Raw genomic sequence first — 288,358 nt, 5'->3', positions numbered from 1 at the left:
GCAATGAAAACAGTATAAATGGACAAAACTAAATAATAGCAGGCAGGTCTTCAGCTTCTTTTTAAAGCTATCAGCAACGTCCACATTCTCACAAGCCACGGTCTCATTTTGTGTTCAGCCTGAACCCAGCTACTGCCAACAAGCACTGATCAGATAGCAAGGAGCACATTGCGTATCATTTGTCTTCCTCTATATCTCTCTTCCGAATAAAGGCTAACAATGTACAGTTATATACAGGCCTGTGGCATTACTGACTCACTACGTTTTCTCTTAAAATGGACATTAAAATTTTTTCAATGTTGCCAAAATATTTTCATAATTCTGTTTTCCTATAAAAATAGTTAGTTATGTTATCCAAATATTATTAAAAGTACATGTTTTTATTTATAATGGAGTCAGTATGTATACAATACTTAATTACGATTCAGTTAAACAGTAGATCATAATTGTATCAACACTGACCCCTACTGGAAAACATGGTAATGTACAACTCGGTGACACTGACAACAGTCTATTTGTGCCACGGTGTAGGAAAAACTCAAATGCTGCATACTTTTATGACAGACTTTTAAACACAGTATCAGCCTTTGGTTAAACATATAAGTAAATAAACTATTGTTTACCATGATATGCAGGATTCATGTCCAGGACTGTAATCATGAAGCAGCAGAGAGACGGGGAACCGTGAAACCATCTCAACCTACTCATACTTTTTATTGTTCCATGCAGAGAGTAATTAAGTTAGCCGATCCAAATTTTCTCTTTGAACACATTCAACCTACCCCTGTATGCTGCTATAGTGACAGACTACTTACATCTATCTAAGCGTTCTTTTCTTCCTCCTCTTATTCAAGCCTCCCACTCCCTCTTGGCCAGAGAGTAAAAGGCCAAACTGGAGAATGTCCTGTCCCAAGCAGAGCTCATTATACAAGCCTAGAGACAGAAAGAGAACAGGCGAGCCTGTGTGACACCGTTGGCCAGAGACAAACAGATATGCGAGATGGAGGGGGAGGAGAGGAGAGGAGATGAACTCCTCTTAAGCTTTGATTAGAGGAAGAGCGCAAATCAGCAGTGACGAAGGGAGAGAGATGAGAGGGAGCCTTCGCTTATGAAACAGCCACTTGAGAAAAGCACAGAGGGACCTTTGACAGTGTTGTCTTCAAATGTAATATTAAAATGCCACAAAGGGCACATGCACAGTCATATCCATTATGTAAAGTAACAAGCAGCTGCTTTGAAAGTCCTTCCAGAGGCAAGTCTCGCTGCTCGGCAGCTTTCGTGGTAACACCTTTGAGCAGTTATTTTGAAGCCTTTATTAAATGAATGAGGAGAGAGGCATTTGAAAAAACAAAGAACACTACACAACACAACACTATGGCTTAATTCAGCCGTGGAGAACTGCCTGCCATGGCTTTACAAAATCCTCTCACAGATTTATGTCTCTGTCTGAGGTTTCTTCCTGTTGAAAGGGAGTTTTTCCTTCCCACTGTCATCAAGGTCTTGTTCAAAGTAGGCCTCTGATTGTTGGGGTTTTCTCTCTAATATTGTTGGATCTTTACTATATGATATAAAGTGCCGTGGGGTGAGTGTTGTTGTGGTTTGGTGCTATATAAATAAAACTGAATTGGGTTTTAAAGTGAGATCAGCAGTGAAATCCATGCTTTTATTACAACTCAACTGGAACTCCCATTTTATCCTCACTGCTCACAGCTGCCTGTTCATTTTAGAGTTCATTTTAAAATTCTTTTATTTGTTTTTGCAGATCACAAATTGTGGAACAATTGTGACCATTAGAAATTAGAAAGGTCTCCTCAATGTCGATATTTTTAGTCTGAACACCCACCTCTTTGGTTTGGCTTTAAACCCATTATAGAATTGTTAATTTTATTATATTGTTTATTGTTATTGTATTTTTATTTTTAGTATTTATACTTTTTCTTGTTTAAGATTCAGCAGTTTGGTCAGTGCTAGCTGTTTTTAAAGTGCTTTATAAATAAAGTTGGCTTGGCTGAATGGGACTGGATATTTCAAAGTTGCTTTGCTCCAGAAATACTAGTTGGTCAAAGTATTTAATTAAATTTTTATTAGGTATAAAAAAACAATTGGCTGCATAGCTCAGCTATGTTAGGATACCACCCGCCACAAACCAGGGCTGCAATCCCAGTACACAGCAGCGGCTCTGTCTGCTAATAAACTATTTAAAAAACTGAGCAGATGACTACTGTGCAAAATAGGTTCTAGGTTCAAAAGAGAAAAAACAATACAAGAATCAACTTAACTTCTTAAACTTGCTAAACTGCATCATGTAGAGGGCACTCAGCGGTAAAGCAATTAACTCAAACTAAAAGGTTGATTTTACTGCTCTGTGTGACTAATCGCCAGATTAACTTGCATTATTTGCAACAGTGTTTCGTTTTACTGTTTATGTCCTTTACAGGGTTTTATCACCATGTTATCATCTTCATTTGATAATGTCTCTGACTGTAGTAGGCGGCACTCAGGGGGATCATTTTGTGTGGAAAAAGAGTCATATGACCTGTGAAATGCCCATTTTTATGTGAAGGCACACAGACCCTACAGCAGAAAGCCCGACTTAACAGAGAAAGTCCATTGTGATACTCTTTATCTTTGACCAGTGTTTTAGTTTTTGAGGATTTGTGCATCTGTTTATTAATACTTGCGACAGTGTACTCGACTGTGTCTCCAAAAAGTGCTTTTTTTTTTTTTTAAAATACCTACTGTGAATATTAAAAAAGCCCCTGAAAATTTATAATTACATGACAGATTCACTTCGAAACTAATAAATCTAATAAATCTGAAAGTAAACTTTCAAAGAATAAAAACAAAACTGAAGAGAGCAAACTCACTCTGGAAACTAACTGAAACTAAACTAAACTGAAAAAAGGAAAGAAAATTCCAATAACTGGAAAGCACAAAACTAAAATAACTCTGGTTCTGCAGTACTTTGAGTGAGAAAGTGGTATTATAGCCTGATCACAATGTTACATTCTGCACAGCTGCTTAGATGACAGCCTTTATGGAACATGTTGTGTTCCATTTGAGCAGGATCAGGCGCCTGCTGATCAACTTATTAGCATACTGTCATTATACTGGAGGCTTCCCTCCTGACCACCTCACTCTTTTACTATTCTGTCCTTCCTATACCAACATGCAGGTTGACAGTAAATGAACACAGTCGTGCATGGCTGTGTGCAATGCATATCAAAGAGACAATGTAAGGATTAGAGTATGAAAAGACCATACTCTGCTGTTGACGTTTAAGCGAACGCTTACATAGCAAAATCTGTTCCAATCGAGCCATAGACTGCTGGTCAGATTCTAGCAACCCGCTAACTCACAAGTACAAACATCTCCATCAACTACACTGAGATTTTACTCAAGCAAATGGGATCAATCCTTTGTGGAAAAATGCATGTTCTAAGCATGACGCACAGACACATAATACATGTTAAGCTCGCCACAGGTTTTCACTTTCCATCTCCTTTTAGCAATTTCTTATATAATCCAGATGGAAAAGTCCCCTTTAAATGTCAAATACCACGCTGTTCCTGCAGGAAGGGAATGGAAGAATAAAAGTCCTCAAATAAATAAATAAATAATCATGTCATTATAAAGGCTTAAAAAAATCTCCATTCACGTAAAAACACAAATGAACACAAAGCAAACCAATCCGAACCTCCTTCTCTGTGCTGTACTCTCTTCAGATCTCACAGACTCAAGTCTACCTCATCTACACATCAACTCTGGAGTTCTTTCTTTGACCTAAAACTCTGTATGTGTGGACAAAAGGCTAAAACAATTGGAAAGGATAATATATATGTATAAGTGTTTTCAGAGCCAGTTTTAGAGCGCTTCAAGCAAACACTATTGAGGTTTTGCAATCACATGACAACAAACCACACAACTAAATTGTCTGTGAGAGAATGTATGTGTGAGAATGTAGGGTTGGGTGAATAAGGCCCCAATAACACGGGTCTAGAGACCAGCAAGTGACTTCCTGGCAACCACCAGTGATTGAAAAATGTGCATTCAGTGATTGGTGGCCTTGAAAGTACAATTTTTCTGAAAGTTTTTTAGCTGCAGCATTGGCAAACAACCTTAAACTTGAAGGTAAAAGTTCTCTGTTTCCACTTTGAGTTGCAATATTTCAAGTTTTAATACTGCTTTGTTATTAGTTGGCAAGCATTTGCAGACAAGTTGCCATCTTCCATCTAAGCTACACGTCACCAAAGCAATCTGCTAGCGACCAGGGTAATTGTAGTTCACTAAAACTAAACTACAAACTAAAAGACACAATATGACAAAAATAAAACACTAAACTTCTGGAAAAAAAAACAACTAATACAGTTTTGTGAACCACAAGATGTTCACAAGACTGAGACTCAACTGCTTTCATAAAATTATGTTGTTGTTTTTTTATTGGTATTATATACACCAGTGCTGATTTTACTAAAATGTACTAAATTTTACTAAATCTTGCCTCTGAAACTAACACTTTAATAAAGTGTTAGTAATAAAACTAAACTAAAACAAAAAAGAGACTCAATAAAACTAAACTGAATTAAAAATAAAAAGTCAAAATGAAATTAAAATAAAAACGAATTAGAAAATACAAATCTATTACTCTGCAACCGATTTCACCTGGCAACAACCACCAGCAACCACTTGTCAACCTTGCGACATTTAGTTTATACAACTCTTGATGAATGTGTGCTTGGTGCCGCATGAGAAACTTCTATACTAAATAAACCGAACAATATGCCATTAAAAGCTTGTGGTTGGAACGTAACTTCAAAGCAAACGTTTGAACTTTCATTTGAACATGATGTACTGAAAGCTTGTTCATTCTGATGTCAAACAGTATACAAAAAAGTGTTGTCAGTCTTCTTGCTTCACAGCTATCAACCAAGGTAGCTAAATTATGCATACACACTTCTAAAATAGCGTACACGACATTTTCTTTCTTGTCAGGAATCTATAATTCTCTTTTCTCTGACAAGACCAGCTCTAGAGACAGAAAACATTAGAGGACAGGCAGAGCCAGGAAGTTGGATTTTTTGGGTAGAGAAACATGTCATTACAGAAGCAGAACCGTATTGCTTCAAATTATCCTCCTCAAAAACGCTATTCCTCAGCTTTTTATTGCTCTTTCCCTAACTTTGCCCTTGCAATAAAAAAAGCATTTTCTCACTTCTCCTTTAATTACTCACTTTCTCTTTGCTCTCATTCACATTTAGCCTCTGCACAGAACTGCACAGAAGAAGACCAATAAAATCTTTATGTGTCTCGTACTTTATTTAATTCCACTTCACATTCTTCATATTGGAATGCGTGGAATTCAGTCACAGCCCATGTAAGGGTCACTGCTATCCATTCAGTCACAGAGGCTCCATTGTCATATGAACAATAGGCATAATTTGTTAAACGGCCATGTGGAATTTAAGTGGTCCACAGAGGGAGGTTACGGAGGTCACTAGAGATTTGGCAGCGATACCCAGGGGTAGTGCTTCTCTATCCATAAACCACTGACCTTTGATGTGTGCAAATGTGCCAACCGTTAATGGGTCTCTCACCTGCATCTGGCATGCAATCACCCACTTTCTTCTCCAACTGTGGTGGCTACAATGAGTCGGTGCACTGCAAGAATTTGTCTGCATGAACACTGAGCCTAGACTTTGTTGAGGCGGTCCTCTTAAAGCACAAGCAAAGGCCCACAAGCTGTGCCGCCCAATCAAGCTGACTTACATCAATGGGTCAATAACACTTGGACAGGGGATACGCTACCAGTTATGTTGCCCCTGAATTCAAACAAACATGGTGGGGGCCCTGTAGTACCATACCCCCCGCCCATACATAGGAGGATTGGCTCTAAAGTGTTAGCACCCCCGCATTTAGGCCCACATGTGTACTTTATACAGCCCTGGGCTGTATTAAGCTCCAGAAAACAGACGACAATCAACTGGGAACAGTCAAAGATTTTCTCCCAGAGGGGTTTTGGATATTATAACTGCAAAGTCACCTGACAAAGTCATATGCGCAAGTTAAACAAAACTCACAGAACATTTGAAGGAACACAGTGTCTCTCAGTGTCTCGCAAAGCGCACAGACTCCCGTGGTGTTGCTGCTGGGTGCTGAACAGTACAGATGGAGGTGTTCCTCACTCCGAGCTCGAGCAAGAGTTCACACATTTTTTTTTTTTTGCTTGATGCTTATCAAAAAGGGGAAAAAAAGAAAAAAAGGGAAGCTGCTGAAGAAGCCTGAAGAGTGATTGAACATAGGAATGGAAGAGCAACAGGAACATGAGCTTCACAGTGTTCGGAGCATTTTTGCTGGGCGCATTTTTGAAGAAGGGTTACTAAAAAGTGTTATTTCTAGATTACACACTTGGAGCAAAAAAAAAAAAAAAAAAAGGTGAACTGCAGAGCGACGATCAGGTCTGACAGTGAGAGATGCCACGGGGCCTAGAAGATATTTAGATAGGTAGATGTCTGTTTGGGGTTTTTTTTTTTTGGTTTTTTTAAATGAAACCCCAGTATACAATATTTTTTTTAAAATCCAAAGAAGCACAGCTTAGAATTTCAAACCTGATAGCCACTGCTCCCTTTTACTTCTTTCTAACTAATGACAAGGTAGAAGAGGAGTTTAGCATTAAAAGTTAGAAAATAAAGAATGACACTAAATTTTTTCTAAAGGTGCTGACTTTGCTTCATTAGTTCCCTTTCTTTTTAAAATCTAAACTATTTAGGATTCCCAAAGAAAACAATCCTGAAAGATTATATCTCATAGTCTCACACAAATTAAAACAAAAGACTAAAGAAGTGCATCTTATCCACTAAAAAAAAAAAAAAAAAAAGGATAAGGCCAAATATTTATCCAAGAGTTAACAGCAGGCAAACATCACATTAAAGCCTGCGAACATATAATACATAGCTTAACAATGTAGAAAGGTATGCGGTGGGGCATTCCACTGTGCAGCCCTGATGTGCAAACATCGAAAAATTACCCTCACCTGTAACCTCTTCACAAAATCACTATCTATAGCTGTGAGGTAGCATAACATAAACAGCAAGGAAGGTGATAAGTGGACATCATCAGCATACTAGTAAAGTTTCTTTTAAGTATACTTTATTTCTGGCATCTCCATTCTACTATGAAACAACCAAGCTGGTAGGCAAAAATCCCAATTGCTTTATACAGGACTTTACACACACCTGAACCTCATTAGTCTCTACCATCGAAAAAAATAGGTCAGACCAAACAATACGATTCTAAACAAAGGACAGGAATAAGATTATGCATGAAACTGACAAACTCATTTACTCAGCTAAATGGTTTGGAAAGTAAAACATGGCATACAATACAACTCAAAAGACTCTATAAAGAAAATAAACAATACTATACAAAATGAAAAACCCTTCATTTGGTTACACCCAGTGATGCAATATATGACCTCATGACCCTATATAAACAGGAAGTACTGGGGCAGCCTTTCTCACACACCTGGTTTAGGTATAGGACCTGATTAAAGGAAAAACATGGTAAGTATAACCAAAGCAACATAAAGAAACATAGTTTACCAGGCATTTGCCTGTGAACAGAAGAAAATTCAAATGACCTAATGGTTAATAGTATTTGCTTAAAAAAACATATGCATGGATGTAATGGATGCAACTACCACAAAAAAAAAAAAATCTGGGTAGTATGTTAAGCAAAGTTAAACCAGCAATGTATAAATTAAAGCATTAGGGTTGACTGTAAAATAACAAGGAATAAACTATCAATATGGTTAAGGGACAAGTGGTAAACGAGTTCATGCCTAACCACTTTGTCACAATAGCATGTAAAAGAACACCTGGATGTGCTGTTTTGCTAAACAACAGATAATGATAGATGAAGACAAAAATGGACTTTAGCAACAATTTTCAAAGTACTTGAAGAGAGAAAAAGAAGCAGTATTCGATTAAAGAACACGGCCTTGCCAGCTGTTTATATTCTGCTTTGGGGTTATGGGGCAGATGGTGGAAAAACACATTATACAGGATGGCTTATTCCAGAATTCATTATATAAGCTATATGCTATTAGAATGACTCTTACAATACCCCTGCACCAAAAATGTCTGTAATTTCCCAAGGGGTGTCCAAGCTTTTGCATAAAATCAGAAGTCTGCTCTTCAGCTGACTCAAATTCAGACTTTGTGGACAATAAAACCCATTTGGTGTCAATGAAAATCCCATATATTCTCCTCTGGCTTCACAAGGAACAGCATAAATATTACATTGAATACACTGGAGGTCAGAATAAATGCTCCCTGTCCCTGATCTTCTAAAGATCACATTTACCAGTATATTTTCTTATATGTGGCATATTATTTTGCATGGACCCACGGCTCCATTATATCACTCTTATGGTTTACCTTACATAGCTCCAAACCTGTACCTCCTCCTGTGGGTCCTTGTGTATCTGAGAAATCAATATAAAATTTCGCTGTACCATATCACTCCTCTCTCCATATATCTTTATGTTTATAACAACCCATATGCCTGCAGCACACGCAGCAAACTTGGCAACTGTGAGATTTACTCTGAGTTGTGTGAAGGTATTGTACTCCAGAGCCTTACATAATTTATCATTTTGATCTGTATTCAGTACAAATTCACAGCAGGGTATTTCTGGGCTCCCCTGCAGGGCTAAACGAAATGTACTGAGATCCGATGGCAAAGTAAGAGAATGTATAAAACAGAAAATATGCCCAGTTCCTCTTCAATTAACCCTGATTAACATCAAGATGAATCCACCTTCCCATCGGTTGGAGCACTACTTTGTAATAATGAGAAAAAACATAAACATAAGGTCTGTTTAATATCAGCACGGTGGCACCAACAAATGCAACCAATGAGGAAGTGCAGTTCCTTTTATTGCAGCTTGAGAAATTGATCAGTTCCACACTTTATAAAAGACAGCTCCATGTTTTAAAGCTTTAATGGTAGCATGTTTGAATTACCAAATTATTGATAAAAAAGAAAGAAATCAATACATGTACTAAGTCCCCTAGCTGTATATTTTTTGGTGGCTATCACCGACCATACTATAATGATGGTATTTCATAGTTTGTCTTTAAAATAGTGATGTATACTTTTTTTTTTTAAATGACGTTAACGCCATAACTGCATTAACGCGGGAACTCTCCATTAGCAAGTTAACACGGATCGTCCTATGCGCGGTTATCTCGTTAATGCGTTAGCACATTAGCGCAGTTAGCTTGTTAACGCATCAGCGCCGTGCAGCCCCACGCACGGGGCGCTTCGCGTTAACTCGCTAATGGAGATTTGCTGCGTTAATGCGGTTATGCCGTTAATGTCATTTTAACGAGATTAACACTGACAGCACTACTTTAAAACTCAACAGGTTTCTATGTAGCTTGACTGTGTAGCTTGCAAAGAAGATGACTAGCAAAACTAGCAAAAACCCACCATACAGGATGGGTTTTTGTTAGATTTGGTAGCTCTCATTTGTGATACCGCCATATAGAGCAGGGCGATATGACCAAAAATATTTATCACGATCTACATTTGAAAATTTGCGATAACAATATAACTGACGATATAATTGACACTAGACAAAATACTTTTAGAACTCCACAACTTTATTAGTGCAAAAAAAACCAAAAACCCATCAATGTATTTTCACTTTAATGCACATAAAAAATAGCTGCTTGTTTAAGTTATATAAAAATTTAACAGTGCAAATGCAAATTCCTTGCTGACAGTTTAACCAAAAGGCATTTCCAGTGGAAATTGGCCGACATATCCTCAGCATAACCATGTATAATATCCACAAAACTTAAAAAGAGGTTATACACACACAATACGGTAATATTATGTTGAAGCACAGTGCGTATCACTCCGCAAGGTTCCTGCCTACGATAGCCGTAATGCCCATGAAGCGGTGCAGGTTCGTAGCTTAGCAAAGTCGTACTAAAACATTTTTCAGCGCTGTGTACCACATAAAATCGTTTCGAGGTCAGTAAACACAACCAGAATTCATACATAGGGCACACGGGATTATAAGGGGCACTGTCGATTTTCAGAAAAATCAAAGGATTGATTTTAAGTGTGCTGTATTTTCCAAAAAACATCCAGCTAGCATGCGCTACCAAAAATAGTGCTTTGTTGTGTATCTGACGGACGAAAGCTAAACCAGTTCCACACCACTGAAGTTGCAGCATCTTTAAAAACCAATTCCGGTTCATCCGTTTCTTTTAACGATCCGGTTTCGCCCTTCTTATTCTCTGTCGCCAGCACGCTTTTTACGCCGTTTGCGTATAAAAACAAAGGCACTGCTCATGCGCGTTTTACCCATATTTTATCACGATATTTCATTTTCTTATCATTGCCCGACATTATACCGGTATTATCGTGAACGGTATGATATGGCCCAGCCCTACCGCCATACCAATCTTTGTCTTTTTCAACTCCAGAGATGGTCTCATAGACTCTGATGTTGAAATGCCTAAACTTAAGATGTTTATAAGCCTAGAACAGAGAAACAGCTGTGGACTCCATGGCAAGTTTCCCATTCATAACAACTGGGAGGTTTTTGTTTTCATTACACAATCACTACACAAGAAGACTTCCAAGAGCACTTGGAAGAATACTGGTTTGATTTACTTGTAATTTATGATATTGTGGTTAATCCTGGTTCATATGACTTGATCAGCAGTATATATTTTTATAAAAAGTCCCTGGAATGAAAGAAAGATTTACTGAGAAGTAAGTGTTCACAGTTGCTGGCACTATAAAAGTTGATCTTGTGCTATATATTTAGTTTAGAAACCAGCACGAAACTGTTCTGTTTGTAAAATCAAGTGTAACAGCAAGCTTGTAAAAGAAATCTACAAACCAGATAGACCAAAAGAAAGTGTTTGTTTTTGTTGGGCAAAACCTTAAAGCTTTAACAGCTGATCAACGTGAGCATCACCTTTTCAATTTCCTGTTGTGTGGAAAGAGAGCTGTCCAAAAAGAAAATGTGCCTTCTGATCTCAGTCACTTTCAGTGAGGCGCACTGTAGGCAACACAGCTAGTGGAATCTGTCAACAAGTCTAAACACACACAGATGCATGGAAGAAAACACATTAAGCAAAAAGCAAAATCAAAAAAACCCATTGAAACAGACATTTAAATTATGTTTCCCATAATTTGCCCATAAAAGCGTAGGCATCCGACTGATCAGCACCATTTCTGTGTGGGAATCCACATCCCAGCTTATAAACAATGATCTCTCGAGTCTCGCTCTCTAGCACACACACATGTGGGTGTATTTGCGCATCCTTCCGCTGATGAAATGGTACTTGTTAGAAAGGGAGGAAACAGATGGATTTGGAGTTCTGTATTTGAACAGCTTCAATCGCCTAACTGAGCAGGCGCGCTTTCATCTGTGTGGTGTTGCTGTGTGTGGAGCTATTCAGAGAGATCGAGGGCAGGACACAGGAGGAGTGTAACTATCTAGGACAGTGCAGTCTCACACCGCTGGGTCTATATAAAAAACAAAAACACTAACAAGCCATTCAACTGTAGCTCATTGTTAAAGCAGGTTTTATATCAGTATCACTAATATTTGGCTTATTTGTCATTAAAATAGCTGTGGGAATGTGTAAGTACGTGTGTGTGTGTGTGTGTGTGTGTCTGTGTGTAAAGAGTCAAAATGAGTGGTGGGAAGTTATGTGACAGGAAGTGAGGTGCACTGCAGGGAATGGGGAACCTCTGTGGCGGGAGTTCATTTTCCCCTATTTCCTGTTTTCTGATTCGCCTCAGCATATTTGACCGCATTCTTACGTCACCCATGTGCTTTCTCTGGTCTGTGTACGTCCTCGTACGTAAACGATAAACTGAGAGAACAACTGTAAGATAAACCTTGGAAGGGAACTGATAAACAAAGTGCGCAAAATATTTCTCAAAGTCTGCGTTTTTAGAAAGTCTCTTAAACATTTTTCTAATTGCTTAACCAACTGTGGGGCTGGAGCCGATCCCGGCAGCTGTAGGTCAAAAGGCTGGCTGCACACTAGACTGGCTGCCAGTCCATCAACGGGGCTGAAACGGACCGACACACTCTCGCTTCCACACCGCACATCGGAGATCTCATTTAAAAACACCCCCCAAAAATCATGCAAACTCCGTACAGAAAAGGTCTCGCCTGATTTGATGTGATTGTTCCAACCAATGCACCATTATCCCATAACTAACACTACAGCTGGTAACACCCACAGATGTATAATCTTTTTTAAAAATCTATTAATCTGTCTCCCAAGGAGCATGTGTAATTTAGGTGGACCCCAAATTGCTGTGGCTCAATATAGCAGATTTTCCCCACAAAGAACTGCAGTAGCAATACTTGTATTTCAAACTGTACAGGGTCTAGCAGCTTTATTTTAGTGGCAACATTCAACATTTGAATGAAATCTGAATGAGACTCATTTTAGGTTTCCAGCTGGGAGACAGACGGTAATGACGACAGCTTCCAGGAAGACGAGGAAATGAATTATGGATAAAGTTCTAGATTAAAAAGAGAAAAAAAAAATCACAGCCCACAGTCTAATAAGGCCAGTTTTATCTGAACATATCAGAGTTTACAGTACCAACATCTGCACGCAGCATGGTGGTACACTGCACATATGATGACACAGCAAGTTTAAACCCACCATGAATGAAACCTGACGAATAAAGAGCACATGCGTCTATTCCACGGGCAGTTTAATAGGTAATAATAAAGGTGTGGTTCAAGGGCAGCGTCATCTGAGTTTATTTATTCAAAAAATTACTAATTAAGGAAAATATGCTTGATATAAACTGACTGTGTAGCAATCAAGTAAATTTAATTTGACAGATTCCATTAAATCGCATATTTTACATTGCACTTGTGCAACAAAATTACACAGAAAATTTACATGTAACTTTTTTTTCCTTTAGTGTAGGAGTCAGTAATGTGTAGGTGACCCAGTACTTTTGTACACATAGTGTTCAGACCTCAGATTACAGACTACAGATTAAAAGGTGGTGCAGCATTGTGTGTTTACAATTCGCAAGTTAGAGAGCCACACTTTTGGGCGGTTCGAAGTCTGATGTAAAATTGTTTTTGTCCAAGACAAACAAATGTAAGTAAAGAGCGACTGAGGTACTTAAATGACCTCCACTCCTTAGTGGTACAAATGTTGAGGGTGATGGATTAGTATTGGTATGTTTATTAAAACTACTCTCCACATATTGACAAAAAAAGAAGGCTTAGAGCACACCACAAAGATCACAAATGAGTATTTTGCACTGCTTTACCTTTAAAGAACGCTATATTCATCTTTAATGATACTCTAGCTGGTACTCTGGAGTCCAAAGACTGAGCTGAGTTAACTTGTGCAATAGGCTGGCAAGCTATACAGGGATCTATACATGCATCTTCCCATGACGATTGAGACAAACTCCTGAATTAGTTGTGAAAATGACTGAATTAGCAAACAGTGTATGTTTATTCTACACGTCCATTTCCTCCCACTCGCTCTGTACTGGAGTGTTAAATAATGGCAGAAAATGCCAAAAGCAATATAAAGAATTTAGGCTTACAGACTCATTGCTTTTTTGTTTTTTGTGTGTTTTTAGGGGGTAGCCCTAAATTCAGAAATTACATAGTAGTGATTAGTCATCCAGCGGGCAAACATTGAAATGGCTAATTGAGTTTGATAACAATGAGCATTGAGTGCAGTGAGAGTACAGCTGTACTCACGTGTCCAAACATGTAATCTGAAATACACAGAAACACACCGAGAAGATTATTACACACAATCTGACACACGCAGCGCATGCACAGAGTGTGCCCTGCAAAACATGTGTTCAGTAATTGGATGTCATAATTGTACCCTCTTCTGCCCCAAACCTAAAAGCCACATACACAGTGAAACCACCTCTTTATCCTGCTGTCAAACATGTACTAAAAACCCCTTTTGTTGTCTGTGATTTATGACTCTTCCTAATTACACAAGTTTTTTTTTTTCAAGGACTGGGTAGGAAAGGTAAAGGAAAGCTGGAAAGAGAACAACAAATGGGTGCAGGTGGTTTGATTTCACAATGATCGGAGCTTCGAAACAGGTATGATCAAGACAAAAGATGTTTATCTTGAATCTTCTCTGAATCATGATGTTTGGGATTTAGGAAGTCAACTGATGTATGAATTTGTAAATCCACGTATCTTATTTTTATTTACATTTATTACAGGGTCTCAACTATTTCAGATTTGTATCATTCAGAAGTAAAGACGGGCACAGGCTCAGTCATCATATCATCAAAAGACTCTGAAAATCTGGAGAAATCTCTGTGCGCAAGGGACAATTGTATTACGGCACATTTTGACCAAACAGTTCATTCTTCAGTAAATACGTCACAGCCCGCAAACGTACAGAAAACTCAGCATGTGTCATACATATAAAAATAAAGTTCAAAATGAAATCTGCAAAGAGTTATGTGCTACAAGAAAACAAGCACTGGAGCAAAGTTTATCAAACACCACTGCTGAGTGGCACACTTCACTGGAATACACACCAAAGATTTAGAAGGTCAGAGAGGGAGAGATAGCAGAGACACTGAGCAATACTGGAATTCTATTATGCCTTTAGCCAGAGCGGTGGCAGTTTATCACAGCAGTCGGTCCCTATCTGCAAACATCCTTCACTTTCACTTCTTAAGAACACTTAATCAGCTCCCAGCCTGGGCCACTAAATGCAAAGATTCTACAGATTTTACGTTTTAAGTGTTCTTTGCCGAAAATGTCTGCTTTGTGTCTGTTTTGGATTGTTCGAGTGTTTGTAAAAAATAAAATAAAATACAGAAAGAAATTATAGAAAATTTGACGCCCTGAAAAACTCAGGTCAACAAATCTGCAATCAAGCGGTCCAACAAAAACAGGATCTACAAATACAGCCAAGTGCACTGGTCCACATCACTGCTGACCTCCACCCTCTTACGTTTTTCCAGTCCCTCTTATTATCTGCACCGGTCCTTGTCTGGTGCTCTGCTTCACGCATCTCCCTCTCCAACGACTCTGCCAACTTAGGAATGCCATTCTAGCAGTCACTCCATAACTCTTAACTCAGTGTTCCAAGTAATCCCTCTCCTCCGGCTGTTCTGAACCTACTTCCTTCCCCACAGCTGCTGGCTGGCCCAGCTTGCTCTAATAATAGGACAACAATGAACGCCGCACACCCGGACACACAGCATTGCACTACTACTTCAGAGCGGGGGGGGTGGGGGGCACTCAACAAAATTTAGTCTAAATTAAGCTCTGAAAAAAAAAAGGCAAAATTATTTATGCAAACAAAATAAAAGTAAATGGTTAATATCTATCCTCAAAAGTGTAACTATCTAAAGTGTTGACATTCTGCCCTTATGTAAGTGGATAAAAGACTGAAGCATGTAAACACATGTTGGTGGAAGAATGATGATGAGGCTGCACATTCAAGTAAAGCTACTATCTTACTAGGACACTGTAATCACACAGGAGCTGATAAATGAAGACTACACATGGCTAAAGTAGTTAAACACCACCCTGTGCCTTGCCACAAGGTGGTAGTGGAATGAGAATATTCCTCCAGTACAAACACACAGAGACGCATACAGACACATACAGAGGTGGTGTATAAATGTATAATTTATATTACACGGCTCTATCAGGTAAAGCAGCCCCCAAGAGGCGTGCACAAACGCCTAAAGAAAGGGAGCCGTTAATCAGAACAAAGAAAATCTGGAGAAGCTGAGATTTGAACTGATTTTTCCTGTTTTCATCTACTGTCGCCCCACTGCTGGAACCCCAGCTCGCAATCACATGCTACAGGTCCTTTGCAGCAGTACTGCAAAAAAAAAGAAAGCGTAATCTTTCCTTTCCCACCTATATTTTGCTTCTCTCTCTGACAGATCAGTCTGATAATGATCCTTGCCTGACATGTGAAAAGCTTCCCTCCACACACCTCCTTTCCTTCAGCTCCCCCCACTCCAACCCTCCAACCATGCGCCATTCCACCAAGAGAGCAATCCCACACTCACAAAAGTGGTAACTCTACCCCCCTGTTCTTTTTTTATTTCTCCTTTCTAGCACAATTATGAGGCAGTGAAAGGAGAAGAAAAAAGCGTGGCGCTGGTGCTCACCTCAGACAAGGTCCCACAGCCGCTGGGAAAGCAGAAGGAAAATCATCTTCAGTCCACTCGCAAAACCAAGAGCAACAAGTAGTAACTCCAGAGATCCCTCCTCCCCTCTCTCACTCTATACTTCACGCTTCCTTGCTGGGTTTTGTCCGTCTGCTCTGAACTTATTAAGGCTGCAGTACCTGCAGCGGACTGAATAAGTATGTGGCCATGTGTGTGTATGGATGTGTGTATATGCGTGTGTGTGTGTCTGTGTGTGTGTGCATGTATGTGTGTGTCAGGGTGCGAGTGAGAGTGTGTATGGTCTGGTGGACTCCTACAGGGGTATTGACTCTTTCTTAGCAGGGTTCAGGTCCTCCCCCTTCTCTCCCAGACTCATAGAGGGAGGAAAAGAAGCACGCACACACACACACACACACACACACACAAACACACACAAACACACACAAACATAATCACAGGGCAGGAGAGTACTCTTTCTTTTGTCACCTATTCTCACTTTCCTTGAAATATCTGTAACTCCCTGCTCTGAAGCTCCCTTTCATAGGGGAAAGCAAGTGACATGGAAATGTTTAAGTGTGTGCGCACACTGGTGCACAGGGAATGCCGCTGTGCCTCAACACCCGGGGCTGGGAAGGAGGAGGAGGAGGTGGAGTTTAGAGCTCGGAGAGCCAAATTCCTACCCCACCTCCAACCAATCAGAGGCCTTGTTGTGGCTGACCAAAAAACCACGGGGCCAGGCCGGGCCTCACTACCACACTCCAGCTTTAAAGCATTAGCTGAAGTTTGGCTGGGCACTCAGCAAACCTCAGCAAAGGTGTTGCTGATGATGGTGACGATAATGACAACAACACTTTTTACCCTGTCGGATGCACAGGAAAAGTCATATTTTTCCATATTGAAGCATAGTTCAGGCAAGAAATCTGTACATTGCATAAAAGCCACTCCCAACACATATGGCATACATTTACATCTACAAATAAGTCAAATCTGTTTCCTCTCTGCAGGAGATAAACTTTTCAGAAACTAGTCGGCACAGCCAAACTAAACGCAGCACAACTCACTATAAATACGAGAACCCCACTTTGAAAAATTTTCCCTCTCTCTACCCACAATTCCCTCCCTCCTTCCCCACTAAATAACAGCACTCTCATGTTTCTGCTCTTGTGCTTGGACAGGCATTTGTCCATAGAAACAACAGAAGATTCCCCCCACTCCCACTCCCAGCCCCCTCCTTATATTCACACTTCTTCTTCTGGCCACTTTACCTTCTTTCCTCACTCTTCTCTCACCACATCTAGTCACACTAACTAAAGCCTTAGGGGTGTGTAATAAGAAAAAAGAAATCATGTGAGGCTTTCAAAAGCGCCTCTGTGCTGCTGAATGCTGTGAAAAATTTGTGGTTGTGCTCCTTTTTTCTCTTTTTTTACAGTATCCCAGCAAAATAAACCTATATTTTTGTTTATTTTGTAATGGGAGGTAAAACGATTTGTGCTGAGGATTTCACATATTTGCGGTGACAAGATGTTTCCTCAACTGAATTGCTGTTAAATTAATAGCTAAGCCACCCGGGATTACAGAAACACTTTAAAGTCAACAGGTTAGGATGCAGTGATGACAGACTGCTGCATATTTGCTCCACTAAATGCAGAAAGATGCTGACTGGTCTGGTACACTGGTGCCCGGGCAGTCTGTGACAAATATGACTATTACTTTCACATGTTTCATCTTTCTTAGCCCTCCACAGTGCAACGATAAAACTCTCTAAGACCTCATGTCATTGAGCTCATCTTTGCTGGTACTGAACAAAAGCACGCTGATGAGTTATTTGACACATTTGGCATGTAGCAACTTTTTTTGTTGTTGTTTTTTGCTGCTTAATGAATTCCAAATTTCCAAAGCAGTTTTTGACAATTAGTGGTGCTTTTTATCCATATTGCCCCCACTTTTGCAAGCTACATGCAATGTCTCACAGGCATTTGCAGGTTTTAAGCTTTCAGTATCCAAGAAATTCTAGCTAAAGCTTGCATGTTTAAGTAGAGCATGTTTTGATGAGGTCTAATCTCCCACTCGTCAGGCAACAAACGGGAAAAACCAGGGGGTGAAATGAGAGGGGTGGGGTGGGGGTGAGAGTACAAACGGGAAAGACAGAAACCCAAAGGGTGAAATGACACAGTGAGTACTTTGGTATGTAGGCTATAGAGTTACCCAGGGACAAAAAGTGAAGCACTGAAGTCCACTCCTATTGACAACTTGGACACACCTCTCCTTTTATCTTCCTGTTTGTCTCCCTTTCTGTCTCCTTAATCCCTCAGCCCCTGTCACTCTGTTTATGTTCCCATGTGTGTGTGTGTCTGTCTAGGAACTTGTAAAAAGCTATGGGCATAAACAGTGAAGACCGTGTTTAAACCTGCGTCTTTGTTTAGTCTATGAATAGATTTTTGACATTTTTTTTTAGCACCACGTGTAAGTTGGGTTCACAGCAGTACAGTGAAAAGCAACAGGGATTATTCTGCTGAAACAGACTGAAGAAAATAGCTGCAACAATGGAGAAAAACAAAATAAAGAGGAGAGATGAGCCTTAAGTATTACTTCTGTCATTGCATATTCCATTCGACGCTCTGGTACTTTAAAAAAAAAAATGCTGAGGCACAACTTAATGCATAAACAAAACCGACATTACTCTCTTCGGGAAGCTGAGTAAGAGAAAAATTATCACATAAAGCAGTCGGCTTACATCAATTCAAATCAGTTTGCCTGGGTTAAGATTGCCTCTCGCCGACAGCGGCACAAAAGAGACAACGTGTGTGTTTTTTTAGCTGGAGGAAGAGCTGGACGTGGGACGGCCAGGAATGCCAATATCTGCCATTTTAGGGACAAAGGCAATTGTGTGGAACACGTGGGGTCAGGCTGCTACCGTGTCCACTGGGCCAGCAAGTGCTTTTTGCAGGAAAATACCAAAGGGAATTCAACTCCTACAAAGGCTTCAACTGGAGCAACTTGTGCACCAGCAGTTAAACATACATACCATATAACATCCAGACCTCACTTTGATTAGTAGCAAAGTCAATCATCTCCCCCCAACTGTTTCTGACACTATTGTTAGCTAGAGCCCAACCGATTTATCGGGAGGCCGATAATAGGTATTTTCTGATTTATCACTATTGACATTTATGACAGAAGATAAATACAAATGAAAAAAGGAGAAAACAGATGGGAAAAGATCCTTCAACAATATTATGAGGGTGTAGATTTTCCACCAGAGGGACAGAAAGTGAAACAACTTCACTGTTGGGCACACAAACACAACAACCAGCTGATCTCAGCAGAATAGGGGAAAATAATAAATAAGAACATACAACAAAGCTTGGAGAGATCATTTTAGGTTTCATATATATCAGCTTTTCAATATCAGCTTTTTAAATAATCTAATATCGGATCGGCACAGGGTTAATAAAGGGTTTTGTGAGTTCCAATAGATTTTCCTGTACAGGCTGTGGTCCGCTGGCCTGGGCTGCTACACTGATATTCACTGTTTTTTGTGGATTTTGAAAACTGCATTCAACAAGGTTTGAGCAGAGAGCTGTATGTTTGATTTCAATTGATGTCTTTTACTCTTGATGTTTACTAACACCACAGCTGGCCTTGCATCTGTCAGAAATCACTGCAAAGCCTAAAACAATAGTTCAAACTGACCAGGTTAGCCTGCAGTACGCTGCCTGGTACATTCAAACAAAATTAGCATACCTAGCATCATTCATTTAGTTATAATTCACTTAGTTTTAGGTTTACAGTTTATAAAATTTTACTCGCTGGGCAGTCCTTACCTTTGAACATAATCTCTCATCTTCCATTCACATCCTCTCTTTCTTATATCTTTCTACATCTCTCGCTGTTTGCATGTTTTTGTTTTCTATCTGAATTTATCTCCCGTTAGCATGTGCTGCTCCTCTTCTGTAGCGCTAGCTAGATGCCAAAGCTTTTGAGACTTCTCTACTATTCAGCTGTGTGCTGTAACTGTAAACAGGCAATGTGATTTTGCAGTACTTTACAGCCAGCACAATAACACTTGAGTTGCTGTTGTGCGTTTCCACCCTTTGTTTTCCTGAAAAAGAAAAATGAATGAAATTCTAAAATCCTCTTTACCGTGTTGTTTCTTCAAACTATCAAAGAAGAGGAGCTGTAAAAACCGAATCAGAACAAATTGAACCTATTGGGTTAGCACTATGAGAAAACCAAAGGCAATTATAGTCTATTACATATTACAAATCATTATTATTATTTGTATACTTTGTTTACATGGTATATTACTATCAAGAAGGCAAATGAGAGCTGTAAGAATCTGAATTTAACTGAACTATAAAAGAAGCTTTACAGATTCATAAAGTTTTTATAACAGAATCTTCAACATCATTATAAAGAGAACCTCATTAACCCTTTGGAATACTTGAGACATTACTAACTGAATTTCCCAAGAACTTATCATATACACTGATTATCTCAGACATTGTTACTGTTGTTACAACGTATCTTTTTTTTAATGTCCCCGTGACTGCTCTTAGATCTTTTACATACAGTTTACAGCCTGTGACACTTCACTTGATTTGAATGTAAAGATAAAAACAAAGGATTTATAGCGAATACCTTAAGTTGTATGTTGCTGCTACTCCAGAGGTCTAATTTTAGGCTCAAATAATCGGATTTTCCCACCAGCACTGGCACTGAAACACGTGCTCCAGTGGATCATGACAAATCTGTAACTGAGTAAACCAAATAAACAATAAGGAAGGATAAACACAAATTAAGATCAATTTACCTGAAAAAATTTGAGAATCCTACTTTGATTATAGGGGGGGGTGGGAGGGGAGTTGCCCAAGTGTGCCATTCCTTGTTACTTTAGCAGTTACTGTTCCCGTCACTCAGTCAGTATTTTCCATTTCTCTTTCCTCGGCTCATTCCCTCGCCACTCTCGGCTTCTCTTTTGCTCAGTGTGCTCCATTTACAGAAGATTTACAGAGACATGAAAAGCATACAACCAACATAAATTTGTTGTGAGCATGTAACGCGCTCACGGCTGCACTTGGCTCCGTTCCTGGCCCTTGCAGTCACTTCATCTTAGACACACATCACACACTTCAAAAGCAAAACACGCCACAGATTCGCACACACGTGTACGCACGAACCACACCAACACACTTGTCATCTACACAACACGCTGCAAAGGCATCATCTAGATTTCTACATTAGCGTTTCAATTTTCCCTTCTTCTTTTTTTTAACCCTCTGTTGTCTCAGACAAGCTCTGCTTTCCCTCTGGTTGCAGTGCTCTGTTGACTGACAGTATCCCATCAGGGAGGCTTTCTGACAAATGGGGCCAGATGGAGTTGTGCCACTGTTGCTGCTGGCCACAAGACAGCTCTCTGAGGTTATTGCTTAGCTCAGCTTTTACAGTGTTATTTATATACACCATATACACCACCAGACTAGTTTAAGTGTTTGATTAACTTTTCATGTGTGATCTCCTGTGTATAACTCTGAAACGTTTGGTTAACACTTAACCTCTAGTTATATATATATATTCATATATATATATATATATATATGTATATATATTATGCAGCTATTCCTTTACCGCTGTTTACATTCCAAATAAAAGCTTCTTTTCCCTGATGGTCTTTTTAGGAACTTTAGAGGCTCACGGCCCTGACCTTTCCATGTCCATGTAAGACTAGAGCAGGCAAACGTCATTAGGGTGCCCTCGCTCACATTAACCAAATGGAGTGCTTCTAGCGTCCATCTACCACCTGTTGTGTGTAACGTCTTAGAGAAAGCGATCTCAAATTTTAGTTTCTGCTTCAGACAAATGTGGAACTTTTTAACTGGGCCTGTAGCCACCAACAAACACGCCATTTAAGGCCGGGAGATTGCAGAGCATATCTGACGCAGTAATGATTTTGAATCAGCGTACAGATTTTTACTTTGGTGTTACTAATGACATGTAAAATGACTTAAAGAGTCTAAAAACAAGCATGATAGAGAGAAAGCAAATGGGAGGATACAAGTGTTAAAGATCTGCCAAATGGTCCTCTGTGGTTCTATTCTATGAAGAGGCAAACTGTGCACTGCAGCAGAAGAAGAAACAAATGTTTGTGGCATGTCTTCTGCTGAACGTCTTGCTCACGGCATCGCAAATCACACTTTTAAAAAAAGTGTGCATATAAAAGTCATACGGCGGCTATAACGTGTGATTAGTTTGGATTTCACTGTAGTGAAAAAAAATGGAATTGTCTTTTAGGAAAATTATTAGCAGCAGCATCTCAAAAAGCACAGAGGACACCTGACTGCTCTGCTCTGTTTGTACAACAGTATTCACATTTACAGCTAGGAAGGCACCGGCCAGTCCAGTACCAGCTCAAACAGCTAGATCTGTTATTGGTGAGTAATGAATAGATTATCCTCAATCTATGGTGCCAATCTATTTATTTACGCTTTGTTTACTAAGTTTACTGAACAAGCAGCCGGTCACCAGAAGTGCATGAGAAAGCCAACAGTAGTGGGTCACTAGTCTGAAGGTATTTCACGTTCTACATTTATGCATATATATATATATTTCAAGTTTCCACTAATTTCAGATATAACCACAAACAGTCAGCAAGTGATTTTGATAACCAAACAGCTCCATTCATAGTGTTGCTCCAAGTCTTTCCCTCACTTCCTGTATCTAAGTCTCAGCACTTCACTAACATAATGAGCTGTCCTCAACTTGATTACTGTTATTTTTGCTCCACTCCCTGTGCACATGCAGTGAAACTGAGAGCAGAGGAAAGAAAGGAAGGAGTGCATAAAGACTCCCACTGAGCAGAATTAACACAAATGCAAATAAAACAATTCATTTCTCTATCTTGGTGCTGTGGTTATGCATTATTTTAAAAACAGATTAGCTAAGTTAATGTGTATACTACAATGTATTTGTATTTCACTATCATTGAAGAGGTGGCTAGATCCAAATATCGATAGCACTGAATCCAAAGCTGGTATTGGTATCAGATTGATACTTTGTTTCTATCCTCGATGTTCAATTTGTAGCCCACTGAATTGTTTTAAATAAAAACATAGTTTAAAAACGCTCTATGAAAATTAGGCTAAAAGTATCTGTATCAGTATTGGTATCAGATCAATACTGGCCATGTGTTTATTTGGTACCAGATCAATGCCAAATTTTGGAGTATTGCACAGTACTAGTATTTCTGTATTTGGAAAGCAAGATTTAGGCTCTTCCTCTCTTCTCTCTTCCTTACAGTGAGGATTACAGCTTATTCATTTACGATGACAAAGGACAGGTATTGGTATTGGATCTTTTTATTGGTATTTAAACCTAAAATGTTGGAACAGTGTGTCCCCTTTTGCAAGAAATACAGCAAACATGACACTGACTTCTTTCAAAGCACCACCTAGTTAAGTTTTATACAGACAGCTTGAAAAACTTTCAAGCTCAGAAGACTCAGCCTTTTCTTTGGTTTCAAGGTCTTTTGTTGCTCGGTTTTTTCCCTTCTTTTTTTTATGTTGTACTATCCATTATGCAATTATGCAAATACCCACAGAAATCTTCTTGTGTGGCTGCACAGCTACAAATGTGTGTGATGGTTTCTTTTTTCACTTCAGAAACATTCACACTATTCCCCACAGAAAAAGTCAAATATACTATTAAGTGTGGAAGCAGAATCCCATCATAAGCAGTCAATTGAAATGCATTCGTGGAGAATTTTAAATCCAAGTGTGAAATGCAATCAGCTCGAATAGATACAATCTGGATCTGGATGACGCAAGGTCTTAAGTTACAAAGCTATATTCTTTTTTTTTCTTCTTTTTTAAAAAAAAAATACATATGTAGTCCAGTACCAATGAGAGGTGGACAACTGTGGCTATATTTGAAGGTAATGCCTGGTTTTCATTTCAAAATAACATCAGAGGCTCTTTAGTTAAGAAACGCCTTTGCCACAACACGCAGCCTGTCATTTGAAAACTGCTCCTGATATTCTTTTCCTTGCCAGCTAATCCAGTGGCAGGTTGAAGAGGTGCTCCTTTGTTTATACTTTGGCTCTTAATGACAGGCTGTCCGATAGATTTGGCTGCCCTAAATTATAGTATGAGGTCATCATGTTAAATTCTCAATATCCAGAAATCAAAGCTGACATTTGTACACAATGTGACATAGTCTTTGTTCTTACCTGAATAGAAGGGTAATGGTATTAAACATTAAAGCCTCTCTTTGTAACTTCACTGGATAATTTGTAACATTTATCATTTGCCATGACAATAAAGGGTAAACCATTTATTATTATACTTGTAAACATAAGGATATAAATATTCTTCTTCTTCTTAATGTTATTATTGTTTAATTATTAATTATTTATTTGCTATTATGATGTAATTTGTATTTTTGTACCATATAGAAATGCGATTTTTTTAATCTTCTAATAATCATTAAGTAATAAAAATTAATCATTTATGTCACAATATTATCATTCCCTACTGGTGGGATGGAATCAGCGAGGCAGAAGTTGGTGGTAAAGAATGCTATTACCTAATATAGGCAGCATAAAAGGGCATACCTAATGGTTGCAAAAAGACTTCTGGTTGTGAAGTGAGCTTCACTGACTCATTGACTCGTATTGTACTCCTTTCACAATGGACACATGTTGACAACTAACTCTCCCTTGAATTGGGAGCGTTAAGGGAGGGGTAAGAAAATGGCTTGAGGCTTCACAACCGAATTTCACAAAAACAGCGGGTGAGATTATGATCTCTACCAGGCCTCACAGATGAAGCGTGTGAGATACAATGATATTATTTGGCATTACTGCATAAGCATGAGAAACATATAAAGCACAAGGACAACCACAGCAGTCAAAGTTGAGGTTTAGAAAAAACCTAGCTTGTCTCAAGTCTGCTACAACTATGTGAAGCACATGGTTGCAGCAGACGGCTGCCCCTCCCTAAGCCTGGTTCTGCTGGAGGTTTCTTCCCGTTAAAAGTGAGTTTTTCCTTCCCACTGTCTCCAAGTGTTAGCTCATAGGGGGTCGTCTGATTGTTGGGGGTTTTTTTGTATTATTGTCGGGTCTTTACCTTACAATATAAAGCACCTTGAGGTGACTTTGGTTTTGATGTGGTGCTATATGAATACAATTCAGTTGAACTGAATTTAATATGAAGTCACATAAGGTCTGTATAGTGTGGGTAGTGGCATTTCCAGTGATAAAATTCCCCAGAGGATCCCACTTGAAGTGTATCATTTAGTTATATACAATCATCAAGAGCTGAAAAAGAAAATGACAAATTGCAGATGTTTTTCCATAACTGTTGGATTTTTCAATTAGCAACTGTGCTCAAATGAGTTTGCTATATCAGACTCAATTAGTTCACAACAGTAACTGAATTTAAAAGTAGAAGCTGCCATTGGTTTAGTTCAGTGAAACCAAAGAGAAAGTCGATTAAAGTGCAATACCATGATGACTCTAAAGGTGCGAACCCACCACCACCAAAAACACCCGCCAAACCCCAAACTCTCGTCAAGAAAAAATTTACTTCACCGCAGTCATCAACATTTTTCAATTAAATTACCTCCTTTTGATCATTTTCTCCAGTCAGGTTTCAGTCACTAGCTCCACTTTCTCATCATTCACATGAGAAAAATTATGTGACAGCTCTGCAGGTTTACTGCAAGTCCGGTGTTCTGGGACAGCGTTACCCACAACCTTAAATCTGAGTCCTTGAAACTTTGACACAGCCCTTTTGGGAAGTGGGACAGAATGACCGCATATTGTCTTTCCACCAGTTTTTGGCCTTTTTTCAAGATAGTGTCTCATTTATTAAAACCAGATTACAAGTGTTAAGCTGACAGCCCAGTTCCTAAATTTGCTCCTGCTGTACCACCCAGCTCCAGTCTACTAGCGAGGTTTAAGCACATGACAATAGGAGTAAGAATAAATCTTTTATTAAAAGCCAAGCATTTTTAATGACAAAGCCCACAGCACTTTAAACCATAAAACCACAGCTCTGGATGGTATATTTAGAATGTTAGTCAGACTATGGGGTCAAAATGGAAAACAAAGAGAAAGCCCACTGTTTTTCAGGAATATCAAAAAGCTCAGCTGGTCCAGTCTCCCCGTCTAATGTGAGACAGGTTAAAGCTGTATTTTGTCCTCCAGTACATGAGCAGGCGTTCAACCTTTCTCATCTAGGACAAAACATGCAGACCTATTTACATGTCAATGAAGGCCATGGATAAGGACTCTCTCTCTCTTTACTTCCCTTCCTGAGACCTCCACTCCTCACCGCATGCCCCTGCTATAAACTAGCACAGTGCATGTATTTATTTGGATGCCTAAAACGGCAAGGCTGCTTTATACTCATTTGCTTTACATTGTGTTATAATTAAAAGATGTGCCGACCTGATCGGGAGCAGTATTATGACTTATCCCATCATATCATGACAGATAAATGTGTTTTTTGTCTATATTTAAAAAGCTACTCTCCTTTATGACAGCTGCCCTTGGTAGAAGATAAATACACAGGGACACAGGAAAGTGACAGCCCTTTGGCTATGTGCACTTCTGCAGTGCTGGCATGTCACAGGATGGATACATAGACTTACTTTCAACATGACCGATATATAAGGCACCTGAAAAGAAATAAGTATATACTGACTTCAGTATAAGCTGGTGGCAGAGACAAAGCAACGACATGGAAACTCTGGGGAGCATCTGCTGAGAGTGAGAGTGGTTTCTTTAGTGCTGAAAAGGTCAAAAACTTTACTGGGGTAAATTTAAGCACGGGATGAAACTACAAATATGAAATCCATGGAAAAAAAAGAGTTGCATTTTTTCATATATATGTATATAACAGTAATAGGTCTGACTATTGATCTCTTTTTATTAGCTTGTCTGGTAGCAGTCCCACTTCCACCCAGTGCTATTTCATAAAGTAATACATAGCATCAGCATTTCTCTGCTTTCTGCCAACAGAAATGGGAAACAGGTAGATTCAGTCACAGATCAGTCCCATAACAATCAGCCAGTTGCAGACAAGGACTCTACATCTACTTTAAATGTAAAATACGTAATGCAGTGGGTACAACATGTAAATAATAAGCTTATACTGTATAAATACACTACTCTTAGACTTGTTGTGTGCGTGAAAGTGTGTGTGCATGACAGATGAACTGAAGCCTGCAAACCTCGGGAAGTGTGAATTCTTCCTGTAGCTTGCAAGCCTGAAGTGAGAATGTAATTGGACGATATCAGATTATTGCCTTTCCTACACCAACTTTTCCTTGTATATTAAACCTTTTGAAAGGAATGTGAGGAGAGTGCGGTTGAGAGGAGACAGTTGATGTTAGAGCAATGAAGCTGGCGTTTTATCTCAAGATAGAGCTCAGTGTTCGCGCTTATTTCGGTTCAACTTTTACCAGAAGTTTTGCGTCTCAAGGGATGGATGAAAATGCCAAAGTTTCATCTAACGGTTTTCTTTCCCCCTTTTCTTTGTCTTTTCCTTCTCTGTCGTGGCAGACAGCCCAGTGCATAAAGCAATGTGGCTTAGATGCTGGCAAAGGGAAACTATGGTCTCTTGGAAATATGCTCTCTGTTGACTCATTCTGTTAACCGCATTCTTCATCAGCAGCACAGCAGAGTCCTTCCCCGTTGGTCATGAAGACAAAACATCGTCTTTTCTGGCCCAGTTAATAACACACCAATTTTTTTCCTTCTCCCTTTTCTTTTTAACTATCTAGTTTAGGCTCTAACATTTTGGAGTGGTGGAAGAAAAGGCAGTGGAAAATGAGGGGGAAGAGAGAGAAAGAGTGGCCTACAGTGCCGTTTCGATCCCCCTGGATTTATTTGTGTACATAACTCTTTCTCTTTCTGCCCCCCCTTCTCTTTCCCTCTGTCTCCTGCTTTCATTTGTTCCTGCTGCTCTGTGTTTTTAACACAAACACCCACATGGTACAACCACTATACAGCCTTCAAATATTCAGATTGAAATATCTCGGTGCATTTGAGATAAAAAAAAAAAAAACACCAAAAAAAATTAACTGGTCCACCCACGGACCTCACATATTCCACGTTTAATTATTCTATTCAAAGACCGAGAAGAGAGCTTCCAGCTGCATGAAGCTCATACCAAAATGCAGTCAACAACTGAAGGCAAATCCCAGAGAGAATCAGCACAGCACAGAGGTTTGAACTTGCTCACATACAACAAAGCCAAAAGCAAATCCTGCTGAGACAAGTAGCGTCTTTAGCAGGCAGCCCATTTCATCACATTGCTATGTAACGCCCTTCACCCCTTAACCCCCTCACTCAGAAGAATAGACTGGAGTCCCATTCATCACTGACCACTGAGGCCCTAGTCAACAGCTCAAGAGCCAAGCGAAAAGCCTAGTCATAACAGAAAGCTGACAGGAAAAGCAAGTGACCGAACTCTCTTTTACATATGTGCCTCAACTTTCTTTCTTTTTTCCACTTAAAGTATCACTTCCATCATTTCTCATCTTTTTTCCTCCCACTTACCATCCTGTGCCTCTGGATGATTGCTGGTGTCAGTGTCCATGTTAAATTCACAGAGCGATGAGCGCTCGGATCAACACACCCATATCCTGAGGCAAAGTTTACTCGATAACTCCGCTGCAACCGCTGGAACTACAACTGCAAGTCCTGTTTTATCTCCTCTGCCAGTGCCGTCTCTGCTCTGCCGTTCCCCCCCCCCCAATTCGGAGGTGCTGCCGCTGGTATGGCCCCTGCAGCCTGCCAGCTCAGCTCAGGCTTCCACCGCTGTGTTACATCTGTCTGACTGAGCAACCTCTCTGGAGAGCAGGCAGAGAGAGAAAGAGAGAGAGAGCACAGAATGGGAGGGAGGAGAGAAAGAAGCAGTTTCCACACAGAGAGAGAGAGAGAGAGATACGGGTGGAGGGAGTGTTGGTAGTGTTTCCACTTTGATCAATATTACACTTTATATGTATTTTCTCTCATCATTAAAAAAGTAACAAGAAGTTTGTAATATCAGTTTTGGAAAAAAGTACTTGCTTATAACTCTGGAGTTGTGAGTGGGCGCAAAACAGCACATTTAAGTTCAGAGTTCCTGCACCATTTAAAAAAGTCATACTGAATGTTTTTAAACGTTGCTTTAAGACCTACAAACATTCAAATTCCAATAAAATCAAGAAGTGTCAGAACTATGTGTAATATTATTGCCTCTACATAACTACCAATCTCCTTCTTTCCACACATGACAGTAAAATTATAAAAATGTTTGTATGATCAGTGGTTTTAAAGATGTTTGCTCATTAGGGGTTTTTCAACCTAAAGTTGAATTTTGCATTTGTAAAACTCCTTATATATTTAATATTACAACCTCAACTTGGCAAGTGTATTTTATTTGAATAGGAACCAAATTCAGTTTTCACCGTTTTACATATTTAATCCTATTGCTGTTCTGTTTAGTTTGATTAAATCTACTTTACATCATCATAATGAATTTTCTTAATGATCTACACATATCGCACTTGAGCCACCTCTCTCATGTTCGGTGTCACGTCTTTGATGGATTTGTCCTAGTTCTTAAGGACTTTCAGATGCTGTTCATCTCCTGTAGATAGATTTTTAAGTCTGCCACTTCCTCTCTTGCCCTCTAGTTGTCCAGCTTCTTCAATTTTTTAAGAACTCACTGCACACCATGCTGAGATATGCCATATTTTTGCACAAACAACAGCTGTTTGAGAATCATCCATCTATCTGTCCATCCATCCTCTTCTGTTAATCCAATTCAGGGTCACGGGGGTGTGTGGAGCATAACCCAGCTACCATAGAGTGAGAGGCGGGGTACACTTTGGACAGGCTGATTGGTCAAGACCACTTTAAAAAGAAATTACAAGAAAGTCTTGATCCAAAAAAAAAAACAAAAACCATAAAGAAATTTGAGGTGGGTGAGGGTTGTGGTTGTAATGAGTAGTTATTTGGGTTACTGTTGTCTTCCTTTCAGGTTGAACCAGTTTGGCAACTGTCAGCTGACCTCTGGAATCAACAAGGCAAATTCTGTGCTCACTGGATATTTTCTCTTTTCCGGACCATTCTCTGCACACACTAGCTATGCTTTCAGTACATCATCAGTTTCCGAAATACTCAGACCAGCCCGTCAGGCACCAACAAGCGTGGCAGATTCAAAGTCACTTAAATCACCTTATTTTTCATTATGATGCTCGAGTTGCAATTCAGCAGTTTGTGTTGACCATGTCTACATGCCTAAATGCACTGAGTTGCTGGCATGCAATTGGCTGGTTTTATATTTGCATTTCAAAGCAGATGAACAGATGTACAAAGTGGCCGTTGAGTGTACATGAACCTATTTCTATTGCAGAAATAGGTTAGTGTACAGCAACAGGATGAGTCAGCACCTACACTGCAATCGTTTCTGTTCAATCCTTTCAGCATAGTAATTCAACCAAATGGAGCCATTAATCTCTATACATACAGCACTTGAGTTTATCTAGTTTATATAGCTATGGGTTAAGAAAATATATAGAAAGATATAGCTGATCTAAAATAAGATGAGCTATATCTCCACAATATTTCAGATGGTTTTTATTTTAAGGCAAAATAATCAAATACCAATCAGCCCAATGTCAAGTGGCACAATGTGAAGAACACTGTCACTTTTAGTTAATAGTAGCTAATTGTAATTAGACACTCTGTGAAGAAAAATGACTTGAGGGACTTAGAACACATGTGATTCAGTATTTGGGCTGTAAGGCTTGTATAAATCATTCAGCAGCCTTTGGTCAGTTATGTGGTTCTACTTAATCCTATCTAAATGTTACAGCTTACAGCAAGAAAAAAGGAGGAAAATAGGGCAGCATGTGCCCAAGAACCAAAAGTTGAGAACTCTTCTGAGGCTAAAACTTGAAATTAAGCTCAGTTGTTCTGGTGGGAGCATAAGAAGGCTCTCGCTCTTATGGGTGTTTGTGCAGAAAACTCGACGAGTTCAAAAGAATAGAGGCGGCAGCCACTCGCTATTCAGTCTGAGGATGAGATGAGACCGCTCTCTGATTTGTGTTAGATTCCTATTCATCAAAGTGAAGTTTTTATTCATCACACTGCTTGTTTAGAGCTCGTGTCACACAAGGACAAGAGAGGTAGGGACCTATGCCAATGAATAATTTAGCAAAAAATAGACGGTGAGAGTGTTTGTAGTGTTGTGATGTGGATCAAGATTAGAAAATGCTACAGGTGCAAAACACACACACACACACACACACACACACACACACACACACACACACACACACACACACACACACACACACACACACACACAAAATCCAGCTTTAAAGGTTACACACTGATTAAAGCACATACAGGGAGTGCAGAATTATTAGGCAAATGAGTATTTTGTCCACATCATCCTCTTCATGCATGTTGTCTTACTCCAAGCTGTATAGGCTCGAAAGCCTACTACCAATTAAGCATATTAGGTGATGTGCATCTCTGTAATGAGAAGGGGTGTGGTCTAATTACATCAACACCCTATATCAGGTGTGCATAATTATTAGGCAACGTCCTTTCCTTTGGCAAAATGGGTCAAAAGAAGGACCCACCCCATGCAGCAGACTGTGACAGCACTGAGCAGCTCCTTCAGTGGGAGACTGCGGCACCCACGGTGTGGGACGGAGAGATTTCGCAGGTCTTTCCTCCCCACTGCTGTCAGACTCCATAATAAAGACTTTAACTGATCAAGCACACACATCCATACATATGCAATAATACTAAGTGCAATAATCCTTTCTGTCATCGTTGTATTTTTACTCAGTTGTATATAGTATTTGTATTTGTATTCTATTTTTATCTTATTGTATATTTATTTTATTTTATTCTACTGTATATAGTATTTTATTTTATTCTATTCTGTACAGTTGTGTACTGTATTTATTCTTATTGTATTCTAATTTTTGCCTCATAACTTTTGCACTGTCCACTTCCTGCTGTGACAAAACAAATTTCCCACGTGTGGGACTAATAAAGGTTATCTTATCTTATCTTGACAGGCTCAGAAAAGTCAAAAATAGTGAGATATCTTGCAGAGGGATGCAGCAGTCTCAAAATTGCAAAGCTTCTGAAGCGTGATCATCGAACAATCAAGCGTTTCATTCAAAATAGTCGACAGGGTCGCAAGAAGCGTGTGGAAAAACCAAGGCGCAAAATAACTGCCCATGAACTGAGAAAAGTCAAGCGTGCAGCTGCCAAGATGCCACTTGCCACCAGTTTGGCCATATTTCAGAGCTGCAACATCACTGGAGTGCCCAAAAGCACAAGGTGTGCAATACTCAGAGACATGGCCAAGGTAAGAAAGGCTGAAAGACGACCACCACTGAACAAGACGCACAAGCTGAAACGTCAAGACTGGGCCAAGAAATATCTCAAGACTGGTTTTTCTAAGGTTTTATGGACTGATGAAATGAGAGTGAGTCTTGATGGGCCAGATGGATGGGCCCGTGGCTGGATTGGTAAAGGGCAGAGAGCTCCAGTCCGACTCAGATGCCAGCAAGGTGGAGGTGGAGTACTGGTTTGGGCTGGTATCATCAAAGATGAGCTTGTGGGGCCTTTTCGGGTTGAGGATGGAGTCAAGCTCAACTCCCAGTCCTACTGCCAGTTTCTGGAAGACACCTTCTTCAAGCAGTGGTACAGGAAGAAGTCTGCATCCTTCAAGAAAAACATGATTTTCATGCAGGACAATGCTCCATCACACGCGTCCAAGTACTCCACAGCGTGGCTGGCAAGAAAGGGTATAAAAGAAGAAAAACTAATGACATGGCCTCCTTGTTCACCTGATCTGAACCCCATTGAGAACCTGTGGTCCATCATCAAATGTGAGATTTACAAGGAGGGAAAACAGTACACCTCTCTGAACAGTGTCTGGGAGGCTGTGGTTGCTGCTGCACGCAATGTTGATGGTGAACAGATCAAAACACTGACAGAATCCATGGATGGCAGGCTTTTGAGTGTCCTTGCAAAGAAAGGTGGCTATATTGGTCGCTGATTTGTTTTTGTTTTGTTTTTGAATGTCAGAAATGTATATTTGTGAATGTGGAGATGTTATATTGGTTTCACTGGTAAAAATAAATAATTGAAATGGGTATATATTTGTTTTTTGTTAAGTTGCCTAATAATTATGCACAGTAATAGTCACCTGCACACACAGATATCCCCCTAAAATAGCTCAAACTAAAAACAAACTAGAAACTACTTCCAAAAACATTCAGCTTTGATATTAATGAGTTTTTTGGGTTCATTGAGAACATGGTTGTTGTTCAATAATAACATTATTCCTCAAAAATACAACTTGCCTAATAATTCTGCACTCCCTGTATTACTACTTGCTTTAGGAATACATTTAGAAACCCTTGTGTCAGTTTAGGTTTTTGAAGTGATCAGTTTATTTTTTCTTTTTGCTCCTGTACCAGTGAACAAGAGTCATTTACTATTAGTTTTCACTTAGTTTTGAAGACCATCATGTTTCTGCTGCAAATCTGCACTCGATAAGGTGACATAAGTTTTTTTTTATCATGACTCGTTGGACTTAGATTGAAAGACTTAGATCGGTTTTGCAGTAGTAGCCATTTAATGGGTTATGAAAATTATGCTGTCGATCTAAAATGTAAATTGCAGTTGATTGCCAGTACAATTACTCTCTGCATTTAACCAATTCACTCAGAGAAGCAGTGGGCAGGCACCAATTCAGCGCCCGGGGAGCAGTGTGTAGGGACGGTACTTTGCTCAGGAGTACCTCATGGTAGCCTTTCGATGGATTTATTTTTAATACTATGCTCTGTTTCATTAGTATTAATAATCTAATAATGGCATTTTTTTAATAAGAGCAGACATAATGACACATTGTGTATATCTGTTCCCTTTCACTCAATTAAGACATACAACATACCATATAGGATATCATGGACATGGATACTATATGCTCTATATGCTCTCATGCCTCTACTTCAGGGAAGAGAGGTTATAACTGTTCATTTCAACTTTTATAGTAACAAAATGATTGGCATGGTTGCAAACATGCTACCTCTTGCTAGTTGCAAGAGGGCTTGTTGACAAAGTAGACACACAAATGCTACATAGCCCTGCAGATGACAGGGCACATGTCCGACTTGGAAAAGATGCTGGCCAAAAGACAAGTGGCCCTGGTAGCTAATGGATTTTCAAGAGCAATAGATTAGTTGAGCGTGGCCGAATATAGTAATCACATCTATGCTCTAAATCTAGTCAAACAAGATTATGACAAGAAAAGGAGGACAATGCTAGTCATTTATTTTGGTGTAAATGTTTTGGCTAACGTATTAATGCCACGCCATTACCAATCTATATTTAAATTATACACTTACACCAGGGGTGTCCAACTCCAGGCCTCAAGGACCGGTGTCCTGCAGGTTTTAGATAGCATCCTGGGTCAACACACCTGAATCAAATGATTAGTTCATTACCAGGCCTCTGGACAACCTCAAGACATGTTGAGGAGGTCATTTAGCCTTTTAAGGACACATCTTGATACCCTTGAAGCCTGGAGTTGGATACCCCTAGTTTACACTCTTAATATTAACTCGCAAGCTACAAAAAGTCAGGCGCTCACATGTACGCAGATCAACAACATGCAATAATAACTTTATTGTATATTAAGTCAGTACTGGTAATGACATGTACATAACTATTTCTACTGCTAGAAAGAGCATCTGGAGTCTTATTAAAGACTTTATAATAAGTCTAATAAGTGATATCCACTAATCATCAGAGGAATCACTTAAACTTAAATCAAATATGTAAAAACTACAAAACACTTGACAGCATATAAACAAAAAAAATATTGGCTATGACATTGTTTCAGCTAGCATGGTGTTGTGGTTTGTGCTCACAGTTGGAAACTGCTCACTTTCTGTGTGGAGTTTGCAAGTCATGCCTGCTTAAGCTCTCTGCTGTACAATCCAAACACATGCATGTTAGGTTAACTGATGACTCTAAATTGACTATAGGTGTGAATAATTGTGTAAGGTGTAACTGGCCTCTGTGACAGCGAGGATAGGCTCCAGTCTGCATTCAAAATGGATAGATCCAACTGTATCAAGTTATCTTTACAGTCAAATTGTGTGTATTATGGCAATTCTATTAAAGAATAACAAGATGAATTTGCCTACATACTCAAGGTAAAAGAAGACTATAAAGAATGAGGCTACATTTTAACTTCTGATATAATAACTGCTGCATTAATATAGTATTAATGTATTGTAATGTATTCTACCTAACACTCAGAATAGATTATGGTGACTATGGAAATGCAAATCAGCAGTTCTGAAACTGTGTTACATAATCATCATGGAAAATGTTTGTGATTGTCACTGGCAAAGTTGCAAAGGTACCCTGTAACTATGGGAGAAGTCGACAGACTATTTATTCGTTTAGCCTCCATCTCTTCCCAAACAAAATCAACCTAATCACAGAGATGCCGTGTAATCAAGTGTCTTCTGCTGATTTCCCATTTTCATGTCATCGCTCGAATCAATCGGAATGGATGGCAAAAAAATGGGAAACACATGTTGCAGAAGAAAATATTATATGTGTATGGCATTCTGGGCTGTCAGCTCATTTAGAATGAATGTGGCCGTAACATTGAGACAGACAGAAAGACCTTTCTGCTTGTCACATTATCTAGCTCTCATTATTCTAACAATAATGCGGCCTTACTTCGGCGGTAAAGTAAACGATATGAGTCAATAACAGAATGCAAGAAGGAAGAAAAATGTCAAATATTTAAGACATTTTAGCTGAGAATACAAAATAAATGAAAACATTTGTAATTCATGCTTTTTTTTGTACTTTTTTAAAGTTGTTTCCACTAGTGATGGTTTAACAGTGCAGTCGTTTCTATGACCCCTAACAAAAATAAGCATAAGCTTATATTTAGCACACTAATTGGGTTCAATCTATATGTACCAGCTATATGTATCAGCTCACAAGCTGACAGACAGCAGCCACATTTATTCCAAATAAGCAGAAATACACACTCACTCACAAACATAGAAATAGACTCTCTCAAAAACCTCACGGCAAGAAAAACTACCCAGATTTTTGTTTGTGACTCAGTGCTTAGAAGAAATGCTGCTACAAATAAAACCAAGTGCATGCTGAAAGAAACAGTGCTCTCATAGTAGCTGCGGTAAAAAAAGAAGATGGAAATAAACAAGGTAATATTCACCAAAACAAAATGTAATGTAAATAGAATAATCTCTTCAGAGGAAAAACAAAGGTCCGCAATAGATACGGAGACAAGCTTCAGGTGTTTAGGGTGTACATTTGATGCAGTCCCACTATAAAAAGTAAAGAATGTGAGCAATACTACTCGAACAACACAACACACATGTGAGAGCACAGTTACTACATGCAAACAGTTGCAGGTTTCCTATCAGCCAAGTGGAGATATTGGCAAATTTCCAAACAAATCCATAAAAGCTGATAAAACAAGTAAACCAGAGCCACTCACTACTAAAATGACAACATGTTGACTCATCTGCACTCATCTGCAGCCCACCCTTGCCCATGTAAAACTGACTTAGTCTGGGAAAGTAGAGTTAGATGTTAAAATGAGCTAAATGGCGCCCTCTGATGGTGATGGTTGGTTAAAGCTGCAAATTCCACTCCAAATCAACCAAGCCTTAAACACCAGCCAGATTTACTAAACAGGGTGCACCAGCGTGTGAGTGCAATCTGCAAAAGTTTTTTTCAAAGTTTTTTTTAAAACGTGTATTTCAGTAATAAGTGTAATAAATAAATAAATAATAAAATCAGTTCACCTTCAAGAAGGGAACTCTCAAAAATGCATATGCAACAGTCTCTTGAGGTCTCATCCCTTGCTCACAATCTTGTAACTGTGATGTCGTTGTAAATACTTGTAAAAATACACATCTCTAAATCTTTCCCTAAAACTAAAACAGATAGACTAAAACAGATAAACTAAAAACTTGAGCATAAAGCATGTGCAGCAATCATGGAGTCGGAGCTTGTCATCCAAAAGCACCATAGCAGAGCTGGCTCCACACCGGCACAGCATCGGTTGGAAAGCTGATAGTGGCGTCTCATTTGGACTGATCGCAACACAACCACAGACTCTGACAGCTTTCAGTGACACGACTGTCTACACATGTACCTTTAAAAAAGAATTCAACACACTATTATCACATTGTCATAAAAGCAAGAGGAAAAAGTCCAGTGTAACTGCAGCACTTGGAAAGAATTTTTCCCTATCTCTCTTAGCCGTTAACATGAGACGGCACAAGTGCACAGAAGTGCTACAAAGCAGCAAGCTCTCCATCTAGTGGATATACAGTGGAAGAAAAAGAATTTTCTAAGTCTCACCCAGGCATGTAAGCAGCACAAGACCCAGTTGCCTCATTTAGTTATGCGACTGTTTATATCACAAAGAAAGCACTTCTCAAGATAAGTTGAGCACCAAAATTCTGCAGCTTTGGAGACAGAGGACTGAATCTAAATAAAAAAAACCTCATCAAAAGTCTCTATTCTTAACATATTAACAGAATTATCAATCACTCTACTTTAAGTGAATGCCTTTTAGAAAGCAACAGGAGTATTACTAATAAGTGCATGTTTATGAAAGCATATGTGTGTATCCTCGGGCAACTCACCGCTCTCGGTGGACAGCTGGCTGTGGAATTCTGGAAACTGTGTTTCCACCGGGACGCTGATGGTGCGACGCAGGAGATGTCCCCTGGATGACGCAGAACGCCTCTGCTGCAAAAACAAGAAATGCATCTAGCTGAGAATAAGAGTGATTCAAGGGGACACAGAGGCAGAGCAAATAATTCAAGACAGATACAATCCTCAATAAATTCAAGTGAAAAAAAAAATCAATAAAATAAAAAGCGCAAAGTAGATAACACAGAAGAATGGTTAAATAAATGGTGGTGTTAAAAAACAAAACCAAAAAACGAATGAATTACACAGACAGGCGTCACTGAGTCTCCTTATCTGTTGTTGTGGATATTCTGGTCACCATCTTTAATGTCGTGCTAAGTCATCAGCACACAATAGCTGTAGCAGTCCTGATAAATTAGAAGTCATTGACTAAAACAGAGCAGGCATTAGTGGCACATCAGTCAGTGTCTGATCATATCATCCGACTGCTTGCATACCAAATGTTTGGCTCCAAACAATTAGTCAGACAAAGGAAGAAAAGAATGGTTGCGGTGAGAAAAGTGGTGAGCTGTGGGAAGAAAAAGAAAACAAGAGAGACAGAAAGGACCTGTTGTCCTCGAAGTGGAGTGATAATAGCTTATCGAACATCCTCACACCTCTCAACTCAATGCAGCACCCTGTCTGTCTGCTTTTCTGTTCCCGTGTTTCATGTCCATCTGTTTATCTCTCTTTCTCTCTCCGAGTTCCTCTCTGAGTCTCTCCCTCTCTTTGCCTCGTGGGACTCGAGTTTTAAGGACAGCTCGAACTGACAGCATCAGTGATAGTGTCTGGTGGCAATAATGACTTTGCAATATTGGCTGTAACTTGAAGCACGTTTCTCTGACACAGTCTGCAGTCTTACTTGTGCTACAGTACTGCAGATTCTAGAACACCGGTTTTAAGCAGCGACTGGAGTAAAATCTGCGGCTTTGTTGTGATAATCAATTATTTAAATCATCTTAATCACCCTCTCATCAAGCTATTAATTTTTCAAGCTCAGTGACAGTGTAATAATTTATCTGAAGAGTGAGCGTACTCTGCATTCGGATGCCTAAAATATTGAAAGACTAGAGATGCAAATGTCTAATTGACCAGTTACATGCATTTAGGCAGCAACTCTGTGGATTTAGGTATGTAGACACGGTCAAGGCAACCTGCTGAAGTTTAAACTGATGATCAGAATGGGGAAGAAAAGTGACCGAATGTGGCGTAAATGTTGGTGCCAGATAGGATGGTCTGAGTATTTGACAAACTGCTTATCTGCTGGTATTTTCCCACACAACCATCTCTAGAGTTCATAGGGAATAGTCCAGAAAAGACTATGTCCAGTAAGCAGCAGTTCTCTGGCTGGAAATGTCGTGTTGGTGCCAGAGGAGAATGGCAAGATTCCTTTAAGCTGATAGAATGGCAACAGTTAACTCAAATAACCACTCTCTACAACAAAGGTATGCAGAAGAGCATCTCTGAATACGCTTCTGCTGCAGAAGACCACACTGGGTGCAATTCCTGTGAAATGGAGAGAAATGGAAAGCATCACAGCTGTACTATTACTGACCGTGCCCATGTCTTTATGAGCACGGTGCAATCATTGTGCAGATTTAGTGTAATGACTGAGTGGATCACAGAGTGCTCTATAGACCCAAGGAAGGCTTCACAACAAGCTTGGATAGTATAGACTGTAGAAAACCTTCAGATATCACATCTTCATTTCAGTTTTATCACCTACAGTTCGCAGTGCAGCCCTCAAAAATTTTAAACGCCTGACAAATTTAAGACTGGTATCCACTCAGCTTTGCCTCTTTTTGCCTGCTGTTTGTTTCTAATTTGTCATGTGTTAAGGAAGAAACAAATTGGCTTTACAAATCACAAAGGACTTGCATGGATTACGCGAGCATCGGCTGTCGTCACGCTATGTTTTTCACATCTTTCTCTTAACGGTTTGCAACGCACAAATAAGGAAGAGGAACAGGCGTAAAAAGACAGGACTGATGAAAGCAGAGATTAAGTGAACCGAACAAGACAGAAAAACAGAATACGACAAAAGATGAAACGAAAAGTCAGAAACAAAAACAATAAAGAAAAGCGAGTATTTACCAAAAGCCCTACAGCAAACATCATCACAGCAAAGAAAGCAATCAAAACTTTTGTTCAAAGACTGAGTCTCGCTGTACTTCTACGCATTGATTACTTTTTTTCTTTTCACTTCCACATTTTTTTTTCACTTTGGTAGCAAAGCTAAAGGATGAACACAGAAAAATTATACAGCACAATTACAGCTTAAGACTTAATTTACTTTAAAAAAAAGACAAGCCCACAATAAATGGAGCTGTAAACCTTTTACTGAGGTTGAAGTCATGTTTTCTTCTAATCTTCTTATGTCACTTTTTATTTTTGAACACGGAGAATGAAGAAACTGGATAGTTTTTTTTCATTCCTTCAATTTGAATTGCTTTGTTTTTCCACTTGCTCACCTCTGACTGAGCTTCAGTATCAGGGCACACATCACGATTGTAGGCCTGACCAGCTAAATACCATGCTGGACCATGCTGGTCTGAGCTGAACGTATATGTAACCCTGTAACCCTGTATGCCCAAAGAACATCATGCAGTGCTTCTTTTGTTCATATAAAATATAAAAATGTTAAGTATTTCAACTGATAATATATTGAATACATTATCAAGTTAGATTTAGCTTTTAGCCAAATTTACATTGCTGATGTTGATTTGCTAACAATAGTTTTTAGTAGCATAATGCTTGGCTAAAGCTAACTGAATGCAACAAAGAATAAAAAGCACACACACACACACACACACACACACACACACACACACACACACACACACACACACACACACACACAAAACAGAGCAAAGGCTCATAAAAAATACCAAAAACTTACAAAATACAGGTGAAGTGTTTGTGGGGTGACAACAACGTGACAGTAGAGCTGCTAAAGTGACAAGCTAATATTAAACGGCTAATAGCAAACATGTACCTTTCTCTCTCTGTGCAATCATTTGCACATTTTTATTTCTGTCACCTCCATAGTTATCATTCCACATTATCTTTTCGCCAAATACACTTGCGTGGTGTTTTATGAGATTTTGTTTTATTCAACGTCTTTTGTATTTATTTATTTTTTGCTTTTGTAGCATTTACATTTTTTTCTATTTGCTGTTGTTTTCTTAAGTTGCAGCATGTTTGACCTTTCAGGGCCGCCATAGTGGCCAAAAGACAAATAGGACATCCACAGTCTGAACAAACCACCATATCAATGTTGAAAAACAGAGGCCTGAAACAATGTTGATGAATGCTATGAAAAGTAATTAATATGTGGACAGAACCTGCTTGTTGTATATCTATCACATTTAGCAGACACATTATATGGGCTACGCCTTCTAATTTTTGAATTCAAGTGCTCAGTCCCATTGACGCAGGTGACTAAAAATCAAGCATCGAGCTATGCAGTCTGCTTTTACAAACATTTGTAAAAGAACAGGTCATTCTGTTTAGGTGTGGCACTATAATAGGATACTCCGCGATCAGCTGTAAGCAGTATTATTGCAATGTATAAATGTTTAACAACCACAGAAACTCCATAAAGTTACAGAGTGTGGGTTAGCAAATGCTCAGGAGCATAGTGCTTTTAAGTCCCAGATGCTCTGCTGACTTAGCAGCTGCAGTTCCAGTTTTCTCTGGCATTAACATCAGCATGAATAGTAGTGTGCCAAGAGCTTCGTAGCCTGGGTTTCCATGACAGAGCATCTCCTCTAAGTGCAACATGTAGTCCAGTACATTTGTGTGTAGAGTGTCAATAATAACAGACTGAACTGCTTTTTTTTTTCTTGCTTTCCAGTTCTTTCCAGATCTATCAACATCATTACATGCATCTGCACATAAACATCATAAAATACTCATACAAAGAGCAATCTCTACAGGAATGCATGCTAAATGAGCATTAATTAAGCTATTGTCTTCTTGTTATTTAGTCAAACCACTCACTTTGTGACTAAGTATAATCCTCACCTCAGAAGAAAATGTTACTAAAATAGTTGCCATTACATAAATGTCCATTAAGTGTATATAATGGTTTGACCCTGAATTTATGATTGCTTGTTCACTAGAGGTGAGCTTGTTTAGCTGTCAGAGCCAGGTCATCACACCGTTACGGGTTGCTGACATGACAGAAATCCAGCCGTGCTAAGAGATAACCTTTTCAAGGCTGGGTCTCTAGATGGATGCATTTAAAAGCTGTTGTCCTTTTGTTGTTGAGAAACAAAAAGCACTGTGGAGGAAAGACTGCCAGTGGGTCGATTGAAATTACTCCTCCCTGCAATTATTGCTCTGTTTCAGTGTGGCATAGCCGGGTAATTGCATACAAAGAAACACTGAAGCCATGCTGTTCTTCCCAGTTTCGGTAGCCACACTGTTATATTAAAAGGTTTGGTAAATCCAATAGCCATGCCTTGTTTTTGTGCATTTGGCCATCACTATTTTAAAAGTTAATGCAAAGGTTCCTGTAGTCCCTTCGATAGGGGATGTTGCAGGCTGCTGCTGCTGGCTCTTAGATCAAAACATCTGTTGAAACTGAAACATGAGCTGCCTGGCAACATTATCCCTAAGACACCACTGCAGTAAAAGACAGCTCTATGAGGACAAAGGAGATGTTCTGAGCATCCTGTATATTCAATTACTTTTTCAGAAGTCCCAGTTTGAGTAATTTATTCCAGTATTTATTCATTTAAAAGGGGTCTTATATAATGTGATTTTTTTGTGCCATTCATTGCAGGCTTGAATCAGCCTCAGCCTCAACTGTAATCATCATATCATTTTATCTATAGCTGCTTTATACAGAAAGTGAGCCGAGCCGCACTGTGGCTCAATCTGGTACTGCAAAACACACACACACACACATGCACACACACGCAAATCCATGCATTGTAAGGTCAGTCTGATCATAATAAATTATTGAAAACATGTTACTCTGTGTAAATAATCATTTACTTTGAGCAAACAATTAGACAGTAGTGTTTTTTTACCATTAATATTAAACTGGCTGCGTAGGTCGGTAGTATCACAGGCCTTGAATATTACAATATTATCTCTGCCAAGGAGGTTATGTTTTACGTAGCATTTGTGTGCGTGTCATTCTCTCTGTCTGTAAACATGATAGCTTAAAAGATTTTGAGTGAATTCTGATAAAACTTTGTGGGAGCGGAAAGTGGGGAAACTATGATTCTTACAAGTGTGGTGTGTATTGTCAACATATAGAAAGTACTCTATAAAATTTTAAAACATCATGTATAATTTGACGTCTGACCTCTCCTTCATGGTCAACAAGGACAACATTAGTGTCTGTCCTCACATGTGCGCTTATGGAAGAATGGTTAAAAATTCCCATAAACACTCCTAAACCTTGTGGAAAGCCTTCCCAGAAAAGTTGAAGCTATATTAGCTACAAAGGGTGAGCTGACATCATATTAAACCCTGTGGATTAACGATGGGCTGTCACTCAAGTTCCTATTTATTTGATACTATTACTAATATTATTACTCCTGCTCCACCTGCTGCTATTATTTCTTCTGTTGAAGATTGTGAAACTTTTCTTGCTTTCTTTTTAGAAAAAATTAGCAACATAAGGAAAAACCTGTCTTTTTCAGCGTCTGCGCTGTCTGTTCCCACGCCAGCTCGGCCTGTTGTTTTAGAAGGTTTTTCACCTGTCTCACTACCAGAGCTGGGAAAAATAGTTAGTGCAACAAAATTATCCTCTTGCTCTCTTGATTTTTTACCTGCATCATTATTTAAAAATGTCTTTTACTCTACTGGTCCCTGTATTCTTACTATAATTAATACCTCCTTGGCCTCGGGCATAGTCCCTGCCTATTTTAAAACTGCTGTTATACATCCCTTGTTAAAAAAGCCTATGCTGGACCCATCTCTCCCTAGCAATTATAGACCGATCTCAAAAATTCCGTTAATTGCTAAGATTCTAGAGAAGATCGTGGCTAAGCAGCTTACAGCAGTTTTAGATAATTATAGTATTTTCGACAAATTTCAATCTGGCTTTCGTAAAGTTCATTCCACTGAAACAGCCCTTCTTAGAGTTTCTAATGACATTTTGTTACAAAGCGATGCATGTAAATGTTCTGTTCTCTTAATGTTGGATCTTACGTCGGCCTTTGATACTGTTGACCACTATATTTTACTTAACAGGCTGAAACACTGGGTTGGTGTCTCTGGGACTGCATTGAAATGGTTCTCCTCGTATCTCTCTGAACGATATTCTTCTGTGGCAGTTTCTAAGTATAGATCATCTTCTGCGTCCCTGTCTTTTGGTGTGCCACAAGGCTCTGTGCTAGGGCCATTACTGTTTTTAGTTTATTTACTCCCTCTCCAGCACATTCTGAGCCCTTTTGAGGATATTTGTTACCATTGTTATGCGGACGATATCCAACTCTATATATCTTTTAAACCGGAAGAGGCTTCTAAGCTGCGGCTTTTAAATGTGTGCTTGGAAACCATTAAAGGCTGGATGGCTGAAAACTTCCTCCAACTAAATGAAAGTAAAACCGAAGTCCTCTTATGTGCCCCAGATAGACATATACCCAGTATAATAAATGCTCTTGGTCCTCTTTCAACGTTTGTAAAACCATCTGTCAGGAACTTAGGGATTATCCTTGATCCTGCTCTTACGTTAGATAGTCATGTTAAATCTCTTGTTCGGTCTTGCTTTTATCATTTAAGAAATATTTCTAAATTGAGCTCTATTATATCCTATACCGAACTGGAGATTGTTATTCATGCTTTTATCTCTTCACGACTGGACTATTGCAATTCCCTGTTTACTTGTTTAAATAAAGGTTCTTTGGAGCGTCTGCAGATCGTTCAGAATGCTGCAGCAAGACTTTTGACGAAAGCTTCTAAATTTTCACATATAACACCGTTGCTCATGCAGTTACATTGGCTTCCTGTTGAATTTAGAGTCCAGTTTAAGATTTTGGTTTTAACTTTCAAGGCTCTTCAACAACAAGCACCACCATATATCATTGAACTTTTACAGCCCTATGCCCCTAGTAGGTCTCTGAGGTCGAGTAGTCAGGGCCTACTTGTCATTCAGTATACGAGACTGAAAACTAGGGGTGATAGAGCTTTTGCTACTGTGGCCGCCAGACTGTGGAATTCTCTTCCTCAGGACTTACGATCCGCTGACTCATTGATTACTTTTAAAAAACAGCTAAAAACACATCTTTTTAAAACTGCCTTTTGCTAACTTTGTTTGTATTTTTGTCTTTTTAATCTGTTATATCTTGTAAAGCACTTTGTGATCTCTATCTAGAAATGTGCTATATAAATAAAATTTTACTTACTTACTTACTTACTATTTGTGTGAAGGCAGACGAGTGAATACTTTTGGCAGTATATTGTCCAATCCCTGCTACATCTAGGGATGTATGCATTGAATGTGATGAAGACACCAAAGCAGCTTAAAAACCATTAAATGTGCTTTGTTGTGGGTATGTGGACACTTTGATTACAGGCTTACAAAAAGTTGCTTCACAAGGACAGGTTATTGCTGAGTGGACAGTGCAATTTAGATTAGCGTGTTGACTCCTGATTTCTGCTGAACCGGACCTCTAATCTTACCGAGACTTGCATAATCCGGCGTGACACTAATAAAAACAATGGAGGCAAAGAGCCAGCTCACCCAGCTACTTACAGACCCTGCACGAAGATGAATTTAAATGTGTTACTTCAGGTTTCACTTAGAATGTTTGGTTTGCCCGAACATTCTAAAAAAACTTGCAAATTTGGAGATGCAATAAATCTATGTGGAGACAAATTAATGTAAGAAAATAAATTTGTAAAGAGGGGGAAAAAAGGAAGAAGAAGAAAAACAATAGCGACACAGAAAGATGACAGACAAGAGACTGGACTGTAAAGTCTGCTCTCACCACCTCCTCTTCATTCAGAAGCAGCATCTGACAGTCAGCAACCACACAGTACTTTGGGTTCCACACACTTCGCTCTTCATAGGAATGACCACGTGCCATCCGGTGTCTCAGAGGACACCGCGTGTCTGAAGAGGGAAAGAAGAGACAAAGCACAGCAACAAAGAAAGATATCAATTATAAAGGCGCAGAAGAGGCATTGTGTATTTAGTATTTGTGCTCTTGATAATAGAGTAGAATAAGACATCATAATTATATTCTTTAAAAAGTGATGAATTAAGCTGAAAAGAGGAGGATTCAGATTTAATGGGCCCCACATCTCTGGGAGAAGAACTTGTCCAAATAACTGTTTTGCTGAGCAAACGTCCAAACTCTCCTTAATCACAAATGCCACCGGAGAGGTAATGACTACCGCACGCTCTCCACTTTTTTTTCACTTCAATCATTCTGTGGATGTCAGGTGAAGAAAGAACCCATTAAAAAAGAAACTGAGACATGCGTAAATTGGATTCTCTAGCATCTGACATAAATCTCAGAAAGGCACTGCATATGTAATTCATCAAGCCCCACACTCTGTATTACCGTTACACTACGTCAATCAACACTGAGCACATTGAAAGACCTTTATTCGACTTCACTTGAGTGATTAAAATGTAAAAAAAAAAAAAACACTTAAGCTTCTCAGCTGTACTCCCTGCACACTGCATGGCTAGCATCCACCACAACATTTCACTGATAGTAACAATCACCTGCTGTGTTGTGTGAATGTCAGCCAGAGGCAAGTGAATGCAGCATATGGGTCAGGGTGTGCTACTCCAATGTTACTGTATATTCCCACGCTTTCACCAAACCAGGTAGCTACATGCAGGGATGCTGTGTAATAAATGTTGTTGCATCACTCAACACACTGTGCCCTCTTCCTTTTAGAGCAGGGTTGGGCAATTCCAGGCCTTGAGGGCAGGTTTTAGATATCGCTCTGGGTCAGCACACCTGAATCAAATGATTAGTTCATTACCAGGCCTCTGGAGAACTGCAAGGCATGTTGAGGAGGTCATTTAGCCATTTGAATCAGCTGTGTTGGATCAAGGACACATCTAAAACCTGCAGGACACCGGCCCTTGAGGCCTGGAGTTGCCCACCCCTGCTTTAGAGGATTCACGCAAAACAATCTCTCTCGTGTTGGTTTTGCAGTATGCTCTGGGTCATTATCCGTTTGCACTGTGAAGCACCTTTCGATCAGTTTCACTGCATTTGGTTGAATCTCAGCAGAGAGTGTAGCTCTGTACATTTTAGAATTCATCCTGCTTCTTCTAGCAGCAGTCAAGTCATCAGTAAACACTGGTGACCCAGTTCCACTGGCAGCCATACATGTCCATAACAAAACATTCCCTTCTTCATGTTTAATGCTCTTTTAGTTCTCAACACTTTTCTCATCCCATCATTCTGGTGTCACTTAATCTTGAATGGGTTTTATTAATCATTTCAATCATATCAGTTCATTTGTACAACAGTTTAATTTTTTTTCTCACAGACCTGGACAGGCTCTTTTAGTGGTTTCCCAGCAATGTCATGATCCTGGGCCATGTTGGCCCAGTATTCTTAGTTTCATGTATTTTTGTATTTTGTTCCTTATTTAGGCCATGCTTCCTGGGTTGCCCTGTTACGTTGTTCCCTAAGTGTTTTCCCCTTGTGACTCTTACACCCTGTGTGCCCCTTGTGTTTTATTCCACGTTTTCCCCAGCCTGTTATGTCTGTGTTCTCCCCGTGCTCTCTCCTCCTGTCTGAACCTCTGTACTTCCTGTTTTACTTTGCCCGTCTCCCGTCAGTGTTGCGTTCACTCCTGCCGTGTCTTGTTATGATTATCAGTGTCACCTGTGTTCCCCGTGTGCTCCCACTTCCCTCGCTAACCCTCTGTGTATTTATGTCTGCGTCTCCCTCAGTCCTGTGTCGCGTTCTCCCTCATGCTGTGTGTGATTTTCCCCGTGTCTCCTGGTATGCATTATAATTAGCTTTTTCCAGTTTAGTTTTGTATTGCTTGTGTTCTGTTTTCCCAGCAATAAAGCTGTGTTTTTGAGTTCAAGTTCTGTCCCCGTGAGTTTGCGTTTGGGTCCTCTCCTGCCTGCCACACAGCCGAAACATGACAAGCAAAGCCTAATCTTGCCTTCCTGTTCTAGTTGTAAACTCTGCATTTTCATTCATGAACTAACGGATCTCCTCTCACGTTAGTTAGACGGGTTTTTCTTGACCAAGAAAAGAATCTTGATCATGTAGTTGTCTTGCCAGCGTATTCCTTTCTTTTTAAGAACATACTAGGTTGTTGATATAGCCACATCTGATGTTTTTGCTATTTTTCAGGTTTATTTGCAACCTTTCAGCCTAATGAAAGCCTACGTTACTCGCATCAACAGATCTTTAAACTTTTATTGATAGTTTGAGTGAAAAGCTACAGAAAATAAGTTCAAAAACTTGTTTTATCTGCTTAATCTCCTCACAAGGCTATAAAACTGCTTGTTAGTCAATCGTCTAAGGACTTTTTAGCCTCCAAAAATGGGGAACTATGTATAAAAATGTCTAATTCCCAAACAGTGAATGCAATATTTTTATTAAACCTACTGGTCTTCTTACCCTTCCTAATAAAAGTGCATAATCATAGCTACAGTGGTGGCAGTAGTACTGATATATTTTCGTTAGTTTTAGTTCGTTTTCTCTAGAAAAAAACAGCTCACTTGTGAGCTGTTGACTATAGACTGAACTTTTCTGACAGTAAAACTGCTGTTTTTGCTGTTGCTTTTTGCTGTTAGCTTTTGTTAGCCTCTGACAGCTGTTGTTAGCCTCTGTTAGCTGTTGTTAGTCTCTGTTAGTTGCTTTTTGCTGTGAAACTGTCCTGGAAGTGGACGTAACTTTGTTGAACTTAGTGAATAATCGCCGGACAGGAGGGTCACATGTCTAATCTACTGACAATAAGTATTTCTAACAATAAGTAATAAATAAACATGTATGCATGTTTTTGTGTGTTAGAGCCCTGATTTCAGTTCAGGAGATGAGGCTTGAGGTAAAGAGGAATTTATTAAGATGCCGGTGGCTCGTCTCTTTTCTTCTTGTTTTTGCTTCTTTGGTGAAAGGGACCCCATCTCTGAAGATACAACGTAGGTATCATGATTCATATAATTATAGAAATGTCTGCAGAAACGAATTAAAATATCCCTCCATGGCAGTCAAATTCAAGTTCTCGTCTCCTCCGCCTTCATGTTTCAGTGGCCCTACAGCACCTTTAAAATTTACTGTGGTGTTGTACAGAGGCAATAATAAAGTCATACAAATACTTATGGACCTAACTATATAACATGCAGTATCTATAAAGGCAAAATTGATTTAAAAAGTAATTACAAAAACACCTAAGTCTCAGTTTACTTAAAAGAAAAAGCCAGAGGTCTGTCTTGTTTCTTTTACACAAAAAAATGTGTTTATGCTTCCAGGTAGCATCCTTGAAACTGGAGGTTATCATTGTTGCTCTTTGAAATGTAAAACTGAGAGAGTGCTGTCAAATACTCTACAGTCATGCTGAGTCACGAGAATATTCAATGCACTGCGATGCAATGACAAGTTTTTAGCATTTCATTTTTTAATAATCTCAGTTGCAATATTGTGTAATTAGAGCTTGTGTACACTGCCTACTGGTTTATGGTTGTGTCTCTCATATCCCAGATAGCCTCATAAGTATGCAATTAGAGAGTAAGTCCCGAGTGCACAAACAAATTAATGTGCAAACATACACAGAGATACACTTTCAGCATATGGCAACTGCGTGATCAGCTTACAGTCAGTGGACAGGCCAGGTCAAAGATAGTTTTCCATTAGCCAGAGCTTCTTAAGAGACAGGTTTCTAATCCCGGTGCTGATTAAATTATGATACAGAGACAGAATGGCAGAGAAGATCAAAGGGAAGGAAGTCTTCTGAGTGATAGGACATTGCTAAGTGTGTCTACCTTCATTTCCTTCAACTGAGCAACGAGGGTAAGGCAGAGCTCGTGTGAAGCGGAAGTGCTCCAAGTGTTTAAGACTAACAGTTTAAATCTCCTAAACACTGCTTTTCAGTATGTAACCCAACAGAAAATAAGGACAGAAATAAAAGGCCCACACATCCTTTTCAAAGCTATAAAAGTGCACCACATTTCTAAAAAAGATCTTCAAGACAACCTACTGACTTTGTGTATACAGACAGATCCAAGGCCAACTCACTGATATAAATATAGATTAAATTTTTTTTTTATGGCCCGCCTGATTTTTTCCAGGCTTATGACGGGTACATATTCTGCTGTCAGTCAGTACAGCACTGCTTCCTCAGGTGAAAGCCTCAGCTGACATGCACATACTGCATTTTCCTCAGAGGAGTATACTGTAGTACATAAGCACAAGTGCAACACGAGGTGCATCCACAATCAATATATATTTTGTAAAAAATAAAAGAACAGTAATTAACTGTCTCTTCAGTGTGTCTGTCATCCAACAGATTGACTCCTTTCCTTCCTGAAGAGCAGCGGGCGACCGGAGTCCTTGCTCTACTCTGTGGCCTCAGGGAACTCTGTGTAGTGGCACATTAGCCTGTTCTTCACCTGCTGGGGTTAGAGTGACCCTCTCACTTGCAGAAAAAGGCTTCTGTCACCAGCAGCAGTGAAAGTAAAAATCTGTCCAACATTGGGACAAGAGACAGTGGTGTCTGTGGATGGGAAACACCAACTGGGTAGTATTTTTAAAAATTCATGCTTCGGAAACACAAAACACAGCCCAAATTAAAATAATTGATACACACACAAAAAACTCTATAGTCATAGGATGTCTACTGCATGAGGACATAATTATATAAGAACCATACAATATGAACCAAATAAAGTGTCTTTTTGATAGACTGGCAAGGCATTCCCCCAAATGAGTCAATAAAAATGGTAGCACATGTTTGGTCCAGTGAGTGTGAATCTAACATGTGTCAAAGCCAAAACTGTCAGTGGCTCCTCTAGTGTAGAGGTTTACCCAGTCACCTGTTAAACTCAACGCTCCCCGGTTCAGTCCCAGCAGGGCACAAAAATTCCTGTGGGGTTGTTTCAGGAAGGGCATCTGGTGTAAAAATCTGCCAACTCAAACATGTGGCTGTAACTGCTGTGGTGATCCCTTTTGGAAAAAGGCAGCAACCGAAAGCAGCTCAGTCACAAACTGAACAGATGGCCGCACCTCAGAAGTACCAGCTCGTTAACACAGACTGACACAATACAGGAAAACAGACGATTTTAAGATAAAAAGTAAACCTGGACTTTTTTTTCCCTCTTTTTCCTGAGTGTAAAGTGAATCCCGTGAATCCATTTTCCACAAGATGATCACAGATTCTCTGTGTTGTCATTTCGAATCCTAACACCAGCAGAGATATGGAGCCTTGTGCAGCGTGCGGAGGCTTTATGTGAGCTGCTCAACTAAAAAGAGGCCAAAAATTGTCTCTGCACCAAACCTCAAAGTGATGGAGCTGTAATGACAAGTTTCATTATAGTAGAGGAAAAGGATGAGTCTGGCAGGTCGTTCAGAGATGGGGAAATGCAGATTCGGTGTTTGTGGGTTTTTATGTCCAGCCAGGTTCTAGAGAGGGCCAGGCTGCATGGTAGAGGTGGGTGGATTGATCCAAATTATCCATAATATCGAGACCAATGCTGGTATTTGTATCAGAGTAATACAAGCAGGATAGGACCTTTATTGTTGACTATAACATCTATTTTTATAGTCTCTAGTACCTTTAAACAACAGAAGTTGAGCCAAAGTACTTTAGAGACAGGCATTTACATTCCAGTGGTTCAAAAAGCCCAGTTTCAAGATACATAAGAAAGCTGATAAATGTGTAAACCATCCCCTACATAAGCTGACTTTATAGGTCAAAAGTATTAGCAATATCGGCCCTGTATGTACTTGGTATTGGATCTAATCAAAAATTTGCAGTATGGGACAGCACTACTGCATGGTGCTGGTTACTAAATGCCTCACACTACCTACCTGTATCTGACATATCGGGCTTTTGTGAGCTGGCTTTCACATGTGCCACAGCAGCTTGTTTACTTTTGGTGACTTGTCGAGGGCCACGTGAACCAAACTGTATATGAGAAGATTATTTGCAACACGCAGTAACATAACTGTGAACATTTGACTTTTTCTATCAAATTAACCCCCCTGTGACCCTCAGTGTGATCATCCTTTCTCAGTGTTACTTTAATGAAATTGAGTTCAACACAGTTGCGGCTCTGAAAGAAAACAATTTGTTTGTCACCTGGTGAATGCCACAAGAATGAATGTCTGCAGGCAACAGTGAAGCACTTCCTGGCAGATTTGGACCCGTATTTCTCCAAAAGGAGTTGGAGACGTGGTTTGGTTCTGAGAATGATTACTTTAGATTGTTACCCATCACAACACAACCAGGAAGGAATCCAATTTATTCAAAAAATCATTCTGCTGCATGCCAACAATCCCAAACTAATAAGCACAAGCATCCCTGTAACAGATGGTATGGTCCACACAAAACACTGATAACAACATCACTGAATCATTCTGGGAATACATGAAGAGACTGAAGGAACTGTGACAATGCACAACACAGATACAACCTGGCAGAAGGCTCTTATCTTTTTGTGGGAAAACAGATAATTGTTTTTTTTCTTCAAAAGCCATATTAACCAGAAGTTATAGTACAAGCTTCCACACATACACTGTTACATGTAAAAGAAAACTAGCAAAGTCTAAGTATCAGCAACCAATACATTACTTGCTGATAATTAACCATTAACCACATACTTATCAAACTTTACTAGTATCAGGAAAAAAGAAAAATCATCATTCAACACATAAACAAGCCTTATGGCATACCCTAGGGAAAGTTAGCAAGTTAGGCTAATTTTGCTAGGTTCTTTTGAGTATAAATAACATACTTTGATAATTTGCATGCATAAATAACTTTGTGCACACTATGTCATAATAGACAAAGTTAGAAGAGTGAGTACTGCTATCTCCTGGTAAAAAATCTGGGTAGTGGAGAATATATGGATTTACATATGGAGTTTTAGTCAAGCAGCACTCAAAGAAACAGCCACCCAACACGAAAACAATATTTCATCACAGAAGGAAAAACAAATACAGCAGACTAGATCCTGTGCCACAGGGCAACTTCAAGCTGGTGTCTCAGCATTATTATGACCAGAGCCCTAGTACCGTCTCCAAATTGAAGGCCAAGTCAGAGACAGGCCTTGAAGTGGGCGTCCTACAGCACCACAGGAAGACTATTTCCTCACCCTGTCAGCACTTGTAGGCAGTCTTTTACAGATTTCTACAGACACATCTCAGTTGGAAATCAAGGAACTAGAGTCTGTAGGATGAGTGTAGAGGGATTTAATTCAAGGTGTCTCGAGTTCAGCATAAATCTCTGCAGTCTGACATGCTGCTGTTGTTGGTGGCTGGTCCACTGTGTTATATCAAATGTGACATCAACACAGGAGATTTCAGAGCACTTCGTTGCTCACAAGTTTTATGGAGATGCTGACTTCCTTTTTCAACAGGACGTAGCATCACCCCACAGTGCCAAAAGCTTTGCCAAATGATTTACAGATCATTCTATTACCCTGCTCGACAGGCCAGCCAACTCGCCCGACTGGAACCCAGTGAGATATTGTCACGAGGAAGATGGGAAACACCTGACCCAAAAGCAGACAAGCTGGAGGCCACTGTCAAAGCAGCCTGGGCTTTAATAACACCTCAGCAGTGACACGATCCAATCACTTCGATTTATATTAAATGACCTAAGAACAAGTACAGAATTTGTAAATGAACATATGTTTCAAAAGTTGGACATTTCTGTATTGTATTAGTGTTTTAATTGATTGTTAGAACTATTAATAACTTGAGATACTGGATTTCATATTCTCATCAGCTATACATCATAACTATTGAAAATAAAACATGAAAGTTTGAAATGTTTCACTTTACATGCAGTGAATCCAGATTATGCGAACTTTGTTTTTTAATCAAATTTTTGAAGATAAACAAACTTTTCTCACCGTTTTACTTTTTTTGAGACGCGTTTGTAGATATAAAAATGTAACCATCCATTTTATGTTATTTACACTTTGCACCTCACATCATTTACATAACATTTCCATCAATATAAAATACCTACGACATTACAGTGAACCATTAGGTCTAAATAGGTCACTTGATTACACACACAGCATTGGTTCCCCATGTGCTGTGTCCATCCTGAAGCCACAAAGTGCTTTTTTGAATGAGAAGTGGCACATTCACACTGGTTCTTTGTGAAGTGTTACCTTCCATTGTGCCACAGTTATGTAATAAAGCATGTTTTTCAAATGAACAGGAGCATCGAGAGACAGTAGATCACATATTCATTGGGCTTGTGTGCATTGATATTTGTATGTCCATGAAAGTCCAGTGTCACAGATGAGTGTGTTTCACTCTGGGTGTTAAAGATAAGGAGTGCTCCAGTCGGATAGCAGATATATGCTTAAATCTAACCCAGATGACACATGCTTGGCCACATTGGATTTGCATATATTTATGGCCATGCTGTGTTGCTCCCTCATGTATTTTACATATTACTGGCTGACTGAGTAGATCAATAATGGCAGAAGATTAGCATTTATTACTCCTGCATCAATAGCGGCGCTTAGCAATCCGATAAAAACGACTCGTTGCTACAGAGGCCTTCCACCATGGTGTATTGGCAAAAAGAATATGAAATCAATAATTTCAGTTTGAAATGTTCTTCTGTGAACAGTGTAGTGAGTGATGGCCGAAACTGAGAGATTGGAAGCAAAAACAGGTGTTTAGGCTGAGTGGTGGAAATGTCATGCCAACTCTGGCTGGAATCTAATCTGACGAAACTTTACAGCGAGGTCTTAAATTTAACTTCCTCTTTTGTAGATGTTCTCCGTTTTGTTTGTGGTTACTATTGAATTGCCATGAGAGAACAGTCACTGCACCTACAACTCCTACATGTTATGGATTTTTAACCTGCCAGCTCATCCGAATAAAACTCTTACAAGAGTCTTACAAAGTTTGGATAATATCCAGTTCCAGACGTATAAATAAGACCCATCTTTTAGCTTGCTTCATTTGTTTATGTTTCCCAGTGTTGCTATAGTGTATCAAGACCCACATATCTTCTTCATATGATCGCGTCTTTAGACTGCTCAAAATTTTATCCTAATCCATAATGGCAGTCAGGGCGCTGTTGCCTATGTTGTAGAGGTCTGTGCGTGCCTCCATGGATTTGCTTCCCCAGACTATCAAACTCACCACCACCTGGTCATGCTGAATGATGTCACAGGCAGCATAGTGTTCTCCATGGCTTCTCCAGAAATATCTGTCACATGTGCTCAGGGGGAACCTGTGAAGAGCAAAGGGTGCCAGTGGTGGAGCCTGCCAATTCTGGAATTCAATGACAAATACCAATCGCACTTTACAATGCTGAGGAGTGGCACTAGTGGATGCCAGGCCCTCGGGCCACCTGTTTGTTTGGTAAGATATTCACACCAGTTTCCTGCTTGTTACACCCCACTTAAAAACGAAGTTTTATTAGAAACCGTAATAAAACTCTTTAATTTAACCATTTTGCCTCTGTCTCCTTTTTCTGACCCGGACACTTTTTGTTACTTCCCCTCATCGCCTGGACCCCTTTTAGGGAAACGTAACACTGCTGGAGGTCATTTTGGTCCTCCAGAATCAGATATCGGCCTTCCTGATCGGTAAAGGACCTTCTATAGCTGTGTCCTGCTCTCCTAGAGTATCTTCTTCTCTTGGAATTTCCTCATCCTCCTACTTTTGAGACTGTGCTAGGACACACAGCAAACATTCTGGTAATGGCACACATTAATGTTCCAATCTTAGCAGGAAAAAAGTCAGTGGTCTCTACATGTAAAACCATTACTGTTTAGGGGTTGTCTTATTTAACTGACTTGATGCTATACTCTGATTAAACAGTGTTCCTTTAATTTTTTTTTTTTTTTTTGAGCAGTACAACATAGAGGGAATAAGGACATTCTGGTAAGATTGTATCTTTGCTCAAACTGATAAAACAAACTCAGGTGAAACTAGTGACATTAGTTGGGCTGTGTTGCATTCAGACCTTGCTTTTGCATGTCCTGACTAATTAGAATGTGGTATAGTTTCAGATACCAAAAACTGGGAGTGCAGCCTTGATTTATGTAACAAATTCTGCATATCCCACTACACACAAAGCTTGCAGAATGTTTAAAGTTTCAAAGATGGAAACTGACTTGGGAATGGGATATTACAAGGTAATACGCATTCATCATAAACTACTGAAGAAGCACTTAAGAAGAGATGCATCCTTTTGAGTAGTAAGCAATAAATCCCGCCTGTCTACATGCTGCTGGCTACACAAGTACCTTTGCCCTAATGCAGCAGTAAGAGAGATTTAGAGCTGCTGGATTGGCTCCACTTGTGATCGAAAGCTTCATCTTCTTTTCTGCTCATACAAAGCTACATAGCAAAGGCCACAAGTTAAGGCCACATGCAGAGACGGTGATTGAACCTCCTCTCAGAGCTTTTCAGAAATGCCATGCAAGCATATAAATGTCACGGGCCTGCCTGTGACTTAAAGCTGTGCACTGCCACCAATCACAACTTAAAAAGAAGTGACAGACATGAAGAAAGCACACAAATAAATAACGTTTTAGTCTTATTCCCACATGGTTTGGAGAACTTTACAGGCGTCATTTGTAGCTCTGTCACGATACTCTTGACAACTCCTCATTTTTGCTGTCAACAGACTCAAAGATGAAGCCATACTAAAGGCACTTAAGCAATATGAAGCTACTACTGGCATAAGGCTAGAATTGCTGTGTAAACCACACGGTGTTGGTGCAAAGCTCGCGAAAAGAAGTGAAGTATGTGCAGCTCTTTTTTTCCACATGGTATACATTAGGCTTGAGCAATTTTGTGACTATGGGGCATCAGTTAAAATGTAATGTACAGTTCTGACAAGTGAGAAAACGATCACAAATCTTCTACGTGTGACAGTGTTCAAGCATCTTTGAAGAACGGTCACTACGCTTGGCAAAAACAGACAGATACAACCCTGGTAACTGAAAGCAGCCTTTAGAAAATCAGTACAATATGATCATTAAAAAGAATGGACATGGTCAGCAACAATAGTTATGTAAGCTATGATGTTTAAACAATGCTCAGTTAGTAGTTAAGTGTGCCAAGAAGTCTCCCTCACACCATTGCACCACCTTAACCAGCTTGAACCTCTAATACAAGGCATTCAAATGTAAATGGCAACACAGTTACTGTTGCATTCCTATAACCCTGAAGCAGTCTGGACATTTTGCTTTGACCTCTAGCATAAAAAAGATATTTTAACCTGGAGAACTGCCACTAATTAGATATTTTCTTTTCTTCTTCTTCTGTAAATCGTGGTAAAGAGCAGTTGAAGAGGTGTGACAACATGACTGGTGAGTGCACAAAACAATATAGCAGCCAGCACTGTTGCTTCTAGATGCTTTGTAGATTCAAACTCTTCATCACAAATCTTCATATAGGAGTGCAGAAGAAGGGTTGTTCTTTTTTAAACTGCCTAGTTCACCAAGATAACGTGTTTTCCACACATAACCCGAAGCTTCGGTTTGAAAGATAAAGCATCGCAATCACACAAAAACCTTTCCATGACAGTGTCGTTGAAGCATGAATGTCAATGAAAGAGTTGATGCAGTTAAAAAAGTAGTGGAAGTCTGGAGGTCTGTATTTTTTTTTAATACTTTCAGAATTTCAAAAAAAAAGAAGAGCAGATGGATTAATATTAAGAGATATTTGTATTTATTGATGAATTTAACCTTGATTTGTTAAAAAAAAAAACTTCATTATGGGTTTACATCAGAACTAAATTCTCTTCTTGAGTGTCATGCTTTTCACTGGTACAATTTAATGTTTTGGAGCTCTGGTGTGCAACCATGACATTATTATGATTGCATAATTATGTGCTTCAAATTAATGACATCAACTCATAAATTTACCAGAATAGCAATATTCCGTGGTTGCACTCTGTAGCTGTTTTTGCTGTAATATATTTTTACAGATACATCTCAACTCTCCAATTCTCCTCCAGGTGGCACTGGATCAGTCCATTTTGTGCAGAAGGGAGGTGTTGCAAGCCTCCTTCTCTGTAAGCACACAGAAAGCTTTGTTCAATTCAATTCAGTCAATTCAGTATGATTTATATAGCACAAAATCACAGCAACAGTTGCCTCAAGGCACTATGTATTCTAAGGTAAAGACCCTACAATAAATCAGAGATAACAGAGAAAACCCCAACAATTACATGAGCCCCTTTGAGCGAGCACTCTGGTTACAGTGGGATGGAAAAACTCTCTTTTAACAGGAAGAAACCTTCAGCAGAACTAGGCTCAAGGAGGGGCGGCCATCTGCCGCAACCATTGTACTAGCCATCGTCTCTGGCTGGTGTTTTAGCTTTTGTTGAGCTAGCTCACACAAAGAAAGTCTAGTTATTTTAAATTTGGGTCATAGGAAACCCCTCTGGTCTAGCAGTTGCTCATTTTCCTACAGCAAGGTGCTTTTATTGTTTGTTTGTCTTAGACTTTCAGAGGTTAAATGAAGAAAAAATTGAAAAACAAATGATAAATAGAGACAAGTATATTCATATTTTTGAGCACATGGCACTTAAGTGAAGTGGTTGTGCATGTGTTTTCTAAAATTATTTAAAGTATGTAACCACTGGTAATCAGTCTCTTATCAAGAGACGGATAAAACTGTGGACCTTTTCTCTATGATCTGATTTATGTGCATGGAGAGAAGAAAAGACCTGAAAGTCTCACAAGTTGTTATTGCTGATGGTTTGGATGGTTGTTTGTTTATCGGAAGGAGGAAGGTGAGCTGGTACCTCCTGCTGTGTCTGCTGGCACATCTGTTTCAATTCAGGATGACCGTCCTGTTAGTACGCTCACAATTTGTCTTTCATTGCTCCTTGGGAAAAATGAGCAGTCATTTTTGCCATTCTAGCTGGCTTTTATTGAAAAAGCAATGTTTGAAAAAGCAATGTGGCCCAACTTGTCAACAGTTCTCTTGTTCTCTGAGGAACAACTGGACTGTGAAAACTATATGTGGAAAAAAAACCCTGTGTGTGCACAAGTAACATCGTGTCCCTGTGAGCTTGTATGTGATGACAAAGAAGAAATAAACAAACAAAAAAAAAGCCTATAAACCAATTATGGATCATACTTGAATGCAACCCCCCTCCAATAAACAATAGAGTAGATTTTGAGCCATCTCTCTTGGCTGGTGAGTAGGAGTTGTGTAGGCAGTGCTACACTTGACATTAATGGAGGATGTTTGTTTTTTTTTTTCACCGATCCAGACTTTGTACTTCCTCGGTAGCTACTGTTTAAGCATCATTTGTCTGCCCCTCAGTCAAAAAGGAAATGTTGTTAATGTTTATTTCTGGACACTGAACCTCTTAACTGACCTGCTTCATCTGAGCATCTGAATTAATCATGTCTAAATGCACAGGAAGCTCTTTATTCTTATTTCCTAAAGTCAATCCTTTTATTCCACTAATGTAAATACTTAAAGTTGTGGAGCAACTATACCTGCTGCAGATAATTCAGAAACCTGGAGGCCCTTTTGAAAAAGTTTGTGAAACTAAGCTGCAAGATCATTCCCCATGCACAGAAAAAAAGAGCATGTTGGATTTACTTAAATCAATAGTGGACATTAGTTGCAAACAATTGTTTTGCTTTGGCAGAAACTTAAACAACTGAGTTAAATCAACACAACTCATTCATATTTAATAAACCTGTGCATGTTGTGTTGATAAAACGTGATTGAAACGTGTTTAGATGAAGTAAGTTGAGCTCTTGGAATATTTTAATCCTTCACAATTTTGTCATTTTATTCCAAGACTATTCATTAACTTTTACCCCAATACTACTTGGTCACTTAAATAATAAATGTTGTCTTCTATTACATAACGTTCAACAAAGTCTAGAGTCTGGTTAACATAAAAGCTGAATGGATTTACAACAACTACCATCCTCTTATCATCATCTGGGTTGCAGTGGGGCTGGGGCATAACCCATATATGAAAAAGAAATAGTAAAAACTTATAAAAGACTTGCATAAGATGTGGCCTACTTCTACTTACTAGGCTTATGTGATTTACTCATGAAAGTGGCCGCTTTCTCATTACTTTCATATATTGTTTTAGTATCTGTTACGGTCGCTGACCTCTAGTGGCTCTCCCTCTGTCGAAGAGTTGTTTTTCTCCTTTTCTTGTGTTGCAGGTCTGCCTCATGAGCCGCAGCTGAGGTGTGTTTCAGCTCGTCAGCCACGGCATATAGTCTGCCGTCCTAAACTGCCACACCCCCTGCCATTTTCCCCATGTTTGCCAGAGCTGTGAGCTGTAGAGTTTTGGGCAGCGGGCCTTTGTGTGTATGTGTGTGAGAACTTACCCTCTGTGAACTTTGGTTTTTCTTTCTTTTATTGTGAGCGAAGGTGTGCCCTTATTGTGATAATTAGTTTGTCATTGTGGAAGCAGGTAGGGGTTCTCTGCCATTTTTGTTTCAACTGTTTTCTCCTGGTTTGGTTAGACAGGGAGCTCAGCCATTGTATTTTGTTTTTGGTTAGTGAGTACTTGGTTTTGATTTCTAGCTAAAGGGGGGTGTTTTGTTTATTGTTCTGGCATTGGAGACCCTGAAGAAAAGAGCTTCCCTGTGTTTTCGTACTGTAGTAGTTTTAGGCAATAAATCTTGTATACTGACAGATCTTACCGGTACATGATTTCATTATGTTCACCATAGAAACATGAAATACTTTTGTTCAAATTACAAGTTAGACTTTTGTAAATGTAACAACCACCCAATGTCCTGTTTTTGGTATACCGAAAAAAGTAGAGGCGACTGCTCGACTGTCCGTGCTTCGGATTGTGAGCAGTCGAGGATCAAACCACGATCCGAAGTGCGCGAGATGCAATCACATGCTCTGTCGCGAGATTTAACATATTATTGACTTTCTTCACTCGAACGTGATATGAACAATTGAATATACCCTCTCTGCATATCATGTAGTTTCTACACTATTTAGTTACACTTAACTTTAAAGCATGAGGCAATTGTGTTGACTACACGCAAGATGCATGCATAAAACAGTGTAGTGTGCTTACAGTAGGTGGCGCTACCGTGATTATCTGCAGACTGTGACTTCGATGAGGCTGTTCCCTCTTGTCATACAAACATCGGACAAACCCAAAGGTACGAAAAGACTGAAATTTATTGTGGGGCTTGTGATTTCCTCTTATATAAAGCCAGTGCAGATGACAGTCAAGAACAATTATGGACGAGGCGAGAAAAGCAAACTTTTTGAAACAAGGCAGCTCAAGGAAGAGAGACGAGGCTGAAGCCAGGCAGCATGTGTTATTTGGAATAGTGGGGTGACAAAGAAAGCCAATCATGTAACTTGGAAGTGTGTTTGCTCTGCTTCACCACAGACCTGGACACAAATATTTCTGGACCCATTCCCTAATTAATTCACTACAACAACTTGTAATCCTGGCTAAGGTGTCAGTAGGTTGGCTCTCTCTCCCTTCAGGCAGTCAGGCGTAATTGCTGGCACTTGCTTGGCTCCAATATAAGGTCGGTTCATGTAGCATTGCCATTTATAACCAGCCTGAGATGCAGACGTTGAGTTAGCTAAGGCCATTTAGAGAGTGGGGATGTTTTAGTGGAAAGAAAGAAGCTGTGTTCAGGGTCAGTTGCTTTCTTGATTATGTACTGTTCTTATGTAGGACAGGACAGCTGATGCAATTTTACCCTACCACATCTTTTCCTTTTGCTTCTCCCTATTGCGCTTCTTCAAACTAACTTTTCTGCTTCTTCTCTGTGGAAGACAGCGTTGCACTTCTTTCAGGCTTTTCTTCTATTTGTTGCAGCGACTCTTGTTTATGCATGAATAACAACAGCTCCCCAGCCTCAAAACTCAAGCAGCTGTTTAGAACTGGCGTGTGTTTGCACTGACGTTGAATTAAGATTTGCCACTGGATTGAAATGTTACACCTCAAATCCGCAAAACCAAAAAGAAGAAAAACTGCCATATGTTTCAGACTGAGTTTACCATATAATTGAAAGGAAATGGTGCGAAACTTTTTGCCTAGGTTGGCGATTTGTATCAATAATTTGCTCCACGAGTTTTGTAACCCTACATATCATTCTGTGGATTTTTGCTGATGGACATTCCTTTGATAATTGTGGCCTAGCATGCATGAGGAAAGTTAAGCACAAATTACAGCTCCGTTTAACCCTTTATGAAGCCCGATCCTGATTAAGAATGGTATCTTATTACCAAAAAAAGGGTTTTATGACTACGTGCAAATTTAGGCGGCCACGCAGGCGGACAGACACATTAGTGAACGTGTCGTATCAGAAGGTGGAGATTTATGTTGGAAATATTTTCACTGTATTTGAAGTGGCTGTTACATTTTTTTTTAGCTCTTAGGAAAAATTTTAGTCCGCATTGATAGTTACAACGAATGGGCTGAGGGTTAAGAGACGTTCAGCTTTGGTCTCATTTTGTATAACATGAACTTTTGATGAATAAAATGTAAAATAGTGCACACTGTCCTTGGTCACATTAAATGGTCTGCTATTGGCTTGTACTTTGAGGACCCTGTTTTTTTTTTAACCATGTTACATATTTGATGGTTTCTCTGGTTTGTTGCTGCTGTGTTTGAGAATACACGTACTTGCGTACGAAATATATTAAATCAAGGGGAAAATGTTTTCCCTCTTCAAGGGGAAGAGGAGAGAATTGTTCTTTATGTGCTTTGTTATTATTGCTGATTTTATTGAGTACACTGTTTTCATTTCCTGTGACATACAAAGATGGTCAGAGTCTTTTGTGAAAATGGAGTTTGTTTCAGTGAAGTGCTTGCTGCCAGCTGCTTTCAGTACAGTTTGGTTCTTTGATTAAGAGTTTTTTTCACATTCAAACTGTTGTAGAATCTGTGCCAAGGCAATCAGAAAAAAAGTACTGCTGTCAAAAAAGGGAAACCACAGCGGCATGCAGCTGAAATGCAAAGAGGCTGACAGGGACGATTCTTTACTTTATTTCTATATTGAATAAATGGTTTTGCTGATGTTTACCTTTTTTCTCCACTTGCATTTAGCTTCCTGTGAACCTTCACACTTCTCTCTTGCACTCACACAGATTATGTAACCCTTCTGACCAGCTATTATTGTCAGTGCTGAGGTTCCAATACAACACACAGAGTAGATTCTGCTTTTCCTGTTCATATAAGGATGGCTCTACTAATAACAGCCTTTCGTCTACGGGAAGTACACAGCTGTGTTTTCTGCTGTTGTCTTGCTCACAGACGAAGAGCAGCAAAGGAGATGAGAGGGATTTCACTTGGAGCCTGCATTAAATTTGCGATGGGTGACAGGTGTCATGTCAGAACAGGAGCAATGTGTCAGTAAGTAATGAAGAACTCCGCGGGAGCCACTTTTATTTTGTCTTCCAACTGCCATAATGCACAATACAGCAATGTTAGCTATTTAAACAAACGCCAACTGCAAAGTCACTGTTTTAAGAGTGCAATGGAGATATTCACTACTTAACTGTAACTCAAAGTGCTGTGAAAAAATATTTCCCCCTTCTTGATTTCTTGTTTTTTTGCCATGCATCCTCTTAATCATAAAAGTCCCCCTTGCCCACATTAACCAAAATAATGGACTAAATGTTAAGATCAAACAAGTTAAACATAGCTAGATGGGAAAAGGCATCAAAACCCTTATTTAACACTTAGAGACAACTTATCAATATTTTATTGATAGGTTTTTTATGTACTTGGTGATTAAAAAAAACAAACTATAAATACATCAGTCAAGAACTGTTATGCAGCTCGACTGATATGGGATTTTTAAGACTAATACCAATATTTGGTTATTGAAAAAGCCAATATTCCAATATTTTGGTGGATATTTTTTTAAATAAAAATATCAAATAAAAGGAAATAAACAGATTTTCCTTTCATTTGTTACGTGTATTATATATTCACTCGTTTATACTCTGCTCGACTGCTTAGCAAGTTGCATTTGTGGTGTTCAAACACGTGTGTTGCCATCAGGGACGAGGATAAACTATGGAACACCAATATTCAATTGTTGAATATGGGTGTTTCTCCCAGCTCTACGTTGCTTTTTTATTGTCATTAATCAGCTGTTATAAATGCCAATACCAATATATTAGCAGATAGGTAATATCGGCCGATAATAACATGTGACAAACAGGTCAGGCTCTATTAACTTGCACATAATCATTTTCAGTGTATGAAGAAGTCTTCACATCCTACTTAAGACTACTTAAGACCTGTGGGGGATCAAAACTGCCAACTAAGAAAGAAAGAAAGTTACATTTTATCAATGTGTTAAAAATAAATAAATAAATAAATAGACGAGGATTTGTTTTTAAAATGTAACATGGACTGATGTTTCTATGTCAATTTTCCATTACTTGTATTCCTCTTTTCTAATAATTCCCAGATTTAGCTTTTCTTTATTTTCTTCAGTAGGCAAATGATGGGACTGTCATAGGTTCAGCTTTGTACCTATTAGTTGGTCAAGAAAAGCTCAAGACAGAAATGAGTCAGGAGACTGATAGAGTAAGGTGCTGAGCTAATGTAGCTCAAAGAACAGAGAAAACAACACTCAGTACTGTAAAAAATACTAATGCTAATTAAACTAAATCATCTTGTTACGTTTCTTAATTTAATCAGTGCCAAATTATATTTGTTTTTGGTGCACTTTTGGTTTATCCATATATATATATTTTAACTTGGTCCTCTTTACATTTACAGTTTCAATTTGTTCTCTACACCTCGCCAAGTTTTTTTCAAACTTCTTGTTCTCACTAAGTAGCCTTAATTAGGTTGATGCTGAGATTCCCACGACACATTAACAGAATTATCAAACCTTTCATTGTACAATAAATCAAAGTAGGCTTCACTGAGGACGAATCTATCCCTCTGGCTCTAATCAAATGGATTACACAACAAACAGCCAATGAGTGCGAACAGTCTAGTTCCCAACTCAATACCCAGCAGGAGCATCCTCATCACAGAGGACAGCTATCAACCTCCACAGACCGAGCACAGCAAATGTAAATGCACTCTTCCTCAGCCCGAGCTACTTGCTTTGATCTTTCGTGGTTTAAAATTCACATACGACCTGCATGCAAATTATGTTGTCACTCTATAGGAGCAAGCCCAAACAACACTTTCTGGCAATCAGCCGCAACCTATTAAACACAGTAAGTTGAAGGAAAAAGCAGCACAAGCCTTGTCAGTATATCTAGGTCAGAAGAATGCAATGTTTTCTAGTCCGTATCCACTTTCTAAGCTGTGAAGTGAGGTAGTCATAGTAGCACGAGCAACTCCACCTTAATGTACTCTTTTAGCACTGCCATATGGAAAAAATACAACACATACACACACACTATGTAATTTACAATTACAATCACCATGGTTATCACCTCTTTTAACGCAACACTTGCACTCATGGGCTTGCATACGAAGCAAAGAATTACACAAACAGAAACCAGAATTCTAACACTGAAGTAAGGAGAGGAAACAGGATGAATAGTGATGACAAGAAGTGGGAAGGAAGGCAGAGAAACACAGATCTTATTCTTGCCTTTACCTGACAGGGAATCAGAAGACATCTTTCCCTGCTGCTGCATCTTGAACGCTTGATCCAGATTGTGTGGCTGTAGAGTGAGCGAGCCAACACGCCTCACTGTGTGTGTTTTGATGACGGAGTCTGTGTAGCAGCTCGGGGAGTGAGCGAGCGAGGAGTGAGCGAGCAAACAGAGCCAGGAGAAAGGTGCGGGAGAAGAAATGAGCTGCTTTTATTGCCTCGTCAAGTGTCTCCAATCTCATTCTGACTTTCTCTCATTCCTGCTCTCACTTGCTGCGAAAGTGGATGTGTTGGACTTACACGGAGCACGTGTACTGCAGATGAAGATTTATGAGGTACACAGGGGCAGGGAAATGGGAGGAGCACGAGGAGAGAGAGGAGTTGCAAAGGTTGAAGAAGAGGAGGTGCTGAGGAGAGGAAGAAAGCAATCACCTGCTAGTGTGGGCTTACTCAGTCAGGCACTGAGACATTATTCTTTCCTCTCCTCTGTGTAACCTTGCAACGCAGAGCGCTAAGCCAGTTCACAGCTTACATGTACTGCATCACTTTGGCTGTGTGTGACAGATCCAATCTTTAGTGAAACTGCAGTCTAAATGGTATAATACCAGCATGTCTACATGAGGGCACGTAGGAAATCCACATGCACATTCTTAAGGCTTGGGGAGCTTAGTATAGTGCACAAAGAAGAGCCGCAAGTGCAGAAAGCTTTGTTCTGTTGTCTTAAGCTGATGTTTGTATGGAGACAGGTCGGTTAATGTTCTGTTGTTCAAACTCTGTCTCCAGTATGAAGCGAGATTAGAACTGAAATTCTTAACAACCTTGGCGGCTTGTAGGATGAATGACTTTTCGCTTTCACTTGATTAAAAAAAGGCGTGACCATTAGATGACATCAGATGTGCACTGACTCTACAATTCAAGGAATGCGCCATGTTTCTGAAACACTGCGGGATTTATTTGCACCTGCGAACATACCTGTTATTATGCATTAAGGCTGTCAAAACTGACCAAAAAATGTGATTTAATTGTTCTTTAAAAAACACAAACATACATAGTTTAGACTATTTGCCTCCAAATGTCTAACAACAGGAGACACGTGTGCTTATATATGTGTGTCTATGCTCACCGGTGACTTTGTTAGGTACATCTGTTCAACTGCTCATTAATGCAAATATCTAATATCTAAGCAAAAAACATGACAGTAACTCAGTCCAGGCATGTAGGCATGAGCTGCTAAATTATAAACTGAGAATCAGAATGGATCATTTAAGTGACTTTTAACGAGGCGTGCTTGTTGGTGCCAGGCGGGTCTAAATATTTTAAAAACTGCTGATCTCCTGGGATTTTCCCACACAACCATCTGTAGAGTTTACAGAAAATCAGTTTGTTCTTGGCAGTTCTTTGGGTAAAAATGCCTTGTTGGTGTCGGAGGTCAGATGAAAAATGGCCAGACTGCAGCAAGCTGAAGTCAACAGAAACTCAAATAACCGCTTGTTACTTCCAAGATATGCAGAAGAGCATCCCTGAATCCATAACATATTGAAACTTGATGCAGATGGGCTACAGGAGCAGAAGACCACAGTGGTGGCTCCCCTGTCAACTAAGGACATTAAATCAGGGGTACAGTTCTGACACAACTGGAAAAATGTTGCCTGGTCTATTGAGTCTTGATTTCTGCTGTGACATTTGGATAATAGGCTCAGAATTTGGTATAAACAACATGAAAGCGCCATCGCGCCCTGTAGCAATGGTTCAGGCTGCTACTGGTGGTGGAATGGTGTGGCTCTCTTGGTACTCAAATCACCTCAAATTGTTTTTTTTAAACGAAAAATGAGTTTCATCACTAACACGGTCAGTTTATAGATGATGTGGTGAGATTAATACACAAGGCTGATGAGTTTGCTTACAGGAATGAACCGTCAGTATGGTGCTCCATCAATTACCCGGCACTCAGTACCTCTTGTCACATTACACATGGGTGGAGACACTGTGGAGAGAGTGTCCAACTTTAAATTCTTTGGCACACACACATCCCTTCAGGATGTCACATAGAATATAAATACAGCCTCTCTGGTAAAGAAGGCTCAGAGGTGGCTCAGCTTCTTAAGGATGTTTATGAAAGCCAAAGTGTCCAAACAGCTGCTGGTGTCCTTCTTCCGTAGCTCAGTGTAAAGTGCACTCAGCTATGGAGTTTTGGTGTGGCATTCCCGCTGCAATGAGGCTGACAACAAGGCTCTTAAGAAAACCATCCAATCGGCACAGACAACCAACAACACTCACTCACACTGCACTTGAGGAGATCTACAGAAGCCCGGTGCTCATGTCAGACCCCGAACATCATCAAGGACTCTTCTTATCCTGGGTGCCGCCTTTTCACTCACTTGCCCTCTGAAGGATGCTACAGATCAATAAAAGACTGCGGCTCCAGACTACAGAAAAGCCTCTGTCCAAATGCCATCAAAGTGCTCAACTCTGTCTCATAACACTCAACTCAAAACATCCTGTGCAGTATCACTAGGGGCTTCTCAGCGGATGTGTGTGTATTTCTTGTAATTCCTATGTGCGTGTGTGTGTGTGACCTTTCTTTCGTCATTGTTGATGATGATGCTCCCTTACTGTATTTCCTCGTTTCAGTTGGACTAACATTGCATTTCACTCAGTGTAAGAGAGATGTTTTTGACTCCTTCATGCTTTCAGGCTTTATACCACTGTACTGAAAGGCCAGCAGCCTGACCTCTAGTCAAGCCTCAGGTAAGTTTGTAGGTAAAGATATTTTGTTGAAATAAGCTGATACATTTCAGTTAACTACCATATGTTGTTGACCTTCCGATAACTGTTAAATAAAAGTTTATGTAAAAGTTTTAAAGAAAGAATAATGAGAAAGTATAACCAGCTTTGCGTCATTTGCAGCTCAAGAGCAGGGAGTTGGAAATGAATATATATTTTTCTTTTCACAAATCTATGTAAGGTTTGCTTTTTTCCCACCCCCACATCACTATTTATCATACTTCTGTTTTTTATTTGCCGCAGAACTGGAAGGTTTTTTTTTTCCTCTTTGCCAACACAGATTTATTTAGCTTTGGGAAATACGTGCAAAGTTCCTCTTCCTCGGTAAAAAGTAAAAAGCCCAAAAAAATTGGGTTGAATTTGGCAACTGGATTCATGTTACTTTATGTGCTACGGTTATGAAATATAAAAGCTCAGCCTTTCTAAAAGTTCCATCTTGGTCCACTGTGATAGGATATAATTTAATACAACATTAATAAAACATTTAGATTTTCTTAAAGCAAAGCTTTACAGAAAGAATTTTAATGTGAATGCATTATTCTAAATTAAGAGCAGACTTTCTGCTCTGGGAAGCAGATCTGGAGTTCTCCCTCCCATCCCATTACTAAAGTGCGTGTGACTAATATATTCCTCCTACCTACGATGCATTCACCCGACTCCTTCACCCTGATTAGAATGTGCCACGATAGTATACATATAACAGGGTCAAAAGAAATGACTTCATTTAAACATGTTCTGGGAAACATATACAGACTCAGAGAGTCCAAATGGATTTTATTGCAGGTTAATGCAGATACAGTACAGTGCTCCTCCAGGGAATTTAAAATCAGGCAAAGAACAACATAAATAGCCCATTTTCCCCACAACTGATGAGAAACTTTTATCTCAGAATATATTAAAATTAAAATTCTCATTTTTATCAATAAATATGCACCAAACAATGTGGTGCTTACCATGCCGAGGATCCAGGCATCTAAAAAAATTGAAGATCATGTGCTATTAGTGGTAAATGTTAAATTCTGTGAATGTCACTGCATGCCATTTTGCTCACTGTCATCTCTCCATAGGTTACATATAGCCTCAGGGCTGAGCCTGTTTCTTTAATCTACCCCCGTGAATGGCAGACCGATGAACTGAGCAGACTACTGGCACAAATACAGCCAGTGTCAGTGTTTGAAAACCATATAAAAAAATATATCAGGCGAGTGTATAATGTGTTTGAGTTTTCTAACTTGTATGGGTTTGGAAACACCAGTGGACCACTTGTGCAAAAGCAACACCATATTGACATATTGACACTATGTGGTGTGCTGTGCTGAATGGTTGCACGGCCAGCAGTTTGTCGAATTCTTACTGTTCAGAGGTCATTAATAAATCGGTCCTGCATTTGCCAATTTCATAAGAAAGCAGCTTTGTTGTCTGCAGTTGAAAATGTTTAATAACTAATTTATAAGTGGGGTTTTTCCCACAGATTCCCCACAGACCTAGAGTGGTTACTGTAAGTAGTGACTTCCAGGGCTGCAGTTCCTACTATTGCCATTTAAGGCTGGCTACAGAAGCAAGTTTAAAGGTTTAAAGCAGGTGAGTTATACATTTTTTTTGTTATTTTACGATAATGGTATAGGTTACATAAGTGGCTGGTGGTTCCTTTTGTTATTTTCATATGTACTAAAATATACTTTGAGTAGTTTGCAGTTCAAAGAGAGGTTGCAAAGATGGAAATACTTAGAGGACAGGACGAATGAAGAAAAATGTGAGAGTGCTGAGGACAGATAGAAGAAAAGATAAATAAGGGCGTGTAGAGGATTAGTAAGGCGGAAGTCAGGGCGGCTATGAAGAGGATGTGGACTTGAAAGGCAGTTGGTCCACATGACATAGCTGCGGCGGTATGTTGATGTCTAGTAGAGAAGGCAGTGGACTTTTTAACCAACGGTCTTGGCAAGTGAGTAGAGATAAAGTGCACTGGTACCAATCTTTAAGAGCAGGGCTGGAGTGACCACAGAAGGATAAAGTTGATCAGCCATACAATGAAGCGATGAGAAAGGGTTCTTGAAGCCTCAGCATGGTTTCAACCTTATAAACAGTACATTTGCATGATGACTGAAACTAACACCACTGAGGGAACAATGGGCTGGGAGGTCAGTTCCTTGATCAGCGGACAGCTGGAGCTTAAGTGAAAACCCGAAGTGATCCCCGACACAAACAAAATAATATAGTGTACTCTGTAAAGTGCCAGGATAATTGCCATGATTTATACATCGGGGAAACCAAACAACCTCTGGCTAAGTGGATGGCACAACACAGAAGAGCTACCTCGTCAGGCCAGAACTCTGCAGTCTATTCACACCTACAGGCCAGTGGACACTCTTTCAATGATGAGGATGTACACATCCTGGACAGGGAGGAACGCTGGTTTGAGCGGGGAGTCATCGAGGAGGGGGCCCGAGGGTACATCTGTCACCATCTTACAATGCTGTGATTGCAGCTATTCCCCAACTCTCTGTGAATGGTACTCATGACCATTGATCAGTGGTGTTTGATCAATGAGCCTTGATCAGTGGTTGTTGTCATGAGAATTTGCATATTAATGATCAAGGAACCAGTCCATTGTTCCCTCAGTGGTACTAGTTTCAGTCATCATGCAAATGTGCTGTTTAAATGTACTGTTAAGGTTGGGGAAACCTGCAGTCAGCTGAGACTGAAGAAGTCACTTGGGTGAGTGACGAAACGTTTCTCCCACAAAACGCTACATCAAGATGAACAGAATCAACTTTTGGGGGTTTACTTACCTGAATGATGATGCATCAAAACTCATAAGATAGAAAGGAGGGTGGAGGAATTGTCCGTTTCACTCACTGTTTGGTCTTATTTTACTTTTCGTTTACTTTTACTTTCACTAACTGTTTGATTAGGTTTATTGCTGTATTAGCAATTATATATATTATTATATATAATTATATATTAGGTATTGCTGTTTGGTTAGAGTCAGGAAAAGATTATAGTGTGGGTTACATACAAAAAAAGATTACACTCAGACCAAAAATCTCAAATAAATAATATAGTATATAAAATGTTATGCGCAGTATTGTCATCTAAATACAGTTGATCTTGTCGCTTATCAGCTGTGAAACAATACATAAGAGAAACCTACCTTTATACTAAAATTTGAAACCACTGTGATATACTATATAATAATACAAACAATTACAATAACTAGTAAAAACACTCAATTTAATAACATATCAGCTATAAGGTACTAATCAACATAGCAAAAAAAATAAATAAATCAAAATTTGGGAAAATGCTGACTACTTGGACATCTTGTTGTCTCTGCATGTGTGCTATCCTCAGTTTATTGAATTTCTCAGCGGGAGCGTCATGTTAGAAGCGTCTGTTTCTTACAGATTACTTTTAATTATCATGTTCTGAGCTCTGCATCCAATGGAGAACTTAATCAAGCACAGGAAGGAAAAACAGCCAGCCATATGTCTCTGTGTTGACACAATTTATGACAATATTCGTGCAAGGATATAAATGGTGCTTCTTCAGTTGTCAATTAGTTAAAGGATAACTCTTAATAGTCACATGTATTAAATATTAATAGCAGAGATTTTATAGTGTCTCAGTACATTATAATAATAATGATATCATTACGTGGGACAGCTATATTAAACACTTTGTTGAATGTGTCTTATAATGAGCACACTGTGCAAGAGGGCTCATTATTGAACTTTATGTCAAAATACTTAAAGTAGCACTGACTAATACTGGGGCCAGACTCTTTAACTAATAAGAATTACACTGACTGGAAATGAATAGATTATATTTGAGCTCTATCACTGCAAAAACTACAGGCATTCATTCAGTATGACTCACATGTGATTGTTTAAGAATGATGTCGAGTCTGTTTGTGTAGTAAAACACTGCCATCTAGTGAACATTTAATCAAACTGCATGATAATTATTATTTTTTGTCACAACGTGAACTGCAGTTTATATTTTATATAGCATCTTTTGTCATTGCACAACCATATTTACCAGCCAAGGCAAACACTGTATACACATGCATAAGTATGAATGTGGCTTACTAAAAAACATGGGATGTATACCTATGCATTGGTGTGGGTGTAATTACAGTTGAACAAGAGGAAATTCATTGAATTAACAGCCACACTTGCACACTACCACCAAATGGCCTAAACTCTGGACCTGACAGGCAGGATTATTTTGGCTCCACAGACACAACACCAAACTAAACCATGTCTGCAGTTCCTTTGTTGAGGCCTCATGCCGGAAACACTTTATGCACACTCAGGCTTAGTGCATACTTTGGTTTAATGAGTAAGCTTGCACGGCTGACAAATTTTTGCAAAAGTGCAAATGTGGGGTGGTACACCTATCAGATTAGCTAAAGTTACCTGGTTTTGAAATTGAATGAAGTTAAATTTTAATAGTATCTGAAAGGTTACAGGCAGCATATTTGCTCATGTACACTTTGTAAAATTCATAAGGGCAACAAGACTCTTACCTGGTCTGTTCACATAATGTGCAAGTGCCGTTTATTAGAAAATTAAATAAAAAACCTTTTGGACTCATCTATGAAGATCAAGGACAGATCAGCAGCAGTTCTTTCAGCTTTTAGAATTAGGAAGGAGTGCTAAAAGTGGAAAACTGATATAACAATCAAATAGATGAACTTACCCATAGTAAGTTAGATAAAAAAGACATATTTTTATCTTTAGGTGAGGTTGTGCTAATTGGTAGTAGATGTTTTATTAACACAGGCAGAGCTAATCTGGGACACTTATGCAACATGTAGGCGTGCTGTTCTTTGTTGTGTTTCAGTTCACACTAATAAAGGATGTGCGCATGTGGACAAGTGTTACTCTAGAGCCTGACAGATAATCTATAAACTGTGGGTACACACAGATTGCTCTGATACCCTGTCTTGCTGCATGCACAGATTTCTCAGTGTGCCTATGCTTTTGGGAAGGGCTTTAAAAATACATAACTCATAACAATAAATATATTATAGGGTAATATTTCACCGTGGGCCATGGTATGTTATCTAGGTGACAGTGATTTACTAATTACTTTGGTACTGAGCTGTTTAAACATTTCTTAATGCACATAAATTACATTAAGTTAAGAAATAGGTTATTAAACCTGTATTTTACCATTATTTCATTATACACAGCATATGTATGGATGACAGGTATGGAAATATCGGAGAGAAAAGTTTTGTCCTCGAGCGGAAAAAATAATTCAAGAGATACAGCGGAATAGTATAAAATATAGATGCATTTATTACAGATGAGAGATGAGCCAATAGGTTTACAGCGAGTGTGAAGTTTAACCTTGCATAGAGGGTTTTCTTTATGCATTCACCCAAAATAGGGTGAAACTCAGTGGCCTTCTACATTATTGACATTCAGCTGGTCTCTCCTTGAAGCCTTTTGCAGATGCAAAATAGAAAAAATTGGGTCTAACAAAATACAGGGGTCAACTCAAAAACTCTCTAAAAGTTGAGACAAATTATGTAAATGCACACAGGCTACATTCCAGTGTGTTTAATTCCTGGCCCTACTGGACTGGTGGGCATAAAGAGAAGTGCTGCAGACTGTGGTTCCATAAAATTCACTTTTTTTTTCACTTCCTATATGACAATAGCAGTAAAGCATATACGCAAGGCCTTTACCATGTAGGTGAGTTAAGGCAAAGTGGAAATAAGGGGCAATTTGACTGTACTTTTTATGACTTTTATCACATTATAGGTCTTGATTATTGATTATTATTGTTATTTCATATTATTATTATTACATCTTGGTTATGTGACTTGCCACATACTATACTTTTTTTGTTTTTTTAAACTGGAGAGAATGATCTGGTAACATACCATAAAAAAGAACTGATATGCTTAAAAGCACCATAAGAGTTCTTGTCCATTTCCTTACAACAGATTACCTGAGTGGAACTTTGACTCTTTCATGTAATTTTTTTTCTTTTTACAAGCAGTGTTTGAAATCCAATCTCTGCAGTACACTTCCGGTTAAGAAGGTCAGGCCTACAAAACTTCCTTGTATTAAACGTTAATGCTACAGAGCACTTCCTGAACTTTTAAAACTCTCCAAATCCTGGAAAAAAAAAGTTAAGAGCAACAAACACACATGGCTCAGTTTCCTTGTTTGACGGCAGTCCTCGCTGAGATTAGCTTTGGCCTTAACGAAATATCAGTCATCTGGAATGGCTTCGTCCATCCATTTCATGTATGCCAAGCTGCCGTCATCTACTGCAAGACTGAGGACTTCTGGGTTCCCGTAGGGATGTATAGACCTAAAGGCACGCAAAGAACGTGTTCGTATAAACTCAAATCTGTATAAAGTGGTTCTTGATTCAATTTCTTCCCATCACCTAGGACTAAAAGCACTGCAGTGCTTTAAAAGCCTCACAATGCTGACAGTACACTGAAGATGTGTGCATATATTGCAATTATGCAGTGTTTTTAACGCTCTAATACTGAATAGCCCGAAAACGTGAATTGTCATGTAGAATGAGCCAATCTCTAATTATAAATAGTATGAAATATTGATGCAGAATTGCAGAAGCTGACAAGAAAAACCTCATTATCTATTACTTCTAGTTTTTTGTCCAAACATGAAAGTATCAGTGTTTGAATGTGAACGTTTGAACTGAAAATAATGTTCAGACTGAAGCCACGAACCTGGCTTTTTTCTCCCTTTAATAACTCTTCTTCACAGAGCACAAGGCACAGTGTCCAGTGTGAATTTGACAACGTGACAAGCTTACCTCACGTAGTCCACCACCTTCTGGATCCTGGAAGTCTTTGTTTTCACCAGCTGCAACAACAAACACATCTCATCTCACCAGTCTTGTATTTCGACATGCCCGAGTGCATGCTGATCACAGAAGGAATTGTCTCCGAGAGCTTACCATCAGGATTTCATTTGCATCCTGGATTTCTCCTTTCCAATAGAACCTAAAATGACAGAAAGTATTGGAACTGAAGCACTGCAGGGCTACTGACCGGAAAGTACAAGCAGACAAATGGAGCCTTCAAATTTAACAAAATAAGAGCTTTCATGCAAAGAACTAATAATAGTTTATTACACCCTACAGTGGCTGTCGGACTGTTCTTGATATGCTCCTGTGGTGTCAGGTGCAAAACCCCCTCTTTGTTTAAAAAGTGGTTTTAAAGCACAGGAATGTCAACAAGTTTTATGCTGACATTTAAGATACGAAGATAACCGAAAGCTCACGGCATACCTGCAATAACACACCACGCCAAGTCCAAGCCAAACCTGTATTTTCACCTCTATTTTGTAAACAGGTGTTAACACTGACATTTCTATTCAGTTACTCTTATTTGTCCAAAGTTCAGCTTCCTCCCCCTGCCCCCAACCTAATCGCCCCCCACCCCCCGCCTTTGTGCTGTTATGCATTGACAGGAAAGCTAATCCATGCATGCAAAAACACGCCTACTTTGAAGGCTAACTGCCATTCAAGTTTCCAGTAGCCTTCCAATAAGGCTAAACAAATAAATTCAGGTGAAGCCCATTTGCTTTGTGGTTTGTGAAGAAAACAGCTTCCCCTTTGTGAACAAAGAAGCATGTGCATTCATTGTATTTATGAGCGCATACATGTGATGGACACGGTAACTAAGGGGAGCTTTTGTGATTGTGTGCCGCCTGGGTAGAGAGGCGTTTCAAAAATGGAGGTCAGGTGTAATTTACATTGTGGAGGTCTTGGAGAGAATGTTAACGCTGGCCGCCAACCGCCTTTCCATGATTGCCCTGGAAGAAAAAAACGAAAGAGAGAATGGCGAGAACGGTTGGATGTATTGGTGGAAATGAAATGAAGGGGGCTAAGAGGGAAAAGAGAAAAAAAAATCAAACACAAGCCAACAGCTGTTTGTCTATTAAAACTGGGCCCTTCATTGTCAAGACTCACGAAGCAAGCTGAAGGGGAAGGACATCTGATGGGAATTCAAGAAAAGAAAAAAAGACGGTAAACTAAATTTTATTACCACCTTTGCATTGCCCCCCTTCCCTGAGCGAGGAGCTGTGAAGGAGGTGATTTACATATATGGAAAGCGCACTGTGGCTATTTTCCTTGACACGTGGTTAATAGATGGAATCTCATCTGCATGCAGCTAAAATGCCAACAAAGGGAGATGAGAGTGCAAACACAGTGCTCTGCTCCACTTGTTGGTTTGACAGAATTGTATCTCTTCTCCGAGCAGAAAAGTCAAACTTATGTCAGGGGAAATCACTTCAGTCACTTCAAATCTTTCACAAACCACAAGTCACACGCCAAAAAGGAGATGAGCATCAATACTCAGTTATTTTATTCTTTTTACAATTAGAAAAGTATTTTTCTTAAATCAGATGGGAAGATTGGAAAGGCTCTGTTTAATAAATGTGAAGCTATTTGGAACTTCTTGTTGACTGGCAGCAAATGAAACTTCTGTTGTTGCACAGTTTTATAAAAACTAAACAAAACTAATAATTAAACAAGAAAATGTGAGCAAAAGTGCTAATTAATAAGTGTTAGAGGTGTTTCCAATTTCTTAGCTAACTGGCTGCTGGCACTTTTATAATTACTGCGCACGCCAAACAAGGGTGATAATAATGTTTTCAGCTGAACAAGAAAAGGCATAAATATTCTTTCACTTTGTGGAAACACTGAAAAAAAAAACGGTGTATGACACCTTAGGAGACTGCAAAATGCAATGCAAGTGTTTGAAAAGACAAAAAAAAAAAAAAAAAGCACCATACCTGCCAACGTCCTTTGCTGTTTGCTCATTGGGAGTGTTGATGACAAGGACAGAGTAGTGCCCTGGTACATAGCTCCCTGTGCATACAGAATGAAGCTGGACCCCAATGGACCACAGCCCGGGGAACAGGCACGCCAGCAGGATCAAGAACTAGAAGGGGATTTGTGAGTGCAATAGGACAGGGCTGTCAAATGCTGACATCTCAAGACACTGCAAGAGCTGGGTAATGTTTATAAAGCCTGTCTATAATTATTATCACATTTAGATGTCAAACTTCTTTTTTTCCCTCTTTTTTTATGCTGGGATGAAGGAAACTTATAACTCAATTTAATTATCCACTGGCCTCTGTAGGGATTGCCATGTTTGGATTGGATTCAGTATTTATCCTCTTATTATTTGGCACTGTCTGTCACAGATAAATTAGTATTGGACTTGGCTTGGATACAGTGACCAATTTATAAGCTGCCCTACTTCTCCGTATAGCGCTGCTTCACAGCCCGGCACAGATGCACGTAAAATCCTCCACCTCCCCCCAAACAAGTCATTGTAAAGCAGGCAGTTTTTTTTTTTTTTTATAATTTTAAATTAGCGGCCAACATTAAAGCACCAGCTGTCACCAGGGCAAGTCACAACTTTTACGACTTTTTCGAAAACAGAAACGTTCATGTAATTCCACAAAAACAGTATCTCACCAAACACGACACGAGCAGTACGGAGCGAAAGCTCAAGACGACCTCTTTATAGCATCGCTGGAAGAGCCACTCCATCCTGCGGGCTCTGACTAATATCCTCCTCCGGAGACCGGCCAGTTTAGACAGTGCAGGGGGGACTAACTGTGCTGAACTTCGCCCATTTAAACCGCTAACACTTTCACTCGTTGTAACTAGTGTTACGACATTATTTTTTAGAACTTTGTCAGTCCTGTTTAATACGAGTTTAGTGAGTGAAAACACGCTAAATACTTGCTAACGTTAAATAAGAAGGGTATACAGTAAAGTTGACAGGTAGGTTGAATGGAGAAATACAGTGACGAATCTCTGCCCCTTTCCATTGGTTGCCTATGACTTCCTGCCACGCCGGCGACCAATAAAATTGCTAGTTCACGTCCAGTGCGCTGCCTCCGGGCCTGGAGCATAATCGGCTTTATCTTGCTAGATAAACACGTCTCCCATGGATTTTACTTAAAACACTATGATAAATCCATAAATCTTTACTTTAATTTATTTCAAGCTGAAATAGAAAAATAAAGTCCTTTTGTCAGAAGACCTTTTTTCTTATTTAATCTCCTATAATGTCCTCTTATCCACAACCCCCGAAAATATATGACGTTTTATATACATCAAGCTTATAGGCTTGTTTTTATATTACCCTATCCATTTAGGGACATATTGACTTAGTTTACTATTTATTTGTCAGGCACCATGCACAAAATCACTGATCTCGCAGGACAAAAGATGACTTGTTAAAATAAAAGTACATATTCAAGATGTGTAACAAAGTCAACTATGCACAAGTATTCAAAAACAAAACAAAACAAAAACAAAAAAAACTCCAAAAAACAATCACCCACAAAGTCTGCAGAGCTGTGAAAAACCTGTTCTATTACTTCCTGATTTCATAGTTGTTGTTCTTTAGTCCCACTTGTACCTTTCAGCTCATCAAACAAATCTGAATGTTAAGATATAATGAGTTTATAAGTGCAGTTTTTAAAATTATTATTTCATGTATTAGGGGAAAACCTACCTTACCTTTGCGTGGAAAAAATACCCCCCTTTATTGTCTAAAGGCCAAGAAAAATGCCCCGCACATTTACTTTCCCAAGTGGAGCTTTACGCCTTTTGCTATACCCCTCCACTTGATAGTCATAGTTTATTAGATTTTTATTAGGGGTTTTATTTTATTTTTAGTTATTATAATCATAACAGAGAACTGGGGACTGGAAAGAGTAAGAAAAGGGAAAGAAACATTTAGAAAGAAAGTTAACAGAAGGAGAGGGAGAGAAAAATAGAGAAGAGGGATAGAGAGAGGAAAGACTGAAAATCTGAATCACCAACTGCTGAAAAGAAAACAGCAAACAAAAACAAAACAAAAACAACACAGCAGGGAAACCACAGCAACAAACAACATATGCAAAAGGAACAGTGAGTAATAAATATATTGAATGTTACTGAGCAGCACACAGTACCAGGATTACATGATATGTTTAGAGGCAGCAGCCTCTAAAGAGCGCCTGTGCATACCTGTTTGTACATCTGTTTGCACACCTGTGTGTGCTTGTATTCATAGGATTTTTTCATGTAAATGTATAATAGTGAGTGTAGGGAGCTAGATCTGGCTCCCAGACATCCAGAGGCACGAGAGCCCAAGGAGGATCATTGCAGGGACAATTGTGCCACCCACCAAGAGCTGAGGGGTACCTTCTGCACCCAGCAGCCATGGTGTAGAAGACACAGGGGCTGCAGCCCCGAACCCGCAGCCTGCCACAATCTCAAGAAACTCAAATCATTGACCTCTATTGGTCTGGACAGGGTTATAAAGCTATTTCTATGGCGTTGGGACTCCAGTGAACCGTGGTGAAAGTCATTATTCACAAATCTTAGAACAGTGGTGAAACTTCCCAGGAGTGGCTGGCATATTAAAATTACTCCAGAGTTCCAAGATGAAAACCTCTGCTGACAAAGGCTCATCTCACGTTTGCCAAAAAAATCTTGATAATCCCCAGGACTTTTGGGAAAATATCCTGTGGACTAAAGATTTCTGCTTTGTTAGCTAGGCTACCTGCTGTAATTAATGAAAAAATAATGGCTAAAATGATGGTTTTGGAGTGACCTTGTCAGACTGAAATCCAATTGAGATTCTTTAGCAGGACCTTAAACAGATCGTTCATGCTCAAAAAGCCTCCATTGTAGCTGGATAAAAACCATTCTGCAAGTAGGAATTGGCCAGAGTTCCTCCACAGCGAAAGCCTCATTGCCAGATATCGCAAATACTTGATTGCAGTTCTTGCTGCTAAGGGTGGCACAACCAGTCATTAGGTTTAGGAGACAATTACTTTTTCGACACAGAGCCGAGTAAGGTTTGCATAGCCTTTTCTTCTTAATAAATGAAATGATCATTTAAAAACTGCATTTTGTATTGACTCACTTTATCTCTGTGTAATATTAAAGTAGTTTGTTAATTAGTGTGACAAATATGCAAAAAACAAACAAGCAGATTTTCGTAGCATTGTATAAACATCCTTACTGAGCATCAACTATCCTGGCATAGTGTTGAGAAAAGATAAAAAAAAGTAAGGATCTTTACATGACAACTCTGTCATTCAGTTTGTTTTCTGATTAAGCCCTTGCCTTGTATTATCTTGTAAAATATGATACATTTTGCAACATATTTTGCATCATAAACTGTGCAATAATATGTCATGTAAAGTTGTTGACTATAGAGTACCTTGATTTGTGGCAACACTGAAATGCTGCTCGAACAAATATCACTGTGAGTGCTTTTCATAAACAAAACTGTTAAAGACATATCATGAAAGTGCTGCGTGATTGTCTGAAGAAGGCTCTTTAAGTTCTCGGCTACAGTAGAAAAGTGATCTATAAGTACCAGCATATTTACTGTTTACCTTAAACTGCTCTGTTTAGGTTCTCTACATTATCACCTGCCAATGGTGCAAACTGAACATTTGGTTGCCATAGTGCTTTTCTACATGCATGTGGTTAAAAAAGGTCAGACGAGGTTAAATCTTCAGCAACACTTGCAGCATAAAGAACAACTTTCCTCCTCGACTGACGCATTTCGGCTTATCATCGCAGACCATATGATGACTCTGAATCCTGTCAAGCATTAAAGTTTTTCTCTATACTGCAAGTGCTGCTACAGCTTAACCTCTTCAGAGTTTTTTTTTCATGCACCTTGAAAGGAGATGAAGTTCTGCCAAAAAACCTCTACTAACAAAAAACAAAACAAAAAACACAACCAAGAAACATCTTGGTTCCCATTCCTAATACCTAGAAGATTTAAAAATAAAATCAATATGACAACAAACTGTCCACATATAATATTAATAAGGCAGTAAAAAACAATAAAACCATCAGCATCACACCTCTAAACAACCCCCTGCACTCAACTTTAAAGAATCGAAACTAGTGCTCAGATGTTAAAATGCCAAAGACACCTTTAAGGCAAATACTTTTTCTTTTTTTGGATAGAAGGTATAGAAGGATAGGAAATGCAGTAGTGAGCCACAGGTTGGGTTTGGACCCAGGCCACTGTGTTCCAGCCACGGGATTGTGTTTGTGGAGCTAAACGAGCACCAACAAATGCTTTTTAATGTATAAAGTATACCAGCAGCCTGACAGTCTGTTGCGTTCAGTGGCATGTGGTGATAAACAAGCACATTTATTTCACATTGCACATTTTCATCTTCTTAGAAAATAATCAGTACTTACAAAACACAGACACAAACAAAAATGCTGTGCCAAAGAAATCCTAATCTTACATTTTTGTGACTCACTCACACGCAGACATGCAGACGGGGATACGGGTACCGCGCGGCTTCACAGAATATGCGAGTGAGCAACGCCTCACATAACATATGCAGAAAACAAGGGGGGAAAAAAAACTTCAGTTGGCATGTGAAACTGCCAAGTCTGGTGGAAACAGTTTATAAATAGAAAAAACAGAAAGGAAATTACGTCTGCATGACACTAAATTTGTCTGCGGGGCATAAATTTAATATTAGGCCCTGACAAGATGCCGCTGATACAAATCAGTAAAAAGATTTATATACTTTTTTTCCCAAAAAAAGAAAAAGAGAAAAAGAAGCAGTTTTGTACAGGATGCCCACATGGGGGAGTTGTGGATTCATGCATCTACAGGGTCCTTGTCGCCTCCTCTACTTCCACTGTGAATAAATCAAATGCAGAGCGCTCATTTAGCTTGTATAAAACTCTCGACTAAAATGAAATGTAAATGTTCCAACACATGACTCATCTCATTCCAACCCCAGCTTTTTTTTTCTTTGACCTCTCCCACTGCTGGCTTGTGTATTTTGTTTTGCTCATCCCCGCCACTCCACCCAACCCTTTCAATTCCTCCATCGGACAAGCACAGATCAGAGCTTGAACAGCAGGGGGCGCCACAAGAGACAACGCCTCAGAACAAACCAATTTATTTCCCCGAAGCTCACGCAGGCTTCATTTGAGAGCCCACGAGAGAGCTCCAATAGAGCCACTTAAGCCACTGTTCCCCAACATGAATGAAAGAAAGCAACCAAAATAGAGCGAGATAGAGGAAGAAAGCTGAGGAGCTGGCCGAAGAGGCGTTTGATCTGCTTGTTCTAGGGCGTCACTCAAAGCCCTCCCCCCGGAGAAGCGTAGAAGCCTATTTGTCCCTTAGAAGTCTAATGTGAAAAATAAGATAAATTTTTATTTCTGTCCGTGCTTCTTGACTGTTTGTATGTAATGAGGCCACAAGGTCCACGGTACAAGAGCGAAGAGAGGGGGGGAAAAAGAAGGAGGAAAAAAAAGCACAGAAGGACGTGGCAACGGGTGCCATTTCTAATTTGCCATTAAACTGAATCGCTGAAAGAAAACAAATTATAGCCACAAGAACTGGAGAGTTTAGGAGAGAGAGAGAACAGATAACTCTGTGTGAACAAGGAAACAGGGGTCACGGAAAATGAAAACTACAGAGCTACAGTTCCAAGAATTCTGCAGCCTGTGTCTGCTGTTGTCTTCTTCCCTGTGTGGCAGTGCCATTACAGCATTGATTGAGGGTGGGAGGGGGTAGAGGTAGGGAACAGGCAGACAAAGAAACTGGACACACTACTGGACACTCAAAGGTCAGATAGGTCCTAATTGTTGGACTTTCTAGGCTGTGATTACCTAGGCTGGTCCTCCCAAAGAGGTTAATTAAAGAAGTCACAGGGGCTGGAGCAGGGAAGTGTCTCTATCACTGCTGCAAACCCCGGAGACCCCTCCATCCTCTCAGAGAGACATGGCTATCCGTCACAGCTGATTTCTGGGCTGCCTTGGCTCCTGCTGGTTCTACAGAAATCCCAGAGTGGCTGAAAACACAGGAGTGCATAGCGGCGCCACAACACTGACAAGCAGCAAAAAAGAAAAAAAAAAGAAAAAAGAAGACATCCCCTGCTGAAGTCCCTCAGGTAATGAAACCCATCCTCTCTCAAGGATCAGAAAAACACCATATCTTGTCATCTTTTGCCTATTCTCTCCCTTCTCTTTTGCCCCCTATGTCACAACCGGTGCAACACACAAAGCCCATTCCTCAGAAAACTGAACTGTCACATTATATATTTCTTCTGCACTTGTCAAAAATCTTGCAAAAAGAAAACCCAGAGCTTTTTTAGTTTTTTTTTTTTTTTTATATCTGTAGAGCAACATAGCCACATTTTTCCAGATCCAGAGCCTGAATTTAAGCTCGGTGCTTTTCAGTGAGCAGAATGAAGGGAAGATTAAAAAAATAGAAGAGACAAGAGAGAGATGTGCAGCAGTTTTGCTTCTTTTGGTTTGAGAGAGGACAAAGTGCCCTGGAGCAGTTTTACAGGGAAAAAAAAGAAAAGTTAAACAATATAATTCTGTTCTTGCAGAGTTCACCTGCAGTGACGGCGACGGGCTTAAATCACATCACTCTCGTTTGGTCGACAGGGTGAAACCTTTTTGAGAGCAGGCGGCCACCTCCGCCACAGAAAGACCCGGGCTTCCTTATTACACTTTCTTCACCGAGCCGTCTGCAGCATAACCGTTCCTTGTGCTGACGCAGGTAGAATGAGCTCATTCCCCCTCTCCATTCACAGGCTGAGTGCACCAAAATTCAGAGAAGGGAGAAGGCATAATAAGTTCAGGCTCCAAGTTAGTGTAGCTGCAGGCAATAACATGTGGACTTAAAGGGCTGTGTGCATGTGTGAAAGGAGGCTACAACTGCAACAGAAAAAAGAGGAAAAACCTAGTTCACTAATCCTTAAGTGTACTTTAAATATTTTTCCACGGCGGTCGCAGTGATTGATGATATCTGAATTTGAAATCATGAATTGAAATCTATAATGATTTTGGTGGGGATTTTGAAACAGGGGTTTATACTTCTCGTGTCTCCATCACTGCACATAATAAGTATTTCCTGCAAAAAATGTTTAAAGGTTCCTGTCTGCAAAATATCTGCCTGCAAAGGCAAGGTCACTTGGAAAAAAACATGCTGCTTAAAAAAAGAAAAGAAAAAATCAATACACTCATTGACGCACCATCCAGTGCAGATCTAACTTTGAGCTTTGTGTGTAGTCAAGCTGGAAGTGCATGTGTGTGAGAGAGACGTTATGTTATGGAAATGCTGGAATCACCATAAAAAGGGCAGCCAGAGGCATGCTTAGGGCAACCTTTTAGAGACCGTAATCAGCCTGCCAACTGCCTTTGCTCCTATTTACCCTATTTATGAGTCACCTCTAAACCTGCAACCACTTCATCTAATCTCCCCGCCTCCGTCTTCATCCTCTCTGCAAAGAAAGCAGCAGTTCCACTCCTGGATAAAGTTTTTTCCACAACAGCTTTGTTTAGCTCAGCCTATTATTCAGACCTTCACTGCTGGTCAGCTGATAACCTCCAAGTGCTGTGAGCAATTAAGAAGACTTTGCCTCTACTGTATAGAGTCAGGAAGGAAAAGAGCCCTTTTGAGCCAGAGGAGAAATAGAGCAGTTAAGGCCAGGAGAGAACCAGGAGGAAAATGGGAACAGAGAATAAAGAGATAAGTGGGTGAACGGATGGACAGAGGACCATTTTGTGGTCATTCAAAAGGAAATCGATGCTAATGAATGGGTTGGTTCAAGCTTTGTGGCGATAAGGAAATGACCAGCTAAAGAGGATGCTGCAGAGTGTGTGTGTGAGTATCTGTGTGTGACCAGAAACCAATAAGGATGTTTGGCATCAAGGAAGGACAACAGCAGTGTTGCAAAGTACAGCAAACACAGGTGTCCAGACCCATTAGGAAGCAGTCTAAACTAAAGGCCTGGTCAATATCTAGAGTGTTGCATTGATTAAGTGACTTTGACTGGTTTGCTGTGGTTGAAATGTTTCAGCTGATGCAGATTATTATTAGTTTCTGATAAAAACATAACACTGGTGCTGTATTGATTGAGCTTCAAAAGTCCTTTTCATATTGTAGACCATTCTATACATTCTATGTTAGAAACAAACCTGGAAGATATTGACTTAGATGATATATGTTTAATGTGGTTTAAGTCTCATCTGGAAGAAGGAAAGCAGTATATGGAATTAAACAATAATTCTACAGTGTTACTTTTGGTGTACCACAAGGATCTATTTTAGGTCCTTTACTTTTTCTATGTATATTAATATATCTCAGGCTTTTTCTTGTTTCTTTTCTTTATGCAGATGATTCTACTCTAATAGTTACTGGAACAAAACTCTTAAGGATGTTGAATTTAAATCGTCTCCAGAATGTGTTAGGAATTGGCTCAAAAAAAGCTAAAAAAAAGCTAAACAAAAAAGAAGCTTTCGTTACATAACTTTTGATAATAACAATAGAGCAATAATAAATATGTCATATGTTATTTCAAGGGCAAAACCACAAAACTTAGATGCAGTGCTACAAAATTTAAAATATAATATAATAAATATTCCATCCAAGTATATGTTTACAGTTAAGATGTAAAGAATTACTTAGCAAATTGAGGAATGTGGCTAATTTACCTTGCTGTTGCTTGGCATGTTTTCTTATCAAAAAATGTTTCAGAAAAAGGTCCAAAAATGGATCTTTATGATTACTTTTAAGTGCTCCTTATCCTGGGAGTATCATGGTCTAAATAGTTCTAAACGTGTCTGTGATATTTTGTTGGTTTGTGATGTGTATTGGAATGAAACAAAATGAATAAATCAACCATTCAACCAATAAAATAAAATAAATATGAACTCATACCAGAGTTAGAATTGAAAGAGCCAAACAAAACATGTTTGGAAAAGCCTTAGTTTTATGTCAACTTTCACACTTCTTAGTCTCATCCAACATGGACAGATTGTACTTAAAAAAAAAGAAAGAATAAAAAAGAAAAAGCTTCGGTTTGCTCTGCCTCTCAAAATCTGTTATGTTTTGTCATGTGGAACAATACAGTGGATCTTTATCCAGCTGCAGCTTGTTCACAAACACCATCCAAGCTGCATCGTGAACATGAGAAACACCACACATTTATTTACCTTATAATAGGTTTGTTTGGCTTAACGAGATTCCCGTGGGGAGGATGACGTGGCTACGATTTGCCAAGCTAGACTGAATCAGGTGCAGCTGCCGTGCTGGGGTGAGGTTGTTCTCCAGAAAGTGCTAATTAAAGTGGGAAGGTGTTTAAAAATGCTACAAATTAGCTGTGTCCCAGTGGTATCAAGAATTTTGCAGGTTGCACGAGAGGGGAAAAAAAAGAAAACGTTTCTTAATTCTGCCTATTTATCTGCGCGTATCTGTTGGCCTCACCACATTCACAGTGCTACGATGATTAGAGTTGGGCGGGTGGAGGTTTTGCAGGAGATAACAATGGAAGCAGGAGCGGCGGAGATCAAACGATTTTTATTTCTGTTGTAACTGGGAGAAGGGGGCTCCTTCGGTGTCTCTTGTGGGACTGCTGCTCCAGATTCTGATACCCATTTTCCCTTTGTTTTCTCTCTTGGCCCTTTGAAATATTTAGCGTGAATCTGTGACTAACACATACAGACATTAAGTGTGCGCTTGTGTATGTGCTTACACATCGTCTACGGTCGCTACTCTCCCTCCAGGCGTCAGACATCAACTGTGCCTCACAACATCTGGATGTGGACAGCCTTTCCCTCAGGACATACAAGAGCACGTCTCCATTTTAGCATAGCATCCTGGGAGACTGCTTCTCTCAGCCCACCCCTTGGCCTCTCATTCTATTTTACCACTGGAGGCTCCACTGAGGAATATTCCCTCAACAACATTTCATCTCCCATTCTTTATTTTCCATCTATCTTGCTCTTTTTTGAAGCATTGCTACCACATCCTCCCCTCATGGCTTGGCCTGCCTCTCTAGAGTCTTCACCAAACAGCCACTAACAGTGTGACCTCATAGTTGACCTGTTTAAAAGGTGGCCATATTTACTGTTTGCAAAAACAGGTCAAACATGAGCTATTTGCAGGTCTTCAGTCTGGAGCATATAAAATATGACCTCCCACAAGAGCGGCACATCACAAGTCCACCATGCTGCTGTAGCTCAGCAGTCCCAGGCATGGCCTTTAACCTCAGCAGAGCGTAACCTCGACGGACCTCCCTGCAATCTGTACCACCTTGTTAGTGCACAGTCACCATCTGAGGCCTGTAGTATTAGGTATTCTAATGCATGTCTCGTTATCCATATAGATGAGAGAAGGAACAGAGCAACAGATGGCTGGGGAAAGTGGGAGTCACAAAAACAGAAATCATCCTCCAGAAATGGGAAGATCACATGCATCCTCTGCACACACCTAGAGACTCACACACGGACACACACGACACACTCCAGCACCAAATGTTTCACCACTTTCCAATTCTGCTCGATTCTTTGCAGCATCTTGGCGGTGATCCAGTCAGCCGATTGTGTGTAAAAGTTGCACAGGGGGCTGCCAGCTGAGATTTAATCTCTGCTCCCTCTCTCCACGAGCTTCCTGTTGGATCTGTTATCGCCACGTCTGAGAGATATTAAAGAGTATCAATAATATGGTTATTTCGCAGATAGGAATCTTCAGAAATTATGAGCGCTCCAACGCTATGCCCTGTAGGCTTTTAAACCACCAGAACATTTTATTAACTATTTGCAAACATGGCTAGCTTCCATCGCTGGAGGAATCCCACATCCAATTTCAAAGAATTTATCTTCTCATAAAAGACATTTGCAAAGGTAATTGGGGATTTATTTATAAATGCAATGCCACTTGATTTGTTTAAGATTAGCAAGATGTGCATATATGTATACAGAAAAAAAAATCTTGTCAGTTTATGGACCACGGCATTGCAAGCATTACCTGACATGTGTTTTTATAATTTAATAAATAAAACCAAACACATGCAAACACAAACGCGCAACAACTCTGCACTTACATTCTGTAGGAAAACCTGCCTATCATTTTTTTTAAAGACTGATAGTCATAAATTGTTTATTAATCCCGTATAAGACATTAGGTAAGATATGCTCTTAGCTGGAAAATAGATCCATTAGTGTGTAACTGCATGAAAGGAAGGAAAAAGAGAAAGGGAAAAAAAACAACCTTAAAAGGTTTTTCTATTGCATCAGTTAGCTTATATTTGTCAGAGCTGCCTGGCAAGAGGGGAATGTCAACAGCATGAGCAAACAAGACAGAATGAGCTGCACTGTAGGTAAAGTCGAGGCTATGTACAGTATAAGGTGTTCTTTAGAATTTTCTTGGCTTGTCTACACGACATCAGCTTCATTTTTAATGTGACTCTATTCAATTCAATTCAATTCAATTCAATTCAGTCCACTTATCCAATTCAGGGTTGTGGGGAATCTGGAGCCTATCCCAGTTACCACAGGGAGAGAGGCAGGGTACACCTAGAACAGGCTGCCAGTCTGTCACAGGGCTAACACAAAGAGACAGAGAACCATTCACACTCACATTCACACCTATGAGCAATTTAGAATGACCAATTAACCTGACCCTATCTGCATGGCTTTGAACTGTGGGAGGAAGCCAAATTACCCAGTGAGAACGCATTCAGATATGAGGACAACGTGCAAACTACAGAAAGTAGATTCAAACCCAGAAGTTTCTTGCTGTGAGGCTAACCACTGCACCACTACTGCCATACCACCCTGGGCATGCATGATCTCGTCAGTTCAGTTCAGATTAATTTTATTTATATAGTGCCAAATTACAACAACAGTTGCCTCAAGGCACTTTATATTGTAAGGTCAAGGTCCTCCAATAATAGAGAGGAAAACCCAACAATCAGACAATCCTATGAACAAGCACTAGGCAACAGTTGGAAGAAAATCTCACTTTTAACAGGAAGAAACCCCAAGCAGAACCAGGCTCAGCAAGGGGCAGCCATCTGTCGGTTTGGTGTGAGAGGAGGAAAACAGAACAAGAGACACGCTGTGGAAGAGAGCAAGAGTTTAATATTAACTAATGATTAAATGCAGAATGGACTATAAACACACAGAGAGTGAAAAGAGGTGAGTGAAGAAGAAACACTCCAGCCCTAGCAGACTCGGCCTATTACAGCATAACTAAGGTAGAACACAGGCCCTAACTACAAGCTTTATCAAAAAAGAAAGTTTTAAGTCTATTTTTGAAAGAAGAGGGTGTCTGTCTCTTGAATCTAAACTGGGAGATTATTCCACAGAAGAGGGGCCTGAAAGCCTCCCATTCTACTTTTAAATACCTTGAAACAACAAGTAAGCCTGCAGTCTGAGATCGAAGTGCTCTAATGTGTTGACACGATACTATGAAGATAAGATGGGGCCTGATAATTCAGGACTTTGTATGTGAAGGGATGGATTTTAAATTCAGTTCTGGATTTAACAGGAAGTTATTGAAGAGAAGCCAATATGGGATAAATGCGGTCTCTCTTTCTAGTCCTTGTCAACTGGAAGCTTTTCAAGGAGTTTGTAGGACATCCTGATAATAATGAATTACAATAGTCCAGCTTAGAAGTAATAAATGCATGAACTAGTTTTTCAGCATCAGGCTGAGACAGGATGTTTCTAATTTAAGAGATATTACACAAATAAAAAAGCAGTGGTACATATTTGTTTAATATGTGCACTGAAAGACATATGACTCCATGATTCCTCACAGTGGAGGCAAAGGTAATGCCACCCAGATTAAGTACTGGGTTATAGAGACCATGTTTTTAGAATTTTTTGGCCTGAGTGCAGTGACCTCAGTTTTATCTGAATTTGAAAGCTAAAAATTAGAGTTCATCCAGGTCTTCATGTCTTTAAGACACACGGTTTAACTAAAAACTCTATAGCCTGCTTTTCCAATGTGACACAATGAAGACGGCCGAGCTGCCCCGAGATTTGCTCTGTGCTCTGTTTTGTTCAATCTTTCCCTCGGAGGGTTTCTGCTGCCACACGCCTGCTTGGGCTACATTTAAAATGTGTTCCTTTCTGGACTCTATACAACCATGGAACGCTTGTGAACACTTACATGAGAAATAAACACACAGAGACACACACACAGCCCTCTGCATAAGTGTGCCATGCTTACCTACACACATAATCGGTAATGATTGACTTTCACATCATGTCTTCCTGCATGTGTGTCTTTAAAAATTAATAGTGAAAATGGGATTTTAATACATGTATATAAAGAGCAAATTATGTGGAAAAACGGCTTTCACTTGCTTGATCAATCATATTTACCTTGGATCGAGCTCCATGTGTTATTAATGTCTCAGATAATCAACCTGTAATGTAGGCTACATTATGAATGAGTGCAACTCATTGGCTTTGAGTAATGAAGTGAGGATGTACTTCACACTCCGAGGAAGTAGCTACGCTCCAAGTATAGCTTTTGATTCATGTGTTTGGCCTACTCCTAGCCTATTGGGACTGATACAGAGGACCATTAGTTTTGTTGTCATTGCTAAGTGCATCACACAGGAGACTTTGCTACATAGCCAGAATATTGCTTTTGCAATTTTACTTTCTTTTAGATGTATGGACTCCTGATATACAATGAGTTCATTGATTTCCACTCAAACCTTAAAATAATCCGGAAAAACCTTGCACGTAAGGACAAACTGCAAAAAAACAGCTATCAACAGTGTTTCATTTTCTCTCTCAGCTCTTTCACGTCAGTCCATCAGTGGCTCATTCCACCCACTTAATCTCATCACTTGTCAAAACATTTTGCTGACTGCGGCGATCCGGGCAATAAGTTTTGCCGGGTGATGCAGTCAATAACATCAAGTGGACTCGAGGATTGCCGCCACCGTCTCCTCATCGGCAGCGCGCGTATTGAAAATCGATGTCTATAATAATGAAAACCTTTCGCCACTCCCAGCGTTTTCTGTTTAGAGCAAAATACATCAACTGACCCACCATCGAACATATCAGTGATTCGTTGACACCTGAAGGGATTTGGCACCACTTGTTCACAGTTTACTGAAGTTTAGACAAATAAGGGCCGTAACACAAATTCAGTCAGATGTGATAGCCTCTGACTCTGTTTACTGTGCAAATACTCTAACAGGAAAAGTTTCCCAGCCTGAGCATTCCACAAAATAAATAAATATATAAATAAAGCAAAACTTTCACAGGCTCTTTGAGAAAAAAAAGAAGAAAATCTTTGTAGAACATATTGTGGCATAAGACTGGAATAAAATCACAATCCAAGTGAAAATTAGAGATGGCAGTACTCCCCGGCTGCCCTGTAATAGGGATTTTATGTGCGGCGGTATAAAAAAGAAACGTAGTGATCTGTGGAGAAAAAAAAGAGAGCGAAAAAGAGAAGAGAAATTACAAAGCGCCTCTGAGGGCCTGTCTCGTTATTATTAGTTTTAGATGAAAAACACAAGCGCTACCCGAGAGGCAGTGGCATGCAGCAGGCACGCGTTCTCTGACATTTGAAGAGGTGGCAGATTAGGAGTGGGAGATGTTGGAAAAACTGCTAAACCGCCCCACGAATGAAAGAAACGGGGACATTACGGCTGAGATAATGTTTTCTCGACACATTGCTGAGTCATGCATGAGACTGCCCCGATGACCAGATTTCCTGAAGTCAGAGCTTCAGCTACAAGCTACAAAACATACAGAAACAGCCATCAGCTCCAGTTCACCATCTTTTCCTGTAAGTGCACCATATATACTATAATGCTCATGGGATTTCCATACGTTTCCCAAAGTTAACGGGAAATTTTCAATCGTGCAGCTGAAAAAAAAGTAGTCCTGAAAGGTGTAAAGGCATGATGGGAGCTTGTGATATCTTGCCTGAAGACATGCTTTGCCAGCGTCTGTGCATAATAATGGATTGGATTTATATAGCGCTTTTCAAGGCACCCAAAGCGCTTTACAATGCCACTATTCATTCACTCTCGCATTCACACACTGGTGGAGGCAAGCTACGGTTGTAGCCACAGCTGCCCTGGGGCAGACTGACAGAAGCGAGGCTGCCATATCGCGCCATCGGCCCCTCTGGCCAACACCAGTAGGCGGTAGGGTAAAGTGTCTTGCCCAAGGACACATCGACCAGGACAGAGAGGCCAGGGATTGAACCTTCTGGTTACAGATACGCTTCCCAACCCCCTGAGCCATGGTCGCCGTTGCAGTTGAATCAGTAGTTAAAAATGTAAATTTTTAAACTTAAAGGGGAGTGAATGTGAAAAAAACAAACCATTGTCAGGCTCAGCTGTCATTGCCAGGGTTTCGTAAACAAATCTTATCAGATATTATAAAGAAAACAACTAAAAACTCTGTCAGTCATTTTAATAAGCAGACTCAATAACACAAAATAACTTATATAATGTATTATCTAACAAATATCCAGTGCATTTACTATAACAATACACAGTCCACGGTCTTAGTTACTCAAATCCCACGTAGGTTGCTATGAAAACCCCTATGCAGCAGTTCAACCCCACCAGCATGCTAAGCAGTCAGCAGATGGTTTGCAAATATATATTTTCGTGTGAATATCAATCAAGCATTACTGGCACCAGCTTATTCCTATTTTACTTCATGTCTGCTAGACAAAAGCAAGGTACTCAGCAAGCTTCTGCTAGTCTACACATGTCAGTCATCTTGTTATGTGTTAAAAACACAATCGTGTGGGTAGTACTAAGTGTTGACTGTCAGTCATTTTAACGGAGACATAATACAGCAAAGGCAAATGGAAATATATTTTGGTTAGTAGCATAAACAGCGTGCAAAATAAGTATGGAACACTTCACAAATTTTCTAAGGAAATATGTTTCTTAAGGTGCTATTGACAAGAAATTCTCACAACCAATCCATACATGCAAAGAAATCAAACCATAGATGTCCATAAATTAGGTCATGTGTAAGAATGAGAAATGATACAGGGAAAAAGTATTGAACACATGAAGAAACGGGCAAAAAGGCATGGAAAGTCATGGCACCTGCTGCAACCTCTCAGTAATTAGGAAGCCATTATGCCAATTTGTGCAAATATCAGCTGGTTCAGTCTCACACCATCCCATGTGTTGGTTTCCCATGATGCACTGAGTATTTTTTTCTTCAGTCACCTTCTTACTCACAGTGTGTTAATAGACCTCTGTGCACTGAATCATACCTGTTATTAATCTCTGTCTCTCTTCCGCAGCATGTCTTTTATCCTGTTTTCCTTCTCTCACTCCAACCGGTCGCGACAGATGGCCCCGCCCCTCCCTGACCCTGGTTCTGCCGGAGGTTTCTTCCTGTTAAAAGGGAGTTTTTCCTTCCCACTGTCGCCAAAATGCTTGCTCATAGGGAGTGATATATGATTGTTGTGTTTTTCTCTGTATGTATTATTGTAGGGTCTACCTTGCAATGAAAAGCGCCTGACGTTGTGATTTGGTGCTGTATAAATAAAATTTAAATGAACTGAATCCCACCCTTTACGCCATGTTTGCCGGTCAAAGTAACTGCACATTACCCAAAACATCATAGCAACAGTGAAGTTGGGAACATTAGGTGGGAACATCATGGTGTGGGGCTGTTTTTCAGCATATGGCACTGGCACACTTCATATAATTGAAGGACGGATGAATGGAAAAATGGACAGAGACATTCTTGATAAAAATCTGCTCCCATCTACCAGGATGATGAGGATGAAATGAGGGTGGACAGTTCAGCAAGACAATGATCCCAAACACACAGCCAAGGAAACTCTCAGTTGGTTTTAGAGAAAGAAAATAAAGCTGCTAGAATGGCCCAGCCAAGCACCTGACCTGAATCCAATTGCGAATCTCTGAAAAAAACAAAACAAAAACTAAAGCTCAGCGTTCATAGAATTCAGGACCCATGAAGCCTTCAGGATTTGAAGGCTGTTTGTGTGGAGGAATGGGCCAAAATTACACCTGAACAATGCATGTGACTAGTTTCTCCATACTCCTCCATACAGGAGGCGTCTTGAAGTATCATCATAAACAAAGGCCTTAAGCGTGTTCGATACTTTTCCTCCTGTGTCATTTCTCATTATTACACAGCATTTATGGACATCTGTGGTTTGATTTCTTTGCATGTGTGGACTAGATGGGTTGTTACTGACATGCAGTGAAAACTGCTGGTTTCAACTTTAGAAAATCTAGAACAACTTCAATACATATTTTAAATCAAATTTAATCATGACAGAAAACGTGACAGGAAGTAAGAGGATGAGCTGTTAATGGTGCCTTGCACTTTAACATCTATACGCCCAGTAATGAGACAAATGAATGCTAATATTCTGCACTTGTTAGATTTGTGAACATTGGTGTTTTTACCTGGAAAACGTTTGTGGCGAACACCTACTTCTGCACAGATGTGACGGAACTGAGGAATTAACTGTTTTCACATTTTGACGTGACCTGCTGTGTTGATGGGATGAACCCACACAAGCACCATTCTCTCTTTCTCACTGGCTCAGCCTTGTCAGAGTAGTGCTTGCTTTGGTAAGTCTTATTTTGCTGTTATCTGGAGGTGCCATCCTCCTAGATAACACATTGGAGGCAGATGTTGACAAGCTTAGCATTTAGCCATGTTAAATTGGATCTTTTTTCTTTTTAACAAGAATTTTGGTTAATAATAATACCCAACAGCAGGTGGATCCTGATGCATCAGGTCTGAGATTTTCTTCCAAAGGCCTGCTTTGAAAAGTGATATAATAGACATGGGGCCATCGTCATGTAGCAATCTATCCAGCTCATGTGAAACTCCAAGGCATTATAAAGCAGAGTACAAGTAAACTGTGTCCTAATAAACAATTAGTCTCTGACATATATTCCCTCTCAACGTAAAAGATTACGATATGCCAGCTTTAGAGTTCACATCTCATTCCCAGGCTCTCTATGTGACATAGCAGCCAAGGTTAAAACGAGGTCAAGTGAGCAAGGCCCTCAAGGCAAAGAGCGACCCATTCCCTTTTTGACAGGTTTTGTCTAGTCAGTACATAAATACTAAATTCCATGCATTATTTATAGGAAATGCAGACATAACAGCAGCCTTCACATTAGAGAATGTAACCCTGTTATCCTACCCACCTTGTCCTTAAATGAAACAGACGTAAAGATTTAAACTAGTCATATTCCTCTAGTGAAACAGAGATGTCCTTAATAGGGCAATGTGAGCGATCAAGAAAGACAAAACATAATGTAATAATCCCCCAAAGTGGGGCGTTATAATCATTACAAACACAGCAGTCCAGTGTGTGCACGTTCACAGTCACATCAAGTAAATATCATCTATTTAGATAGTGAGAAAGAACATGCTACATTAATCTTAAGTCTACATTAAACTATAGAGTAACTACTAGTATATATAAAATGTGTAGCCCTCATGCTCTCAGAGTTTCAAAGAAATGCCTTGAATTCTCCTTTAGAAGTAATGACTGTATAACGAAGGGGATCATTAAGCCTCAGCTGTGCAGTGGCTTTTACAATCTCTTAACTTGCTGTTTTGGTTTAACGGCCAGCAGTTTTACAATTCTGGACTCGATCCTGATCACTTTAATTGACTTCTTTTTAAACCATAGTACCTACTCTAGTTGTTGTTAGCAAAAGAGGTCTCTGAAAATATATCTTGATGCATTCTCAATCACCCAGGAAAGTAAATCTCCAGTACATTTGCATCATTATGCAGATGTACTGTTTATAAGATTGGGGAAACCTGCAGTCAGCTGAGACTGAAGAAGTCACTTGGATGAGTGACGAAACATTTATCCCACAAAACGCTACGTCCAGATGAACAGAATCAACTTTTGGAGGTCTCAGAAAATATTTTACGCAACTTGATGATGGCTTTAACGTGGCTGTTATATGGTGAAATCAAATTTACTGCAACTTATGAAAACACCAGCAAACATAAAAACACTACAAACGCACACAAAACTTAGACATTAGCTGCAGAAGTGAAAGAAACCCAAGGCTCTGTGGCATGGTTAAAAGAAACAGAGGATTCAGTGCTGGGTATTAATCGTATGATACATATAATACCATAGGTACATATGCTATTAGCTTGTGACTTCAGGAAGTGTTCTCTCACATTGTTGTCTTCCCCAAAACACTTTTGTTGCCTTTTCTGAGCTGTTTTTTTTTTAATTCTGTTTTTTTTTTGTTTGCTTTTGCAGCACTTATTTTTAATTTGATGGTGTTTTCTTAATTTGCACTGAATTTGACCTTTCATGGCTACTGCACAGAGATAGCAGAAATGAGTCAGAATGAGTCATATAAGCACAAAGTTCTGGGCCACCTTCATATTGCACCTCAGGGAGCTATTTGGCCACTGAAACCCATGCACCAAAACCTGGTGCACAGGTTTTGTGCTAATGCTAATTTGGAAATCTTGAGTCCGCAGAGTGTTTTTTGACTTTTCCAGTCTGTGTTCCTAAGCACTCAGCAACCCTGCTCTGTATTTTAATGCAGTCATGTTGCCATGGTCCCTAAACACTTCCACTTCACAGTAATACCACTTAACATATTTTATTTCTTCTTGGTTAGATTATTGTAATAGTCTTTTACCAGGTATCAATCAGAAATCATTACATATAATTTAGATCCCAACTTCTCCCAAGAACCAAGAAAACTGGCCACATTATACAAACCTTCCACTTAAGTTGCTGTTCCCGTGTTGTTGTTAACCGGTTGCGGCAGATAGCCACCCCCTCCCTCCCTCCCTCAGCCTGGTTCTGACGGAGTCAAGTCAAGTCAAGTCAAGTTTATTTATAGAGCACATTTAAAAACAACCAAGGCTGACCAAAGTGCTGTACAGTAAATACAGATAAAAATACAATAGAACACAATTTCATAAAGCACCTCGCTGAGCAAATAAAAAATAAATAAACAAATAAATTAAACCTTTCTAAAAGCCAATGAAAAGAGGTGAGTTTTAAGAGCAGTTTTAAAAGTTTCTAGGCTTTTGGAGAATCTGATGTGAGGAGGTAAACTGTTCCACAGTCTGGGTGCAGCCACAGCAAACGCCCTCTCTCCCTTTGTCTTTAATTTATACCTGGGAACATCTAAAAGCATCAGATCGGCTGACCTCAAAGATCTCCTGGGGCGATAAGTACTAAGGAGTTCTGACAGGTAAGAAGGTGCAGTGCCATTTAAAACCTTAAAAGCCAGCAGTAAGATTTTAAAATCAATCCTAAAAGCAACTGGGAGCCAGTGGAGAGAGCAGAGAACCGGAGTGATGTGGTCTCTTTTTTTTGAACCGGTCAACAGGCGAGCGGCAGCGTTCTGCACCAGTTGAAGGCGATGTAGACAGGAACGATCTAGGCCAGCATAGAGGGAATTACAGTAGTCCAGCCGTGAAGTAATAAAAGCATGGACCACTCTTTCTAGATCGTTCCTGCAAAGGTAAGACTTGACTTTGGCTAAAATCCGTAAATGATAAAAAGATCCCTTAACTACAGAGCTGATTTGTTTATCAAGTTTAAAAGCATTGTCAAAAATAACTCCAAGACTCTTAATGGAAGAAGTGCAATCGGAGGTTAGGGGTCCCAAAAAGTCAAGAGAGAAGTTGGGATCTTTAGGAAGCCCAAACACAATGACTTCAGTTTTGCTTTCATTAAGGTGTAAGAAGTTAAGAGTCATCCAAGTCTTAATGTCAGACAAGCAGGAGAGTAGCGGCTGCAAAGAAACATTGCAGTTTAACCTCAGAGGGAGGTAGATCTGAATATCATCGGCAAAGATGTGGAAGGACACATTATGTTTACGGAGCACATCGCCCAGAGGGAGCAAGTACAGAATAAACAACAGGGGGCCTAGTATGGACCCCTGAGGTACGCCACAGGTTAAAGGAGCTCTGGGAGATGACAGTTCACCAAGGTGAACAGAAAAACTCCTATTATTCAAATAGGACTGGAAAAACTTTAAGACAGTGCCCTTTAAACCGACACAGTGTTGAAGGCGGGCTAGCAGTATGTTGTGATCTACAGTGTCGAAGGCTGCTGTCCTTTTAACAGGAGGCTTCTTCCTGTTAAAAGGGAGTTTTTTCTTCCCACTGTCGCCAAAGTCTTGCTCATAGTGGGTCATATGGTTGTTGGATTTTTCTCTGTATGTGTTATTGTAGGTTCTACCGTATGGTATAAAGTGCCTTAAGGCGACTGTTGTTGTGATTTGGTGCTGTTTAAATAAAATTTATCTGAACTGAAAATTGAATAGAAATTTCACAAAGTGACTTGCTGCACTAGCAGCATCCTATTGCAGTACCATAGTCTATAATAGGTGTTTTCCAGTGAACGACTCATTCTTTCAAAAATTTTGTAAAAGCATGCGTGGCTAGGAGTTTGAGTTTATACACCTGTGCCAGTGGGGCCATATAATGTAGTTCTCCCAGGAGTTGATGAAAGAACTGAAAGAGAGGTAAAAGAAAGTAGGCTCAATGTTTACCAGGTGTATCTACCAGGTGTATACCATTCAAGTATAAAAAAGGGCTCTTTTGACACCGCTCTTTCTTTCCCTTCAATCATAGCCCAAGTCTATCTCCATAAAAACAAGCCAGGTCATCAACATTACAATAAACTGTGAACCCTGAAACATTAAGTCCATCTTTACAAACTTTCTTTTTTTCTCCCCACCGACTGTACTTTTCAAGGTCATAGATGGCATACTTTTTTGAAAATGACACCATAACTATTCATTTCTTGTGGTTTTACATTTAAGCCGAGCCTCTAGTACACTGGGCTCTGCTATCTTTTTGCATACAGAAGCATGGAAAATGGGTAGGTCACCACGGCATAACTCCTGCCTCACTGCAAATTTACCTTTTTAACAGAATTCAGTCTGGGTTGGGAATGTAAATCTCTTTTAATCTTATTCTTTTTTTTCCAGTATATATTATCAATGCTACTAATAGCAGGTCTTGGAACTCTTCAAATCCCACACACTAGACATTTAGGTAAAACTTGGGAACTAGGGAAAACTTGTCTTTATCAGCACAACATATAAAGTAACTCTGTGAAAGCACAGCAGTCTCTGTGGCATTGGTAGAAGATTGCTGTTACTGTAGCAAAATCATGTACTGCATAAAGTCCATTATGAACATTATTCCTGCAGCGGCTCGGCTGGTTCTCTTATACTGCAGCTGTTGACTTTCTCAGATGTAACAGTGGTTTTGTGTGTCTGTTACTGAGAAGAGAAGTAGGCAACAAAACACCAACTGCCAAAGTCCCATTTCTCCTTTAACACTGTAGGCGGCTGACTTGCGCCAAAATGAGAACTGTTAAAAATGAACACCATCTCTAATTGAACTGAGTGGCATCATGCAAAAAAGCATTACATCTTCTCATTGTACCACGGCAGTCCGAATGACTCTGTCTCGACAAAAAAATGCAAGCAGAAGCAGAAGGGAAGAATACTTCCAGGACTAATTTGACCTTACAGATTGGGACTTGTGGTTCTGTGATGCACCACTAAACGATCAATAGCAATACAATGCAGAGATGTCCCCAAGTTACCCGGTGAGTCAGTTCAGTATTGTACCAATTGAGCTGATGTAAAAGACATTGATGTTTCTGGTGTCAAGCACTGAAAGCTGTGGAGGTTTTCGAAGCAGAGAGTACGGTACCACTTTATGGCACGGCTTGTAGGAAAATCCTGTACTTATCCTAATTGACTTCATACACATGCATAATTAGACTGAATGCTGGTGAAATATGAAGCATGTCAATACACATCTGGGTTCTCATGCTAAGATTTTCGGCATGTGAAAAAATACACGCATGGCAGGTTGTTTGACGGGATGACATTTCTTTATGAGAATGAATCACCAGCATCAAAGCATCATCCCAGGCTCATGCCTTTTCATTTACATGGCTGTCTATCACCGACATGGCACGCATTAGCAGTGAAAGAGAGAGCGAGATCGAAGTAGGTGGAGAAAGAGACCAGTAAAGCGTTACCTTTGAGCACATCTGTGTGAGCAGACATGTAATGCAGCAAGAAAAGATGAATGTCACACAGCAGCTATGGACATACATGAGAGAACACGAGAGAGAAAAAAATAAAGTGATCGCACCGACTGTCTTAAAATCAATATAAAGATAGTGGAGATTATGAGTCGTTGAAACAAATCCAAACTTTTTCATCTCCGTGCTTCAAACCATGATATATTTGTACAATAGATTCGTACCAGTTATTTATAAGTTGAATTTCTAAAATAACAAACATATAAAAGCCACTAATATGCAAAAAGACACCATGACATTCTTTCTTTTAGTTCAGCAGCTGCCAGAGACTCTTCTAATAAAAGTGTAGCCACTTAAAATGTAGAAAAATGTAACAATACGAAAGCTGTCACTAGCAATTATTAAAACTAGAGAGATAATTATCACCCGACTCTGCTGTTCCAATCTGCTTGGCAGTGATTAACTGAATTTTAAGTCATTTTCAGCTGTACGGCTCACGACTTTGATGTGATAGTTCACTCTTAGTGCTCTCTGTTGATTTCGGCCATAGCAGGCAGCTGTTTTCAGTGAAAACGCACTAAAAACCAACTGCTCGTTACCTGCTTAATGCTAAATGGCAGAGATGACATTAGCAGCTAGCTGGTTAGCATGTTTAGCAGATGCAGTGACATATGGTATTTTCCTTCCTCAGGTGTTAGGTGCCAAAAAAACAGATCAAAAAAAGTGAGAGGATGTTGGATCTACACTGATAATTGCCATAAAAATTAATCATCGTGAAATCATGTGTGTTTTCAGTATGAACTTGTTTCACTTTTAAGCCCCATGTGGCAAAAGAGGGGAGAAAAATATCAGTTCTTGTTCAGTGGGTTTGACGAGGAATCTCTTATGCTTTTTTCCTTATTTTCTGACAGAAAATAAGGAACAAGTACAAGTGATTCCTCTGAGCCACAATCTCAGGCTTCAGACTTCTGTAAGCTCTTGGTTTCACACACTTTTTTCCAACTCTTAGCTCTGTATGTCAGTGAGGAGTGAAAACCTTAATACGGTCTTCCCAGGCACACAAATCCAACTAATCAAGGCTTCACCAAGGCCCAGTATAAAATAAATGAGACTTATTTTGAACTACAAAATACAAAAAAGAAAAAAAAAAAAGCTTATTTTGCAGAACACAGGAATTAAAATAATAAGCATCATGGGTCTTGTTTCATAATGTGAATTGCCCTCTAAAACCACTGGAGCCTACATAATGGTACTTGATAGTTTAGTAAATTTGAAGCCCCTCTTTAACTTAGAACCGAATCCAGGCTTTGTCTTCTAAATATGTCTCTAAGCCCTGAGCCAAAATAACTCCAATAAAATAAACAGGGTTATTCTCACATGTGTCACAGCTTTAGCTAGTACTCTAAGGACGAAGCAATGTGGTAAATCCATTTGTCAGCTTAGATGTTTTGGTTTGTTTCCAGTTTAGACTTAGTTTCCACTCTCTAATTTTCATTTGCATTCATTTTTAACTGTTGCTTTTGCTTATTGCGAGTTTAGAGTTACACACCAAAAATAGCTGCTCTGGTTTAGCAAATTTAGATGCGGTTAAATAAGCCTACAGCTCTTGTCAGATTAAGTAAAATGGCACTTGGCATGCCAAAGGTACCCAGTGCGTTAATATGACACTGATAAATCCTGAACACATGTGATAAGTTATGAAGGTATGATAGCCATCTTACTGTGGCCATAAGCAGGAGATGGAAGAGGAGATTTTTTGTGAATGAGATGTCAGCGGTTTTGGCATTTCAAAGAAAAGGCCGTCCGAGTCTATTTCTTGGGGAAAAAAAGTGACAAATATTATTAGGCTATACATTATCCCATGAACCCTATCAATCTTGTCTGCCATCAGCCCTGATGTCTGGATTAATAACATGGAACAATTTAGTTATGTGAGCTGGACAGATGTGACCGTGTTCACAATCTTTTTCAAAGTGGGTGAGCAAAACACTATTGATTTCTCCTCTGCAGATGGATTAAGGAACGCGTTTGGCCTACTCAGGAGAGCGGTCTTGGGATGACTTCGGTGTAAATATGAAATACTTGTGTGTGTGTGTGTGTGTGTGTGTGTGTGTGTGTGTGTGTGTGTGTGTGTGAGTATTAGTGGACAGACAGAAAGATAGATTGCTAGCTGAAAGTCTACCAGTGACATTTGGCTGTTTTCTGTCTGACATTTCTGCAGTCAAACAAACAAGGTCCAATCTGTCAAGAGCAACAGAGCAGTATATTGAGATACCTGACTAGATAAAGCTAACAGAGAGGGAGAAAAAGAGGCAGGTTGATTTAGACAGATTTTTTTTAAAGTTTAATTAAGATTATGATCGACTGCAAATGACCAATTATTTTAAAAGATGGCTAACTGCAAGAGAATCATTCAGTGTCGGTAGATATTTGATGGAAGGTTTTATGCGCATTCACAAGGACACACCAAATAACCTTAGCGTTTTTTTACCCCCCCCCCCCTCCCTTATTGATTTCTCTTTAACTTTTCATGTTCCAATCATTTTTTCCCTTGTTGTCCTTCATCGCCTGATCTTGTATTTTTCATATTTCACTGCCTTCGCTTTCCTTTTCATTCAAACTGCCTGTGCACATGTGGGGAATATAATTATATTTGTGACTTGGAAATACAAGCCATGGTTGACATATTATATAAGCGCAGTAAAATAATAAAAAAAAAAATTAAATGAAAATAAAAAATGTGTAAGATTTATATATGATGGAAATATGACCTGAATATGTACTAGAAGGATGCATAGGTTGGTTGTAATATATACCACATATTGGTTACATTTCTTTGGCAACAGATTTAGTTTTGTTATATACAATCTCTCTTTTTTTATGTCATAAAGTGTGCACGCTGAGGTAGTGACAGTGCAGATAAGTTCTAGTTGTCGGCCTGTATTTTCCTGCCTCTCTAATGCTGTCTTATTACCAGCACCCATCCCACAGAAAAAGACCTCCTTCTACCTGTGATCTTCCAGTGCTGACACTATCTTCTCAGTGTCTTTGCTTATGCTATGCAAAATGACAGCCCCAAGTCCTCTGTTCCACTGCCAGATAGCAGTGCGAGGGGGGCCGCGGCTATAAAGCAGAAAATACCGAATCACATTCAGCTAATACACTCAGCGATGACAGCCTCCGTCTTAGTTCAGTTAAAATTTGCTGCTGCAGAGACACCAAGGGCTGTCCTACTCTAGTGGCTCTGCAAGTTTGCTACAAAAAATAACACTTTTATTGAGTTTGCATTAGGGCGAGCAAAGAAACTGTCGAAGAAAGCATCAAGGATGCAAGAGGGCTGTTTAAGTGGTGACAGTCATGAAGAAGAGGCATGTTTTGAATGATTGTTTTGTTTTGTTTTGGGGTTTTTTTTTGGGCTGTGGGGAGAATATGTTGGACAGGCTGAAGGAGCCTGGAGCACAAATGTTGCTCCGTCATGCAGGAAAGAACTAATTGGGAAAGTTTTGACGTCTGATAAAGATGATCTATTGAATTGGGGAGTGGGGATTTTCTGGGGACATAGATCAGAGTGAAGCCTCAGAATGGATGCCATTGTGGTATAGGAAGAAAAAAAACAATGCAATTTAGAGGATACATGGGTCTAAGCAGTATTATTTGGATAACAGTTATGATTTCCTGGGTACACTTTGAGCCAGCTGGAAAATCTTGCTGTAGGTACGGTCATCAAGATTGACCTTCAGTGTCAACTTAGTCACTGACAGCAAGATCCCAGCAGTGGTGGGATGATTTCCAGAAATCTTATATGGCATGCTAGAAAGATACTGAGGCTGGGTGGTAGCAGCAACACCAAGAGAACTGCCCTTATAAAAGTACACCCAGCCCCGTTGCTTGATCTAGAGCATAAAAAATATGCCTTTAATCAACAACCGTAAGTACAAAGCTTCTTTTCAAATCAGGAATACTTTGAGTCCCATAACAGCCACAGAGTGTATTGGCTGAACTGAAATAAATACTGTAGGTGATTCGAGGGTGATCTTGTGCATACACATTCTAAAGCCTTAGGTCTAAAAATAGGCTTCCCTGCTGTCCCTATGATAGGCATAGCAAGCTTACATGTTGGCAGACAAAGGCAGTCTGTGTTGGCATCAGCAGGCTAAATCAGTGGAACGTGAGGAGGACATATGTGCAAAATTGACTAGACCTGCCTTGGTTGGCTCACTATTCCTCCCACATTCTGCTTTGCAGGAAGAAGAAAAGGTAGAGAGTGGAAATATATTCTTGACCGTCTGGTGCTGTGTTCAGGTCTCCCTTAAGGTTCAGGTTTGGATCTGAGATGAGTCCAGTGGGCATGTGAGATTTGTTGTGTAGGAGGCATACAGAGCTGATGCTTTACGATCTGCATGAGTTGGCTGTTGCTGTCTCTCACCTCCTGCTTAGTAGGTGGATTGGATGATATGCCAGATTTGTCCCAGACGACTTTGTGTATGGTGCCCGCAGTCAGTGTAACAAAGCCTTGGCTGTTTAAAATGGTTGGATAAGTAGAGAGGAGCATGTCACCTTAAAGAACAGGTACAGTTTTTTCCAGGTTTATCTCATTACAACATTCATGTTCCAGATCTACATGTAAGTGTCGGAATTTTTAATGAACTGTGGACTGAAGATCTGGTTCACAGTCTGTGTAAAAATAGATTGTGATGATAGGAAGATAAAGTGCCATCAGTGTAAATGGCATATATTAACACACATCTATATATCATCTTCATGCATGCCAGTGTCACAGTGTTGAATGCAGCTCCAGTAAACTGTGACTGCAGGGAGAAACTACATTAAGAGTGTGGTGAAGACGGTATCAGTTTTATGACAACAGTGTCTAATATCTTAACAAGGTTCAGATCTGTTACCATGAACATTTGTTCAGACATCTTTCTAAAAGATGTATCCCACTGACTTCGGTGACTCGTGGCTTTTCTTCGAGTCAACAATGAGTGTTTTAACATCTACTGAATTTCATTAAACCTTTAAAGGATACTTGGTACAAGAACGTGCACAACAACATTTATTGCTGCATTTTTATTTAATACCTTCAGCGTAAGTCAAATTTTTTATGTATTCAATATTTGTTTTGTGACTAAACATCTGCAGATGAGTGGCAATCCCATCAGTGTTTCTTTGTGTTTAATGCAAATTGGAAAATGTTAGCATGCTGCTTAATACTGGGATTTACATTATCATAGCGTTTTAGCATGCCAACATGTCTGTGCGGCTCAGTAGCTTCGCTGAGACTAGCGTGCCACTCCCAAATATGTCTCTGATGGTCCCTATTCCATTTAATTATGCCCTGTCTTTATCCTTAATGGAACTTAGGCTCACAAAGCCCTCGGCTATACAATTTAGGAAAGTTTAGAAAGGCTGAATTTGATGCAAATTTTTTTCATGCATGACACACTACAGCCGTACAAAAGGGACACATTAAATTGATCCAAAGATCAGGATAACCTCCAGCCCATAAACAGGACCAAAATCCCTAACTTGGATATGTGCTGTCCTTTTGGTGTTAACAGTTACAAATACAAATACAAGTCAGCGATGCTATTAAGTAAATTGTGCCTCATGGAATACACAGTGATCAGACACAAAATGAAAACTACCTTTCTAATATTGTGTAGGTCCCCCTCGTGCCAAAACAAAACAGATCAGGACATAATCTCTTAGTGTCCCAGGGTTTCTGGCAGAAGGGTTACAGCAGTAGTTCCTTTGCATCCTGTAGGATGCACATGGACTACCAGATTGACAACTGCTCAGTACCTTTGGCTCGCTGTTCCAAAGTAGTTTTTGCAGTGTAGCGGGGAACATTGTCCTGCTGGGAGAGTACATGTCATGTTCATGAATGCCAGATTTATCAGCGGAAGGCTGCATTGTTACAGTTAGACCACACACTTTTAGACGAAAGACTCTTCAGGACAGATAAAGGCAGCTACAAGTTTGAATGCACTGTTGATCTTGATCTCAAATTCTACTATGCCAATAAGAACTTGTGTTCTTCAGTTCTTTACAAGCTATGTGTAATTAAAGGGTATAATTTCCCTGTAATTAAATTCAATTTCACTGTATTATATTTAAAATTTGAATGTATTTATATTTACATGCAAATACTTAAAGGTAGGTACACTAAAATAAGGGGTTAACAAGTCAGATTTTACAGGAAACAAAGAAATAATTATACTGCAAGTAAATTTAAGTCCTGCCTAATTTCCTGGCAATTTAAAAACAAGCAATATTTATTTACATCATAAGTATGCTGTACTTTTTGGGGATATTGTGCAGTAGTTTAACCTTCAGGAAGTTAAACTTCAGGAAATTATGTGATACTATTATAATTATTTACAGTATAATCAGTTCTATGTTTAATGTAAAAACTGGTCTTGTTTACTTTACCTTTAAGTATTTGTATGTAAATATAATTACATTGCAATTTCAAATAACATACACAAACACTCCAGGGTAATTATGTCATCTTTCTAACCATATCATGGAGCAATGTAGTAGCTCATCCAGGTCCATGATCCACAACATTTCACAGGTTATTATGTGTGAAGTTCAGAAAGACAGTGAACAGCTTTCTTGCCACTGGTTGACCGTTTGGCAGAAACTAACGGGAATTAAAATTAACAGAGAAGTCGAGGAGGCTTGAAAACAGTCATATACAGACAAATTAATCAATTTAAATTCTTAGTATGAAAATATGTAAAGCACGTCATAGCACTGACATATTACTGATGTAAGTGTGATAGGCAGGCCCACCTAACCCTTTTATGCATGGCAACAATCTGGATTTTTATTCATCTTTAGGTATGAAAAAAAGATTTTTGAAATTCCTTTTTTTTAAGCAGGTACTTTTTAAAGAGCTTTTTACATGTCCACTTAGGTGGACGGCATCACCTTTGGAGTGGGTGGCAGGGTATGGAGTGGTTTATGTGCAAGTATACAATCAACACTGACACAAATACAAGAAAACAGCCTTTGAATAGCTGTCCACTGTAGTGACCACTATGCGTGAAAGGGGTAATGTAGGAGTCAACTCCCTCCATGGTCACGGCCAATAAGATCATTGTCATTACCATCTAACAGGATGAAACTTACCTGTAACGTGTGACATTTTTCAGCCTGTCATTTCGTATTTCATGAAAGTCTTTATTTGTCAATCTAGTAAGATCGACAATCGTATGTTAAGGACTTTGCTAAATGGCTTGAACTAAAAAATAAAAAGAAAGTACATCAAGAGTGAACATTTTGAAGTGTTCATGAAGGTTATGTTACGAAAACGAAACAACAAACGTCGTCTTGACCTTTTGCACAATTTGGGTGAAGACCCATTACTTCATCACTGTGTGAAAGTTTGATAAAATTCTGACCTGTACTGTAGTACAAATAGCCAATTTGGGGATTATTGACGAATGGCCTAGCGACTCTTTGCCATGGCAGGAGCTCATTGGTCCTCAGCATAGATGAGCTAAAACTGATTGCACTGTAATCCCAATACGGTCAACAACAGAAAACAGAACTTGCCAGCTGCTTTACTGTTGAGTTAACTCGTACTTTTTGTGATAAGCCTGAGCATTACATAGTTTCCAGAGCTACTTTTGTTGGCTGGGTGGATTTTGCATCCCATGACATTAGCTGGATTTTCATGGACTTTTCTTTTAATCATTATTTCACTGGTGACAAGCTATTGAATATGCATGAAAAGCTGCACTAAAAAAAACACGTCTCAGTGACAATAGACTGTAGATTACAGTCAATCCCTCAAACTGAGAGTGCAATGTGGATGTCAAAACACACAAAGGGATAAAAAAAAGAAAAAGCACATGGCAAAAACAACCAAACAAACAAACACGCAAACAGGCACAAACAACACTGCAAATCCTGTCATCTTCATACAAAGATGCATTCAGCAGGCTGTTTGGTATTTCTGGTGCAAACCTCTCAAGACATTAATGAGTAAAATGTTAGCTCATGTTGGGTGGATGGATTTTCACACTAGGCAAATTCTGCCAGAGAGGTTTCACACAGAGACATTGTTTTGTGATTCACACATACCAAAGGAACGCAGACACACACACACACACACACATACACATGTGCGTGCGCATACGCACACAGAAATAAACACAGATTTAGGGAACACTTTGTTCGCTGGAAGTTGCATACTCGCGGGCATGGGGCTGCTGCTCTATATTCAGTGGCTGCCTATGGTTTGGATATAACTCATTTCTGAAAGCAAAAGCCTGACAACCCACTGTGTCTCCTATTGGCTTAGTTTTGTTTTTGTTTTGTGCTGCTCTAATATTGAATTCCCAAGCTTGCTCGCTTGAGAGCAATCTGCCTGAATTTACTGCAGCTGTAATGCCAGTTTCCCCAGGAAAGGTGACCTCCACTCCAGGTGTGGTGAATCTGTCAGAGCTTCCCTCCCACCACCATCCCTGCAATCTAATGACAACAATTTCTTTGCAGTGCATCTTCAAGGAAGTTGATTCCCTTTTGTGGCTAAAGGGATATTTCAAGATCAAGTGTGATAAAGCCTGACATAATTAGCTGCTTATTCAAACATGCACATATGGTCGTGGTATAAAAATAATCCTACACATTCATATATCAAGAGACACAGAGGATGATAGAGATGAAAAGCCTTCTTTACACATTATGCTTCTCTGATTAATGGGAAAAAAGGGGGCTGAAGGCACTGATAAAAGAATCTGTATTATTATCTCCTCATTTGATCATACTACCAACAAACAAGTGTGCAAAAGGCAGCTTGAGTGAAATTCATGTTTTGTTTACAGTAGAAAGCAGAAAGTAATGAACCTATAACAAGACTAGATAGAAACTTGTATTTATGTTGCATTATAGATCAAAGAGTCCTGACGAAGTAGACGGATAAAAGCTTCTGAAAATGTGCCAAATTCGGAAAAAAACATCACTGTGACAATTTTACATCAACTAATAGTAAAGCTATGATTCCCCCACATGTTCCCCTCACCCCCCACCTAGTTTTTGTTGTCTCAAAGTAACCTATTTTACTGTGTGGCTACATCACTGTATACATTTTTAAGTTTGGGAAGTCACATCACCAATAGCCCAAGGTCTTGAATAATCAGGGCTCGCCTTATCTTGAAGACCTCATAGCACCATACCGCCACAGCAAAGCTTCACTCTTGTGCTTCCTAGGATATTTAAAAGTAGAATGGGAGGCAGAGCCTTCAGTTTTCAGGCCCCTTTTCTATGGAACCTGCTCCCAGTTTGGATTTGGGAGAGAGACATCCTCTCTACTTTTATAGTTAGGCTTAAAACTTTTCTTTTTGACAAAGGTGACCCTGAATTCTCCCTTAGTTAGGCTGCAAGAAGCCTAGGCTGCTAGGAATGTCACATGATGCACTGAATGTTTTTTTATTCCCTCACCTCTTTTCCCATTTTTCAATTAACGGTAATCGTCTTTTATTATTCATCTCTGCCTCTCTTCCACAGTGTGTTTTTTGTCCTGTCTCCATCCCACCACTCCCATCCAGTCATGGCAGACGGCTGTTCCTCCCTGAGCCTGCTTCTGTTGGAGGCTTCTTCCTGTTAATAGGGAGTTTTTCTTTCCTGCTGATTGTTGGGGTTTCCTCACTATTAGTGTAGGGTCTTTACCTTACAATATAAAGCGCCTTATGGCAACTGTTGTTGTGATTTGGCATCATATAAATAAAATTGAACTGCAATTAAAAGGATAGAAAATGCAGTTCTGAAAAAGATGAATTCTTAATTTGTGCAACTTAAACGACTTCTTTAAACGATTTCTGTGTTTTACTATGAATGAAGCATTAAACAATCATTTGATCATGTCATATTGATCATGGAAAACATATGTACCAGCTGTGCCAAATGAGGGGAAAGAAGGCGACACCATCTGCGGTAAGACGATACGCTGGTTGAAGGCATTCTGAGAGAACTTCAACTCTCAGAGAGGATAAGTACAGGGAGTTTCAAGAAATATAATTATTTGTAAGTTCTGGGTATAGATGCATTTTCTTTTTTGCCACAGTACTATTAGACATAATTTACATTGGCAGGAACTAGGTCAGCATTCTCATAACATGGCTAATGATTAACACCCTTGTGGACAACCAGTAATGTGCTGACTAAGGTAAAGAACAGCAATGGACATGCTCATAACTTGAAGCCCAGAGGTGTATAATGACCACTGGTTACCATGTATCTGATGTGGAACAGGCTTCAGGGCCATGCAATGTAAAACAGGCCACTCCATTTATATCACAGGAGCTGTAAAGCTGTCACTGCCACTCCATGCTCTTCTCACATAAAGCTGATTTGTGATGGCTCCAGTCCGCCAGCCCTCAGTCTCCCTAATGATGCCGAGATCCATCACACTCATTTAATCAGGGCTGTAAGGAAAGCAAAGAAGATGTATGAGCCCATTGTGTGCCTCAAAAGGTGCTTTATAAAGTCACTCTTGTACCCTGTCCCACACCAGTGGAAATTTAGATGCTAACATAATCAGTAATTCAGTGCAGTTGAAGATGTTTTGTTCTCCTTTTGTTATCACCCGCTTGACACTAATGAGAGTGGAGCACAAACACCTCATACTCCTGAATGAATGTTAACATTTGATACAGTACAATGCCCATTCTTTAAATTCCACAAAAGAGAGGATGCGACTGAAGTCCTACAAAAAGATTACCTTCCCAATATGATCATCCCATAAAGAATTTCGACGTTTTTGATCAGGCTAATAGTAGATTTAAGCACTATAACCAAATTCAGGCACTTCTACTTCTTGGCTTCTTTATGCGTGTACACTAGTCTGGTGTTTCTATAATCAACATCTGAGTCTTTCTTTTCCTCACATCAGTTATGATAGGTGCATGCAGCGAGCATGCATGACAGCTTAATGCCTGAGGGTGGAGGCTGAGGTGGTGGACTTGGTGCACGTGGAGGACCTGGGAGTTCACCGTGCAGTCAGCTGTGCACGATGGGGAAGCTAGTGGAGAGTGCTTTAAAGAAATATGGAAATAAGTCCATAATTCTCTGTCTGTACAGCAGGAAAAGTCTTTCTCGTGACCTCAAATGAATAATCCGCCATGTGACCCGCCCTTCAACTCACACACTCACAGTGTGGTAAGACAGATAATGAAGAAAGCATGGAAAAAAGAAGAAAGCCAGCATCTTAACAAACTGCTCTGACAGAGAAGTGCGTAAAAATCAATGCAAACTTAAAAAGAACTAGGCAGAGTGATGTCTCCCCCCCTTTCTTAGTGCTTTTGATTCTGAGAATAATAAATTTAAGTTATTGCAGTTAGCTTCTTTTGTTTTCACTCAAGACCATTTCAGAGGTCACTGCAGTGACTGGCTTTTACCCGTGCTTGACTGCAGACAATTCCACATCATCAGGTGCGAACATTACATCAGCAATTTAGCAGAAAGCTGCCAGTTTTATTCTGTTCTGAACCACATCATCTATGGTAGTGATTTTCAAAGCGCCCCTTGTTGATTCAGTGGTCTGAACCAGAACTGGTTCATTCAAAAGACGTGTTGCCCATCGCTCAATACCACACTGGCGCTCCGACGACAAAGTCCCACTCAGTGAACTGAAACACTGCTACTGAGCTATATTCCTCATAATCAACCATATTCTCGCTGTGTATGCATGGGCTCTCTCTGGGTATTCCGGTTTCCTCCTACTGTCCAAAGAAATGATGTTAGTGGGACTGGGTTAACTGGGGATTCTACATTCCCCATAATGTGAGTGTGAGTGTAAATGATCATCTGCCTCTCTGCGTTAGCCTTGCAACACGCTGGCATTGTGTCCAAGGTGTATCCAACTTCTCACCCCATGGCAGCTGTGATAGTCCCTTACAGCACCTGCGACCCTGAACATCCTGAATTAGATAAGCAGAAGAAAATGTATGAATGGATGGTTTTAAAAAAAGCATCTAAATCTCAATATTTTAGACGGCATCTCTCAGAGTATCAGAAACGCTGTTTTTTCACATTGATCTACAGTTCTGACTGCTACTTAAGATAATGTTTTCATATTGGCATAATGACTCTCCGCTATTTCAAGTACAGTGGTACTTTAAAGTTTTGATCATGTGGCTTTCTAAGAGTAACCACCTGAAGACTTGGGCCATCATCTCTTCGGGCTACACCTATGTTCACAGAATCTGGGATTACAGTACATAGCCAACATTTGCTCCAAGGGATATACTTAATCAGTCACAGGATGCAAATAAATCAATGACCTGCATCGCTTGCTCAGTGAACGAGTGCATCCCAGTACATTAGCCTGCAACTGATGGAGAACGTGTCATTTCGGGAAGTGATTTTGCTCAGCTCGTTTCCTAAAACTGTTTGCTCTTTAAGGTGCGCAACTGTAACAACACCATCCTGTGCAGATCGTCTGTGAATGCATGGTGGATGCTGGTTGATATACTGGGGTGAGAAACTAGAGGATAGTGTGAGGAAAGAAGAGGGTTGTTAGCATTATGAGGGTGTTGGAAGTGTGCAGTCACCCAAACAAATAGCTGACTCTGTATTCCTCCAGGCAGAATTAGGTTACTTCTCCAGTGAAGCTGCCCAATATACTGTGCAATGAGGTTAGGGTCATTGACAGGCCTCAGATCATCACTTTACCTGTGTGTCACTGTGTGTGTGTGTGTGTGTGTGTGTGTGTGTGTGTGTGTGTGTGTGTGTGTGTGTGTGTGTGTGTGTGTGTGTGTGTGTGTGTGTGTGTGCAAGCATGCATTAATGAGTGTATAGCCATGATGTAAGGAAAATCAAGAAGAAAGAGAGACAGGACGAAAAGACCGAAACAGAAATTGAAAGGGGGGTGGGTGAAAAAAGAGGAGGAACACTCAGAGTGAGACACCCACCGTCGCTGCTTGCGAGAGCTTAGCCCAGTGGGAGAGCCCATGCCACCATATTAGATTTTCTGCCTTATTGCCTCAGCCAGACTCTCTCGCCTCAGGTCACTTTCTTGTATAAAGGGACATGCATTACTCCAATCTCCTGGAAACCTCCCAGATATGTTGATCCAAGGCCAAGGCTTTAATATCAGCCAGGTAACCTCACACTGTGCACCCCAGCTTAATTCAATTCAAACAACTTTAACAACGAACGTGTCAATATTGGAAAACATTAGCTTCGATAATACATGTGTGTATATGCCATTTGAACAGTCGCAGGTCCCCAGAGATCAGCGAGATTTATCTTAGCAGGGAGCTGCATCAGCAGCCACATCACCTCTCATTCAGTTCATAAAAGAGGAACACTGTTTAGCTAAAGAAGCCTCCTTCACTGTTTTTTTCCAATCAGGGCAAACTTGTTTGAATGTTTTCCAGATTGAGATCTCACTGGTTTTAAAGAAAGGAGCAAAGAACATATATAAAATAGTGATTATTTATTGCCTTTGCTATTTTGCTATCTGGTGAAACCTGAATGATTAATGAAAGGCAGCTCATATCACACATGTGCAGACTTGCAAATGATTTAACATGACGTAGCCAAACACTGCAACACTCCCGGTGCCTTCGCTATAGATTAGCTTTGCATGTAGATAAGATTGACACGTGGAGTCGCGGACGTGAAAAATATCCCAAATACTTGAAATAAAGCATGCTCATCATTTACTTTAACGTTATCCCATATATAACCTTGAACACCACGCTCATTCAGGAAATATGGTTTACAGGAAAGGATACGGCAGAACTCCTGGCCCTGTACAGTGTGTTACAGATGGGGATGCAGCTCTGCAGGTTATTACTGATGTCTGGAAACAAATGAGGAAATTACGAACAAATGCTATGACTCATCTATCATATGCATCCGTGACAAGCCACGGCGTGTTCTAATGCGCACGAGTCTTTCTAATCCCCTTTGTGCAAATTCATATACTGAGCTGAAACCGTGAATCAATATCTGAAGAAGCCTTAGCTACATTCAATTTGTTCGTTTAGCTGCACTGTGCCATTATCAAAGAAAAATCGTCTGCATTATGCATGTTGCATTTGAAGTCTGTGTGCTGGATGTGTACCTGGGTGAACTCAGAAAAGATGATTGAGAAGGATATACATTAAAAAAAATCCATTATCGCTCTTATCATTTGCATTTTCTTTAAACAGAGAGCCACAGCAAGGTTTTCTAACAGCAGCACCGCCAAGAAAGGAGTGACTGAACTCTCCGTGGCATGATATGCAGAGACTGGGGGAACAAAGGATGAGCAAGAAAGATGTTTGTGTGGCAAATTAAACAGAGATAAGGGTTCTCTCAAAACAGAGGAGAGAAAAGAGGCATTTCCCCAAAACCGAAGTCATTCCTAGGTCATGCAGATAGACGAAAAACAAGCTGAGACTGCAGCGGAAGCTGTATCAGCAGATAACAATAATCTGCACGGGGACTGGTAACAACCTTTTCTTTCATATATGGACAAATGGAGATGTCGCTGAAGTCTGAATTCATGAATGGCATTTCCAGAGGAACGGCAGCTTTAATGACTCAAAATTCCTGTTTTAATAGAAAAAGACTAAATTATGTAACTTAATTCGCTGTGCTACATTTAAAATCCACTGGGTTTAATCTTGGTGTAGTACAGAGACTAGTCGCAGCTATGAGACACGAGTTCCACCAGTCTCATCAGCTCTACGGTGCTGCAGTATCAGTTTGTTTAGCTGAATGTATGGAAAAGAGACGAGGGTCTGGAAGCCCAGGCTCACACTTCTATAGCACAGATCACTCTCCAGATAACATTTTAATTCAGTGCAATGATTTATGCATTTTCTACATAATAACCAATGCCAGGCCTGTAATGCATTACATTCCACTGTACAATTGCATTTCAGGTTATTAAACTTGTAATGTTTACTTTTCAAAAGGGATAGATGTATTATTTTTTAATTTTGTTTAATTATTTAGAAATGCTAAAATGCTAACTTTATTAACTGCAGCACTGTGGTGAAGCAGTATACATCAGTTTGCTTCACTAGTGGCTGCATGACTACATTAGCACTTTTTTGTCTCCTGACTAACATTAAGACAGCAAACATGTTCATGATGACTCCCGCTGATTGAATTTTAAGTCATTTATGGACAGAAGATCTAGAAAATATGACGTATGCAAATGTAGTGTCCACATCCTTCATGTGCAAATGGTTAGCCTTCCTTATAAAGTTCAATAAAGTCTTTTCAGATGGAACTCAAGCATATCTTCATAAAAAGCGGCTAGAGAGAAAAGTAAACACAACTTCCTAAACATCAGACGTCCATCAGCCAGTTTCCCCTAACCTCTAAATCAGTTTACAAGTAAAAAATGCTTGAAAGAAAAAAACCCACTTGAATTTAAACTGATTTTCTCCCATTTACCAACTTACTGCTTATGTTCAGTTTCAGTTTTATTTGTTACATGTACGTGTCATGGTCCTGGATCTGTTGCCCAGAGTTTTCAAGGCCTGTTGAAATATCTTTATGTTGTTAAGTTTAGATTTCTTGTATTCTTTTAGAACTTCTCCTATATCTCTTGTAGGTTATCTTTAGTATTTTCAGTGTTTCATAGTTTAGTTATTCACATTTCTAGTTCTTAGTTTCTTGTCTTAGTTAGTTCCCTCTTGTGTCCTGTTCATGTTAGTCTTTTCTCTGTATGGTCTGGTAGTGTCCCCTGTCTGTCATTCTCCCAACCACCCCTTATGTTGTCTCAAGTCTCCATTTGTCCATTGTTAGAATGTCAGTCACTTTCCTCTCATGTAGCCTCAGTGTCCCTGATTCTTGACTCCTTTTCCAGTGTAGTTTCTGTTAGCATGAGTTTTTCTATTCTGTATTTTATCTCCCTGCTTTGTTTTGTACTCAGACCACCAGCCTAAATAAACGGCTTGCTTTTGTTTACTACAGTTTACTTTTGAGTGTCTGTGTTTGGGTCCTCACATGCCGCAATATTTGAGCTGCGCACTCCGCAGCTCATGACAGCAAGTTATGACAGGGTCAGCATTACAATGAAATGTGTTTGACAAGACAAAAACCAGGTCACGCAGCATCTGAAAATTCTGCAGGATAAAAAAAACTAAAGCAATATGAGTTTAAAAACTAATATGAAAAAAAGTAGATAAAATAAAAAAAGATAAAAGAATCCATAAATAAATAAACAAACATTCTTGAATTTACACGTCCCACTTCCCATGTCTGCCTGACAGTAAAAAGTAGAGTAGCTGTTATACTGGATGGACGCGATACCTGATGATACTGTGGGCCTCACTCAGGCACTGTTGGATGTAGATGTCCTTAATGTAAGGAAGGATCTTGCCCGGCTCTCTGCCGCCTCTACCGCTCTCTGCAGTGCTTTTCGGGTTGTTGGTAGAGAAACAAACTAGCTAATGAATGCAGCTCAGTGGTTCCTACAGTAGAAAAAAGTAAGAAAGAACTTTGAGCTCTTGTCGATGAGTCCATGCTATAACCTAACTAACATTGACCTCATCTGGGCTGTAACTGGTAGTCCCAAAAGTTTTGAAAGACATTGACATCACCGAAAAGCAAAGACAAAATAAAGAAATAAAAATAATAGTGGTCTAAGGAGCTTGGAAAGAAAAGCGTCTGGACTTCTTTAAGTTGCTTGAAGACGTTTCACCTCTCATCCGAGAAGCTTCTTCAGTTCTAAGGGTCAATGGTGGAGAGTCCCAGATTTAAACCCAGTGGGAGTTTCCCCCCAAAGAGGGACAAAGGACCCCCTGATGATCCTCTACCTAATCACATCCGCCACGGTGTGAAAGTGGGTGTGTGTCCCAATCAGCCAGGGTTTCGGGTGAGCTCATTGTGAAACCTGGCCCCACCCTATCATGTGATTTCCTGAGGTCAGATGGCCCAGGATGTGAGTGGGCGTTAAGGATTCTGGGAAGGAATCTCAAAACTGGATTATGGATGGCAGACAGTTGGTGTCATTTTCTTTCCAAGCTCCTTAGACTATGATGACCTGGATGACTGAGAACCTTCACAGACAAAAATAATAGTGCAATAATCTGTCACAAATAACGTTATATTTGGTTGTGCAATGGCAGACAGTCACAAAACAGGATAAAAATAATAATAATGGACTTTTTGGTTAATCTAAACTTACTGGTTCTATGTATTATATGAAAAGGTGGTGTGGCGGTGGAGAAATTAGAACTGCTGCCTCACAACAAGAAGCTTACAGACTTGAATCTTCGTGTCAGCTGAGCAGTTTGCAGAGGTGTTGAGGAGGAAACAATGTGTTTTCGCTTTCACCCAAATTTGGACATCTTTTCATCGACGTGAGAAAACAGCTTTTCACCTTTCAAGAACATCAGATTGTTGTTCTGACGTCTGTTAGAATCATTTTCAGCATCTTTCCAAAAGGTTCTTTTCTTTTTTTTTCTCTGGGTGGTGGTACATAACTGCCATCTAAAAACTCACGTTGCGTCAACAAAACAAGCTTCCCGTAATGGTGCCACTTCCTCTGAACTCTGATTTTTCACTGACACTAAATGCTGTCAGACACAAAAAGTATTTTCCACAGGGAAATGCTCAAAGAATGGTTAAACACAATAATAAAGATTTATTGTGCCTTAACAAAAATGTCTCAGCTGTAAATCTGTCTTGAAGTTTAATTTCTAAAAACTTTTTTCTCTCTGTGAGATTAAAAGTGTATGTAATGCTGCATAAAAGAGATATATGAGTGTCACCAGCCTCTTGTTTAGGTTCTGCTGACTCTAGATTTATGCAACACACACAGGATTTAGAGTCAACTGAAAAATGTGTCCTCTGTGAATAAAAATGAGAAGGCCATTAAATACCTCCAGGCTTAAAGCCAGTAAAAAGTGACAGTTTCAATGTCTTTCCGGCATTAATTAATAAGTAGCCTACTGAAACTTTAATTATTGGTCAATCAGAGCTCTGGCTTAGAGGGCAGCATAAAAGTCACTGTAATAATAATAAACTGTACATACCATACGAGTAAAAACAATTTCAGACCTAATAGTTGGCTTCTGAAGACAACCAAAGGTTTATGCATCCTTTACAGAGGAGACATTATGAATTTTTCTATTAAAGGCCAGCATTTTCGGGCGGTGTCACATTGACATTGGATGTTTTTTTAGTTTCTTTACTGAATGCAACTTGTAGAGCCTGTAAGCTAAATTGTATACACTTCCCCTTCAAATCCTCTCAGGCCCTCACTCAGCACTACATATGTAATTTCATATGAGAACCTGAAAGTGATGGGTGTACGGTAAGCGGCTGAAATGCATGTGTAGGCAGAAACCTGCCACTAATGACCAGTGTTGGTCAAGTTACTTGAAAAAAGTAATCAGTAACTAATTACTGATTACTTCCCCCAAAAAGTAATCCTGTTACTTTACTGATTACTTATTTTCAAAAGTAATTAGTTACTTAGTTACTTTTTAAAAACATGATTTACAACCTGAATAGGTGATAAAGCGATAGATCTTTCAACCCAATTCTACTTTTTCTGCATAATCCATCATACAAAATGTAATCAAATGGAAAAGTCTCTTTTTTTTAAACTTGTTTTATTAGTTTTAATCTTTTAACTTTATGCATCAAGCAAAAATTAAATTATATGCACCATTCTCTGACTTGAAGAAATTAGTTTAACATTTACACCTATTTTCTGCACATTCCAGCACATAAAAAAAATATTTTTTGTGTTTACACTCAGTCTTTCAAATAGATGCAAGTAAAACACAGCAGAAAATAAATAAAGTCAAAGACTCAGCGGTCCTGTTGCTCTATTTTCACCTGTAAAGCAGGAGTGGGGTAGGCGGAGGTGTGCTCTGGTGCAGGTGTGGCGCAGCGGTCAGTGGAAGATTCCGCGAGTTTCTCTGTGAATTTCCCATTACGTCGTAGCGCACTCGGAGCTTGTTTAGGGTTTTTTTCACTGTAAAAAGAAGTTTTCTTCCCACGCACAACGGACGCTAATGTTTTTGTCACTTTTTATGGAATCAAACTCAAAGTAAGATCAGTACTTCCACGCTTTAAACGCTGCACGCTCATACTCTCTCCCACAATCTGTCATGGTTCTCAAGATCTGGAGAGGTCGTGGTGTGTGTATTTTTTGTCTTAACCTCTCCCACCAGGGCGGAACTGGACCTTGGTTCCCCGCCTCTGAACCCACCCTGAACACACACCTGTGGCTCATTCACACTGATCCTGGCAGACTACTTAAGATGGCAAGAGAGGCTGCTTCCTCGCTGGATCGTCACATTACCAAGTGCCTTCTAGACTCCCTGCCCGTCTTCCCTGCCGTCTGGATTTCTGTGGATGTGTGTGAGTGAGCGTGAGCTTCTTAGTGTGGACATTTTTGAGTTACGGATCAAGTGGAAGAAGAGCGTGTGTGTACCCCCGTCTTGGACCTTCCCTTCCGACCCCGCCCTACTCCCTGGAGCCCCGTGTTATCTGTTCCACTGTATATATGTATATATTCTCACTTGGTGTCACATTGCAAATAAACCCTCACCTTCTCTCTAAACTTCAGAGTCCTGCGAGTGAGTCCTCTGCCTACTAATCTGTGACACAATCGATATATGATCCATTGTTGATCTGCACACAGCTGTTGTCACGAATGTCGCACTCGCTTACGTCACTGTCATGAGGCATTCTCGCAAAAAAATCACGGTTTTAGTAACGCAGTAACGCAGCGTTCCTACGGGAAAATAACGGTAATCTAATTACCGTTTTTGCAATAGTAATCCCTTACTTTACTCGTTACTTAAAAAAAGTAATCAGATTACAGTAACACGCCCATCTCTGCTAACGACAGCCTCAGTTCTTTCAGTAAATCCCAATACTGACTATGGGAAATCACGATGTGTCGATACACACAAAAGCGCTTCTTTTTCTGAGGCTTCCCCCCCTTCTTCACACACGCTCAGACTTTGTGATGTTGAGCCATGTGCAGGACTTTCGTCATGCGTTCTGTCATCTTGAGTTTCATCGATGAACTGTGTTGGGCAAAAAAGGCATCTTGAACATTTGAAAAATGTCTTAACAATTGTTTTTTAGTTATTTAGACACGTCCACTGCAACAATAGTGCTTAACAGTTAATCATGTAATATCTAGAATGTGAGAAATTTCACAACTTGACTAGTTGCAACAGTGGCACAGTACCACATTCGAATTCAGTAAGAACGACTTTTTCTTTCACAAAAGCAGACTGCATGGCTAGGTGCTTGAATACACCTGTAGCAATGGGATGGAAAACACTTGAATTCAAAGATTAAGAGGTATGGCCCAATACTTTTGTCCATATTGTGTATTTCATCCAGATAAAGCATCCTATTTTAGCAATAAATTCAAGCTAAACATGTTGCAATGCCCTGCAAAGCATCCCTGACATCAAAATCTGAGTTGCAAAAGTCACAGTCACGAGGAAGGTGGAATTTGAAGTCAATCGATGCATGCTGTTGTATTCAGAGAGGAAGCTTACTATGGATGGCTACTGATAGGATATGACAAGATGTGATGAATGGTCGAAAGATGTTCTTCGGATCTCTGCCTTGAAATACAAGGGGGATTTATTTATTTTTGCCTGCTCAGAGTATCCTCATCGTTTTTTGTCTTTCATAAATATGTCTGAAAACAATCCTAAGTGCTGTTTCCAATCAGAAATCAGAACGTCAGTGACGCAGTAGCTCATCTGACTCACGATCCATCACAATTCACAGATTATTACCCGGACAACAACAAATGTGATCTTGACCTTGAGCTCAGTTTGGGTAAAGACACCATCTGTAATCTCTGTGTGTATGTTTGATAAAATTCTGACCAATACTCGAGGACGAGTAGTGATTCTTGTGAATTACAAACAGAGAAAATCTACGACCGAGTCCTCTCCATTGCATAAGCTCAATATACTTTCACTCAAATGAAGTAAAAATTGTCACTAGAATTTAACTTAATAAATGTTACATTAAGTAACCATTCTTTTTTCATAATTCAGAGAGAATTAAAGCAACACTAAGGGAAGGTCACGGACAATTATGCTGCATGCTGGAAGCTTTCTATTCAAACAAGCAACAGCCAATTTCATCCTTATGCAACTGTCAATTTTTTCACGCACAAATGAACACAGACATACAATACATACACAGTGCTGACAATACAAAAGGTAGTCAAAGCTCTGAGTGAAGTAAATGCTCTGCAATTACTTTCAGCACACAATTTTTTTGACCCCATTTGCCTCTTAGCAGGATCTTTTGAAAAACTATTTAATATACTGGAATATAAATCTTGACAGAAAGGGAAAAATAACTACAGTTAAAAATGCAGAGTTGTTCAAGATAGAGACCTTTTAATGCAATTATGTATTACAAATGCACGATGAGTTTAAGGACTTCTCTAAACAATAACATTTAGAAAAATGCCGTAGTCGGGTGTGCCCTCAAGGAGTTGCCCCTCACTGCTGTTTGCCATATGACAACCACAATTTGACAAAAGACAAAATCCTTGAAGCGTTTTCAGATTTCCAACGACATCTGCCTTTACATGTGTCTATCAACATATCAGGGTTCTGGCTCCATTGACAGCAAACTAACAAGAGGAGCTCAGGCATCATTTTGCCCATCCGTGTGCTCCAAGCCTTGTGTAGGGGAACCTGAGGCATCCCTAGACCAGTTGGAATACATAATCTCTCCTGGGGCTCCTGGGCTTCCTCCCAGTCAGACATGCCCAGAATACCTCAACAGGGAGGCTTCAGGGAGACATCCTAATCAGATGCCCCCACAACCTCAGCAGGCTCCATTCAACATAAAATAGCAACTGTTGCAAGAAGAGGTTAGGAGCTTAGATAGGGTATCACAGAATCTGAGCTCCCAAGCCTATGCCTGCACAGAAAAACTAATTTCAAAAGCTAATATCTGGAGTTTCATCCTTTCGGTCATGACCCACAGCTCGAGACTAAAGGTGAGAGCTGGAGCATAGATGGGCTGGTAAATCCCAAGCTTCAGCTTCAAACTCCAAGCACGCCCACACATGGAAGCAGTATAAGTTATTGGAGAGAGAGCAGCTGAGGCTGATAAATAGATAAATTACACGAGGGACTCAATGATAATGGAAACACTGTTCCATTTGTTATGAACGGACTTTCTGCCTTGTTGTCACAAAACGGCCGGAGGCCGAGCACCAAAATTCAAACCCACGTGCAGAAAACCCAAGGCGGAGGCAAAGTAAAGGGTTTAACAAAGGTTTATTAACTAACACCAAAAAATGATGTTGATTGGATTTAAGGCTTGACACATGGGGCATGAGGGTCTTGGCCAGGTGAGTGGGATAAGCAGGGGACAGGTCCAAGAAAGCAATGGCTGTTATGAGCGGCTGTGTGCAGACAGGAATAGGACCCAAGGTGCAGACTCCGGAGACTAGTGATGGCCCGCTTGAAGCTGACGCTCCGGAGCGTGTGTCGAAAAAAACAACACACTGGTTCAGAAGCACTGTGTCGAGGCTTGCTTCGTTTGGCAAAAGTCACGTGACCAGTGACGTCCGAAGCTTCATTACGCACGTAACTGCTTCGGTACCTGATTCAAACGGATATAAGGAAGTGAATCATCCACGGGATTCGTGGAGTGTGTTGATGGTGACAGATAGCGACGAGGTGATCATTCCACTGACAGATATGGAGCCAGCGAGGAAGAGAGGACGTTCTGGCGTGTGGAAATATTTTGAGTTGATTTTGCTCAATTCATTTTATCTGCCGAAGTGAAAAACTTGAAATGTCCAAAATCATGTTTTCATAATGTAAATATCATTACAGCATATGACTTTAGGAACACTTCCATGTGAATTAAAGCTAATGAAGACTACAAAAATGTATTTGGCACTATACGTACATTACATTGCTACAGTTTAGAAAATCATTTTGTTTATTGTTTTTAGGTGATAGTCTGCAGGACCCAGGAATACCTGCATATCTACCAGCTTGCAGTGTAGTTCCTGCACTCCACAGCCTCTTCTGTTCCATGCAAGTGGATTTTCTCCAGGGCAGGAGAAACTATTTCTAAGAAAAGAAATAGACTCAGCCAGCGCACAGTAACACTAATCCTCTTTTTAAATGTAAATAACAAAAGGGCTACCTTACATTGATCATGTTTTTACTTTGCAAGTTCTTGATTAGGGGTGGGTTTTGATTATCGCTTTTCTGATTACAATCCATGCTAAATTGAATAAAGTGATATTGATTCATTACAATCCTGTGTCGATTTGTAAATTAACGTTATTATGCCTGAAACGCCAGCATCTCAGGTTAAACCTCACAACATGTCGTCAAACACCATGCAGCTAAAACAGTAACTGCGAGCAGGTTTACGGATTCTGCATACAAACGTAAACACAGAGCGCGGACCCGACGCGTCAGAGTCAGATTTTGATGTGTCGTCGGGTCCGCGCTGTGTTTGCCTCTTTTTTTTTTCGCTGGCTTCTGCAGCTGCAGGTTTCATAACTCTCTGTTTACATCTCTAATTAAGTCTCACATGTGTCAGCTTTCTTTTAATAGATACGAAATTATGGATATATACTGTTAAATGATCAGAATTGTAATATTTCTGACTGAGGCAAAACTTTCCAGATTCCAATCAAATTGAATCGGATCCTGTATCGAATCAAAAGGATTCTACAAATCAGTGACGATGCAGCCGTACTCAGCCCCCTAAGCATTTTCCCTTTCCAGTTCACAATCAATCCCACCCCTAGGTCAAAAATATGTATAGGAATTGGCCTAATCTAATATTTTGTATGAACCTGTCCAGCTGTCCAGTGATTAAACGACAAGTAGATGGAGGCAGGACTTCACAGCAGGGGCATACTCCATAATGTGCTGTGCATTCTCATATGTATATTATATATATTGCTCACTTATTGTATTTACCAACATCAAGGAGTTATGAGCAAAGAAAGGCCACCATAGTGCATGTTTAAATAGGGAAAGTTTATTGATCAAAATGTATTACGCAGATACGCATTACATTTTTTTCAGCCCCCCAATCGAGAAAACAAAACCAATTACATGTTCAAAGCAACGGAACGGTGGCCCAATATCAGAGAGAACTCCACTCTTGAGTGAGCAGTGATAATTGAGCAGTCCGTTTTATTTTGCAGATTCAAGCTGCTCTTCAAAATTTTCACCACCAGATGTCACCGGAGAGGACTGTGTTGAAAAGCTTCGAGTAATGAACCGTTTTTCAATACAAGCTTCAGTGCTTCGGAAAGCTTCATTTGGCCATCACTACCGGAGACAGATGTGAACTCAAAACAGCTTTAATGTTAAACTCAAATATAACATAACTGGAAAAAATCAAAATAAACTTACACCAGAGGACTGACAGAACACACAGCTAGGTAAACGGTAGATCGCGACACAGACACAAAGAAACACAGGGCTCAAATACACAGAGGGAGCAATCAGGGAATGGGTAACAGGAGGGAAACACAGCTGGGGCAAATCAGAACTGACGAGACAAGGAAGCGTAAACTGAACACACTGAGATAAGACGGAGACCTTCAAAGTAAAACAGGAAATACAAAACACAGACTGAACAAAAGACACAGACTCACATGCAGGCACTACCAGTGTTGGGACTAACGCGTTATTAAGTAACGCGTTACAGTAACTACGTTATTATTGTGGTAACGAGCACGGTAACTAGTTATTATGCCAAAATCAGGAACACGTTACTCGTTACTGGGATTTAGATAGGCTCGTTATTCGTTACTTCTTGCGGTGGCTATCGCGGAGCTTCCACAGATTCAGTAACATTAGCAAGTAGTGGAAGCCAGCAGGTGGATGAGAGAAAGGGAGGCAAGAGGAGAGACCCGAAGCGGCCGCTGGTCCGATTGTCAGGTGAACTGAACTCAGGTAAGAAGTTATGACCTGCAGTCTCTCTGGGTCAGATATAAACCAAGTTTAGTTGGAGTTTATTTTCGTTGTGCTGACTTTTTCGTACTGCGTGCTAGCTAGCATGACGGAGTTTCTATACAGCTGGGTGGTGCTATGTTACTGATGTTGAACTTAATTTTGTTCATACGGTTAGTAGAGTTGCCAACCGTTCCCTAAAAAACGGAATCGTCTGGTATTCAGAGAAATTATTGGACTAAATGAAGAAATGGATAGGCTCAACACAACAGGAACTCAGCGTAATTGGCAGTCCACAAATATAATCAAACAGTATATGAACGACTTTGGTCTTTGCGATGCATGGCGCTCTCTTCACCCCACCAGTAAGGAATATACTTTTTTCTCGCATGTTCATCACTCTTACTCTCGTCTGGATTATTTTTTGGTCAGCAGCTCACTGCTGTGTGACATTTCAGACACTGAGATTCATCCTATAGCTGTCAGCGATCATGCTCCTGTATCTTTAACACTAATGCACAAGAATAATACTACGCCAAGTAAAAACTGGAGATTTAATATATCACTACTTAAAGATGAAGACTTTATTAAATACTTTAAAAAGGAATGGACTTCATATTTAGACTTTAATGACACTCCCGGAATATCTGCTTCTGTTCTATGGGAAGCAGGGAAAGCTGTGATGAGAGGTAAAATAATTTCTTTCTCATCACACAAAAAGAAAGAAGAAAACAAAAATATTCAGGAATTAGAAAAAAACATCAAATCACTAGAAGAAGCCTACGCGTCCCACCAAGATCAGGAAACATTGAACAAAATATGCAAAACAAAACTAGAATTAAATGAAACTATTAATAAAAAAAACACAATTCCTTATACAAAGACTTCGCTTGCAGAATTTTGAACACAGTAACAAATCAGGTCGATTTCTAGCTAACCAGCTAAAAATAAATAAAGAAAAAATAACTATATGTGCTGCTAAAGATTTATCGGGGAACACAATATATGATCCTGGAAGAATAAACAACATTTTTAGGGATTTCTATGAAACTTTATACTCACCACAAATAAACCCATCTAAAAATGAAATTGATCTGTTTCTTGACAACGTAACTCTTCCAAAATTACTAGACAGTCAAGCAATGGAACTGGATTCGCCACTGACGCCAAGTGAACTCCAGGAAGCCCTGATAAGTATGCCCAATAATAAGGCTCCAGGTCCAGACGGCTTCCCTGCAGAATTCTACAAAGAATTCTGGACAATTCTGGCACCAGTATTCCACAGCATGTTGCAGGAAATCGAGGAAAATGGCAGACTACCACCAAATATGAATTCTGCCAACATTAGTCTCCTGCTAAAACCAGGCAAAGACCCTTTATTTCCCTCAAGCTATCGTCCAATTTCTCTTTTAAATGTAGACCTTAAAATAATCTGCAAAGCTCTCTCAAAGAGATTAGAGAAAATGACCCCCCTCTTAATTCATCCTGACCAAACTGGTTTCATAAAAGGTCGGCACTCCTCAACAAACACTCGTAGATTACTTAATTTAATAGACTACTCATACGATAAAAACATCGAAACCATAATATTATCCCTAGATGCAGAAAAAGCATTTGACAGAGTTAATTGGAAATTTTTATTCGCAACTTTACACAAATTTGGTTTTGGAAACTCTTTCATAAACTGGATAAGAATATTATACAATTCCCCAACGGCTCGTATCAGAACAAATGACCAGACATCCTCCAGCTTCTGTCTCCTGAGGGGCACCAGACAGGGATGCCCACTCTCCCCTTCACTTTTTGCAATTTTTATCGAACCTCTAGCAGCAGCATTTAGACAGGCTACAACAATTAAGGGCATAAAATGTAAGAACATAGAACATAAAATCAGTCTCTATGCGGATGATGTGTTGCTTTTTCTGCAAAACACACAAACCAACCTCTCTGAGGTAATTACTTTAATAAACTGGTTTTCAAGAGTTTCAGATTATTCAATTAACTGGCCAAAATCTACAGTTCTCCCCATTAACTGCTCCTTCCATAATTCTTCCTCTGCCCCACTGCAATCCGGAAATATTAAATATTTAGGTATTAATGTCTCTCCTAAGCTTTCAGACTTAACTAAACTAAACCACATCCCACTTCTAAAGAAAGTAGAAGGCGATCTGACTAGATGGAAATCTTTACCCATATCACTCATGGGAAGGGTCGCCACTATAAAAATGATGATCTTGCCAAAAATAAATTACTTATTTTTGATGATCCCTAACAAACCATCACAAGATTGGTTCAGATCTCTGGATTCATATATTTCCAAATTCCTTTGGAAAGATAAACCCCCGCGTATTAGCTTAAAAACGCTACAAAGAACCAAGGATAGAGGAGGATTAGATCTGCCTAATTTTCACCAATACTTCTTAGCCAACAGGCTTCAGTTCATCTCAGAATGGTTAAAACATACCTTCTTAGTTGAGCCCTGGCTAGATGTTGAACAGGCACTATGCAAGGATCTAGAGATTTCAGACCTACCATTTATTAGCTCAAACATCAAAAGACATGAATGCTTTAAAAGTATCAACATCAGCTTTTCTCTAACAGCATGGTGGGAGTTTCTAAAAATAACGGAGTCTTCATTAATCCCATGCAAACGTACACCTATCTGGAATAACCCTGACATATTACAAAACAATAATATGATTAATTTCCCAGAATGGAGTTGTAAAGGAATTAAATACTTAGAACATATATTAGAGGGAACAGAATTTATTCCATTTGACAGACTAGTTGAACAATATGGGATCAACAAGACAAGGTTTTTAGAATATCAACAAATTAAATCCATAGTAAAAAAGAAATTTAACCTCAGTCAAGTTGAATTACAAACACCACTAAGTGCGGCACATTTTCTTACTCTTAAATCCCCCAAATTATTATCTAAAATATACAGAACACTTTCTAAATTAGATGAATCAATATCCCTTCCTACTGCAAAGTGGGAAGCAGATTTATCAGTCAACCTAGACCTAAACTTCTGGTCTCAGATTTGCTTAAAAACTTTTAAATTAATTAAAAATCCCAGTCTGCAATTAATACAATACAAAATACTTCATAGAGTGCACTATACAGGTCATCGGATGTTCAAGATGGGCTTTACATCTTCCAACAACTGCTCACACTGTCAAGGCAATACACCAGACAATTACATCCACGCTCTTTGGTTCTGTCCACCAGTGCAAAAGTTTTGGCGCGAGATATGTGAAGACTTATCAAAGTGTCTGAAATGTAACATTCCAACTTCCCCCTTAGTATGTCTACTGGGCAGCTTAGATAATGTCACTTCAGAAAAGAATATCGCCCATATGATCTTCACTGCCCTATGCATAGCCAAGAAAACAGTCCTCATGAACTGGAAAAATAAAAATAATCTTAATTCTAACCAATATAGAAATTATCTATTAGATTACATTAGTCTTGACACAGCCTCTGCCACCACATTAGATCAATTGCTCTGGGCCCCTTTTATCAGCTCCATCACCTAGTGGGGGTGGGGGGTCATAGTTTGGTCCCGCCTTCACTGTTGTGATTGGTGAGGGGGTAGGGACAGGCTTAGGGTGTCGGGGGGTTCCCCGGAGGCATCTTCCTTGGGGGGCTCAACCCGGGGTAGCGGTCATGTCCGGTTAGGGGCTCTGTTGGCTCTCAGGTGACTGTTTCCTCGCGGCTGCGTGCAGCGGGGCTAGGGGAGGGTCTGTGCTGACGGACGTGGGTTACTGACCTGGCAACCTGGCTGCCCCTGGGTGGGTCCGGGATGGGCGTGAGGTTCTGGGGGCGCTCCGTCTCTGGGCTGGGGCCCGGGCCGGGCCTCGGGGGCTTGGGTCCTGGTTGGTGTGTTGCCGGGGTTGTGGGCGGGTGGGTGCATGGGGGCCCGGCCCTGGAGCAGGGTGCCGCCGGTGCGTCGAGCCGCCTGGGGGGCTCTTCAACTGGTGGGGGGGATGGTCACATCTTGCAGGAGCTTTCTTCTCTTCAGGAACTCTCTGCAGGAGGGGGAGATACAGGAGAGGTGGAGGAAGATCTCAGCCTGGGCGTTTACCGTCTTATGTAGTCTGGAAGATGTGTGGATGGTGGGGTGGGTGCAGTTTTCTCTGTGGTGGGGTTGGGTGGACTGTCCAGGGCTCTGTGGAGCCGGAGGGCGCTACTGCACTGGGCCCCGGTCTGATGGGCCTGGGCCCCCCTTCCCTGGCGGGTCGCGAAGGGTGGGAGTGCCTACTGGGGTCAGCGGGGGAGCTGGCCCCAGGGAGGGGTTACCTGCCCCTCCCTTCCTTCCCTCCCCATCTCCAGCTGCCTCCCTCTTCCCGCTCCTCCACAACCACCCACACATGCAGGGCCTTGGAGTGGGGGTATGTCACCAGGGTGCAGAGGAGGCTACCCCCCCCCCCCCCCCCCCGTCCCCTTCTGGCTGCCTCTGCCTCAATTTTATCCCACAACTTAGACATTCACATTATTCACACTCTCATTACACATACATATAGGATCTTGGGGGTGGGCACAATCACGGAGTCCAAATTCCCATCAGGGTGTATACCTCACCCCTGACGTCGTTGCCCACCTCTCAATTTTAAATACACTTAGTCATTGAGGGCTAGCAGGAGGGACTATGCGCTTACCTGCTGCTCCTTGGCAGGTAGCTCCATGCCCTCCTGGGTTTTAATTGCACCTTAGAACACATATGCATCAACACTACAATGAGCGGGTGGAGGGAGGTTTGGAGTCTTCTCCCACCCCCATTCTCTGCGGCCTGCTGGAGCGGGAGGGCTAGTAGGAGGAGTTGGCCGTCCGACTGCGGTCTGGGGTGTGGGGCCTCCCTGCTGCTGTGGAGTCGGGGTGGTCTGCCTCTCCCCACCGCAGGGAAAAGGGTAACACCACCTGGGTCTGGGTGCAATTCCCCCCCCCAGGGGCAAGGGTACCTAGACCCGGTTTGTAGAGTACGCTTGGGGAGTGTGATTGTGTGTACAGCGTCTCTTTATGTCTGTCTCCACGTTGGTTGAGTGTGGAGTGAGTGCATATGAGAGCATGAGGGTGGGAATGGATGTTTGTGTCTGTGTGTGCCTGTATGTCTGTGTCTATATGTCAGGTTGGGTATCAGACACCACCTCTCTGGGGACACCTCAGGCCCTCCAAGGTTTGGAGGCCTATCTCCACCCACCACCACTTCCCCTGCCGGTGGCGGACTCCCTCAGGTGTCGGTGTGTTGGTGGTTCTTTGTGTCTGGGGGTGGGCGTCCGGGTACACACCGGCTCACTCCTTGGCGGCCGCTTGTCGGGGCCTGGGGCCTGGGGCTCGCTCGGGCCCCTTTGGAGGTGGGGTGCCCCTGGCCTCTCGGCCTGGGGCTCGGTCACTCAGGCACAGCTGGGGGCCGGCGGAGCTCACGGGCGCGTCACTGCAACTCCCCCTGACTTCTGCTCCGCGGCTGCTGGGCGAGCCCTCATCTGGGACTCTCCTCGGCTCTTACTGGAACAGTGGCGCGGCTGCCCCTCTGTTGGTCTTCCATGGTCTCTTGTGTTCTGGGGGCCTCTGGATGTCTGGAGTTTTGATCTCCTCCATACCCGCTTCACACCCTGGAGGACGGGGCTGTGGCCCCCCCACACTCCCTAGCAGATCATTACATGGAGAAACCTTTGGAATGCAAGCATGCTGATCCACACAGGTATGCACACATGGGTATTCACAGACGCGGACTAAAGCTTTCTTGGCTGCTGCCTCAAAGCACACTGTGCGCTGTCTATCTTGCGTGCTGCACAATATCGTTTATTATTTAGTAAATATTGATATCTATGACTAGCTAGTTTATTGTGATGGTGCTTTGTTTTCTCTATTATTATGTTGCTCTTTGTTGTTTGCTGTCTCCTCTGTTTGTTTTTTTTGTTTGTTTTTTTTTTTTTTTTCTCCATACAGGTGACCCAGGAGTTCTTTTTTTTTTTTCTCTCTCTTCCCCCCCCTTCTCACCGTCTCTTCTCCCCTTTGGTTTTCTTTCTTTCTCTCCCCCTCTTTCTCTCATTCATTCCCCCTGTCCTATTTATTAAAAAAAAAAAAAAAAAAAAAAAAAAAATGACAAAGGATGAACTGAAGCTCTGCCATCATGTAATGTCGCATACTGCTGTTTCTGATGTCATTTAAAAAAAAAAAGAAAAAGAAAAAAAAAGAAATTATTACGCGTTTCGTATTGGGGTGAAAAGGAACAGTTTGTCCCGGACTTCAGCTACAATGAAAAAGACACAAAGCTGGAGTTATTCTGTCTTTGCTGCACAGCTGCCTCTTCTTCTCTCATTCTCTTCCCCTCCCTCTCCTGATTCTACTTCAATCATGAAACTGATCAATGATCAGCTGATCGGCTTTTCCCTCTTGTTTATTTATCGCCCACTTTGCGCCAACAGCAGCACGTTTGATCAGCTGTTGTTAGAATTTATTTAATATTACTCTCTAGTATCAGCTGATGTTTGCTGGGGCCACAGCTGTAAACCTGCTGGTCATGATATGGGTTTGTATATCTGGTGAGTGGGAAACATGAAGATGAAACCAGGAGACGTCCTTACTGAATCATCAGAGCTGTGATGGAGAAACAGGTTTACCTTTTAGGTGACATGAATGAGTTGAAGGGAAGTTATGAACTGTTTCTGAGAGACAAATAACACCAGGATCCTTTTTTATGTAGCTGACAGCTGGTAACTGTGCAGGGGCGGATCTAGCAAAGTGTTGCCAGGGTTCCATGTAGGGCATTAACAGGGAAAGGGGGGCACAAAGAAATACTTTCTTATTCTCATTTCAAATGTCTAGCTTTTAATAAATAATTATCTGAGTCTTACAACAAACGATTGATAGATTGATGCATATATACCATCAAGACAGTGAACATCACTGTCACAACAGTGTTTGTTTTCATTCAAAGGCTTTATGATTTTTGCTATAATGGTGGTCCGGTCTCTAGTCAAAATGCCCGGGACGATTTTTTTGTCCCAGTCCAGCCCTGTATGCAGCTCATCTGCAGTCTGGTGTTGCCTACATCTTCCTATTCGGAAGGCAGAGTTCTGAGTACAATCGAAAGCACCACGACTGCAGTTTTTGTGTTGGATGTAAAAAGCGCGCATGACGCTGTGACGTAGGCTAGAATCATGGCAGCAGTCAATGACGGTCCAGGTGTGGGATTTCTCTCGTGGAAATATGCACATTATTTTTTCCTTTGGTAGGTGGCACAGTGCACTTGTGGCAAGTAAGCAAGCTAGAAGACTGGCACTCAAAGTTACTTTCCCTAGTAACTAGTTACTTTGAAAGTAACGAGTAACTTGAAGTAACTGAGTTACTTTTGATGGAAGTAACTAGTAATGTAACTAAGTTACTAATTTAAAGTAACTTACCCAACACTGGGCACTACAGAGGGAACAGAGACGTGGGACCAGGGCAGACACAGACACTGACTGGACACGGGGATATAGCCGACAGGAGAGACAGCAAATAAGGATAACACAGAGACATAAACCAAAAGACAGAACTCTAACAAAGAAACCAAAGACTAGAAATTATAAATAATAATAAACTCAAAAACCCTGGGTCAACGACCCAGGCATCCTAACAATGGCAGCTGGCTGGTGACTAAGTATGTAGGTGGGAGATGGAAGCGTTGAGGGAGAGGTGGTGCGGTCCAGGTGGGTTTGGTGGTGTGTGGCAGCCGTCCTGAGCGGTGAAGGTCCCGAGGTGGTGTAAGGGCAGGAGGGCAGGCAGGTGAGGCAAGGAGATAATTCCGAAAGCAGGCGGGTTAACCAGATTTTCAAGTTGAGTGTTTCAGTGTGATGGAGTTTTCCTGGAGTAAATAGGGTAGTTGACAAACTGGCGAGGATGCAGTGTCAGTAAGCAGCTTAAATCTCCAACCTGATTGCCTCAATCAGCTTCAGGTGAGAGAGGCTGTAGGCCCTGCCCATGGGTGGATACCAGCAGGGGCGGATCTAGAAGGGTGGCATGGGGTGGTAAGTGCCACCCTAAAATGATCCCTTGCCACCCCAAGTGCCACCCCAGTTTTCCATATGACAGTGTTGTTTATTAAAATAAGATAGCATTAACAGTTTGAGCGTAGTTACAGTCAACGGTGAATATAAATGCTAAAACTGAATATATTGGATAATGTCGTTCCCCCCCCCCCCTACTCCACATTAACAAATGGTTCAGCCCATAGCAGGACCGGCTTTTTTCTTGTTTTCAGTAGCAAGCGATGCTTATGATTGTGCCAGAGCACATTTTGAACAACACCATGGGAATTTCGGATTTTACACAGGTGGTTGGATGTTACACTCTGGAAATGGAAGGAAGGTGAGTGTTATTAACCCTCTGTGGTCCACGGACACACTGCACCTCCAAATCACATGACTGATGTAAGCTGACATAGCAAAAAGCTGCAGCCACGCTGACTCTCTATTTCAGCCCACATTGAAAGTTTGGACTTCAAAGTTTTTTACATTTTAATTACAGGCCAGAGTTATGATAATATATATAAGCCACGCTTTTTTTAAATACTGTCGTCACGTTTTTGTGTGTGTGTGTTTTAAGCGTTTTCTAAGGACAGCACGAAAACAGTAAAGAAAGGAAGAAAAAGCCACCTCTTTCCATTGGTGGAAAAATGTACCATGTCGACCAATTAAAAAAAAATCAACATGTGGGATTTGGTTTTTTAGGAAGAGGGAAAAGCTTTGGGAGTGTTTGGGAATTTTAAGTTCTTTGTGTGATTTCAGATCAGTAATAGTAATAGTAGTACCAATGCAGTATGTCAGTGAAAAAAACAACTAAATTCAGTTGAGCTGAAAAGATACCAAACAAGGCAAGTGGAAAAAAATAAAATGAAACAATCTGAGGGTGAAATACAAACGTAAACTCAAAAGGAGTCAAAAATGGCCAGTTGTATTTCAGACCTCAGTGGTTTAATCCAACAAATCAGGAAAAATTAGGTTTACATTTTTGTTCATGACAGTGCAGATTTCTGACATTTTGTGTAATTTAAGCTGTAACAATGTGATTGTTGTCTAACAAAAAACAGCGTGAAACTTAAGTTAGACTTGTGTTTGTAAATGAACCGCCCAATGTTGTGTAGCTTTCTGGATTTTATAATTATTGGGCTACATATTTATTTATTACACAGGCTATACAGTACATAACATCAAAACTTACATGTTTTATGTAACTAAAGTGTGTAATTATGTGGGCTACAGATAATAATTAAGTTATAGACTATATTTATATGAAAAACGTGTATACTTACTGCATTTGAATCATTTTAACCACACGTAACCACCTGCATATGTGTTTGGGGGGAAAAAAAGGCTTTGATTTTGCCACCCCATTTGATTTCTTTGCCACCCTCATGCCACCCTAAGAAAATTTCTCTAGATCCGCCCCTGGATACCAGGGAGGTCCAGACCTTCAATGGAATTTCACAGCCACACACCCAGACCATGACACTTGTTGTGTTGCATCTTGATCACTATGCTTAACTCACCTTTGTGCAACAGTTGCAGAACCTCTAGGGTGAACAACCACGAGGCCTGTGGGAGCAGCGCAGTTCAACAATCATCAAGCCATCTAGAAATTCACGATGTTGTTGAGTTTTCCTTTATGTGTGATAGGGCACTGTTGATGGCTACATTCACACTCACAGCATTATGTAACCGGAGAATGTAAAGGAGACCGGGGATGGTTGTAACAAAGAATGCAACACTATCACTTTCACTAACAAGGGATAACCTAAGAATTATGAATTATGAACTCAGTGTTTTCCCTGCCCTTGCATGAGAAACTGGGAAGCTGTATGAAGAAGCATTCGTAAATCAACCAAGAAAGTACTTTCTTTGATCAACTGTATATTTTCACGAGTATTGATGGTGTTCAAATTATAGTTAGGAAACTTGTCATTTTTTTAAAGACGGGTGTCTAATAAGTAAAATATGAAGCATTTCATCTCTGCTATTTACAAACCACCATACTACTACAGCTAGCTAAAGAGCAGCTGCCAGGGGTGGGAAGGATTTTAACACCTTTAAAAAAAAAAAAAAACCTAAATAATTTCCCTATCTTACTCCTTTTTTAAAACATGCCCTTCCTCTATTTTTTGTATTTTATAGCATTTTGTACGTACTGAAATAAGAAGTGTTACTATTATCTCCAGCTCACAGACACAAAAACACCAATGAGTGCATAATGGTTCTGAAACTGATGCTGGATTTATTCATCTATTTATCATCTGTGGTCTTGTGTTGAAGACCGAGTATAGGAAGTTTTTAAGAAGAGGGATAAAAAATGATTTGAAGTGCATGAGGTCAGAATAAGGATATATAGGTGAACACTGTACAGAGGGCTGTTTATCACTGTACCTAATTCCAGTTGGTAAGATAGCCAAGTTTTGTGGTGAAATGCTGTGAAATGAATGTTTAAGCATTTATGTGCTTATGTACGTCTGAAAACTTTCTATGACAGCAAAAAGGGAACTTTGTATATATTGAAAAAACAGGTATATGTTTTCATGGTAATTAGCCATGTGCTAGCCAAATGTGCTGTGGGTGGTAATACCTGGTTACAGCAAACATGTAATACTCTTGTTTAACAGTGTATTGTAGTGAGATTTAGGTAAATGCAGAAGTAGTATAGTATAGTATATTAGTATACAGTAAATTCAGTCAGCAAGGAGCTCTTTATTTTTTGGCTACATTCAAATAGATGCACACCCTCCCCCAGACTTTAGTCATAAGCAAAAAGACACTCAGTCTGCTGTCAGTCTGCCTTTAAATTGGTCAACTTGGCAGTTATGTGCAATGTGTGATTGTGATATTATGGTGATTAATGGAGATGTTGCCAGCTTTTGGAAAGCTGTTGCTGTCTTCATACACAAATATCAATATGAACTTCTTAAATTCATTGTCCAGCCAGAACCTCACACATTTGAAACAGAAACACCTCCACAAATAACAATGTAGGTGCTGCAGTATGCTGCTGTTTTAACTGGAAAATGAGAGACTCTCCACAACCTTGCTTCTATGTAGGAACAAGAATGCAATCACTTGGCGATGAGTTGAATCCCCTATTGTTAAAAGGCGCACTGCAGTGCTCATCAGTCCAGGCTGACTCTGACTGATTGCAGTGTTTTGGCAATCGTTTATAAGTTACACAGTAACAGTTTGCAAACCTTCATCAGTCTGAGAATAATTGCCTCAGAATGACTCCAATCAGTCTGAGTTGGATTGCAACCGTTTGGAGACCATGTGGCACGCTCGACTAGTTGGTGTCTGCAACTCTTTGCAATTGGTTCCTGAATGTAAAAATATTTACATTAGACAACTGCTGATATTTTTTCTTGGTATTAAGGAGGTTGTCATTGTAGTGTACAGATCCATAGAGCACTTTCGTAAGGATCATCTTTATCTCCTTTTGCTCTGTAGATTCTAATCAGCAAAGCCAATGTAAAAAGATAAGCCTACATTCTTGCACGCATGTGTAAAAAGTGGACACATGCGTGCAACGTGCAGCACTTCAGCGGTGTATCAGGATTGGTAGGTTGTGTTTCAGACCCAGGAACAGAGATCAATGTTACCGTAGTCAGAGTAAAGTACAGGGCTAAGATCTGCAGATTTTTAAAAAAGAGATGAAAGACATTCTACTTACCAACATGTGAACTGAAACATTTGGAAAGTTTCATAAACTAAAACCAAACTCACAAATAAGTACCATGATGCGAATAAAACTGAATTATGTGGAGGGTTGCCACAATCTCACAATCCAGAGGCTTATCATAAAACACAGAGAAATAAAGCCTGAAGAGGAAGAACAATGCAGTACTACATCTGCAAATGGCTGTGGTAAGTGACAGCTAAAGTGGTGTTTTCAGAAAAAAAAATACATATTTGAGTGTATTATTGATTTGAGTATAATTATGATGCTTAGAATCTGACTTCTCTGCAAAGATGCAACAAAGAGATCATCCACAATTGTGTGACCAGAAATAAAGAGACACGCCTGAAGTGTATCTGAATTAAGCTGTAAAACCTGCTGAAATGCTCACTTCTTATTGTCATAAAAAGCGAGGTAACACCAGTGTGAAACACATGAAAGCAACACCCCAAAATAAAAACCCGCTGCAGTGTGACTACTTGCTGTATTAAATATCCCACATCAGACTCAAAGGCATGCAAAGTGTTGCTGAGTTTGTGTCAGAGTATGTGTGAGTGAGAAAGAGACTTTGAATAAAAGGTGAGGAAAAGTAGGATCTGAGAAAGGAAAACAGTATCTAACAGCCTGCAAATCTACTAAAAAGGACAGCAAAAGTGGGGACATAGAACTCAGAGAAAACCAAACAGAAATCTATGGGAAATTTCTGTAATGCCAGACGTGGTTGTCCCACTCCTTCCCTCAAAGACCCAATCATCTGCTTTCCAACAGTCGAACCGGGGGACATTAAAGCTAATCACGTTGTTGCACTGCGGCATGCTCACAGTTGAGGTTTGCAACAGTTTCAATAGTGTGGTTGCAGGAATGTTGTAAAAATGTAGGTAAGCGTGTATTTGTTTAAGTGCTCTGGTGGGATCAGCGAGAGACACTGATCGCACCCTTAGCGCTCCCACATTAGCTGCAGACAAAGACACACAGCTGTGTAACTTTGTATGTGCGTACAAAAAGCTTTAAACCTTATATCAGGGACAAAGTCACAAAACCTTTGAAGCATATCTGGCTGGTGGTTTTATCTGTGCAGTTTATGTGACTGAAAATGCAGGTATGTTGTACAGCCTCAGATAACATAACAAAATCTAAGATCAAATGTGTCCCATAACCAAGCTTCATACAGGGGATTTGTAAACTTTCTTTCTGTAAAGGGCCCCATAAAGTCATTGATGCTGTGCTGCATACTTAAATCTGGATTAAAAGATAATGTAAGATAAGATGTGTGCTGACATTTGAATACAGTGCCAAATAATTCTGGGAAAGCTTCTCATCTGGGATATACAGGAGGACCAGTAAGGACTTTCACTTTCAGAAGAAGATGCTGGCAGCCACCTCTGAATACATCACCACTTTATTTTTCAGCAGTCCCCAAATGCATATCTTTCCTCCCCTTACCCCTCAGAGACAAGTCTTAGGGATGGGTCATTGACCTTCACAAGGGCAGTAAAATCTTAAATGTGTTGGTTAAATTTTATGATCAGTGATGTGAGCACATTCACATACAACATTCCGGTTTTTCTACTAAAATTTAGCTTTTAGGGAAATTGAACACAAATTAGTTGAGAGTTGGAAAGTCTGCAGCATACTCGTCACTGACTTTCTGGTGAATTAATTTGGTACACATCAAAAATAATTTCATGTGCGCATAATGTTTGACACAAGCTGCGTGCCCATCTTTTTTAGCATTTTTTTTTTTTTGCATACAGCCAGTCGGATCAACAAAGTGTCACTTTGATTCTGAAGTTATGCTTTGGAGTTTGAATACATTTTGGCTGCAGGTCTTATTTAGCCACACTTTGTTGAAATTGATTTTGATGATTGATGCACAGGAGTGGAGGTCAATTTGCTTCAGAGGAAAAAATATGATTCCTCACATGAATTCTAATATATAATATCAGCTTTTTTCCATGAAAGAGGAAACTTACATGTACCTGTATGGTTACTGACATGCACATTATGGCTGTATAAATACAGAGTCAATTGGCACATTAGCTTACCTGAGTTATTGCTTTATTATTTGTTGCAGTGTCCCATATGTAGCTGGAAGCAAAGGGGAAATTAAGGTTCCATGTGTACATGTTCATCCCCTAATGATGTCAGTTATTAAACACACACACACACACACACACACACACAAACATAGTGGTACTTAATCAGGCTAGTAAAAATATCTGCTTCTCACTAACAGTGGTGTAAGTGCCACCGAGTTAGGATCTACAAGATGTCTCACATTTAATGACGCATGGCTTTTTTGTGTGACTCTGTTGCTTACTATAACAATACAGGAACTCTCATACTGCGGTAAATTCAATCAGTATCCATGTATTCATTATCAAACTACAATTGCACTTTCTCATTGAAATTCACTCCATCCCATGCTCAGATATATCCTTCTAACTGGTTTCAAGCTAATTTTATGAATATTAATAGTCCTTGTTCTCTGTGGGAAGAACCTTTGTGAGAAAAATGTGATGCCTATGTTAGTCTTTTCCCCCCACAGTGACTTAACTTCAGCTTCAGAGACTGTTAATAAGATGCGCAGAATAAAGCAAGTTGAATATTGAATGTTTGATTTTCATCTTATCTGTGCATTTTCTTTTCTTGACATTAGTCCTGAGTTCTTGAAAAGAACTTGACTCCCTTTTTTGGGTTTGTGAAGATGTTTCACTTTTTCAAGAGGCTTCTTCAGTTTTAAAACCACTCACCAAAAAACTTGTTCATTTTAAACCCAAATCCCACCTTGATTCAGGTGACCTCGACAGAGTCAGCACACTTGCTTAAAATTCTAATTCTGGATATTAAAAAAATAATGACAAAATAATGAAACATTACACAGTATTTTATTTTAGAAAAAAACTAAATACAACCGTACTAATTCCACAGAAACTAAGAAGGTAAGCAGCAGACAACTGTTGCTAATCAAATGCGGTTGATAAATTGATCATCAGCAAGTATGAGCACTTCTAAAAAGCAGAGGTTTTGGCAGATTGCTGCTCTGGAGCATCAATCTGTGAAGCGTTAAAAGGCCATTGCCAAACCATCATTTTATAATTAGAAAGATTATTCACCAGTGGAAATTATTCAAAACAGTTTCCCATTTTCCCAGGAGTGGACATCCCAGGGAATTCACCCCAAGGTCAGGCAATGCTGTGCAGTATTTAGAAAAACAACATCTGCTATACTCTGCAGGTCAGAGGTTACAAGTACAAACCGCAAGAAGGTTCTTTGAAAAGACAAGACCAAAATGGAAATATCTGTGGACATGTTTGACTTTCACCAATCCCAATGCTTGCCAAACACAGTATAGTAGCACAAACATGTTAGTAAGGTGATGGAAAAGTGCTGACTTGTGCTTGTTTTGCAGCCACAGGATCTGGGCATGTGGTAGTCGTGGAGTAAACCAGTGGCATTTCTACAGTACAAGCAAGGCAGGCAGTGCTCGTCTAGGGAAAAATAAAAATGGACATTAGTTAAAACCAAAGTGAAAGCGAACCCTCTACTTTGATCTCACACTGTGCTGTCTTAAAGCTTCTTGCCTGTGTGCATTCATTCTTTACATTACTCCTATCTCTAGCATGTCTCGTTTCATTGGCATGTCCTTGTCCTGCTAACAAAAGGTTTGAGCTTGTCAAGCTGAGAGGCCAGCATATTACAGCATATTAGCTTTTTCTGGTTGTTTGCACGTGTGCATTGTGAATAAAACTCTGGTCTTTGTCAGGAGGCTGATGAGAGATTAGTGTACTAGACAAGCTGCTGATCGCTTTGCTGTCCCTGCTCTGAGATCAGTTAGGAGCTGCACTTTGTGTGGAAAAGAGCTGCAGCTAGATGAGCTTCTTTTGAGTTATCTACACTAGTAAATAAAGCCTTTATGATGGAGAGGGAAGGTCACCTCTGAAAATGTTTGGTTTAATAAAACAGACAAGTTTAACTCAGACAGCACTTTCTGATTAGCATGTCTGAGAAATCACTCGGCTGAATAAATATACAAATTTTAACCAGCTGATTTGCTAAAACACTGCCAACACTTTTCATTAATATTGTGAATCCCCCTGTAGGTACATACAGTTAACTAACCCACACACTGCTTATGCCTTTTATTTCTTCTGGATGGATGCAAACTGCATTTCATTGCCTTGTACTTGAGACATGTGCAATGACAATAAAGCTGAATTCTATTCTATTCTATTCAGCTGTGATTTATTATAAATATATATACTATGCTTTGTTAAATCAAGGTTTTGGTCTGTTTTTCTGAGCTCCTTAACAGCAGTTTTTTTTCAGATAGTAGTCACAGTTCAGCCATATTTTAAACATATAATTTTATATCACAGTAACAATTTGCCAATAATATCGTTTCATGTGTAATGAGATGCTTTCACAGGGTTTTATTTGCTAATCTTCCAGTAATGCTTCTTAGAATTCCTCCAGCACTCATCATGTCAGCTAATACTAAATATTTGGATACATAGTAAATATTTATTAAACTATAGAAGTTTTAATGTTTTACAATGTTTTAGCCAGGAATGAGTGCTGAAAGGTGACGGAATTCAGGAAACGTGCAGCAAGCTGAAGGAGGCTGTCAGTACATATAGAAGAATAAAAGACAGGCAGCACAAAATCGTATTTTTTATTCTGATCGAATTTGTCATGTTAAACAGTGGAGGAAGTGGGGAGTGAGGTGGGGGTTGAGGGATACCATTACCTCTGCTTGCCTTTCTGTAATAGTCTCCACATGTCACTGGAGTGGACTCCTGTGTATACCAAAGTATCCTAGAGTCAGCTAAAGCTAATGCTTGGCCAGCACTGGGTCGTCAAATAGGACAAAGATCAAAAAACGAAAACAGAGCAGCAAATATACCAGGACATTCCATTTAATTGCAAATGAAAAGAATCAAGGTGTCACAAGGATCCAGTCAAAATCCAGATCTTAACCTGACTGAAATGCTATGGTGGGACCTTTAGAGAGTTTTGTGTAAATTAAATCCTGTGAACTAAAGAGGACTGAAGCAATGCTGTAAAGAAGTATGGGCCAAAATTCCTACAGAACAATGTGACAGACTCATGAAGTCATACAGAAAAGAATTATTTACAAGTTGTTGCTGCTAAAGATGGTTCTACAAGTTACTGAGTCATAGAGTTTACTTACTTTTTCACACACTGCTTCTGCATTTTGTATTAGTCGTCAATAAATAATAACACAGTTTATTCATTCTTTATTAAATTTTGGTTGTTTGTGTTTTATTTTTTTACTCTTTCCCTATTTTTAAACAGCGTAATATGCCTGAAGTTTTATTTACCTAATTTTAATATTTGGTAAAGACGTAATATGTAAAACCTTAGAATTGAGAAAGGGGCTCATTTGTTTTTATTAGAACTGCGTATTCCACATTGTATGATGCACTGGAAAAATAATGCTATGGTGACACCTGATCAGTAATGAGCTACAAGGTGCTTGTGTGCAGACCGAACAGCCTTATTTAAAAAACCGCACAATACTGAGTTCTCTCTGGTAGGCTCCTAGCTCAGATCCCAGCTCAGTTTCTCCTTATATGATTCTGTCTACAGTAAAGCTCAAACTCTTATAACACTATAATATAGTTCAAGATGGAAAGTCAACCATCAAACCCTCATTACATTTAATCATTACATTCAATCATGATGTTTTTCTTAAGTATTTTTATTCATCTTTAGGCATGAAAAGATGAATAAAAATCCTGATTGAGGTTGTCATAATTCATGCATGACAGGGTTAAATAACAATAATTACAATGAAACGCGTCATATGTCTATAGTAACATTAAACAGTGGGTGGCAGGGTATGAACTGACACATCAGTGTCCAATGTAGTGGTTTATGTGCAAGTATACCATCAACACTGACACAAATACAAGAAAACAGCCTTTGAATAGCTGTCCGCTGTAGTGACCACTATGCGTGAAAGGGCTAATTTCAAATAAAATACCAGGACTTTCCATTTAATTGCCTTGACATTAAGCTGTATTATAAGCTGTTCCCAACGTTTTTTATTCAACTAACATGACGTTTGCATGGAAGTCATCACTGGCGATGAGAGCTGGAGCTCTGACTTAAACCCAGCTGTTTTCAGTTGAACAGTCCACAGTTTCCATAACTGAAAGCAGACTTTATGAACAAGTGTAACCAGAAACATTTTGGGTTTTTTTGGGGTTTTTTTTGACATTCACACAATTGTGTAACAGTAATACAACCCTGAGGGTGAGACTGTCAACACAAAGCTTTACTGTCCTGAAATGTCTGTGGGAGGATTTTTAATAGAAATGACCTGAAATGTGGTGTGTGCTATTTTCTTTTCATTGGAACATGACACATTGAAAATGCAGGACTTCAACGCTTTCCCAAAATGAAAATCATGTTGGAGATGCCATTTCGACTTACTCGGGGAGATACTGTCGTGGAGGGGACAGAATAGGACTCCCAGGAACTGATCTAAAAATAGAAAACCTGCTAAAAATAGTTTGGAGGTGAACAAGAAGATGATTTTGAAGGGGAGATGACTACCCAACTTGAAACTAAAAATAGTTTTACACTTTTGGGTTGCTGTAGCTCAGGAGGTGGAGCAGGTCAACTATTAATCATTTGGGGTTTTGGGGAATATACCTCATGTATCTTTATCTTTGATGATCTCATTTATGTTTTATCTTCTATTACACATTTACATTTTGCAGTTTAACATAGAGTGTTGAAAGAAAATAACACATCCATATAACACAAGCCTGTAGTGGAAAATTACTGGATGCAATGGACAAAGAGGGGAACCAGACCATTTACCATTTTTAATTTTTATGGGTCCCAAAATATTTTGATCACACCTCATGTGAGAATAAGGGAAAACATTTTGACCAACTACCATGGAGAGAAATTTCTGTCCATAAACTACTGACAATCTATTCCAGTAAATAGTTAGTAAGATTTTTCAGTCTGCATGAATTCTTACCTCAAGTATGTTCCTTTAAACTTCTTTAGAGGACCAGTCCAGAACCATTTAGGCTAAACAGTAGAAGTTGAGTTCACCCTTTTATACCCGCCAAAAAGTGAGAGCCTTTTTTGAAATTTGAATAAAAGCCTTGTAGCTGAAATCTCCTGCCAACATCCTTCCATCAAAGGCTCTCATGGGGTCTACTTAGTTATTAGCCAGTGCTCCATATTTGTGAGGTGTCACCAGTAATAAGCAGGTTCCAGGTTACCTTTGCCTGTGTCTGTCAGGCAGGATATCAGTTCCACAGCTTCCACAAGGCCCCACTGGGACCTTCTACCTGGCAGCACCATCAATTAGCCTAACGTACAATAATGTCACACTCCATGGAGATATGGGGACACGGAGACAAGGCTGCCTGGCCTGAGATATTTTCACATATGCTGTACATACCTAGCAGGAGAAGGGGAACCGCATAATATATGTCTTGCACATAGTGGCACATGTGGATGGATGCATGCAGGGACAATTATTTGACACAGAATGCGCTGAAAGATTGTGAGACTCTTGTCTGACAAAAATAACGCTCTACCTTGGTACAAGAGCTTTATCCATCACTAAAAAGCGACACCAAAACAGCTTCATGCGTCTAATTCTAACTTTTCTCTGCGGCAGTACAAAGATGTAACATTGCAAGTATAAAGACCAATAAATGCCCTGAAAACACATTTTCATTATGAGTAGTGGGGTCTTACATAAATCAAAAAAATCTCAGCTAAGGTTAGAAGCGAGATTTCTGTGGGTGTTTTTGTTTTTCACTTGGAATGAAGAGGAGAGGATGTATTTAGAAGAAAGAGATTTATGTTCTTTTGTGCGCAAGTGAGGATTTAGAAATATCTGATGGAAATAAAATGGAAAGCTTTTTGTCACTTTACAGAATACAGTAAAATTAGAAATGCTATTTTTCCAAGGTGGTTGGTTATTTTTAGCAGTTACTAAATTGTGCTCAAATTTGCAATCAGCCACAGGTCCAACTGATGATACCTAAATATATTTTACTTTGATTGTTGCATTTTCTTCAAGTATTTTATGTGTACAGCTATACAGCAGCACACTTAAAATACATCTGAACCAAATACACTGCTCAAAAAAATTAACGGAATGCTTTTTAGTCAGAGTATAGCATCAGGTCAGTTAAACTTCCTGGATATTGACCTGTTCAGTTAAGTAGCAGAGGGGGTTGTTAATTAGTTTCAGCTGCTTTGGTTTTTATCATCAGGGGTACCAGAGGGGCAACAATGACAAAACCCCCAAAATAGGAATGGTTTTTACATCTGGAGATGAATCAAATTCTGTTGGAGTCAGTTTCACTCCTGGTAGCATGAAGAGATACCTGGACCCTAACAAGGTTGCACAGGTAGTCTAAATCCTTGAGAATGGCACATCCATACATGCCACAACCAGAAGGCTTACTCTAACCCAAAATCCATTTCCTTACTCTTGAACAGAGTCATCCGTAAAGTGGTGCGAACAAACAGAAGTTTAAGAAGTTATATAGAAGCCCATCCGTGAGCTTAACTTGACTGTGACAGCACCAAATTGCTCCTCGCTGCATCAAATTGAACTGTGCTCAACTTTCTGCCAAAAATGCCGAGATCTCTAACCCAGCACCGCTCTGCTCTCTGGTGCTCTTCATGTCTGAGTGCTCATTTGAGATGAATGACTACTGTTCGGTTTCTCTCTCAATGTCACTCATGGTGTGAGCATTCATTTATAGAGATTGTCACAGCTGCTGCCAAAGCTGGACCCTGAGAAAAAAAGGTTTCTAGTTGTATTTTGTGTAGAGAGGATGTCACAGTTTCTGTTGTTTGGAAGGTTCAGCTTGATGTTCAGCAACTGGGTCAGGCTGCCTTGCCCTTTCATCTGAAGGGAGCCTGAATGGGCACAGGTGGAATGCATTCTTTGCAGTAATAGTTCTCTGAGAGAGAAACTCTCCCTTTCTCCAGGAGAATTGAAGGGGTGTTTAATAATATGTGTTTTCACAGCAGCTGATTCAGAACTAACTTAAAGCTTTTGAAAATAATACAAGAATAGCTTGGTAAGTGTCCATCCATCTAAAATCAACCCCATGGGTGGCTTCGCTCAAGCACATTATTACGCTGTGTGGTTATGTGGTCTCTGTGATAGTGTCCTCCGTTAGTGTAATGGGAGGCAATAGAGGAAGTGATGTAATAGAGTCGTTCCAATCTGCTCCTTACACCCTCCAACTCAGTGACAGACTGGAGCTCAGCTGCTTTGTGTGACTTCAATCACTAACTTTAACAACCTGCTTTTTTAAAATGTATTTTTTAAATCTCTGCACGTGAGAAGTTGTTGTTATTATCAATTCTTTCCATGTACAACTTGTTTCTTGGTGGTTATGTCTTAGCAACTGACTAATCAAAGGTGTGTTTCCTTCAGATTATAAATCTCTCAATAGTGTTAACACTGTTGATGCCTTTTCGAGGATTTTTAATGGAATTACACCAATGTGCAAAAGTCTTGAGGCACCCCACATTTCTAATATTCAGAAATATTTCTTCTCGAAGGATATTCCAAATCTGTTCTTTGGATGTTGGCTGCTTTTCCATCCATTCTGTCAAGATGATTTGGCACTGTTTCAGTAATGTTGAGGTCTGGGCTCCAGGCTCTGGGTGGGGGTGTGAAGGTCCATGACTGATAGTGTTCAATGTGTGGTTTTCTATCCAGGTAAGTTTTTACTGCACTGGCAGTGTATTTGGGAACTTTGGTTCTGAAAAATAAAGCCGCTGCCAATCAGACGTCTTCCAGAAGGTAGCACATGTTGGATCTTTTCTGTGTGCTATAATTCCATCAGTTTTGAGAAGATCCCTAATATCACTGATTGAAACGTAGCCCCAATGCATGAGAGAGCTTCCACTGTGTTTTACAGATGTGGATGGTCACTGTTGTACCTCTTTCATGACCTTCTCTTTAGATATTGATGGCAGATTGAACCAAGCATTTCAAATTTGGGTCCATCACTACATAGAATTGTTGTCACTGATTTTCAGTCCTGTGTAATCGGCAAACCTTAGCGTGTTCTCCCTCAAGACACCATTGTTAAGAATTCTTAACAGTGGCGCAAAAGCCACACTTCAACTGAGAGCATTTCTGATGTGGCTTCAAGCAAATAATATCCTCAGATTTTTTTTTACGACCCACTGCACACCATGACAAGATTTGACAGATTTTCTTTGAGAATCACCTTGTTGGAGTTTATATATAAGATTTCTAGCTACAACTTTCTAAAGCTTCTAAATATCAAAACGTGTAAAAATTGTTCCAAACCAACATGTGACTATATCCATCTTTTATATACAGTCTATGGTTAGCTATTTATTAGCAATACAGGTTTAATGAGAGGATGGTTCTACACTGTAAAAAAAAATTGTGATATAAAAGTATTTTAATGTGTATTTTACAGTTTTGTACTGTTCTTCTAGAATATCATTAAATTCACATAAATATGGTAAATGGCCTGTATTTGTATAGCACTTTTACTAGTCCCCCAAGATGCTTTACACACCCAGTCATCCACCCATTCACACACTGGTGGAGGCAAGCTACAGTTGTAGCCACAGCTGCCCTGGGGCAGACTGACAGAAGCGAGGCTGCCATATCGCGCCATCGGCCCCTCTGGCCATCACCAGTAGGCGGTAGGTGAAGTGTCTTGCCCAAGGACACATCGACTGAAATTGTTCCTAATTTAATGTTTAAAAGCACTTAAAAAATGCAAAATCCCATGTAAAATTAGGGCAACAAACTGTATTGTCATTACTGAAAATAACCGTATTTTCATGGGAAAGTTATTTTCTGTTAATTTATGGTATTATTTTGGCGCCCCAGCTGCCGGAATATTACTGTTTTTTTAGGATATTTTTTTTTTACGGTGTAGATATGAGACCTGATATGTGTGTCTTAAAGAATATCCAGATCGAAATTATCATCAATAGAAATATTAAAAAAGTACTTTTGGAAAAATATTAGTAATTCAATTTAATTCAGTGACTGCTCCAGTCCAGGCCCAGTTAACTGATAATAATAAGCAAGTATAATGGGGATCAATTTCTACTGTTTTGCTGAATAATATGGGTCTCAAATGTATTACAGTATAATATTTCTAAGCTGGATTTTTTTCTAAATGAGCTCCCACCGAAAAACTCTGCTGCGTGCTGCTTTAAAGCTGTCAAAAAATGAGAAATAGTCAGTCAGATCACAAATTCAAGGATCATGCTTTCATGATTCTGATTTATGTAGAACGATGTCTGTCAGGTAAAGCAAAGTAAAACAACCAGCCTCAGTATTGCCTCAGTATTTCATCAACCCATTCTTATTCTCTCTTTGTATTATCATTCCAATTAAGGTGCTGACATGCCCAGAGCATTGCTAAAAGCAAGGTGAATTCTGCAAAGGAGAAAAAAAGATCTGTATTTAAAAATTAAAAATAAAATTAAACCATGGCTCTGAGAAAAGGCCAGAGAGGCAGTTTCTGCTCCTGCTCTAAGGAAAATCACTACAGTAAGTCCCTGTCACTGTTCTGTCGTACACATCATTGAAACTCTTCATGTAGGATTCAAAGGACGATGGCATGATGAAACGCCTCTGGTGAGCTGCAGTACAGAAAGATTATCATAAAAGGAATTTTGAGAAAAGGGGTTGATGGATATAACAGCTAATTTTTAACATCCGCATTTATGAATAAGTGAATGACATTGCTAACTTAAATTGCCCAGCTTGCACATGATAAGAATGTAAAAAGTAAAACTACAGCAAGCAGGTAAAATAAGCAAAATTATAAAAAGCAAAACTGCTAAATTCCAGCTGTTATATGTGATTCTGTGTTGTTGTTTTTTCCACACCTTTTTCAGTTTATTTCACACCTGTTTGATAATTTCGTATTTTGCTTGTTTGATGTAAAACTGCTAAAATAAAATAGTTTCTTTCTTTAAAAAAATCTTAGTTGACTCAGTATTTATACGATTCACATATTGGAACATTTGAAAAAAAAAAAGATGGAGTAAGCCTTTCTAATATAACAGACTTCTTCTTAAATTAAATTGAACCCGTTAAAAGTTCTTTCTGTTCCGTGCGCATATTATATCTAACCCCGGCTCTCTTAACGGATTAAATCAGTGGCTCATATTGATTCACACAATAATTTTCTAGCTAACCAGCAAACGGGACGGGTGTCTGTGACTCCCTTCATATTTTCCTTGAGGATGTATTCATAACACTCCTTGACATCTGGCTAAGAAGCAGCCACAAAATTCTCCGTCTTGTTTAGTTGAGAAGCCAGTTTTGAACAATCTGCTCTGCTTTTCTGGCTGCACACACAAACTGCTTGTGCATTGAGTGCTATTGTGTTACTCCTTTGCTCTGGATCTGGCTCCACCAGGGGAAAGGTTGAGGTCTGCAGAGGGCTAGTTTTTCGGCCTGGGATAATTAACCCCGTCTGTGGGATTGATTCCCTGTCCATTGTTCCCTCTATGTCATGGTATTTATCCATACTTCACAAAAAATCTCTGCTGGCTTAGTGCAGTTATGTGGGTACATTTTATCATTTTGTTAGCCATTTTTAGAAAGCTGTGCAAAAACAACATCACACTAACATCTAACTCTTCCTAGTTTTTACATGCAAGCATACAATCAGGTTATTCGGTCAGCTAGTCTAGCTGTTATTGTCACTGCATAGGCAATGCTTTTTAATTAATTTCAAAGTGAGTTTTCAGAAAAAGTACTAAAGCACAGGGTGTGTTTGATTGGCTGACAACATTTCTCAGGTTTACTGAACCTTTATTAAAGTATTTGTCTGCAGCAGTCAACAGGCTAATTTTCACTTTGATTTGAATTCATGAATATGTTTCAGGCGGGGCCACTGTAGTCCAAAGTAGACTGCTATTTTCATTTGTATTTTTAAAATGTTATTTATATTTTCATACATGGAGCCAAACATGATTGCACCGCTACTAAAGTGCTCTTGAATACTACTTCAAGAGTACTTGAATAAGGCATTTTTGTGCCTTGTGAAAGAAAAATCCAGCAAAGACCTAACACAGAAGTGAGAGATAAATATAATTAGTAAAAATGTGCTGAATCCAAATTTGAAACTTTTGGTTCAAATCATCATCAGTACAGAGAAGGTCAGAGAGGTACAAACAGTGAGTGCCTACAGCCATCTGTAAAACATGATAGAGGGTTTGTCATGGTTTGGGGCTGAATTATCTCCAGTGGTGTTGGGAATCTTGTCAAAATTGATGGAATTTTGAAAGCAGTAACGTACCGTCAAATTTGAATCCACCATGCAATACCATCTGGAAAGCATCTGATTGCTAATAGCTTCATTTTTCAACATGACAACGATCCCAAACACACTGCCAGTGCCTTAAAACAGCGGTCCCCAACCCCCGGGCCTCGGACCGGTACCAGTCCGTGAGTCGTTTGGTACCGGGCCGCGAGAGTTGAGGCTCAGGTGTGAAATGTATGGTTTTCAGGGTTTTTATCGGTTTTCAGCGTTATTTTGTTATCGTTTTGATTGTCAACTCGGTTTTCCTGGGTCTTTTCACGTGTGTTATGAATAAATCTTCTTTTTTTCGGTACCGGTACTAGTTTTATTTTGTTGTATTTATCCGCGACACCTTAAAGGCCGGTCCGTCAAAATATTGTCGGGCATAAACCGGTCCGTGGCGCAAAAAAGGTTGGAGACCGCTGCCTTAAAACATACGTGGACGGAAAAAGAAAAGAATGGAAAGCTATCAGTCATGGATTGGCCTCCCCAGATCCTGGACTTTAAGATTTTTGAATCAGTGTAGGATCATCAGGATGGAGCAAAAGGCAGCCAACATCCAAAAAACAACATGTCCTTCAAGGAGTCTGGAAAACTATTCTTGAAGAATACTTTAGGCTGTTTAAAGAAGGCTTGCCCAAGAGAGTTGAGACTATGTTTAAAAATAGTGGTGGTCACACCACCTGGGTCTGGTTCTGCTGGTTCTTTCTTTCTGTTAAACTGGAGTTTTTCCTTCCCACTATCAACAAGTGTTTGTACATAAGGAGGGTCGTCCAATTGTTTTGTGTGTTTTCTCTGTGTTATTGTAGGGTCTTTACCTTGAAATATACAGCGCCATGAGACATCTGTTGTGATTTAGTGCTGTAGTGAATTGAGTATATTGTAGTTATTAAGTACAGAATATGTCATGTATGCTTCTGAAATCGTACAGTCTTGAAAAGGGTGTATGTAACAATGAGCTTTTTTTTTTTTTTAAGTATTCTTCATTTTTACAATTAATCACAGTGGCGAGGATTTACAAAATAAAAGTGTAAAATGTCAAAAGGAAGTTCCTCTTTGTTATGTGTACATAACTGTTTCCAAATTAAAACATTTTTCCATCTGCAGCTCAGATGTCAAACTGTATATGGTGACGGTTGCTGGCTTACCAACATTTGTTGACAACAAAGGAGCATTTGTGATATAAATAGGAAAAAAAATAATCGAACCACAGTAGCTAGTTCTGTAAGCATCTGATCAATGCACAACAAAAAACAGCCTTCATGTCTTCCTCAGTATGCATTGTTATCTGACGACTATTTATTGCTTTTAGACTGAAGGTGACAGTAATGTAACTGTTTTTTTACTTCATATAATTAGATCATCAAATTCAAATAGTTACCTCAAAGTTCTGAAAAAAACATCAACACATTCTCATTACAAGGTCTTCGAAAAGCACTAACGCAGCCACTCAGTGTTACTCATTGCATTGGTTCAATCAATATAATGAGAAGAGGAGGCATAATTACCTGTCTGCATTGAAACTGCTTTGCAGTACATTGATAATTGTGCCATGTTGTAAAAAAACAAAACAAAATACAAGACCGTTAGACAGCATAATATCAGTCACATTTCTAATTCCAGCTATGACTCAACTAGTGAGACTTTGGAAACCACTTTAAAAGCACCACATCATGTGGACCAACTTGGCCGTGTCTGGTTTGTTTTTGTTAAATGATCCTTTATACAAATGACTCCAAATCAGCTTGGAAATAATGTAGGTGATGTAAGGAAACACGGCATGATTGTAAAAAAAAAAAAAAAACTATAGTAAGACCAGACCAGGCTTTTTCAAGACATTAAACATGGCATGCACTCTGCTCTTTTCCATCTTACTGTTAAGTTTTTATGATCTAAAGGCTGAATAATTTTTCACTGTCAGACTGTGCAGATTCCCTGTGCAAAGCCACTGAAATAGCTCAAATCTGTGCATCTGTTTTATGCATATTTTTTATTTTTTTGCTTTAATATGTATTGCATTTGTTGTGGCGTTTCTTGGCTGCATAATAATGACTGCTGATGCACAATGGTAGAATTTCTAAAACGAAAACACGAGACAAAAGATGCGTCTAATTCAGTCAGAAAGACAGCAGCCAAAAGATGAAGCCTTTTTATAGCAAGAAAATGGCAACAGATTTCTATTTGACTTTCATAGCTCTCCTGTAAGCTGCTCCCCTGCCTTTCTGGAGACACACTGAAGATATAGGCAGGCTGTAATGTAAATCCCCCATGGGTGTTCACAGAGTGAAGCCAGGGCAACAACAATACTGTGTTGTCAGTGTCAGAGCCACTGGATAGACTATATCAAATTTAGCATTAGGGATGTGTAGGTAAAGCTTTACTGTGCAGGAGGATGAGTGCAGCAGCAGCAACGATCAGTGTACTCGCCATTTGAACAGTTTTCTTTTTGCTTTTTTGTTATTAATAGCAAAGCCCTGAGATTAGCGATTAGCTGATAGATTAGCAAAGCATGACATGGGTGCTCTGCCTGAACTAATACAATGCTCTCATTCAGGCAGGTGGCCATGCATTTAGTTGGGTTTAATGGCTCTGCTTTCATCTGTGCGCTTACACTGCTACCATATTAAAAAGATATGCAGGGAAGGAATGCTTTTATTCTCAAATAAATGGGAGATGTAAAGCATGTTGGTAAGTCTTACTGAGATTCTCATGCCACAGTAAAATAAAATAACTACAGAATGACTACTGTGTTTTGTTTTACGCCTCTTACCTCTGCGTTGCCACCCTGTGCTTTTATTGATTTGGATTTTGCTAAGAGAATGGCACTAAATGCACTCCGTGGACAGTTCTCTAACAGGTCTTTTCAGTTGTGATCCACAATGAAAGCTGATGTGGAAAAAATAACATGGGCTTTGTCCATTCCTAAGATTAAAAATGAGACAGGACAATGCTGTAGTTGTTTAAGGTAAGGCCAATCAGTGTGACAGGGGCATTTGCGAAAGAAAATGAAAGTATGCAGCAGGCTTCAAGTGAAGGAAGTTCTCAAATTGCACAGGATAGCAGCTGAATTGCACAAAACAGTAGTAATGTTGCATCACCGCTCATTGACTGATCTCTGTCGGAAGAGCAAAAACGGTATTTAAAACCACCTGACACAGCCTCACAAATAAGCAAGCCACATTTTTCCCTGCCAATTCGGCACTTTTGAAGCAGCTTGAATAGACGACGCCACCAGTGAGCATGCTGTGTCAAGGCCAGACGAGAATGTATTCGCGCATCTAGTGGCTCTCCAGAGATAAGAACTCGGTCCCTGACATCGTGTGCGGTCTTTTAAGCTATGAATTGAAGAGATCGATCACAAGGCTGGCATCCTTCCCCACTGCTAGTCTTTCAAGCAGACACCCTCCCTATCGCAGCTCACACTCCTTCAGGGTAATTAGTAGATGTGCTATACACACAGACAACTGAAATGCAATCGAGGTGCACAGTTTCAAAACACCCCCGGGATCCATAGAAGATTGTTCAACGTCAGGGGTTTCTCTGGCTTTCTTATTACAGCACTGGTTCCATGTGCATGGTATGAGAACTCACTTCACATGTGGGGTTTTCAACAGGAAACAGAACTTTACTTGAAATTAAATGCAAGACAATTGCTTTTCCATGATGTTTGCTAGAGCTGCAACGAGTAATGTTTCAGTGGCGCACGAAAGGATACAGACTCTAATGACACAGCCAAAATGTGAAAAGCAATAGATGTAGGAAACAGAAAACAATAAGGGCAATAAAATCATTCAAGCAAGAAGTGATGCCTGAACAACCGAAGAGTCTTCCATTCTTACATGCTAGCCATCACGCTAGTGCGGTGTATGGGAGAGAAATGGAAAATAAACATTTTCTCTTATGACAACAAACTAATGCATAAATGTTATTTGTGGGCCAACATTATAAAAGTTTAAAGTAATGTCAGTGTTGATAAGTCCTGAAATAACTGGTTGGTGACAACAGTAGCAATATGTTAATTGAACAACACTGGAGATATATTTATGCTACACTGTAGTGTGTGATCTTACTGAGAGAATTAAATTTAATTATTCACCCACTGGCTTCACTAATAATTGCTCTAAATGCTCTAAGAAGTGCAAATTAACATGTAGCAGTTAATTTCATTGACTTGTTCTGCATCCTTTATTTATGTTTAGCTGGTTAGGAATTCTGTTTGGTGCCAAAGTGAGCAGGGACAGGATATGAAATGTTTATTACCGCTGTCATCTAACTCTCGAGGGAGGAGTATCTGTCTGTATGGATATGTGTGTTTCTCCGATCAGCTTCATCCTTCATGAGTGCATTGCTAAGGGCCTAAGGAGGTAGAGCAGTTGAAATGAGGTCTTTGGATAAAGCCGTCCTAATATTGTGACCAACTCTTGTTTTCAGCTGACACTGGCAATGACGGCTCATTCACAACAGCTTTTAGTGACATCGTCAGTCATCGTCACACTTTCAGCCATTTGTTTGATACTGCAGTTGTCTTCTTCACTCCCTCTGGGGAGGAGACAGAACAAATGCCTTAGCAGTGGCTGCAAACACTGTATATAAAAGACTGAAGCACCAACAATGACTGTGATCAACTCATTGGTTGGTGAGATCCCATTTTGAAGGCTGCACTGGCTTCACTTTTCAAATCTTTCTTCTTTTTGGTCTCAATCACACATGTATAGAGCTTGGCTGACCTCTGGGAACCCCTGGTGTGTTTCCTGACTGGTTGTTTGAGGTTAATTAGGTGTAATAATCACAAAGAGACTGCTTCACCAAAAAATCCCTTTGTGATTGTGTTGTCTGTTAGCAGACTTCTACGGAGCCTCCTCCCCCCCCCCCAAAAAAAAAAAAAAAAAAATTGTGGGTTTGAAGATCCCGCAGAAAGTTTTTAATTCAAGTCCATGCACTTCCAGGTCATGGTTTTTATATAAGTGAGAGACATCTGAAGAGACTTCTTAGTACCAGTTGAAACACTTGAGGCAAAGTGTACTCTGACCTGGTGGACTTGGTTGGTAGAATACATAAACAGCTAGCTGGAGTACCCTGGATAACTTTACGGGTACCTATTGAAGTACGATAAATGCAGGATCTTTCTCAGGATCGCGCAAAAGTCCCTTGCAGGGCTCTGTAGATTGTGGCAATTGCTTGTAGTGCTTGTAAGATACCAGATGCTGCTTTTTGTCAAACCCTAGCTGGAAAAAGTTGTCCTTTTCCATCAGCCTTGTACAGCTAAAGGGGTTCAAAAGTTCAACGCAATGCAGAAATGGAGAACATTTGGTTTCAAAGCAAAATGTCTGCATTACTGTTGAAACCAACACACCTTCAGAAAGCACAACTTTTAATTTGAAGGCAAACAGTCTTTGTTTACGGTGACAGATTGGTGAGATGCTGCTTCATCCACACAAACTATGGGTGATCTGCTAGTCATCAAAGCACTCACAAGTAGGTTTTCAATAGTTTTCAGCAACCAACAGCAATGATTCACAACTGCTTAGGGAATAAACAAGCAGTAGTTACCAGGCCTTCAAAGTAAAAGTTACCAGTAATTACCAAGCTTTCTCTATACCTGTGTGACTGTGGCCTTATATACAGTGCAGCATCCTGTAAAATCATACTCATTACAGTCTGTAGTAACTACTAAATATTACTCTTCTCATGTAAAAATGGGGATAAAATGCTGAAGTTATATTTGGCTGTTTTATGAGATTATATAGCTCTGCTCTTAAAGCTAATTCCTGTTCCTTCTTTGTGCTCAGTGTAAAGAGTAGAGAGCTCTGTTCAGCAGGCTTTTTTTTAATGTTTGTTTGTTAATTATACACCTAAACCACATAATCTTAACAGGGACATTTTGAATGGGTACTCTGCTAATGGCAGTGAAATTACGAAATAAACTCCTTCTGTCGAAAATGTCACGCTGTCAACAGGCTGTCTCACTGCAGTTTCTGAAGATGTATAAGCTGAAAATGTAGCATCTTTCAGTTCATTGTGTTCTTTTATGCCCTTTCACTTTTGTAACCTTTATATCCCTAAAAAGGAAGTTGCTATATATATTTTTGTAATAGAAAAGAGACTAAACCCCCACTTTATACTACCTACTCAGCACCAAATGGAACACAGGTACTGTTAGCAATGCAGATAAAAGGGCAGATATTTTCCCCCAAAGAGATGGTGCTCACTACACGATGGACAATTGGATGCTGTGACTGTGAGAGTCTGAGATTGTTTCTCCATTGGGAAAAAAAAGAAAGAAATAAACACAAATAATTAAACTCGTTAAAATTCAGATGATAAATTTGTGATAAGCATTTGTGTGATGAACTAAAGAGGAAAATTTGTGAACAAACTGATAAAACACTAGAATTTCACTCAATTAAAACTGTAGGACAAACTTCCCAGGATGGTCTGCATGAAAATGAAAAATGCTCCACAAGGCAACAGCAGCACACACTTACTGGTCCAATTTAAAGATTCCAAGTTGTTAACGAGGCCAAGCAGACGCTCCAGCTGCCTGTGTTGGGACACCTGTCAATTGACATGTCTTTGCCCCTTATTCATTTATCCACTTGCTATGAAGGTGGAGACTATGGAGACCACAACTGTCATTTCACCAGGCTGTAAATCTGCTTTTAATACTATAAAAATATAAAAATTTAGACATTTTAACTCTCTGGGGAGTCTGTGGGGACTGACTTCTTTTGGAGCCAGCCTCAAGCGGCACCACCTGCAATTTTTGCCACTTCCACGTTGGCTTTATTTTCCAGCTCTAGAGGTTTCCTCTTATCAAGAGCTCTATTGATGATGCGTTTTTACAGGGGGGATCTGAATTTGGATATTAGTCATATGTAGTGTTTAGAGTAAACTTTGATCTTGAGCTGCCGTAGAACAGGATGAGACATTGTTATTGTGGCCTTCAAACCAAGTTAAAAATGAGCCGAAGGACAAAGACCTGAAAGCCCAGTGAAGGATAAAGCTGACTAATATTATTTTGTTACTGTTTTGTTGTTTAGTTGTTATTTTCACAATTTCACTCGGCTCTTCAGAGCAGTAATAAAATTACACACAATACAACCTTTGAAAATATCACTTGCTCGTTTGCTGTTATCAAATTGTATTATGTTTGTCCTTCCAGCGATCTAAGTTTTGAATGTTTCTCTCTAAATTTGTTCTGAATATGTTTGGGCTACTCTACCCATGCAGTCATGTGAAAAATTATGCACAAACTTACTGCTTCCATGGGAATTAAGAAGTAAATAGCAGCCAAGTGCTAATAACCAAATGCCCTTGATTAACTGACCACTGGCAAATGTGATCACCTCTGTTAAAGCAGACATTTTGACAGTTGGCAGGTGTGAAGCATTTGGGTGTGTTAAAAAACTGGCACTATCCTCTCAACAGTAGTAGTTTTTGTAGATTTTTATAGAAATATAGAATACAGGTTTTATAGAAAAAAAGATCAGACCTGCTAACATTAAGGCAGCTAATATTAGGCTCAACTTTCCTGAAAATCAAAATCACGTTTTTCCTCCGATATGCACTTTGATTACATTCTCAGATTCTATGAGACTTTATTTGCTAAGAGCCTGAGTTCAACAATGTTAGATCCATTTCAAAGAAAGTTTCACAAATGCTACCTAACAGCAGCTAATCGAAGCAACAAAGGAAATGTTCACTGATAGAAAAGTTCAGGAAATCCTCACCAACTTACCTCAGTACCTTTAATAAACTGATGCTATCCTGTAAAGAAGAGTGGGCCAAAACTGTTAGCAATTTACTTTTTATCTTTAATACAAATATACCTCATTATTTTAGATAACACAAACACCTCATATCACATATTTACATTTTATCAGTTATCACATTTATGTCACATCTTTTATTACACAAATAAGTGATATAGAATAGAGTGTTGAAAGAGAACGCCATACCCATGCGATACCAGGTTCTGTGTCTAGAGAGGGGTTGTTTTTCTGCTCTTCTCTTACAGGGAGATGTCCAGTAAAGAAAGTATAAGATGAACCAAGCACTGGGTCCAGCTCCATATAAGGGAAGAAGCCAAGGCTAAACCAACTTTTAAACAATGACATTAATATTCTGTTTCTGTGTCTCATAATAAAAGTGTTTACTGTTTGGGTGTGGTGCACTTTGTCTGTTTGGCATGCTGAACAGAGGAGGAGACAGTCACTGTTATTATGCTTAATAAATTAGAAAACTTGTACTTTGAGTTTTTTTTTTCTTTCTTCCACAATGATGTCAGAGTTTGATAAAATCATACAGAAATCTATGTGTTATTTCAAGTTATTAATGCTAAAGGTGTTTGCACAAGGTATTGGATCATTCCGTGCACTTAGGTATACACTTATGTGAAATTAATGCTAAAACTAACTTGGAACTTATACTAGAAATGGGGCCAATGTCCAGTCATGCAGTTATATGTCCTGATGGAGCATGGTGATGGTCTTCTTTAGTTTTCCCAAGGAACAACTCTGTGGAACAACTCTAAAATAGCTGCAGCATCATTTCTGACAAACAAAAATTCAATTTACCTCTGCATTTAGTTTGCAGCAGAAAAGTTGTTGAAAGTTGATATTATCTAAACCCTCGCCGAGCAAAGCTATAACTACGTGGCTCGACCCCAGAGACCCAAAGCTTTTTTTTTTTCTTTTCTTTGTCTGCTTAGTCTACCTTTCAAAACCAAGGACATGCTTTGTGGTACTTTATCGTGGTTGATGTTCCAAAACGTTAACAAGTTTTTCTTTTGACAAGCAGAAGGCTACTAAATGCTTCTTACAAACACAGAACCACACGCCTATAGATGTGTATGGATGCGCTGCTAGAGACAGAGACAGCGAGAGAGACACAAATGCTTCGGCGTGTGCTCCATTTATAAAATGTGAATGTTTATTAAATGTTGACAAGAACATTAAAACACAGTATCAAGATTCAGCAAAACAATCTATAGTACTTCACCAAAAATAAAAGGAAAAAAGAAAAACATAGTTAGTTCTGCGCTGGGAATGAAGGAATGGGCGGGCTGGGAGAGCGGAGATGGGAGTAGGGGAAGAAAAACAGAGCAATAAAGGGGATAGGAGTTAGGAGCGGAAAGAGCAGAGAGAGGAATTTAGGAGCCGGGGTTGGCAGCACAGGCTAAGGCAATTAAGGAGGTACAAAGTAAGAAAGGGGTTTGGGGACGTGGCGGATCGATGGAGAGGGTGCGGATACTCTGTAATGAGTGGGTTAACTGGGAATTATCAGAGCCTCTGATTTCACTTCTTTTATCATCTCTTCCATCGGAGACTTAGCAAGCTGCAGCAGCAAAGAGTGACAATGAAGGCCTTTAACACAGAGGGAAGGAGGGGTGGGGTGGTGGATCATCATGGCAAATAATACATGTCTTTACACTTAAATAACAAGGGAAACATAGCGCTAACGTATACAGTGAGCACAAAGTCATGTTGAGGCGAACAGAGAATTCGGGAGCGGGTTGTCAGGATTCGAGGGCACAAGCGCAGTTCAACACAGTACCAAGAAGGTGGTGTCCATTTTAATGGGATCACAATCACAATAAGTAATAGTTCATTATTAGAATTATGTAAATCTCTCTGTTATCAACACAAATAGCGAGGGAGGCATGTAGTACATAGGCATCACATTACTTCAGAATTCCACAGAGAGACACACCCAGCCTCCTGTTCTCTTGTCTGGCTCATGCACGTTGGGCGTGTACAAACCGACGCATGTGCATATACGTGTACACACAGAAACACTGCAGATGCACGCTTGCGCTCACGCATACCGACGCTCCGTCCGGCAAAGAGACACGCACATACTCACGATTCGCACACATACTCAACGAGCGGTCCAATTCCCTCTCCTCGAGCGACTCCGCACAGTTCCAGCTTGTCTCGGAATTGACAATAGCGCACCGCACACTCTGTGCCACAATAACATCTGCAGGCATGTGTAACGTGTCTTCGGCGCTTCTTCGATGAAAAGACGTGGCAGGAGTCCACCACCACGACGTGACATATACCGCGTGTGCACAGCCGAGGCGCTAGCAGAAACACACACAGAAACGGGATCCTTCATCAAAGCACCGGGGATGACAGAAAAACTCACAGCTGTTCCAGTGTCAGAGGTATTAAGTGCAACATTGCTCGGTGCTACACGTTAACTCACTGTCAGCTGGAGCGACACCCTTTAGCACGGATTCAAAACTGCTTCCAAGTGACTCTCCAAAGCCAAGTAATCACAAAGGTCGCAAATGTCCAGCAAGGCAGCTATTGTGCCTGAGGAGGTTCAAAAAACTCTTATCATTGTGCCTTTGACATAAAGACTGAAATTTGTGCTGCAGATTAGAGCGGGCATGTGCTTAAGGGATAATCATGTTACTCTTCTTCACTTGGATCTGGCCTAAGGAGCGCCACTCCCCACCTTTTGCTCATTTTATAAGAAGGGGGGGAAAGTTATTTTGCTCCACATGTTGCATTTTCTTCTTCTTTTTTTGAACCAGTGGATTTTGTAAAGTCTATGTGTTTGAGTTCTCTTTGTGTTGTAGCATAGTAAGAAACAGATTCTCATGCTCTAAAAGTCATACACACTGTACAATAAAATCTACAGATATTTTAAAGCTTTTATTACATCCAAAAAAAAGTTGATTCACCGACTTTAAAAAAGAGACGGGAAAAAAAATCGGGATTGCACTGTTTTCCGCCCATGTGCTGTGAATTTTTTCTTTCCTTTTTTTTTTTAAACTGACTTCATCTTTTTTTCTTTTTTTGCTTTGTTTTCTGTAGGCAGTTTGGATGTTGCCATGACTCTGAAGAAAAAAGACGGCGGTTGAGAGCGTCAAATCTTATTTTATAGCATCTTTCGCTCCGTTTGCATGACAAGATAAAACCGTATCGCACAAACCGATTCCACAATAATCATCTGGAAACAACAGAGAGAGGAAAAAAAACGTACAAAAGAGAGGACAAACAAGAAAGGGGGGCGTGAAGTTTCCTCGGGTCTCTTTCAGTGGCTCCATCAGTTTCTTCTAAGTTGTTGTCTTTTCCTGCTTTAATTCGTTACATCCCTTGCAGGCGTATTTCAGCTACTTAGTTGGACAGAGTGCAGGTAAGCCAGCCGTGCATCATGCTTAGTCTTTCTGTGCTAAACATTGTAGTCAATCGAGATGCTCTACTGAACCCGTGACAGGAAATTGAGTGTTAGAGAACTCTGTCTGTCTGTCTCTCTCTGTCTCAGGCACACACACACACACACACACACACACACACACACACACACACACACACACACACACACACACACACACACAAAGTGCTGGGTTACCATCTGTGAGTGCTGCATCAGTTGGCCAGTACTCAGCTGGCAGGCAGATCAGACAAAGTGCCCAATATGCTCCCTAATGGTCCAAGTCAGATGAATGACATCCTCCACTGTCTCTTCTTTTCCCCCCCATCCTTTTCTTGCACCTCTTCTTCTTCACCTACTTCATCTCCCCAGTTTGATTCACTCTGCCCCCCCCCCATTCCTTCCACCAATTTAGCTCCTGTCAAATTGTTTCCTCATTTTCTCCGTCTCGCTCTCATTATCGGAGCGCCCATACTTCTCGCCACTTTCCCTGCCGGGGCTCATTCGGACAGATCAAAGATGTAAATGTGACGTAGTGCACCACTGCCCTGTCCCCTTCTCCCTGGTAAAACTTGAGAGTTTCTTTGCAGAGGGTGGGGGTGGGGTTTGCGGGGTTGAATAATTTCCATATTCTGTCTTCATGTTTTGTGAACGGGGGTTGTCTTCACATATTTTACAGGAGTGGGCAGTGGAACTGAGTGCCATGTCAGCACAGGTTAGGTCAGGTTGATGTCAGGGGACCCATTTTACTTCAGAGGGGGGCTGGACCACATTGACAGACCCGGAGCAGTGGACTGTTGTTGGTTCAGGGCTCTGGTAAGCTGTTTTTGTGAACTAAACGTTCAAAAATAAGAGCGTCCGGGTTATTTAATTTCTCAAAGAATGGGACCACGGGAAGGATTAAGGTAGCCAGGGTGACTAGTAGCTGAGTGAGCGAGGAAGAGGAGCAAAAAAATGGAAGAGAGACATCACGAGAAAACAGCAGAGTCAACTAAAGTCAAAGATGCACGTTTTAGTGAATAAACAATATCGAGACAAGTAACTCCATCAAGCTGTCAGAAACTGTGGTTTATAATGTTTGAAAATTTTCTTCTTCTTTTTTTTTTTCCTTCTCGTGTCAGTTTCATTTATTCTCTGGGTCGCGGGTCGGGCGTATCTTAATCTCGGAGAATTTGAGGGAGTACTGCCAGCCAGTCCAGGAGGACCACTCAATGCCATCGGCATAGGAGGTGTGCTGACCGCGCAGGTACTGGCCGTTAAGGTTGGAGGTGTGGCAGTTTCGGTACCACCACGCGCCATGGTAGAAGGAGGCGCAGTTATTCTCCGAGTGGTCGTTATCTTTGTCTTTGGTGGTGAACTTCATTCCATTGTGCTTCAACAGAGAATCACCTAAAAAAAAGAAAAGAACGGCAATTAAATTTGAATGTGTCAGTACACACAAAATAGTCGTATAACTGAAGTTAATGAATAAAACAACATAGATGAATCTGTAACTTCATAAAAATATGTTCTGCATCTAAGAGTGTAATTCAACTGTAATTAAATGAAATTTAAACTGCCTTTTAAACTAAATTACAGTTTAATTATACTTGCCTACAAATACTTAAAAGTAGAAATACTAGAATAATGCGGTGACAAATCAGGTTTTTAGAAGGAACAGAGGAACAATTAGACTGTAAGTAAATTTAAGTTCTGGGTATTTTACAAGAAACGCGATCCAAATCGCACAGTTAGAACATTTTCCGTACTGCATCATTTCTTGGTAATTTTGTGGGAAAAACAAAGAACATTTTGGGTAAATGGACTGGTTCTCATCTAACGCTTTTCTACTCTTCTGAGCACTTAAAGCGCTTCACACAACTAGTGCATTCACCCATAAGCACAAGCACAATTTTCTTAGTGCTTTCTAACTAACATTCACACTCCGATGGATGCATCAGAGAACAACTTGGGGTTAGTACCTTGTCCAAGGATATTTGGCATGCAGACGAGGGGAAGCCGGGAATCAAACCACCAACCTTCCAATCAGTAGATGACTGATCCTGCTCTACCGCCTGAGCTACAGCCACCCCCACAGCCACTTTTTCCATCGTACATTGTAAGCACACTGTACCTTTTGGAACACGGACTGTATTATGTGGTGGCAAAACTTTGCCTAACTATCAGATATTTTACAGGACACGAGGATGTTTGAACAGTCATTGTTAAAAAAGGGTTTCTCCCCATCATTATGTCACGAGACCCCATATTTTAATGGGACCTGTTTTTTCTTAATTAATTCTTAATAAAAAAAACCTCCATATTATGGCCCGTGGCCCAAAAAGTATACCATATTTATGATGTGACATAATTAATCTGATTTCATTGCTAAATGACCATAGAAGTGAAATCAACTCAAAATTACCCACATAGTACTTAAATTTACTTACATTACAATTATGTCTTTGTTTCCTGCAAAAACCAAACTTGTTTGTGTTTGTAGGTAAATATAATTGCATTTTTGTTCAAATAAATGAAAGTGAAATTCCATTGAATTCCATCGGGATTTACTCTCTTAGTAAAGTATATATTATTAAGTGTTACTGAAATAATAGCTATCTCCTTTACATCTTTCATCAGAACATTCTTGGTTTAGAAACCTGTAATTAGACATATACACAAGCGATTAACTTCAAAAGACCTCATAACTTTCCAATTATTCTTTTTTTTGTTTTGTAGAGAGAAAGAGATAAAGGAATAAAAATACAGCTCCAGTGTCCTCCTGAGTATTTCTTGTCATTAGCTGAAGCAGTAGGTCAGACGGCTTTGTAGGCAGTTACTCAAAGGTTCTGTGGCGACCTTTTAATAACACTCCCCAAATGATTTCATTATTTCATTAGGTTGTTAATGGATACAAATCTTTCAGATGATACATGAGACATACTAAATGGTCTGTCTCACATATGTTGATGTCATGGTTTTAGGTACGGCCATATTGTTCTTCCCTCCCTCGAGGTCTGAGTGTTTTCACATCCCCTTGCCCTCTGTGCCCTCATTCCGGTTATGTCTTTGTGTTTGTTTATGTGGTGTGTGTTTACCCCTACATCTTGCCCCTCAGTCTTTTGCTAAGTCAGGGTATTTTGTCCACTTTAAGAAATTTAGTATAATAATGTAACTTTTGTAACAGCTTCAAAGAGCTTTAAAAGCGTACTTATTCTATAAAAGGGCATTCTTTCCCATAACCTCTCATTGTGATTATGGCAGTGATGAAAGACCACTGCAGGGATGTGGCGCAGCCAAGTTGCATCACCTAAGTGGACCTAATAGTGGTCTGAAAGGTCAATCTGATCCACACAGCTGAAAATATCGCTCTGACTATTTAAAGATTTATTACTGGCAAATCCTCTCACACTGACAACTGTTTTGCGAGCCGCTGCTGTAAATTCACCAGGAAAATGAAAGTAACGCCCTTGCAGATGCTGCGGTAGACCAAAAGTTTCCTGCAAATGGATGTTGAAAGAGCTCATAATGTTCAATAAACTCCCCATACATTTCCTCCACTCTTTGCCCCTTCAAATTTTTTTTTTTTTGGAAAAAAAGCAGGCTTCACACTGTGACTAGAAATGGATAGAGGGAAAAAGTGGTGAGCAGAATGAAAGAGTGCTCACCAGTCATCAGGTGAAGCCTAACAGCTCGTCAGGGCATCAAACAGCCCTTAATTGCCCAGGATGTGGCCGCACAGCTTCTTACCCTCTCACTTTGCCCTGGTCCACTTGCTATTTGGCATTACTATGGTAACCGCTCGGTAGGAAAAATAATTTGACAGGCATGTCTGATATTCACGTTGTGTGCCGCTTGATGTTAGGAGAAATTAGATAGTGGGGGAGTAGAACAAGGGAAAAAAAATGCTTACTGGTGTCAACAGTACAATGATGACCAGAGCTAGGAAGAAAAGGGGAAGGGTGGGGGAGGGGCGCAAAAACAGGCTCATTTACAAGGCAGAGGATGCCACTTGGGTGGCTTGGGGGCCGGCAGCCTCCTCTGATGCCCATTAAGATCCAGCTGCTCCCAGTAGAAACGAGCACCTGTCTGCTGATCAAAAGCAGCCAGAGCTATGGAAAATACTACTAATAATAACAGTAGAGCTGCTGTGGGGGAAGCTGACGTGAGAGTGTGACTATCCCGAGAGAGTTGGAGTAGCCATAATTTGACTGGATTCAAATGTCCAGCAGGCAAACGAGTTCAAGGTCAGGCTTTGAAGAGGACAGGCCTGGAGTTTTACAGGAATTTTAGCAGAGCCATAGCTGGAGGAACACCCCCCCATCCCCATCATACATACAACCCATTTTTCTCTTCCTCCTTCGCTTCATTGCCTTCTCTGTCCCTTAAATATCTCTATCCTCATTTTTATTTACCTCTTTTTCTCCCACACCTGTCCCCCTAGTTCTCCCATCCCAGTTTCCTCCAGTCGCCCTCCTTCTTATCGACTACTCTCCTCCCCGCTCTCATATCTGTCCCCATTCTCTCTCTGTCTGTTCTCAAAGCACTGCTCCCCAAAGCTTCTTTAAATTGCTTCTTCATTTCAATGGCAGCTTTTTTGTTTACGCTGCAGGTTAAGCACGGCAATTATTTGGCAGTAATTTAATCAAGGTGACAGGTAGCTGGCTTGAATCTCATGATGAGTGAGCAGAGAAACAGACACTAGCAGTCCCTCACTCTGAGCACTCTCTGCAAAGCTTAACAAGTGGACACGTCTACTGCACTGCAAAAATAATGCACAGTTATATTTGCTGGAATGCAGAATACGAGGGGCGTTGGCTGGACTTTCGCACACTGCTGTGTTTGCCATTAGGTTGAACGAAGGGGAAAAAAATAATATGTGCAAAACAAATATGGTGTATACTAATCAGAGTGCACAGTATGTCTTCCAAGAAAAGCCTTAATGAGTTCACTGAGTACACAGCACATACCTGCATTGCCTGAATAGTCTCCCACAGTCAAAGGGTATCCGTCATCATCGGCGTCCACCGAGAAGAGGCCCACTCCGAAGGTGCCGTACTGGGCGTACGCTGTGTTATTTTCAAAGTCCTCCAGGTCGATACGTAGCTCATAGTTCCCCTGGATGGACAGGGCATGGATCTGCTTTAGCCCTGCAGGGAGAAAAAAGAGCGAGACACAGACCAAAATAATCCATTACCAAGTACTGCCGTTATTCTCAGCAAGCAATATAAAGCTATTTCAGCAGCCTCTCAATGCCATACATTTTCTGGAAATAAGCTGTAACATGGTTTTTGTCCCATTTAGAGTCTCTCCCTGCATGTGTAGGGTTTCTTTCCAAAACAAGATTAGAGTTTCTTTTGTGTGGGTGTGGACTGCTCACACTGCTGAATGCTTAGAGGTTAGAGAACCCAGCTGAATCTATTGAATCCATCAGCGTTTCTCCTCTTGAATGAATGGCACCAGACACTGACCCCGCTTCAAGTGTAGTTCAAAATTGTATTAATCATGTTCGTGTATCACAAGATAATATTGGTTTATTTATAAGAACCGTGTTTATGTTTAGCATGTTGACTTTTCAGTATGGGTTTTAAGCCATTTGAATCACCAAAGTCTATTGATTACCAGTTGACATTATTTTGAAGGCTCCCAGATAAGGTGGCGATGTCCTGGATTTCTCAAAGCAGACAGGCTGCGTTTTGTATTTTATCATGTGCTTGCAAGGCTGGGCAGCCTTATCCGGGACAGTGTCTTACTTTAAGAGGAGAAGATCGTCTTTCTTCAAAAGAAGAGGGTACCAATGTCCCGTAAGTCAATTTCTAGATTATTTCCCCTTGCTGTCTTGGACAACAAGCATACTCAGCCATAAACCTATCATTTCATCATCAAAGGATGCATTATTAAATGCAAATTTCACAACATCGCTGCTCCCTGGATGATAGAAAAATACAGATTTGTAAATCCTGGGCTCACCCACAGTTGTTTTTAGAAGTACTTTTTCACAAGATGCTGTGAGAAAAACTAAGCACACCTTTACTGCTATCATAGGTGCACTTGATTAATTGATCTGTAGCATTCACGTATGTGTTGATGCTGCCAATCTTCCAAGGACTGACTGTCCCAGAGAAACTGGAAAAAATCATTAAGCTACATTGCAGACTCTACAGGCCTCAGTTGACATTTTAAATGTTAAAGTTCATGTCAGGACAATTATATGAAGACTGAACAACCAAGGCTCAGCAAGACTTTTCCTTTGGACGGGCCAAAGTGGAGAGGTCTGTGGTCTGGTCATGATACACAGCTCCCAGTTTGGCAAAAACCAAACACAACACATCAGCACAAACACCTCATAATAAGGCTACGTTCACACTGCAGGTCTTAATGCTCAATTCCGATATTTTGATCAAATCCGATCTTTTTGTCTGCTCGTTCACGCTACAAATAAAATGCGACAGCAAACGCGCTCCAGTGTGAACGCTCAAAGCGGCCCGCATGCGCAAAAGAAGATGTCACACACAACGCGCTCTGTTTAGATCCAGAGCAAACAATATCGTTTGACTGATGGCCCTTAATATAAAGACTTCGGACTTCACGTTTCCCAATTTTTGCTTTAAGTTATTACATAATGATGTAAATAACCTACTAATGATCCTTATTGCTGTTTTAGAGAGGAGCGGTGCTTCAAAGGATAGTTGCAGATTTCTGTCAGAATCTGCAGATTATGCAGTACAAATAAAACGTTAACATTTCTCCAACGTTGTCTTCCCAGCAGGTTCACCGGATGGCCAGGAAGCGTTCGCAATGTCCTATCTGGCGCTTCTCCGGCGCTGATAATTAGCGTCTGTCTTGTGTCAGTGACGTAAAAGATGGATTTAATGCAACATGACCGTTCACACAGCAGTCGCTTTCTGAAACATCGGATATGTATCGGATTCAGCACCAAATACGAAAGTGACCCAGATCGGATTTGAAAATATCGGATTTGTGCCGTTCACACTGTCATACCATGATCGGATATGGGTCGCATAGGGTCAAAAAATTTGATGCGCTTTCGCCTGCAGTGTGAACGTAGCCTAACTGTCAAGCATGGTGATGGAAGGGTGCTGATTTGGGTTTTTTTCGCTGCCACTTGACCTGGACAGTCTGCAGTCAGTGAGGTATTCGAGACTCACATGTGAGTCAAGACTCACACTGTGGCAAATTAGGTCATGCAACAGGACAATTATCCCAAGCACAACAGCAAATCTACAAAAGAAAGGAATCAAGGTGTCACAATGACCCAGTCAAAGTCCAGACCTCAAACCAAACCAGCAGCAAACCTCAGTGGACTGAAATGATGTGAAGCAGAGTGATACAAAATTCCTCCACAACGAGAGACTGATAGAGTCATACAGTAAATGAATGTCAAGGTGTCGTTACCAAATGCAGTTCTAGAAGCTGTTAAATCATGGGGTGTAATTACATTTTCACAGGCCAGCATAGAGTCCTTTTCACATGACTGTAATTTGCTTTACATTTGTTCCAAATGCACTAATAAAACACTATTTAAACTCTCAGATGTCAGGGACGCAATCATTTCAATTCTTATCAGATCTGTGATATTCAAAAAAGACAGTGAGGGAGGTATTAACAAAAAATAAGCTGCTATTATGAACACAATTTTATCTAAAGCAAGAATCAGATCAATACGTGTAACTGGGCATGAGGCGCAGATTAAGTCTGATTTTACTGACGTGTGAAGTCCCAGCTCATTAAGGCTCAGAACCAAAAGGAAGAAATGTACTAGATTGGAAATTCTTTGCAAATTAAAAATAGCATCCAAAAAGCATTTTCAGTTTCAAGAAAATCTTAAGTTGTCAATATGTTCTAAGTTTGTGTATTGCTTTCATATCCAAGACATATTCCAAAGACCTCTTTATAAACTCACAGTCCATGTTCAACCCTTTCAGCTGTTTTAGATTCATGCCTGTCATCGTTCTCTCGATCCCCCGGATGGATCTTTTAATTATCGCTAAACCCTTAAACGAACGTATGCAAGACAGAAAGTGCCAGAGGGAAAACAGGGTTGCCCTCCCTTCTTCCTTGCCCCCTCCTGCTCTACGTGTCCTCCCTGCTGCGTTGTAGTGATGGCGCTTCCCAGTGCAGGTTTTCCTCTCCTGAGCTGATCAAAGCTACAAGTTACACAGTGTCAGGCACAGAGAAGCAGGAAGAACTCTGTCTAGGTCCTCTTAATACCAAATACAAGGCAGGAAGACAAACAAAAGTGAACTTTGCCTCAAGAGTTTGTAAAACATCCTCCGCTATGCTTATAAGTGCACTCTGTACTGTTAGTGTTTATGTGAGAGAACAAAAAGAGAGAGGAAAAAAAATTGAAATGAGTGCATGCACCGATGGAAGAGCTTCAAAGGCTTTATGGTTTGGAATAAGAGTTGGATTTAGCGCATGTGGAGCATGCTGCAGGCTACAATTTCTGGTTTAGGGTTTGTTTTACTGTCTGTCCCGTAACATGACTCAAAATCACCATTAAAGGTACTTCACCAGAGGAAGGAAGATGTTTTTTTTTTGTTTTTATGAACCTAAACACTGTCATTTTACCTCCTACGGCAATCATCACCTCCACAAATGAAACTCATTCTCCTTTTTAAAGCTTACAAACCTCAAACTGACTCGGCCTAATTTGAATTCCATCGCTGTCGAGAATTGCTCTCTGAGAGTGCCTCAACTGAAGTAGAGGGCTAATTTGATGACAAACACAGCTGAAAGAACCCATTATTATTCAGAGACAGAAGCTCGCAGTCTGGGCCCAGGCACTTAGTTTGGATTTAATCTAGCCCAATGGGAGGTTGATCCCGTTCTTTTCATTTTCACAGTAGATCAGCAAATTGGAGCTGGAGAATCAGTTATTAATACAGTCATAGGCAGGTAACATCATGCGTGCGGGTTTCCAGTGAATAGTTAAAAGTTTTATACGAGTATACAAATGCTCGGGATTACACAGCAGTAAAAACACAGCGAGAACGCGACACACATTAATTGTTTTCTACATGCCTTCAGACAGAAAAACCTGGCACATTCACAGAAATATTTTTTGTGTCATAACCCTTTGAGAAAAAGTATCAATCCACACAAACACCTAAGGGAAAAGTACCCCAGAGTGATTTGACAAACTTCAAAAGAAAGACTTAGGATGTTTTCGCTTTCAGGTGGGGGGAATGCCAGATGCAACACAACTCTATTTAAAGACTCTACGGCTTCCAACTGTATTTACATAACTTTAATTCAGTCCCTAATTAAAGCCCCAGAGAATCTCAGCAAGACTCCAATTCAGAATAATTAAAGAGGAAGACAAGTGAAATAACAACAGAGACTTCTTTGGTTAAAATCTAAATGCTCAGGTGTAACTCTCTCTGTTAATTAAATGTTATTGTTAGGTTATTTAAAAATGGATTCTGGTACATGGGAGGATTTTGAGGTGTTTTGCTTCAGTATTAACATGCTGATTGCTCTGCTGGGGCAGTGATTCTCTCTCTTCTCGCTGATTTGCCATTTAAGAGAAGCAAAGGAGGCAGTCAGAAAACTTGTCCTCCTGTCCTCCTGCGCGCTTCACACGAGCAATTAGGGCATGCTTTCTTTGTTCCCTTTGTTCTAGCTATAGTGGCATATCATTATCTATTTTGATGTACTGTATCCTTTCTGCAGCCCGTTAATATTAAAATGTTACAACTGACCAGAGACTAAACCCATGTATATATACATGGGAAATGCAATAATTAGATCTTCAGTACAAATAGCTGAAAATAAATGTGGTTTTCTATAACAATGCCAAAAAAAGAGAAAAGATACAATATGATTTTATTTCAGAGCCAGTAAAATATTTAGATTTGAATTGCTTTTCTTGTATAGAAGCAGAATGAGATCGGTGAGGTCAAGGTTGGTAGTGCTACATTGTGGAAGCCTGTGAGGCTGAAAAATGAAGCTAATGCCAAAAAACTGCAGTTGCTCGACTGACCATAGGCGACCTGCTCTTCCGTAGACTCACATGTTAACATAGTACAAACATTTTCTGCTAAAGTCACCTCCACAAAGGATGATGCTTCCGAGCTCATCTGTTTGCAGCTATAGCGGTTGCTGCACAGCAAGAGTGTCCTAGTTTTAAATGCACATGCAGGCTAAGCTCCTTTCTCTGTGGATTTTGCATGTTTTCGCTGTGTGGGTTTTCTCCAGGGATTCTGGCTTTCTCCCACATATCTGTTAGATTAAATGGTAAATCTAGGTGTGGATATGAGAATGAATGAGAGCGTGAATGGTTTTCTCTCACCCATCCAGAATGTATCCCTCTTTTTGCCCTATGACAGTTGGGATAGGCTACACCCCTCCAAAACCCCAAATTTTAAGTCTTAAAGTTTTGCATTATTAGAGATGCGGTCACTTTGAGTGACAGGCTGCCTGCTGGGCACCTAACCCAAGTCACTCAGGTATCACTAATCAGCAGTTATATGTTTCTATGTCACGCAGCCATACTGTCTGTGGATGTACAGCTGTCACCCGAGGGTGTGAGGGAAGTTGTATCTTTGTCCTAATTGGTCACAAAACAGAGTACTGGACAGATATGATAGCAGTTCTAGAAGAACGTAGGAGATCAAGATTCAGTAGGGTTCAGCCTCTGGGCATTATTGAAATGTGTACCAATTTCATGGCTACCCATCTGATAGTTGCTGAGAGATTTCAGTTTGGACTAAAGTGGTGGACTGACAGACTGACAACTATTCTATTTAAATATAAAACATTTCAAATTACCAACAGAACACAAGCTGTCTGTTAGTACACTCTTGGTTTTGCGCTACTGAACAGAGTTGGCTGCGAAAAGAAATTCAAAAATGTTCTGGTACGTCAGAAAACATTAGACAAACTGGATGATGTAGTCATGAAAAAGAAATTACACTAGTTATACTATAAGTCCAATGTGGAACTTTCTCCTACTTCAAACACCAATAACAAGGTAGGGTAGACTGGTTAGTCCTGTTAGTGAGGTTTCATAGAAAGCTCCTGTACTACGTTGTCCCTGAGAGGTGAGATGCACTGCAACTTAAGAAAAAAGCAGCAAACAGAAAGATGCTGGAAAAGCAAACAGGAAGTTTAATGAAAGACAACAGAAACAGTAAAAGACACAACCCCCCCCCCCCCCCCCCCCAAAAAAAAAAAAAAAAAAAACAACAAAAAGAAACAACAACAAAACTTTAAGAGACATCAGAAGTAGAAAAAAAACCAATGGACACAATGGAAGTGTTTTTGGGGAGACATTAATGTGACGGAACAGCTGTAGAAATGAGAGAAACAACGCATGAAACGGATTTAAGCACCAAGACACGTTTAAAAGAAGCAGAGGATTCTTTGCTGTTGTGAGACAGAAAAAGAAGCAAGGTAATGTGTGTTTTAATCACGATTTATTTATTACTGTAGACACATATTTGCTATTAGGCGTTTACTATTAGCTTGTCACGGTTGTGAGACACGTTATTGTCTCCCCCCCCCCCCCAAAAAACCACAAATACAGTGTTTTGTGATTTGGTTTTTTTTTTGTGAACTTTTGCAGCATTTTTCCTATTTGCTGGTGTTTTCAAAAGTTACAGCCCTTTCAAGGCCACCTTGGATAACATCAAGTTTTGATTCCTTTTACTATAAATGTTTAAATCAAACATTCCTGCATATCAGAAATGAATGTGAGCTTACTGAAAGTATCGCCATCACCAACAAAGCAAGGACATCGATACCAGCTTCTATGATGCTAGAAAAATGTCCTGGTGAGGTAATCTACCCCCTCCTACTAATGCTATCCAGCGCTTCAAACACAATATAAATGAGTAGCAATGTTCCTTAACCTTTCTTCATAAGATGGATCTCTACATTATACAAAACTACCCGTATAGGGATAATTACTCTGTGTAATGAAAAGAGGACAAATAATACTGGCAAAATCCTCTTATTTTGAACAATCAATGTGTTTACTGACAGGGAATCTCATTTAGAGTGTGCCTGATTGCACAATGATGGAAGAACAATCTATAAGCATTCTTTGCTTTTCAATTATCGATGTCCTTATTTCTTTTTCACAATGTCTTTACCAACAAAGTTGCAAAGCTAAAAAGTTCTGCGCCTTAAACATCTTCATCCAGCTGACTGCACATCAGGTAAACAGAAGAGAAAGAGTCTTCTCTGCTAAATATATGAAAAGCAGACCAACGTTAAACTTAAAACACACAAATATGGAAGCCAGCTATCGATCCTCTTTGGCGATAAATGTATGAAAATGACAATAGAAATGATATATATAACCCGCAATACCTCATTAAACTAGGTCATGGTAATCTATAACTCATTTTCACAACAGGTTTCTGGGATATAGGACAAATTTAGCTTGTTTAGAACATGAAGACAATAATTTGTCTTTTTTTTAAATCTTTTATTCATTCTGAGAGGGCATGTTCCGCTTCTCCCAAACTAAAAGGAAGCAAAGCTCAAGCCTTCCTGACATTGATTAAACCATTACCATCAGAGGCTCTCGCTCCCTAAATGCGATTTTAGAGCTAATGAGACTGACATCAATGGTTTGATTAAAAATGCAGAAGACCTCTGTGAGATGCCTTTGTGATACTTGCTAAAAGGGCTAAATATTAATGATTTATTTCCTTTTATTTGAAAAATGTGTAGGGGAATGTATTTGATGCTTTTAGGGTTAAAGTCCTGCTCTCAGAGTCTCAGTGCCGTGCACGCAGCTCTACGGGGCATAAAAGAAAAAGAATTTAAAAAACCCCCAGATCTCTAAACCCAACAGAGGAATGATTACACTTCTCTCTGCCGTTTGTGACATTTCTCGAAGTTAATTATTCATCATGCTTTTCTCCCTCTGTTGCTGGGGGGCAGCTCCTGTGACTGTTTCAGTAGAAAAAGGAGAAAAGGAGCAGCACTCTTCCATCTCCTCCTCCTCCTCCTCCTCCTCTAACCCTCCCACGATAACTCAACCCCTCCCTCATGTTGTCTTTCTTTTACTCCATCGCTGTCTTTTCCTTATTCTTCCTGTCAAGCAGTTTTATTCTACAGAGATTGTGGATGTTGGGGGTGGGAGCGGACGCTCGAAGAGGAGCGGTTATTTCCATAGCCACAAGGACAGTTCTTCTGCCCTTTGCCATCAGAGGCTAGGCTGGTTGAAGGGTTTGCGAACACGCGTCTAGTGAAAAAGCTTGCTGTCGTCTCCTCTTAGGGAATACAAAGGGCTTGCTATCGTTGGTTCTCCCCTTGTCATCAAAAGATAGGAGTGGAGGGAGAAAAACAGAGACAGGTGTGCGCTGAACTCTCTGACTTGCTGCTCCCTCCGAGCCAACTGTGACATTTGGTGGGACACAAAAGCAAAAGAATTTTATGATTAACTGTCACACCTCTGACATTGCTTTGCCTGTTTGAAAACTTTCCTCTTGCAAATTCGAATCAGTCAGTTGTTCTAGAAACTTGATATTATTTATCATAAACAGGAAGATGGCATGTGGACGCTTTAAAAATGTATGCTAATTAATACATGTTCTCTGGTTATACTGGAACTGGAAAGTGGAAAATCTTTTCCCCTTACACACTCATATTTTTGGATGTTCCGACTGCCTCTAGATCAAATGAGATATGGTCTGAAACGTGGGGGCTAACATGGTCCTAGATCTTTCAGGCTTGGTAAGAAGCCTTACACACACACCCTGCTTTTAACCGATCGAACAAGTGCACATGAGCCTGATTTAACAATATTCAAAAGCATTTCGAGAGTGAATACAGAATATTCTTTAGCTGAACGAACACTTCAGTAGTACTATTTATTCAGCAACAAACACACGGTAGCGTTCCCCAGGCTGAGTCTAACTTGGGAATAATGATCTTGGGAATGTTTGTTCACTTTGCCCACAGCGCCCTCATTACTGCTGCTAGGAGTCACTTGCTTCATCTTTGAAGATAGATACATTTTGCAATATATTATTAATACATATTGTTTCCTTTGAGTCTTATGGGTTTCTGAATAGACAAAAGCTCACTGAGCCGCATATTCAAGACCTCCAGCATTTTCACTGAATTAAATTCTGCGGCTTTAATGGAAGTTGTCTCGCGGTGCCCGCAGATGGAGGTGGTTCAGCATGGCTGCAGGTGTGAAGATGTGGCTCTGCAGAATCGATAAATGGTTTGTAGGATGACAGCATAAAAAAAAAAAGAATTACACTGCTAATCCATGACACTCGACACTGAAGCGTGACATCACTAAATGAAGTTGTAAACTGGGAGGATATTTCTTACTATTTCAAGGTCAAGGGTCATATTTAATTAGGCAGAGTTGACACACAAAGCTATAGAATGAAGGATCACGACGGGTGGCAATGCTGTTAGTCTGGCAGCCCAACAGAGCTGTTGAGTGGCAGAGATGAGCAAAAGAGTCTTATTGCAGTGTTCCAATACAACGTATAATTAAATGCTAATCCGCTGCAAAATATGTGTACTTTAAAATTCTCTTTCTCAATCAGGGGCATCTCATACTGTAGTAAAACAGTTTTAAGTGGGAATTGGTCTTTTTTTATCTGCTTCAAAAAGCAATATTAAAAGTGACCTTGTTGCATAATGTGAAAATATTATAATATAAATCAGCTGGTCTTTCTAAATTGCACAGATAAAAGCCAGTTGTGATATTACCATCTTTTTATTTTTTGTTTAAATCTCTGGTGTGTGTTAGTGGTTGCTGACTAACTTGATCGCAAGTACTACTGCCATGCACATGATGGAAAATTAATGGGATACCACTGAAGTGGTATTCAATGATGTACAAGTAAAACAAAATGCAAATACAGAATTTAACTATTTAAGAATGGTTTGCTATCAGTTTCAGTATAACGTGTGATAAAACAGGAACTGTATATATAACGAATATAACAAACACACAGGCAAGAAAGCAGAGGAAGTTTAAAGGTTTAAACAAATGATCATGCAGGATTAATATTATATGTTCAACAGACAGGAAAAACAAACAAACACACACAAAAAAACCTACCATGTCGTCAAATAACGAAACACTAGTTTTCTGATCCAACACAACAAATACTGCATAGATTGTTATTTAATCTAATTTTATGCTAATAAACTGGAATCTGTCTACCAATTATTTTTTACTTTTACCTCATGTTTAAATAATGTATCTGTAACATTAATTAATATTTTTCCCCAAATTTGTTCATAATTATTTTTTATTATTTTAGTATTATTTGACAAAAGTCAAGCATGTTTAACTGTGTATTAAAAACTACTTCTCTAACATTTACTGACAGTCAACAGATGATTAATTAGTTATCTAACCTGTTCCCCATTTTTCATGTTATTTAATCATTTATTAACTTTTTAGTAAATAGTTTGAACTGCAACTTGTAGCTCTCAGTTATAATTACCATATCAAAATGTTGGGATGTTATTGGTAATTTTCAGTAAAATGACAAAGGTGGTGTTACATGATTACCATACCATGCCGCACAAGTGCTACACACAAAATTGAATAAAATTGAACATCATAAAAAACTACAAAAACAACTATAACACAATTTCAATTTTTAAAATTGGCCAACGTAGGTGACCGTCTAATGTGCAGAGTATGTAGGAGCAAATAGTGAGATGATCTGAGAGATCAGACAGGAGTGCAGGGGTAAAGCAGCTGAGGTAAGGCGGGGCTATACCATTTAAGGATTTACAAACAAATACAAGAACTTGAAATGGACTCTAAAGTTCACAGACAGTGGAGCAAAGTCAGAACATGTGTAATGTGCTCTTCTTTTTATGTGTTCCCAATCAAAAAGCATCATTTTGAACCAACCGGAAGAAGGGCTAACTCCAACACAAAGTGCGACCCAGCAATCAAACCAAGACGTAATAATGGCATGTATTACTGTCTCCAAAGATTTTATCTCTTTGTTTATTTCCTTCATATCATGTTAATGTCTACTTATGTTGTCTTTCCTACTGCGTACATGAAGCCACCATAACTGCAAATATCTCCACTTCTGTATTTGAGCTCTGCTGAAATCTCTGAAAAACAATGAGTACCTGCCGCTGCTGCTAGTGACAGCTCACAGTAAGACACTAACTTTGCTACGAGTCTGCTCATGTTGCTTATAATGTAGCTTGAACAGTTTAATTGCATGTTTGCATTGTATGGTTCAGCTACTGCTAGCGAGCTTGATTTGGAGCTCTTCCAATGCAAACTGCTGTCTGTTTCGCAAAGCTCTTCCTCCACCCAATGCATTTTCTCATCATGACTATTATTAATGACTGGGTATGTTTTTTTTAAATAGATGAGGACAGGCAAAGGTGTAACAGGCGAGATGCAAAGCTAATTGGCAGGTCACAATGATGTACTGTGATGTAGTCATGGCAGTGAGTCTTGATTAAAACTAATGGCGTTTTCCTATCCAAATAACCTCTCCGCTATAGTTCAACCAAGCAACCGTAGCAATCAGCAGTGCATTAAGAATACATAGCTCATATACTGTTACTGTCTGATACACAAACAGAAGGATTTATAATCTTAAGATAGGTAATAATTATTTCACTTCATTACTGGCTGGCTCTGTGCTTATTTCCTTTACTTCATGACAGTGTTTTACCATTAAGATCCATGTGATCCTGATATGATATGTGATGCATAAAACATTGCACTTGCTCAAAGAATAATTCATGCAGACAAAACAGAGGACAGAACAAGGATGTCAAAATGTCTGCTATAATAATACATGTGCCTGTGATTACTGATAGTAATCTTATTGCACATGTTAGCATTCACATGGATAAAGAAGTAACTTTCAATATCAGAGGTGCTATTGTTAACACATTTTTGACCAACTAAGCCTATATGAACTAATCCTATCCTAATTAAATGTAAATAGAATATCAGATATCAAATATCACTTTGCAATTTCATTTTCATTGCAGTATCAGCAAAAAAAAAAAGACTATTCGTGCATTTTCTTCTCCTTATCTAACTGCTGAAATTAAAAGTGGCCTTTTTTTGACAAGAAATACAACACTCAGTTGTCTGACAGTGACCTTAAAATTAATAGGCCATTTCCCAACTAATTCATTCTGACTAAAATCCAGCTGAAGATCAAGCACACCTATAAGTCAGCAGAGCTAGCAGTGAAAGCAAGGTGCCATAGGTTTGACTGCCATTCAGTAGGGAATTAGTGCCTTTGATGGCACAAGTGTAGATAACGGGTTATTCAGGGATATGATTAATTAGGATTACTGTTCTCTGGTTTGAGGCACACAAACTGATCTGAACTGTAACAGAAGAACTAACATCATTAGAATGCACACAGCGTTAGGCCGGCCATGGGTGATGCTCATTATATTTTAGCTCTGTGTTTTTAGAAAAAAATGCATTGTGTAAAATCCCAAATGTTCTGTACCATCAACTTTTTATACTAAACATGCACCACTTTAAGTGTACTGTATGTGGAGGACATGGTTTGTCATAACATATTAAACACTTAACAAGGAAAGGAGGTAAAAAAAAAATGCTACTACAGTGGCAGAACCTCTGCTGATTTCTGAATGTATTGTTTTATTAACACTTAAGGCAAAGGATGACTACCTGTGATTCTGCTCATTATTGCTTTCATTTATTTCATTTAAGGTGTTTTGTTTTTCTATTCATTTCCACCTTTTTGTCTGTGAATTTCAATTCCATTACAATTTTGGTTTATTTGCCTAATGATTTGTTTTCATTTGGTTGTTTGCTCTTTCAGGATGTTTAATTTTTTTAATTTACTTTGATTTACTCACAGCACTTCACTTCACAGAGTATTTCAAGGACAGCGTTAGTGTGCAAGGAGGCTGAATGTTATCCTTTTGGACCATTTCAGATGTATTTTTCCCAAACCATGAGAGTGCCAAACATAAATCTTCAAAATTGCTGCTGAGGTCCCTGCCACAGCCAAGACAGCTCGCTTGTTTATCCGACTTAAACGGGATTCATTTTTTTTACTGATAAGAAGGTCAGGTAAAACGCTGCGATACAACAAATTTAAATCTCTGAAGTCATGCTGATTTTAATGTTGGCTCGCGTCACATAAGATTAATTTATCCACCTCACATAGATGTCAGTATTAGATTTCGGGTTTGCTTTCAACCTCACGCTTTTGTGAAACTAAACACTTCCAAATGCCATCCACCGGGCAAAATAAAGGAAAAGATTTTGCTCAAGTGGCAAGATTAGAGTCATAAAATCATGAGAGAGAAGAATGAGAGCCAACAACCCATCACATCTGATATCATCAGAAATTAACCTTCGGGGTGGAAAAGACTGAGCCAAGAGTGGTGAAGGGAGACACAGAGGGAAGGTGGAGGAGAGGAAAAGAGGCAGGTAGACAAATGCTGAGAGATTTGGCAGGCCTTCAAGGATGTAATTCTAGGAGAAGACCACATTAATATTTAGAGGTGCTCTCAGGTAAAACAAAATGAGCAGAGCAGCCCCAGCTTGACAGGAAGGACTGGCAACAGACGGCATGAAGATCCACTGGGTGCGGAGTATTCACACAAGAATAATGCTTTAAGGTTTTCCAGCAGAAGATGCAATTTTCTAACAAGCTAAATAGGATGTTTAAAAGGTCACATACAGGTTAACAAGCAGTCCAAAATTGTGAAACTCATTGAAATTAGGCGCTGAAATTAACATACCTAATGTTTCATTTTTCCACATAGTGTAGAAAAACTTCCTTTGATGAATTAATTTAAATAATATATAATTTCTGATAGCATATTCTAAAAATTGCGCAGTTATGGTTATAGTTTATTTATATATGTTTGCATATACCCTCTTGCAAAAGTTTCACAACTACAACATATAATTTTCTCAATTGTGTTATTTATCGAACATTTTCCCCCGAAATTTGTGTTGTAATGGAGATGACATCGTGTGGCAGCATGACAGCATGTGATGGAAATGATATGTGACACCCAATATTGTTGGACAATGTTCAGTTTAATTATCCCTGACACAAAGTAACATCAATTTTGAAATGGATAACTTGTGATTTTAACTTACGCTATCAGGTTTGATTTGGTATTTCAAAAGTAAATTAAGCAAAACAGTTTAACAATCAAAAGCTGTAAATTTATACAGCTTGAAATGACATTTAATGCTCTGAGCACAACATTTATGAAGTTTGGAATTAGTGAGTTGAGCTTCAAAATCAAATCAGATTGAAACTATGCTTTACAAAGTTTGAAACTGTTAACTTCAAAATTAAGCAAGACCAAAAAATCCCTTCCTCTGAGCTTTAAAAGTGAGCTTAAATGTAATTTACTATAATATACTACTGTTGTAGTTTAATTTTTAACTTCACTACCATACAATATGGGTATATGAATGTAAAGGACTTTGTTAATTGTTTATTTTAATATACAATATTTCCAGTTATATCAGCAGCTATTGTCCTTCTTACTTGTACATTCAAAGGAAATGTGAGCTCTTTGAAAATTTATTGAAAATTGACCTTGATTTGTTCTTATTTAGGATCCTTCTAGGGAAGCTTACCCCGTTTTCCACCCATGTGCCCCCCCCGACACATACCATACCATATATCTGTAAACTGTCAGTTTTGGATTATGCTGCCAAAATGATCTTTATTATTTATTATATAATTATACAGATATCCGGTCTTTAAGTGATGACGTGACGAATCCTACTTCCGGGCCTAAAGTAGTCTGCGTTTAATATGGCTTTTGTGTTGTTAACACGTTTAATGTTTTGTATTTTCTTCTATTTAATCTCAAAAAGCTCCTAAAACAGTCAGTGATCACTGTTGACCTTCCTCGGCTTTTATTACCACTAATCATTTATTTAAGCTCAGTTTTTAAAACCTTAGGATGTAACTACAGCCCAGCACATGCAGCAGTATATGAATGACTAACCTCGTATTGTGGATGGATTATCTCAGTTGTTCTCCTGGTTGAAGTTTGGTCCTTTTACAGCATCCTGCCATGCGATTACATTTGTTCCTGACCACCGAGAACACTCACGTTAACTTTATATTATTATTATTATTAACATATTATTATTATATTATATTATGTTTATATTATGCTAACATAGCTGTGTCGCTAGCGGTCACGTAGCACATCATTATATACCAGCTAGCCAAACTTCAGTAACCCTACAAACGTCACTGCTGTTTAGTTTTCTGTCTTCATTTATGTTGGAAGTGATAACAGAGCTGTACGTTTTAATTTGTTTCCAAAACCCCGCAGTCAGGACATGCTATATTGTATTTAGATAGAAGCTAGCGAGCTAACTCCCTGCTAACTTCTAACTCCGTTAAATGTCATAAATTCCGTTTTCATGGATGCCTGGATGTTAAACTCAATTGTTACACCTGGTCGAGCAGAACGCTGATCATTTTATTAAAGATGAAAGACTTTAGACAGTTTTTCAACTCTCAGTAATGCCATAGTGATCGTTTGATATATGGACCTGGAGCGGAGTTTAGGCCCAGACACGGCTAGTGACATCAGACTTAAAGACCAGATATGTCCCCTTAAAGCCCAGAGAATGAATAGGAGGAAATCCAACTAGGGAGAAAGATTGTATTAGATAAGAAGAAGAAAAAGTGTCTGAAAGCGTAACGGGGAGGGAGAGAGGGTTCTTATTCAGCAAAGCATGAACTGCATGGAGTAGATTACTGAAACGCCACTGAAATGAAAGCTTTGATCAGATGCACATGACACAATTCTGGGCTAAGCATGGGCACTGTGCAAAGCATCTCTCTGATTCCAAGGTCAAAGTAATGAGAGGCTTGAGAGGGAAAGTGTCCAACAGGGCAACACATCTTCAGACCCTCCAGCACTGTTTGGTTGTAATGAGGTTGCTGAAAGGTCACCGCTAATTAAGCACCAGGCGCCATTAGAAATCTTTGACTTTTCAAGAAGTCAGTGCACTCAGTTGTCATATGGACAGAAAGATTTTTTTTCTGACTGTTAAGCAAATAAAAAAAGAAAAAATCCCTGCCTAATTGAAAATGAAGGCTAAAACAGAAGCCAAATTGAGGTATTTTAAAGGAAGTTTGCATAATGACCGATACTGACCTACAAAAGTGCTATAGATGCAGAATATTCCCAAGAATGTTCTCGGTTAATGATGAGATAATGACAATCGAGAGATTCTCAACGAGACAGGAACCCTTACTGTCTAAAGTAGCACTAGACTGTCTGACATATGTTTAATTCAGTGAGAGAAACCTACTCTTCACAGTTACCATAGCCTCCTCCCTTATTTAGACTCTTGTTCACAATGCACAAGCGCAAAGCGAGGATGAGACCCTGCAGAAGTGTGTGCTTATCTTGGCTCAGAGGAGTTGAAGCAGTGCTTGAATTCATAAATTGTTAATCTATATGTTGTTCTGTTGTCTAATGTCTGACCAGGCATGAACAATGACGCACGGCTATGTGTACTCGAAAGCTGTTATGTGCTTTTTAATTGAAAGCCCTCAAGAAAAGCAAGACAAATGATGAAATGAATTATTGCATGAAACAAAATTGGAAATGGAATTATATGGTGAGAAGCTGGGTCCTCAAAGACCTTTCCGTCACTGTCATTAAGGGGATCTATTCAGTAATTCCTCAATAAAATTTTCAATCGTCCCATCTGTGCTCATTCGACATTCTTTTATGAGCAGATTCTGCTCATAAAGATTGTACATCAACTGGAAGGTAAAAAATCCCTTCCCCCTTTTAAAGATCCTTCTGTGCTGCATGGACCACACCAGACTCTGGTACCAGCACAAGTAGAGAGGTGGAGCAATATACCTGTAGGCTGGTAAAGAGAGGCTTCAAATAAAGTACCTGGGTCTTGTGGAGAGGAGCTCGAACAGCTATCGTCCTCATACATATCGAAATTACTGGGAGAATTGCTCCAAATTGCAGCTATCTCCACTTCAGCACTGCAATCTTGTGCAGATGGAGTGTCTGCCAGGGTACAGCTGCACCAATCAGAGACAGTGTACCCTCCTGAAGGAAGCACAGGCAGAGCTGGAGGCCAAAGCATCATTGTGTCAGCGTCAGGAGTGATTGGCAAGGCCTCGGTTGCTTGGCTGACTGGTTCCCCGGACAGCCAACATCACTATGTCAGACTCACTGAAGAGGAATCATACTCTTGAATAATTGATTGAATATGAACGCAGTATTGGAGGAGCTTTAACTGAAAACACTTACAAGTGTTTTAAATAATAGATTGCAGGGGATTGTAGTCTTTATTTCCCTTTGTCATATGGGATATGGTATCATATGATATTTCACTGTATTTTCAGGCAGCTGGGTTCCAGAGTAATCTTAATCAGATCCCCTGGGTTGAACTGCACTCTCTAGCTTGTGCTGCCACATTAATCAACATGCATTGAAATGCATTTAGCGCACAAATGCAAATGTACTCATACCTGTATAACTGTAGTAGATTTCCTAGTAGACTGCAAGATGTAGTCTAAGTGGTGTGTTCCAAGAAATGCAGAGTAGCTAGAATTGAGGTTTCAAGAAACACATGCTCATCACATACATATAAAAGTGAGTAGTATCAAATATCTGAGTATGAATTAAATGATTTGTAATTCCAAAGGACAAGGATCTACAGAGAGATGTACAGCTTAAATACTGAGAGAGAAACATTGATCTGAAACGCAACATCTTGGTTGAAAGAGATTAATGTAAGTCAGTTCAATGAGCACACTGAAGGCTACGAAGGAGGCAAAACAGAGCTTCCACACACCCACACTAAAAGACACAAGTCAATGACCTGAGACAGACATCATTTATCTAGCGCAGTATATGCATTTTAAGTGTATTGTACCTTTCCAAGGCTTTATGCTCTTCTTTCCGAGTGTTAAGTGAATAGTTAGGGACCAAAGTAATACATGTACTTTATAAAGCCCCTTTCATATGGAGCCAATTATTATGGCAGCAACTGTATGAAACACTGTTGCAGAAACACTCTTAAAATTGTACAATGTGTCACAGTGAGGAATTAAATATAGTGTTAGCAAACTGCCGTGGTTGTACTAACTCATGAAATGGTTTTCTGGAATATAATTACTAGCGGGTACGGCTGGAGGGAGGAAATCTGCAGGGTAGAAAGCCAATGGCAGTAAAAAACACAGACCCACTGCTGGTGGGCAGATACTGGAGGTAAAGAGCTGCACAATGCACTGAAAAAAACACTCGGCTTCATCCATACGTGATCAAAGTAAGAATTCTAATGCGTATGTTGTTGCGAAAGACTTAGTGGATATAGAATTAGCATTACTCTGCATAATTCCAAATGCCTGACTCTTTAATGATAAAGTGTGAATCTGGGCTGATCGGGAAAAGACAAAGATGACATTAGGATCTGGGGAAATTAAGAGTAAAGGTTCCTCAGACTGTTCAGTAAATTACTGTTGTGGGAACAAATCTGGGAGTAACAACTGTATGATGGGCCAGGTTAGATGTTTTTTTTGTTTTGCTTTTAAAGACTTGGCAGTATGCAAGGCACACCCTAAGTCAAAGAACACCTCAGCTAAATAATGAGTGATCCCCGCATGTGAAAATAATTTGTTTGTGTTTTCAGACGATTGAAAATTTTATTGAGGAATTACTGAATAGATCCCCTTAATGACAGTGACGGAAAGGTCTTTGAGGACCCAGCTTCTCACCATATAATTCCATTTCCAATTTTGTTTCATGCAATGAATCGATCGGTGTCGGTATATTTAATGATGACGCTACAAGCTACAGGCTTTTAACAATAATTACAGATGAACAACATACCGTGTTTATAAGGTGGGAGTATTTACCCAAAGGTGGGAGTGATAAATGGATTCACTGTGCTTATTATCGTTTAATGGCATGCAAACAAAATTTTATTTCTTTATATAAAAAATACACTAAAAAAAACAAAACACAATAGTGTTTGATTAATGAACCACAGAAAGGTTAACAGCTAACTACCTCATAGTTGTCTTCAAAAAAATCCCACTAATATATTCTTATATATAAACTGGCAACTTGTTTCTTAGTGGAGACTGGAGGATTAAATGTCACCTGCTGTAAATAACGCAGGCTTCTGAATTTAAGATTTGCCTCCTCAGGCAGAACAAATCATCTAGCGACGAGTTCTGCATTATAGAAAAGACAAATGGCAAATTATATATAACATTTTTAATGTCCAATCATTCATACAGTATGGTTATGGGGGCTATTGTGCGAAGCAGAGAGAATGAAGAGTTTTCACAGCTATGCAAAAGGAGTTTTTTTTAGAAACAATGGAAGCGACACATGGGGGATGGATGGTGAGCGCCTGGTGGAATAATGAGGCTATTTATTCCCTCTAACGGGAACAGTGAGAGTTCAGGGGTAGACTGTGTAGAGCCTTCTAGAGAGTTTCTCTAAGCGGCGACCTTCCTGTAAGGTACAGTAGTTTCAAATCGTCTTCTTATGCACATTATGTTTATGCATGTATGCGTATTTTACGTGTGCAATGCAACACCCCTGGCAAGAATATGCATTCGTATAGGGGTGAAATTCTGGGAGCAGTCAAATATTAACTTTGTTCATTATAAAGAAAAAAAAATCTGATCTAACTTTTCTTAGTTTTCAGCTTTAGTCTCTCTTTTAATTCCCTTTATACGTCTCTTTCATCTTCACAACCCACTGGATTTTCCTCCTTAACCACTGCTTTCTTCTCTTCCTCCACTGTGAGCTGTTCTGATCGACGCTTGTTTTCTTTTCTGGGTATTTCAACACCTATATGTACATTTTTTCAACCTTACTATCTTTCTAACTCCTTTAATGTCTAAATATATAATCTGCTTCATGAGCATGGGCACAGTAGGGTGTCCAGCCAAAATCCCTTCACTTCAAATGAGGTTAAGGCGTCACGTATCCGTTAAAGACTGGAGCAATAAATCTTCCAGAGCACAATCAATCAGCAATCCATCCTCCTTTGTCCACTAACTGGTGGGCAGCAGGAGATACTGACCCCTGACCTTGCTGCTGTCAGTAGCCCTACCACTGCTGAGAGAAGATGCAGGACCACATGACTGGAGTGTTTGACAGATTGTCAGAGTTGAAGAAACGATCTACTGCAATTGTTTTTATCTGGGTTCATAGCTTCTCTCAGAACAGGTCTACTTGTAGTGTAATTGGAGTTGCTGTCTGCCTGACCTTTCCAGTTCCGTCTTGGACTGCAGCGTTGTGCAAAGTAAAGAAAAGGGCCAGCTTTATAACTTGTCCCTATTAGTTGATCAAATGTTTGTTCAAACCCATGAAAACTTCCCTGGCTTATTGCAACAGCAAGAAACTGCCCACAGTCAAAATGATGGGTGGGGGAAAAAATACGCGCGCGCACGCACGCACGCACACACACACACACACACACACACACACACACACACACACACACACACACACACAAAGAGCAAAATGAGCTGTCATCCTCATGGGAATAGTGGTGTTCTTTGAGCTGTGCTCTCTTTGTTGATACAGTCCTCCTTTAGATTTTCTACTGGGTGATGAGAATATAAATACAAGATTCAGGATGCAGCATTGTGATACATGCGCGCTGTGGAGGATAACTGTGTGTAAGGACGTGCTTATGCACGAATGTGTGGGAAAGAAAAAAGATGAGGAGGAATGAAAAAAAAAAACAGGGACATACTGTAGGTAGAAAAAGTGAAGATGTGCACTGAATATAATGGGTGTAATACTTTAACCGTGTGAATCATGCTCCCCAATTCTTGCGTTCATGCTTGAATGTGTGTGAACAGTGTGTCTATAAATTCCTTGTTTTGTGTCTTGGGCATATGTGCTTAAGAGTCTGTGGTAAAAGTATTCGCTGCCATGTACAATGCTTCGCCACTATTCCTACAGACACCTTGATTTCCAAATGGAAAACAGTCAAGTTTTCTTTTCTTGTCCTTATCCCTAAGAATGTCTGTTTCTGGAGTGGGCTGATAATAGGTATATAACAGTTTTAGCCAGCTCCTGAACTCTGTGTGGGGTAGCTTTTGATGCTCTGACACCACCCTCAATGCAGTCATTGTAAAGCTCTCCCAAGTTCTCAAAGATAAAAATGTCCTGACCATCCACTTCCCTTTCATCAGCTTCCAGTTATCTTTACATTACATTTAATATGAACTTTCTGTGGCTTACATGTCTATGACTGTGATCTGGACAACTGTCAAGTCAGCAGTCTTCCCCGTGATTGTGGCTGTGTGCACTGAACTAGACCGAGAGATAAATAGTATTAGTACTGTTTGAATAGTAATTTTCTCACCCTCATGAAATATTTTGAGATACTGGATTTCCGATTTTAATGAGCACTAAGCCACAATCATCATCAAAATTCAAACAAAAAAAGGTTTGAATTTTTTTTTTTACTCTACATGCGATGAATATGAGATATGTTGAAGTTTACTTTTTTAATTAAACTAGGCAAAAGAATTTTCTGTTTTTTGAGAGGCACTAGAATGCAGCTTTATATATATGTAACAAACATCTATTGCTTGATCATAAGAGTTCAATTACAGCACTTGCATGTGCCCCACTCGTTAAAGGTGAGCAATATGTAAAGTGGTTCACACAATTTTCGAATTGCGTGCAATTTTAGTGACAGACAGAAGAAAGGACTGTAGAGGAGGAAAAAAATACTTTATTTTTTTTTTAAATTTCTTCCCAGTGGCTGCTGTAAGTGTATCTTGAGGTAGGCAACCAAGGAATGTTAGATCACAACAAGGCACTCTTCGAATAAAGGACGACTTCCAGGCAGAGCAGTCGAGATGCATGGGTCTTATTAAATTCTACGCTCGCGCTGCTGGGGACCATCGCAAAAATGATGTGACATTCTCTGGGCGTGCTTAGGAAATAAAGGCTCATAGAATACTTGGAATAAACAAATTTAGTGGTGCTTAAAGATAATAATAAAAATCTCAGCTGAGGCTACAAAGTGCAATCCTCGAATTTCTGAAAACATTTCTTTTCAGACATCTTTTTAAAAGTGCAAATAGCATTGATTTGTATCTTAATATTATTATAATTCATTCTTTTTTATTAAATTGTTGACATTTTGCCTCATTTCTTCCTAGATTTTCATAAATTTGCTGCAAATGAAACCCCCCTATATTTTGCCTTTAGTCTTCAAAGTCTTCTGATCTCGTACGTGAAAGAATGGGTCATTGTAAAGCGCTCACTGAATTTTAGCGTGGACGATAGTTCATTAAATTTCCTCCCTACATAACAATAAAACTACAATCGACTCCAAGTAGTGTGTTTAGGAACCCCAGTGCTGCATCACATCACTGCTGTACATCACTTTTCTTTCTACATCTGCTCTGACATTAACATCAGCACAAAAACTGTGCTGGGAGCTTCATGGCATGGCTTTATAAGGCCGACCAGCTCCTGTAGGTGTATTGTGTAGGAGGTTCAGTACTTTGGTCCGTATTGTGTATAATAGTTGCACAGTCAGACCCCTACATTCTATTTCAACATGAGTAACCATTTTAATCCCTAAGCCAAAATTTATGTGAAACAATATCACACAGTAATAATTCCTGCTCTAAATTCTAGCTTTGCAGACTCTGATTTGCATCTCTTGTTATAAGATATGACATAAATTGTCAGAGAAACAAGGACACGATCCATAACATTACCATCCACTTTTAGTTCGAACAGCCTGAGGCTGAAGCTGTTTTTTCTTTTTTTATAAAGAAGGAATTTAATAAAGCTTATTTTCAGCTCACAGCTTCTACAGCTGGCTTATTAAACAGCTGAGTAACTGCATTAACATTTTTGTCTTGGATTAAAACAATCTATAAGGGCTAAATGTGCTCCCTGCAGGATGGGGCAGACAGATTTTCGCCAGAAAGCGGGTATTGTGACAGCGGTGACAGCGATCAGCATCTCCGCAGGAAAAAAAAGGAAGGAGCAGCACGGTGCATCTGTGTGGGTGGGCTGCAATGCTTGGAAATCCAATGGGACAAGGCCAATGTAGGAGTGTGTAAACAGTCCCCTCTAGAACAGCTTGGTCTAAACCGAGAAATTTTCATGGCAGCCACAGTGTGAAGTATGAAGGCTGTGGTGAAAGCTGAGTCTCAGATAAGACCAGTGGGCCCACAGTTGTAGTCACTGAAAAGAGCAGTGAGGAGAACACACATCCCTGGAGAATGCCAGAACTGGATGCAAGTTTCCCTACTTTCTCTTCACTCCATCCTGTTTTTTTTTGGGGGGGGGGGGGAGGGGGGGGGGGGGTTATGGAAGTTTGTGATCCAAAGGTTGAAGTGGAACATTGTGTGCAAGCTGCGGGAGTGAATTTTAAGCAGTGGGAGTGCCAGGACAAGAACTGGGACTGATGCATAAAAATTATGAACAGTGCTCTAAGCATTGCCTAAGTAGTCAACTTTTTTTAAAACCTAGAAGATAAGTGAACCCGGCACAGGGCTTGTGATGTGCTTTACACCGACTTGTACTACAGATGTGAGGCAGGACCCTGTGATGCAGGATTACATGTGTGTGGCAGGCCCATAGAACAATTTGGAGAAAGAATTTGAGTATTTGATTATTTTTGCTGCAGAGCTGTGACTGGAGCTAGTTGGTCACCACAAGGACACGTGAAGTAAAATTAGCTGGAGCTGTAAGTTGTGCAGTTGAATGGCTTGGTGCCAGGAAGAGGTACGAGCTTTGATTTTTTAGTTAATCAGCGGTGCATCTTTTGCATGCTCACTAAGCTTCATCAGACCCATTTCCCCACTGTATTTACTGTAGGCTTTGCAGACTTTATCTTTTGCCTGTGAGCCGAAAGAAGATGAGTGATGAGAGGGTCTAAAAGCTGCTGAAGAACAGGGCAGTATACATCCTTTAATACTCCGTGACAGTAGGTTGCCCAGTGGGATTCTTCATATACTGTGTGGATTTGTGCAGTTCTTTGCTGAAATTTGCTCTGTTAAAATCCCCTGAAATAATGAGAAGAGAGTTTTGGTTTCTTCTTCATACTGGCTATCTGGGCAGCCACACACTGCAGTGCAGCACTCACATCAGCTTGTGGCAGGATGTAAACACTCGCCAAAATAACAGGGAAAAACTCCTGCGGTGGATAAAATGGCTTAACGTTAATGGAAAGAGCTTAACAGTGAGGGCAACAGATTTGATTTTACATTGTTATATCAATAAAACTGACTTTTTCTCATATAAAAGCTGATTCTATCTTCTCTTAATACACACTCCTTGAAGTATAAAGCCAAGGCAAGCAGGTATCATACAGGTCCAAGTCTCAAACAGAGGACTGCATCTCCTGATGTATTTCTGCCCCTCAGAAATGTTGAAAATCACAGAGCAGTACAAGTTTCTGCATCATACAGTTTGTGATTTTATAATTGCCAGTTTCTTTACATGACAAAGCAGCTGGATTCTCAGAGCTGTATTCACGAGGAAAGCCACAGTTGGGTTGGACCAATCAGCATCTTCTTAAATCTGATAAAAGGCAGATTGTTTATCTAATCAACTGTTAAAGGTAAATGGACTTTTATATATATTCTTTTTCTTTTAATCCTATTAGTAAATGAGGGGAAATTTGGGATTGCCTATGAAGACTTAAGCATGAAAACTGGAGGAGCTGGTATCAAACCACTAACCATCCAAAGTTACATTTTCTGAAATAAGAATGAAAAATAAATAAATAAAATCCTGCTAGTGTCAGTTGTATGCAATCTAACATGCTAAAAAGTAATCTAATGAAATCCTAACTGTGGTTTTATTTTAGTTTTCTCTTTGTCACGCTGTGCCTTGTGGTACATTGACGTGGTTGGTTTTTTATCAGCTTGCGGTAGACAGTGATACTGTAAATGGACTTTTGGCCAAATGGCCCGCTGTGTGCCTGCTCTTATTCAAGCAGCTCTGCACAACTTTTCAGATGGTTCTGTGTACCAGCTGCCACATCAGATTAGTGTCTTCTTAGAGATGCCTCTTGCTTTACAGATTATTCTTGCAGGGACATTTAAATGTGCACTGATTAGTGAAATATAAGCTGCAAAGGGGTTGCAGTATAAAAGGAATGAACATCTATTTTAAATTGGGGTGCACCGATTTTATATTTGAATTGGCTAATGGACTGATCATGAACTCTAAACGCTGTGGTATAGGATATTGGTGAAAATGAGCTTTCCACTTAACTCAGTTTTATAGTATGTTGTTTTCTATACTGCATTTAGCACATTTATATTCTTGGATATATTTATTTGCCATATTTTTATTTGCCAAGTCAGGAAATAAATATCCAAGTTAAGCCTGCTGAATTACATGGATTACAGCTTATTATTACAGCTTACTGGTATCAGATCAACACTGATATCAGATCATTATCCATTATCTGCAGATACCTTGAGCTGATACATTAAGCCAGCACTGAATGGTATCGGGATTGTTATTGTATTAGGAACAGTACATCTCTGAAGAAGCTTCTCGGATGAGAGGTGAAATGCCTTCAAGCAAGTTAAAGAAGTCCAGACGCTTTTCTTTGCAAGCTCCTTTGACTACGATGACCTGGATGACTGAGAACCTTCACAGACATACATCTCTGATTGTAAATTAATAAATGGATAACTGGAATTCAGTCCAGCAGTTGCATGAAAAGAAATGAAAAGCTGTTGTTTTTACAGGCAGTTACCAAAAACTAGAATTCCATTTTGTCATTGATTAAGCAGTTTAAGCTCCACTGGATAATGAAATGAGTACTGCTCAAGAATGTTGTGTTTCTGTTTTCTTTAATAGAGACGAGGAAACCAAAACAAATTCATGCTCATTTCAACAATAAAATATGCAGATGCATGTATATGTAAGAGAACACTTGGAAAGTTGTTAATGCTTTCATTTACGTACTTTAAATCATTCACTTGGAGTGTTTAGATTGTATGTAATGTAATTCTGAGCAAGCTTATTCTGGGATTTATTCCAATTAGACCTTCACATCCTTAACAATGTGAGCAAAAGTGTCTTCCTGAGCTACTACTACACAGCTTTTAAGTTATATAATATTTTCTTTGTTCAAAAGAAAAAGTAAAACATTAAAATTATTCTAGGTGTACTTTAACCCTTTACAGCCGATCGGAGCGGCTCCATTTTGCGTAACTATTTTTAAATCCCGGTAGCTCTGCAACCACGTAAGCTAGCGCAATAATTTTTTTTGCATATGAAACCGGAGGAGTTGTACTTACATCTTATGCCATCAGCTTGTCCTAGGTCACAGTTTCCTTCCACATATAGCTTTGCAAAAACTGCATAAAAATCACTTGCAGCAACAAAAACATGATATTCCAGAAACACGCTTCGCCGATCCGATCAGCTGTTTGTAACACTTCCTACGTCCATCAGCGCGAACTATCACATGACCGCATGACCTGCCCGAAACCGGAAGTGACGTCATTTTGCGGAAATGTAGTTTTTTTACGATCGGGGCCTTATGAGCCTATACTTGTGTTTTAAAAAGTTATGTTTGAGTTTATGACTTTCTGTGTCGTTTCTGGGATGCTTAGGACTCATATTGCACTGCTGGAAATAGTTTATTTTGATGCATATGCTGTTATTTTGCAAATTTGCACTATAATATTTATTTTCGTTTTTCCTGCAGTGTATAAAAATTGGTGTATTTCAAAAATAAAACTATGAAGACACTCAAAATAAATTTCCTGTGGTGGGAAACTAGTTTGTGCAACTTTTTTGTATTTACAGTTTTGAGGGATGAGCCTCTTAAATTTCTCTAACTAGAAATATATGTTAAAAAAACAAAAACGATTTTCAATTTTTTTGTAGTTTATTGCACTTTTTTGCAATTTATGTAATTACTATGCACCTAATGCAGACATATTATTAAAGTTTGGGCTATAATGGTTGTATTGATGTATAGCAACTTGAAATGCTCCCAAAAATGGCTCCACAGCATGTAAAAATATAATATAAGCTCTGGCGGACTTGGTTCTATGGTAGGTCTTAAAGGGTTAAGGAAGTGGAGGCAGGAGAGAAGACATGACTGTGACAACAGATCGTTTGTCTATACTTTTAATGCTGGGTTTGACACTGCAGACCAAGTTCTGTTATTGTAATAGGCCATCTGGAAAACTAGGTTGGTTCCTTTGGGACCACGTTAAACTGTTTCAGGACCTATATTACAGGTAGACAAGCCTACATCAGCATCGGCGACCAGGTGTCTAATAGATTTGATTGTGACAATGGAATTGCTTGACCCAGTTTTATGCTCTTTATACTTACTCCTCCGGGAGTTTATTCAGCAATATGTTGGTTTTACCTTTATACACACAACATGTGGGAAGCATTTTTCTGTCAGGCATAAATTTTATTAGTTATCTTTTACTTTGACATTAACTGTACCTTTATAACTACAGATGTTTGACGTCAGTGTAAAGAAGGTTTAAAGAATACAACAGAATCAAGAGACAAATGCTAATGTAACATAAATAATATAATATAAAACTCGACAGTCATTATGAAACTCAGTCAGCAGATTGTTTCAAATCACCAGTGTGAATGACAGTTTGTCATAAATAGAAAAAGAGCTAATCCCAAGTGGAAAAGGCTGTTGCACTCTTTCTTTGGATTGGTGAATATTTATATTTATATTTATATTTATATTTATATTTATATCAATTTATCCAAAATTTTTCCAAAATTTATCACTATTATCATACTATCAGTAGTTCAGTAAATACAATGAAACTCATGCTAATGAGAAATGTACAAAACCTCCGAGGTGGTGGGTGGTAGCTGTGAGCAGTGCTGGTTTCGGAGGAAGGAGTTGCAATGATTTTTTTTAGGCTCCAGGCGAGCATGAATCCATTTTTCATTTTTGCCATCGATGATCGGGGGGGGGGGGGTGACTAGAAAACAGCCCAGCCTGAATGACCAAGGCTGCGCTGAAAGGTTCAAAGTAATTTGTAGCCTCATTCAAATTCAGTCTGCTAAAACCTGAGCTTTCCATATTCCCACTATACTTCCACTGTGTGCCATCTCACCAGATCCCTACCCACGTTTATTTTTTTATTTTTTTATGGGCTGCGCTTTGTAATGGCCTCAGGTCAGCAAAGAGACCTAGATCTCCATTAATTCACATAAATTCTGCAAAAGCTGTGAACCACCAAGCATTCCTATGTCCAGCAAGGACATAGCGTGGAGGTGGTGAAGTGCCTAAAACCACGTACGCCCATATCATGTTGTTGGTCTGCAGTGCTGCCTATTTACACACTATGAGTTATTAATTCTTATTGACACTCATCATGTATCATAATCGATAGAAGTCTACGCTTTCCTTATGAGTTTATGGTTTCAGTTGCTAATTTAAAGATGAATTTGATACTAAATGGTGTTCATTTTGTAAATTACGCTTCTATTTAGAGCACAAATGGGCAGAAACTCTGGGTACCCTCTGGGCCTTGTGATTCATGAGCCACATTTGCGGCACAAAGGGAAAAAAATCATTTACAGTACGTTACAATTAATCTACAGTACAAAAGCTGAGCTGCCCACAGATGCTTATGTTGTGTTACTCTTTCGTGCATATGTGTGTGCGTTTGAGTGAAGAGAGCTCTAATCTAGAGAGCCGATGGCAGAATATCTCAGCTGTGGTAAGCACGTCCATGACCTTGACTGTGAATGTGTGCTTTTACACAAATAGATTTCTTCGAGCGCCACTTACTCTGCCAGTCTGAACTTGAGCAAACTGTTGTGAGGTGGTTACCCGCACTTACTACGATGATAGCTCATTAACACCTGGCTGCTCAACCTTTCTAAAATGAGCTGCCCTTTTTTTTTTTTTCAGAATTAGTGATGCACTCAGAAAATATACGAAGCAGGTCACTGTTCTCCATGGATGACATATTGTTTTTTTTAATAAAAACACAGATTTATAGGAAAAAGACTTTATAGGTTTCACAATGACTTTGGCTGATGTTAAGAGCTGACGCCATGTAGCAATTACTGATATCCTATAAAGACGCTGACTATGACTGCGAAAAAAGTGATTAGATGTCGCCACAGAATTTAATTCTACAGCCGGAAATGTTTCTAATTTAGTCAGCTATCACGAATTTGCCCTCATCCTTGTGAGAAACTTGCTTTTAGACCATGATGTGCATGGATCCTCCTTCGCAACTCCCCCTCCCCACAAAGAAATATTTTGGCACATTTAATGAGAAGTGGTGTGAAGGCAAAGAATTTGGCTTCGGAAAAGTCGATAATTTCACAGTCGAATGAATTCTTTTGTTGGCATTCTTTCGCCTGTCAAGTTTTAAGGGGAGGCATAGACTAATATGCCTGGCTGCCAGTGAGAAATATAAGGATTTGGAAAAGGCGCTGGTTGAAAAAATACTTGTTTTAAGCAGACGGTGACCACTGAAAAAGCTGCAATAATAATTACACTGTTGTGTGTTTTGGCATATGAAAAACCAAAAATATTGTTATTGCATTGCAGGTCTTTTGGCCTGTGTTGTTCTGAGTGGCTATCACAATAAAACATCCTTGTAGTTCTTTCTCTCTGTTACCGCAGCATTTTTCATTGTCAGTAATACAGCTATTGCTGCTCTGTTGATGCTATGAAGGGTCAAACTCATCTCTATCTGTCGGCCTCTTCTTGGGTGTCTCTTTCATCTTGCTCCATCACCTGACATGACTAAGTGTTTTTCTCTCTTTTACTTTTTTGTCAACTCACAAGATGACCAACATTTATATACTGTGTGAATTCTCCTTCCCCCGAGCTTGGCTCACCATCCTCGGCAGTCTTGCGCATGAGTCATACATTGCGGAACACACACACGCACACACCTGAGCCACTTACCCAGCCAGTGTTCTCCGGTGATCTTGCCAAATCCCTCACGATAAGATTCCCATCCTCTGAAGAAGTTGACTGAGCCGTCCTCCCTGCGCTGAATCACCTACACAGTCAAGACAGCAAGACAAGAGTTCAGGGGTCAGATGAGATTCATCACACGCGGTGTGCTTCATCATCCATTGTGATGACTCATTCTGAGCCCCTCTGTTGGTCGCTGAGCTCATCCAGAACTAAACTAAATGAACTCATAAATGCTTGCTCTTTCACAAATGAATAATGCAAACACTCTTCCCACTAAAAAGGCAATTTGTCGGAAGATAATAAAAGGAATCCATTAAATCTTGACTGACTTTGAATCAAATTGCAGGGGAATCTGCATATGTAATTGAAAAGAAAAAAAAATCCCAGAAAAGAGATGATATTCATAAAATGATAATTCTAAATACACACAGAAAGATGAAATTGCTTTTCACCACGTATCATAAAAGTCTCTAAAAACAGTGGTGCACAGTGAAATTATATGATGAGCTTTTTATAGCATCCCTTCCAGTATGAGAAACAAGGAAAACCTTAGCAGATACTTAGCGATTTAGCTTAGCCATATGCATGTGTGAGGGTGCAGCATCTGTAGCGCCAAATGAAACACTCTATCTATTACAAGTGCTGACATCCCAAGCATCAGGCCCAAGATGAAAGGAAATTGGAAATGTGCTTCAGAAGAGAAATGCATGCAGATGGAAAACGGTCTAGGACCTACTGTTGGAGACCATGTAAATGGCAAAATGACAAAAGAAATTCCCTGAGACAGTATATATTCAGCATGACTAATTCCCAAGCATACCACAAGGTACCAGATGGCACCAACAGCCATGTTTGCTTTTAACATCCGCACAGACAAAGAAACCCTGCTGAGCGACGGTTACGTCCTAATCATCTTCATCCTGATAATTGTCTACAAAATTGTCTTAATCTTCATTACTGAATCATCATCATCACTTATCACTGCAGGAATTTTTCTCCCCATTCTAGATCGATATGTTCTCTAATACTGGTAGCTGCCCCAGTTCATCTGAAGTCAGTAATGGAAATGTGGGTTTTTATTTATTTATTGCTATAACTTACATAAAGCTGTAAACAAAAATCTTTAAAAATGTCTGTCAGTTAATCGCTTATTATTATTATTATTATTTGTTTTTAACAAGACTAGATCATTTCCTAATACTATGTGACACTAAAGTGTTTGAGACATTGTACTGAAGCAGGATAAAACAGGAGCTCTAACACTATAGCTCAGAAATATCAAACACATGGTCCACCAAAGACTCTAATCTGTCCCACTGGATGACTTTGGAAAATGCATTTACATACGTTTTACAGCTTTACCTACTCATAAAGACCTTCCTTACAGCCATTCAAAACATTTTATGATTTTTTCTATGGGCTTACAGTAAAAAAAGAAAAAAACATTCTGTCAATCATTAAATAAAATCAACAATTATTACAGGACAGTGAGTGATTTAATGTTGAGCTAACAGAACTTTTACAGAGTCACTGCTTACGACTTAAGCCAAGAATATACATATTTCACAATAAAACAGCATCGTTTTTCTTTTCATGGGATTCATTTAAAGTAGAAAAATAAAGACTCATGCAACATAGCCACTGTTTATCCTCTTTTCAGTAGAAACTAAACAGCTGTTTTTTTCTTTTGCCTCTAAACATGCATTATAAACAGTGTAGCTCATTGTTTTGCAAGGACTGCATAGATCTGAAACTACCATTTACTCAAAGTGAAACAAAGGGATTTGTATCAGCACTTCCATAAGACTGTCTTTCCTCTGGTTGTGGCACATTAGACCATCGAGCAAGTGTCTCAGCTGCCAGTAATGATGGCAGTGATTGCACTTCTTAATTTCCACAAGATGACATGAAGAAATGTTGCTGCTTATAATAACTCTGAATCTACTAATTAGTATGAAAGCAGTGTGACTGACTGCCACTAGTAGGAGTGATGTGTTCTTTATTTATTTATTCATTTATTTAGTGCAGCCAGCCTTTTATTTGTCTTAGATGTCATAGACAGCAAAAAACATTTAATTTACGGCTTTGAGGTTGTTCCAAGAGTTCTTTCCAAAGAGCCCGTCCAGCCCTCTGTTTTTGCTTGGGTTGTGACGGCAGCATTTAGCCTTTGGGAGAAGCCAAAGCCAGCTGGTCAAAGGTCATCTGAACTCCTGCCTTCAGCATTCTGACACATGCACCATTGGTAATCCTCAATGTGCAGAGTGCAGCAGATCTTGGCGATGTCCCGAATCCCGGCCATCATCACTGACTGTTCCCACAATGGCAGTGATTTTTGCAGGTGGATGATAGCAATGCGAGATCTCTTGGTCCTGCTCATGAGAAACCTTCTCGGAATTAACTTTTTGAAGTGGCCGTTCAACGGGTGAGCCAGGAACTTGCACAACTTGACCAAGATTCTCAGATAAGTATCTTAACTCTCTTTACTGTGCACTGTACAGTCTCTGTTGTGCCTAAACACGACTCCTATCTTAAATTACATCACAAATTATTTTAAATTTTTAAATCATATCCCACAGATATTGCATCTTTGTATGGTGATGCTCTCCCTGACCTTTACTGTAGCCACCATTAGCTCTTCCTCAGCATTTAGTTTCTCTCGGCCTTCATTCAGCCACTTTTGTTACTTGACCTTATGTTTAACCTTATGTTCCTTTTCTGCTAAATATTAAAAATCTGTCATCCACCATATTTGACAGAGAAGGTGAGATTTCTTACTAGAATGTAGGCATGGAATTTCTGACAAATATGTTTTTTTGGTGTTTGATGTGATTGAAGAACACATGTTTCTTAACCAAGGAAAGAATTCTGCGATCATCCATTTTATCTGTCTTCTTGCCATCTTTTAGACATCATGGTGTTAATGCACTGGGTAGTTCACTCCTTTGAGTTTAGCCAGTGGTTGCTTGTGGTTTGAACAAAAAGGCATGGAGTTCAGATAAAAGTCATTCACCAACTTGTGGTCTTTAACCCTCTACAGCGAAACCTGTGTCGGGTGTCAGATGGTTGTTTTGCAATATGTTATCAACTTCTTTAACTCCTGAACCACTTGCTCAATTGAAAGAGTTCCAACAGTTCCTCAAAGCAGTGACTCTGTGCTTTTCAGTGGTAATAGGGTGATTACGGGAAACCCAGGAACAGTGTCACAGCAGCACCGCAAAGACGGAGGTTGGTTGCGAGACAGTAGTGTGAGTGTTTGTGATGGAGCTCTACAGAACACAGACATTTTATGAGACATTTGTCTTCTTTTCACCATGTTTCTGTGGTGCCGTGTCTGGGATAACCGCAATGACGCTAATATCACTGAAAAAGAGTTAATGCTTTCAAGAGCCGTTAACATTTTTCGACTGTGCTAGTGGATCAAGAGTTACAGTAGTTTGACCCAAACCTTGACCAGAAACCTTTTAATAGCTGAATACAAGAGTGAGAGTGTTCACAAACACAACACATACCAGCCACTATGAAAAGCAGCAGTACTCTATCTACCTCAGGTCAAGTCTTGGGGTAGTAAAGCCTAGTAAAAAAGTACATTCCTATAAATAGTTCAACAACATATATGCTTTAATCAGTTATATTTATCAGAAACATCTTAACCTAACCTCCCCTAGCCTTGCACATTGGTTTATGCCAGATGCTCCAACTGTCACAGTCTGGCTGGGGCAGACTGTATGTGTTGCAGAAGAGGACTCAAACGCAGACCAAAACGTGACGTGGATTAACAAAACAAGCCGTTTATTGAGGCTAGAAACAAGGGTACCAAACAATAGGGCATAGGTGAACACGAAACACTAACCTAAACTGGGTGAACTAAAACTAAACATGAAAAAACCTTAAGCATAGTGAACTGCCAGAGATACCTGGAGATGAGACATGGATGAGCAGACGACCTGACAAATGACATGCAAAAACAGAGGACTTAAATACACACATGAGGTGATCAGGGGAAGTGGAGACACATGAGGAAACAGCTGACTAACATGAACCTAATGACAGGAGCAGTGAAGCTAAATACAAAGAACCAAGAACACATGACTCCTTCCAAAATAAAACAGGAAACATAATGAAACGCAGACATGACAACCAGAACTTGACAACGTAAGACACAGACTTGAAACACATGAAGAGCAGGGGAGACTTAACATGGGTTGGAAACACGAGGGGGAATTAATAAGAACTAAAATCACCTAGGCATGGTAACAAATGAACTTAGAAAACCTGAAGGGCTTAACATAAACTATAAACATCAAAATGAACTAAAACTCAAAACACTGGGTCATAAGACCCAGGACCGTGACATCATAAGCAAGTGATTGAGCTCCTTCTACTCTTACAGGTAAGTTCTACTGACATTAACACACCGCCACCCCCCGTTTCTTCACCTTCCACTAACTATCACTTAAATAATACTACCAAAAATAAAATATATAATTTTGTATCAGTCCCTCATTAAATTAATAATAATAATAATACTGGGAAATGTAACAGAATCCCTGATCTCCATCACACGCCTTTTTAAAGTGACTCCTAAACTTTTTTCCCTCTAACAGATTAATTTGGGTTTTCACTTGCATCGACATCTCCTTGGACCTCATATTGAGAGTTGTGGTGAACAGTAACTAAATGCAAGTTCAGCACTTGGAATAAACTCCAGGTCTTTTGTCTTCTTAATTTGGAATTCACCTGGGCATAAAACTCTATCTAAATCTATCTGTCAACTGTCTAATTATTCTTGAGCCCCAGATGCCTAAACAGTTAATGCAGCTCATTAATTCAACCCCACGAATTAAATGTGAAAGACTTGCGACCTGGCCAGGGTGTACCCTGCCTCTCGCTATGACAGTCTTCACATATATCAGAGAGCAAGGCAGAGCTTTTTTCACAGACAGCTCCCCCTCAGTCTGAATGGCAACTCTAAATAAACTCTCCATGAGCCATGTGTGCAGTTTTTGGTTTGTGAACTACGGTTGAAATGACAGATAGCTCTCCAAGAAAGATTTAATAACCAAGTGTCCAATTTTATTTTGAACCCTTGCAGTTTGGGTTCCATGTGTTTTAAAGGGCCACGACTACCACCCACTTTGTTAAATATTGATGCAAAACAGAAATTAAAATTAAAGCTGAAACCTGGCACTCCACTGCTGCGCATATAACTGTCCAAATACTGTCTCGACTGTAAATAATATTATTAATCATTCATACACAGGGTTAGAGTGTAGCTCATTTCCACATCCCAGCAGCTGAAAGCACAGATGGATGGATGGCAAATGCACTATAATTCAGTTCTATTATTATTAACACATATTGTACATTTTGTGTCAGAAAGGAGTTAATGACAGTCATGTTGTGTTAACATGTTCTGCTTACTACAATTACCACATGGTGTCAAGCGTATGCAGGGAAGCTGTCTGAAAATAGCAGACATGTAATCTCTGGGATTTAAGCTGCGTTTTCCGCATTTCCAAGACTCTGAAAGTTTGAACTTTTACTTGAAATAACAGCTTGGAAAATTCACACACCAGTGGTGACACAGCTGCCATGCATGGCAGATGACCTGCTATCAGGAACAACTTTAGTGGTCAAAGGAAACCTCTGAAAGTGGAGCGGCTGAAGATCAAACTGTCATCCACGAAAACCTGATCTGCAACCTGAGCTACTATACATAACCCGAGCTCATATTCATAAATGTTCATCTTACATTTGATACAAAAGCAGCTAATATTTAACCCTGTAACACCAAATCAATCATGTTTAATACATGTGTTTTGTGAGATTTCCAGACCTCTACATCATCAGTGTGATTTTGTTTTCTGGAAAAACGGGAATAAATTACACAAAAATGTCAGATGTCGCAAAAATTACACAAATGAAAAAATAAATCTGCAAGTTTCTCCTTTTTAAAAAAAAACAAAACTTTTCACTCATTTAAAAAAAGGCTTTACAGGATAAAGACTTTTGAAAAAAATGATATTAATTGCTGTAACATTGGCTTATAATGTAAATTATGTACAAAAAATAAATAAATAAAAATAGAAATTGTGGTATTTTGTGTTACAGCAGTGAAGCAAATGTGTCGTTGAAAAAAATGACTTTTATTTTCCCGTTACCTCTCAAATGAAATCTGTCTAGCTGCTTACATGCTTACATATAACACACATGTCGGATAAAAGATAGACATGAGAGATTTACACCATGCTTTCAAACATCTGTCCCGCTGACACTGAAACATAAAGGGAAAAACTGCTCGGGTGAAATGAAGGCACTGCTTTAGAATTCATTTTGTTAGCTCCTATACAAAAGGTCAGCAGCCATCCTTGGAGCTGATGTTCGAGTCTTCATTAACCTTTCCCACTAGCTCTGTAATTCAGGGGTTGCTGTCTGACACAAAATCAGAGATACTGGTGTACCAGCTACCCCGATACTGTGAATCACTTCTGCAGCATTGGTGAGTGGTCACGTGGAGCAGTACTCTACAAAAGCAGGATAACCAACAAGCAGTTCAGTTCATATCAGGGTTAACATTCTTGTCTTGCTAGTCATGTCTCCCTCCACAGCCAGTATTCTTGTAAGACTCGAGAGCCCATCTGAGGTTTAATTGCATGTTGACCCTGAAGGTCAGAATCTCTCTCTGTGTGTGTCTTCCCTGGAGACATGAACCTCTGCAGAGACACCAATCATTTTCTTTCACATGTTTGAGGAGGGAAAGGCACTGATCAACACTGGGAGGTGGAATGAAGCGAGGCTTTTTGGAGTGGGGAAAAAAAAATGTGTAGAGATGTTAAAGTGGGTGCTTGATCGTGTAGTCAATCTGAACCTTTGTCTGTATGAGTACAGATACATTTGAAACACTGCTAATTTGCTTCTAAACACAACCAATGAGTTTAAATATTCATGTACTTATTTATTTTACATATATATTCCAGCCATTGTAACGCATTTGTGTTCTATTATGACATAATGAGTGTTAAATAGGTTACAGTCAACATTTGTTCCCATTACTCTGATTCCTCGGCTTCACTGTCTTTTCCAGCTACGGAGCTCTTTTCTCTTTTACCAGGTAAAGTTTAAACAATTCAACAGGTTGTTACAAATTCCACCATTTCCACTACCTGGAGAGAATATAAACAAAGTGCGCTGTCTGTTTTGGATGCAAAATCGACCCTTCATTTTCCCAGGAGATTGAGTACCTGGTGTCAGATATAATGGCGCAGTGAAAGAGCGACTCGAAGGGAACCAATCTAAATGCCATTGGTGTTTTTTTATTTTTTATTTTTGTAACTCTATAGCCATTAAATTTAGCAATCAACATTTACTTCATGGTGATAAAAGCAAAAATGTGTCTATTCCCACTCTAATTTTGAAGTCAATGAGTAATACAAACTTTCTGTCTCTGGCCTCTTTCATCGCTGACATGTCTGAGTAAAGAATGTGCAGAAATTTGAGGCCAGTGACGGTCAGCTGCCTCTTTATCCTGAATATGTTTTCTCCTGTTGATGTGTTCCTGGACCTCGCACTATGAATCATCCATCCTAGTGGAGCTCTTCACTCCCCTGATTTGATTTATAGCATCCAGCACTAAATTCAGCACCTCACACTTCACTCATCCACATGCACACAGAGTCTGAGTGAGGCTGTGACTGACTGCTGTCTGCTCTGATCCCTACATTATGATCATTAATGCAGAACTTTCTCCGAACACTGGTCAGCACTGTGTCAGAACGCATTGTAAAAGAATTTTTGTGTCACAAAAATTCCCCCCAAACCCCCACAGCTTTTCATCCGCACCTTCAAAAAACAGGAAATGGAATCAGTCACCCAGTTCAGAGTGTATGCCTCTTCACACGCTCACACACACACACACACACACACACACACACACACACACACACACACACACACACACACACGCACACAGTTTCCACTAGGATGCAGCTTAACATCCCAAATGACAAATCCTCACACACAATGTCTAGCTAGAGGGCTGTACCTGACATCAAAGTTGTTTCTGCTAAGGTCAGAAGCTGACTTGTTCTATGTGGGTGAGGGGCAGGCAGTGCTCCCGCCGTACACAGACTGAGAACTGCAGTTATGATACAGCAGCAGTTTTATTAAAGGGTTCAGCAACGGATGCTGGGGTTTACTAACACAACATAAAGTATATAACCACCCTAAAGCGAAGTTACAAAGCCCACTGTGAATACAGGCTGGGATCACAACAATAAGTCAATATTAAAGGAAACTTGAGACAAAAAAACCAAAAGTATCATAGCATAGTACAATCAATTCTTTAAGTAAGTAACTGTTATAAATCAAGTTCCCTGAATGGATTATTAAGGTTCATCCCTCATGCATTATTGATTTATTTATTTATTTCAATAAAGGCTCACTTCTCTTCCCTTCATCTGAAGACTCCCCGAGCAAGCTATAGGAATTGCCAGTCCATGCCGTCAAACTATATGTTTTGCTAAAAGGCAGTGAAACCCAGCGTTGATTTGTAAATGCACAGAGGGGGCTATTCTGATAAATCAGAGGACAGGCAGTAAAATAAAAAATAAAAAAAAATCCACAGTCCCTCCACCACATCGGACGAGACCTAGGTGCCAGCTGTTAAGTCTAAACAAAACTGTCATTCTCAAACAAAGCCTTAAGACAGATAAACCCATGTTTGGAAGCTTTTATTAATGCACTTACAGCAAGGTAGCACACAGCTCTGCCGTGACACAAACACACCACAGACGGAGAAAATAGTGCATCTGTGAATGACAGTCAAATGCACTGAGCTGAAATGAAACAGTGCACATGGATAATATGAGCCTTGAGCTGCCTGTGTTAAATAAACCTGTTCCCGATTGCCAACTCTGTTGGCCCTACCTACACAAGTTTGATGGGATTCTTCCCTTAGGAATATTAGAATAAAATTTTGAGACTGCCACTAGTACACTGTAGTTCCAAAGAGAAAATAATCAGCTATGGCACTGAGCTGTTTATTATTGTCTCCAGGTGCACACACACACACACACACACACACACACACACACACACACACACACACACACACACACACACACAGCTGGATTATACCTATGTGGATATACTAACAGGGTATTATTTTGTTTATGACAGTATGTCACAGGGTACAAGTCAGAATTGCAGTGGCAACAGCTGTATTTTTGTTAACTCAGTGGAGTGGATCTTTGTTCCCTTGTTTTTTTTCCTTATTTTTTGAGGAGCAGTTATTTACAAGGCTGTACAGATGAAGAAAAATAGCTTTGAGGGTGCCAGCAGCTCCTGTAACATGTATTGTCAGAGTGTCTGTGTCACCAAATCAACATCATTTAAGTATTAGACATGTAAAAGTCAAGTTCACTTGACACCTCTTTGAAAAAAAAGTAACCCCTGCATTTAGGGACTCTGGGTTTAGGGCCTGCAGCCACTGGCTAGACACAGACACACACACATGCAAAAAAAATAAAAAAAATAAATCAAGACTAGCATCAGGCCAACATCTAAATGCTCTATGCAAATACAGTCAGTAGTTTTAGGAGGACCGTTTAAACAGGCAAACAAGAAATGCAGTGAAAAAAACCAAACAAAAAAACAATGGCCGAAACAACGTTAACAAGCAAATCTCCACTCCTTAATGACCATCTCACCCAACACACGGGCTATTGCACAGGCATGATTACATTAAGCTCCCTGTAATCTCTGCAGTAGATGGAGGCTACTTAACAAGCTGCCTTAAGCTCTTCAGCAGGCTTTCTGTCAACTACTGGGAGCCTGCAGCGTGCACAGACGGACACCCTGACTGACAGACCAGAACACAGGGAAGAATCAACACAAGCACTCAAAAGCTGATTCTGGGAGATTTACAGTCTGGCATGTGACTGGGTGGAAAAAAGGCATTATGCCAATAGCTTGTTAGCTCTTGGCATATAGGCTACATGCTGTGAGCACACTATGTTTATATGTTTGGTGCTTTGGCAACAGATGTCACTTGCTCTGCTCACTACCTGAAGGTAAATGGTAACATCTTCCTGAGCGCTTAATATATCTGCGATAAAGGCAAACTGAATCACACAGGAATGATCTTTTTTTTTTTTTTTTTTAAAGCAGCATTTATGGAAAACAGACACAATGTGGAAATAGCCAAGATAGACATGTAGACAGGAGGAAAATAAGATAAATAAAATAAATACACAAAACATGACTTGATGCTAATAAAATCAGCTCCAAAAGCAGCTCCGTGCTCCTTTTCATAAGATGGATCAAAACAGACTGGTAGAGGAGCTTCTAACAGTTTGATTACATTGTTAAGAATATTGATGATATAGTGACAAATTCAACACTGTCTGATGAAAGCACTCATAAATCCACAACAGTCTGCACAATTGCTATCTTCAAAGAGGAGTGCAAACATCTGCTGGTGAATGTTTTATAATCCTATCAGAAAGACAGATGTGCTCCAAACACAGCAGCAGCAAATGAGAACAGAAGGACAAACACAATCCACAAGCATTTTTTTTTTATTTTTTTATTTTTTCACTCCTGCTTACACACATATTTCTGCATTTACATGTGCTTAAGTAAAAAAGATTATTCTTGGCTTGCAGGGGTAACCTGATTTCAGAAACATCATATAAATAAGAAATCTGTTTTTCCCTTTTTTGGGTGGGGTGAAAGGATTAAGAGAAACCGGGTTAACACAGGTAGATCTCTGCTAGGGCTTGTAAACATTCTTCTAAAGTCTGCATGTAGACAAAGATCAAGGGCAGTACAAGACTTTGGGATTTAGCATCACACTGGTGTGGCGCGTGCCAAGATACAAGAAGCTAAAACTGATTTATTTATTACAGTTTTTCTCAAATGCTAAAACACATGTCACAAACGTTACCACCAGGTCCCCCAATGTCCAAACACAACACCCTTCTCTAAAGCTACATAAACACAACCACACCTTCCCACTGCAAAACTCAAACTCCCACACCAAGAGAGCAGCTCGAAGCTGTCAAAACTATAAACACCATACACAGCATTACACACTACAGCAAAACAATTGAAAACACAATGCTCAATTTGTGAGAAGGTTCTTTGTTTCATAACTGCCAATGCATATTTTAGAAACTATACAGTAACGGATCGTCGTAGATCTCTGCAGAGGATTAGGCATTTAGATTTGTGAGTTTCAAATGAGTAGTATAAATCTATAGAAAATCCTGCATGTACGTACACTACTGTAACACAACTCAATGCAAAAACAGAATCTATTGCACACAACAGTAATCTTGAAAACATGAACAGGGTGTGAAGTTTTTTTATTTACGTTATTCACACCACACACACACCACAATCACTGTGCGGCATCATGTCGCTGAGCTGTTGCTCGCATCTCGTAATGATGGTACGAGGTTGTCTTGCTCTCCCTCCTGGACCTTCTCCTCTCCCATGTTGGCCTTCTCCTCTTCCTCGTTGGTCGCTCCTCTTCCTCCTCTCATTTGAACTCCTCTTCCTCATTGGCCTGCTCCTCTTCTTCCAGGGCCAGCTCTTCTCCCTCCTCTGCATCAAATTCCTCTTCCCCTGACTCTGCCTTCATCCATTGTGTTTGTTTGGAATCTTCAGCATACTGTGCACTCTGAACTTGCTTTTACATGTGGGTACAGCATTAGCAACAAGTGTCTTCAATTTTGAGTCATTGTGTGTAGTGAATGACGCCAGGTGTGTTCCCTGTGTTCAAAGATTGGTGACTGTGGCAAGCATTTTGCATCACATGGGCTTTCATTTGAGGATATGAGCAGAGTTGTTTTGCAACATGTGTTTTAGCAAGGAAAAATGTGTTTAGATTTATGAGTACAGAGGGTTGTGTTTTGTGAATTGTGTCTTCATGTGACATGTGTTTATGGTACTGGAATATGGTGGCTACATTTAGTAAATGTGTTTAGACTACTGGTCATTTGGGTTACAGGATTGGCTTTTGTGTTTTAACATTTGAGAAAAACTGTAAAGCCAGTATAAGCTTTACTTATATAAAGTGCTGTGCAAAAGTCTAAAGCCAGCCCTTGTTGTTTTATATTTTGCATTCAAAGAGCTAAAAACAAATTTATTAAAAAAAAAAGAAAAGAAAAAAAAAACCAACAAAAAAACAAAGCAGTTGTTTTTCTATTTTGTCATTTGAAATTTGTTATTTAGCCACTTAACACTGAATTCTGAATCATTCCAGCATAAAAATGGACCTAACTCAAGGAGGGACTATTGTTGTGTCTGCACGACAGAAACCTGCGCCAAAAAGACAAAGAACGAAACTGTTTTAGTCTGTTGTAATAACACATAATTTGTTCCCACCGCTTTAGTTATATCTATGAAGAATGCCAAGGCTTGCACAGTTTGCACCAACAAGGTAATTGCCAAAGAGCTGTTAGCTAAACACTTGCCATAACTCAAGATGACATCCAGTGTGTCCTTAGAGGACAAAACAAGAGGTGGCAGACAAAAAAACAAACAAACAAAAAAAAAAAAAAACACAGCAAATGAACACTATCTGAAAGTCATGCTCTTAAGAAAGTCCAGCAAAGACCTGACACAGGACCTGAGAAATACATCTGGCCCTTCATTTGGTTCATCTACTATTCACTCAGTGCAAGGATGGCTGTCAAGAAGCCATTCATAAGGAAGGGGAAACAGGCAGAAAAGGTGCACACATGCCAATTTACACAAGAACTAGACTGAAAATCAGTGGCAACGGGTCATACGGAGTGATGGATCCAAATTTGAAAATTCTGTAAGTACTGAGGAGGTCAGGAGAGAAGTGAAACAGCATCTACAGCCATCTGTAAAACACAGTGACGGCTGTCATGGATTGAGGCTACATTACATTCAGTGGTGTTGGATACGTTGTTAAAATTGGTTGAATTATGAACCCATGAAAGTACCATTAGATTTTGATCCAGCATTTGGAAAACATCTGATTGTCAGTGACCTCATTTTTCGTGCTTTCAACACACTGCCAATGCTGTAAAATACCTGAAGAGAAAAATACACGATGGGACACTAGCAGTCTTGGCTTCCCCAGAGCCCGGACCTTAACATTACTGAAGCAGTGTGGGATCATCACGACAATGACTGGAACAAAATGGAGCCAACATTCAAAGAAGAGCTTTGAATGTCCTTGAAAATTCTGAAGACTACTTAAAGAAGCTGTACGACCTCTGTTTCTGCCTTACCTCATGTATTGCTATGTGTTTCCAAGCAAAACAGAAAGAAATGAAAAGTGGCTCGAGATGAGGCTTGAGGCTTTTCCATTAAACGGTAGCAGCAGCTATATCAAGAGTCCTGTTCGCGTGCTTGCTCAGATAGGAAATGTAGAATTAGCAAATGTTTGTGCAGCATCTCTCCCACAGCCGTCTAACCTTCCCCATTCCCAAAAAACACTCATCCCAGCCTAATGGCAGTAATATCCTAAAGGACATGTCTGACTCTGCCTGCTGTAATGCGTCCAGTGGACAGCTCATGCTCTGTCTCAGCACCACAATATTATTTCTTTATGTCAGATATTTAGGGTGAAAACAGAGGTTTGCTTCATTGTCGAGAAAAGTAAATTGAATTTGGATAGAGTGACTGTTGAGTGTGCAAACTAAACATTAAAAAGAAAAATGCATGCTTTAAACAGAAGTGAGATTGTACTCGTAGGTTTTCAATTCTGTGCCTTACAGATCATTTAGAGATATGAAACAACTGGAGAAACTTCCATCCTGGATTTGCTTTATTTTTCAAACCAATAAACTAACAGGCATGAAATATTGAAGAACCTGCGAGTCAGATAGAGATGCTGAAAAGCCTATAGCGTCGCCTCCGACATGCTCAAAAAGGCACTCTAAGCCTCCTGAGGAGTGATACAACATGCACACAATCGTACATTCAATCTCAAAAACTTTTACATTTCAGTTCTTAGCTGAATTGAATATTTGAGAGTGATTGCAGTGCTTTCGATAAAAGCACCATTTGATAATGCAGACCCGCAGAGCACTTTGATATATCTACTCTCATTAATTATTTATGCTGTGGTCATTTTTAGGCCCTTCCTTTTAACAAATAAAATAGTAATAATAGAAGACATTACCCTAAGCCGTGAGAATGTGTTTAAATGGCATTTGAAATCACCCTTTTGCAGATGGCAATGCTTGCCCAAAGGATTACTCTGGCTATATATATATATATATATATATATATATATATATATATATATATATATATATATATATATATATATGTACAGGCATCTCTGTTTCTTTGATTATTTGTATAGATAGTTGAACACTTCATAACTTATTTTTATGAGTGCTGAGTGTGTGTTTTGGGAGCAGGTAATGACAGCTTTCTTCTTTTATGTCCTATCTGCCATCATCCCTCCTACCTCTGTTGTCCAACAGTCTCTGGGGCATGAGTTATGGCAGTGAGGAAATACTGACCAATTTCCTCTGACAACCATTCACATCAACCTGCATGAAATGTCTCTTCTCTTCTCTTCTCTTCTCTTCTCTTCTCTTCTCTTCTCTTCTCTTCTCTTCTCTTCTCTTCTCTTCTCTTCTCTTCTCTTCTCTTCTCTTCTCTTCAAGCACTAAAATACACTAATGGTGGTTACTGTGTACTATACTAGCCCTATCCAAGATGCGCACCTCTGTCAAAACTAGTATGTTAACTCTGACTAACAATATCATTATGATTTATCAACATAGATTTGATCTGATACATCTTTTTTTGCTGCTGCTCATTGATTTTTATCCTGTTTAGCGTCTTCTCTTTAAAAAAAAAAATGGAAAAAACACATTTATATCTATTTGACATATGAGTCATCGTGCTATAGAGGATACTCCCTGCAGTGCGGGAAACTCATATTCTGCATAGTATCTTACAGTCGAGAAAACTCAGCATGTTATTCTAGTTATTGATTTGTCTTTCGTATAAAGGTACCACCACTCTACTCACTTGACAGTTACTAAAACCCTACATTTAGTCTTTATCTACAATTTTCTATCTCAGTCTCTGAATCAACCTGGTACACGGCCATTTTTTTCCCATGCAGCCTCTAAACTCTTTATTTATTGATTGTGTAAAAGGCTGTTGTTTTTTTTCCAGTTATTACATGTTTTAATTATAGTAAAAAAACAAACAAACAAAAACCTTTCTCTAAGTATTCACCACATTACAACCTACTTTACAGCATCTGCAGTTTGCAAGCAGCCAATTTAGTTCAATTCAATTCAGTTTTACTTATAAATGGCCAAATCACAGCTGCAGTCACCCCAGGGGGACTATTGTAAGGTAAAGGCTTCTACATTAAGCCATTAAGACCCAACAGAGAAAAAACTGGCTGTTTCTTTTGCACACTTGTGTGTTTTTGTTTTATTATTTTTTTATTTTAAGTGAGATTTTCCTGTATGTAACGAGACCGCAGCTTTAATGCATTCGGTTCCTGAAACTGCAATGGCTCCCAAATTTGTTAGCTATGTAATGCATTGTTTTCCTTTGGTTTTTATTGCGCAAAATAAAAAAATAAAAAAACTGGCGTTACTTGATTAAAACTTGGCTGTCAGTGAATTTTCTAACCCTCAGTGAAAACCAAACCAAAATCCTATATGTTTTTATTAACCCTGTTCATTGCCAGGCAGCTCAGTTCACAAATTTGACTCCATCCCTCAGATCTCTAACTTCATGCTGTAAACTTCATGTAAAGAACCTTGTTATAATCTTGACTTCTGCTCCCAAATTAGATTTGCCGATTAAATCTGTCGTCAATGCTGGCTTCTCTCAGTCAAGACTCTTAGCTAAAGCCAAACCCTTCTGTTCTTTTAAAACCTTGAAAAGGTGGTCAACACCTTTATCACACCCAGGCTGGATTAATGCAATTCCTTATATCCTAGAGTGATCAACACTGCTTCACTAAGAGTTTTCAAATCTCAATTAAAAATTCATCTTTTCCCTTTAACCTTTTCATTTTAGTTCAATTTTTAACTGTCTCATTCTTATTTTCAAATATGCTTTTAATTTTGCTTGTAATTATCCTCTGTGATTTTAATTATCTCCCATTTCTGTTTTGCAGTAAACTCCACCCTAATTGTTTTATTAATTATAATTATAATTAATTATATGTGTATCCTAATATTATCACAGCATATTTGTAGTTTGACACAGTACCAATATTTTATTCTCATAACCAGATTATTGCAAAAATCACCCTTCATAGTGTGGACAGCTTGATGGAAAAAGTAGACACTAGAATTTAACTATGTGTTATTATTAATGTATAGTTTCAGAAGAAGTTAACCCCTTAAAAAAAGAAGCAAATCTGAGATTCGTGATGTTAGAAATAGTGGATTTTGTGGGTGGCTGTGTTGGTTTGGTCTGATTATGAGTCATGCATGGCATTATGGAACACATTTTCTTTGAACATGCTGCCATTTAAAACAGCTGGTGGTCTCTAATTTTTGCCCTTTTTTCTAAAGGCAAATCTTATAGGGTGCTATTAGAACAATGAAACAGAAATCGTCCAGGCGAACCCACACATTAACGCCCTCCAAATGCTAAAACTATGGGAACTGCTATTGGTGATATCCGGTGAACATATTTGTCTGCTGTATTAAGGTACAGACAAGTGAACAGACCCTGAAAACACATTCTTCTAAAGGTCATCACTGACTGATGCTACAGCTCTGCTGACTGACATCTAAATCTATGTAAGACAGCTGTACAATTAACAAGGCTCCCTAAAGGTCACCTTTTCACTGCAAATACTGCAGAACAGAAACATTTGATTGCATTTGAATTATCCATTTCAAAGTACGGGGAGCGATCTAATTCCTTTTCACTTATGGTATTATTTTTTTTTAAATCCCTGCATCCTTGTTATCACTCTTCCTCCCTTTTGGATTCTGATGTTTTCATCAAGTCCACTCCCTTCTTTGTCTCCTCCGAGTCCCACTCGCTCTCCTCTGTTCCCTCCCTTCTGCGAGTAACCTGCTCATCTTTCAGTGTGTCTGCAGCAGCCTCTGCAACAGTGCTACAGTATGTCAGTATGCTAATGAGGTGGCAGCATATGGCTCATTCCTTATTTAAGCTCAGCCGTCAGACAGGCACTAAGCCACTCAACTCACCATGCATCTCCTCTCCCTACCTGCCCCAGTTGGATCACACCACACTGATCTCTTAATGAGGCTCAAGCGTTATCACAATCAGCTCAACACACCAGGCCGGATCAGTAACTGCTATATTATCACCTCAATCGGAGCTGTTAATCCTTTTATAGGACCATACGAAAAGTCTGCTCACTTTGACACTGCTGCATCTTTCGGAAAACGGACGGGAACTCTGACAGGAAAGCACGTTCACGTTCAGAAACTGTTTTTGTGGAAGTATGCTCGCTTTAATGCACAAACAGTAATTCATGCACAGACACACGAACACATACACCCTCCCACTCACACACACACATACAAGCTGCTATCCACTGACAGGCTGGTATGTAGCTCTATTCCATCATGCTGGGCTAAGCACTCTGTCACTCTGACAGTCTGGCTTTATTTGATGATAGGAGGGTACGACCTTGCCTATCTCACGCAGTTAGTCACTGGTTTACAAGTGCACACACATGCACGCACAATTCACTGACATGCCGATTAAACAGCGACTTGAGCTGATATTTTATATGTGCTTATGTCACTGTCGCGGATGTGGAAAGCAAACTCAGACGCAGTATAATAGGATACCTATTTCAGACTACATTTGCCTTTGCTGTGCTTCTTTTCCTTATTAAGCTTGACAATGTGCATAATGACTGTAGCGGCATAATACGTCCGCCAGTATAAACAGTCAATTAGTGCGTAAAATGCAGACAATATAGCTGTGATTGCAGCCACAGACTGCGAGCAAAGTAGTTTGGAGGTTTGAAACTGTGCGCTCTCCTTTAAACCTTTGAAAGTTCTGCACACATTCAGGAGGAAAGCCTTCAAGGAGTTTTAACTATCCATTTAAAAAAAAGAATAAACAAGGCAGCATTGCACCCTAACCTTTATAAATGGGAGAGATTTAATTATTCCCTTAAAGGATGTAGAAGACTTTTAATGCTGCTTATGTTACTTTGCGAGAAGCAGAAATCTTTTTCTTTAACAGCTCATTGAATAGATTTTTTTTAACTATCCATTCAAATACATGGGACAGAGCTGAAAAACTGGGCTCTTGGTTTTACTTACAAGTATCACAACCTATTATATATCAAAATATTGGATTGTGCAGCTTCAGTTTCAGAGTCTTAGTCCTCCATTAAAAACTGCTCTGCTTTCCTGACAGCTGCTACATTATGCTTTAGAACAAATAGACATAAATGGCTCTAACCAGTAAGAGTGTGTGCGTGTGCCTCCGTGTGTGTTTTGTGTGAGATACATCTAAACCACGCTTCCAAATATAACCTCAAACATCCCTGTGTAAATGTTTGTTCACCTCGCTTGTCTTTCATTCCCCAAAGATGCAGTGCATCCAGTATACAGTCTCACTTAAACCGTGATGTTTGCTTTAACAAGGCCAGACAGCTGACATGTATTTGATCAAAGAAAAACCACATTCTTAGGAAACAAAAATATCTCTTTTTTTTTCTTAATTAAATACAAAATATTACTGTACAAAGACAAGATTGCAAGAATTACAAAGCGAAAAACACACAATCAGTGCAGGAATTTGTCAGCTATAATGAAAACATTTTCTCCGGTGAGTTTGATGCACAGCGAATGGAATTACGCATAAAGTCAGATGCTGTAATATGCTTTCTTTGTATTTTTTCTACAAGAAATCTCAGCACGGGCAAAGCAAAAGAGTATCTGAATCTCTACTCATGATGACAGCACTTACTTAACCTTTATTGAGCATTTACAAAACAAAAGGTGTCATCATCTTCTGCTGTGACTGCCCCTGTAATACTGGCTTTCCTTTTCTGCTTTATTCATTTGATATTGTCACCTAAATTATGAGTCACGAATATTATGTTTTTGAAATTAAAAGCAAATCATGAGCAGGAAACCTCTGTTTTAGTAATTAGACAATACTTTTGGATATAAAATGTCACAACTTCATAATTTTACCAGAGTTTAGACATGTATCTATGTGAAAATTCTTGAGCTACAGTACTGTGCAAATATACGCTGATATACAGCATATATATATATATATATATCAGGCCAACAGAGTGCGAAGTCTCTTAGGCAGCTTTCTTTAAGTAGTCTTCAGGAACAGTTCTCCAGGCTTCTTGAAGACCTTCAAAGCCTTTTAAAGGGATGTTTGCTGCCTTTTTGTTCCAATTTTAATAATAATGTTGAGGGGTGGGCTCTGACGAGGCCAATCCATGACTCATATTGTTCCATTGTGGGTTCTTCTGACTTCCTTGTCATGCTGAAAAATGAAGCCATTGCCAATCAGACTTTTCTGTGTTCATAATTCCACCCATCACTCCATAAAACATGTTACCAATGATCTTGAGTCCAGTTCTTGTGTAATTTGGCATATGTCAGCCTTTCCCCCCCGTTTTACTTCCTTAAAAATGGCTTCTTGACACCCTTCCACTGACACCATTTCTAATGAGGCTTCAGTGAAAAGTAGATGGATCAGCCAAAGAGCCCGATGCTTCTATCAAGTCATGTCTCAGGTCTTTGCTGGATTTTCTCCTGTTTCTTATGGACATGATCGTGAGATCCTGTTCATCTGCTGTACTTAGTTTCTTTTAGAACTGCCACATCATATTTTGTCTCCAACTCTTTTCAGATTTTTTAAGGACACATTGTAAATCATGCGAAGACATTTCTCAGCCAATAGGTCTTTGGGAATCAGCTTGTTAGTGCAAAAATGTTATCTTATACCTGTCAAACTACGTTACCTTTGTCATATTTAGGAGATTCAGCTAATAAACTGGGAAGAGATTATGTGTTTTTGCAGTAGTAAAAAGTACCTAAAGATACAATACAATTTAAATAGTTTCTTTGCTGTTGTATGTTATGTGTATGCACAAGAGCGGTTCATCCCTTGAGTTAGGTGATGTTTTTATGCTTAAATGCTTCTTAGATCAGTGTTAAGTAGCTAACACCAACAACAAAAAGATCAAGTACAATTACTGGAGTAATTTAAAAAGCAGGTAATGTCCAAAGAAAGACTTTGAAAGGCCTTCAGAAAGTGTGGAGAACTATTGCACAAGACCACTTTAACAAAATTGGAAGGAATTTCGACTCCTTAGGAAATCATAAAGAATTAAGGGGGGCAGCTGGGAAAGGCATCAGCCCTCTGCGACCCTGAATTGGATAAGCAGAGGAAAATACATGGATGGATGGATGGGGTGACTCAAGACGTTTGCATGGTACTGTATGGCACAAAATATATTTTATTTATATTTCATATTTCATTCATATATGCTTCAACCACCAAATTATAATCAGTTTTTTTAAAAGTAAAGACTTTCCCAAATTTGAAAAAATCTCAAGGTGTTCATGACATATTGCACACATTGCTTCGTCCAGTAACTGTTAACTTTATATTTAACCAGCAACATTTAATAAGTCCATCGTTGTCCAAAAAAATATTGCAAAACTTCCCTCAAGACAAGGGTTAGGTAATCGGTTCATACATGCAGATTTTAAAAAGCAGACCTAATAAAATGACCTTCTAGTACCTTGCATTCCCTGAATACATCTTGATTACTACCCTAGCGCACCAAAAGAGTGAATGTTGCTCCCTCGGGGAGAGACACACAGGGGTTAAAAGCTGTGTGTGGGTGTGTGCTCACTGTGATACAAAAGTGTGTTTTTCTCTGACTCACCGTCCAGCCTCCACCGTCTGTCGTCATGTCACAGTAGACCTGGAAGCCTGAAGGGTGGTGAATAGGAAACACAGAATAGATGCCATCTTCTCTCTGTCCACTGGCATACAGATCACCACAGTCACGGGGACGTGAGCCTGGGGACATGCAAAAACAGCGAGTCATTAAATAAATTGGCTCTAATATGGATTTCAAAGGCAAAGCATGCACTTGTACACGAGTCTTGCTTTGCCTTCCATTTAAATCCAGGCACTGCCACTGACACAGGAATTGTAAAGGAACAGTTTGAGTGTTGTGAAAAAAAGATTGATGATGAGATCGACGAGCAGGTGATGGATGACAAAAGTGGAACAAAACACACTGTAAGTCTGTCAAAGATGAAATTATGGGAGGAAAAATATGAAAAGCAAGTAGGTTAAATGAAGCTGGGAAGACACGAGGGTGGAGCGCAGATATACAGCACCGTGATGCGAGATAATACAAGTAGCTGGGAAAGGAATAATCAAAAGGAAGTTAGAGAAAAAGAAGGATGTCTTAGTGAGGAGGTATATACATTTGAGGGATATAAAACAGACAAGGAGGCAGAAAGATTGGAGAGAAGTATATAACAGGCAGAATTCGAGATGAGTTAGTGAAGAGGAGAGGTGACAGTGACAGAGAGAGCTTGTAAGCCACAGCAGAGCAGAATAGTAGCACCCTTGTCTGTGACTGAGAAACCCTTCTTACACAAGGGATACAAAATCTATTCACCAGGAAGCAGGAGAGAAACTCTGTGATGAGGACAGTGTTATAGATTATGCCTTCACCGGGTCAAACCCCTGAATTTAAAACAGCCAGGAGACTTCTTAAAAAGACCATACAAGATTTTTTTTTACAGAACCCTACATGATAGGAAATGTTTGCTCTCCCCGAAGCTTTTCAGTTTCTCCGTGTAAGCCTCGGCTAATAAGATCCGAACTTTCATCACCGTCACACATAAATGGTAACATTTCCTACTTCTTTTCATTACTGGAAACTGGGGGTGTCTAGGTTCGATAGAAGAGTCGCTATTTAGGAATTCTCTAACACAGTCATTTCTTTTTCAGCTTAATCATCCCTTAGAGCCGAGAAAATTTCCTTCCAAGTAACACCTTCATTGATTGCACTTACACTCTAGGTCTGCTTTTACTTGACCTGCTTTATGGCTGCAAGATATTTAATACAAAAGCATACAATGGAAGCAATAAATGAATGGGAATCACTCGTTTTCAAATCTTTCTCCAAGACTTAGTGACACAGGCTTTACATTCACAACTTTAGATGTCTTATAGTTGTATGCATATGTCTGCGCATCTATCATCAAATTACATGTTCTGTTAATTATTTTTTTAAATACAACCCCACTGCATTAGATATATATGTGGCCCTTTCATTGAATGCAATTACTTTTTTTTTTTTAATTTAGTAAACGCAGAAAATTAAACAGTAATTGTGGCATGCACAGAAAGTTATCAGTCTAATGAGTCATGGGAATGCCCCATTAGATATTCCAAAATGCAAGCATATTTTGGAATAAATAAGAACATTACTTGCAGATCACTTACACATACTCACACACAAGTTTTATCAGATCTACCCAGAACCACCTTACATGGGAAGAAGTACTGGGACGTCTACACATTACATCTACAGATCGGCCATAGGCATCACAAAGCTCCCGGCACAGGTTTTGTGCTGATGTTAATGCCAGAAGAGTTTGGGACTCAGCAGTTTCTGTAGTTTTTATAAGATTTCAGTTTGCGCAGGGTGCCGCCGGTGCATCGAGCCACCTGGGGGGCTCTTCGACTGGTGGGGGAGGTTGTTACATCTTGCAGGAGCTCTCCTCTCTTCAGGACCTCACTCTGCAGGAGGGGGAGATACAGGAGAGGTGGAGGAAGATCTCAGCCTGGGCGTCTATTGTCTCATGTAGTCTGGAACATGAGTGGATGACGGGGTGGGTGCAGTTTTCTCTGTGGTGGGGTCGGGTGGGCTGTCCCGGGCTCTGTGAGGCCAGGCGGCGCTGCTGTACTGGGCCCCGGTCCGGATGGGCCTGGGCCCCCTTTCCCTGGCGGGTTGCGGAGTGTGGGGGTGCGGGGGAGCTGGCTCGGCCTGGGGCTCGTTCACTCTGGCACAGCTGGCTGCCGGCGGAGCTCACGGGCGCGTCATTGCAACCCCTCCTGGCTTCTGCTCCACGGCTGCTGAGTGAGCCCTCATCTGGGACTCTCCTCAGCTCTTTCTGGGACAGTGGCGCAGCTGCCCCTCTGTTGGTCTTCCTTGGTCTCTTGTGCTCTGAGGGCCTCTGGATGTCTGGAGTTTTGATCTCCTCCATACCTGCTTCATGCCCTGGAGGACGGGGCTGTGGCTCCCCACACCCTCTAGCAGATCATTACATGAAGGAACCTTTTAAAAACAAGTGTGTTCATGCTCACAGGTGCACACACGGGTGCTCACACACACAAACTACACCCTTTTTGGCTCCTACCTTAAAGCACACTGTGCACTGTCGATCTTACGTGCTGCACAATAATGTTTAACACTTAGTATTTACTGTTATATTCCCATAGATCATCATGATGTTGTTTATCTCTTGTTAAATGCTTGTTTTCTTTTTTCTTTCTCAACAGGTGATCCAGGTGATTGATTTATGTATTTTTTGTCTGCTTATTTTGTTGGTTTTTGTTTTTTGCCCTTTATCCCCATCCCTCTTCTCTGCTGTTTTTTCCCCCTCTTTCTTTCTCCCTTTTCTTTTCCTCATTCAAGTCTGTCCCATCTCTAGCAAGTGAAAATAAAAACTAAAATAAACAATAAAAGGTGAATCAAATAGACCATTACAGCAAGGCTGGGACGGTCCATTTGGTAAAGTAAATCCGTTGGGCATCTTTCTTTGCCTTTAGACAACAATTCTGATGGCAAAAGAGCCAAACGGGACAGGCAAAAAAAAAAAGATTTCAGTTTGCAATAACATCACTTAAAATTTTAGTTGATCAAGAAATGTCTAGTATAGAACAAATTTCACCAAATGACTTGTTGCAACTGTGCCATCAAATTTCAGTATCGCTTTCAAATCAATAAGCTCTTTTGTGAAGGCAGACTTGCATGCGCGTGCTTGACTTTATACACCTCTGGCAATGAGACTGAAACCTGTGTTTCAGTCTCACTAACGCTAAACATTTAATGATGTTTAGCGTTACTGTGAAAGCTTCAGCTCAGGAAGTTGTTTCAGCATATTGAGGTGAGTTTTGGATCATCTACCTGTTTTGAATTAGCCAGCCTCCTTTCAATCTCTGTTTCTTAATTTAAAATTTGCACTGTTATACTTAGATTTATCAGAATACATTTTTCAATTAGTCCTGAAGGTCTGCTACAAAACACCAAAGAAGAACATTTCTCTAAATATATTTGATGATTGTGGGCAAAGAACCTTTTTATCAACAGCATGTACGGCTTATTGAGATGACGATTTTCATACTTCAGACATCTGCGATGAGACTGTAGGTTTTTTTCTTTTATCTAGTGACTCATCCATGTAAACCTTGTCAATGCACTGAAATTGCACAATGAAATGGTGTAGCACTTCTCCTGTGTCAGCTAAACCTTCCTGCAGGTTTTTTGCAGTCATTAAGGAGTCTTTGCTTTGCATTTCCTGCCCACTATTTCTTTGTTTTGTTTCAATCAAAGAATTTGTTTCAATCATTTCTTAAAAACTTTTTGGAATGTCTTTTATAGCATTTCTGTACTTTGTAGGCACAAATTTGCTTCATTTGCAGGGTTCTGAGTTGCTTAGGTGATCATGTGGTTGTTGATTATTACTATAAGGATTTTAAAAAAATCTACTTCATCAACTTTAAAACATAATGTCGCCCAGATCTCTACAGATCTTTTAGAAACATTACCTATAATGTTAAAATGTACCATTGCCTATAACATGTACAATATATCGACTTTCTGGTTTCTGAATCTATTTTAGCGGCAAAGTAACCACTATAGTTTTTCCATAAATGTAAGCTTCCAGTTGGTTCAGTTGTTGGGGGAATATTCCCAGCCATGGATTTGAAACAACATTGGCGTCTAATGCAGTAGAGACGTGTAACAATACAGCAAGTCGAGCTCGCTGAGAGCTGCAGAGCAGGACTAATAGAGCGGTTTGATCAGAAACCCTGCTGCATGCAGGGACGGACTTCAGTGCTGTCAGTTTTGCATTCATATATCTTTGAAAATCTAATATGTTCTTTTGGGAATATAGAGCAAACAGTACTGACATGAATTATTAAAACATTCACACCCATATGGAAAAGATGTACAAAAAGATGTACTCAGTTTGAATTTCAGCAGTTTGTCTTCACCATATCTACATGCCTAAATGCACTGAGTTGCTGTTATATGATTGGTTATATGAATATTTGCGTTAAAATGTGGTTCAACAGGTCTGTCTAGTACATGTACTACATATGCTTTTCTGTTGCTTTTCAACATGAGAACTTACATATGGGCACACAGCCAGTCAAAGATCACTTTTTGCCTAAAGACTGCATGTAAATCTATTAAATCTAACATAAAATATGTGCACACACAACTTTTATAGTATCTGGTTTTAACATTTAGTATGTAAATCCAAATTTTTGGAGTTGGACTTAACCACCACAAGAGTTACTAATGCTAGTAATAATAAAAATAATCAATGTAGTTAACGAGTATGGGTGGTTAGGTGGAAAAAAAATCATTTTTTGATGCTCTGTGGTGCTGTTTTGCTGTCTATCCTAGTTTAGATGTTTTTGCTCCACACACAGGAAAAAAAAAACCAAACAAACCCCAAAACAATCCAAAAAAGAAGAAACACTGATTTACCACCGGCAGCTTTGATGTACTTTATCTTGACAGTAACTCTAGGGGTTAAAAGCAGTAAAACCCAGCATCAAACTGCATTTCAGGATTTCACAAGCTTAATGTAGAGCATATTTATAGTCTATAAGCACATGTAAACATACCATTTAGCTATTTTGAAGCCTACTGGTTCACAGCATTGTGCCAAACTCTACTTTTGAAATTTCTGGGAGCACAGGTGCAGGAGCAAAGCAGGTGGAGCTGGATGCAGCTTGGAAGAGAGGCTGAATACATTATTACTAGGAGGAATGTGGAATAAGCAGATGGAGTCAGGGTGGGCTTCAGTAATGACCGGTCACATGTGCGTCCCTCTTCCTCTTCAAGAAATAGATCAAATAATAAGAGAGAAACAGGAGCCTACCATGAACATATCTGCAACATGTTAAAAAGCGAAGAGCAATCATGTCTTTTTTTTTTTTTAAATTACCTCCTTGCTCAAAAAGATCCTGTATCCTCTGCATTTCTCTTTGCTTTTTAACATGTTGCAGTGAGCTTGCATAAAAGGATGGATTCAGTTGGAAATGAGTTTTTTTTGTTGTGCTGGTACCTCTTGTAAAAATGTTTAATGAAGTTATGGGATAAGATCAGAAAAGCTATACTGCATTTATCCCAAATTTGGAAAAAAAACAACAACAAATTTTTAATGACACCAGTTTAAAAATTAATAATTAATTGACAATAAGTAATCTAATTTGTTCTGCAGCTTCTATACAAAAAAACTAATTCCAAACATTTCAGACCTGAATTTCTGGCTCCTTCTTTTGTGTATGACTTAGCAATACGCACGTAGCGTGGCTAGCATTACTTTTATGATAACCATTATTATTAGATGGTAAATTTACAGTTAATGCAACTTTAATGAATAATTATTGTATTCCTAAGAATAAAATTGTAATAAATGCCAAAGTTAAATGGTTTTAACGTCATAATTTATGTGTATTCTCAATTTTTCCAAATGTAAACATTGTGATCTTGTGAAACTTCAGCAGAGACCTGTGCTATGAAGCAGGATTTGTATCAGGCAACATTTATGTTGCAGACCTAAACTGCATATAAGAGCTCAGTCTTGGGAAATCAGTAAGAAATACAGATTCTGACCACCAACTTTACCCTGCTTTTTCTCTGGTTGCTGTTAGTAATTTTCAAACATTTTTGTTGTTCTTTGAGCCTTATCATATGATCCCATTTCAATACCTATTTCAACTTATGCCAAACTGGAAGGCAGTCTAAGCTTATGTTTAAATTATGTTTTATTTTATTAATTTTTTTTCACTTGCTCTCAGACCTTTAAACACCACTGGGGCTGTAGCTGAAAGAATAATGTTACAACTGTCTTACATACATCTAAACATTAATTTAATGGAATACGTAATTGTAATCTGTCAGATTCCCCTGTGTCTTAATAATGGAGCTGCAGTACTGATAAGTCTATTAATTTACACAGCCTGGCTGGCTTTCCTTGCTACTAACATGTAAGACGTTATTAATATAGCAGTGCTTTTTCCATTCTTAAGGACTAAAGTGCTAAATGCACATGAACGTTCACACAGCACTGTTAATACACTGCTTTGTTTTATTGTCATATTGTAGTATTGTAGTTTGGGACTGTTAAATGCTGCCAAGACTACCTCTTTCATTTGAATGAGCTCCATTTTTGGACTGACAAACAAGGGCTTGATAACTGCCTGTGTGTAACTGCTTAGCCTGATAAAATATATTAGGGTTAGTGAAGCCAGGATAAAGAAAAGATATCCTTGGTAATGTCGAACTTTCTTCACAGCACACCCCTCTGGAGATTATGATGCTAAACCAAACAGTAAGTGGAGGTGAAAGTAAACAGCAAGTGAAAACAAAACTAAACACTGAGTGAAGCAGAAGCAGGAGTGAAGCAAATAATCTTGGTAAATACACTACACAATGTTTTGTCTCTACAAAGACTTGCACACATCAGTTACCACTCTACAATAACCACCTGGACCATCTTCTACCAACCAAAATTTAATAAGTTAGTAACTTTTAAAGATGCGGTTTTATTGTTTGTTAACAGAAAAGAACTAGGAACTAAAGTTTCACTAAATTTCAACTCCCCACTATTAAAATCCTGCACTTTTTTTTTTCTTTTGAAAATTTGTCCTGTTTGTAAAAATATCAGAAGTCGTCTTGCACACTGCTCTAGATGATTAGTCTGCAGAGCATGGAGTCTGCCTCTGTAGAGTGACATTTAGAAAAATGCTTAACACCAGTCTTAATTAATAAAGTTCCTAATATGTCATGCTTTCAAATTATGCACAGCAAGTCTGAAATTAGCAACTGTAGATCATTTCTGCTGCAGTGCGATGACTACTGGTATTAAGTTGGTGAAAGATGCCGCGCTCATCAACTGCAGTATCAGTATGTACATTAATTTGAGACTACGGTTCACCATATTACATATTTAGATGACAGCGTAGGCTGAAAAACTTCCTCGGTGTGAATAAAATACTATACTGCATCAAATACCAAGATGTGCCACCATCTGAAAGAGGTCACATACAAAGAGGTTTTTCTTTTCTTTCATTTTCTTCCTTGTCACCAAATAGGCACAGATTTAAAAGGAAAAAAAAGACTAATGCCTGTTTAAAGTGACATAAAAAGCACGGAAAAATGGAGCCTCAAGCTTAAACATCCTTTCAAAGAATCTAGTCGGTTCAGTATGTGAAGCTCTGTCCAGGGTGCTGAACCCTGAAGCTGGTCGATCAGTTAGCATGAATGCCTTTTCTACTCTTGACATTTGTATAGCTACAAGTTAAGCACCATTAAAACAGGTTTCTGTGAAGCACTATGTGTGAGTGTGTGTTTTTAACTTGAAAAATACACAAAAATTTCACATCGCAATAAATTAAAAAGCAAATAACAGACAGACGTTCTTTTAGGTCTTTCCACTCCTGTAAAATTCTTAATATAGGGCAGGCGGTTTTATTTTTAATTATTTTTGATTTTGCCATTATTAGACAGTGCAGTTACAGACAGGAAAGCAGGTAGAGAGAGATGATGGGTGAGTGGGTGGGGAAAGAAACGCAACACAAGGCTCCATGTCAGCATTAATCCAATCCAATCCAATCCAATTTTATTTATAAAGCACTTTAAAATACCCAGCACAGGAACAAAGTGCTGTACAGAAAATAATTTAAAACAATAGAATAACAGAAAACAGCAAATAAATAAATAAAACACATAAAACATAAAATTAAAACAGCCCTATATTAAAACAAAAACAAGATAAAACAGCATCGAATCACCTAAAAACAACTGAAATAAAAATAAAAACCAACATCTCACGTGGTGTCAAAGGTGGGTTTTCAAGAGTGACTTAAAAACAGATAAAGAACTGACCTGTCTAATCTCTAAAGGAAGCTCGTTCCACAGTTTTGGAGCTGCTACAGCAAAAGCACGATCTCCTCTAAGTTTACGCCCAGTCCTGGGTACATTCAGGAGCAGCTGATCAGCTGACCTGAGAGAGCGGGTGGGTGTATAAGGCTGTAGCAGCTCAGAGAGATACGATGGGGCTAGGCCATGGAGGGCTTTAAAAGTAAATAAAAGAATTTTAAAATGAATCCTAAAAGAAATGGGCAGCCAGTGAAATGAAGCTAAAACAGGGGAAATGTGCTCAAACTTTCGAGTGCCAGTTAAAAGACGAGCTGCGGCATTTTGCACCCTCTGTAGATGACTAATATATGAAGCGCTGACCCCAATATAAACTGCATTACAGTAATCCAGCCGAGTGCTAACAAAGGCGTGGATCACTGTCTCAAAGTGCTGCCGTGGCTTTATTTTTCCCAGCTTCCTGAGGTGAAAGAAGCTAGATTTTACCATCAAACTTCAGATCACAGTCCACTTTGACCCCCAGGTTTGTGACAGTTGGCTTAACATACTGGGCCAGGGAATCTACATACACATTGGGGGTCTCAGTGGGGCTACCAAAAACCATCACCTCTGTCTTTTTATCACTGAATTTAAAAAAGTTAACAGACATCCAAGTCTTAATGTCATTGAGACACTGAAGTAATGGCTGTGTAAGGTATCTGCCTTTTTTCTTTAGTTAAAAAGAAAAAAGTTAAACCCGAGATTCTACAGTTTAGCTTCCCAGCATATGGCTGCCTGCTCAACCTGTGAACTAAACCAGTGCTATGGGATTTCTAAGCATGTATTTTAATTATCTTTACTCTGCATTTATACTCTATACCTTGGCGCTATTAAAAAGAGGTAGACTATAACAGACGTTTTGTGCTTTAAGATGCTTTGATGTCAAACTGTCATTGCCTACACCCTTACAGGCAATGACAGTTATGCGTTATGGTACGCTATTATTCCAATTTTAAGACAAGAATTGGTCATTTTTCTGCTTTTTTTAACAGGATCTAACATATATTATGTTATGGGAAAGATTGTAAGAATGGATTTGTTGGAAATACACACACTAGAGATGGACCGATCCGATATTACGTATCGGTATCGGTCCGATACTGACCTAAATTACTGGATCGGATATCGGAGAAAAATAAAAAATGTAATCCGATCCATTAAATATCACGAAAGCACCTCACAAAACTTGCAACACGCCGTAACTCACCTCAGAACGTATGCATCACGTGATAGAGCAGCTGTGGCATGCAGGACCTGTGGTGGTCTGGATAGCATGTGGAGCTTCGCTAGCAACCTGGCATTTCATCTCTGACAAAGTTATCCCGAGAGAAGTAAAGCAAGTGTGTAAGTCCATCTCTGAATGTTTGTAAAGCATTCCTGCATTAAGCTTAACAAGCGACTGCCTCTCGCTCTCCTGCTGCTACTTCAATCGTGAAACTGCTTAATGATCAGCTGATCGGCTTTTCTGTCGCGAGTCTGTCTCTCGTTTGTTTTTGGTCCACTTTGCGCCAGAAAGAGCAAACCAGCGGCTGAACAACAGCAGCACGTTTAAGCTTGATAAGCTGTTGTTAGAATTTATTTAATATTAATTTCTACACCAGGATCTTTTTCTACGTAGCTGACGGCTGGTAACTGTGCAGGGGCGGATCTAGCAAAGTTTAGCCAGGGGGGCCGATAGGGCATTAACTGGGAAAAGGGGGCACAAAGACATACTTTTCTTTCTTATTCTCATTTAAAATGTCTAGCTTTTAATAAATAATTATCTGACACCCAAAGTTTTAATTTGATGTAAAATGAATAGAAGTCAATTACTGTATATAGTGACTATTAAGTCTAATATATATACCCTAGTAAGCTATAGTACTTTTTACTTTGGGAAGGTACCATCTGTGCAGTCTGCAATTTTGTTGAAGAAAGATGTTGAATCTATTTAATATTTCTTGAAAAATAATTGATTTCTGTGCATTTTTTTTCACACTGCATCAAATTAAGGTTGATTACGTCGATTAAGCATCATGAGGTGGAGCGTGAGGGGTGGTTCCCTATTTTTTATTTATTTATTTTTGTTGTTGCTGGGAGTTGAAACCCTATTAGTTAGGTTGCTTAATATTTACGCTAAGTACTCTTTAAAATACCAGAATAGGGAGGATGGTGTAGGTTTAAGTTTATTAGATTGATCAGTATTGCTGAACTATGAAATATTTTTTTTTGCATACAGGTATAACAGAATAGCTTTAGTGTAGTTGTTGTTTTAAACTTGAGTATGAACTTGCAGACTTGCAAAATGCAGCAAGATATTTTAAAAAACAGTTTTGTTGATTAAAAAACACTATATCGGATTCATATCGGTATCGGCAGATATCCAAATTTATGATATCGGTATCGGTATCGGACATAAAAAAGTGGTATCGTGCCATCTCTAACACACACCAGAATTTTTCTGGAACGCTCATCCTAAATGATAGATGAAGTAAACAGGAGTAATAAATAAATTAAATAATTCTCCTGTATTCCCTTATATCAGTGGGACAAAGAATAGTACATTCAGGCATGAAGCATATCTGCAGACTGCATGTGAGTCCCAAAACACAAAATGTTTTTTTCCAACATAAAAATGTATGCACATTTTAAATTGGCTTTAAACTTTTCTTTTAGCAAAAAAATAAATAAAAAAATCTTGCATTGGTAAATTTTATGCAAAGTGGTGAAATTACTCATGTGGAAAACTATTAATAATGAGCGATAACGCGTGACAAATATTTGACTGAACTCAACACCTGTTTTTAGGCTCCACCGTATGAAAACTGGAGAGAGGCAGCAGCCTGCGAGCTACTCCAGCAGGCACAACAGGGCTGATGTAATCATCACTACAACCCCGTACTGGATGTAAACCAGAAACGGAATTAGGAAAAACATATACCTTGTACATGATGACTCCTTAATTTGAACAGGCATAATCACAGTAACGCAAATACATGTACAATTTAATATGATGGAAGTTATCGAATAAATAGCACCTTGTGGGTCTTATTTTGACTCTCTCTCTTTGACTCTTTAGAGTTTGAAAGTATTTTTCCTTCAAACTGAGTGGGGGGAAATCTATGCGTGTCACGGCCGAGGCCGCCTCAAAAGGGAAAGGACTCAAATGCTCGTAAGTAGTTTCAGTGACAACTTTTGTTTTCTCAGTAAGTGTTCACAATCAGGAAAACTGGGATGTGACTTTAACAAGTGCTAAATGCCACAATTAAACCAAAAGGGTTTTAAGCAGCCTGGGCTAAGAAAGCAATCTGGTTGTTGGTCTGTGGAAACAGCTGTTCCGGGGATTGGGCTGGAGGGAGAGTCAAACTGGGTCCAGGGCAAGGGTCAGAGTCACTGTAAATAGAGTACAGACGTTCAGGTATGGTTCGGGAGAGATACGGGCAAGCTATTCGTTCTGAATCTTCCTTAGTACTGCGTACTTGCCGTGGGTGGTCTGTAGTGGCATGAAGGGGTGAGTGGGCCAGGTGAGTGGTCCGAAATTACTGGCGTTGAGGCAGGGAGGCAGGCAGGTGAGTCGGGTGAACAGCCCGTGGGACTGTCAGGAGGTCCAGCGTCCGGATTGGAGCTCTTTGGCGGAGATTTGTGTCTGGCAACTTGGTGCGTGGTAGGGTTAGCTGAGAATCTGGCGAAGAGAGGTTGAGTGTGCTGGCCTTATGAGTCCCCGGCTTCATTACCCACAGGTGCGAGCAATCAGCAGAACACTGAGGCCCCTCCCAGGGGTGGAGATGCCGGCTCGGTGGGAGACACAGGACTATGACAATGCGGCTCATAAATTGACTAATGATCTCCTGACTGAATAGGGGAATTTAATGTTTTTGTCTCGGATGTTGTTGCCATTAATATATAGCCAGGAGACAGTAGATTAAAGCCAAACTGAAGTGTATTACATATTGTTGGATGACAACTCTTGCCATCATCATGAAACAATATACTGGCACACTGGTTAAAACCTTCGGCGCCATGGACAGAGCCTTAGCGCGGCGTCCTCTGAACTGAACCTTGAGTTGACTGTGAGTTTCTGAGTTTTGACTATGAATTTTGTCACAGATTAAATTTTAAAGAATATATAATGTTTCCAATAGTGTTATTCAACCTAAAGACCTGCTTTCCAATTAACAGTGACGCTTAAATGGATTCCAGATCAAATTGATTATAACTGTTAAGTATTAGTATTTATATTAAATGTATTATAGATACATTTGTAAAATGCGATACATTAAATATAAAAATTCTGAACATCGTTGACCCACTTACCTAAAATATAACAGTATATATGTTATATTTGTAAAAATAAATAAATATGGTACTTGGATTTAATTTAGAAACCCATCATCAGCATCAAGGAGAACTTACTCAGCTGCAACAGTTAGGTTGATGATGTTACAAGCCTGCAATATATTAATATTAAAGTATATAATAAATATACTAAATATTAGTCATGAGTTTTTTATAAAGCATTCTAGAGCATAAGCAAAACTTGAACTTCAAAATATCCCTTTGTTATGCAATTCCTAGACGATGCCTACTTCTTTATGTCTACAGATTTATGTAAACACCTGCACCTTCTCAAATTGTACCTCTAAGACACAAATGGTTGCTCTTTTATTCTGGCATCGTACCCGCTATACACGGGCAGCTTTCAATCTGTGACCTTGGCTACCTAAGACAGCGCAAATCCAACAGGGGGATGCCACTGGGTGTACTATGCCTGGTTGAAAGCCTTCCAATGGGATGATGCCTCAGGCCCTTCTCTGCCTTTCAGCAACACAGCCCGGTGGCCATGCAAGTCATCTCTCATGCTGAGAGCGAGAAAAAAAAATCCACATCTCTACCAAGGCCAGTGGATAATGTGGATGAGGTGGATGAGATGTAGCTCAGAGAAACATATTGATATCACGAGGAGATGCTGGATTGAATAAATATGTGGGAAGACCGATGGTAGACGCACGTCTGTGGAATAAAATTTTGATGAATGGTGGAGATGGAAGAAGAGAAGGACTGATCGTGACGGGGAGCAGAATAGAGTTTGAAAAGGTCAAATGTGTCGATGTATACATTACATATACAGAGACAAAGGTAAAAACAGAATATAAGAAAAAGAAAACCTTACATACACTCAACAAAAATATAAACGCAACACCTTTGTTACTGCTCCCATTCCCCATGGGATCGACGTAGAGACCTAAAATTCATTCCAGATACACAATATAACCATCCCTCCCAAACAGTGGTCACAAATCAGTCCAAATGTGTGGTAGTGGGCACATCTGCCATATTGAGATAATCCATCCCACCTCACAGGTGTGCCACATCAGGATGCTGATCTGACATCATGAGTAGTGCACAGGTGTACCTCAGACTGCCCACAACAAAAGGCCACCCTGGAATGTGCAGTTTTGTCTCACAGCAAAATGCCACAGATGCCACAAGCAATGAGGGAGCGTGCAATTGGCATGCTGACAGCAGGAATGTCAACCAGATCTGTCGCCCGTGCATTGAATGTTCATTTCTCAACCATAAGCCGTCTCCACAGGCGTTTCAGAGAATATGGCAGCACATCCAACCGGCCTCACAACCGCAGACCTCGTGTAACCACACCAGCCCAAGATCGTCTGAGACCAGCCACCCAGACAGCTGCTGGAACAATTGGTTTGCACAACCAAACAATTTCTGCACAAACTGTCAGAAACCGTCTCAGGGACGCTCAACTGCATGCCCGTCGTCCTCATCGGGGTCTTGACCTGACTCCAGCTCGTCGCCGTAACAGACTTGTGTGGGCAAATGCTCACATTCGATGGCGTCTGGCACGTTGGAGAGGTGTGCGCTTCACGGATGAATCATGGTTCACATTGTTCAGGGCAGATGGCAGCTGAGAATGTCCCAGTTCTTGCATGGCCAGCATACTCACCGGACATGTCACCCATTGAGCATGTTCGGGATGTGCTTGACCGGCGTATACGACAGCGTGTACCAGTTCCCACGAATATCCAACAACCTCGCACAGCCATTGAAGTGGAGTGGACCAACATTCCACAGGCCACAATTGACAATCTGATAGACTCCATGCGACGATGTGTTGCACTGCATGAGGCAAATGGTGGTCACACCAGATACTGACCGGTTCTGGGTCCCCAGACCCCCAATAGCGCAAAAAACTGCACATTCCAGGGTGGCCTTTTGTTGTGGGCAGTCTGAGGTACACCTGTGCACTACTCATGATGTCAGATCAGCATCCTGATGTGGCACACCTGTGAGGTGGGATGGATTATTTCAATATAGCAGATGTGCCCACTACCACACATTTGGACTGATTTGTGACCACTGTTTGGGAGGGATGGTTATATTGTGTATCTGGAATGAATTTTAGGTCTCTACGTCGATCCCATGGGGAATGGGAGCAGTAACAAAGGTGTTGCGTTTATATTTTTGTTGAGTGTATAAGAATCCAAGCCCACAGGACAGATACATAAAGTCCAACCATGCTTCATTTCTCTTACCGTTGGAGCAGCCCTTGAAGCGGGCACCTCTGACTGGTGCCCTTTGTAAGTCAGCCTTGACACGTGCCTTCAGACCCACATTCTCCTTCTGCATGGCATTAAGAGCATCACTAACCGAGTTCACTACCTTCACCATGTTGATCTGGCTGTCTGACAGCAGCTGCAACACACAAACAGGGAATGACAGAGAAAAACACTTAAATATATGTTGCGTTACACTCGTAATTACAATGCAAATGCACACAAGCCAGTCGTCTCTATTTACTTTGAACATTTTTAAACTGTCTACTCTGCACATTGCTTCAGACCATTTCCCAAAGCTTTCCGAGGGTTTTTTACTACCTCCTAGACAGCCAGGCTTCTTCTACCTTTTTGAACATGTCATACACATTACTGTTTAGATATGCATAGTAAAACTGAATGTGAGTCTTAAAGTAAAATGTGGTTCTTGAAGTTTTCATAAAAGAAATCTGTTTTGGACCCTCTTAAGGGCTGGAATTTATTCGGTTATAAACAATCAATTGAGCATGACATTAGTTCTGGCAAGCTGCAGAGTTGAGCTCAGCCAGCAATCCCCGCAGATCAGCTGATGTCAGTGCCAGCCAACATTAGCTGATATGGTAAATATAAAATGATTAATGCTATTTAAGCCTCATCAACCTGCATACAGGCAAGCCCCTTTGCAATCCCACTTCCACCTTCATGCTCAGTGTCTTTAATCTATCTTTGCCTCCTGCTTTCCATGTCCATAAATGGAAGGGGAGGAGGTGTGTGCTCTCCCATACTTAATCTTTCTACAAATGCAAATAGAACAGCTGGGGAGTCCCAGAACAGAGCCATACCTCCAAATATGAATTAATGCATATGGAATAGCAATGCTACTTAGACTGTTTCCTGACAGAAATGTATTTACACTCTGGCAGCATAACAAACCCCTCTTCAGAAAAGTGTGCACTGTCAGTGGTTTCTGCACTGGATTCAAATACCATGTGAAAACAATACACGTACTACACATTATCTGGAAGGCAGGAGCTAACCAGGTGCAGAGTCCAAGTGCAGTAACATAATTTATCCTCAAATGAAATAATGCCATTCCCTTTAATCTCCTCATATTTGTCAGTACAACTATAGATACAGCTACATAAGGAAGATTTATGAATTTCATCACTACCAAAGTGGACTGAAGAGTCTACACTGTTCCAAAAAATAGTAATGTCAAATGATTTTACTGTGTATTTTACAGTTGTGTACTGTTTTTCTAGAATATCATTACATTTACATAAGTAGACTGTGATCTGACACGTCAAATGTAAAATAACATAACATCACTGTAAATGTAATAAAACACAATTTACTTGTTTGTTAAATATATTTTGTTGTACATATGCATATTTAGATCGGATGTAAAAATACATCCAGAAATGTCTCCCATCATGCCTTGGGACATGTGCTGCTGTTTAGATGTTCTTGTTCTACTGTTTATGGTTACGTTACTTTTAACTGTTATCTTGAATGTTGTGTTTACGCCGTGGTGCAGAGTCACTGACAGTTGTTGTTTTGTAGAGAGAGTGCTGTACCATGAGTGACTTCTGTTGTGCTGTTGTTGAACCTTGAGGCACATTGTAGCACCAGCAAGTGTTTTAATAAGGAGCTCCCCCTACCAGCTTGGGGTTAAATAACAAGCTCAATCTCTCTCTGTGAGCTACTTTGTTAAGATTTCTCTGCATGCCACAATGTAAAACATTGCACGGACACGCTGTGCTAATTATATATTTTGAAAAAAGAAATGTAGAGGTAGGAATTGCAATTAATATAAATAACATGACGCTAAGCATTGGCCAATGAATGTGAACTAACAACAAGGTTGTGGGTAACGCTGCGACCGTAGGAAAAAACTCTAATATGAAGGCATTTTACTGTGCATTTTACAGTAATGCTCTGTTCTTCTAGAATATCATTAAAGTTACGTAAATAGACTTTAACTTCACATTTTGAATGTAAATTAACGTTAAATCACTGTAATGTAATACAACATAATTGTCATGATTATTAAATGTATCTGTCTGTACATATGCATATTTAGATTGTTAAAATACATTCACAAATGTATCATGATTTCACAAATATCTGTCCGTTATTTGAAAGATTGAACTGTTGAATTCAAATGTAATGCTATGGAAAAGTATATAACATGATCCCTATAAGCTTGTGTTACATCACATAAGTATTATTATCGTTGCTAGTTAGGCCGTTCATGGCTCAAGAGTTGGCAGTTCGCCATGTGATCAGAAGATTGGCGGTTCGCGCCCCGGCTCGGACACTCGCCGTCGTTGTGTCCGTGGTCAAGACTCTTCACCTACCACCTACTAGTGATAGCCAAAGGGGCCGATGGAGCGATATGGCAACCTCGCCTCTGTCAGTCTGTCCCAGGGCATGCAATCAATTATTATTTAAACCAACTGCTAACTGTATATTTCTGTACATTTACGTATTATGATTCATATTTCCACATTCAGTGACCTTGTTTATAGGTAATTTCATTGTTTGATCGCGTAAAAATGTTCCTAATTTAATGTCTAAAAGCACTTGGAAAAGGCAGAATCCCATGTCAAATTAGCGCAACAAACTCTATTTTCATTATTGAAAATAACCGTATTTTTATGGAACAGTTATTTTCTGTTATTTTACGGTCGTATTTTGGCGCCCCAGCTGCCGGAATATTACCGTTGTTTTAGGATGTTTTTTTAACAGTGTAGCTTTGAAAGATGCATTTATAATTACCCGCTTCATAAACCCAAACTAAAATGTTATATTCTCTGAACTTTTCCAATGTAAAATCAATGTTACATATGCAGACTTTGAAATTCCTCCTTTGTCTTCTCAAGGATGATCTAGATGTTATGGTTGAATATTTCTAGCAGTCCAATTTCTATAATTGGGATTCGTATGTTAAATGCAAGACTCGATGTATTTTACCACGTTCATGTTGGCTCTTTTCCAGGTTGGACTCAGAATATGTGTTGGTAATGCTTCCCAGCAATCAACTATGCTGTGAAACACAAAGAGCCCTGTGGGAAGGATGCTGATGAATATGTATGCTAGGACTTGCAAAGATCAGTGTAACCTCTCTGATCTGCCACGGCCACATACCTGCAGCCCTTAATGTGCTTTTCATTGCAGAAAGGTTGTTTTCACACATTGCCCTAGTTGGCCAAAGTGTATGCACAGCCAGGACTTAAGCTCCATTTGAGAACACTGCACACTATATTGTGCAGACAGGAGAAATAGTCTGGCTGTTATTTGTACACGGACACAATCCTCATCTCATTCCCTCTCTTTCATCTTACCTGTACCCAAATGCACACATGCACACCCACAAACACACACCGAGACCTGCAGTGTTCAAAGACATGTATAGGGGATTCAGAATCTTCTATCAAACGTATGTCTGTGCAGCTATATTTGGGTCCTAAAATTGCATTAGCTAGAAACCCCAGTGGCCATTCCCTGCCCTCAATAACCATGCAACACACCTCTGAGGCACAGCAACCTAAAATGAAATAATATCATGGTGACACTGGGGGTTTAACTCACGCACAAACACAACACAAAGTTGCAAACAAAAAGACACATTTACATGCATGCCTCCATGTCAGTGCAAAGAGGACGCATGCCTTTTGTTCAATGAAACTTTTTAGACTTTCCGCTGAAGCCACTAAGTCATACTTACTTTGATATAATTCGGAAAGCAGATTTTAAACATCTGATATCTCAGTTTGTCAAGTGCTTTACAATCCCAGTTGACTCTGATTGAATTAGGAGTACATGGGCTGAAGACCTCGGCGTTCCTCTGTCTGAGGACCAATGGTCAAACTTTTTTACCAATATTCAGAAAGGCTCAATAAACGCCAGATATAAATGAATCCAGTTTAAAGTCATTCACAGATCACATTTTTCTAAACTTAAACTTAACCGGATCTATAATTCTGTGTCCCACTTATGTGATACAAGTAATATCGGTGAAGGTTCCCTTGCACATCTATTTTGGCATTGACCTGTCTTGAAAGCTTTTTGGAGCCAAATTCTTACGTGGTTTTCAAACCAATTTAGGAAAAAAGTACCACTTGATGGTACACTGGCTATACTTGGATCATTTGCATCAATCGAATCTTTTTCCTTTTCACAAAAACAGATAATTACAATGGGCATGCTGGTGGCAATGAAACGTATGCTTTTACAGTGGCGGTCTTCTTCGGCCCCGTGTTTTAAAAGGTGGCTTAATGAGACGGTGTCTGTGGCCAGGGTGGAACAGATAAGTGATAGAAAGGGGAAACTGGCGAGTTTTTGTATGATTTGGCAGCCATTTCTAGAATTCTTAAAAATGAACTGCTCATAATTCATGCCTCACACCCCGCGTGAATTTTCTTATTTTATTTTATTTTATTTTACTCTTTATTTAGTTAATATTGCTATATTTTTTCCTCCTCTTTTTTCTTCCTTTTTCCATGCTTATAAGTTCACAAATGCTAAATGTAGTAATTGTCCTAAGTTGAATCTGTATAAGCATGCTGTGTTTAATTTAAAAGCAAAAAAAAAAGAAGAAGACGCATGCCTTCCATACAGGTATCACTTACTCTACACCTAGACTAGATACAAGAAAGACAGTTTGATGTGTACAACTGCAAGTGCAGGGACAGGTCCGTACTTACTTCGACAATGATGCAGCTTGTAATTTTGCCTCTGTTCACCACTAGAGTGGATTTGAAATCAAATGTCAAGATGTAATCGACGTGCAGACTTTCAGCTTTAATTTAAGGGCTTTAACAAGTATACCAGACCTCAATTTTAAAGGGGCTGAAAAGCAATTGGTGAATTTACTGACAAGGAGATTCATAGCAAAGTAAGGTCTGTCCCTCATGATCCTATGCCAAATTAAACAGACTAGTACATGCCCATGCTACAGTACTGCTGGGCCTGTTTGCACTGTTGGCTGTAAAATTGATATGATGTGACCCTTTTTATATTTTATAAAGTGTTGAAAAATTCGTGATTTTAGCCGGCTGCTAAGCAGTTGCATGATGGTGTCATAATACCTGATGTAGACAAAACCTTCAGAGGTCTAAGATGAACCTGTGTGGCAAGTTTGGTTGGTCAGCTATTGATTGTCTAGAAGGAGTGTGTGGACAGACAAAGACTTTATATATTAAGAGCTAGAATTAATTTAAAGATTTGAACTTGATTTGGTGACTGGTGACAGGTACTATCAATACGAGGTCCAAAGAGACCACAGGGAGGGAAGTTAGGCCATTATTAGGGTGAAAAATTCAGAGAGACAGCTAAATAGCCAAATTCTTAATAAGGCTTGAGAGATTGTTATTTCAGGGTCACAGAATTGTTTCTTTGGTTAAGAATAACCCTTTTATGATATTGAGTCAAGTCAAAAAGGTCGGCTTGGACATGGCCAGAATATGTTTAAAAGAGTGTGTGTAGTCTTTGGATGAATAAAACTTGTATCAGAATGATGGGAAGCAGAACCTATAGGGATGGAAAGAGATCTAATGATGTGAAGCATACCATATCATCTGTCAAACATGGTGTGAAGGCAATCTTATAGCATGCAAATGTATGGTTGCCAATTGAACCTGTGACTAGAATATATTTATGATGAAACTGCTTCTAGAAATAGCAGGATAAAGTCAAAGGTGTACTGGGCAATGCTCAGTCAAATGCTGCAAAACTGATCAGGCAGTGCTTCACAATACAAATGGTTAATGACCCAAAGCATATTGCAAAAGCAACCCCAAAAGTTTCTCAAGGCAAAGAAATGAGATATTCTTCAGTAAGCAAGCCAGTCACCTGATCTTAAACCAATGGCTCGAGCTTTTCAGTTCAGTTCAAAGAGACCTACAAACACACAGCAATGGAAAGTGGCTGCAGTTCTTCTCAACAGAGGAAACAGCATTTGGTGATGTTAGTTGGTTCATGCAAAGCAATTCTTTACTTTTGTGAAGGAGGGCTAGTTACTTTAGAGCCTTTAAAAATGAGGGATTACATATAAAAATGTCAGTAACATGTAAAAGTTTAATGGAATACTTTTGTTAAACCCGTTGAATTAAAGCTGTAAGTCTGCACTTCAAGCACATCTTGATTGTTTGACGACAAACCCATTGTGTGGTCAGAAAAATTCATTTTTAAAAATGAGAAAGGTAGGGAAATTATCAAAGATTTGAGTTACCCTGTAAATGTTGTTTTTGTGCACATTTAACATTATTACTGGTGTTGTCTTTAAAAGTTAATTGTGTTTGTTTGTACGTAGCAAAAACAGAGGATTGTCTGTGGTCTTAATGCTAAGCCTTGACTGACACATCAATTAGGATCATGAAGTAATTACCTCTCATTAGGCAGCCTTTGCACAGTCTTACAAAATCAGTTACACCACAGCACTCAACACATGGAGCCTTGTTTCATGAGTCAAGGTTAAAGTCAAATTGTTAGTAAGTGTTCCTATTTAGAGCTTAACACAATTCAGACGATAATGTGCAGTGCACTCGCACTCAAAATCAGCTTCTTTGCTTCTCACCATCGATAAAATCCACTCTCATCTGATGCTTTGTTTCTTAAAACTGCAAACTTAAATGCTGACCTGCTGAAACTTTGTGGCAAAACACAATAAAGAGTCCGTTCTCATCCCTGGGGTGCCGAGTCACAGAACAGAGAGGCACAGCAAGGCTAGAAAGGGCAATTACAAAATGTCATTTAGTCACCATCTGCATAATATGACATCTTCACTTCACAAAGTCACCCTCTTCTCCTTTTGCAAATTAGAAATAATTTAAACTCTCAGCCATATCTGTCTATTCCGAACCTCAGATATAATTTCAAACAGGTCTAAAATGCAAAAGGAAAACATTAAGATTTTGTTTTGCGCTCAAGCGGCGTAATCAGTGACAGTTCATTTGCAGACAACCGGGGTAGTATACAAATGGTTCCACAAAGTATTTCCAATGAAAAAGGAAACACCTGTAACTTACTGTAACACATCTAAGGCGCATAATCATTGTCAGCTGTAATTTATGTTGATACCTTGTCTGTGAATTGTCTGTCATTCACAATCTACCATTTACTATACTATAGTATGGGAAATAAGTGTGTTAGCATATGATGTGTGCAAATGTTCAATTAAAAGTTTATGCGTAAGTAAATTAATGTAATCTTGCGTATCATATTGTACATGTGTACTTACTACATATCTTTAGTTAACAGGCCTGTGAGTTTACGGTGTGAGAAAGTACTTGTCCCCTTTCCTGTTTTTTTTTGCATCTTTGTCACACTTACATATTTCAGATCATTAAACAACTTTCAATATTAGACAAAGATAACCCATGTAAACACAAAAATGCAGTTTTAAAATAATCATTTTATCTTTTAAGGGGGAAAAAGTTACATATACTTTTCACAGATATGCCAACATCTTATGTGAAAGCAATTCAGCAGTGCTTAAATTGACCATCAACAAGGGCTTGACTTAATTCGCTGTATTAAAGTGTTTCATAAATGTTAGGCCGACCTCTTCCTATCCTGTATCCATTTAATTAAACAGTCAGCGATTCTAGATATATGAGGCCTCTGAAGCAAAGAAACGATGAATAAAAGATTACCCTGATGATTGAGAGAGCCTTCATACATAAACAGGATGTTTTCATATCAAATATGAGTAATATCTGATAAGGATTTTGATTTTTTCTATATGTAGCTTGCTGTTGGGGTGGAGTGCAAAGAGCCCAGCTATGCCATTAAATCACTGTTAATGAAATAAAGACGTGCAATGGCTCTTCAACATTTCTCTGCTATACTTGTCCTAAGTCTCACTTGCGAAATAGGCCCACACATGCATAAATAAGTACTGCATTTCATTTCTGTCTCAGAGTTGTTTTCCACAGTCCTAGAAATTCATGATGTCTTGTGTTTTGTTACAAAATATTAGATTTAACAAAAACAGTCATCAGTTCTAATTTTAATCCACTGAATTAAATGATCCCATTCATGTTAGAGGCAAATGACCTATTGTTACTGACTGTATTTTGGATATTTTTAAAAGCTTAATATGGTATATTAACAAATTTCCCACGTGTGGGACTAATAAAGGTTATCTTAGCATTTGTATTGTTTCAATTATTTCTTAAAACATACATTTTCCTTATTCCTTTTAAACTGTTAATTGCAATTGATTTTTTTATGAAGTCATCAATACCTACTGTTAATAGAGCATAGTCACACAGACCAAGAAACTGGTTGGTAACTGTAATCTATTAAATTAATATAACCCCAGTCACACAGGCTTAGAGACCAGTCAGCGACCCCCTGGAAACCAACTTTTCCTAGGAAAATGTGCATTCCCCAACCGGTTAACAAGTGGTGGGAACCAGTTGCTTGCTGTAGTGCTGTAGCTCAGTGAAACTGGACACAAAGATGCATATGCACACCTACTTGCTAAGCAGTTGTGAAACTATAAAGAGTGTTATGCAGGAAATGAAGGCCATTTTGCCTTCAAAGTAAAAGTTGCTCCTTTATGAAACATGTTGGCTTCAGGAGGAAAAGAAAAATGTTTATTATAAAAGAAAACAGTTTGTATTTCCAGTTTAAGTTATGTTTTTTTTTTTTCAAATTTCACTACAGCTCAGTTGTTAGTTAACGCATATTCATGAGAAGTTAAGTGTCATCTATGCAATTTGTGAGAGACCGAATCACAAGGAGGATTTTAGTGTGGCGCCTTCTTTGTAGCTGATTTGATCCAACGACAGCTGGCAGCCTTCCACAATCAATAAACAACCAATTACTAGTCTTAGTTTTACTGATTGTGACTGAGGCTTTAGCTTTTCAAGCTCTTTAAATCTTATTTCTGGCAGAAAATATTAAACTCCTCAGCTATTTACAGTACTTGCATCAACTTTAATGAACATCTTGAGCAATACGGTTTTCTATTGCTGAGTTTTGCTTGTCAACAACATTAAAATTCCACAGGCACATAATTCAGTTTAAACTGACCTGTGGTTCAAGGATATCAGCAAGTCATACTCTTCCTTGTTGCTTTTTCCTCATTGAGTTTTTGCAGTCATATATTGTGCCAAACATTATATTTAGGCTCATTTTGTGGGCGCTGGAGTTCTGTTAATGGGCCATAGCCTTCAGTTTTTACGGTTACTTTGTACATCATAGCTTATGCACAGGGCTGCCACTGCTGGTCAGATCTAAAAATAAAATACATTAAAAATGTTTAATGTAATTCATACCGCTGCTGACAGGTTCTAACTTAATACAAAAAAAAGATTAATGGAGACAACCCCTAACGGTAAGAACACTTCACAGGAAATAAAGATCTACACTGCAGTAGTGTGAGGGTGTTGCACTGGAGTGCTTTGGGACTTGGGTAATTTACAATAAGAACTAAAAAGTTAGCTTGACTTTTGGTCCCTGCGGTAACCAGAAGTGTAATCTTCAGTTACAGCGTACAACTATGTTATATAAATGACAGAAGGCAAAATCAGTGAGTTGGCGCTTGAGAAAAGGGTGCAAGAATATTAAGCACTATAGTTATATTTTTTAGTACGTAAAGCTTAAACCTACAGATAAGTAATTTGGTGTGACACCTTTATGTGTATGTGTAATAAAGACCTAAATAGAAATGTAACCTTTCTGACAGTATTCATTCTGGCTTGTTATAACATCATAGCATTGAGGCTGGTGAGGCCACACCAATGAAAGTAATAAATCACATGTGTCTGAATGAAGCTGTAGCTAGAAGTTATAGGCATCACCTCACTGCATATGTGAATTTCAGCAATGAAGCAAACTGGAGTCCACCAGGGTTCTGTTCATGGCCCTTAAATATTTTCCAAATGAATACTCACTGCCGTACTCTGAACAAGTAAGCAACTGGGTTGTCAAAGAAAAATCACCTCTCAGATACTAATGGACGACCAGTTTAGATACTAATTTATGATAGTCTACTCTTCCTCCAGCTAACGGACAACTTCACATAGCACCACCGTGGGCAGTGAGGCGCACAGCCCCTCCCCTCACTGGCAGCTGAAGTAGCTGAGGCTCATAACACTGAGTTACTCTTCATGAGGAATTCTGAGAGGTCAGTAAAGCTCCCATTTCAACAACACTGAAGTATTAAATAGTTATCATTAACGTTAACCTGGCTGACGGACACGTTAATTTTACTCATTTCACCATTCGCAACTGCCTGACAGTAACATTAGCTGTCTTTTATCATTAAGGTAGCTGCCAAAGGCTACAGCTCAGTAATAAAACAATAATGTTAACATTGGAGCCTTGGCAGCTAACATTATCATTCCTGCCTGTCTGTAACATTAATAGAGAGTGTTAATTTAACAGGGTACCATGATTATTTGTGCCTAAAAACAACAGAAATAGTGGCACTCTATCCTAACAACTGTATTTGATCAGCAGCAAAAATATGATGCTAAATGGGAATGGGTACTGAAATCTGATATTAAACAGGCTCCAGGGCAAAACGATTTAAGTATCAGTAAGCTCCAATGTTATCTGTATTATTTTCAATACTGGAAAAAATTAAGAAAATAGATTTACTATTGGTACATAAAAGTTATCTTTCACATTTTATCTGACCTCCTCTGTTACTGATTAAGCCATTAATCCAAGGCATTTCCCCTGTTCCCTATCCTGAGGACAGTTGTCTCTTTATCTCTCTCAGAGCCTGCATGTGAGGGGCGAGGGGAGCTCTGTCTCGCACATACCACACAGATCCTGGTCTTTGTGCAGATGGAGGAGAGAATGAAATGCTCAAAAGTGCGGTTGCACTTTGCTAGAGTCGATGCCGACAGTGTTGTCACAAATGCAACAGATCTTTTGCTTGTAAAGGTGGGAACATGAGAAATCTGTCAAAACATTCAGCAAAAGTGTTCAGAGGCAGAACTGCAGAGTTTTCGACTGCCTAGCTTGTAGTTCATCTGCTCTTGCTCCAGATGTGTTATGCTAGCAGCCTGTTATGCACGCACATCTAAATAATCAGTTATCTAAAATGTGAACATGGGCTAATGAACAAAGTGTTATGGATATGTGCATTCATTATCAGGTGGTCAAAACGTCATTGCTCACAATTCTAAATCTTAAATTCCCAATTAAAGTTTTTAGATTAGAGTAACACTACAGCACAGTAAACGCTGTCAAATTTAGCTACGTTTTTCAAATTAAGGAAAGAAAATTGAACTAACGAGAAGTACCGCCTGTGTTCTGCTGGTGCTGAAACCTGACCATGAGCTGGATGTATTGCCTCATTGCTATATCCCTATATTTCACGAGCCTTTCCCATCACAGTGATTTATTTGGATGCAAATACGGGGGCTTTGGCGTACCTTTCTATTTGAGGCTGCAAGCACTTACTGTGAAAAATGAATGTCAGTTTTTCAATGATCGAAAAAGATTGGTCCTAAACCCGCTGCAATCACATTTCCCTGTACATCAGGTGATGTGGAAGGGCCTCTCCCTATGTAGCTGGGTGAAACTGTTCTTCAGGGGGCTTGCAGTGCACACAGAGCCATTACTAACACTGGCACAGTCAGCTCTGTGTCATCGTATAAATCAGACGTCTTGGCCACAGGTGGCCCATAGATCACATAGTCACACCACAGTGTCAGGCAGAAACAGCGGATGTCCGCACCACATGCCTTGCTTCCAAAGAGGAAATCAATCACTTGGACTGTCTAAGCTGCTAGTACCACCTCCACTTAGCCTCAGTACCCACTGCACGATGCCACCCACACCAGAAATTAACAGGAGCAAAGGCAATGGACCGTTTTACGTTCTCTTTGTGTGCTCAATCAGCACCCATGTTTTCTTAGCCAACAGGTCCAGAGCAGACTCATCTAGGGAGTTTCTGGGTGATTTTTATACAATGTTGATCTGTGAGCTTTAAAGGTCTGGCTTAACAAAAAAAGAAAAGAAAAAGAAAAGAAAGAAAAAAAAGAAAAAGAAAGGGGGACTGGCAGAAGCAGAATGAATTCAGTAGTTTGAGCTATATGGCTGGCAGCTATGAAATCTATTTACTGCAGAGTAGAGAGACTGAGCCTGATGGGCCAAAATTAAAAGACCATGTAGTGTGAAGATTCTCCACGCACATTTGGGAAATGTATCATCAATAAATCAATGTGGACAGTCGAAACTAAAAGGTGTCTAATTATGTTTACATCCAATGCTCAGTCTGACTTACACACTGGGAAACATTATGTTGTTTTACTGCATTAATGTGCAAATGTGTTTGCTGTTTCTTGAAACATGATGGGCATTTTCTTCCCCCCGTGACCTCGTCTTCAAACACTACAGTGAGCGAGTTGTACCCAGTGGAACATGAGCCCTATTTGCACTTCAAATTAGCTGTTATTTGGCTTTAACAGTCTAAAAAGAAATTGACACAGTCTACTTGGCATTTGATTAGTCAGTGATGGTGTTTGGATTCTCTAGTCGGGAAAAGGAAGTAACTAAATAACACCAGAAAGTCCAATGCTGTCTCACGCTCCTGAAGGTGGTGTCACAATCGATACATATTGATAGATGTGTCACAATCCAGTCCTTGAACACCTCAGTACAGTACTTAAAGTCAGGACTTGGGTGTTGCCCAAGGGTTTAGGAGCATTGCTTTAAATACAGTTCACAAATTGGTTCATTGATTAAGAAAACAACAACAACAACTAAACAAACAATCAAATCAAAACTGATAGTTTTCCCACAAACTGCATGAATTTCCCTTTCTTCTTAAGAAATAAAACCCTTTCTAATCTTCTATGTGCCAAAATAAGTACAAAAAAATTGAAGATGCTTACTACTCTGGATGGTTTCATATATTTATACTTCAACTAAAAGCTGTGATGAAAGAGGTATTGATCTTTACATCACACTGAGGTATAAGGAAAGTTTCTCTGCTTATGCGTCTCACCTGTATGAGGCGTCCCTGTTCCGTTTGCAGTGTGTTAAGGTCTTGCCCGAGGCTGCTCTGCCCCCTGCGTAGAGATTCATAGTCCATTTTCAGTTGGCCTGCGTGGGCTGACAGCTTGGCCACCTCCTCAGCCAGACTGACAAGCAGAGCCCGATCCTGTCCTTTCACAGACTTCAAGTCGGAGTCGTGGTCGGTCAGTGAGTGGAGCAATGAGGTCTGCACACCCTCCAGTCGCATAAAGTTACTGTTGTAATCCGGACAGTTGGGGTCAATGAAGATGTTAATGCGAGAGCCATCGCCTCTCTCAACAGTGACCAGGGCATTGGCTTCATCCTGGTTGGTAGAAATGTGGGGTAGGCCATCAGACATGGGTGGAGCCTGATAGTGATTCATGAAAAGGATGGTGCCAGTTACAGTGACAGCCAGCAATACAGCCACGAAGAGAAGGATAGTGCAGAGCAGGTAGCTGCAGCTCATCCTCTGTAAGTCAGAAAGAAGAGAGGGAGAAAGGTAGGCAGAGAAAAGGTATGTTTTAGAAAAGTAAATGCAATTACACCAAAAATGACATTTAAAAAAAAGCTGAGTTATTCAAAAAGAAATGACTTTCTTCAATCACCGGGGCCATAGTTTTAAGTAATGTAACCATATTTCCGTGATAAAGTGTAGTTTTGAATTATTTATGCAGCAAAAAAAAAAAGAAAAAAAGATCCCATCAACTGTCGGCCTTATTAAAACTCAAAGAGACAATTTCTGTCCAAAGACCCTGCTTATCATTGGAGTGGTGATGCAGTGTGGGGGAGGATACTAGCCTCATACATGTCTGGAAACCACTCAGGGACCTGAGAGCTCCTTCTTTTCAGTTCTAACATGGAGAAGAAAACAAGAAAACATGAAGAAATTGGAGCTACTGAGAAAGAGTAAAGCAAAGACGATGTGGACGGCCAGTCGGATGCAAATAAATGAGCAGAAACCACTTAGAGAAAAAATGGAGGAACTGTACCGGTAACATAGTCTTCAATAATTGGGCTATAAAATGTTTTTTTATGATGGCCCACTTAGGTTAAGCAATGGATAGGAGAAAGCACTATGGCCCGCCTATATGAATGATTAATAGTTCCTAGCTCCCCAATAGCTTTCTAACAAATGAATCACCAGTTGATGTCTAAGTGATTTTTGTTTTTTATTTTCTACAGTCTGTATTTTTTTTTGTTCTCAATGACTGTATGTGGGCTTTGGTTTATGTTAGCATGTGAAAGTGAGAGTGAGCACATTAATATGTAAATTGGCTGTACAAAGCACCGCGAAGCACACTAATAGACAGCTAATGGCCTGCTTTATGAGAGAGGTTTACAGTTCTTTTAATGTGAGGAAAATCAATTGTGTTGTGCAGGAAGTACTCCTATCAACTTTGTTTACCCACAGTCTTTGGATAGAAGACATAAAACGTTGTTACTGCCTGGATATGTGCAGGTGTACATGGGATGCCAATTTTGTAAACCTGAAGCACACAAGACACACAACCAATATGACTACTTCAACCGCACTTGGCTTATTTTATTATTTTCTTTTTAATTCCTGTCTCCAGTAGAATCTGTTGATTACATTTAGTGAAATTTCATGAATCATTGCTTACTAAAGCACCTTAATGTGGCTTTTGTTTTTGAGATACCATTCACATGTGTGTGATCACTGTCGCTGCAAAAACTCTCTTGCGTTAATTTTTTTAAAATGAGTTGCTGTACAGATGTAATGATAAACAATGTTGTTAAAACTACTGACAGCTAAAGTGTCAGAGGGTACCAGGCCTCCATACTTTCTAATACCCAATTTGATTTAGCATCAGAGGGATGGGATGCTTCAGAACATGCTATAAGGCATCATCCTACAGGGCATGGGCAACCATGCCCTGACAGGTAAAAATGATGAGGATCTCAACATTAGTAGGTTAAGGGTGTTAACTGGTGTACAGGTATGGTAAAAAGAAAGTACACCCTCTTTCAATAGTAAGGTTTTACACATTGGGACAAAATAAAAAAGTCCATAGCAGATTTTGAAATGGGAACAAAGATGCTCTCAGATGAACAACATGTGACATATTTCACTATGACATTATTTATTTAACCAAAAATTAGCCAAAATGCAGGAACTGAAAAAAAACAAAAACCTTTACTGCTTTAAGAGGGTAAGAAGCAATCAGGTGCTGCTAATCAAATACACTTGATTAACTAATCATCAAAAAGTGTGAGCACTTGAGTAAAAGCAGCAGTTTTGTGGGTCTGAGGCATTCAGGTGTTTTAACACAAAGCCAAGGAAGAAAGACATTAGCAATGATCTTTAAGAAACAGTTGCTACTTCATTACGGTCTTATATCCTCCCCATTTGTTTGGGAAGGTAATGAGCCTATTTCCAAAGGACCACAAAAAACCAAAGCGCTACATCTCAGACTTTTTAAGCCTCAGTTAGCTCAATAAATTATAATGCTCATAGAAAAAAAAGGTTACATTTGCAAAGCTGTTTCCTTTGGACACACAAGATGAAAGTGGAAATTTTTGGCTTTAATGCACACCAATATGTTTGGCAAAAACCAAACACAGCATGTCAGCATAAACACATCAAGCCAGCTGTCAAGCATGGTGGTGGAGGCATGTTGATTCGGACTAGTTTTTTTTAGCCACAGGACCTGAGCACTTTGCAGTCCCTTAGTTAAATGGTAAATGGACTGGTTCTTATATAGCGCTTTTCTACTCTATCCGAGCACTCAAAGCGCTTTATGCAGCTAATTCATTCACCCAATCACACCCATTCACACAAGCAATTCTAAGCTTAAGTGCCTAACATTCATACACATTCACACTCCGATGGATGCATTGGAGAGCAACATGGGGTTGACATGCAGACTGGAGCAGCCTGGGATCGAACCACTGACCTTCTGGTTAGTGGCTGATCCGCTCTGCGGAGCTACTTGTTGACCTTGAACTCACACATATTCTAGAGTCAAATGTGGGAGCTTCTGTGTGACAAATAAACTTGGGCAAAAGTGGGTTGGCAAACAGGACAATAATAATAATATTTCCAAGACACCAGCAAATCTACAGCGAAATGGCTGAAAAAGAACAGAACCAAGATGTCAAAGTCCAGACCTAAACTTGACAGAACTCCTATCCGGTCGTTAAGTCTGACGTCACTAGCCGTGTCTGGGCCTAAACTCTGCTGCAGGTCCATATATCAAACGATCACTATGGCATTACTGAGAGTTGAAAAACTGTCTAAAGTCTTTCATCTTTAATAAAATAATCAGACTTCTGTTCTACCAGGTGTAACAATTGAGTTTAACATCCAGGCATCAATGAAAACAGAATTTATGACATTTAACGGAGTTAGAAGTTAGCAGGAAGTTAGCTCGCTAGCTTCTATCTAAATGCAATATAGCATGTCAAGACTGCGGGGTTTTGGAAACAAATTAAAGCGTACAGCTCTGTTATCACTTCCAACATAAATGAAGACAGAAAACTAAACAGCAGTGACGTTTGTAGGGTTACTGAAGTTTGGCTAGCTGGTATATAATGATGTGCTATGTGACCGCTAGCGACTCAGCTATGTTAGCGTAATATAAACAAGCTAACTTTTTTCCCACTCGATAAAAGTTAACGTTAGTGTTCTCGGTGGTCAGGAACAAATGTAATCGCATGGCAGGATGCTGTAAAAGGACCAAACTTCAGCCAGGAGAACAACTGAGATAATCCATCCACAATAGGAGGTTAGTCATTCATATACTGCTGCATGGACTGGGCTGTAGTTACATCCTAAGGTTTGAAAAACTGAGCTTAAATAAATGATTAGTGGTAATAAAAGCCGAGGGAGGTCAACAGTGATCACTGACTGTTTTAGGAGCTTTTTGAGATTAAATAGAAGAAAATACAAAGCATTAAACATGTTAACAACACAAAAGCCATATTAAACGCAGACTACTTTAGGCCCGGAAGTAGGATTCGTCACGTCATCACTTAACGACTGGATAGCAGGGCCCTAAGAGAGCTGTGCATAAATGAATCCCAACAAACCTCAATAAAGTCAGACAACATTGTAATGAATGGGCTCAAATTCCTCCACAATGATGTGACAGACTAAAGCCATCTAGTTACTGTTGCTAAAAGTTCTGAATCTTCTGGTGTACTAATTTTTCAAATGTACTTTTTTTTTAGTTAAATAAGTAATGAGACCGTATAATGTGTCTTCTGTTGTTATCTAATTTAAGAGCTGGTGATGACCAGATAATTTTTTATTATGTCCTAATATGTAATATTTTGCAACATACTGCATACTGTACAACTAGACACTAGATACACTACACACATTTATGCCACTTAATGTTCACTGCATATATGCACATGGACACATAGTTGCATGGAGACCTACATAATTTGACCATAATGCTTTTTTGGGAAAAAGAACATAAAAAAAACTGGCGCATTGCTTTATTTTTTCACCCATATACATCATCGTAGAAATGAGCTCCAGGGGAATAATACTGCACATAGCATTTTTTTTTCGTTTGCTTGCTCTAATTCAACATGTAGGCCTTATGACTATACTTAGAATTTACCTTAAAATCTTTCATTACATATCAAAACTGTGTTTCTCTTTTTTCCAGTTTGTATGAGGTGCGGCTCAGTGATTTTAACTCACTGGGCTTGGCTGTGTCTATGGATGTGTGTGCAGAGGGGTGTCTGTGTCGTACATAATGTGTATAATGGCCTTGCTCTGCAGAATGACAGCAACGTAACATTAGAACGGTTTGCCTGAGTACTATCGCTAGCGGGCCAAGACATCAGTGAAAGCTATCACTGGCACTACACTAAATATTCATTGCTAGCACACTGATTATTAACGTAGAATGGAAAAGATATATGATAGTCATAGTTATGCTGACAGGCAGACCTCTATACATTAAAACATATTCAGAACACAGAGGAGTAGATGTGTTTCATGCATGTTGAACCGTAACTAGACAATGATCGAATCTGTAATAATAATTTAGTCTTGAAAAATTAAGGCTAATATAATTATATTATATTATATTATATATAATATAATATAATATAATTATATGCCAATTATAATTGGCATATAATATATAAATGTGGAGAGACTCCCAACTCGACCTAACTAGTTGCCAACTGGTTTCTATAAAAGAACGTGCCTATGTTACGTTGCCATGAAATTGCTGTTGTACAATAATCCTATTTTTTTAGGAATCTCTACTTTTGTGTTTACCAGTTCATTTATGGTAAATGAGCTGGTTTTTACATAGTGCTTTTCTACTCTGAGCACTCAGAGCACTTCATATAACATGTCTCATTCACACACATTTATATAAGAACTTTTTTCTACATCTAAGTGCTTGCTATCTAACATTCAACTCTGTCTTATTAAGTGTTATTAATCTAATTCAGTCTTATTGAGTCTGTCTTATTGCTGCTCTATTGCTGGTTTGATGAACCAAAGTTGCTTTGATCACTCATACACATACCTGCCGTTCGTCTTCAAAGAAACATTTTCAAAGGGCAACAAAACCACAAATTCATTGCACATGGTTGCAGTAACTTTGGTGTTGCTGCAATCTCAAACCACCATTTTCCCTAACGTGACTGCAGAATCTGTTTTTCATGTTTATGAATACAACAATGAATCAACAAAAGTGCAGTTCAGTGTTAAAGTTCTGTGTTTTGCTAATCTGTCAATCCAGATTTCACCCTCCTGCCCACAGACACTGCATTGTTGGGAAGCATTTGCTGAAATACTGCTGAAAACCTCTCAGTTCACTGATAGAGACACAGTCCTTGTAGAAGTGTGTTCCTCAGCACCATCTCGAAATGCCCATAGACACTTATTTGAAAAGTTTTTTGAACCATTACCAAAAATCATCAAAATTGCATGTTGTGAAGACAGGACACAACTCACTCAGTGTGTCACAGTCAACAGTGCTTTATTATAGTTCTTTTTGGATACCCTGGCAGTTACCCACTGCTCCACCCCACCCCTGCACAAACCACACTTCACCACACACGTATTCCATCAAATCAAATTAAAAAAAAAAAGATTAAAAGGTTTGCTGACTTTTTTTTGTTAAGGCCTTTTTTCTCCTGGGAAGTTCTACTGCTTTGGATGTCAATTTTTCCTACAACTTACAATGTCAATAAAAGACGAGGTCACTTAACAATAACATAATTATGTGTCATTATAGGATGTTTGCTCAAACAAGTACAGGATGAGGATTTATTTATTTTTCAACAGAAGAATAATCACAGGAAATGCACTCATTCTTCTGTTTACAGGTAATATTTTGGTCTGTAGAAACGCACTGGCTCAACAACAAGGTGGTTATTCAGTTAAGTTGATCTTATAATTTTATGATTTTATTTTTTTATTGTGCTGTGGCAAACAATGTTCCCAGTAATAAACATGGCATAGGGATAAGACAACAGAAAAGAAATAGAAAACAGAGCAAGTGTAAAAAGAAATTAACTAACCAGGCATCTTTTCCACTTTAGAAACAAAGGTGGCTAATTTAACCTTTTTTTATGCATTATTAACCAACCAAAATGTTTCTGGAGCCAGAGATTTTCTTTTGCATTGTGTTTTGATGGTCAGTAAAAATGAAATGAAACAGCAACCTGCTTCATGCCCCATTGGAGTACGCGGTCTCCCACCTCAGGTTGAGATTTGTAGTGGCATAATGACAGTGAGAACAGGATGCAAGCAGCCTCTTAACAGTTAGGTTTTTTTTGTAAATGAGACTCGATCTCACAGCAGGAGACCACTCTGTAATTAGTGGCTGACTTTCACGTCCTCTCCTTTCTGTACTCAAGCCACACCATGGGATTTGAGAGGAGAACTGGGGAATTCTGATAGATAGATCGGAAAGAAGAGGCAGAGAATTAGAGAGAATTCCTCTCTGTGGAAATGATGTCCTCCCACGCAGGAGAACTGGCAGACAGTTCTTGGACAAAAGGTTTTGCCTGCTCATTAGATAAGCAGGAAACTAGCAAAACTCTTCCAAGCATCCTCACTCTCTCGTCCTCTCTCCCTCTTCTCAAAACACAAACATGCACATGCTGACACAAATCGATGTATACACAGAAGACATTCACGTTGGAGCTGCCAAACTAATACACGCAGAAAGGTACAAAAATATTTTGAAGCTAAACTGGCATGCACGGACTGGTTTTAAAAGAAGTCATGTTCACCATTTCCACCCTCCTTTCATTCACTGGCGGTTTGAATCTGACTCATAACAGCATTCAGTGCAGTTTCTTCATTATAATCTGCTATACAATCAGGCTCCATTTCCCAGTGTAGCCATGACCTCCCCTCTCAGTTCAGAGTATCTGCAGGGTCTTATCCATCTTCCTCTTGTGCGTCTGGGTATTTGAGCTGAGGTTGTGCAATTGCTGCTTCTCAGTGGCAAAATATAATGTGTTACACACAACGATTCATTTCTTTTTTTTTTTTTTTTTTTTTTTTTTTTTTTTTTTTTTTCAATAAATGACAAAGGATGAACTGAAGCTCTGCCATCACGTAATGTCGCATACTGCTGTTTCTGATGTCATTTATTGGAAAAAAAACGATTCATTTCTAAAGGAGTGAGATAGTGGCTGGTGATTAAAAAAATAATTGTCGGTGAAACATAATCTCCTCCACAGGTGAGCAAGTAACTATTCAATGTCTGCCCCTGATTTGACTAAAAAGGAGGATGGTGGATGGTAGTGTATACAGCAGTGCACGTAGTATAGAGGAAGAAATAAGGGGATTTAATTTGTGTCATTATAATATTATACATTATATCAGTTTGGATTATTTTTATTTAGCCATTTCTATCCACTTCAGTGTTTGCTAGTCCCCATATCAACTTACATATTATTCTGCAGAAATCTAATTCAAACTCTAGCCAAAATAATTTGTTTGATTTGTGTAAATTCAACCAGTTAAAAAGACAAATTGCTCAAGTATACATGTGCGTACATGTTGTGATAACGGGGCCTTACCTTAGCTGGGGTCTCCCTGGCTGTTTCTGAATCTGACCAGCGATGTTTGAGTTGAGAGGAGCTGGGCACACATTCACAGAACGTCTGCATGGGACAAACAGATAGGGCCACTAGTGTTGGCGTTTGTTCAAGTCACATGTGCAATCAAGCATGCGTGCACATGCAAACAAACACACACATACATGCATAGACGCACAGGCTTTGGATATATACTCCTGAAAACAAGTAAAGGAATACTTTTTAATCAGGGTTTAGCATCAAGTCAATTAAACTTGTAGGATATTGATCTGGCAGCAGAGGTTTGGTGTTAATGAAATTAAAAACAGGTGCACTAGAGGGGTAACAATGAGCACCCACAATAGGAATGGTTTTACAGGTGGAGGCCACTGACTTTTTCCCTCCTCATCCCTTCTGACTGTTTGGCTAGGGCCAGTGTCACTACTGGTACTGTGAGCTGAAATCTGGACCGTACAGAGGGTGCAAAGGTCCTAGCACATTGGACCTTGAGGGGATTGAGGGGATTTCAAGAGACAGGCAGTTATTCTAAGGGAGCCGGACAGAGCCATAGAAGGTCCTTAACCCATCAGCATGACCAGCATCTACTCCTTTTTGCAAGGAGGAACAGGATGATCACTGTCAGAACTACAAAATGACCTCCAACAGACCACTGGTGTTAATGTGTCTGAGAAAACAATCAGAAAAAGACTTTATGAGGAACCTACATCCTCTAAAGGGCTTCATGGTCACTGCAGAGCACAATGAAACCAGATTGGCATTTGCCATAGAATACCACAATTGGTGCCAAAACTTGCACCCTGTGCTTCTCATAGATCACAGCAGGTTCACCCTCAGCACACCTGAAAGAGTCTGGATAACCATGGTGAATGTTATACTGCCTGTAACGTCATTCAGCATGACTGGGTTGGTAGTAGGTCACTGATCATCAGGGGAGGAATAACCATGGAAGGACGCACAGACCTCTACAGCCAATGGGCAACGGCACCCTGACTGGCATTAGGTATCGAGATGAAATCTTTGGACCCACTGTCAGACCTCATCCTGGTGCAGTGGGTCCTGGATTCCACCTGGTGTCCAACAATGCTCAGCCTCACGTGGTAGGAGTGTGCAGGCTGTTCCTGGAGATTGAAGGAATTGATACCAATGACTGTACCCCCACACTCGCCAGACCTAAATCTAATCGAACACCTCTGGAACTTTATGTTTTAGGCCGTCCAACGCTGCCAGGTTGCACCTCAGACTGTTCAGGTCTGTCAAAATGGAGTCTGCTACATCATTTTTCCACTTTGATTTTCGGGATGTCCGAATTCAGCCTTCTGTACAGTAGATTCATCATTTTCATTTCCATCAAGTGATGTGGCATCCTGTCATTCCACATTACCCAATCCAATGTCAGTATAAATATTCAGCATGACTTTTCAAACGTTTCCTTTACATCTCAAACGTATCATTAAATTCAGTTTTTATGACAGGTTCAATTTCCAGAAATCATGGACAGAGTTTCTTCTAAAATAGAAAATATCAAAAAGTAACTTTTAATTAACTGCATGCGGGGAAAACACTGTGTGCAAGCAGCACTTATTCATACAGGTAAATGTGTGCAGTGTGAAATTTGAACATGCTTCAGGATACAGTATGTGCCTAGTGCTGCTTATATGTGTGTTTGTCTAGCGGTTCTAGCTGCTACACAGATAAAAGCAGAGTAATTACGGAAGTGTGAGCTTTCTAACTGCTTCCAGAGACCACGTTATTCCATGACCTTAAACACTACTCCTCCCCCACTGGAATTGCTCAATTAGCTAGGGACAATAACCCCAACACAAAAGCACACATCCCCAATCCCAGCTGAGTACTTAAGAATGGATGCAGCAAACATTAGCAATTAATATATCAAAATGAGTTTTCTATCCAAGCCTGGTGTCATAAGATTTTCATTAGTGAATTTATATGACTAAGACTATATGTCTTTACACCTGTTATGAGCAGTATTATAAGATCACTTTAGAGCTGTACTAATTTTCAGTAACCAGGGGGTGAAGTAAGTTGGGTTTGGTTAAGTTTTGCTTTGGTTTGGCAAAGAACCACTGACTCTTATATTCAGCAGACATGGCATGTCCACCCTCCCACACTCATTTTTTACCTCTGGTTTGGCCTTAGAACTATTTGTGTGCTAATTGTTAAGCTAACTTGATTTGTCTGACTGTTGTGATGCTCATAACTCATATGGTGGTTTTGCAGACACATGACTTCTAACGACATACCATTAACTTGCTCTGTTTTTGAACATGTGGCCAAGTGATTAAGGCCCCAGTCACACAAACCTAGAGACCCATCTACAACCAACTAAAAACCACTGGTCATCAGGGAAAAATATGTATTCCCCTACCAGCTGGTGAGTGGTTGCTGGAGGTTGATGGCAGTTGCTGGGAAATCGACTGCTAAAAGCCCCAGTCACCTACATCTGCTGACAAGTCAATGACTCCCTGACACTAAAGAAAGATGTGGCAAAAGCCTCTTTGGAATTGCTTTGGTTGGTCGGAGATTGGCACAGTCATCCAAAGTCCACAAAAAACCCCAAAACAAACGTGGAAAAACACTGAGCAGCTACTTTTAAGGTTGTAGTGAAACTGTGAAAAGTGCGACACAAAATAGACACAGAGAACTTTTCCCATCAAAATAAAAGTCCACTTTTTCAAGTAGCTTAGCTAGCAGTTTGCAAGTGATTGCAGATAAGTTTGCAACCAATTTCACCTAGTGTCAGTCAACAACCATATGGAAAAGAAATAGTAAAAACTTATAAAAGACTTGCATAAGATGTGGCCTACTCCATATAGTGAATCATATAAGGTTTTACTCGTGAAAGTGGCCACTTTCTCATTACTTTCATATATTGTTTTAGTAAGTATCCAAAAAATACAAGTTCAATTTATATAATTTTTCAAGGGATCTTATATCTGTTTTCACTCTTGTATGTTTTTCATACAAGTTTCACACAAGACAGATACAAACTTTATAAGATTTATATATATCTTTTCCATATGGGCAACCTCGGGCAACTACTTGTCAACCAATGACAGAATACACATTTTACACTTGCAGCTGGTGGCAGCAAGACGCTCAATATGGCTAACTCTGGAGCAATGGGCTTATGACCTCAAATGAGAAATCTCTAAACATTAAGCTTTCTAAATGTGGAAATGGCTGCTTATGGGGGGCAAGTGTGGCAGCTATACAAAGCCACACAGTTACTGTGTGGGCCTTCTGAAAAAGCCACACTTAAAAGAGTCTTGAAATCCACTTAAAGTTGGGAGACTGCTGATAATTCTCTCAGATTAATGCAGGTATGATGGATGCCTTGAGCTTTTTAATGTTAATATTTCAAATATAGTAGCTGTGAAAGTGCATGTTGTAAACATGCAAACAGCAGTTACATGTATGCAGTTGTGCAGCGTTGCTTGCCTTTGTGTATGTTTTGTCAGCTGCGACTTGCCGCGTATGCTACTCACACAGTCATTGTTATCTCGGCTAACCAATAGCTCACCTTTTTGCTCTAAGCATTCATTTCCAGGGTGTAAGACAGCAAGAAAGAAATAAAGGAAGGTAGTGAGAGAGAGAAAAAAGTTAAGGGTGGGTGGATGGGGGAAGCGGGAGATTTGAGAGAGGTGTGCAGAATTCTAATGAGCAGCCTTAGGGTCAGTGATAGAAATCTATGTCTGTTCTGCCTAAAACATTGCAGCTGTCTGTGCAGTACACAGAGAGCTACAGAGCTGCGTTACTAAATAAACACAGACTCCACAGTGATATGACCAACGCACTAACAAATCAGCTACATAGTAGAGTGAAAGCTACTGAATTTGTGTGTCTTACAAATTCATTTTAGTAATAAAAAGCAGGCAAATGTGTTGTGAGTATACAAAATGCGTAAATGCTTGTGTGCACCAACACACATGGGTACAACGTGTACTCCAGTTTTGTTGCAAAAGGGAAAAAAATTTATAAAAACATCACATGTGAACACATACACACAGAACAAAAGCTTATGTGTTGCAGCTGCAACCCACTTAGATTCCTGAGACTCTGCCTTTCCATTATACTGAGCAGCATGGATCAGAGCTTTAGTTTGTTCATTCCCCTGCCTGCTAATGCTCACATTGGGGTTTCATGCTGCCCGTGCACACAAACATATACGCACGTGCCCCACAGTGACACACCAATATCTGTGGAGCTTCTTGTTGGCAGTGGTCCCAGCTTGGACATGACTGCTTGGCAGTGTTTGTCTAGTCCTAAACTGACTCCACAAGCTCCACCAGCGGAGAGGATTTACACTTAATGGAATATTTGGGCTTTTTATTGGTTGGACCTTACAAGCAGAATCCTATCTGATGAGGCACGTCTCGATAAGACAGAGAGGGCTCAGACTTATCCCGGGCGTGCCTGAATGTGTACGTGTGTGCTTTTTCAATAAGCGTACCTATGTATTTGCATGAGTGCATGGATAGTGTGTGAATATAAATATTTTAGGCCAGTATCCCCAGTCTATCTAAGAATATTTGGATTGTGTGAACGTGTTGTTCTTGGGATAATTAGTTCGCTTTGCAGAATACCTTTGCGTGAGACTGTGTGACAGGGACTTTAGCAAGGTGTGTTTTAGCCTAGTGCTCACTAAGCTGATGGAGTAAAAGAGGCTTTGCATATATTCACTTGTGGGCTTACAAATCATTTAATGGGACTTGCAGATTGGTAAATGAGGGGACAGAATGATGAAAAAAGCAGAAAAAGGGGGTATATAAAGCAGGATGAAAAGCAGAAGGATATTGTGTAGGGGTGAACGCCCTTACATAGTTCAGCAGTGTTTCATATAAGAGATTATCTACTTAAGTGTGCATTCTCTGTAGACACTGCTATACCAAACAACACTCAAAACCAAACGGAAACTTTATTAGTGATAAAATAATGACTAAGTGTATAAATTTGTGCCATTCCTCCAAAATAAATTGTGATGTTCTCTAGCTTGTAATCAGATCTTAAGAAGATAAACTATAATACACCTTGAAATCTATAATGAGACAGATTAGTATTAAAAATATACATTTAATCTAACATTTTAATACCTTAATAACAATTCATGCAGTTATTTCAACAAGTTATTTTCCAAACCCACAAGGAAATATTAATACCCAAAATAATGACTTAAAGTAATTTGATTACATGTAAATATATTATACAATGTAAAACATTACATTTAACAGAATCTCATCAAAACAAATCTACTTGATTGATATACATTCAGTCTATATGAAGCTTTTTTTCCTTAATGATTATTTATCTGAATAGATACACTTTTGATTTTATATACATTTGTATCAGCTGTGTTTTACTCACACAATTGCGTCCTGTTTATGAGGGCATTGAATCATTTTTGAGTGTATTTTACATTAAAATATGGCAATGTAAAATCACAAAGAACTCATTAAGTTCTTGGATTTTAAAGATAATTTGGGGCTGTTTTAAATGGGAGTTAATCCGAATCTTTTCTTTTTTTAAATTTACGGTCATTTATTTCTTGAGGGTTTGTTTTGTTTTTTTTCTCTCTGAGGATTCAAATGTCACAACCCAACAAAATAAACATTGTCTAATCATTAATTCAGGGACTTACATTTAAAATTCAACAAGTTCTGAGGCCGGCCTTGCCAGAATAATGATGATTAATGGTCTTACAGATGCTTACCTGAGATGAAAGGAAGCTTCCAACTTTAACTAAAAGAAAAGACACCCCAAAGCTGCACTGTATCATGTCTGCAGATGATCTGCTATCATCATCTACTTACAGAAGTCAGCCAGAGTGTCAGTATGGGGGTAGAACTTACTGTACCCAGTCACTGGTCCAAATGTTAAGCTATCTGTTGAGTCCCAGTAAACCACCACCCAATATCCATCTTTCATGGATCTTGTCCTTCCCATTGTTATTTATGCAGGACTGAAGATGTATGGAAGTAATCATATTAACAAATATCTAGCAGGGTGAAATTGATTAGGTGCTGGTGTCCTTAAAATAATGGTTTTGTGTGTTTTATGATGGCACAACTATAGTTTTGTTACGGAGAGCTGAGTTAACCCCCTGACCTTAGAAGACCAATATCCACTGCAGCACAGCATCCCCTCAGAGAGAGAGTGAACATGACCACTTGCCACCCGATAGCACTCAACCATCACATCTTTTACTCGTGCACTGCCATACATGTACACACACACACACACACACACACACACACACACACACACACACACATGCATGCACATATCCTCTAACACGAGTAAAGGAGCAAACGCTACATTTGTCTTGTGCCATCAGCATCAAAATCTGATCTCCTTGCCAAGGTCAAATTTTTAAGATGTAGGATACCCCCTTTGTGCGAACGCAGTCGCAAACATAGACATACACAGAGAGATAGATGGGCAGACACACACATGCATGGACACACACACACAAGTAAGGGGACCCAGTAGTGCTATTTGAGCTACAGTCATTAGTCATTCTGCAGGGTAGCTGTACCATGAAGCAGGACACCAGTATCCCTAACATGCATGTATTATTTATGAGTGCCTGTACGGTTTACACGTAGTGATATATGCAAATGTATACATTAAGGAGACGCAGCTCTTCATTTTTGCCTATTTGAGGAAGTGTCTGCCTTCTTATCACGCTGCTATTAAAGTAGCAACACTGTGGGGTGGAGATTCATCTTGCTTTTTAATGATGCGTCTTATTTGTGTGCGTGCGCATGTGTGTGTCTGCATGAAGTTCATAAGGGTATCAGTGAATGTGCTTGTGCATCCAGGTAGGAGTGTACTTGCGTGCCCAGGTAAGTGTGTTTCTTGTCCTTGCATGATTGTGCTTGTGCACTTAACTGTTCTTGCAACAGCAATCACAACTCTAAGTGGCCTGCAATTTCAAAGAGAAAAATTGAAGTGGGAGTAGAAAGGACGAAGAAAGACAAGCAAGCTGGTGAAGTTCAGCTGTGAGGAGTCCTTGATGAGAATTATTTTGATTATTCCTGACGAGAGTAACAGGAAAAGCACTATAAATCTATCCTTTTCACTCCACAATAATTTATTGAATGGTGAAGGTGTGCCTTTACCAAAGATATTCTTGTGTTTGTGTGTGCAATTAGGATGCTGTTGCTGTCAACAAAGCATGACTGGTGCATGTATAATCTCCAATAGAATACACCCCTCTTGATGTGCATATGTGCATGAGCATTATGTTTTTGACATTTTATGCAATCATGCTCAAATCCTCCTTACTTGACCTGCGTCTTGCACATTAAAGTTTAATTTCAAGTCAAGACAAGTCAGGTTTATTTGTGAAGCCCAATCTCACATTCACTGTCTTCTTTGTCATCATATCACCAAAGCAAGGCCTGGTTGCTTTTGTTCTGAAAAAGGAATGAAAAACTTAAAGAACGAGGGGATGTCAGTGACATGGAACAAAAAAAATCAAAGAGAAAAGTGAAAATTATGAGTTGAAATGTCTTAGAAGTCGAAGAAAACTCACAGAAATCACGGAAAATTAACATAATATTGCAAAAATTGTAGGTTGAGCTTTTGAAATATGATGTTTTCTGTCTGCAAAAAAGACCCATATGGTAGAGACATGATTTTTAAAGAAATTTCAAATCATTTTATTTTATTAAAAACTCTTTAAGATGTTTGAAACTTACTGCTTTGACACATTTCTCATTCAATATGTAATATTTCCCTACCTCATACTGATAGGCTTTATGTGTTTAACAATTGCAAGCAACACTTTTTTTTATCACTAAACGACAGCATAGGACATATAGGTCTTACAAGACATAAAGTAGATGTAAAATATTTACTTAAAGTTCATATTTTGTCTCCATTTGGTTAGTCTCACATAACCTGTGAGAGAAGAGGTAACAATATATGCCTTTTGAAACTGAAAGCCCTTTTTCAATCTTGCTGTTTCACTTCATGCTTACAAAGAAGCCGTTCTGACCTTACGGTGATTGCGTGCTTTATAATCGTGGCTGCAGTGATATGTTTTTGCATTCCAGTGTGTGCGTCTCAGGGACAGTTGGTGACAGAGTCAGTCTCTGTGTGGCCAATTGCAGTGTGAGCTCCAAGGACAGGCAGTGGAGGGTAGAGCGGGTGATTTGTCTCTTAGGATTGAACTCATCCCCCTGCTCTCCTGCTGGCCTCTCCTTCCTCTTCTTTCTCTGCATGCTGTCTTATTTTGAAGGTGAAGAACATTTCTTGCAGTGTTTGCATGCATTCATTTTAGCTGATGCAGCATATTGTCTTTTCGGAATTTAGAGTTTGTGTAGCGTGCACAGTTACACAAGGTCACAGATCCTCAAATAAGCCATTAACATTCACATACGGATATTGTATGTTAAACAAAGCGCTACAGCACAATTTACATATTTGCTTTAGCCCAACGGAGATATAAATACTTATACTGTATATTTTATATATACTATTCTGACCATATAAAACATTTTAAACATTATCATAAAAACTATTCCTTAGGCCTTGGTACTATATTATGCATTTTATTGTGACTTTTTAAGTTTATTTTTACCTGGGGATTTTTTTTCTAATCAGTCTGGAGTGGCTGTCTGGGACCAACCAAAGTTCTACGTTGCTCTAATATTGTGATTTCTAGCCAGGATTTGTCTTAGAGGCATTCAGTCATAATCCCACAGATGGTAGCTTCACACCATTGGCTCTTCAGCCAAACACATATGCCAAATGTGTCTGACCCTGTGTTCTGTCTCCGACTTAGTAGGAATACAGCATCAACAACCAGCAGCATTAAGAAAATATATGCGTATATACATATAAACTGCTCATAAAGGGTAATATAATATTTTTGCGAGTCATTAGCTAGGGAATCCAAAGAAAGTGCACCATTTTCATCAATCATGAGCTTTACACAGAGCTGCTCCTTTCAAATCATTGTGGCCTACCATGAAGACACAGCAAATAAACTAATCTCTTATTATATTTAGCACTCTGTAGCATAATCATTTTTGTTGTTTTTAGTTGGAGAAGATTATATTATTTTCTCAAAACTTTATAATCTGTGCTCTACGTATTAGGAATTTCTATTCTGATTTTGAATCATTGGAAAATCACAGAAAAATCAGACAGGCATAAAAAAGCTAGACTGTACACATTGGAGTAAATGCTCACCACTCTATAGCTAATCACGTCTGCTATTGCTTTTTTGCAACTTAGCTTGATATATGAAAACTGTGCTAAGAGGTAAAATAGAAACTCTTTTCATTAAAGTGCAGAAGAACTGTAAAAAAATGGCTAATGCTAGTGTATGGAAACCAAATTGCTCTTTAATAACTCTATCAAGGTTTTATAATGATATATTACTTAAGAATAGGATGTTATGTTAACCAATCAAGTGCAATGACTTGCATTTCTATGCTTTTTGCACTGAGAAAGACTAAGCACAGCAAGGGCATTATTAAGATCTGTGAGTCCTTGACCTCACTTTCAATCCTTAACAGTGGATAACAGTGTATTTCTTAAACATCTTGTAATATTGATGTTAGGTTTTAGTATGAAATGCTTACTGAGTTACTTCCAGCACAAGTGTAGACAGTAACTCGTATTATTTATCATAACATAAATAACTGTAAGACTACAGAAGGTACCTTCTGATATGTTGCTATAATATCTTGTTATTAAAGATCTAAAGAACAGATTTGTTGTTAAAGATATACCCATTAAGTTTAATTGTCTCCCTGACATTTGTACCTTTTCACATTTTCTTTGAAAGTGACATCCTCTACAACAAATAACCAAACTTCTTCAATGTTCTGCATTAGAAAAGAGTATGTGTTTGTGTTCGACTATGATCATGTACAGTGGGGCAAAAAAGTATTTAGTCAGCCACCGATTGTGCAAGTTCCCCCACTTAAAATGATGACAGAGGTCAGTAATTTGCACCAGAGGTACACTTCAACTGTGAGAGACAGAATGTGAAAAAAAAATCCATGAATTCACATGGTAGGATTTGTAAAGAATTTATTCGTAAATTAGGGTGGAAAATAAGTATTTGGTCACCTCAAACAAGGAAAATCTCTGGCTCTCACAGACCTGTAACGTCTTCTGTAAGAAGCTTTTCTGTCCCCCACTCGTTACCTGTATGAATGGCACCTGTTTGAACTCATCATCTGTATAAAAGACACCTGTCCACAGCCTCAAACAGTCAGACTCCAAACGCCGCCATGGCCAAGACCAAAGAGCTTTCGAAGGACACCAGGAAAAGTATTGTAGACCTGCACCAGACTGGGAAGAGTGAATCTACAATAGGCAAGCAGCTTGGTGTGAAAAAATCAACTGTGGGAGCAATCATCAGAAAATGGAAGACATACAAGACCACTGATAATCTCCCTCGATCTGGGGCTCCACGCAAGATCTCATCCTGTGGGGTCAAAATGATCATGAGAACGGTGAGCAAAGATCCCAGAACCACACGGGGGGACCTGGTGAATGACCTGCAGAGAGCTGGGACCAAAGTAACAAAGGTCACCATCAGTAACACACTACAACGGCAGGGAATCAAATCCCGCAGTGCCAGACGTGTTCCGCTGCTGAAGCCAGTGCATGTCCAGGCCCGTCTGAAGTTTGCCAGAGAGCACATGGATGATACAGCAGAGGATTGGGAGAATGTCATGTGGTCAGATGAAACCAAAGTAGAACTTTTTGGTATAAACTCAACTCGTCGTGTTTGGAGGAAGAAGAATACTGAGTTGCATCCCAAGAACACCATACCTACTGTGAAGCATGGGGGTGGAAACATCATGCTATGGGGCTGTTTTTCTGCCAAGGGGACAGGAAGACTGATCCGTGTTAAGGACAGAATGAATGTGGCCATGTATCGTGAGATTTTGAGCCAAAACCTCCTTCCATCAGTGAGAACTTTGAAGATGAAACGAGGCTGGGTCTTCCAACATGACAATGATCCAAAACACACCGCTCAGGCAACAAAGGAGTGGCTCCGTAAGAAGCATTTGAAAGTCCTGGAGTGGCCTAGCCAGTCTCCAGACCTCAACCCCATAGAAAATCTGTGGCGGGAGTTGAAAGTCCGTGTTGCTCGGCGACAGCCCCAAAGCATCACTGCTCTCGAGAAGATCTGCATGGAGGAATGGGCCAAAATACCAGCTACTGTGTGTGCAAACCTGGTAAAGACCTATAGTAAACGTTTGACCTCTGTTATTGCCAACAAAGGTTATGTTACAAAGTATTGAGTTGTATTTTTGTTATTGACCAAATACTTATTTTCCACCCTGATTTACGAATAAATTCTTTACAAATCCTACCATGTGGATTCATGGATTTTTTTTTTCACATTCTGTCTCTCACAGTTGAAGTGTACCTCTGGTGCAAATTACTGACCTCTGTCATCATTTTAAGTGGGGGAACTTGCACAATCGGTGGCTGACTAAATACTTTTTTGCCCCACTGTATGTGTGAACACACCTGTTCATTAAGGTCAATTTCCTGGAGTCCTAAATCTGATTTTCCCTCCTCAAAAGTGAATGTGAAAAGATTATTACTGGCTTCGGTCTTGTTAGCCTTTACAAAGCTTCCCAGAAAGCAAACACAGTAGTACTGCTGCTGGCACTACTCATAAATACCAAAGCAATTTTGTCAATAGGGCCTTTACTGTAATGGAAACATTCTAAACTTCGGTGCACAATAACCCTTCAGAAGCTATGGGCAATAAGTGGAGCACGTACTGCAGAATGGGGATATGCATGCATCGTTAAGGGGCCTCTTCATGTAGAGTGCGGGGGTTTGATCGCTGCCTTTATAAGGTGTAGTATCGGTCACAGGAAAATGTTTGTGTTATTGTATAACTTATTGAGAATGACACAGTTTCAGCATCAGTAAGGGCATATTTTTAGATTTAAAGCTATCAAAGGGCAAACAAATGGAAAAGGAATAGTCTTACGAGCAAATACATATTGCATGGTAAAGCAATACCCTAGCAATGAGTCAAAACAAAGCAAAGCAATGGCATTATGCATAAAACAGTGCTGCAGCAAAAATAAAAGCGCTGCAAGCACTGTTTTCCACTCCACGAGGAAAGCAGTAGTACCCACCTTAGTGAAAAATGGGAAATAAAGTAAAACCCTAATGGCTTGCCCAGGGTTGGTATGGAGTATATACTGCTCAAAAATTAAGGGATCGTTTAAAACACATATCAAATTGTGATGAGTTAAATAATCAAACTAAAAAATCTTTACTGACATATAATTTGTTGAAAACCAAAAGTCATAACAAGAGCCAGTGGAAACCAAAATCAGCAAATCTTTAAATATTGCATTTAAAATATGTTAATGTTGTTCACATGTTCCCTTAACATTTTTAGTGGTATGTTTTAATATATTTCTTAACCATATAACATATTTATGTTCATGTATAATAACAATCTTACTAAATTAGTGTTCTGATTTGTGGTAAGACATTTTCCCTCGTGGTGAATTTGATTTGTTTTTGTTGCAAAAATCCTGTTAGATATATCCAAGCATCCCATTTGTTCAATATGGTTTGAAATAACTATTTGCACTTGAATCCGGGAACAACACTGCATACAACAATTTTTTGTATGTACTGTTAAGCTGTTGCATTAACAGTTACTGAAGCCAGTTAATGCAATCCGAATTGCAACCTAGCATATTTTACTTTACTTGGGCTACTAGTGCTCAAATAAGAAAAAAAAAGTGATGAGGTGGAAAAAATGAATTTCAGGCCACACCATTTGAAATAGAGCACTTTTTTTCCTTTTACATTACTCTGAAAACTTGGATCAAAAGTCACCAGCCTGAATCTTTGGGACTGAGAAGCAGACAAATATGAGAGCAGAAGCACACTTGCTCTCTGGCTGTTTGTAATAGGAACTGTCACACAACTGTCACTTTTCCTGTGAATGAACTAGGGCTGTGTCAAAAAAAGTACTCCAAATGAACAGTCAGAATACGGCAAGGACTAAATAAATGTAGAGTGACTGCATAAACAGACCAATTGAGTGTGGTTAGCTAGTGCTAGACATCAGTCATGCTCAGGAAGTAGCAGACAAGCTTTTCACTGTATTTACTGAACTAGAACTATATAATAACTCAAACTCACCTCATGTCTGGCAGGTTTTTCATACCAATTTCTTGCAAGGGCTAGTGTAGGTTCAGAAGTGACAGGAAAATAACCATATGGTATCCTAATGCTACTAGCTTACTGTTAGCTAGCAAAAACAAATCTTAATATGAGTTTCTAGATTACACATCGACTTGAGTTAAGACTGGCAACTGGAAATCAAATGGATCAAATTAAAAAACTTAACTTAGTTTAATTTTGACTAATTAAACAAGATGATGCAGTCCTTACAGCATGCCAATTCTCCAATTTCAAAACAACAGTAAGGTGGCAAACCTATAGATTTGACCCATTCTCAAAATAAGGAAACTTTAAAAGGAAGACACACAAGAACTTAATTAATGGAGTTCTCTGCTGACAATTTCTCTGGAGTTACGAGATTAAACTGCTTCATTAGTGTCTGGGGAGAAAACAGACAGACGAGAAAGGCAGACCTTGGGGGGGGAGAGAAATGGGGAGACGGAGAAAGAGTAAGAGCCTGCTTTGTTAGTGTTTGAAAGAGCCACTTTCAAGGCAGTAATTATGACGCAGAAAGAATGTAATTATTTTCCCAGAATGCCAGAGGGCTTTCAAGTACCTCTTAATAGTGATGGGTGACAATCTAATAGACTACAGATATAAGTGGTGCACGAGGCTTAATTGGTGTTTAAATGTAAGTGACTTGTCTGAACACATCTAGGCTCTTTCCTAAATGTGTCGACTGCGCCTGCACCTTATGATCCAGCCTGACATGATGTGACAAATTTGATCAGAGAAAAGCAGTATCATTGTGCAACTCATGCAATCTGACAGCTTGCAGTAACAAGCCTGAGGTGTTGCGAGCGTTTTAAGACTGATTAAGCCGCTGTCACATTTTGCACTTCCCTGGAGATTCCTGTTTAGTGCCAAATTCACAATCAGATGTAGAAACTCGATGTGAATAGAGATCGTCACGGGTCACTTGAGAAAGTTAAGTTTCAGATGGCACATGTTGGCTAGGAAAATGAGCCAAACGTAAGACACTCTAAGTTACCAAGAAGGAACTCAGCTGCATTACTTCATGGTATTTGGATGACCAGCTTTTCTATTTTAATTAATTGTGATTTGGGGATTTATGCTTTACAGGGAAGCACAGTATCTCACTCTAAATGACTTTTCACACATGGGCTGAAGTGTCAAAATAAATGATTCACTATAATGGATAAACCACTTTGCACCTTGTTGCTGCTTTTCCCACTGCACTAGTGTGAACATGGCTTATGGGAACAGAGGCATTCTCTGTATAAGCCCGGTGGGAAAACTGCAGTGATGAGTTAAAATGTCTGGACTCCTAATGGAGGGAGAACACACCACACAATTTTGTTTTTTTTTACTTGAGCCTCTGTCAGCTTACATTTGAGCACTGTCTTCACACAGTCATTTCCTTTCCTCGCTACTCTGCTAAAACGTTGATTCGAGAAGCTTAGTAGTCTGACTGAAATCATAAATCCATTTTTATTCATTTCCAGATTTTCATTTTGGAAGATCTATTATAAAAGGGGGGAAAAAACTATTGAAAGCTCAATACATACAGCATGCAGTGACATTTCGAGTAAGCCACAGCACCAAAGTGTTGTAGCTTGTAGCTCTAAGAAAATCTGCTCTGACGCAGAGAGTGGGTTGTGAGGCTTGTGACAGATGTGAACAGCAAGCTGAACTTTATTTTAATAAACACTGTAGAGGGATGTGTTTGCCACCACCCCCAATACCCTGATCACCATTTGACCCATGGCCCGGCTCACAGCCAACTTCTAATTGTGACAAGGCGCATATGGCACACAATTATTCAGAATAATCTGTTACCATGGTGACAGCTGACCCTGATGGCGACTGATGCATGCTCTTTATGTTAGGCTCCGTGGTCAGAGGCAGTTTTTGCCTCTTTGCCCTCCTAATGTGCTGCGGATTAGAGATGTACATTATCACTTTAATCTTCTCTTTAACCCCTTCCATCGGCCTCGCAGCCCCAGCAGAGAGACGCCTACAGCCACTCAGCGGAGCTGCATATGGCCACAAATGACGTGTGTTTTCCTGCTTATGTGTTTCATGAAAGCCTAATATAAACATACGATTTCATTCTCCCCATAGTGCCATCCTATCTCAGTAATCCACTTCACTCGTCATCTCCATCAACTCCCTTTGGTGTCTCTAAGTGTATGCTCATGATATAAATATACCAAGCTGCTGTTAAGCTCTTACTTACTCTGTCTCTCCCTAAGACAGTCATCTTTCACAAAACAGATAAACAAGCCTTTCACTCGGGAGGTGTATATAACTTACTGGTGAGGTATTCCCTCCCCTTCACCTGCATGAGTCATAATTTTTTTAGTAATGGCAAAATAATTTGTTTTGAGCTTAAAAATGTCAAAACTGAATTTTCCTCAGATCAGTGACAACAGTCAAAAAGCCATTGCAAAGTATATTAGGTAAAGATTATGATTTTAATACAGTAATAATTTTGTTTCAAAGATAGGAGTCATTTTTTATCACATTTTCCCAGTGATGCTCATGCATCAATGACACACACTCGATGCCAAGACTTGAATCAAGTTAAATTGTTAAGTGGATTAGAAACAAATGCTATTAGGGCAGAATTCTTCCATTAGACAGGGAAGTCAGTGTGGAACATTGTTCTATAAGTTTCTCAGGTTCATTTATTGATAATATATGGAAGATATCTAAGCCACTGCAGCTTTGTGACCCCTGACACGTCTCACTACAAGCTGACAAGCAACTGTTATACCCCACGTAACAGAAATCCCCACAGCAATAACACCACAGCCACCTAAAATAGAAAATACACAATCATCACTTTCTCTTCAGCTGATGAAGGCAGTACCTTAACCCTGGAGTTAAAAGTCAGTCTGTCAGAACAAAGGTTAGTGACCCCAAATCCCCCCACCATCTCTTCTCCTAAACTTGTCATTCCTTCATCCTCCTCTCCTACATCCATTCCTCTTGACCACCCTGCCCCATAGTGCTAAAGAGTTTCTCTCTGCATCTTCAACACATGCAATAAATCAATGTGAGCTGAGTGGCTGTAGAAATAGTGTGAGTCTGATTGATTTCTTATGTTAGCACATTATAGGAGCCTGTGAGGGGGCTGCCAGATTTCATTCCCCAAGTGAGAGAGGCTGTGCGAGAGAGAAAATAAGTTCAAAGTATGGTGGGAATTAAAGAAAGACACTGTTAGCTAAAGAACAATTTTCAAGACTTGTCTGTGATTATATGACAATTATGCTACAGTCTAGTCGCAAATTAAGGGTTGTCAAAAAAAGAAATAGACTCTCAGTTTTATTCTTTACTTTTCGCTGCTTTTTCTCCAAACCCTACATCTTTTATAAAAACACCAGACTTCAAACTTTTCTGTTAGATATGTGACAGAAAAGTTTAGCCGGCTTCCCTGGAGCATTTAAGAGCTGGGTGTCTCAGCTCCTGCTCCTTCTCTCCATTCACCCAACTCCATGGTATTTGTTTGCGTTGGCTTTCATTTCATTTTATCAACTGATAAAACACATCAGCACACCTCATGGAGTACTATAGTTTTCTATTAAATGTGGTTAATACATTGTTAAATTCTGGTGCAAGTAGTGTCTTTTCCATTATTTGTCATGGCCCTTTAGTTGTACTGTGACAAATTTGGGGGCTCATCTGGGATTTGAACCTGGAGCCTCTCCAAAAATGTTGGCGGATGAATGTTAGGTATGTGTTGTTTAGTGTAAAACCTAAAGCAACCAGGCCAAAAGCCGCCCAACCAATAACATGATGCCACCAGTTCAGAGGTCCCAGGTTCAAATCCTGGACGAGCCCCCAAATTTGTCACAGTTAGTCAAGTGCCATGACAAATAATAGGAGAGAAATGACTTAAACCAAAATTTACCTTTTTATTAACCAAATAAAGTAGACAAACATCGTGCTTCATGAGGTGTGCTAATCAGCGTTTTCATCGTAACACTAGTTGGATGGGTGATTGAATGTTAAATATATATGGCTTTGGATGTTGTGATAACCTTAAACAACCAGGCCAAAGCCCACAAAACAAATAATATGGTGTTGGGTGAATGGAGAGATGGAGCAAAAGCTGAGACACCAAGCTCTTAAATGCTCTGGGAAGACTGGCCAGGTGTTTCCTGTTGTACTGATTAACTCTGCCTACCAGACAACACAAATGAACAAACAGCCGTAACACATCATGCCCTGACCAAGACAGAGGGCTGTCACAGATCCAGTCCAGTTCCGTCGCGTGTAAACTTAATTCATTAGTGATTCTGTAAGGAAACTTTAAATAAAGGTGGCAGACAAATGGCTGAGACACTGCTGTGCTGACAGACTTTCTAAAGGCTTTTACAATATCACACAAACCTAGACTGGAAGCACTTGTACCTGATAATCTGACAGCTTGTCTGGAAAATGTCAATTTAAGATTACTAAAGCAAGGTCAAGATGAAAGTAAAAAGAAACTTTTACAAGTGTATAGATTTTAAATTGTGCTTTTACATGCCATCCATGAGACACAAAAATAGATGAATGAAATTAAATAATACTAAAAACACAAGGATAGGGGGATATAGAGGGCAGATAATGCTCAGAGAGAATGCAAAGATAGTCTTAAGATTCTGTTTTGAACTGTTTGATAGTCAGGGACTGAATGCTGCAGTGTTTGGGCCATACATCTTCTAAGTCCTTGGATAAAATAACAAGCACTCCAGCAGAATAACAAAACTAAGACATCAGTTTCAGCAGAGAATAATAAAATCCCCTCTGGCACAATTTAAACAAAACACTAACATTAAAAGCCTGAAAACTATTTATACTATTTCCTGTATGGATGTTGTATTAGATTGCAATTATTCTACAGGTGGCTATCAAGTCTACGCCAATACACACTGTGAGAGCCAAGTCAGACAAAATGCCAGTAAAGGACACTGCTTGCCTTTCACACAACAAGAAAATACAAAACCTCTGCCCAGCTGGTTGTTTTTATGCATCATAGAGTTGAATTAATTTTTATGAAGTCATGGTTTCTCAAAGACAAACTGTAACATTTATGGTGAGATCTCAACAGTTCATCCCATATGACCAAGGTTATGAGCAAATATGTGCAGAGTCAGTCTGCAGATATTTGCTCATGGAAGCTCATAAAAGTGGTACTTTCCTTTACTACTGTGTTACCAAGGTAAAGGTAAAGGTAACATGGTAAACTTTACACACAGAGAAGATTATCAGCAAACTATCAGCTTAACTCGTGTTTACCTTTGCCACACAGATGTCTCACTTTAACCAGGTTGGCTCACCAAGGTCATCCCAGCGCTATTCTCGACCGGGTTAACTTCAGAGGATCAGACCAGCAGCTCACTACTGATTAAATTACAGTCATCATTCCCACAGGACTGACAGGAAGACCATCGGAAATATTTGCAGATCAGATTTTAAATGTCAAATCATAATTTGTGTGTAACTATAACACCACTTTCCCGGTGCTTTGTTCATAATTATCATAATGGAGTTTGCAATTATGTACTTCTACCTCTTTCACATGAAAATGGTTTTTGCTGAATAGGTAAATCTAAATCTAACACAGCCTGCTCTGTGATGTTAGTTATTCAGAGCACCTAATGCTAGGCTCAGTGAAGCCAGATCAACCAAAGTGAGTCAGTCCAAGATGAACTTGCTGGTCCATGCTAAGCATTAACATTACAAGCTTATTACGGACTACAGACTCCATGTCAAAATGTATTGCATGTGATATTGAGTATTAGGAATATTGTAGAATGCTATGCCTATTATCTGCTGTTTCCTGGATATTTGTGTCCATTCACGAGCTGCTTTAGCTACCGAGCTTTAGATGTGTACATTTTACTGTAGCTGGTTTTCCTGTAATGTTTTGCATTACTAAAGAGTCTGTGTGTCCGGTTTCATGCACAGTAGGTGTCTGCATGAGTGAGTGTTTGTTTCTCTGAGGAATATGTCGTTCTGTTGATGCCAAATTCCACAGCATCAGCAGAACGAGTGGTCTGCAGTACTCAACATTTCCATATCCAATCACATTCAGGATATAGTATTGCAGAGACGTGCAGAATTTCACCAAAGGAGACAAGACAAACCACATATAATAATTATGCTCTTGTCTAGTGAAGCCATACGAGGGGCTCAAAAACTGCTCTGAAATGAGATGTAAGTTGACATAAAGCATAATGGTTTTCTTTTTGGTGATTAAAAAAATGCAAGGTAGATGATGTATGACAAAGCCCATTTCAGCAGCTCTGTGTCTGTGTGATTTTTTTTTAAATGGGCTGAGAACAATAATATGTTTCTTCCCAAAGATATAGTAAATCCAGCTATGTGGGCTAGGGAGGGATTTTTAAAAAAAACAAAACGCAACAACAATCATTCTCCTACATTTTTTTTGACAGATTTAATGTTTGAATCACTTAAAAGGAGGGTTTTGGAATAACAACAAGCCATGGGAGTGAGGCCTACAATCCTCATTTATTCAAATGTGCCACTTTCCCCCAGCACATCTGAATAATGGCACACAGTCTGCCAGATTGAATTTTTGATGATGAATAAATAATGGATGTTAGTGGATAAGTCTGTTAATACATTAGCCATGAGTTTGTCATAACTGTTTAATTGGATAGCTGCAATAAATACATTTCTGCATACCCCCCTGCCTCCCTCTGTGTCTGATTAGTCCTGGATAGATTTCATGGATCAAATCTATTTTATTTATTTATTTTTTATTCCTCTCCTAAAACTGTTCTCACTTCCAATACCTTTTGGGATACTCATATCACTCACCTAACCTCTCTCTTGGTGTTTTCTTCATATCCTACTAATCACAAACGTAAAACATAACTGACTTAAAATATAGTTAGCGGGAACTCTTCTACTATTAATGACTGATACCAAAGATGCTTTACTGCTTGCGGTCAGTGCCATCCTTGCAGAAAATGTGATGTACATTTTAAAGGAAGGGATTGGGCTTGGTTTGGTGCAGGATCTAATTAATTCTCATTTCTTATTATCTTGTAAAAGCCGGTCCTTGAAACTAAAAAAAAAAAAAAAAATCGGTGGCTATTAACCATCCACTGAGTGTGTTTTTTCTGACACATTTAACTGAATGGATAAGGAATTACATTTCCAAGCCAATTCATAAGTCAAGAATACTACCTAATTAGAACAAGGTTTTCTTAGCCTCCATCCTTGTTGTCAATTAATGCTGCTATTAACCTTGAGACATCTGATGGCGCATGGCCCATAATGACGCTATTATGTTTCCTCCGTTAGCCTAAGCAAGTCATCAGCAGGTAAATATATGAAGCTGGTTTGCTGTGGAATTGCCTTTACTTGGCTCAGAGAAGAACCAATAATGTGATTTTGGAGAGATGGCTGCACGAGAGAGAGCAAAGTATCTCGATCACGTGTGCTCTGGCAGTAAAAAGAGGCCCCCAGTACACAAGTACAGGAACAGATGACACTCTTTAGCATTACTATTTTAAAAATCAGCTGTGGCTTGCTCCGAGGCATTCTCCATATTCAGCTTAGTTTATGTTAAGACTGCATTATCATCCTCTTACCCCCTGCTCTCCTATGCTTTTTCTGCTCCAGGTCCAGTGGCCAGCAGATGGATTTCTTGATTAAACTTCCCTGTATATCATAAATTATTTACTAGATTTTCAAATGAATTCGCTCAATTAATTCACTGTTCAGGCTTCATTTTTAGTTTGATGCATCAGAAAGGAAAAATGCGTAGGTGACTTGTTTTGTGTGCTTCCATGTGTGATGATATTTAATAGTTGATTAATGATGAGGGAGCATCAAGACAAAAAAAAGCCCATTATGTGGTGTTGTGGAGCGATGTATGTTCGCTTAAAAGAAGGATCCTAATCTCACATCTCTATTTTATCAAGACGCTAGCGTGACATGAACAGAGCTCTTTAACTCTTACATTGAAATCGCCAGGAGGAAATTGGACATTTCTCACTGCAGATATAAAGATAGGGTCCAATCTGTCAGGGAAACGAGCCCGGCTAGTTGTCCTCTGCGATGACTGAACTCTGTAATACATGCACACGCTGCATCGCTCTCATCCCTCACCCCACCGCTCGTTTCACATCTAGCCCACTCTTTTCCTCCCATCTCCACACACCTCTCATCTGCCTCGCTCTGCTGCCTCTCACAGGTGATTTCCAATGCATTTTTAATGCTGAATTAGCAGGGAGGTGAATGATCAGCTGCATATTAGTGATATTATAGTCTCTTGGAATAAAATAAAACATTTTCTTTCCTTTAAAGTGTTCCTTTTTTAATCTTCATGACTTTTTTTGCAACATATGCTGCAGGACCAGCAAAGGTCCAACAGATGTACTTTTCATGTCCTTCCCTGCCTGCTTTCCTCTCCCCCCAAGTCTTTTCCTGGACTCTTAGCTCTTCTACTGTAAAACCCTACCCATCAGGTCAGCTTGTTGACAGGTCTGTCAATACGTGCTCTGGCTGGTAGAGAGTAACCTTGGCCTCTTTCTTAATGCTCGCATTTACTTTTTCTCACAACTGTTCAAAAACATACAACAGGCCACCACCATCATCATCATCATGTACACACGTTGTGTTTGCCCACACACATTTAAGGACATGCAAGTACACTGAGTCACGTGCACCTTCGGGCATACACACTTGACCCAAAGCGTATGTAGTGCACAAAATCAACATAATCACCAGAACCATGAATCAATTAGGTACAGTTATTCCCTATTACAGCTGTTTTCCTGAATGCGAGTGAGCCCTTGGTGATGCTTTGGGGCATCTGCAATGAGCCTTGTAACTGATCCAAGAGTTGACTGTGTGGAAAAAGACTGCGTTCCCTCCCCAAAAGCAATGTGTGGTATATCTGATAACAACCCTTTGTTGATGGTACGTGGGATTTTGAGCAGCTGGAATATATCTGCGTCATCTTGCAAAGGTACATGTGCCCCCAGCTAGCCCGCTGTCTACGCAACACTGATCTGGGACTGTCTATGATTCATTCGCTCCAACCCTCCTGTGTCATTTTTACTCCACTTTGGGTTACTCTTTTGTTTCTTTACTCTAGGTCTTGTTTTCATTCTTCTTCATCAAATTCTGTTTTCATTTGTGTTCCTGTCCTTCCTGGATAATGGCTCTTTTTTCTCCGAAGGCCTCGTTGGCCAGCTTGCAGCACTAGAGATCTGAAAGTCTGCACATTCATGTGAATAAGAAATATATACACTGAGAAAGTGAGAAAAAATATAGAAATAAGGGGTGAAAAGCACACAGGAAAGCAGTTCCCATGTTTAACCTTCAGATGAGCAAAGGCCTATCTTCATAGAGCTACGCATCCCAGCATACATTTCTATTCTGAATATCCACTAGCTCACCAATATTGTGGATCTGTAGTCTTGTTTGAAAAATGGTGCAGGCATTCCAGATGTGACCTGTTTTATGTCCTTTTTGAATATCGCCTAGATGCCCCTCCTGGACTTTTTACCAACAAGCAGTTTGTTTACAAAAACGTCGTATTAGAACAAAAGATGACAGAAATACTTATAAAAATAGTAGGAAACATGAGAACATTAAACACAATCATGAGACAGACTCATAATCTTAATCCTACCATGAACTAGCCAAATTACAATTTAACCATAGGGTTGTATTTGTGTATTATCTATTTGTCAGTATATTGGTACTGGCATTTACAACAGTGGAAAATTGAAAATTAATTACACAGTTATCCATCAGAAGGCGCTCTGCAACTTCTCTGTTTTCAACACCACAAAAATAACAACAAGCTAATGCTAGCAGACTATAAGACATGAGTGATATACGACTTGTCATGACAACAAAAAAAGATGATCTTTATGTCATTATTGTAAGAACTTAATACACATAACTAGGGATGGGTACCGGTGTCCGGTGCCATGATGGCACCGGTTCTGACATAAACGGTAGTAACCAGACCGAAAAGCAGCGCACATTTTGGTGCTTTATTTAGGTGCTTTTTTTTTCCTGAGCTGTGATACACTTTAGATTCTAGCCAATCATTTTACGTTTCTGAGGATAGTAGGCGGGTCCAGGTACGTACGTTCTTTTAGAGCAGAGCTACAGATTAAAAATGCCCAAGGCCAAGCGGTCAAAAGTCTGGCTGTACTTGACAGCAAAATATGCAAACTCAGCAGCCTGCATCAAGTGCTTTAAGCTGATACTGTGATACTGTGCAAAGGAGGTAACACCTCAAATCCGATGAAACACCTGGCGACGCATAGCGTTTTTTTAAAAGCTGAAAAATGCGCGTATTTGATAGCTTGCTGCGAGACCTCACACTGAGCACATCTACTGCGGGTGTGGTGCCTGTTATCGGACCCGGAGTTAGCAACATCCCCCAAAAACCCGAAGAGAGTCCTGGCCCCTAGCCCTGCCAGTGTAGCAGAAATGATGACGGATGATGATGGCAGCAGCAGCCGTTCTTCTCTGCGTGAGTAGCTTAATGTTGTTTGTGTGTAATTTACGTTGAGTAGGCTAACCACGTTATTACATTAATGCATGTAAGGTGAACTAGCAAACACCGTCGTAGTTACATGCGGCTGTCTTCTTGTTTGATGGCAGATACTCCCTTCACCCTGGCCAAAAAGGCTAAAATGACCAAAGAAAAAGTGGAAAACAGCTAAACATGAGAGGTTTTTGGACAAAGTTTGTGTTTTTTCCATTGTTTAAGCACTGCTTCCAGCCCAGAGTGATGCCATAAATCCCCTATAGCTGCAGAAAAGGCTAACATTGTTATCTTTTTACAAAAAAACAGCTGAACATGAGAGGTTTTTGGACCAATTTTGTGTTCTCCATTCTTTGAGCACCGTTTAAGCACCGGCACCGTTTGAAAAGTACCGGTTTGGCACCGGTATCGGATAAAACCTAAACGATACCCATCCCTACACATAAACCAATATTTTGAAAAAATACAGCCTATGTATTGGATTTTGAAAACTCCAAATATGGGAGTGGTTCTTATATAGTGCCATTTGAGTACTTAAGCGCTTAAGTGGCTTTATACAATATGTCTCATCTGCATAAGTACTTCCTATCCAGTATTCGGACACACATTCAGAGTCCGATGAACGCATCAGGATCAGCTCGGGGTTCAGATTGGATTGGATTCTGGTTCTTCAGGGACTGAACCACCAACATTCTACATTGAAATACATACATAAATATTTTTTTTTATTCAATTAAAAAAAATAACTCAACATATTAAGACTATCTGTTTACAACCATTTTGTAACTAAAAAAGTTGGAAATATTAAAAAAATATAAAAAAACAACATGCATCTGCTTTTTATTTCCATAGCAATTTGGTAACCAATATTTTGGCCACCTCTGGCCTCATTGCTCATTATGACCCTTCAGTATTTTGCAGCTGAACAGTGACCATTTCTATTGCTGTAACCATGGAGTGTGCTGGGATGCTACACAAAATGGCTCTGTCTGTGTCGGAAACCTAAACAAAACTGCATGCCGCTCCATTACGACACTCAATCACTTTCTATGAGAAAGCACTCTTCACTTATATAACAACTTGACAGTAATGGCTCATTACCTCTTTGATCCACCAACACACAGGGTCCTCTCACACATTCATACCTTCATTCTAACAATAGTCCTACACTCCTGTGAACCACTTAGGCTTTGAACCCACAATTCAACAATACTAAAACAATGGAAAGCATCTATAGCGCATGGATGTGTTTATAGCTGGAAGGAAGCTGATATTGCACCAATACAAAGAATAAAAACAGAGAGAGGCAATTAGAAAAGCATTTGTGTGAGAAGAGACGTACCCACAGGAAGATGAGAAACAGCAAAAAATTAAGGCTTTGAAATTCATTATAGTACACGCGCCAGTTTATAGGGGATGTTGCTATGAAGAGCAAAGTGAAATCAGTGACACCGAGGGACTGTTTTTGTTTTCTTCTTGATAAATAGAGTTACTATATCTATTCTGTCCCCCTCCCCCAACTAAGTTTGAAAGGATTGATAAAAGTAAGTCATCACACAAGAGAAACATGCATAGACCCTCGCATGAAAATGTCAAACTATAAGTACTTTCATGTACTGTACAGTTCTTAACACAGCCTAATTTGAGATGTTTACAGTACAGACAAAAGCGCCCACATGTAAAGACAGAGAAAGCAACTTCCACATTATCATTGTAATTGATGCGCTGAAGTTGACTGAAAGCAGAATGTGTAGCTATTATTGTATCCGTATCGGTGATGTGACAAATACACGAAGCCCTTTGGTGTCAGGTGCTTCCTCGATGCCAAGCCAGAGCAAGGCAGGGGAGACCAAGGCCGAGGTTGTTAGAGCTGTAGTCCTGCCACAGCAAGACCCCCCACAGGGAAATCACAGGCCCAGTGATCCAGGGAAGTCTCTCTGCTCTGTTTTGCTCCAGTCCACATGGCCTCCTATACCTCTGGCCAGCTCAGCAGGTTCATTATTTCGACAAGGGTACCCACAGAAGCAGCAAGCCCACATCTGTCACGGAGACGGCACGCATTTACAATCTTCAGCCCTCAACATACTGTTATGCTGATGATTAAAGTATCATGGCATGGCTGTATAGAACATATACTTCACATGTGTCTGCTTCCAGTGTAGCGTTGTTATTAGGGCCGAACAATTAATCAAAGTCACGATATGAAAGGCCGCAATTTTCCAATCGCAAATGCTGCCCTATTAAACACAAATAAGCCGTAGCGAGTAAAAGTTTAAACTATGATGACAACTGCAAATTCTTTCTGTTACAGTTAATAAATGTTAAATCTTTGCATATCCTAGCTATCATCCTAGCTAGTATGCTAACTGTGGGCATGCCAGCAGTTTTAATTTGATCATTAATTAGCAGCGGGGAATGTAAGTACAGCCACGACTCTCTTTTAGTCATGTTTTTGGTCTTTACCAAATCCTTTGGGAAGTAGCTGACTTTTTACAGGCTGCACTCATCTATATTTTCACTCTTTTTCACTAATTATGGCTTTTGGTTTAAAAGGCTCTACAGAGAAGAGGAGATTAATAATTCTCTGTATTGATCGCTATGTGGGAAAGGTTTTGCTGCCATTTCACGCATTCTTTATATGGAAAAAAAGAATAATTACCATTTTTGTACAGTGATCATGGCAATTTCATGTGTTTGTTTGTCGAGTGTAAATGGCTTCTCAGTTGTACGCACATTACTGTTTTGAACTCGTCACATGAACGCTATAAATCGGGACCTGAACGATTCAGAGCTGCAAAGAAGCGTGCTTTGTGATTGCAGATATCAAGATTACCATCAGTTGCCTCTTAACAGCTGCTTGTCGTTATTATCATGGAGTAGCCACTCTGCAATCGTGTTGTGCTGTTATCCAGAAATCTAAAGGCACTTTGGAACTTCTTCATTATGTTTGAATGCTACTGAGCAATATCAAGGATGAGACTACTGTTGATTGGCACACCCCCTCCCATTGACCAGAAGATATTGCACGTTTCCCTTCCATTAAAAACTGAGGTTAAGGTGCTTAAAAAATACATATGATACATATTCCATTAGTACATGAGCAAGATTACTTAGTGATTGCACTCACTTCAGGGCACTTCAGTTTAATGTACAGGACGGAAATAAAATAATCACACAGTTACTTAGAAATAAAAAAATTTCCACTATTGCTGTAGGCGTAAATCAGTGTGTGCATGAAGTGCTACAGAGCCTGACTCTTGTGCCACAGTTGCGTGTGGGTACAACATCTAATTAAGTGAGTTAGTGCAGTTTGATAAATACCAGCAGAGGTGTCGACATAATTTGTGATATGGGTTGCTGCTGAGTCTGTTTTTGATACTTGTGTGTGATAAACATAGTGTGTGTGTGCACATATCTTTGCATGTATGTGTTGCACATCCTCCTCCTTCATATAGCTTTCCTTCATGATGTTTTGGAGATAGATAGACTTCCTAACTATTGTTACACGCTTTGCTGACTCATTGATTCCATTTCTTGACTTTGATCAGTTTGTGTTGGTTGTGGTTCTAAAGTGAAGCTTAGGGTGTAAGAGCTGACAAACTGTCAGATATATTCCATGGTTTTCTAGTCATAAACAAAAAGGTTTTTTTCCTCAATGCTTTGGAAAGTTTAGAGAATGTTATTGATTATCTCCAGCCCAAGTGGGCAACCCCACTGGGCTTATCTCCCTTTAAAGCTGTACTGTGTGCGTGTTTCTGCATCATGTGTGGTAAAGATGAGAAATATACAGACATATCCTATGTGCAGTACATTTATATATACCATAGGTGTTAGCACATGTGTATGCACTTATATCACACTATGAAATTTAAAAAGAAAATGCCCCTTAACCTGCTATAAGAATCACATCACAGTAACTAATATACAAATCTATAAATCTGATATAGAAAGGGAGTTTTTCCTTCCCACTGTTGCCAACGTGCTTGCTCATGGGGGTGCATATGATTGTTGGGTCTTTCTTTGTGTGTATTATTTTAGGGTCTACTTTACAATATAAAGCACCTTGAGGTGACTGTTGCTGTGATTTGGCTCTGTATAAATAAAATTGAATTGAATAGAACAGCTAACCTTTCAAAAGAAGACCTACAGGACAATGGGGTTTCTGTACAGAACAAAACCTTTCTTATTCCAGTGTTGAATTACAAAAATGTAAAACTGATACATAACTTAAAACAGAGAGTTGATGAATCACAATTTCATCAATTCATTCCAGCCATGTAAGCAAACAGGTTAACGATTCAGGCGAGCGGCTTTCATCGGAGCGTGAGAGAAAATGGAGGTTAAATCCTAACAGTTAAGCAGGTCATTGGCTTCAGGAGTCACATGATAATTCACTTCCTTGTCCTTTGGATACCTTTTTGATATTATGTAAATGACTGAAAACAAGTTCTGTTTTCCTATAATCATCATCCAGTCCTTTGGGCTTTCATCATTTGGACTGCATGCGACCAAAAGCTCTTACTCTGGGGATGTGTATTCATTCCAAAGCAACCTGCTCTTATCATATTTTGTTTTTGTTTTTCTGTTGTTTTTTTTGCCTTGACTTTTCTCAGCTCTGACTTTTTTCATCAAAAAAGCCTAATATGAATGCTCCGCTATTGAAATTCTCCCAAGTTAATAGCACATCCAACCATGTGGCCACAGTCACACAGTTGCTTTGTATCTGGCGAAGATTTCAAAGCCGGTTTTTAAGTCGCACTTGAATCTCCGCTTTACTCTAAATGGCACCCATCTGTTACAAAAGGGCACAGATGACAGCCCACCTACAGCAATGACTCAAATATGCAGAGTTACCAGACAAATACCAGGCGATGTTTTGTAATATCAAGACAAACAGAGACCGCAAGAGATCTCTATTACCTGATCCCTCCCCACTGGGTCTGAAATGACTGTGTCAATAGCACGAGACTGGAGATAAAAGATTGGTATTACTGCTAAAGATTGCAGGGAGAGACTGGCTGACAGAAAAAGAGGGATGGGGTGGGGGTGGCAGAGAGAATGGCTATGTCTGCCTGTGTGTGATAGTAACATAACAAGTGCCGAAGAAAGAGACAGATTGATGTAGGGAGGAGTGGGACAGATTGGAGCATTAGGCATTCTTATTTCCCACAACATCTCCTCTCACCCAGTGTTGAAGTTATGGATAACATTCGGCTTTTTCACAATATTAGAGTCATTCAGATTTTTCTTTTTTAAATCTAAACATGACTCTTCACTTTTCATTCATTCATCAACAACACCCCCCCCCCCCCCCCCCCCCCCCAACCTCAGTTTAGTTTACTGATCAGACACAGAGAGGCTAGCATTGCAGAACACACACACACACACACACTCAACACATTAAAACCCAGGGCAGGCTATCTGGTGTTCACGTGACCTTTAAGTGCTTATAAAATAGACAGGGGAGCTTGTAGGCAATAAAACGCTGGCCTCGACTTCACTTATAAGCAGGTTACATGAAGATCTGCCAGCTGTAACATACAACACATTAAACTCATCTCGGTATCAGTCCATACTCATGCAGCAAGACTCAAACACAGGCCCACAGTGCCACCATGCAAGTGACTCTGACTGAGCCCTGAAATCTACAGGAGAGCAGCAAGCCACACATCCAACACCTAAGCAGTATTAGAAATGTGCCAAAGTCCAGCGTCTTTCTAACAATTGGAATGGCACCATTCGCAATTCACAGTACAAAAAACAAAACAAAAACATTCTAAAAGCACATATTATTGATTAGTCTCACTGGGATAATAATGTTGTCGTATATTTTAAAAAAAATCTATTGTGAGATTTATGTGAGCTGATTTCCTTTGAAACAAATCAAAGGTGCGTCAGCAATGGAAAGGTCGCCAAACTGCAGGCTCACGTCAGATTTGCTCTTACTGTCTCAGATTTCTCTGAGGAACTTTTCAGCACTTTCACATTTCTTATTAAAAGCCATCTACATTTTTAGAAACAAGGAAAGGAAAACGTGTGTTTTCTCCTTTCTGTGTGTTTTGCAAAGGCCACAAGCTGCATCAGTGCCCCGAAATCCGATCCCTTGTTCCCGAGGAGACCTTTCTCTCTCTCGCCTCCTCTCTCTGTCTCTTTCTCTCTCTCATTGGCTGTCAATAACCCTCTACTGACCTTGTGAAAACACATTGACTATTCCCCAAAGTAAGCCTTTCGTGCATGCAACACCATACACGTCCGACCCTGTCCCAGTTCACCCGAGCGGGAGACAGGCTGAACTCAAGACTGTCGGGAGGATGTCTGTGCGCCAAGTTTCGGCATTTTCAACAAGACAAACGGGATTTTCAGACAAGCGAGCAGCTTGCAGCCCGAAGTAATCTGACAATATGTGGTGAGGATGCAGCCGAGATGCGCAATTATCTCCTGCAGTGATTTTCACCTATTCCCCTTAATTAATGTATTTCTAAGTAGGGCTAACTAACACGTTCGCGCGCTGTGACACATTAAAATAAAAAAATAAATACAAAGTAGCCGTGGGGACCGTGTGATCCGCGGGTGGGTTGAAACATTATGACAGGAACAGAAGTGCTAAAGCTCGGGGAGTCGGGAATAACAGCTCATCTGCAGCTTCTGTCTCTACAGTGCAGTGATTCGCCCGAGAGGCACCAAATTCAGCGTGGTAACACTGCAGCAAGCAGATGCACCACTCCTCATAATAATAATAATAATAATAATAATAATAATAATAATAGTAATTTAAAAAAGCCCACAGATCGAGTGGAGAATGTGCGGAACATACCTGGTTTTTATGCCGAGTTCCATCTTCGAGTTCAGAAGAGCTGTTCATGATTCCCCATCGGTCATTTACCATCACACGAAGAATCGGCGCATCGAATCCGCCTGTGTTTCGGGGCGGCAGGGAATAAGCCCACTCTTTTTAAGTCTTTACCTGCGATTCAGCCTACTCCATGAGAAAGAAAAATGGGGGTACTGGACGTAGAAAAACGGACAAGGCAAAAGTACTTATGTGGCACTTGCACACATTACGCACCAAGGGAACTTAGACTAAATTCCTCCAGACTTTCCTGCTTCTGTATCCAATATTCCAATTAGAAAGAGTTTTCTTCTATTACAATCGCCTGGAAATTAAAAACAGATTCACAAACGCGATTATTTTGCATTTAACAATTTTTTTTTTTAAAAAGAGCAACCTCTCCCCCCCAAAATTTATCTTGATCAAGCACCAAGCGCAGTCCTTTTAGTCCACAAAAAGAAATCGACAAAAATCTTTGTTCGCTCAGATTGCTTGGTGCATTCTGACCTTTGCGTCCACCCACTCCCGTTATCCGGACACTTTGAGGCGCCAGGTTGGCCAAGACTGTTTCCACTTATCACTGAACAGGTAGAGAGAAGATGGGGAGAGAGTTGCAGAGCCGCCGCGTCCTTTCCACTTCTCCAGAAACCCTCCAATAACGGAGCCGCTGGACGGATACTCTTGCTCTTTTTCTTTTCTGCGCCAGGCTGATCTATCTGGGAATTTCACACAATGCCGTTGACAAGACGTGTTGCGGTGAGATTAGCGTGCTCCGCTTGCGAGCTCCGCACGGGGCGCTCCGTGCCTCCGACTGTCAATCAGCGCGTCCCTTCGGTACGTGCGGCGCGCTCCAGGGCAACGTTCCACCCCAGTATCGCCCTGCCCTCGATAGATGTGCCACCGCCTCACCGCCTACTGCTTCACTTCCACCTCAGCGCAAACCCTCCTATCCCGCTGCAACCCAAACAGAAGCAGATCATAGATTATATATATATATATTTCTAATGTGGAGACAACAGACTGTAGGCGGTTAAACACAATCCTGAGAACAGATTGCTGACGGAATCCTCCTTGTGGAAATCTAATAAAGGTTGCTTCATATTTCAGAGATTGTCACAGCACCCTTTGAACATTATTGCACCCAGTGTCTGACTGGATTTTAATGACTAGACGTAAGATTACCTAGGATTTCTAATTGGTGTGACAGCCGGGGGGGGGGGCTCTTTGGGAGTTAAAGGCAGAAGAACCTCAGTGAGGTATATAAAAAAAGAGGGAGATGAATCAGAATATTAAACTGAAGCTACTACCTCATTTATTTCACAGAAGTCAGACGACTAGAGCCCTTTCCTGGATTAACACAAGTTTGTGTTGTGTTTCAAGCTTAGTGGACATCAAATCCCAAACATAAAAATCCAGGCCAGTTTTTAAAAAAGGGGTGGCAAATTAAAAGAAAAACATACATACAGCGTCTCAGTTTGGTGTTGACATCACTACAGTTTGCATGCACGTCTGTACTGACTCTGCACTCGACCTGAGAGATTGAACTCAATTCATCCAAAGAGATTTGGACAGTTTCAATGATGGTTATGAGAAGCGCTGTTGGTTCAAAAGCTTCCACAGCTCCGGCCAGTGACTCAAACCATTCAGTGAACACTTTTGCCATAGGGAAGGGGGTACTGTCATCCTCAAATAGGCTACTCCCATGAGGGAAGAAATGTTTTGTCACAGAATAAAGGTGGCCACTCGGTACAGCTTTGCAGTGGTTTGCAGTGACACTTCCTGATGCCAGCAAAATTCCTCCCATACCATCACAGAGCCATTGGATCCTCTTGCTGCTGGGGTCAAGCCTTTATGTCCATGGGCATTCTCTTGGTGCATGACATGCATTCGCTCACACACTGAGAAGTTGGTGATGGATGACTCATCTCACCATATCACCTTCTCTTTGCATCTCTGCAGAACAATGCTGACTTCTAAAGTGTGCATTCATCTTAAAATTGAGTTTTTCCACTTAAAGCTCGGTCTAAAAAAATTTCTCTGTATTTGAAGAATTTATTGACTAGTCTTGCTTGCAGTTTAATCACGCCACTGACATTTTCTAAGGTAGAGTTGATCCTCTGTTTTTCCATGCATATGGCACTAATGCACAAGTATCAAGGTCTGTAAACGCGCACTTTCCCATCTCTGTTTCTGACTCTGGTGTCTGCCATAGTTCTAAATGCACTGTATCTACTGACACACCAGTCAGCTGAACACAGAGCGTGATTAGCTGTTAATTGCCCAATTGTGTCATGCGATGAATCTGTGTGGAATCATTTGCATATTTTGTGTTGTGCCATTCTTTCATTCAGCCTTTTCCTTTCATTCCCACCTGTAGTAAAGTGACTATGTAGCGGCAACCAAATAAAAGGAAAATCATATGAATTGCCACTATGAAGGGGGGAAATGATAATAAGGGAAAAATGTGCACTTGACTCGTTTGGTTCTTTTGGAAGCAGTTTTTACAAAAAAAAAAAAAAAAAAAAAAACACCATTAAAAGAAAGCTCAGCTGGTTAACATAATAGCTCTACTATTTGAACTCCAGTTATGAATTGATGAACGTTCCTAAAAATCAATTTTCTCTTCAACATTTTTCCCACCTCAGACCACCACCACCCTTCTCTTTTCCACGCAGTCGATACGGTCAATAAGATGGGCCTCAATACTGGCCTTGTTTCTGCTCATTTAAGAAAGTGTGATAAACTGATGATTAGAGATCTGATAATTAGTGCAGGGGGCAAAGCAGGAGTGACATTACTCAACCCTGTGATAAAGATGCAGTTGCTGGCAGAGGAGTGAGGATGGGTTGAGGGGAATAATGAGTCGTTGCTAAACAATGTACATTGTTAGCAGATCTGACACCCACCAGTTAATTGAGGGTATTGTTAACCTTTACATATTGTTTGGGTCAAATTGGACCTGTCCTGACATTTAGCAGGATTAAAAATACCTTGAATGTCATCCTTTTAGCCTTAATTTTGGTGACTTTTCCTAAAGTGACCCAAAATACACAAAAACTATTTGAAAGTTTGACACTGTTGTGCAGGGGCTAGCTGACCTGGGTCGAAACTGACCTATATACTGTAAACTGAGATGGATTTCAAGAAAATGGTGGTTTTAAAGAATCTTGAGACTTTGACGTGGCACACGTCTGTGTTTTTTTTATGGGAAAGTGATGACAAAATTTGAGGTGTCACACGATTTTTCAGTCTTCCCACCACATTTGCCCGAGTTCCTGCAGTCATAGGGACCTGCTGGTCTTTGAGCATTCATGGGGGAACCTCCAAAGAGTTAAACAGTAAACATAGAAGTGATCATAGATAGTGCACAAAGGCAACAGATGTGCTACAGTAGTCAGAAGGTCCCCTGAAACAGATATGAGACCTGAAATAGGGCAGTCATGTTGGTGCACGAGCTATCACTGTCAACTCATACTAAGAAAGTTCCTGGTTCAAATCTAGGCAGAGCCTGTTTAAACTTTGCATGTTCTCCCCCAAGTAAAGAAATGCATGTTAGGCTAATTGGTGATTCTAAATCGGCCATGGGTATGAGGTAAATAAAGTCCTTGAATTGCACAGAATGTAGTGCTGTATTAATGTATAGTTAAAGTCTGAATTGTAGTTAAAAGTGGTTTAAGTGGTCAGTGAGATTAGATATAAATGCAAACATATTTGCTCTTGCTAAATAAAGCATCTGAAATATAATAAAATAATCTAAAACTAAACCAATCAGAGTTCTTTTTTTCTGAGCTGAGATCAAACTGAGAGCTTCGTGAGATTAAAGACAGAGACGAGAGATCCCAAGAGGGGCTGGAAAGTCCTAAGATTATAATGCACCTGAGCTGCCATTTCAGTGAGTGTGTGGGAAACACGTGAGAAATCCCATAAATGTAAGGTTTCCTCCCACTGCTTTAAATATGTTAATTTGAAATAAGCATGTTTTGTGTTTTCAGTGATTCTTAATGTTGAATTAATAATAATGATTACAGTACAGATGGTTGTTCTGAGGATTTTTGTGATATAGCAGTGAGGATATAGCAGTGAGTGCACACCAGCTGTAACGGTTATACAATAATGTAGTTATGTAACAAGCTCCAACAGTTTCAGAATTGTTTTGCCATTTTTACATACAATAAAATATATTTAAGTTGTTACAGCTATCATGTTCTCATTTCTTAGGTAAATCAAGACATGATACATGATAGCATACTATAAAGGTATGAAATAGGAAAAGTATGTAAAGGTTAAGGTTGCATGGTTCGTCATGAATGTCTTGAAAATAATGCTATGATACGCAGCAGACTTGCTCTTTTTTGTAGCTCTTTCAATTCAGATAAGGTTTCATTAAATTAGTGGTGAAGATTAAGTCCGTCACACAGATTCTTATAAATCTTTCAAGGACAGTATGCAACTTCACCCTTTCCAGTTCATTTTAAACCAACGAGACGACTACAAATCAACATGGAAAAGGAATTTTGAACTCTCGTGTGAAATAACTTTTTCCGTTTTGGCAGAACACATTGTGCTCATGCAGGAACCTATCTGACATATTAAAAAACCACAATAGCACTGGAGAATTGTGGTTTAAAGTTTTTAAAGTTT

The 288,358-nt window shown here is 39.6% G+C and overlaps 3 protein-coding genes across 9 annotated transcripts in view; all 3 read right to left on the bottom strand.

The window, feature by feature from the left end:
- The window catches only part of LOC146571092 (disabled homolog 2-interacting protein-like), a 171,431-nt gene extending 133,158 nt beyond the window's left edge, over positions 1–38,273 (bottom strand). For 2 of the 5 annotated variants that reach the window (XM_085280062.1, XM_085280063.1), the window contains exon 1: positions 16,201–16,483. Coding sequence is in view for 2 of the 5 variants with exons in the window: in XM_085280058.1 (XP_085136184.1) it covers positions 37,942–38,068 (127 nt within the window). In the remaining 3 variants the exon portion in view is untranslated. Of the gene's footprint in view, positions 1–16,200; positions 16,484–28,762; positions 29,017–37,941 lie in introns of those variants that run through there. The other 3 variants (XM_085280058.1, XM_085280057.1, XM_085280061.1) reach the window with 3 other exon arrangements.
- Positions 38,274–73,759: 35,486 nt separating this feature from the next.
- LOC146571091 (protein CutA homolog) lies at positions 73,760–78,325 on the bottom strand. 2 transcript variants are annotated; one of them, XM_085280055.1, is made up of 6 exons: positions 77,973–78,323; positions 77,282–77,430; positions 76,238–76,297; positions 75,438–75,483; positions 75,294–75,343; positions 73,760–74,819 (listed from the first exon to the last, which is right to left on the bottom strand). In XM_085280055.1, the coding sequence occupies exons 1-6, from the start codon at positions 78,045–78,047 to the stop codon at positions 74,717–74,719; spliced, it is 483 nt and encodes a 160-aa protein (XP_085136181.1). In that variant the 5' UTR covers positions 78,048–78,323; the 3' UTR covers positions 73,760–74,716. The 2 variants fall into 2 exon arrangements, with proteins under 2 accessions (XP_085136181.1, XP_085136182.1); XM_085280056.1 differs by lacking the exon at positions 76,238–76,297 and having other exon boundaries at positions 77,973–78,325.
- Positions 78,326–159,225: 80,900 nt separating this feature from the next.
- fibcd1b (fibrinogen C domain containing 1b) lies at positions 159,226–284,726 on the bottom strand. Of its 2 annotated transcripts, XM_085280053.1 has the most exons (8): positions 283,703–284,722; positions 253,149–253,232; positions 245,104–245,583; positions 232,125–232,284; positions 217,288–217,424; positions 196,380–196,476; positions 166,432–166,611; positions 159,226–162,871 (listed from the first exon to the last, which is right to left on the bottom strand). In XM_085280053.1, exons 1-8 carry the CDS (start codon positions 283,772–283,774, stop codon positions 162,606–162,608), a joined length of 1,476 nt encoding a protein of 491 aa, XP_085136179.1. In that variant the 5' UTR covers positions 283,775–284,722; the 3' UTR covers positions 159,226–162,605. The 2 variants fall into 2 exon arrangements, with proteins under 2 accessions (XP_085136179.1, XP_085136180.1); XM_085280054.1 differs by lacking the exon at positions 253,149–253,232 and having other exon boundaries at positions 283,703–284,726.
- Between the last annotated feature and the right edge of the window lie 3,632 nt (positions 284,727–288,358).

This window comes from Mchenga conophoros, linkage group LG7 (assembly GCF_057382185.1).
Source record: "Mchenga conophoros isolate Kocher_MC1m ecotype Shallow Benthic linkage group LG7, M_conophoros_male_GT1.1, whole genome shotgun sequence".
In the NCBI taxonomy this organism is placed as follows: Eukaryota; Metazoa; Chordata; class Actinopteri; order Cichliformes; family Cichlidae; genus Mchenga; species Mchenga conophoros.
This window is presented reverse-complemented; position numbering and strand designations above follow the sequence as displayed.

Excerpts from the sequence above, each read along its gene's own strand:
- LOC146571091 (XM_085280055.1), bottom strand. The coding sequence starts at position 78,047 with ATGGAGTGGCTCTTCCAGCGATGCTATAAAGAGGTCGTCTTGAGCTTT. Across the intron at positions 76,298-77,281 it reads ACAGCAAAGGACGTTGGCAG|GGCAATCATGGAAAGGCGGT; the intron begins GTATGGTGCTTT and ends TTTTTCTTCCAG. Across the intron at positions 75,484-76,237 it reads CTCTCCAAGACCTCCACAAT|GTTCTATTGGAAAGGAGAAA; the intron begins GTAAATTACACC and ends CTGTCATTTTAG.
- fibcd1b (XM_085280053.1), bottom strand. The coding sequence starts at position 283,774 with ATGGTAAATGACCGATGGGGAATCATGAACAGCTCTTCTGAACTCGAA. Across the intron at positions 217,425-232,124 it reads CTTCAAGGGCTGCTCCAACG|GCTCACGTCCCCGTGACTGT; the intron begins GTAAGAGAAATG and ends GCATGTCCCCAG. Across the intron at positions 162,872-166,431 it reads AGACTATTCAGGCAATGCAG|GTGATTCTCTGTTGAAGCAC; the intron begins GTATGTGCTGTG and ends TCTTTTTTTTAG.